This window comes from Jaculus jaculus, chromosome 13, assembly GCF_020740685.1.
Source record: "Jaculus jaculus isolate mJacJac1 chromosome 13, mJacJac1.mat.Y.cur, whole genome shotgun sequence".
Lineage (NCBI taxonomy): Eukaryota > Metazoa > Chordata > Mammalia > Rodentia > Dipodidae > Jaculus > Jaculus jaculus.
This window is the reverse complement of record NC_059114.1, coordinates 5727460-6006016: the sequence shown is the minus strand read 5'-3', so window position 1 is coordinate 6006016 and position 278557 is coordinate 5727460. Positions and strand designations below refer to the sequence as shown.

Below are 278557 nucleotides of genomic sequence, written 5' to 3'. Positions count from 1 at the left end.
CCGGTTCCTGGAGCCTGGGGAAGATGGTGCCTTGCCTCAATAGACTCCTGATGGCCCCAAGTCACTTTAGTCCCCTTATTCAGCCTCTGTCACTGCAAGAACATTCTATATGAAAGTGATTTTAAGAATTCTGAAGCCGGGCGCAGTGGCGCACGCCTTTAATATCAGGACTCGGTAGGCAGAGGTAGGTGGATCACCGTGAGTTCGAGGCCACCCTGAGACTACTGAGTGAATTCTATGCCAACCTGGGCTAGACTAAGACCCTACTTCAACCCTTAACACCCCCCCCCACAACAACAAAAAAATGTTTGTGGCTTTCCTGTAACAGGGCTTCGCCTCTTAGAGAAAAGATGGCCAGTTGTGGAGGCACATGACGGTAGGAAATCGCTGAAGACGCGGAAGGGGAAGGATCAAGAGTTTGATGCCAGCCTGGGCTACACATTTTCAGCACTTGGGAGACTTGGTGAGAGGGAGTACAGTTGGGGTGACTGGACCCCTGAAGGTAAAAAAAAAAAAAAAAAAAAAAAAAAAAAGGCAGAAAAGTTTGCACTTTCCAGAAATCAAAGATGATCTGACTTCAGATCTCTTGCCTAGTTCCCTAGACCTGTTTCTCCACAAGCAACCAGGACCCCTCCTGGGAGGGAGGTCTTTCATAGGATTTAAACACTGTGGTTCAGGCCCTGGAACTTGGTGTCTCAGGGTCCTGAGAGAGATAATTCATATGGAAGCACAAAAGTCCCAGAATAACAACAACAACAAAAACCTCCTAGAATAACCAAAATTATCCTCGACAAACCGTGCTTCCTTGCACACCCCTTCGGACCCAACAGGGTAGAGCGGACCCGCGATATTTCGCGAAAGCGCTCGGGACGTCAGCAGGTACCATCATGCTCCGCGCGGGGGGAGGGGGGGAGTGCTGGGAGGAACTACAGCCCCCAGCATGCACTGCGCGCAGAGGGCGGAGGAAGCTGTGGCTCCCAGCATGCTTTGAGGGAGGAGGTGCGGAGGCGGGGCACTTCCGCAGCCTGCGCGTGCTTAGACTGCTGGGCGGCGCAGGAAGGGCTGGACAGTGCCCAGGTGCCTGCGTGCTCGCCTTGAGTTGCATTCCTAGCACCTTAAAAAAAAAAAATTAGGTATTTATTGGGCTGGAGAGATGGCGTAGCGGTTAAGCGCTTGCCTGAGAAGCCTAAGGACTCCGGTTCGAGGCTCGGTTCCCCAGGTCCCACGTTAGCCAGATGCACAAGGGGGCGCACGCGTCTGGAGTTCGTTTGCAGAGGCTGGAAGCCCTGGCGCGCCCATTCTCTCTCTCTCCCTCTATCTGCCTTTCTCTCTGTGTCTGTCGCTCTCAAATAAATAAATAAGGTATTTATTTATTGAAAAGAGAAAGAATGGGCGCACCAGGGCCTCAGCCACTGCAGACGAACTCTAGACGCATGCACACCACCTTGTACATCTATCTAGCTTACGTAGAATTGAACCTGGTTCCTTGGGCTTTGCAGGCAAGCACCTTAACCACTGAGGCATCTCTCCAATCCCATTCCTCCCCCCCCTTTTTATTTTTTTAGATAGAGTCTCACTCTAGCCTCCCAAGTGCTGGGATTAAAGGCATGCCCCTCCTCCCTTTTTAAAATTTTTATTACTTTTTTAAACATTTATTTGCGAGAGACCAAATGCTGCAAACAAACTCCAGATGCATGTGCCACACTGTGCATCTGGCTTACTTGGGTCCTGAGGAGTCGAACCTGGGTCCTGTGGCTTTTGCAGTCAAGCGCCTTAACCTCCAAGCCATCCCATGAGGCTTCATGCCCCACGCCTTTAACTCCAGCATTCCCGAGGCAGAGGTAGGGGAATATAATTCGAAGCCAGCCTGGGACTACAGAGTGAGTTCCAGATCAGCCTGGGCTAGAATGAGACCCTACCTGGGGGTGGGGAGTGGGGAGAATAGAGGCCTCAGCTCTCAATCCACACAAATATAGCATCTGATATTTGACAAAGATGCCCAAAATACACACTGGAGAGAAGATAGCATCTCCAGTAAATTTGAAGCTGGGAAAACTGGATATAGACATTCCAAAGAAAAGATCCTTATCTCTCACCATGCACAAAAACCAACTGGAAGTGGATCAAGGACCTCAATGTTAATAGCGTATACTATAAGGCCAACAACCAACAAAAGAGGCCTCATGAAGGTCAAAAGCTTCTGTACTGCAAAGGAAACTGTCAACCAAGTGAAGAGCAGCCCAGTTTTGAAAAAACTGAGGGCTGGAGAGATGGCTTAGTGGTTAAGCGCTTGCCTGTGAAGGCTAAGGACTCCAGTTCTAGGCTCGGTTCCCCAGGTCCCACGTTAGCAGGATGCACAAGGGGGCGCACGCGTCTGGAGTTTGTTTGCAGTGGCTGGAAGCCCTGGCGCGCCCATTCTCTCTCTCTCTATCTATCTGCCTCTTTCTCTCTCTGTCACTCTCAAATAAAAATGAACCAAAAAATATTTTTTAAAAAAAGGAGCTATGGACTTCCGGTTAAGATGGCGGCGTAGGTACCACGCCAAAGCAGCCTAGGGGGGAAAAAGACCAAAAAAAACTCAGCAAAATACACACTTTTACTAAAAAGTGAGGTGTATAGGAAATTAAAGCGGCAGCAGAGAAGTAGAAGAGTTACAGAGCATCCAGAGCCCGCACAGGCGGGAAAAGCGGCTCCGGCAGCTCGGCCAACCACCGCGGCCGCGGCGCAGCAGAAAACCGCCAGACTCGGCTCGAGCCGCAGGAAAAGCCAGGTGCGGGATTTTCCCCTCACACCGTGCTGTCCACAACTTGGGAAACGTGAGGGGAGAGCGGCAGCGAGCAGCGGAGGAGCAGACCGCGAGGTAGAAGAACACGTGGAGCAGCGAGAGATCCAGAGCAGCCGCGGCTCCCTCCCCTCCCCCACCGCCTGAGCCCAGCTCCAGCGAACAGAGCAGCAGCCCGGGACCTGGCCACGCCAACTTGAGCTGACAGCGGGACCCAAGCAGGAGCAGAGTTCGGGAGCAACTTCAGCGGCTCCAGCACCGGTACCAGCGGCCCCAGCAGCAGCAGACCCAGGAGTGGCAGCAGCGGCAGATCCCGCAGCAGCATCTTCAGGGGGAGCAGCGGCAGTGGACACAGAAGCAGCTTCAGCAGCAGTGGTGGCTCCTGCAGTGGCAGCTACAGCAGCAGCAGAGGCAGCAGCAGCGGCTCAGTTTGCCCCGTAGGAAAAGCAAGTGCCCAGCTCCAGAAATCAGAACAGCAGCCCGACGACCCAGGCAGCAACTTGACTGAGACCAAAATCACCCAAGGTAACTGGGATTGCACCAGGGAAGGGTCTCACTTGGTCACAGGCTGACTTGGATCCCTCAACAGACCAGAAATCTAAACCTCTTTGTTGATAGAGGATCTGGTCATTATAATAACTACTCTTGCATACATACTCGGGGCTGTTTTTGATTGAATGTGTACAGTGTTTAGTTAAATTTTAGAATCTACCTGTATTTTATTCCACTCAGCCTGCTTGAATACTCCTATAGCAGGGAAACTCAACCCCTAAGAACATCTTTGTAGATACTCTGAGAGTCTTAAGAGCCACACCTAATACCTTAAGGTCCTACCCTGAAAATATATTACATCAAATCAATTGATACAGCTAAGAATACACAGCTAGCTAGAAAATCCAAGCATTAACTTAATCCAAGATGCAAAAATATATACATTATAACACAAGAAACACTAAAAAGCAAGACGATATAAATCCACCTAAAAGTATTAATGCATCAGAAATGTCCTCCAGTGAGAAAGAGTTAGAGGAAATGCCTGAGAAAGAGTTCAAAAGAATAATTATAAATATGTTCAAAGAGGTCAAAGAACACATGAAAACAATCAAGGAAGAAATCAAAGAGGAAATCAAAGAGGAAATCAAAGGAATCAAAGAAGAGGCAGAACACCAATTTAATGAAATAAAGAAGGCAATACAAGACATAAATAGGGAAATAGAAATAATAAAGAAAAACCAGTCAGAATTACTAGCAATGAAGAACACAGTTAATGAAATAAAAAACTCTATAGAAAATCTCACCAGTAGGATGGATGAGGGAGAGGACAGAATATCTAAGCTAGAAGACCAGGTGGCAGACCTAATGCAGTCCAACAAAGAGAAAGACAAACTTATAGAAAAGTATGATTGGGAATTTCAAGATATTCGGGACACTATGAAAAGATCCAATATAAGAATTCAGGGCATAGTAGAAGGAGAAGAACTCCACTCCAGAGGCATAGAAGGCATCTTCAACAAAATCATAGAGGAAAATTTCCCCCAAATTGGGAAAGAGGTGCCAATACAGATACAGGAAGCCTTTAGAACCCCAGCCAGACAAAACCCAGAAAGAACCTCTCCTCGCCATATTATAATCAAACTTCCAAACACACGCACCAAAGAAAAAATATTGAAAGCAGTTAGAGAGAAAAATCAAGTTACCTACAAAAGCAAGCCCATCAGGATTACAGCAGATTATTCAACACAAACTTTTAAAGCCAGAAGGGCTTGGAGTGATATATTCCAAGTTCTGAAAGATAACAACTGTCAACCAAGGTTACTTTATCCTGCAAAGTTATCCATTCAAATAGAGGGAGAAATAAAGACATTCCATGACAAAAGCAGGTTAAAGGAGTATTTGAAGACAAAACCAGCTCTACAGAAAATACTTGATAGAATCCTCCATGCTGAACCAAAGGAAAAGCACACATATAAGGAACTAGAAAAAACAAGCTATACTCAAATACCAGTTAACAGAACAGAGCACAGGTAGAACCAGAAACACACACACACACACAAATGGCAAACATAAATACACACCTTTCAATAATATCTCTTAATATCAACGGCCTCAATGCCCCAACGAAAAGACATAGATTTGCAGACTGGGTTAAAAAGCAGGATCCTACAATTTGTTGTCTCCAAGAAACTCACCTTTCTACAAAGGATAGACATTATCTTAGGGTGAAAGGTTGGAAGACGGTGTTTCAAGCAAATGGGCCTAGAAAACAAGCAGGGGTTGCTATCCTAATATCAGACAGGGTAGACTTTAGTCCGACGTTAGTCAAGAAAGATAAGGAAGGTCACTTTATATTGGTTAAGGGCACACTCCAACAGGAGGACATTACAATCCTAAACATATATGCACCTAACATGGGGGCTCCCAAATTCGTCAAACAAACACTATTAGAACTAAGGTCACAGATAACACCAAACACAGTGGTGGTGGGTGACTTTAACACCCCACTCTCATCAATTGACAGGTCATCCAGGGAAAGAATAAACAGAGAGGCATCTGGACTAAATGAGGTCATAGAAGGAATGGACCTAACAGATATATACAGGACATTTCATCCAAAGGCTGCAGAATATACATTCTTTTCAGCAGCACGTGGAACATTCTCTAAAATAGACCATATATTAGGACACAAAGCAAATCTTAACAAATTCAAGAAAATTGAAATAATTCCTTGCATTCTATCTGACCACAATGGAATTAAACTACAAATCAGTAGCAAGAAAGGCTATAGAGCATACACAAAATCATGGAAACTAAACAATACACTACTAAATGATGAGTGGGTCAATGAAGAAATCAAAAAGGAAATCAAAAAATTTATAGAGTCAAATGATAATGAGAACACAACATACCAAAATCTCTGGGACACAATGAAGACAGTTCTAAGAGGTAAATTTATAGCCTTAGGTGCCTATATTAAGAAATTAGAAAGGTCGCAAGTAAATGACCTAATGCTTCGCCTTAAAGCCTTGGAAAAAGAAGAACAAGGCAAACCAAAAATCAGTAGATGGGAAGAAATAATAAAGATTAGGGCAGAAATTAATGAAATAGAAACAAAAAGAACAATCCAAAGAATTAATGAAACAAAGAGTTGGTTCTTTGAAAGGATAAACAAGATTGATAAACCCTTAGCAAATCTGACCAAAAGAAAGAGAGAAGAGACACAAATTAATAAAATCAGAGATGAACAAGGTAACATCACAACAGATTCCAGAGAAATTCAAAAAATCATAGGGACATACTATAAAAGCATATACTCCACAAAGTATGAAAATCTGAAAGAAATGGATGATTTCCTTGATCTATATGACCTACCTAAATTAAATCAAAATGAGATTAATCACTTAAATAGACCTATAACAAACATGGAGATCCAAACAGTTATCAATAATCTCCCAACTAAAAAAAGCCCAGGCCCAGATGGATTCACTGCTGAATTTTACCAGACTTTTAAGGAAGAGCTAACACCATTGCTTCTTAAGCTTTTCCAGGAAATAGAAAAAGAAGGAATTCTACCAAACTCCTTCTATGAGGCCAGCATCACCCTGATACCAAAACCAGGCAAAGATAGAACAAAAAAAGAAAATTACAGACCAATCTCCCTCATGAACATAGATGCAAAAATTCTCAACAAAATATTGGCAAACAGAATACAAGAGCATATCAAAAAGATCATTCACCCTGACCAAGTAGGCTTTATCCCAGAGATGCAGGGATGGTTCAACATACGCAAATCTATAAATGTAATACATTACATAAACGGGTTGAAGGACAAAAATCACATGATCATCTCATTAGACGCAGAGAAAGCATTTGACAAAGTCCAATATCCCTTCATGATAAAAGTCCTTCAGAGACTGGGAATAGAAGGAACATATCTCAATATAATAAAGGCTATTTATGACAAGCCTACAGCCAACATATTACTAAATGGGGAAAAACTGGAAGCTTTTCCACTAAAATCAGGAACAAGACAAGGGTGTCCACTGTCCCCACTTCTATTTAATATAGTTTTGGAAGTCTTAGCCATAGCAATAAGGCAAGAGACACACATAAAAGGGATACAAATTGGAAAGGAAGAAATCAAGTTATCATTATTTGCAGATGGCATGATTCTATACATAAAGGACCCTAAAGACTCTACTAGCAAGCTGTTAGAGCTGATCAAAACCTACAGCAATGTAGCAGGATACAAAATAAATACACAGAAATCAGTAGCCTTCATATATGCTAACAACAAACACACAGAGGATGAAATCAGAGAATCACTCCCATTCACAATTGCATCAAAAAAAATAAAATACCTTGGAATAAACCTAACCAAGGAAGTGAAGAATCTATACAATGAGAACTTTGAAACACTCAAGCGAGAAATTGCAGAAGACACTAGAAAGTGGAGAAACATCCCTTGTTCCTGGATTGGAAGAATCAATATCGTGAAAATGGCAATCTTACCTAAAGCAATCTACACATTTAATGCAATCCCTATCAAAATTCCAAAGGCTTTCTTCATGGAAATAGAAAAAACAATCCAAAAATTCATTTGGAATCACAAAAATAACCTTGAATATCTAAAATAATACTGAGCAACAAAAAAGAGGCTGGTGGTATCACCATACCTGATTTTAACCTATACTACAGAGCCATAGTAACAAAAACAGCATGGTACTGGCACAAAAACAGACATGTAGATCAGTGGAACAGAATAGAGGACCCAGATGTAAGCCCAAGTAGCTATAGCCACCTGATATTCGATAAAAATGCCAAAAATACTCATTGGAGAAGAGACAGCCTCTTCAGCAAATGGTGTTTTGAAAACTGGATAAATATCTGCAGAAGGATGAAAATAGATTCTTCTCTCTTGCCATGCACAAGAATTAAGTCCAAATGGATTAAAGACCTGAACATCAGACCGGAAACTTTGAAACTGCTAGAGGAAAAAGTAGGGGAAACCCTTCAACATATTGGTCTTGGCAAAGACTTTCTGAATACAACCCCAATTGCTCAGGCAATAAAACCACAGATTAACCACTGGGACCTAATGAAATTACAAAGATTTTGCACCGCAAAGGACACAGTGAAAAAAGCAAAGAGGCAACCTACAGAATGGGAAAAAATCTTCGCCAGCTATATATCTGATAGAGGATTAATATCTAGGATATACAAAGAACTCAAAAAGTTAAATAATAAGGAATCAAACAAGCCAATCAAAAAATGGGCTATGGAGCTAAATAGAGAGTTCTGAAAGGAAGAAATACGAATGGCATATAAGCATCTAAAAAAATGTTCTATGTCACTAGTCATCAGGGAAATCCAGATTAAAAGTACATTGAGATTCCATCTCACTCCTGTCAGATTGGCCACCATCATGAAAACAAATGATCATAAATGTTGGCGGGGATGTGGAAAAAAAGGAACCCTTCTGCACTGCTGGTGGGAATGCAATCTGGTCCAGCCATTGTGGAAAACAGTGTGGAGGTTCCTAAAACAGCTAGAGATTGATCTACCATATGACCCAGCTATAGCACTCCTAGGCATATATCCAAAGGACTCATCTCATTTCCTTAGAAGTACATGCTCAACCATGTTTATTGCTGCTCAATTTATAATAGCTGGGAAATGGAACCAGCCTAGATGTCCCTCAACAGATGAGTGGATAATGAAGATGTGGTACATTTATACAATGGAGTTCTACTCAGCGGTAAAGAAAGATGAAGTTATGAAATTTACAGAAAAATGGATGGACCTGGAAAGTATTATACTAAGTCAGGTAACCCAGGCCCAGAAAGCCAAGCGCCACATGTTCTCTCTCATATATGGATCCTAGCTACAGATGACTGGGCTTCTGTGTGAGAATGAAAATACTTAGTAGCAGAGGCCAGTAAGTTGAAAAGGAGACATAAAGGGTGGAGAAAGGAAGGGAGGAGGATACTTAATAGGTTGATTTTGTATATATGTAATTACAATGATTGTAATGGGGAGGTAATATGATGGAGAATGGAATTTCAAATGGGAAAGTGTGGGGGTGGGGAGGGAGGGAATTACCATGGGATATATTTTATAATCATGGAAAATGTTAATAAAAATTTTTAAAAAAAAAAAGAGTAGCTATAGGGCTGAGAGATGGATCAGTGGTTAAAGTCACTGGCTTGTAAAACCTGTAAGGCCCGGCTTCAATTTCCCAGTTCCCACTTAAAAGCCAGAAGCACAACGTGGCACATGCCTCTGGAGTCCCTTTGCAGTGATTATCTCCCTAATCTCTCCCTCCCTCCCTCTCTCCCTCTCTCTCTCTCTCTCTCTCTCTGGTTGCAAACAAATAATTTTTCTTTCTTTTCTTTTTTTAAAGAAGAAACTAGCCAAGCGTGGTGGCATATGCCTTTAATCCCAGTACTCGGGAGGTAGAGATAGGAGGATCGCTGTGAGTTTGAGGCCACCGTGAGACTCCATAGTGAATTGCAGGTCAGCCTGGGCCAGAGTGAGATCCTACCTCGAAGAAAAGAAAAAAGAGGAGGAGAAGGAAGAAGGAAGGAGGTAGAAGGAAGGAGGAGGAGAGGGAGGAGGGGGAAGAAGGAGAAGGAGAAGCAGCAGCAAAGCCTATCTCACCCTCCTGGGGGCTCAAGAGCATAGTCCAGGGCCACCACTGGCGAAGTCCTCATGGTGCATGCTTTGTAAAGGTAGGAGGATAAGGGAAAGTGACGTGCTACCAGAAAGAAAGGCAAAAAGAGAGGAGTCCTTTTCTTTTTTCTTTTCTTCTTTCCCTCTTTCTTTTGCTTTTTTTCTGTCCCCCCCCCCCTTTCTTCTTTTCCTCTTCCTTTCTTTCTCCTCGGCATATACCCTAAGGACTGCACACATTGCCAGAGGGATACTTGCTCATGCGCTCACCCCCCAGCCTGCAACAGGCTTCACTTGAAGGGGATAACCTGGAGAGAGGCGAGCTTTGCAGTCTCCTCCCCCTCCTTCTGGCTTCCAGAGTTGACAAAGTACTCGCTGGCGTCCCTGCAGCTGGGAGCGCCCGGGCTGGCCCCTGACCCGACAGGGTGAGGCTTGGGTTTTTTCCCTGGCTGGGCGCCGAGGAAAACAGGCCAAAGTCTTCCCTCCGCCTCTGTTTATGAACCCGCCCGCGTCGTCTCCTCCTGCAGTACCCTCCCACAGGGCTCTGCTGGCCAGGCAGGAAAGCGGTCCAGCCCGGGCTGACCAGGGCACAGCGGGACCCCTGATCGGTGGAGTCCCCCCGGCCGGCCACTGCATCTGCTTGTGAGCGCAGTCTGTCCCCGCCTTCCCCGCAGCTCCCCTCCTCCTACCCGCCATGGGCCTGGAGCTGTACGTGGACCTGCTGTCCCAGCCCTGCCGCGCCGTGTACATCTTCGCCAAGAAGAACGGCATCCCCTTCCAGCTGCACACGGTGGAGCTGCTCAAAGGTGGGCCCGCTGGACTCCCCTGCTGTCCACAGATTCCATTTCTGTCCCATCCCTTCGTCCTCTTTTCTTTTTTTTTTTCCTTTTATTTATTTGAGAGAAAGAGGCAGAGAGAAGCAGATAGAAAGAATGGGCACACCAGGGCCTTCGGTCACTGTAAACAAACTCCAGACGCATGGCATGCCCACCTTGTACATCTGACTTACATCTGGCTTATGTGAGTACTAGGGAGTTGAACCTGGGTCCTTAGGCTTCACAGGCAAGTGACGTAACTGCTAGACCGTCTGTCCAGCCCATGAGAATACCTTCTTCTCAGTGGCCTTAGGTCTCAGCCCTCTATCAACTCGAGTTCCTGCTCTGCAAAAAGGATGGGACTGTACTTTCTTTCCTGGAGAGCCAGGGAGAGTTACAAAGTTCCTACTCTTCAGGGCACACTATTTATTTATTCATTCATTTATATATATATATTAATTAGCTAATTTATCCATTTGCAAGGAGACAGAAAAAAATGGGCAGGCTAGGGCCTCTTGCCTTTGCAAATGAACTCCAGACCCATGCCCCACTTGGTGCACCTGGCTTTATATAGGCACTGGGAAATTGAACCCAGGACATCACGCTTTGCAAGCAAGCACCTTAAATGCTGAGTATCTCTCTAGCCCTAAGGCATACTTTATTTTATTTTATTTTATTGAGATAGGGTCTCACTCTAGCCCAGCCTGACCTGGAATTCACTGTGGCGTCTCAGAGTGGCCTTGAACTCACTTTGATCCTCCTACCTCTTCCTCCCAAGTGCTGGGATTTAAAGGCGTGCACCACCATGCCTGGCTCTAAGGCGCACCTTTAAATTCGCAAAATCCCCGGGATTTGGGGGAAGACAGAAAGAGCTGGCTCCCACCGTGCCTCCCAGTCCTGACCCAGCCCCGTCGTGGCCAACCTCCCCTGTGTTCTTCCTCCCAGGGCAGCACATGACTCAGGAGTTCTCCAACATCAGCGTGCTGCAGAAGGTGCCCGTCCTCAAAGACGGGGACTTCGTCTTGACGGAAAGGTATCTTCCTCAACCCGCGGCCCCCATGGAGCAACCCTGGCAGATCCTCAGGGCAGTAAGGGCAGAGATGGTCCCCTGAGAATGAGTGTAGGATGACCAGGGGCCAGCATGTCCTTGACCCTCTCCTCTTGCCTCTGCTGAACCCCTGTGCCTCTCTCCACCCCAACTGAAGGGGGTAGAAAGAGCCTAAGGGGACATTTTATCCAGTGTTGCGCAAAGAGTAAGGAAGCCAGAAGCCAGGTGTGGGGGGGTGCACGTCTTGGGGGGCGCAGAGGTAGGAGGATCACAATGAGTTTGAGACTAGCCTTTGACTACGTAGTGAATTCCAAGTCAGCTTGAGTGAGAGCCTACCTTGAAAAATCAATAAATGGAAGCCAGCAAGGGTCTCTGCTGACTTCTCAGATGTTCCTTGGCCTAGTCTGTCCAGGCTGGCTCTAGAGGCCAGGGCAGGGCCTGAGGCCTCAGCCATTGGTTCTCCCACCAGGCAGGGAGAGGTTTGTTAGGTGGTGGTAACAGTCAGTGATGGTGAGCGGGATCTGTACAAAGAACCACAAGGACAGGCTTCTCTTCCAGCACATTCGAAGGATCCCACCGAGTACTCACTATATGCCTGCCCCAGGTTGCCCAGGGAGCTTTTTCTGAGCCGCGCATGCTGAGCTGTAGTTTTCTCACATGCAAGTGGGCTCACGGGAGTTTGTACTCCATAGATTGGCAGCCAGGGAGCACAGGTGAGGTCAAAAGCCAGCCAAGACTTTGTGTCTAAGACAATAAAGAGAGGGTTAGACGGGTAGCTCAGGGGCGGAGCATTCGTGGGGCGCAGAGTTCCAGGCTCCACGCCCAGCTCAGCAAACAAAAGAAAAGAGAACCCAGAAATGCTGAGGCGAGGAGGCAGAGGTAGGAGGATTGCCACCCTGAGACTGCAGAGTGAATTCCAGGTCAGCCTGAGCTGAGTGAGACCCTCCCTCGAAACATTAAAAAAATAAGTAAAGAAAAAAGAAAAGGGAGAACCCAGGGAGTGTGGCTCAGGAAGGGAAGGAGTGGGGAAACAGGGATTTGGAGTGAGGGCAGAAGGGAGTTACTGGAGGAGACTCAAAAGCACCACCGAAGCCGGGCGCGGTGGCGCACCCCTTTAATCCCAGCACTCGGGAGACAGAGGTGGGAGGATCGCCGTGAGTTCGAGGCCAGCCTGAGACTACAGAGTGAATTCCAGGTCAGCCTGATCTAGAGCGAGATCCTACCTCAAACCACCCCTCCCCCCCCAAACCAAACAGCACTCTTGAGGACTGAATGGCTGGGGAAGAAAAGCCCAGAGCCGGGGTCCTCACGGTCACTTTGTCCACGGCTCCCCAGCAGTGCCATCCTGATTTACCTGAGCTCCAAGTACAAGGTGGCGGACCATTGGTACCCAGCTGACCCGCAGACCCGCGCCCGAGTCCATGAGTACCTGGGTTGGCACAGTGACAACATCCGCGGCACCTTTGGTGTGCTCCTCTGGGCCCTGGTGAGCCACATCCCCCCGGGGAAGGGTTGAGCCCTGCCCGGAGACCTAGGAAGAGTTAGGGTCTCATGTGGATCTTACTAACTTCCCTACAGGTGGTAGGACCACTCATGGGGGCCAGGGTCCCTGATGAGAAGGTGGAACGCAATGAGGCTCAGATGAACCAGGCTCTGCAGTGGCTGCAGGACAAGTTCCTGGGGGATAAGGCCTTCCTCACTGGCCAGCAGGTGACACTGGCTGACCTCATGGCACTGGAGGAACTGATGCAGGTGTGAGATCAGTGGGTGGGCACCCCCTCCTTGTACCCATAAGTCAGATGGGAGCACTGAGGCCCGGGGAAAGCCAGGGACGGCCACCATAGAGGGACCCTGTGCCTGGCTGGCTCCTCCTAGCTGCTGTCAGGCCCCACCCTGCCCTAGGGTCTCAGAGGGGTTAGGGAAGGGCCTAAGTGTCTCAGCGGTCCTTGTCTCCACAGCCTGCGGCCGTGGGCTTCGACCTCTTTAAGAGGCATCCACGACTGGCAGCGTGGCGTGGGCGAGTGGAGGCTTTCGTGGGTGCTGAGCTGTGGCAGGAGGCCCATGGGGACATCCTGACCATCCAGGACAAGGCTGGCAAAAAAGCACTCCCGGTACCCGCTCCAGAGGTCAAGCAGAGGTTGTTGGTTCGTCTCACTAAGATCCCCTGAGTGGTCCGATCAGCGATCAAGACAAGAGCCTTCCGGTCACTGGGCCCTTCACCCTCTCCGTCCTGTCCACTCCCTTGCCTGGGTCCCTTGTCTGCCCTGGGGAGGAGCCCTGCACAGGAGGGGTCCCAGGTCCTTGGGGGTGCTCTGTAGCCGCAACAAACAGAACCAGTCGGTGACATACATATATACACATACATACATAGCTCCTAGAAATCAATAACATGAAGAACAACAAATAAACGTAAAGTTGAAAAATAACAAAATAAAAAAAATGTAATATTGACAAACATCTGTGTTTCAAGTATAAGTAAAGATTCTGAATGTTTTGAGGAATGGTTATTGATTTTATTATATGATCTTATTATAATTATGGGATTAGATTATGTCTCAGTAAACATGATGGTTAACCAAAGAAATAACACAGGCAGCCGGCCATGGTGGCTCACGCCTTTAATCCCAGCACTCGGGAGCCAGAGGTAGGAGGATCGCTGAGAGTTGGAGGCCATCCTGAGACTACATAGTGAATTCCAGGTCAAGTGAGACCCTACCTTAAAAACAAAAAAAGAAAGAAAGAAAGAAATCTCACAAGGAACAAATCTATGTAACTGTTACCAAGATAATAAAATTATAAATGACCCATGAGAACTGCAAGCTGTTAAAGACTACAGATGATGTTTCATGGGACAGTCTTTGAAGTGTAGAACACTTGAAAGATTTCTTTCCCTTTTTTCCAAATATATTTTAATTTTTTCATGTATTTTAGTTATTTATTTATTGAGAGAGAGAGAGAGAGAGAATGGGTGCACCGGGGCCTCCAGCCACTGCAACTAACTCCAGATGCATGCGCCCCCTTGTGCATCTCGCTTATGTGGGACCTGGGGGATTGAACTGGGGTCCTTTGGCTTTGCAGGCAAATGCCTTAGCCACTAAGCCATCTTCTCCAGCCCTTTTTTTCAAATACTTTATTTATTTTGTGACAGAGAGAGAGAGAGAGAGAGACATACACACACAGAGAAAATCAGAGTCTCTTGCCACTGCAAATTCTAGACAGGTGGTCATTTTAACACCTGGCTTTTTGTTGTTGTTTTGTTTTTTTCAAGGCAGGGTCTCACTCTAGCCTAGGCTGACCTGGAATTCACTATGGAGTCTCAGGGTGGCCTCGAACTCACAGTGATCCTCCTACCTTTACCTCCCGGGTGCCGGGATTAAAGGCGTGCACCACCACGCCTGGCTAACACCTGGCTTTATGTGGGTACTGGGTACTCAAAGCAGTTCAGAAGGCTTTGCAAGCAAGTGCCTTTAACTGCTCAGCAATCTCTCCAGCCCATATATATATTTTTTTTATGAGAAAGAGCAAGTGAAAGAGAGAGAGAGAACTGGGGTGCCAGGACCTTCAGCTGAGCTCCAGATGTGTGTGCCACCTCATGCTCATTTGCGACCTTGCTCATGCGTCACTGTGTTTGTCTGGTTTATGTGAGAGATGGGGAGTCAAACGTGGGTCCTCGGGCGTGCGTGCCTTAACCGTTATGCAATCTCTCCAGCCCAAGACTTTTGTTCTTGAGAAAGGGTGTCTCACTCTCGCCTAGGCTAATGGGGAACTGAGTCTAGTTCCAGGCTCACCTTGAACTCACAGTAGTTCTCCTACCTCTGCCTCCTGAGTGCTAGGATTGAAGGCATACATCACCATGCCTGGCTTTGTGTGTGTGTGTGTGTGTATTTTGGTTTTTGAGGTAGGGTCTCCCTCTAGGCCAGGCTAACTTGGAATTCACTATGTAGCCTCAGGCTTGTCTCAAACTCACAGTGATCCTCCTGCCTCTGCCTCCCAAGTGCTGCTATCCTGGCTGTAAGATTTGTTTAACAAGTACTTCTGTCTTCCAGGACAGTGTCACAATAACAGCAAACAGTAGGATCATAATTGTTCTGTAAGTTTCCACATGTATCTATGGGTGACAACTTACATTAATTACTTTAACACAGAGTATTTCACGTCGATGCTTGGTAGTAAGGGATTTATGAACTCCGCAGACAGACAAGCCAGATTACCACCAAGGCCACCGCTGTAAGAAGTCAGCACTCCTGACACCAGGGGTCGACGGAACGACCCTGGAGTTATGAAAACGCAGGTGCTAGAGGAGGGGACCCTGGAATCAGGCTTCTGAAATCCATGTACGCAGACCTTAGACGTCGCCATCCACGTGTGCTCCACGCTCTCCCCAGGGACTGCTGTGTCGGAGACCACGTGGTGACGTGGGTGTTCTCAAGTAGGACAGGAGTCCCGAGATGGAGTGGAGGTGAAGGAGGAGAATGGACAGCAGCCTGACGGGTGCAACTTCAGATGTTCACTCTGCCCAACTGTTACTCCCCGGACTTAACAATGCCTTCGGCCAGTTTCCTGCCGCTCTTATCCTAGAGAGAACCCGGCTCCTCTTCTGATGGCTACTCAGCCTCTGACTGTTTACCTCCTTCGTTTGGTCTCTGTCCCCTTGACTAATCAGCTTCTCCATTTGTTCCCTGCTGTCCCTTGAATTCCTCAGTCCTTTGTTCACTCCCAAAGGAAAAAAAAAAAACAAAAAAAACAAAAAAACTCTATAAAAACCCAAACTAACGCCAGGTGTGGTGGCGCACGCCTTTCATTCCGGCAGAGGTAGGAGTTCTGGGCCACCCTGAGACTACATAGTGAATTCCAGGTCAGCCTGGGCTAGAGTGAGACCCTACCTCGAAAAACAAAACAAAACGAACAAACAAACAAAACCACAACAGACTAATGCTGGGCAGGTGTGGTGGCGCAGCCTTTAATCCCAGCACTCGAGAGGCAGAGGTAGGAGGATCGCCATGAGTTCGAGGCTGTAAAGAGAACAAAATGCTATGTTTTTCTACATTATATGGCAAGCTTAGAGAAAAGTAGAAGTCACTTCCTCGTAGGTGCTCATAAAAAAATGGAATGAAACAAGCCTACCTCACAACCAACAGACCTGTTCAGCAGTTCCTTTTGTTTTTTCTTCCCAGTAATCTTCTAAGAATAGAATGTGTCTGCTCTAATGCACCTAATTCCCCTTTACTTTTAAAATTACTTTTTTTTTTTTTTTTGGTTTTTCGATGTAGGGTCTCACTCTAGCCCAGGCTGACCTGGAATTCACTCTGCAGTCTCAGGGTGGCCTCGAACTCACGGCGATCCTCCTACCTCTGCCTCCCAAGTGCTGGGGTTAAAGGCGTGCGCCACCACGCCCGGCCTAAAATTACTTTTATGGCTGTAACTGTAACATGTGAGTTGTGATTTATGGTTTAACTCCCATCCTCTTTTCACAGTAAACATTTTGTAGTTTTTTTTTTTTTCCAATAAAAGCTGGCACTCCGAGCAGTTTGGGACTGCTCTCAGGGGTCCCACCCTCCGGTGGGCAGTTGCGGGGCGGTGTCCCTTCACACCCAGCACGCTGTGAGTCAGTGGTCTTACTTGTGCGACACCCACCGGATCCCACTACAGAGGCCACCCTGAGACTGCTTAGTGAATTCCAGGTCAACCTGGGCTAGAGCGAGACCCGACCTTGAAAACTCAGAAGAGAGAGAGAAAGAGAGATGTCAACCTTGCTGATGTCTTCATAGTGTGCAATCCATGTCTGTCGTCCCAGACCCCATTCTAGCTGCCTCTTCCCTTCCCCAGTTACTCCTGCTCTTGGGATCCCCCTAGAGCTAGCTTTTCTGGCCCATTCCCTCACTCCCACACCTACGTTCTGCCCAGGGGGTTGGGAAGAGCAGTGTCAACCTATGCCTTTGTTTTCTTTTGTTTTTGTTTTTTGAGGTTGGAGCCCAGGCTGACCTGGAATTCACTATGTCGTCTCAGGGTGGCCTCGAACTCATGGCAATCCTCCTACCTCTGCCTCCCGAGTGCTGGGATTAAAGGTGTGCGCCACCATGCCTGGTTTAGCCTGTGCCTTCTTGATCTACTCTGCTGCTTCTTATTTGCTCACAATTGGGACAGGTTTTTTTTTCTATTATTATTTTAAAATATTTGTGTTTATTTTCAAGCAGAGGGAGAGAGAGTGTGTGTGTGAGAGAGAGAATGAAAATTGGTACCAGGGCCTTCAGTGAAGGGATTAATGACTTTCCTTGAAACTAGAGGGAACTTCTGTCCCTGAAACTAGGAGGTCTTGGGACATTCAGTCCCAGACAAGTTTGACAACTACCCTGATTAACAAACTTCCCTTAACTCAGACAGCCTTGAAGGAACAGAAACCATCTGGGACATCCTGCCATAGACAAACTCGCTGAAACAGCTTACTCTCATTCTTTACTTTATTAATTTATTTGACAGAGAAAGAGGAAGAGAGAGAGAGAAGAAGGGAGGGAGAGAGAGAGAGAGAAAATGGGCACACCAGGGCTTCCAACCATTGCAAGCACCCCCTTGTGCATCTGGCTACTGTAGGTCCTAGGGAATCAAACCTGGGTCCTTTGGCTTTTCAGGCAAATGCCTTAACCATTAAGCCATCCCTCCAGCCCTTACTCCCATTCTTTCAGACTAAGTCCACAAATAGCTACAGTTCCTTGCCAACATCCCTTAGGTCTGCACCTGGTCCTGTCTGTTTTCCTCAGGGTCCCCCTTATAAGCTGAAACCCTAGCCTATTCCGGTGCTTCAGCCTCCATCCTGTGGGAAGGTTGCAGCCCACCACCGTGCTTCAGTAAATAGTCTCTGCTTGAGATCAAGTCCTATGCTTTTCTTTCTCACTTTCTTTACATTTCTGGTGCTGTGACTAGGGCTGGAGACCCCAGGGGCTTCAGGGTGGTGTGCTCCTCCTTCTTTTTCCTTCTTTCTCTCTACTTCCCTGCCACTGTTTCGCTCCCTCGGGAGCACAGGTGCCCACTGCACTCACTATTCCGGACTAAACAGCCGCCAGTTGTGACCTGAGACCTCCAGGCTCTTGCAGGGATTCAACCTCTCATGGTCCAGGGATTTTATTGGCTTTCTGTGTAAGCCCAGCTTAACACCCAACAGCTTCTTCCTTTTCTTTTTCCTCTCACTCTGAGCCCCGGATTGCGTGAGCTCGGTGGCTCGTTTGCAGATAATGAGGAATCCTGGCCAGGGTTACACTCTAGTGAATGTCCAAACTCCACACATTTCAGGTGACACCTGTCCCCACTTTTGGCCTTGCAGGCTTAATTCTCATTGCTTCTTTCTATTTATGAGCTCATGCAAAGCCTCTTTTGTCTTGTTCTCCCTGCAAGGAAATGTTCACACGTGAGCCGTTCTCAGACTTGTGTCTGTGAGGTAGAACCGTGGGGAACACACACACACACGCACGCACACACGCACACACACACACGCCTGCCTCGGCCTCTCCAGGCCTCTCACCATGTCTCCTCATCTCAGAATCCTCGGTGCTGTGAGAATTCCAGGTTGCCTGGCCTCTGACGACACCAAGAGAAGCAAGTTCCAGAACGTGGGGCCCCAGGCTCAGGCTGGGCAGGACACAGAACCAGGGACTTGGGTGGGACGCAGGCTCAGGTGGGTGAGGAGCCAGCCCGCGGCAGCCAGGCGCCCCAGCGAGGCTCTCAGCATGGGCGTGGAGCTGTACATGGACTTGCTGTCGGCGCCCTGCCGCGCCGTCTACATCTTCGCCAGGAAGAATGGCATCCCTTTTGACTTTCAGTTTGTGGACCTGTTGAAAGGTTAGTCCCCACGGCTGCCCAGGAAGCCAGGGCAATGGTGGGAAGCACTACCAGAGCCCCCAGAGAGGGTTGTCTCTGACGTGTGGAGACAGACCAAGGTGATAGACACAAACTGTCAAAGATGTCTGATAATTGCTATGCGTGTGTGTGTGTGTGTGTGTGTGTGTATGTGTATATATATATGTGTGTGTGTGTGTATTTATATACATACACACACACACACACATATACTTGGTTTTTTGAGGTAGGGTCTTGTTCTAGTACAGGCTGACCTGGAATTCACTCTGTAGTCTCAGGGTGGCCTCGAACTCACAGCAATATTCCTACCTCTGCCTCCCGAGTGCTGGAGTTAAAGATGTGAGTCACCACACCCAGCAAGAATCTTTTTTTTTTTTTTCCCCAAGGTAGGGTGTCACTCTAGCCCAGGTTGACCTGGAATTCATTATGTAGTCTCAGACTAGCCTTAAACTCACAGTGGTTCTCCTAACTCTGCCTGGGATTAAAGGTGTGTGTCACCACACCAGGTGATAACAGGGTTTTTTTTTTTTTTGTTTGTTTTTTAAAGTTTTAAGGGTCTTCCTCTAGCCCATGCTGACCTGGAATTCACTATGTAGTCTCAGGGTGGCCTTGAACTCACTGTGATCCTCTCTGTGATCTGCCTCTCCAGTGCTGGTATTAAAGGTGTGTGCCACCATGCCTGGTGATAAACAGGATTTTTTTTTTTTTTTCGAGGGAGGGTCTCTCACTCTAGCCCAGGCTGACCTGGAATTCACGCTATTCTCAGGGTGGCCTCGAACCCACAGCGATCCTCCTACCTCTGCCTCCAGAGTGCTGGGATTTAAAGGCATGCACCACCACGCCTGGGCTGATAAAGGAGGAGTTTTGAGGGAAAAGTTTGAGGGAGGTCACTAGGGCTTCTCTGGGCTCCCAGCCAGGGCTCTTGCCATCACGTCTCTCATCTTGTTATCTGCAGTACCGAGCAGTCAGGCTGGTGAAGGGTCAGACTCACACCCCATGGGATGGTACCGATGCCGCACACCCTACTGCCCACTCGGCTGGGCTGATTCAGCCCCCTGCAATCTGTCTATGGCTCCCCTATATCAATATAGATATGGCTGTACATATAGATACACAGTTATAGGTACAGACAGCTATATAGACATAGTTATACATATATAGACATATAAGTAATAAATAGACACAGATGATAGAAATCATGCTTGCCCAGGCTTACACAGACCCCATGCCCCGAATGAGGGCTAGTAGATCAGGCACCGAGCCTCAGAGGAGTCTCTTCAAAGCTCAGCTCACAGAGACAGAAGCATCCTCTATTCTGTGCAGACCATGACGTGAGCGATGCGGAAGGGAATGAGCTGCGGTCGGGCCTCCAGAACTGTTCTGGCCTGCAAACAGCGTGTCAGGCGGAGTTAGGCCACTTGCCTCCCACAGCGTTTCCTGTAGGTACCGGTTTCCTTGGAGGGGCCTCTCCTGTGCACCTCCGGCTGTGTACCGGCCCCAGAGTCCTGTGCCGCCTGCTTCAGCCGGCCACCCCCCCTCAGCGGGGGAAACAGAGTGACTGGAGTGGAGGTGAGACCCAGGCCCCTAGGGCTGACATTAATTCACAGGCTGTGGCTTCGGGCTTGGGGTATGGGGTCTGGAGACCTCCAGCTTCTGAGTCAAAGGGTTGTTTTGGTAAAAAAGGTCATCATGGGGCTGGAGAGATGGCTCAGTGGTTAAGTGCTTACCTGTGAAGCCTAAGGACCCCGGTTCGAGGCTCGATTCTCCAGGACCCACGTGAGCCAGATGTACAAGGGGGCGCACACGTCTGGAGTTCGTTTGCAGAGGCTGGAGGCCCTGGTGCGACCATTCTCTCTCTCCCTCTCCCTCTCTATCTGCCTCTCTCTCTGTCTGCCGCTCTTAAATAAATAAAGAAAAATGAAAAAAAAATTAAAAAAAGGTCATCATGATGGGCGTGAAGTATGGCATGGTGGCGCACGCCTTTAATCTCAGCACTCAGGGGGCAAAGGTAGGAGGATCCCTGTGAGCCCAGGTCAGCCTGGGCTAGAGTGAGACCCTACCTCGAAAAGCCACAACTAACTAATTAACTAACTAACTAAATAAATAAATAAGAAAAGACTGGGGTGTGAGAGACTGGGAGGCAGGAGTCTTGATCCTGGTCCCTGGTTTGCCTGGAACTTGCCCTGAGACCTGGGACAAGCCATGCTCTCCTTGAGGCCTCAGTTTCTCCCCTTCTGGTTAAAACAGAAAGGAGGGCTAGAGAGATGGCTTAGGGGTTAAGGCACTTGCCTGCAAAGCCCAAGGACTCCTGTTCGAATCCTCTAGATCTAAATCCCACAACACAAAGCATGCAATGCCACGCATGCCCACAAGGCGGCGCACACATCTGGAGCTGGTTCACAGCAGCTGAAAGGCCCTGGCACACCCATTCCCTCTTAATCTCTCTTAAAAACAAAACAAAACAAAACAAAAAAACAGAAAGGAAGGCACTTCTGTCTCTGGGAGCCCCAGTTCTCTCTTCCCTGGCCCTCTCAGGTCACCACCACAGCAAAGAATACATCGAGATCAATCCCCTGAGGAAGCTGCCCAGCCTCAAAGATGGAAAATTCATCTTATCTGAAAGGTAAGGGCCCTGTCGCCATCTGTTTCTGCTCTGCCCGGACTCTCAGGAATGGACCTGCGGGCATTGATTTTCCAACTGAGGGAAATCTCATAGCTGCTTTAAAGGAGGGGGTGGGCACTAAGGAGCTTAGCCAACTTGGCACACCCATCTCTTAGCTCTCACGACTGTCCATTTTGCATCATCCGTATGCCAGTCTGTGCCCTCCTTTCAGATGGCCCACCATGTCACCTGTAAATGTGTATGTATGCGTCTCTAAGAAATAAGAACTCTTGAGCCAGGCATGGCGGCATATGCCTATAATCCCAGTATACCAGATGCTGAAGTAAGAGAGGAGGATCTCCATGAGTTCAAGGTCAGCTTGGTCTCTAGTGAGATCCTGAGTCAAAAAATTAAAAACAAATATATCCGTGAATTCAAGGCCACCCTGAGACTACATTGTGAATTCCAGGTCAGCCTGGGCTAGAGCAAGACCCTACCTCGAAAAGCCAAAAAAAAAAAAAAAAAAAAAAAAATCAAAAGGGGCCAGAGAGATGGCTTACTGGTTAAAGAGCTTGCCTGCCAAGCCAAAGGACCTAGGTTCAGTTCCCCAGTACCCATGTAAAGCCAGATGTACAAGGTGATACATGCATCTGGAGTTTGATTACAGAGGCTAGAGGCCCTGGTGCACACATTCTCTCTCTCTTTTAACACTTATAATAAAAATGCCCTTCCCCATTTTTGGGTAGGGTTTGAGGTAGGGTCTCACTGTTAGCACAGGCTGACCTAGAATTCACTATTTAGTCTCCAGATAGCTTTTTTAAAAAATTATTTATTTATTTATTTATTTGAGAGCGACAGAAAGAGGCAGATAGAGAGAGAATGCGCGCACCAGGGATTCCAGCCACTGCAAACGAACTCCAGATGCGTGTGCCACCTTGTGCATCTGGCTAACGTAGGTCCTGGGGGATAGAGCCTCGAACCAGGGTCCTTAGGCTTCACAGGCAAGCGCTTAACTGCTAAGCCATCTCTCCAGCCCGCCGGATAGCTTTGAACTCACAGGAATCCTCCTGCCTCTGCCTCCCAAGTGCTGGGATTAAAGGCATGCACTACCATACCTGGTGGCAAAAAGTGCCTTTTAATTTGATTTTATTTATTTGCAAGGAGAGAGAGAGAGAATGACTGTGCCAGGGCCTCTGGTTTCACGTGGGTAACCTGGGTCATTAGACTTTGCAGGCAAGTGCCCTAATTGCTGAACATCTCTCCAGGCTGCCAAAAAATACCTTAAAAAAAAAAAAAATCAAAGCCAGGCATGGTGTCATACACCTTTAATTCCAGCACTCTGGAAGCAGAGGAAGGAGGATTGCCATGAGTTTGAGGCCACCTGAGACTACATAGTGAATTCCAGGTCAGCGTGAGCTAGAGTGAGACCCTACCTCAAAAATAAATAGTAAATCCAGCAGGAGTGGATCAGGGCATGAGCGTGGGTGGGGGGTTGTTTTAACTGGTGTATGGTGACTCGTCAGAGGGTTATACCACTGAAGAACTGACACCCCCTCCCTCAGTAACCATGAACTGCCCACAGTTAGGAGGAACGAGCCCCTCCCCTATCCATGATGCATCGTAGAGGGACCCATCCTCGTGCTGAGAGATCCCTGTGAACCACCCGTTCTTACGTGCCTGCCATCTTTTTGGTCTCTCTCCTTACCTTTGCCGACTGACTACTGGAATAACATGACAACTTTGTGGGAGGCCTTTCCTGGGGCTCTGGGCTCCTTCTGCTGGAAGAATCCCAGCATCTAGAGCCTGCCTGTGGCTAGAGACACCCCAGCAGTCGGGCCTAGGCCATGCTGGTGTGCTTAGCGTTAGGTCCTTTGGACAGTAACAGCAGAGACTCTCATCTGATCCTCCCTTTCTTCCTTCCTTCCTTCCTTCCTTCCTTCCTTCCTTCCTTCGTTCCTCCCTCCCTCCCTGTCTTTCTTTCTTTCTTTTTCTCACCTGCCGTTTCTACAGCGTGGCCATTCTCTTCTACCTGTGCCGCAAGTACAGCGCGCCTTCACACTGGTACCCGCCGGACCTGCACACACGTGCCCGGGTCGATGAGTTCCTGGCCTGGCAGCACTCGGCTATCCAGCTACCCATGAACAAGCTACTGTGGATCAAGGTGAGCAGGGCTGTGTTTGAGGCTCAGGGACAAAGAGAACCAAGGAGTCAGAGAGCTTGGAGGCCCGTGGAGCAAGTCTCCCCCTCAGAGCCTCATTTCCCGGCGTCCTGTCGGGCAGAGCTGCTGGGAGTCCGGAACGAACCATTGGGTAGAAAAGAATGTTAATACAAGACTCCCCTCCCCCAAAGAGGAGCTGATATGACTCCAGCCAGGACAGGATTCCGGAACTTTCATTCTGAACGAGACAGCATCAGAGATCAGTAAATTGGTAGCTAACAGATAACCAGCACCTGTGTGCATACCTCTTATCCTATGCCTGAGATCTAGGACACAGGGATACATTTTTTTCTCCCTTCATAAAGTAAAAGATAAAGTACAGACCAGGTACGGTGGCTACACCTTTCATTCCAGCACTCAGGAAGCAGAAGTAGGAGGATCACTGTGAGTTTGAGGCCAGCTTGGGACTACAGAGTAAGTTCCAAGTCAGCCTGGGCTAGAGCGAGACCCTGCCTGGAAAATAATAATAATAACAACTTACTTTTTTTCTTAATTTTTAACATAGGGTCTCCCTCTAGCCCAGGCTGACCTGGAATTCACTATGGAGTCTCAAGGTGGCCTTGAACTCACAGCAATCCGTCTACCTCTGCCTCCCGAGTGCTGGGATTAAAGGCGTGCGCCAACACATACGGCTACATGCGGGGTTTTAAAATTAATTAGTTAATTAATTTACTTCCTAATTTGAGAGAGAAAGAAAGAGAAAGAGAGAATGAGGGGATCAGGGCCTCCAACCACTGCAAATGGACTCCAGATGCATGTGCCACCTTGTGCATCTGGGCACTGGGGAACTGAACCTGGGTGTTAGGCCTCGCAGGGAAGTGCCTTAACCACTGAGCAATTTCTCCAGGGCCCCCCCCCCCACACACACAGGTTTTATATGGGTGTGTTGGGGATCAAGCTCAGGGCTTCATGATTCACTGCGCTTTACCTCTCTGGGCCCCTCAGTCCCCCACCGAGGGCAGCGCCTCCAGTAACCTCCTAGTAGGCTCTGGCCTCCTAAAGATTCTGGCGCCTCTCCTGCCCCCCGTAATCGAGACTAGGCTTCAGCATGTGAGCCTTTAGTGGGTGTGAGCCCCAGGGAAACCACAGACTTGGTCCTTCCTCAAGATCCTCCCGCACACATGGCCCTGGGCAAAAGAACTGCCCAGAGGGGAGAGAGGGGCTGCCCTGGCAGGTGAGGACGTGGAGGTCTGGAGGGGCAGTGGGTGGACCGGAGGTATAGCCTTCACTTCCTTCCCTCCTCTTCCCTACGGTCAGTTGTTAATCCCCATGATCACAGGGGAGGAGGTTCCTGAAGAGCAGACAAACTACATCGTGGAGGAGGTGGAGAAAAACCTGAAGCATTTCGAGGAGAAGTTTCTGCAGGACAAGCTCTTCATTACTGGGGACCACATCTCCCTGGCTGACTTGGTGGCCCTGGTGGAGATGATGCAGGTGTGTGGGGGAGGGGGCGGGGGCGAGCCTGGACAGCAAGCCTGGGGTGCTGCTGTGACCTGAGGGGCCTCAGCTCAAGGGCAGAGGCCGACAAGGACCCCCTGAGGGCATGGGAGCTAGGTCTGGGTGCCTGGACCAGCAGAAGGAAGCCTAGAAGGCTTTTTTTTTCAAGGTAGGGCCTAGTTCTAGCCCAGGCTGACCTAGAATTCACTATGGAGTCTCAGGGTGGCCCTGAACTCAATGGCAATCCTCCTGCCTCTGTCTCCCCAGTGCTGGGATTAAAGTCGTGCACCACCACACCTGGCCCATGAAGACTTTTTTTTTTTTTTTTTGAGGTAGGGTCTCACTTGAGCCCAGGCTGGCCTGGAATTCACTATGTAGTCTCAGGCTGGCCTCGAACTCTTGGCGATCCTCCTACTTCTGCCTCCCTAGTGCTGGGATTAAAGGCGTGCGCCACCAGGCTCGGCCCCAGGAGGTCTTTTTGTTGTTGTTTGTTTATTTTGTTTGTTTGTTTGTTTTTGTTTTTTCTGAGGAAGGGTCTCACTCTGGCCCAGTCGGACCTGAAATTCACTATGTAGTCTCAGGGTGGTCTCGAACTCACAGTGATACTCCTACCTCTGCCTCCCAAGTGCTGGGATTAAAGACGTGTACCACCACGCCCAGCTTAAAATTTTTTTAAGCTGAAATATTTTTAATTAATTTATTTTTACTTGAGACAGAGAGGGAGAGAGTACGAGAGAGAATGGGCACTCCAGGGCCTCTAGCCATTGCAGATGAACTCCATATGCATGTGCCACTTTTTTCATCTGGCTTACGTGGGACCTGGAGAATCGAGCCCAGGTCCTTAGGCTTCATAGGCAACTGCCTTAACTGCTCAACATCTCTCCAGCCCCCCCAGAAGGTTTTGAATCTGGGAGAAGCATGCATCCATTGGGTAAGGGTCCCACTGGTTTGGAGAGAACTTAGAGGGGAGCAGTGGACGCAGAAGACCACATGGCAGCGCTCAGTGTGTTTGCCGGGGTTCCAGATGTCTCCTGCCCCTGCTGGAGAGCAGGGAGAGGCTCCTGATGAGTCACCGTGGCCTGACCTCTTTCCCAGAGCTCCAGTCTGTAGGACAGCTGTCCCGGCTGGGTCTGAGCGGTATACACTGTGCCTTGGAGGTGCGGCTCCTTGTGGGGCTTTTGTATGGTCCTCACATGGGCTGTGGGGACAGCCAGCTCTGGGCTGGCTGGTGTGTGCGTGGTGATCAGTTTAGACACTGGCCAGTGCCTTTTTTTTTTTTTTTAATATTTATTTATTTGAGAGAGAGAGAGAAAACACATGGGCACACCGGAGTCACTGGCCACTGCAAATGAATTCCAGGGGGTGCGGGCGAGGCGGAAGAATTGGCTTTCACTCCCTGGGGAAGAAGGAGCTGAGCCGGGCTTGGTGGCGCACGCCTTTAATCCCAGCCCTCCGGAGGCAGAGAGAGGTAGGAGGATTGCTGTGAGTTTGAGGCCACCCTGAGACTACATAGTGAATTCTAGGTCAGGCTGTACTAGAATGAGACCCTAATTCAGAGGGAAAAGAAAAAGAAAAAAAAAAGAAAGAAAGAAAGAGCTGCACTGGAAGAAGAGTAGACCAGGCTGGAGAGATGGCTCAGTGGTTAAGATGTTTGTCTGCAAAGCCTAATGACCCGGGTTCAGTTCACCAGTACTCCCATAAAGCCGGATGCACAAAATGGTCCATGTATCTGGAGGTCATTTGCAGTGGCTGGAGGTCCCGGCATGCCCATTCTCTCTGTCTCTCTCTTCTGTCTATCTCTCTTGGCCTGCAAAGAAATAAAAAATATTTTAAAAGGGCTGGGCTGGAGAGATGGCTTAGCAGTTAAGGTGCTTGGCTGTGAGGCCTGAAAACCCAGGTTTGATTCCCCAGTGCCCATGGAAGCCACATGCACAAGGGGGTGCATGCATCTGGAGTTCATTTGCAGTAGCTGGCAGTCCTGGCATGCCCATTCTCTCTCTCTCTCTCTTTCTCTCTCTCTCAAATAAAATAAATAGGGTTGGAGAGATGGCTTAGCAGTTAAGGCACTTGCCTGTGAAACCTAAGGATACAGGTTCGATTCTCCAGGTCCCAAGTAAGCCAGATGCACATGGTGGTGCATGCATCTGGAGTTCATTTGTAGTGGCTAGAGGCCTCTCTCTCTCTCCCTCCTCTATGTCTCTAATAAATAAATTAATTAAAATCAGAAATAAAATAAAATCTTTCATTTTACTTTTTTTATTTTTTGGTTTTTCGAGGTAGGGTCTCACTCTAGCTCAGGCTGACCCGGAATTCACTATGTAGTCTCAGGGTAGCCTTGAACTCCTGGTGCTCCTCCTACCTCTGCCTCCCGAGTGCTGGGATTAAAGGCGTGCGCCACCATGCCGGCTCTCATTTTACTTTTTAAAATATTTTATTTATTTATTAGAGAGAGAGAGAGAGAGAGAAAGAGGTAGGGAGAGAGCCAGAATGGTTGCACCAGGGCCTTTAGCTACTGCAAACAAACTCCAGACACATGCATCACTTTGTACTTTTGGTTTACATGGCTTGTGGAGAATTGAATGCCTTTAGCATTGTAGGCAACTGCCTTAACTGCTAAGCCATCTCTCCAATCCAAATAAAATACTTCTAAAAATTAAAAAAGAAGAAGAAGAGGAGATTGGACTAAAAGAGAAGTGAGAGCCATCTGGGTTAGGGGTCACTGACTTGAAGTAAGACCTATGACCAGGAACCCTGGAAGATTCTGGATCTGTACCTCCACCACAGATTGTCACATAGCTTGGGCGCCTTGCCAAGCAGATGACTCAGCAAATGGCTCTTTTTTTTTTTTTTTCTTTTTTTCTGAGGTAGAGTCTCACTTAGCCCAGGCTGATTTGGAATTCACTATGTAGTCTCAGGCTGGCCTTGAGCTGACAGTGCCCTCCTACCTCTCTGCCTCCGCAGTGCTGGGATTAAAGGTGTGCACCACCTCACCTGGCTATGGCACATGTTTACAAGAACATTTTAGGGGCTGGAGAAGTGGTGTTGCAGTCAGGTTCACATTGCTGGTAGAAATCACCCAACTAAGAGCAGTTTGTGGGGAAAAAAAAAGAGGTTTATTTTGGCTTACAGGCTTGAGGGGGAAGCTCCATGATGGCAGGGAAAACAATGATATGAGCAGAAGGAGGACATCACCCGCTGGCCAACATACGGTGGACAATAGCAACAGGAGAGTGTGCCAAACACTGGCATGGGGGAACTGGCTATAACACCCATAAGCCTGCCCCCAACAATACATTGTCTCCAGAAGGCGTTAATTCCCAAATCCCCATCAGCTGGGAACCTACCATTTAGAACAAGTTTATGGGGGACACCTGAATCAAACCACCACATTCCACCCCTGACCCCCATAAACTGATAATCACACATGATGTAAAATGCAATGCATTCATCCACCTTTAAAAGTCCCCATAGTTTTTATCATCCCAATGATGTTCAAACATCCCCATAGTCCAAGATCTTTTAACTGAACCATAATACCAAAAAATAACCTCAAAAATACATAATAGCACAGACTAAACATTCACACTGCAAAAGATGGCACTGGGCATAGCAAAGAAATACTCAAGTAATACATGGTTTAAACAGGGCAAACACCAACCTCTGTAGCTCCAAATCCAACAACTCTAGCCAGTGACAAGTCTGTAATTCTAACCAACAAGTCTCTGGAGTTCCAATTTCACCCCTCCAGCTAAGCTACTCACAGTCCTGGAAAACTTCATCCGGGGCAGCAGCTTTCCTTAGCAGCCATCTCGTGGTCCCGGCATCTCCACTGGGTCTCCACTGCAACCCACGGTTCATCCTCACAGCTCCATTGGGTCTCCATGCAGGCATCCAGCAAACCAGCTTCATACTGCCCATGGCCATTTCCAAAACACAAGATTGTGTTGTAAACTCAATGACCCCCTTTTTCCTGCATTTCTTACACTTCATAATACCAGATAGAGTGCCAATCTATTAATCCAGGGGGAATAAAGTAGACTTTGAAGAACAAGACACTCTTGGAACACTCAGGCCCCTCCAAAAGAGTCTACATTCTTCCTGTTGCCCCATTGCAGGTCCTCTGGCCTAATCTCAAGGTTTGTAATCTCTTAATTGCAGCTGAACGGGCAGAAGTTCACCCAAAGATTTTTCTTTCTGTGCCATATCCCTCTGCTCACACCAGATCATTTCTATGCAAAGCAACCCTGCACAACTTATCAGGACACGGGCATAACAGCAAGCTTTACACACAACTTGCCTCTAGCCCAGTCCAAGCCAAGCTCTTTCTCATCCTCATAAGCCAAACCTCACAGTCCATAGTTCTTATTGCATTCAGGTCTTTCAACTCTGATCAGAATAGTCCATCAAGTTGTATTTACAGCACTTCAAGGCATGTCTTAAGCCAAGTTTTCAAATCCTTCCACATTCCTCTTGAAAATCAGCTCCAAAAGGCTAAAGCCACATAGTCAGGTGTCTAGCAGCAACCCCACTTCTCAGTACCACTGTTGCAGTCAGGTTCACATTGCTGGTAGAAATCACCCAACCAAGAGCAGCTTGGTTTATTTTGGCTTACAGGCTCAAGGGGAAGCTCCATGACAGCAGGGGAAATGATGACATGAGCAGAGGGTGGACATCACCCCCTGGCCAACATAAGGTGAACCATAGCAACAGGAGAATGTGCCAAAAACTGGCATGGGGGAACTGGCTATAATACCCATAAGCCTGCCCCCAACAATACGCTGCCTCCAGAAAGCATTAATTCCCAAATCTCCATCAGCTGGGAACCTAGCATTCAGAACAACTTAGTTTATGGGGGACAGCTAAATGAAACCACCACAGATGGCTTAGCAGTTAAGGTGCTTGGTTGCAAAGCCTAAGGACCCAGGTTCAATTCTCTAGGTCACATGTAAGTCAGATGCCCATGGTGGTGCATGCATCTGGAGTTCTTAGCAGTGGCTAGAAGCTCTGGCATGACCATTCTCTGTCTTTCTCTCTCTCCCTCCCTGTCTCTAATAATAAAAGAAATAAAATAACATTTTTAGGGCTTGAGACATGGCTTAGTGGCTAAGGAGCTTGCCTGCAAAGCCAAAGGACCCAGGCTCAACTCCCCAGGACCCATGTAAGCCAGATGCACAAGGGGGTGCACAAATCTAGAGTTCATTTGCTGTGGCTAGAGGTCCTGGTGCACCCATTCTCTCTCTCTCCCTGCCTATTTCTATCTCTCTCAATTTAATAAAAATAAAATATAGAACTTTAAAAAATAATATTTTAATTCATTTATTTACAAGGAGAGAGAGTGTCTATGCAAAAGTGGGTATGCCAGGGTCTTTTGCTACTGCAAATAAATTCCAGACGCACACACCACTTTGTGCATCTGGCTTTACGTGGGTACTAGGGAATTGAACCCAGGCTGTTAGGCTTTGCAAGCAAGTGCCTTAACCACTGTGGCTCCCTTTTTGCAGAGGCAGATGGAGATGGCTCAGAAAGGGGTTGTGTGGTGGTTTGATTCAGATGGCCCCCATAAACTTAGGTGTTCTGAATGCTAGGTTCCCAGCTGATGGAGATTTGGGAATTAACGCCTCCTGGAGGGAGTGTATTGTTGGGGACAGGCTTATGGGTGTCATAGCCAGTTTCCCCATGCCAGTGTTTGGCACACTCTCCTGTTGCTATGGTCCACTTGATGTTGGCCAGGAGGTGATGTCCACCCTCTGCTCATGCCATCGTTTTCCCTGCCTTTATGGAGCTTCCCCTCAAGCCTATAAGCCAAAATAAACCTCTTTTTCTCATAAGTTGCTCTTGGATGGGTGAGTTCTACCAGCAACGTGAACCTGACTGCAACAGATTGGTCCCCACCCATGCTGAGCACCTTTTCCTTTTTATCTGTCCACAGCCCATGGGTGGGAATTACAACGTCTTCCTCGGGAGCTCCAAGCTGGCTGAATGGCGCATGCGGGTGGAGCTGAACATCGGCTCTGCCCTCTTCTGGGAGGCCCATGACCGGCTGGTGAAGCTGGCAGAATGGGACTGCTCGACGTTGAGCCCGTCCGTCAAGGAGAGGATCAGTGACTTTCTGCAGAAGTTGAAGTGACATCAGAAGCAAACTCATCCTTTGGGGCTTGGCTGGCTCAGTCCAGACGCTAAGAAACAACTCTGTCCCTTTCCTGATAAAGAACTACAACCACTGTGGTGTCTGCTGGGTCAAGGGTAGCTGGTGCAGAGGACTCATGTGGGAGCACGTGGTAATCACAGGCTCTTGGTTTTCACAGAGAAGGATGACCCAGCGGTTAAGGTGCTTGCTTGCGAACTGTAACAAGCGGGCTTTGATTCTCTAGTATCCAGGTAAAGCCAGATGCACAAAGTGACACATGTATCTGGAGTTTGTTTGTAGCCGTTGGAGGCTCTGTCACACCCATTCTCTGTCTCTGTTTTCTCTATCTCTCTCTATTTCCAAAGAAAGAAATATGTTTTCTTTTTTTTCAAGGTAGGGTCTCACTCTTTCAGGCCGATTTGGAATTCACTATGGAGTCTCAGGGTGGCCTCAAACTCCTGATGATCCTCCTACCTCTCCCTCCCAAGTGCTGGGATTAAAGGTGTATGCCACCACGTCCAACAAGAAATAAAAGCATTAAAAAAAAAAAAGAAAAGGCCGGGCATGGTGGCGCACACCTTTAATCCCAGCACTCGGGAGGCAGAGGTAGGAGGATCGCCCGAGAGAGTTGAAGGTCACCCTGAGACTCCATAGTGAATTCCAGGTCAGCCTGGGCTAGAGTGAGACCCTACCTCAAAAAAACCAAAAAAAAAAAAAGAAAGAAAGAAAATATAGGAGCCAGGTGTGGTGGCACATGCCTTTAATCCCAGCACTCAGGTGACAGAGGTAAGAACCCTGAGACTCCATAGTGAATTCCAGGTCAGCCTGAGATACAGTGAGATCCTACCTCAAAAAAAAAAAAGAATATGGTGGGCTGGAGAGGTGGTTTAACACTTAAGGCATTTGCCTGTAAAGCCTAAGGACTCAGGTTTGATTCCCCAGTACCCATGCCCAAGTCAGAGGCACATGGTGGCACACAGGCATTTGAAGTTCGTTTGCAGTGGCTGGAGGCCCTGGCACACCCATTCTTTCTCTCCTCTCTCACAGATAAACAAAAATAAAATGTGAAAAAAAGAATATAGAGCCGGCTGTGGTGGCTCAAGCCTTTAATCCCAGCACTTGGGAGGCAGAGGTAGGAGGACTGCCAAGAGTTTGAGGCCACCCTGAGACTACATAGTGAATTCCAGGTCAGCCTGGACTAAAGTGAGACCCTACCTCAAAAAAGTATATATATAGAGAGAGGGATGGATAGATGGCTTAGTGGTTAATGCACTTGCCTGAAAAGCCTAAGGAGCCATGTTTGATTCCCCAGAATCTATGTAAGACAGATGCACAAGGCAGAGCACGTGTCTGGAGTTTAGTTGCAGAGGCTGAAGGCCCTAGTGTGCCCATTCTCTCTCTCTCTGCCTCTTATTCTCTCTCTGTCTGTCTCAAATAAATCAATAAAAAGGAAATACTAAGACAAAAGAATATAGGGTTGGGGAAATAACTCAGTGATTAAAGGCGCTTGCTTGCAAAGCCTGATAGCCTGGATTCAATTTCCCAGAAACTCACCAAAAAAGCTGGATGCATAAAATGGTGCATGCATTTGGAATTTAGTTATTTATTTATTTTAGGTAGGGTTTTGCTCTAGCCCAGGCTGATCTGGAGTTCACCCTGTAGTCTCAGGGTGGCCTTGGACTCACAGCAATCCTCATACCTCAGCCTCAACAAGTGCTGAGATTAAAGGCATGCACCATCATGCCTGGCACATTTGGAGTTTGCTTGCAGCAGAAAGAGGATCAGGCAAACCCATATACATCCTCTCCCCCATCTCTTATTCATTGCTTGCAAATAATGAAAGTTTTTTTTTCTGGTTTTTTAAAAGTTTAAAAATATTTAATTTTTATTATTTGAGAGAGAGAGAGTGAGAAACAGGTAGGTACATAGAAAGAGAGAGAAACGAGAGAGGGATAAAATGGACATGCCAGGGCCTCTGGCCACTGCAAATGAACTCCAGACACATGTGCCCCCTTGTGCATCTGGCTTATGTGGGTACTGGGGAATCAAACCTGGGTCCTTTGACTTTGAAGGCAAGTGCCTTAACCACTAAGCTACCTCTCTAGCCCCTTAAAATTTTTATTTAATTAATTCATTAGAGAGAGAGGTACAGAGTGAGAGAGAGTGGGTGTGCCAGGAACTCTAGCAACTGCAAAGGAACTCCAGATTCACCCACCACCATGTGCATCTGGCTTACATGGGCTGTGGGTGTTGAACCTGGGTCCCTAAGCTTTGCAGGCAAGTGCCTTAATCACTAAGCAACCTCTCCAGTCCCCTCCCCCGACTTTTTTTGTTTGTTTGTTTGTTTTTTTGAGGTAGGGTGTCACTCTAACCCAGGCTGACCTGGAATTCACTATGTGGTCTCAGGGTGGTCTTGAGCTAACAACATTCTTTGGCTTCCTTTGCTAAGGTAGTATTAGAGAGTTGCTATTGATTTGATTATCTGTTAGCCAAACAATCCAGTGTGTGTTAATGGTACACCCTATACCTGGATTATGCCTTTGGGGAAGTTGAGATCCAATTACACGAAAGAAGAGGGGCAGTCATATGGCCACCCGGGTCTTGCCCAGTTCCTCATGGGCATTTCATTCGGTTACTTGGTTACATGCAGGCTTCAGTTCATGGCTTTAAACTATTATGTAAATGGGAGTTCTCATGTTAATGTAATTTTTACTCCATATCATCCTTTCAAAACTTAACCTGTTGCCTATCAAATGTCTGCCTAACACCTAACAGGAATGCTGTACTTTGAGATGACAGCTAATATCTAAGGAACAAGATGGGGGGCGGCAAATTTATTTTATTTTTTATTGTATTTTATTATATTTACTTATTTTTGAGGCAAACCCATGGACTGACTTTTTTTTGTGCGAGAGATCAAGAGTGGGAGAAAGAGAATTGGCGTGGTAAGGCCTCTAGAAGGAAAAAAAAAAAAGAAAAAGAAAAAGAAAAGAAAACATATTTTAGAGCTGGAGGGATGGCTCTGTTGTTAAGGCACTTGCCTGCACAGCCTAATGACCCGGGCTTCATTCCCCGGTACCCATGTAAAGCCAAATGCACAAAGTGGTGCATGCGCCTGGAGTTGTTTCGCAGTGGCTGAAGGCCCTCGCGAGTTCATTCTCTCTTCTCTCTCTCTCTCTGCTTGCAAATAAATAATACATACATAAATAAATTTATTTGCAAAGAGGAAGAGAGAGAGAGGAAAAAAAAAACATGGGTGCCCCAGGGCCTCTCTCCGTGGCAAACTCCAGATGCATTCGCCACTTTGTGCCCACTGAGGAATAAAAGCCCAGGCAGACAGACTTCGTTCCAATCTTTCCAACTCCTAAATGTCTCAACCTTTTTTTTTTTTTTTTTTTTGGTTTTTCGAGGTAGGGTTTCAGTCTAGCCCAGGCTGACCTGGGATTCACTATGGAGTCTGAGGGTGGCCTTGAACTCATGGTGATCCTCCTACCTCTGCCTCCCGAGTGCTGGGATGGAAGGCTTGCGCCAACACGCCTGGCTTCCTTCCTTCCCCCCATCCCTTCTCTTTCTTTCCTTCCTTCCTTCCCTCCTTCCTTGCTCCTTCCTTCCTTTCTTCCTCCCTTCCTCCTTTCTTCCCTCCCTCCCTCCCTCCCTCCCTTCCTTCCTTCCTTACTTCCTTCCTTCCTTCCTTCTTCCTTCCTCTCTCTCTCATCTCTCTCTCTCTCTCTCTCATCTCTCTCTCTCTCTCTCTCTCTCTTTCTTTCTTTCATACTTTCTACGTTCAGGGCTTGGGGAGGCACTGCCTCCGTCCTGGGTGGAGGCGGGGGCGAGGTGGTGGCGGTGGGGAGGGGGATGCGGGTCTGGCCACAGACAGCGCTGGTCTTCTCCCCTGAAGTCACCAGCGCTCTTTGCCGGAGTCGTCCTTCGCGTCCCGTTTCCCCACGTCCACCCTGCCGGGGTGGACCCGCGGTCCAGCGGCCAGCTCGCAGCCCAGGCTGAGCGGCTAGCCCGCCACGGATTGGCCGGCAGCCCCCCCGGAGCATCCAATGGGAGCGGGGGGGGGCTGGACACGGGCTCGGGTCCGGTCGCGGTCCCGCGGTTCCTGCCCGCCGTTGCGGCTCGCTGCAGCCCGCTCCCCGTCCTGACTCCCCGGTCTTGGCTACGTGTCGCCGACCCCCCGCGACCCCCGCCATGGGCCTGGAGCTCTACCTGGACCTGCTGTCCCAGCCGTGCCGCGCCATCTACATCTTCGCCAAGAAGAACGGCATCCCCTTCCAGCTGCGCCCCGTGGAGCTGCTCAAGGGTGGGCCCCGCAGGGCGGGCTGGGGAGGCCTGGGGGGGTCCCGGGTGCAGGTGGACCCCCTGCTGCCCGGGAGCGGTCAGGCCAGGGGTGCAGACAGACGAGGAACACCAACTGTGCCGGTCGGGGAGCCGTTGCGTCAGTTAGCAGCTCAGGATCGTATTTATTTATTTGGGTTTTTTGGAGGTAGGGTGTCACTCTAGCCCAGGCTGACCTGGAATTCACTATGCACTCTTGTTGTGCCAAGACCCCTGGCCAGGAGCCAAGTCCCCCAGTCACCCAGGAGTCGCCCAGAGAACCGCCTCGGAAGCCGAGACCCTGGAATGCAAAAGCAACAGGTTTCTTTATTGCAAGCCTAGGCCTGGGCTCCGTACGCACAGTCCGGCACAGCGGCGGTGAGGGAGAGAGCCCCTTTCTTTTGGGGGAAGGGGTTCATATAGGAATTCGAACAAAGAAGTAGGGGAGAGATACATGATTGGTTGATTTAAACAGTTCTGATTGTCTTGGGGTTTCAGCGGGCAAAGTTGGGGACAGGAGCTAGGGGCACTCCAGGCAGATGAAATCATCTCCATAGTCCTTGAAGTGGAGATTCTTCAGTTTCTTATCTAAGCAGGTGGCTGGAGGACCCCCCCACCCCCTTGAAGTGGAGATTCCTCAGAAACGTTAGGGGGAAAGGCAGCAATTAAGCAAGCAAAGTTTACAGAAGCAAAAGGTCAGCACATTGGCCGGCCAGTTCTCTATCTAAATCAGGCCTGGGCCTTTTTTTTTTTAAAATGGTTATATTTGGTCTCACAGTCTCAGGGTGGCCTCGAACTCACTGCGATCCTCTTACCTCTGCCTCCCGGAGTGGTGCAGCTGTGGATTTTAATTTTGTTTGTTTGTGTGTTTTTTCGAGGTAGGGTTTCACTCTAGCTCAGGCTGACCTGGAATTCACTGTGTGGTCTCAGGGTGATCCTCCTACCTCTACCTCCCAAGTGCTGGCATTAAAGGCATGCACCACCACGCCTGGCTTGCAGCTGTGCATTTTAAAGAACCTTTGTCTAAGTGGCCTGGAGACATCCTTCCAAACACAGGACACAAAGGAATAGAGGACGTTGGTGTGGAATGGGGTGGGTGGACCAGAGTGGGGGGGGGGTGTCTGGAGGGAAGTGAGGCGAAGGCTTGAGAATCCCCACCTGTCATGTCTGCATCCCCGAGAAGAGGGTTGCATTACCTGGATGTATAGAACAGCCCCCTCTCGCAAGATCTCCCCCTCCAAAGCACGGCCTGCGTTGTTCTTCACTTTGGCTTTTTCAAAATCCCCCTCCCCATGCTGGTGACTAGGCAACCTTTTGGCTTTTTATTTTTATTTTTAAATTATTTGAGAGAGAGTGTATGGGTACACCATGGCCTTTTGCTCCTGCAAACTCCAGACACGTGCGCCACCTTGTGTGCCTGGCTTCACGTGGATACTGGGGAATTGAACCCAGGCTGGCAGGTTTTGCAAACAAGCACTTTTAACGGTTGATCCATCTCCTCAGCCCCTGCTTTTGTAGTTTTCCTCCCCCCAGAACCAACTCTTGTTTAATTGTTTTTATTATTTTATTTGAGAAAGAGAGAGAGAGAGAGGGAGGGAGAAAGGGAGAGAGAGAGAAAGAGGCAGATAGGGAAAAAGAGAAAGAGTGTGCCAGGGCCTTCAGCCACAGCAAATGAACTCCAGACACATGCATTACCTTGCGCATTTGGCTTACATGGGTCCTGGGAAATCGAACCTGGGTCCTTTGGCTTTGTAGGCAAGTGCCCTAACCACTAAGCCATCCCTTCAGCCCTTGTTTAATTTTATTTTTTTATTTTAATTAATTATTTTTTTTTCAAGGTAGAGTATCGCTCTAGCTCAGGCTGACCTGGAATTCACTGTGTAATCTCAGGGTGGCTTTGAACTCATGGTGATCCTCCTCCCTCTGCTTCCCGAGTGCTAGGATTATTAAAATTGTGTGGACCATGCCCAGCTTGTTTAAGTTTTAAAATATTTATTTATTTATTTGAGAGAGAAAGAGACAGGAGGAGAGAGAGAATGGGTGTGCCAGGGCCTCCAGCCACTATAAATGAACTCCAGATGCGTGTGCCCCCTTATGCATCTGGATTATGTGGGTCCTGGGGAATTGAAATGTGGTCCTTTGGTGTTGCAGGCAAGAACCTTAACCACTAAGCCATCCCTCCAGCTATTGTTTAATTTTTTATTTTAATTTTTTTGACAACTTCCATAATTGTAAATAATATTCCATGGTAATGCCCTCCCTTCCCCCACTTTCCCCTTTGAAACTCCACTCTGATCATACTCCCTCCTCCTCTCAATCAGTCTCTCTTTATTTTGATGTCGTCTTTTCCTGCTATTATGATGGTCTTGTATAGGTAGTGAGGTCATGGATATCCAGGCCATTTTGTGTCTGGAGGAGCATGTTGTAAGGAGTCTACCCTTCCTTTGGCTCTTACATTCTTTCTGTCACCCCTTCTGCAATGGACCCTGAGCCTTGGAGGGTGTGATAGAGATATTACAGTGCTGAGCACTCCTCTGTCACTTCTTCCCAGCACCATGGTGCCTTCTGAGTCATCCCAAGGTCACTGCTATCTGAAAAAAAAGAGGTTCTCTAACCAAAGTGAGAGGAGCATTAATATATGGGTATGAACGTAGGAGAAGTGTTTACCGGACAGTTTGCTCAGCAAACTATATACATTTAGCCAGACACCAGCAGACGTTACACCCCTAGGGCTCATGACTACCCCTGTTGTAGGTTTTCAGTATCAGGGATGTATTCCCTCCCATGGAGCAGGCCTCCAGTCCAATTAGAGAGAGGTTGTTTTCCCCCATAACAGATGTGCCACTATTGCACCCACTGGCTCATTTGGCCTGGCTGGCCAAATTTAAGGCTTGCAGTGCCCACTGTTGAGTATCTCCACTTGGTGATCTCAATCTCTCCTATTGAACTTCATGCAGTGTGGCTTTTTTTCCAGCTTTCTGTCAGCTGGTCTACATGGAGGAGGTTTTCAGCTCAGCTCCAGCAGGATTTCTTAGTGACTTTGCAGTCCAAGTATGTGGAGTCTTCAGCAATAGGGTCCAACATCTATTCCTGGTGGGAAACCAAGAGCCTTGGTAGTGGAGAGAGAATGGGTATGCCAGGGCCTTCAACCACAGCAAATGAACTCCAGACACATGCACTAGCTTGTGCATTTGGCTTATGTGGGTCCTGGGGAATAGAACCTGGGGCCTTTGGCTTTACAGATGAGTACCTTAACCACTAAGCAATCACTCCAGTCCCCCTCCCCCTTTTTTGAAGTACGGTCTCACTATAGCTCAGGCTGACCTGGAATTCCCCATGTAGTCTCAGGGTGGCCTCAAACTCATGGCGATGCTCCTACCTCTGCTTCTGAAGTGCTGGGATTAAAGTTGTGTGCAACCACACATGGCTTGTTTAATTTCCTAAAAATATTATTTATTTATTTATTTATTTGAGAAAGAGGCAGAAGGGGAGAGAGAGAAAGAGAGAGAATGGGCACACCAGGGCCACCAGCCATTGCAAACAAACCCCAGACACATGTGCCACCTTGTGCATCTAGCTTACCTGGGTCCTGGGAAATCGAACTGTTGTCCTTTGACTTTGTAGGCAAATGCATCCCCCCAGCCCTTGTTTAATTTTTTTTTTTTTTTTTGAGGTAGGGTCTCACTCTAGCCCAGGATAACCTGGAATTCACTATGTAGCCTTGAACTCATGATGATCCTCCTACCTCTGCCTCCCATTTGCTGGGATTAAAGGCATGTGCCACCATGCTTGGCTAATTTTTCTTAAAAAAAATATTTTTATTCATTCATTTGGAGAGAGAGCTAGAATGAGAATGGGTGTGCCAGGGCTTCCCGCCACTCCAAACAAACTCCAGATTTGCCACTTTGTGCAGAATTTATGTGGATACTGGGGAATTGAACCCAGGCTGTTAGGCTTTGGAAGCAAGCTCCTTAATCTCTGAAACCTCTGAGTCATCTCTCCAGCCCTGTTTAATTTTTTTTTCTTTTTTTTTTTTTTTTTTTGAGTTAGGGTCTCACTCCAGCCCAAGCTGACCTGGAATTTACTCTGTATTCTTAGGATGTCCTCGATCTCACAGCGATCCTCCTTACCTCTGCCTCCCGAGTGCTGGGATTAAAGGTGTGCTCCACCATGCCCGGCTCCTGTTTATTTTTTAAAAATTTATTTGCAGGGGGTGGGGAGAGACACGCCAGGGCTTCTTGCCACTGTAAACAAACTCCAGATGTATTGTGCCACTTTGTATATCTGTTTTTACATGGGTGTTGGGTAACGGAACCGCATCTGGCAGGTTTTGCCAGCAAACTGGGGCACCTTCCCAGCCCTCATTGTACTACTGGAGATGGAAACTCACCAAGCGATCCAGGCGTTACACTCGGTAGCCCAATCAGGCCTTGGATTTGTCATCCGTTTGCCACAGATTCCCAAGTAACTAGGGTTACACACCTACTAGGCCTGGCTTCATTTTTGCTTTTTCTTGTTTCTCATTTGTCGGGGCCTGTAGCAGGCAGCTCCAGGTTCGCTGAGATGAACTTCCAGACCAGGCACAGTTATGGAGGAAGGGATTTATTGAAGCTTGCAGATCCAGGGGAAGTTCCATAATGGCAGAAGAAGCTGGCCTGCCTTCACTGGTCCAAACAGAGAAAGAGAAGTACAAGCCTAAAGGTCAAAAGTCACACAGCACAGCACACTTCAGGAACTCCAGCTAGGCACACTTTACATATCTTTTTTTTTTTTAATTTTTTTATTTATTTTATTTGAGAGCGAGAGACACAGAGAGAAAGACAGATAGAGGGAGAGAGAGAATGGGCGCGCCAGGGCTTCCAGCCTCTGCAAACGAACTCCAGACGCGTGCGCCCCCTTGTGCATCTGGTTAACGTGGGACCTGGGGAACCGAGCCTCGAACCGGGGTCCTTAGGCTTCACAGGCAAGCGCTTAACTGCTAAGCCATCTCTCCAGCCCTTGCACATCTTTACATGGAAATCTGAAACCCACCACCACACCTTAAGATCACCCAGTGACATTGCCTCCAGCAGGTGGCTAGGGATGCAAACTACAAACAAACAACTGAATGTATTGGGGGCCACCTATTCTATTCAAACCACCACAGGGCCCCTGGGCATTTCCAGCAAGCTAGGGGGCTCTGTGAGAAGGCATTAGGGAGAGACCAGCACTTTCACTGAACTGTTGCTTTTCCGGTTGGCCTGGAAAGACACAGCTTGGAACCGGGGTACAAGCACAGGTTCCAGAGCCCCCTGAGCAGGCCAGGGGAAGGCACCTCTCACTGGCTGCCTTTGGTACCTCCAGGTAGGGTCCTCTGCAGCGGGACAGAGGATGCACACAGGCAGTTGGTGGACAATGAATGGACCTGGGTGATGGGGTCCATTCGGTAGAAGGAAAAGAGACACACTCACAGGTGAGCTTGTGGTCAGACTGAGCCTGGCTCCCACCAAATCTCTTCCACTCTATTCACATTGGCACGGCACATTCTGTACTCTCTGAAACTGGCCTGGTGGCAGGGGTGGCAATGAGTCAGGCTGGGGAACCTCCACCGAGCAGGGACCTCTGAGAGCTTGGCACTGGAAAGGAAGGAGCGTTAAGATGCTGGCGGCCGGGTGGCTCAGTGCGGCCGGTGTTGGACTGAGACCTGGGAATGTCGTTGGGGGTGGGGGGGGGGACGGGCAGCTGGGTAATAGAGCTCTTGAGTGTCCACAGGTCACCCATCCTGGTGAATAGGACCTGCATTCTTTCCTTGGATAGGATGATGGGTCACAGGGCATGCCCAGGGAGAAGATAGGGCTGTCTGCCCATGGGTGGTTGTGGGTCACTACAGCTCCCCAGAATCACCTTTTTCCTCAGATGAAGTGAGGGACATAGGACAGACAGGTGGACTTCCAGCAGAGTCAGCATCTGTGATCCACTGAGCAGCACAGTAACTTCCTCATCCCTGAGGCTCCCTATAGAAAACTCGGTGCCCGGATAGAGAGGAGGAGCCTCAGGGTCTCCTCCCGTGTTTTCTGGTCTCTCCACAGGACAGCATTACACGGATGCCTTTGCCCAGGTGAACCCGCTGAGGAAGGTGCCGGCCCTGAAGGATGGGGACTTCACCTTGGCTGAGAGGTACTGGGGTCCCTCTCACGGGACACATCACCTGTCTGATCCACTGTTGACAGCTTGGGTCATGATTTGTGCGTCCTGGGTGGGCGAAACCAGCACAGGCGGCCTAGGGTGGGGAGGGGCTTTTTTTTCCATTTGGGTTTTTTTTTTTTTCTTTTTGGTTTTTCTAAGTATGGTCTCAATTTAGTTCAAGCTGATCTGGAATTCATGTATGTCGTCTCAGAGTGTCCTTGAACTCATGGTGATCTTCCTACCTCTGCCTCCCAAGTGCTGGGATTAAAGGCGTGCACCACCATACCCTGCTTTTCCTTTTCTTTTTAAAATGTTTTATTTTTCTTTATTTATTTGAGAGAGAGAGAGAGAGAGAGGGAAATAGGCAGGGAGAAAGAGAGAGGGAAAGGGAGAGAATGGGCTCACTGGGGCCTCCAGCCACTGTAAATGAGCTCCAGATGTGTGTGCACCCTTGTGCATCTGGCTTACGTGGGTACTGGGGAATTGAATCTGGGTCCTTTGGCTTTGCAGGCAAATGCCTTAACCACTAAGCCATCTCTCCAGCCTTCCTTTTTTTTTTTTTTTTTTAAAAAAAACACATTTATTTTAATTTATTTATTAGAGTCAGACAGATGGGTCGGGGAGAGAAAGGGAGAGTGAGAATGGATGAGCCAGGGCCTCTAGCCACTGCACATGAACTCCAGATGCATGTGCCACCTTGTACATTGGGCTTATATGGGACCTGTATAATCAAACTTGGATCCTTAGGCTTTTGCAGGCGTGTGATGTGTCTTAACCACTAAGCCATTCCAGCCTTCCTTTGGTTTTTTTGAGGTAGGGTTTCACTCTAGTCCAGGCTGACCTGGAATTCACTGTGTAGTCTTGGGACGGCTTTGAACTCATGGTGATCCTCCTCCTCCTGCCTTTCAAAAGTGCTGGGATTAAAGGGGTGCATCACCATGCCCAGCTGGTAGGGACTGTTGAAGGCATGGTATGGTATGCCTCCGCCCCCCCCCCCCCCCCCCCCCGCCTGGCATTACATAGACCAGGAAACCAAGGCTGGGATATGGGAGGGCCCAACCTGCTTCTGGGCGCCTTCCCTGCCAGCCTGGTCCTCGGATGGAACGAGAGGGCTGAGGACTCCAGCAGCTACCCAGGCCCTGAGACCAGCACTTCTGCCAGCGGTCCTGGAGGGAGGACTGGCCTGCTACTTCCAAGTCCCCACTAGCATCTTGGCCCTGGTTATTGAGCAGAGCACAATCTGGGCCCCCAAGGAGCTCACAGATTAGACTCATTAGAGGGAGGAGCCCACGCTAAGAATGTCCTGTGGTGGGGAGTGTGTGGAGAAGACAGGGAATGGAGGCTGTGGGTTCTTTTTTTCTTTTGTAAATTAATCTATTTTTTTTATTGACAACTTCCATGATTGTAAACAATATCCCATGGTAATTCCCTCCCTCCCCCTTTGAAACTCCACTCTCCATCATATCCCCTCCCCCTCTCAATCAGTCTCTCTCTTATTTTGATGTCATGATCTTTTCCTCCTCTTATGATGGTCTTGTGAAGGCAGTGTCAGGCACTGTGAGGTCATGGATATGCAGGCCGTTTTGTGTCTGGAGGAGCACATTGTAAGGAGTCCTACCCTTCCTTTGGCTCTTACATTCTTTCCGCCACCTCTTCCGCAATGGACCCTGAGCCTTGGAGGGTGTGATAGAGATGTTTCAGTGCTGAGCACTCCTCTGTCACTTCTTCTCAGCACTATGGTGCCTTCTTTTTTTTTTTTTAATTTTTTATTTATTTACTTAATTGAGAGCGACAGGCACAGAGAGAAAGACAGATAGAGGGAGAGAGAGAGAATGGGTGCGCCAGGGCTTCCAGCCTCTGCAAATGAACTCCAGATGTGTGCGCCCCCTTGTGCATCTGGCTAGCGTGGGACCTGGGGAACCGAGCCTCGAACCGGGGTCCTTAGGCTTCACAGGCAAGCGCTTAACCGCTAAGCCATCTCTCCAGCCCCTATGGTGCCTTCTTAATTTCATGTGATCCCCTTTGTCAGTTCGTGGCGCATGCCACTGGAGCCCTTTTCAGAAAGCCCTTGCCATTCTCCCTCTCTATCTGCTGCTCAAATAAATAAAATTTTTTTAAAGAAATTATTTATTTATTTATTTGAGAGAGAGGCAGGGGAGGGAAAATGGGTGTGTCAGGGGCTCTTGTCACTGCAAGCAAACTCCAGATGCATGTGCCACCATGTGCATCTGCCCAAAATGAATACTGGAGAATTGAACCTGGGTCCTTAGGCTTTGCAAGCAAGCACCTTAACCACTAAGCCATCTCCCCAGCCCTGGAGATGGGATTTCAAATGAGAGACTTGCTGAGGTTGTGGCAACTGAATAGAACCTAGGTGTGAGGTGCGGGGAAAGTATCTTCTGTCTGGGAGCTGTACTGCTCGGGCAGAGGAGCGCCTGTAGCCTGGGGAAGGCTTTGGCCTTTCCTGTACACGGGGAGGGCCGCTGGGGACCTGGAGCCTGGAGGAGAGCTGCAATGCCCCTTGTGTTTGAAAGGGTTCCTTGGCTGGGTGAGAAGGCCTCGCAGGAGTCCAGGCACACCACACAGTGGCTCCAGACCAAGGTAGCAGAGGGACAGAATGGGGAGTGAGCGCCTCCGAGAGCTCTCGAAGGTCAAACAGCAGGTTTCCGGAAGGATCAGCCATGGGCCGTGTATATGCTGGGAGCCAAGAGGGCCCTCTAGCCTGTGGCTGTATTGCGGGGAAGGGGGTTGGGCAGGGGGATTATTCTTTACTGAGACCACAGAGTAAAGCCAGGTTCATACTCAGAGCATGCACATACTAACGGGCATGCACACCGGGGTCTGGTTTCACAGACGGGAAGTGAGTGAGGCGTGATCAGGGAGGGCTTCCTGGAGGAGATGGCCCGATGCTCTGAGCAGATGGAAAGGAGATGGGACAGTGAAGTCCCCTCATCCCACCTGGGAGGACGCTCCCATCCCAGCGTAGTGTGAGGGAGACAGTAGCCTTGCTGTGGGCTCTCTCCACCCTTCGGAGATAGAGGATGATTCCCAAGTTGCTCTTATCCTTGATCAGCCTGAGGGTTCTTTCATCTGGAAGCCTTCCCTGAGCTCCTGGCTCCTTCTGGAATCTGTGAGGTGTTTTTGTTTTTTGTTTTTTCCCCTTTGACACCCCGAGTCCAGATGAAAGGATTGCCTAATGTATACTTTGCGCTCCTGGGCGGCCACCCAACCTGTCTTAGCCTCATTTCCTCCTCCAGCCGCCGTGTGGGTCGTGAACATGTCCCACTGAGTGAATGAAAAGTGACCCGGGGGTGTCCTCCACCACTCCGTTTTTCTTCCAGCGTGGCCATCCTGCTGTATCTGAGCCGAAAGTACAAAGCCCCTGACCACTGGTACCCCCAGGATCTGCAGGCCAGAGCCCGCGTGGACGAGTACCTGTCTTGGCAGCACACGGCCCTGAGGAGCTGCTGCACCAGGGTCATGTGGCAGAAGGTACGCTGTGCTGCCACAGGGCCAGGACAGAGCCCAGGATGGCACCTTCTGCTTAAATAACAAAATGAGCCGGGCGTGGTGGCGCGTGCTTTTAATCCCAGCACTCCAGAGGCAGAGGTAGGAGAATCGCTGTGAGCTCCCAGGCCACCCTGAGACTTCGTAGTGAATTCCAGGTCAGCCTGGGCTACAGTAAAACCCTACCCTGGAAAACCCAAATAAAGAACAAAACAAAAAGTTCTATTTAGACCTGGGACCTTAGAACATCAACCTGAAATGCCAGAGACTTGTGTGTGTGTGTGTGTGTGTGTGTGTGTGTGTGTGTGTGTGTGTTGGGGGGGGGTGGAGTTCAAGGTAGGGTCTCACTCTAGCCCAGGCTGACCTGGAATTCACTATGGAGTCTCAGGGTGGCCTCGAACTCACAGCGATCCTCCTAACTCTGCCTCCCGGGTGCTGGGATTAAAGGCGCGTGCCACCACGCCCGGCGCCAGAGATTTTCATGCACCTGCCCCACAGGGAAAACAAAAACGTCTGAGGTGTGGTCTCAGGTGGGCAGGGAGTGAAGACAAGATGGTTGTTGCACTGGGAAAGGCTTTATGTTGAAGTCTTGGTCCTGAGAGCAGTGGGGAAGTCGTGAGCGGCTTTTTGCAGGGGACGGGCGAGGGGAACCCCACAGAGCGGTGCTTAGGTGGGTGGAAGTGGGCGGAATGATGGGTTCCGGGCAAAGTGTGACTCTGCGTTTGCTGGCCCACCAGCTAATGTTTCCTGTGGCAATGGGCCAGCCAGTGCCCCCTGAGACGTTGGCAGCCACTCTGGCTGAATTGGACAGATGCCTGCAGATGCTTGAGGACAAGTTCCTGCAAGACCAGGCCTTCCTCACGGGGCCCCACATCTCTGTGGCTGACCTAGTGGCCATCACGGAACTGATGCACGTGAGTGTCTCAGAGCGGCATGGCCGGTGGAGCGGTGGCCAGTCTTGGGAGGGAGCTGCTCCCCCTGCCCATTGTTGACCCCTCTGGCTGTGGGACCCTGGACAAGCCACTTCTTTCTTTCATCTGTATAGTGAATCTTCCTGCGTCTTTTTTATTAACATTTTCCATGATTATGAAAAGTATCCCATGGTAATACCCTCCCCCCCACTTTCCCCTTTGAAATTCCATTCTTTCTTCATCATGTCCCCTCTTCATCTCAATCAGTCTCTCTCTTATTTTGATGTCATGATCTTTTCCTTCTCTTATGATGGTCTTGTGTAGGTAGTGTCAGGCACTGTGAGATCATGGATATCCAGGCCATTTTATGTCTGGAGGGAGCACGTTGTACGGAGTCCTACCCTTCCTTTGGCTCTTACATTCTTTCCACCACCTCTTCCACATTAGACCCTGATCCTTGGAAGGTGTGATTGAGATGTTACTCAGTACTCTAGTCACTTCTTTCCAGCACTATTATACCTTCTGAGTCATCCCAAGGTCACTGCCATCTGAAAAGAGAAGGTTCTCTACCCAAAGTGAGAGTATCGTCAATATAAGGGTATAAATATTAAGAGAAGTGCTTACTGGGCAGTTTGATAAGCATACTATATACATTTTTCCAGACATCAGCAGACGTTACACCCCTAGGACTCATGACTACCCCTGTTTTAAGTTTTCAGTATCAGGGATGTATTTCCCCCTTTCCCCCATGGAGCAGGCCTCCAGTCCAACTGGAGGGCAGTTGGTTTCCACCATGACAGACCTGTCACTATTGCACCCGTTGGCTCATTTGGGGCTGGCTGGCCAATTATAATGCTTGCAGTGTCCACTGTTGAGTATCTTCACTGGTGATTTCTCTCTCTCCCATTGAACTACCTGTAGAATGGATTCCTGCGTCTTTCTAAGCAGGGTCGTAGAGAGGGCCCCCCCATCCTGCCCGCAGGGGCATAGGGAGGCCCCCATCGCATGTTTGGGGGAGGAAAAAGAAATCCATTCCAGAAACCCTAAAGCAGCCTGGGCTGGCCTAACCCCTGTGTCCTCGTTCCTCCTCCCCGTAGCCTGTCAGCGCCGGCTGCCAAGTCTTCGAAAGCCGACCCAGGCTGGCTGCGTGGCGCCAGCGTGTGGAGGCTGCAGTTGGGAAGGACCTCTTCCAGGAGGCCCACGAGGTGGTCCTGAAGGCCAAGGACATGCCTCCCGTGGATGCCACTGTGAAGGAGAAACTGAAGCACTCGGTGCAGGCTCTGCTGAAGTGAAGGGCCAAGCCCGAGCCTATGGAGCCACGAAGGGAAACACCACGTTGTCCACACGAAGAGACGGGGCGACTGGTCCCCTTAAGCCTTAGGAGGATGTGCCCACGGCTGTGGTCCCCTCCGGGGCACCGGGACATTCCTTTTCATGCTCTCACACCACCTGCGTGCTAACATCAGCTCTCACCTGTCCTCTGAAACGAGCTTTGGTAAACATTTACTTGGGCCCTGTCCCTCTTCTTTTGAAACCTTTTGTGGTTCCTCACTTCCCTGACCTCAAGTGTAAGCCATTGAACTTGGCAGTGAAGACATGACCCCCATCCCTCCAAGCTAACACTCTTCTGGTTACATTTGTTTGAGAGCTGCTCTCCCCTTGACCCCCTCTGGGCAGGGCTTCCCTCCCTCAGTCTTGACAGGCAGCTGACTCGGTGTCCCCAGGGCTCAGCATAACATGGATGGCGGCTGTCCAGTGCCTGACTGGCCTCTGCACCTTGGGCCTTTCTCCATCCCTCTGGGGCTGTGCCCTCTGCTGTGGGCGGGGCGCAGGGCTGGTTCAAGAACCTCTTTGAGGGGAGGGAATCCCTGGCTATAGCCTGACTCTCCAGGGTCGGCTGAGCAGGCTGCCCCAACCCTACTCCTAACCCTGACTGCTGTCTTCTCCACGTCCCAAGCTTGCCACCTTCATGATTGTCACACGGGACCTCTGCTGTATGCGTCATCCAATAAACTGCTATAGCGACAGAAGAAGGGTGATGCCTGAATCTTTTTGGCCTACTTGCTTTCCCACCAGGACTCCCTCAGAATTTCCTGTGCTGAGTTGGACAACTTGCTTTTTTTTTGTCTTAAATAACGCTACCAACCCACCCCCTGGTGGACAGTGACTGTTCATTCAAGGACCAGGTGTACATGCCTTTGCCCTAGGGTCTTGTCCAGGCCCACCTCCCCCCCCCCACATTACTAGGTCTCAAGATTGCTTAAGGGAAGCACAGACTTCCATGTTGAATATGAAATGGCAATGGTTTAAAAAAACAAAAACAAAAACTGCCAGTTGTGGTGGCCCAAGCCTTTAATCCTAACACCAGGAGACTCGCTGTGAGTTCGAGGTCAGCCTGGGACGACATAGTTCCAAGTCGGCCTGGGCTTGATAGAGTGAGACTATCTCAAAACAACAAAAAAGCGGCAGAATAAGAAGCAAAAATGGTCGTTCTAGAATTAAGACCAGGAAATGGTAGGTTCTCACTGACCCACAGAAGAGTCAGGATCACAGGTCACAGACACCAAAAAAAAAAATCTGGATGTGGTGGCGTACACCTTGAATCCCAGTACTCGGGAGGAAGAGGTAGGAGGATCGCAGTGCGTTCGAGGCCGCCCTCAGACTACAAAGTGAATTCCAGGTTTGCCTGGGCTAGAGTGCCTCGAACAAAACAAAAAAAACATTTTTTTTCAAAGCCTATGTGAAATTCCTTACAGAAATGAGTCTAATCAGGGTATTCAACATGTGCGTGCTAGGAGCTTGGACTTCCAAGAAATTTAGAGGCAGCCCACGTGACTGGGGGAGTAACGCCGGCAGCCAGTCAAGGGTAGCCTCAGCAGCCAATCAGGAGAGACACAGGAGCTCCCGCAGCCAATAAGATAAGTTAGGGGGTGTTTAGCCCTTACAGCCAATTGGAAGTGAGGGGAGTAGCCCCAACAGCCAATCAGAACAGACAGGGGGCGTATCCACAGGAGCCAATCAGAGAGCGCCGGATGTTTGTCAGCCAATGAGGAGGCTGGCTGCGGGGGTTGCCCGGCGCCCTTTCTCCCCCGAGCCTCTCCCGGGGAGCGGTGTCCGCTCGCTGCGTGCCGGTTGCCGACATGCCGTTCATTGAACTGGACACGAACCTGCCCGCCAGTAGCGTGCCCGCGGGGCTGGAGAAGCGGTTGTGCGCGGCCACCGCCTCCATCCTGGACAAGCCCGAGGACGTGAGTGAGCGGCGCGGCGGTGTCGGTGTCCCGGGGGCGGCGGGGCGCCTGAGGCTGCGGCGCCTTCCCGCAGTGACTCTCTCTTCCTCCCCACGGAACCCCATCGGCCGTTCACCTCTGACTTTCCATTGCCCCGTGATCCCATCCTCCCTCTCTCCTCCCTCCCGTGCTCCCTCCCTCTCCCTCTCTTCCTCCCTCTCCCCTCCCTCTCTCCCTCCCTCCCTCCACACCGTAGCCTCTGGTCATCCTCTCTAGGCATGACAGGGTCCTGACCTCCAGGGGCCCTTCATGGGTGACCAAAGCTCTGACCCCTCTGGCCTCCACGTCCAGATTCTCATGTGCCCACTGCCTAATACCATCTCCACTTGGACAGCTTCAGGGTTTGACTGTTAAAAAATAAAATCAATTTATTTATTTACTTATTAATCCTCTATCTATGAGAAGGAAAGAGAACGGGCGGCCAGGTCTTCCTGTCACTGCAAATGAAGTCCAGACGCATGTACCACTTTGCGCATCTTTATGTGGCTTTATGCGTGTACTGCAGACTCCAGCCTGGGCCTGCAGGCTTTGCAAGCAAGTGCCTTTAACTGCTGAACCGCCCCTCCAGCCTCAGGCTTTACCTTAAAAAAATATATAATATATATATAATATATGTATATATACATATACATATATTATATATATATTTCAGCCAGGTATAGTGATGTATGCCTTTAATTGCAGCGCTCAGAAGGCAGAGGTAGGAGGATTGCTGTGAGTTCAAGATCATCCTGAGACTACATAGTAAATTCCACGTCAGCCTGGGCTAGAGCAGAACCCTACCTAAAGGGGAAAAAAATTTATTTGCAAGCAGAGAGAGAGAGAGAGAAAGAAAGGCGGCGGGGAGAGAGGGGACATGGGTGTGTCGGGGCGTCTTGCCACTGCAAACAAACTCTAGACGCACGTACCACTTTGTGCACCTGGCTTTACGTGGGTACTGGGGCATCAAACCTGGGCCTGTAGGCTGTGCAAGCAAGTGCCTTTAACCATTGAGCCATCTCCCCAACCCCAGGATTTGACTTTTGTGTCTCCCCACAGCGAGTGAGTGTTACAGTGCGACCAGGCCTGGCCATGGCAGTAGGCGGATCCACAGAGCCCTGCGTCCAGCTACTGGTCTCCTCCATTGGAGTGGTGGGCACCGCTGAGCAGAACCGCAACCACAGTGCCCGCTTCTTTGAGTTCCTCACCAAGGAGCTGGCCTTAGGCCAGGACCGGTGGGTGTATATGGGTACTGAAGGGACCTATGTGGATTGCTGTGCCACCAGAGAGGTGCTCTTGATTCAAGGTTCCTGTGTTAGGTTAGGGACGGTTACATTCCTTGCCCAGCCCAGCAAGCACACAGGGCCCGACACAGGGAGGTTCGTCTGCTCCTTCGGCACAGGGATGGAGGGCGTGCCTGCAGTGAACCTGTGTAGGATTTTTAGTTTCTTCCTTTGCAGTCTTCCTTGTGAGATTTGGACAGGGTGTGGCTTTGGGGACCTTGGTTTTTCCATCAGTATGCTGGGAATGTGCTTGTTTAAGCATACTAGGGCACTGCAGGGGGCCTCTGGGGTGTCCTGGCCGCTGCTGCACCTGCCGCTACTGGCACCGTGCAAGGTGAAGGGAACTGTTTTACCAGAAGGGGTGGGGGTGCCTGACTTTGGGGAGAATGTTCCCAGGCTGGTCAGAGGGAGTCTGGTTATGTACTGAGGCAGAGACCTTTGGATCAGATGAGACTGGGATAGAGCATCAAGAGGTAGTGAAACGAGCACTGGACATCTGGATTTCTACTTGTACTTACTTTATGTATTTGAGAGGCAGGTAGATAGAGAGAATGGGCATGCCAAGGTCCCTCTAGCCACTGCAAATGAACTCTAGACGCACATGCTGCCTTGTTTGCCTGGGTTTATGTGGGAACTGGGGAATCGAACTCGGGTCCTTAGGCTTTGCAGTCGGGCACTTTAACCTCTGAGCCATCTGTTCAGCCCAACACCTGGATTTTGAGTCTGCCACTGCTAAGAGATCACAGACAAAACTGGAAATAAACCATCTTCAATTCACCATCTCTTCTGTAGCTACAGGGTCAGGCTAAATGACCCATCTCCCACAAGAAAGCCTTACCCTCTAAACCTGACACCCTGGGGCGGGGTTAAACTTTCATATTCTTGTTGGGCGTGGTGGCGCACGCCTTTAATCGCAGCACTCAGGAAGCAGAGGTAGGAGGATCTCCGTGAGTTCGAGGCCATCCTGAGACTCCATAGTGAATTCCAGGTCAGCCTGAGCTAGAGTGAAACTCTGCCTGGAAAAACTAAAAAAAATAAAGAAGTTTCATATATAAAATCTTCATGCTTGTGAAGAACTCAGGGTATGGGAGGTTTTGAAAGCGCTTTCAGGATGGCTCTTGGTTGTCCCAGGAAGACGAGCGGAGAACCCCTGGATATGATAGCTCCTCAGATCTTGTCGTTAAGCTGGGGAGGCCATGCTCACGGTCAGCATTGTACGGGGATGTCTCCACTCATAATCCCACTGGATCCTACAAGCCCTGTCCAGGACCCCTGTGTGTAAGCGGCCCATCTCCACAAGGGGCCTGTCTGCATTAGACTGACTTTACACATGGAAAGTAAAGCCTGTCAGCCGTCTTCACACCCTGTGCTAGGCTACATTTTATCTTTATTTTTATGTATGAGAGTAAAAGAGAGAGAGAAAATGGGCACACCAGGGCTTCTGCAAACAAACTCCAGACACATGTGCCACCATGGGTATCTGGCTCATGTGGGTACCAGGGAATCAAACCTGGGTCCTTTGGCTTTGTAGGCAAGTACCTTAACCGCTAAGCCATCACTCTAGCCCCCCCCCCCCATGCTAAGCTATTACCGGGGTTTTCTTGTGACCTCTGTGGTAGGGGCACCCTGATTCATTCCACAGACTTCAGTCAGGGTCTGCCTGCATGTAGCTTTGAGCCAGGCTTTGAGAAGGCTGGGGTGTAGTGGGCCTGCACTTAGCAGGGAGATGGGGACTGCCCCTCTGAGTCCACATCCTGAGATACACTTGAGCACACAGCATATCTGCCAAGGCCACTGTTGTGTCCTGGGTCAACCGTGGCCTTGTGCAGCCATCAGCTGTCCTGTCTCAGCAGGGTCAACGGAGGGTCCTTAGCTGAGGGCTGAGTAGACCGGCATGGGCTGATGTGACCTGAGAGCCTGCAGTGGCCATGATGGGCAGGGCAGGGACCTTGCAGGGTGAGTTTGCCGAGGAGCTGACGTCTCTTTCCTGTTTCCTCCAGGATAGTTATCCGCTTCTTCCCCTTGGAGCCCTGGCAGATTGGAAAGAAAGGGACAGTCATGACGTTTCTGTGAGTGGCACGAAGCATCTAGGAGCCTGCGGCTCTTTCCAGAAGCCTTCTGGCAGAGTCATGGCCTGGTAGATGCCAGCTCCAGGTACCCCTTCCACAGACACATGATGTCGCTTCACCTCACGGTTGTCCTCTTCCCTGGCCTCATGTCAAATAAACGTTGAGAACATCACCTCATCATGACGTCTTTACTTCTGTCACCTCCTCCCTGGTAGACAGCAGGGTTGGCTCGTGAGGAAAAAGGATGGGCTGTTTCCTGCCTGTGTGGTTGGTGTTTGAGGTTTTACAGGGCTGGAATCTGAGGTTACGGGCTCAGCCTGGAAGGTTTGCTTTCCTTACCTATGTGCGTGGCATAGGGACATAGGGTCAGCTGGCCTGGCCTAGAACTTCCTGTACACTCATTCTGCTGATATCTCGAAAATCCGGACCTCAGCCTGGGGTGGCCTGGGTCATCACCGGTGCCTGCTGCGCCAGCCTGGGGAATGGGGCCAGCCGCATGTCAAGAACCTTCCCTGGGCTTCATCTTGTTACCTCAAGCCTTGAGGCGTCTGTCACCGGAGCTGCCTGCTTTGCAGAACCTGTGTCCGACGTGGGAGATGTCATGTCCGCCCGCATGCCAAGCGTGGAAACGCAGCGGCCGCCCCAGAAGCCGAGGGCATGCCATTCCCTCTGCCGTCTACACGCCTTCGCCTTTTGGGCTGCACAGGCAGAACAAGGAGCCCGAAGGAAGCCCGTCTCCTCCTTTCCAGATCCTGCTGCAGGTTCCAGCTTGTGCCCCTCAGGCACTGGCCGGTGCTGAGTCTCTCGTGGTTAGATAACACCTTTATGAAACATCAATTTGGACTTTGCGTTCTGTGTAGCCTACATAGCTAATAAAGTTAATTTCCAGTGGAATTTGCCAACGCCTACTGTGTTTATACTTGATGCTGATGAGGCCTCATGAAAAGCTAGACCTTGGGGCTGGGGAGGAGACTTAACGGTTAAAGGCACTTACTTGCAAAACCTGTTGGCCTGGGTTCAGCTTTCGACTACCCACATGAAGCCATGTGTGCCAAGTTTGTTTGCAGTGGTAAGAGCCCCTGGTGTGGCCATATTTATTCATTTTCTTTGCTCACCCCCCCACCTCTTTTAGTTTTTTGTTTTTGTTTTTTTTTCTTTTCCTCTCAAATAAATAAAAGTTGTGAAGAAAGCTGGACCTTGAAGTTGTTTCTGTACTCATTTCTTCTGTCCAGGTGTTTTGCAGATTAAAACACCACTTAGGGTTTAGATAGCAGGTCTGTCAGTCTGGTCAGAAGGGCCTGATTCTGCCCCTGCCCTGACCTCCCAGGATATTAAAAGAGACCAGAGGCGCAAGACTAGAGCCCACTGGAGAGACCGAGCTGACAAGCGTATCTGTAGTGCTGCTTCCCTGGGCACCCCAAAGGATCGCCCAGCTGTCACCTGCAGAGCGTCCCCAGCACCCGGTCACTGTCTGGCCTTGGGGCTCAAGCAGAGCACAGTCTGATCCCCCAGGGGAACTCACATCTCACAACCCACGCGAACGGGTGGAGCGTGCTGTGGGAGTGAAAGGCAGGTGTTGTAGAACACTATTTCGAGTGGGACATTTAGAGGAGGTCCCCTGAGGATGGCATCTGGGCAGGGACCTGCAGGGCAGGAGCGTCAGGCACTGGAAAGTGTGTTGTGAACATCAAAGTGAGAGTGAAAGTCATGAGGTTGACCAGACTTGGGGTGCTGTGCTGACCAAAAGAGCAGGTTCTTCACGAGGAGAGAGGCAGAAGGGGAAGACTGCTTGGTGGTGAGAGGAAAACTTGTCATGCCACTTGTATTAATTTCTTTTTTTAATTTTTAAATTTATTTATTAGAGATAGAGGGAGAGAAAGAGAATGGGTGTGCCAGGGCCTCTAGCCACTGCAAACGAACTCCAGATGCATGTGCCACCTTTTGCCTCTGGTTTATGTGGGTCCTGGAGAATTGAACCTGGGTCCTTAGGCTTTGCAGGTAAGCGCTTTAACCGCTAAGCCATCTCTCCAGCTCATACCACTTGTATTTTAACAAATCCCCCTGGGATAAGAAGGTCACTGTGGGCTGTGCATGGTGGGTGGACGCCTTGAATCCCAGCCCTGGAGTGGGGGACATAGGATCGCCATGAGTTTGATGCCAGCCTGGGATTATATAGTGAATTCCAGGTCAGCCTGGGCTAGAGTGATACCCTACCTCGAAAAACAGAAAACAAAAGTAAGAATGAGTCAAATTAGGGATAATTAAGGAGATATTTCAGTAACTGCTTCATTCCTGTGTGTGGAAGGGTTTGGATGGATGGAAGCTCAGGAGAAGAGCTTACAAAGAAAAGACTGATGACCGAACAGTTTAATCGTTCCTTACCTGGCGACTTCAGTTCCCTTTCTGGGGGGACAGCTGCTGGCAGTCAGAAACGAGTAAAAAGATTTAAAACCAAGCAGAACGCTCTCAGGTCAGCTGGCATTGAGAAACAGTGCCCTTCTCCATCCCGCAACCAGCCACCCAAGCGTGCCGGCAGGGCGCGCCCTCTGGCGGCGGAGTGAAGAAACTTCACTGGACCCCGAGCTGGGTCGCGGACCCGGCACGCATCCCTTATCCGGAACCAGCCTTTCTAGAAGTTGGCGGGAAAGGACGCCAAGGAAGGATTTCAGAAGCAGCCTGAACTTTCAGAGCTCGGCCAATGGTGCCCTTCAGGAGGCTGATGAAGTGTTTGAAGATTCTGTGTCTGTGTGTCATCCATGCAGAGTCACTCTCATGTCCAGTTGTCTTGCTGAACATAGACCTTAAGTGAAGGCTGTTTTCAAAATTAATTACTTTATTTGCAAGGAGAGAGGCAGAGAGAGAATGAGTGTGGCAGGGTCTCTAGCCACTGCAAATGGACTCCAGACTCATGTGCCCCTTGTGCATCTGGCTTACGTGGGTCTTGGAGAATCGAACCTAGGTCCTTTGGCTTCGCAGGCAAACGCCTTAACCGCTAAGCCATCTTTTCAGCCCGAAGGCAGTTTTTTTTTTTTTTTTTTTGAGGTAGGGTCTCATTCTGGTCCAGGCTGACCTGGAATTCACTATGTAGTCTCAAGGTGGCCTCGAACTCATGGCAGTCCTCCTACCTCTGCTTCCCCAGTGCTGGGATTGAAGGCATGGGCCAACATGCGCCCGGCTCAAGTGTTTTAGGTTTTTATTTTTATTTTTCAAAGGAGTACCAGGCGTGGTGGCACATGCCTTTAATATCAGCCCTTGGAAGGCAGAGGTAGGAGGATCAACATGAGTCGAGGCCACCCTGACACTACATAGTGAATTCTAGGTCAACCTGGGCTAGAGCAAGACCCTACCTTGAAAAACCAAATAACAATAATAATAATAAAATTTTAAAAATACTTAAAAAAAAAAGGAGAAGTGAGGAGGATCGTAGTGACTTTGAGGCCACCCTGAGACTACATAGTGAATTCCAAGTCAGCCCGGGCTTACAGCAGAACCCTGCCTTAAAAAAAAAAAAAAAAAAAAAAAAAAGAGGAACTAGTTGGAAAGATGGGTTCCAGTGTAGCGGGAGGCGGGGGGGGGGATGTGAGAAGGGACCAGGGAAGGTAGGGGAAAAGGGATTATGATCAGGGTACACTGTGTATACGTATGGAGGCTGTCAATGTAAAGTTTAAAGTGGACCGTCTGGGGAGTTGACTCTCCAGCTGAGGCACTTGCAAAGCCAAATGTACCAAGTGGTGGATGCATCTGGAGTTCCTTTGCAGGGCCTGGCGCATACATACTCTGTCACTCTAGATCTTCCTCTTTTTCTGTTTGCAAATAAATAAGAAATAAAAGAGGGCTGGTAAGACGAGTCAGTGTCAGTGGTTTAGGCGCTTGCCTACAAAGCCTAACGGCCTGGGTTCGATTCCCCAGGTCCCACTTCAAGCCAGGTGCACAAGGTGGCGCATGCATCTGGAGTTCGTTTTCAGTGGCTGGAAGCCCTGGCGTGCCCATTCTCTCTCCCTCTCCCTTTCTCCCTCTCTCGCCTCTTTGTCTTTCTCTGTTCGCGAATAAATAAATAAATAAATAAGTGACAAAAGTCACTTAATTAAAGCAAAATAGCAAGAACATCTCATTTAAGAACTAGCGGGGACCAGTGTCCACTCTTGGCCCTTCACAAGTGTGGCAAGTAGCCAGATGTGGCAGCGCGCTTCTAATCCCAGCCAAAGGGAGCCTGGGGCAGCCTTCCTGCGAATTCAAGGCCAGCATCCTGGTTTACATCCAAAAAATGCCCACGTGCAAATGCCCCAAGTGCCCAGTCGTGGCGCGGTGGTGGGCGTCGCGAGCCGGCAGCTGTCAGAGCTCGGCGCCCGGGAGTTTGAGCTCGCCGCCGGCAAGGGGGCGCTGTGAACCTGCACGGGGAACGCTGGTGATTGGCTAGCGGCTCCAGCACGCCAGCCAATGGGAGCGTTGATTGGCCATCGGCGCCGGCACGGCAGCCAATGGGAACGCTCCTTGTTGTCGTGCGCGCCGCCGGCCGGCGCAGGAAGGTCTGGACCGGGCTGGATGGGGCAGGTTGCCGTGGAGATGCCCGGTGAGTGTTCCTGGGCGGAAGCGGAGGTTTGGGGAGCTCGGGGGGCGGGAGGGGTCGGTTCACGTGCCCTTTGCTCCTGCCTACCGCCCCTTCCCCGGGGTGGGCTGCGGCCCGCGAGTGGTCCAGGGGTGGGCGCTGCATTCGCGGCCTTCGCCTGCCGCGTCCCTTGCCAGGTGAGGGTGGTGCTGGGTCGGGGCGGACGCAGAGGCCCTGGGGAGCTTTGAGCGACCTGCTTCTGGGCGCCCCAGAGGCTTCCGGCGGGTCCGAGCATCCTGACCATTCTGCTGCCCTCCGCCCCGGGCGCCGGCTCCAAACCCCTGCCACTCCTGAGTGTCCGCACGGGTGGGTTGGTGTGCGCGGGGCTGTGGGCACGACGACCCCTTAACTCTGCAGGATCTGTTTTGCGTTTTTCTTTTTCTTTTTTGGTTTTCCGAGGTAGGGTCTCGCTCTAGCCCAGGCTGACCTGGATGGAATGCACTATGTAGTCTCAGGTGGTCTCGAACTCACGGCGATCCTCCCTCCTACCTCTGTCTCCCGAGTGCCACCACGCCCCGGCTAAGACCTCGTTTTCTTACAGGTCATAAGTGGGGACAGAGATTCCGTGGGGCCAAAGTTTCTTCTGTGGGATTCATATGCAGTGGTTTACAAATAGAGTTATTGCCGGCTGGGGAGATGGCCCAGCGGTGAGAGGCACTTACTTGCAAAGCCTGGTAGCCTGGGTTCGAATCCCCAGTACCCACAGTAAAGCCACGCGCAGAGAGTGGTGGTGCATGTGTCGAGTTCATGCGGAACCATACTTACTGTCTCTCTCAAATAAATAAAGAGGGGCTGGAGAGATGGCTCAGCCTGGTAAGGCGCTTGCCTGAGAAACCTAAGGACCTAGGTTCAATTCCCCAGTACCCACGTAAACCAGATGCACAAGATGGTGTATGCGCCTGGAGTTTGTTTGCAGTGGCTGGCGGCCCTGGCACACCCATTGTGTGCCTATCTTTCTCAAATAAAATATTTTAAAAAGCCGGGTGTGGTGGCTCATGCCTTTAATCCTAGCACTTGGGAGGCAGAGGTAGGAGGATCACCGTGAGACCCTACCTCGAAAAACTAAACTAAAATAATAATAATAAAAAAAATGATTGAGGAACAGTGAGCTCCATCTCAGTGGTTTCTTTGGAGTCTCTGTGCTCGGTAAGTAAGCCCTCACCCCGAGACTGAGGGAGGAGCATCCTTGTGATCCTGATATAGTCGGCCCCACTGAAGGGCTGTTCTGGGGTCGCATACTCCTGGACAGGGGCAGGGAGCTTCTAGAACTGGCCACAGGGTGGAATGAAACTTCTCTGTGGTGTGGCTGATATGGGGTCCCAGTGCTCTGAAAGTTAGCCCTCATCCCAAGGCTGAGGGAGGAGCACCAGAGGAATAATTTTGACACTGGAAGCTCCATCAAGGTAGCAGCTTTGCGGCCCCCACGTTCCTGTAAGTAACCCTTCATCATGTTTTGAAAGTGACCCCAATAAACTCACTGGTTTACTGAACCAGCATGGGTGTAATTTTACTTTGGTGTGCCATCTGAGCCATATTTGGTGTAAAGACATGTGTTCATGTCAACTCAGGTGAAAAGTTCCCCAAGACCCATGCCTTTAGTCTTAGAACTCAGGAGATAGAGGTAGGAGGATCACTGTGAGTTCAAGGCCAGCCTGGAACTACAGTGTGCACTCCAGGTCAGCCTGGGAAAGAGTGAGACCCTGTCTTGAAAAATCCAAATAAATAAATAAATAAAACCATCCATTAACCTGATGTGGTGGTGTACACTTTTAATCCCAGCACTTGGGAGGCAGAGGTAGGTGGATTACTGTGAGTTCAAGGCCAGACTGGGACTACAGAGCGAGTTCTAGGTCAGCCTGGGCTAGAGCGAGACCTGATCTTGAACAAACAAACTCCCCCCCTCCCTACCATCCTTTGCTCTTGCAGTGAGCTGTCTTGACTAGTCTGAAACTTAGCATGGAAGAGGAAAGGGAGCTGGTGAGGGACACCTATGTCAGGCTAGTCACACAGCCAGGTCCGGCCACAGCTTAATGTGGACTTCACCTTCTGCACTCTTACACCGGAGCCGGCCAGCGGTCACCACTGTGTATCATGGTGCCAGTGTGCTGCTGGTCTCAGCTGCTCTTCTTCACGTGTGCTTTGAGATGGCGAACTTAGGAGCTTGAACGTGGCGAATATGCACCTGAATGCCAGACGCACACTTTGTGCTTCTGGCTGTAGGTGGGTACTCTGGAAGTGAACCTGGGCTGGCAGACTTTGCATGCAAGTGCCTTTAGCTACTGAAACATCTTCCCAGCCCATGTCATCTTTATTTTGTAGCTGTTTTTTCTTTCTTCCCCCCTGAGGTAGGGTTTCTCTCTAGCCCACGCTGACCTGGAATTTACTGTATAGTCTCAGGCAGGCCTTGAACTCACAGTGATCCTCCTACCTCTGTTCCCCACGTGTTGGGATTAAAGGTGTGCATCACCATGTCTGGTGCTGTTTTTTTTTTTTTTAATATTTATTTATGAAAGAGAAAGAGGCAGATAGAGATAATGGGTGCATGAGGGCCTCTAGCCACTGCAAACAAACTCTAGACACGTGTCACCTTGTGCATCTGGATTTATGTGGGTACTGGGGAATCAAACCCAAGTTTTTTTTATGCTTTGCAAGCAAACATCTTAACTGCTGAGCCATCTCTCCAGCCCGCCGCTCCCCATGAGCAAGATATAGTGGGTACATCTTTGTTTTGAGCAGACCCATAGGGGCGGGACTTCAGATCATACATGTTAATTCTATCTGAGGAGTGGTCAGACTGTTGTCTGGAGGGCTGCACTCTCTTTTTTTCTTTAAAAAACATATATTTTTTTCTTTAAAAAATATATATTTTTTATTGACAACTTTATACTTACAGACAACAAACCATGGTATTTCCCTCCCCTCCCTGGCTTTTCCCTTCATAACTCTGCTCTCCGTTATATCCCCTCCCGCTCTCCATTAGTCTCTCTTTTAATTTGATGTTATAATCTTTTTCTCCTATTATGAGGGTCTTCTGTGGGTATTGCTAGGCATTGTGAGGTGTTGGGTATCGAGGCCAAATTCTGTCTGATCAGTTGTATGTAAGGAGTAGTGTCCTGTTGCAGTCATGTTCCCACTGCTGTTAGAAATCACCCAACCAAGAGCCGCTTGTGAGAAACAAGAGGTTTATTTTGGCTTACAGGCTGGTGGGGGAGAGCTCCATGATGGCAGGGGAAAATGACGACACGAGCAGAGGGGGGACATCACCCCCTGGCTAACGTAAGGTGGATAACAGCAACAGGAGGGTGTGCCAAACACTGGCAAAGGGAAGCTAGCTACAACACCCATAAGCCTGCCCCCAACAATACACCGCCTCCAGGAGGCATTAATTCCCAAATCTTACATCAGCTGGGCATCTAGCATTTAGAACAGCTAAGTTTATGGGGGACACCCGAATCAAACCACCACACCTTCCTTTGGCTCTTACATTCTTTCTGTCACCTCTTCCACAATGGACCATGAATGAGCCTTGGAGGGTATGATAGAGATGTTTCAGTGCTGGACACGCCTCCATCCCTTCTCAGCACTGTGTTGCCTTTTGGGTCACCCAGTGGTCATTGCCATCTGAAAAGAGAAGCTTCTCTAACCAGAAGTGAGATTAGCATTAATATATGAGTATGAGCACTAAGTGTAGTGCTTTCAGGGCAATTTGGTGACAGTAATATATGCATTTATCCAGACAAGAGCAAGCTTTATACCCTTAAGGCTCATGACCTCCCCTGCCATTGGCTTTTGATTAGGTTTTCAGTACCAGGCATGTATTCCCTCCCATAGAGCGGGCCTCCAGTAGAGAGCAGTTGGTTTCCCCCAGAGCAGGTATGCTACTGTTGAGCTCATTCAGTCATTTGGCCTGTCTGGCCAAACTTGAGGTTTCCAGGGTTCACTGTTTTCACCGCTGATTTCTTCGGTCTCCCATAAGGCTGCATAAGTACAGCATTTTCCAGCTTTCAGTTGGCTGGGCTACAGGGAGGAGGTTTTCTGCTCTGCATGAGCTTGATTTCTCAGTGACTTTGCCACTCAGGCATGTGAAGTCTTCAGCAATAGGGTCTTACCAGCTCTTTCTCATGGGAAACCAAGGGCCTTGGCAATAGCCTGTAATGTTTTGGAGGCAACAGGGACCTCCCTGGCCAACAACTCACTGGAAGGTATCTCATCCCTGGCACTGAAAATTTTCTACTAATAATCTATGGCTTCTGGATGTGTCATTATCCACAAAAGTAGATTTTTGTATGTTGTATTTAGAATATCTTGAATTTTGATTGACCTTCCTCCCCCACCCTTCTTTTATACAGTCTCTTCCCCTGACCTCACTTAGGTCATTCCACTCCCTGTAATCTGTTTTTCTACTTACATATATACAATACCATCCTCTTAAGTCCTTCCCTCTCCTCCCTCCCTTATAGCCTTTTTCTAGCTTACTGGCCTCTGCTGCTGATCTTTGGTTCCAGCTCACACATAAGTCTATACATTTGTAGCTAGGATCCACATATGAGAGAGAACATGCGATGTTTGGCTTTCTGGGCCTGGGTTACCTCACTTAGTATAATACTTTCCAGGTCCATCCATCTCCCTGCCAATTTCATAATTTCATTTTTCTTTACTGCTGAATAATTCCATTGTGTAAATGTACCACATCTTTATTATCTATTAATCTGTGGATGGACATCTAGGCTGGTTCCATTTCCTAGCTATTGTGAATAGAGCAGCATTGAACATGGTTGTGCAAATATTCCTAAGGTAGTGAGAAAAATCATTAAGATACATGCCTAGGAGTGCTATAGCTGGATTATATGGTAAGTCTATTTTTAGCTGTCTCAAGACCCTCTACACTGATATCCACAGTGGCTGGGCCAGACTACTTTCCCACCAACAGTGTAGAAGGGTTCTTCTTTTGTCCAGTTCCTCGCCACCATTTGTGGTCATTTGTTTTCTTGATGGTAGCCATTCTGACAGGAGAGAGATGGAATCTCAAGGTAGGTTTAATTTACATTTCCCTGATGGCTAAGGATGTAGAACACTGTTTTAGATGTTTATATACCATCAGTATTTCTTCCAATGAGAACTCCATTTAGTTCCATAGCCCATTTTTTGATTGGGTTGTTTGATGTCTTATTGTTCTGTTTTTTGAGGTTTTTTTTTTTTTTTTGTATATTCTGGATATTAATCCCCTGTCAGATGTGTAGCTGGCAAAGATTTTCTCCCATTCTGTAGGTTGTCTCTTTGCTCTATTCACAGTGTCCTTTGCTGTATAAAAGCTTTGTCATTTCTTGGGCTCCCAGTGGTTTTAGTTTCTGAGCAGTTGGGGTTCTATTCAGAGAGTCATTACCTATGCCAATATGTTGAAGGGTTTCCCCTACCTTTTCCTCAAGCAATTTCAGAGTTTCAGGTCTGATATTAAGGTCCCTGATCCACTTGGATCTATTTTCGTCTTTCTACATATAGATAACCAGTTTTCCTTCCTGAGAGCAACCCAGAGTTTTCATTTCTCTACATTCTCTAGTCCTGTCTTCTCTTGCAGCCTACACTGGCCCATGTCCTTCTAAATATGTTTTTTTCCCATTCTGTTTCTAAAACCCAGGTGGGATCTTGGCACTGTGGTGTTTTTCGCTCTGCTTGGACCCTTCCGTCTGTCTTTAGGGGTTTGTAAACGGGGACAGCCTCTACCAGTGATGGAAAGTGACTCTCCATGGTGGTGCTGAGTCTCTGAGTATGGTAAGGACTGACACCTGCCTGCTTTGCCGGTGCAGCGTGGTGCGGTGAGGGCCTTTTCCTAGTGGCCTCAGTATCCTTCCTCCATGTCGGTTGACTGGTTGGTGGCGTGTACCAGCCTCTCTCTGTTCCTTAATAGTTGGCAACACCCGGGGTGCACTTCCCACACAGGTCGGCATGTTCTCACTGCCAGACATGCTCGCACCCTTCTTTTCCTGAATGGTTATTTGCAGTGTTTCACCTGTGGCTTTTCAAGGTAGGATAGGGTGTGTGCTCGGGCAGAATGGAATCATCTGAAAGCACCACTGCTCTGCCTCTGAACCTGCTTCTAGATTCGAATTGCGGCCCTAAATGCCAGCTCCACAGTGGAGGATGACCACGAAGGAAGCTTTAAAAGTCACAAAACCCAGACAAAGGAGGCTCAGGTATGTACTCCAAAGTCTTCCCTTGCTTCTTACTTCTGTAGGAGGAGGTTCAGGTTAAGTGCATTCACATTTCCTCACTGGGATGCTAGGGGGAATTCCAGTTTGAGGGGTGACTGGTTCTCCAATTCATGTTGAACCTGTTTGACTCAGGAGACAGTTACACTGAAGAGAGTTCAGTATCTTCTAAGAATACGTGAGGCCTGTTCCGTGCCGGGACATACTTCTCCGCTGGGGCAGCTTTCTGTGCACCTGTGCTGTGTGGAGGCCCTGGAGGTCCATGTGTCCGGGAGTAGTGGGATGTTAGTGGCCAGCACCTTCGCTTACAGCGAATGAGATCTGGACAGCAGCTGCCTGTGATCTGCTTTTGCTCTCGCCCCCCCCCCCACCCCATGTGTGTGACCCAGCTTCATCTTCCCAAGGTATCGATCACATCTGTCTGCTGTATTGCCTGGTGACTCTGATTTCCTTTCCCCTCTCTCCCGCCTTTCTTTCTTCCCCCTCCCTGCTCCCTCCCTCCTATCTTTACACCTATGTTTTACTCTGGTGTAACAAGAATTTGCTCCTGTGTTTGTTTTATCTGCAATAAACATATGCTTACCAACTTCTGCCTCCTTTTGTGGAAGAAACTAGAACAGTTCCAGAGCTCTTTCTTTCAGAAGTCTCCTTGCCAGCTGTCCCAATCTGTGAGGAATGTCACTAGGTAGAGTCGGAGTGTTGGAGAAGGATGTCACCCTCCTCGGGCTCAGTGGTGGAGCTTGTATTTAGATACACGAGGCCCTGTGTTCAGCTTCCACACAGCTCAGGAAGAAGTGCACAGGACAAGATGTGGTGGGAGCGCCCCTCTCAGCACCACACTTGGGAGTTTTTCATGGAGATTTTGTAGGTCACTGGTGATGAGCCCAATTTCCAGTCCTTTCCTCTTCCTGAAGGCTGCGGTGGTGTGGAGGACCTGGAAACCCTAACCCCTTAATGGTGGTTCGTGCAGCTACCAGCCCTACCCTAAAGCTGTCTAGGGGCCTCAGTCCCTATCATCTTATTAGCATAGACTCAGATGCAGTAGAAAGGGGCTTATTAGGAATACCAGAAAATGCTAATATCACTCTGTCACTCGGAAAATTCTAAACGCTTTAGAAGCTCCATCTCAGTAGCTTTGAGAGCACATATATACCACTCTTCCTCCCCTTTTTTTTTCTTTTGTTTTTCTCAAGGTAGGGTCTCTCTCTAGCTCAGGCTGACCTGGAATTCACTATGTAGTCTCAGGGTGGCCTCAAATTCATGGTGATCCTCTTACCTCTGCCTCCAGAGTGCTGGGATTAAAGGTGTGCACCACCACACCCAGCATATATACCACTTTTTTTTTTTAATGAGAGAATTGGGGTGGGGGATTGGCATACCAGGGCCTCTAGCCACAGTAATCAAACTCCAGATGCAGATGCATGTGCCATCTTGTGTGCATTTGTGACCTTGCACGTGCCTCACCTCATGTGCCTGGCTTACGTGGGATCTGGAGCGTTGAACATGGGTCTTTTTTTAAAAAAATATTTTGTTTATTTATTTATTTGAGAGCAATAGAGAGATAAAGAGGGGGAGAGAGAGAGAAAGAGAGAGGGAGAGAGAGAATGGGTGCTCCAGGGCCTCCAGCCACTGCAAATGAACTCCAGATGCATGCACCACCTTGTGCATCTGGCTAACATGGGTCCTGGGGAATTGAGCCTCGAACTGGGGTCCTTAGGCTTCAAAGGCAAGTGTTTAACCACTAAGCCATCTCTCCAGCCCAAACATGGGTCTTTAGGCTTCTCAGACAAGCACTTTCACCGCTGAGCCATCTCTCCAGCCCCACGTATATACTTCTCATGGTGTTGTGCACATCTCTTGGATTCTCTGTGTTCCTTTGGTCTGGTGAAAGGGTCTCCTGTCTTGGTTTGCAGGAAGCAGAAGCTTTCGCCTTGTACCATAAAGCCTTGGATCTGCAGAAGCATGACAGGTTTGAGGAGTCTGCCAAGGCCTACCATGAACTCCTGGAGGCGCACCTGCTGCGGGAGGTGAGGCTCTGGCAGGCCAGGCTTCGTGCGAAGTGAATAGAAACAAGCTCTTGAGCTGGGTTGGTGTCACTCCCATTCTTGACCGGGCATCCCTGGGACCTTAGTTTCCTCAGCTTTAGAGCACCTACCTCATCGTGTGTAGACGATTCTCCAGAAGTGCCTTCCACTGTTCTTACTAATCTTCACAGCTGCTGTGCTTACAAGGCAGGGGTGGGGCCACTCCTTATTTTACACGTGTGGAGACTGAGGCTCAGGAAGGTGTTAGTGGCTCATAACCACTCCCATAAGTGAACCATTACAGTCACAATTGGAACTCATGGTTTTTGTTTTTTTAACTATTTTATTTATTAATTTGAGATAGAGAGAGAGAGAGAGAATTGGCATGCCAAGGTTTCCAGCCACTGCCAACGAACTCCATATGCATCCACCACCTTGTGCATCTGACTTTACTTGGTTAATGGGGAATTGAACCTGGGTCCTTTGGCTTTGCCAGCAAGCATCTTAACTGCTAAGCCATCTCTCCAATCCAAGCTCATGTTTTGTGTGTGTGTGTGTGTGTGTGTGTGTGTGTGTGTGTTTTTCTGAGGCAAGCCCAACAGACTGGCTTTTTTTGGCGGGGTGGGGGAGGAGAGAATCGGAGTGCCGGGGCCTCCAGCCCAGTAATGGAGCTCCAGAGCCTTGCGCCCTTGCGTCACCTTGTGTGTCGGCTTACGTGGGACCTGGAGAGTACACTATGGGTCCTCAGGCTTCACAAGCAAGCTCTTTAACCGGTAAGCCATCTCTCCAGCCCAAAGCTTATGGCTTCTTAATCCCTAATAATTCTGCAGCCAGCACCTTTTGGCCATGGTTGGCGGTCCATGAGTTCAGGTGGTCTATGTAAGGAGGCCGTGGCCTCTTAAGCATAGCTGGAGAGAAGGTTAGTAGCACTGGGAGCAGCAGAGCGGGCCAGGTCGAACAGGAGCTAGTCCTAGCATCGGGGCCTTGCTAGTGATGAATGAGCTTGACTCGGAGTTGACTGAGTCATGGAGATGCTGCCAGGAGGTTTAGGAGTTGGCATCAACCTGGCAATGATTTAAAAAGGTGCATTTTTCATGAGCGGAAAACCTTTGCAAGTTGCTAAAGGTGAATATGTGCATGAATTATAAATCTTCTGCCTTTGATTATAATTCAGTTTGGCACAGGGCTACATGCAATGTTAGGAGTCAGCTAATTGACAGATGTGTAGACGCAGGTGCCTTGTGAATGAAGAAGTGAACAACTTCTCACTGAGCACAAAAGCTCTTGTGTCCCATTGACAGTACTAAACAGCCTAGCAGGCATAGCACAACTTGTGTTTGTTCAGTAATTTCTTAGAAGATTTAAGGCTTTTTGTAGAAGTGATAGTAAGGTAATTTGTTTCTGGGTGTATGTCTGGGTGCTTGCACGTCACAGAGCCTGTGGAGGTCGGAGGACGGCTGTGGGTTGTCAGTCCTCTTCTGTTGCCTTGTTGCGACCAGGTTGCTTGTGTAGCTCGGTGCTGTGAACACCAGATCTACCTGGCCACGAGCTTTGGGAATCTCCTGACTCTGCTTCCCATTGCCGGAGGCTCCTTGGGATCACAGACACATGTGCTACTTGCATCCAGTTTTATGTGGGTTCCAGAGACCTGAACTCTGGGCATCAGGCTTGTACAGCAAGCACTTTTACCCACCGGGCTGTCGCCTTAGGCCTAAAGTGACTTGATCTTGAAGACGTTTACAACCTACACTCTTTCATCGTGTGTTCACCTGTGACAGGGTGAGGCATCGCTGTCCTCTTAGGGAGCCTGAAGACACCAAATATATAATGGAATAGCTATGGGTGGCCATGTAGTGAGTTACAGGGCTCAGCCTCTTGCCTTTTAATTCAGAGGTCCCTGGTGTGAGGCTTTGGACCCTTTCTGCTAACCCAGGAAGCCTCTCCCCTTAATCCTGAGTCATGGGAGAAGGGGCTGGTCAAGCTGACTTTCTAATGCTGGTAAATGTCATCGAGCATAAGCCCCCACATGTTGGGGCAGTGATGGGGAAGTGTCCCTTGGTGGCCAGACTTCTGTAGTTGCTTTATGGTGGTGTGATTGGACCTGGAGGGGTGAGAAGAACATCTGCATTTTCCCGGGGAGGCGGGGAGGAGACAGGCTTAAGCAGTGCTGGCTCAGAGACCAGCTCTTCTGCTGACTGCCCACTGGGGTCTCAGGGACTGGGTGTCACTCCTGCTTTGCTTTGCTGTGTTTGCAGGCAGTTTCATCTGGAGATGAGAAAGAGGGCTTGAAACACCCGGGACTGATCCTGAAGTATTCCACCTATAAGAACCTGGCTCAGTTGGCAGGCCAGAGGGAGGATCTGGAGACGGCCATGGAGTTCTACTTGGAGGTGAGGTGCTGGTGGCGCTCTGCTCTGCTCTCTCTGGAGGTGCTGAGGGAGGGCCAAGAGTGATCTTGTCGTCCACAAGGAAGAGCCTGTGGTGGTGTCTTTCCAGGCTACTGTGCCCAAGGCCCTCCCTGCTCAGTGGTGGCGGTAATGAGGACGGACTTATTGGAGAGCAGGGTAAGGGTAGGGTGTGCTTGAGGGCAGAGGGCTGCATACGAGTTCTTCTGCCATCTAGTGCACTTGTGACCATAGGAGAGTTACCTAATCTCTCGGTGCTTCCGTGTCTACACCCTGTGGACATAGGCATGGTGGCACATGTTTATAATCTGAACAGTGGGAAGGCTAGACAGGAGGATCACAATTGTGAGGCCATCCAGGCTACATAGCAAGTTTGGGGTAAATAGGTATGTGTTCAAGGGTGGAGAACAGTGCATTTGTAGTGCACTAATCTTGCCATTATCTCTGCTACCCACCTCTGTGGGCATCTCCAACATGCCAGATGCTGTGCTAATTGCTTCCATGCATTCTTATGCTAGGAAACCAGCTTGGGGTCACTCTGCTGAGTGCTGTTGGAGCAGGATGTGACCTGGGGTCTCCAAACCCTGGAATCTTTTTTAGAGCCCCGCAGGGCTCCGTGTTTCTTTTCACCCTACTTCTTTACCTGCCAGTGTTACGCTGACGCTTATGACGAGAAAATGGTCTGAGTTAAATAATCGTTTTTGTTTGGTTTTGACACTGGTTCTCATGTATCTCAGACTGGCCTTGAACTCACTGTGTAATCAGGAATGACCCTGAATTTCTGATCCTCTGCCTCCACCTCCCAAGTGCTGGGATTGCAGGCATGTGTCACTATACCCAGTTTATTATGTAACTTGTATTTGCTTTTTTATTTGTATGTGCATGCATGCACATGTGTTAATGTACAGGTGTGTGCATCTATAGCACACATGTGGAGGTCAGAGGACAACTTTCAGGTGGATTCTTACTTTTCTACCTTAGTTGAGGCAGTGCTTCTCCCTGGATCACACTGTGTTCTTTTTGCCACATTGGCCTGAATTTCTAGGAAATTCTCCTATCTCTGCCTCCCATCTCACCATCAGCTTGCTGGGATTACAGAAGCCTGCCAAAGCTTCTGGGTTTTTGTTTTCAAGGTAGGATTCCACTGTAGCCCAGGCTGGCCTGGAATTCACTATATAGTCTCAGAGTGGCCTTGAACTCACGGCGACCCTCTTACCTTTGCCTCTTGAGTGCTGGGATTAAAGGTGTGCACTGCAGGCATGGCATACTTTTGCCTTTTTTTTAACCACTTAGGACGTTTTACCGGCATATGACAGTTTACAGTCCCTGCTGTGCTGTGCGCCGTGCTAAGTAAGAATCGCTTAGCCCTCTGCGCTGCGCTCACTTGCGTGCTTTGGCTCGCACGTGGTGCCTGTGGAGGTCCCAGCTGCCCTGCTCAGGCTTGAGCAGCAGACACTGTACCCACGCAGCATCTCCCTAGCCCCTCGGTGTTCTCTTTGCTTTTCCTTCCTTTTTTTCAGAGGGTTTTTACCAGATAGTCTAGGCTGTCTTGGAACCTGTGATTCTCCTGCCTCATCTTTCAGGGTATTGGAATTATGGGTGTGAGTCACCACACCCTGGTCTGTGTAACATTTTGTGTGTGTCTGGTGTGCATGCTTGGGTGTGTGCATGTACATGTGTGTGTAGAGGCCAGCAGATGACACGGATTGCCTTCCTCAATCACTTGCCACTTTATGTTTTGAGACAGGGTTGCGCACTGATTTAGCTTGAGCAGCTGGCCAGCAAGCAACCCAGCACAGGCGTGTGCTGCCGTGTCCACCGTCACTGCGGGTGCTTGGGGTCTGGGCTCAGGTCTTCACGCTTGCATAGCAAGCACTTTATTAACAGCCATCTGCCTAGCCTCTCTACAGTACTTTAACGCTAGCTATTTCTTCTGTGTATAAGTATGTGGATGCATTTGCCACGGTGCACATGTTGGAGGTTAGAGGACAACTTTGAGGTGTCTATGCTCAACCTTTGAGACAGGGTCTCTGGTGGCTGTAAAGAAACTTAGATTGCAACAGAATGTCAGACTGTCTGGCCAGTGAGCTTGGGATACTCTTGGTTCTGCCTCCCATTCTTGCAGGAGTTTTGGGTTCACAGTGATGCACACACCACTCTATGTCCAGCTATGTGGCTGTTCGTGGATGGAGAATTGAACTGGACGTCTAGTGTCTTTAACCGCTGAGTCAGCTCTCCAGCTTGTAACTCTTCATGTGTCATTTCTTGGAAAAGTGACTCTGGGAAAGTGAGCTGTCCCTCTTGTCTCTAGGATGCCTGCAGTGACAAATCCAACCAGTCAGTGTGTGTCCCTTTGCTTATGCTGCTTTGCAGGCAGTGATGCTGGATTCCACGGACGTCAACCTCTGGTATAAAATTGGACACGTAGCCCTGAGACTCATCCGGCTCCCCCTGGCTCGCCATGCTTTTGAGGAAGGGCTTCGGTGCAATCCTGACCACTGGCCCTGCTTGGACAACCTCATCACTGTCCTGTACACCCTCAGTGATTACACAAGTGAGTCAGGACAGAAGAGGGAGGTGGCTTGGGTCAGCTGGTAGCCAGAGTTGACACAGCTAGGCTTTCTGCCAAAATGTCAGGAAACACGGGGAAAAACAATTATTTTAACGTGAGAGAATTGGCATGCTAGGCCCCCCAGCCGCTGCAGTTGAACTCCAGATGCGTGTGCCCTGTGTGCATGTGGGACCTTGAGTGCATGAGCATCGCCTTGTGCGTCTGGCTGACGTGGGACCTGGAAAGCCGAACATGGGTCCTTAGGCTTTGCTGGCAAGCACCTTAGCCACCAAGCCAACTCTCCAGCCCAGGAAATGTTTTAATAGCCTTGCTTTGTTCGCTTGTCTTGATTTGTACTTTGTAGTAATAAGTAGTATGCTCTCTAAGTGACCTTCCCCTTGACTTCATTTCCTTTGTGTGTTGTCAGTTTAAAAAAAAATTTCTTTTGTTTATTTATTTGAGAGTGACAGACAGAGAGAGAAAGAGGCGGGGGGGGGGGAGGGAGAGGGAGAGGATGAGAGAGAAAGAGAGAGAATGGGCACGCCAGGGCTTCCAGCCACTGCATAGGAACTCCAGACGCATGCGCCCCCCTGTGTATCTGGCTAATGTGGGTCCTGGGGAATCGAGCCTTGAACCGGGGTCCTTAGGCTTCACAGGCAAGCGATTAACCGCTAAGCCATCTCTCCAGCCCATTTTTTTTTTGTTGTTGTTGTGTTTTGAGACAGGTTCCTATATAGCCTATGCTGCCCTAAAATTCATAATCCTCTTGCCTCAGTCTTCCCAGTGCTGGGATTATAGGTGTGTGCCACCATGCCTGCCAGCCACATTGCCCCATCTTAGTTTGAGTTATAATAAAATACTATAGACAGAGTGGCTTAAACAAAATAAAACTTATTTTTCAAACTTATTTTGGAGGGGACTATACTGTTAGGGTTACCTCTGAGAGTCCCTTGAGATCCCTGATAAATTCTATATGGAATTCATGATGTGTTCACAGGCTGGCTTCAAACTCACTGTGATCCTCCTACCTTGTCCTCCCACATGCTGGGATTAAGGGCATGTGCCACCACATCTGGGTAATTGCCACATATTTTGATGATCATTTTCTAGTTGGCCAGTGACTAATCACCATGAGTCCTACAGACTTTTAGTTAGCCAATGACTAATCACCATGAAGAATCACTGTGAGTCCTGTAGACTTTCCAGTTAGCCAATGGCTAATCACTGTGGGTCCTATAAAATTTTTACAGCAGTTCTGACATGTGGAGCCACTGGGTCAAGGTTGCCAGACCTGCTGTCTGTGGCATTGGCTGGATCTGTTCACCCTATAGCCAGTGTCCCATCTACTCAGGCTGTTATAGACTCAAAAATCTTTTCTGGTTGACTTGGCTAGGGCGTTAACTCACTATTACTGTGCATTTCTTTGATTCCAGAGTGGGAACGTATTCCTGGTGTTAACTGGCAAAGCCAGAGCTTGTGTGGTCTCAGGTCCTAACCTGCCTCTCTCCCTGCCAGCCTGCAGTCCTAGGTCCTAACCTGCCTCTCTCCCTGCCAGCCTGCCTGTACTTCATCCGCAAGGCACTGGAGAAGGACTGCCGCTACAGCAAGGGCCTGGTCCTCAAGGAGAGGATCTTTGAAGAGCAGCCTTGTCTCCGGAAGGACTCACTTCGAATGTTCCTCAAATGGTAAGACCTAATTTTGTCACGTGGTACCTCTCCCCCATCCGTGTGTGACTGGTGAGCATCAGGAATGGGTTTCATTCTCCTGGATCCTGACTTCCGGCCTTGGAACCCTTGAGCTAAGTGCAGGGCTTCCTTCCCTGCTTCAGCCTTTCAACCCCTGAGCTTCTTGACCTGCCTGGATGTTTTGGAGGCTGAAAAGGGTGGGTAGGTACTGGGTATTGAATCCAGGGCTATTCCCCCTGCCAAGGTCTTGCCCTCAACATTGACTGCCTAAGTTCGGTTCTGTATCCCACATGTGCCTCTGATTTTGTGCTGCTGCTTCCTTGCTTCCAGCACAGCTCGTTCCCTGCACCTCACCCAAGAGTCCTTTGCAGCCTGACCCCTGCTTCTCCCTCCTCAGTTGCTTTCCCTCCTTTTATCAGAGCTGCCTCAGGCCCTTGACACATGTGCTCCTGCAGTGTCCCTCTCCTCAGTCTCTCTTTTCCTGCCACATCCTGTATTGCTCCTTCTTCACCCTCCACTCCCAGGTGGCGCCCCTGCCCCTGTCTTCCAGCTGTGCTAAATCCACTGGTTTTCCTTGCAACTCACCTGTTGGAGTTAATTTGTCATAGTGTGCATCCCCCATGAGTTTAGATACCTGTCTCGAAGGAAATAATGCTCTTGGGAGTGTAGTTAAGTGCTTCAGTGGCTGTGTGGGTGGTCCTGCTGGTGGCATTCAGACAGCTTGGGAAGGAGGACAGCTGTGAGTCACCTTAGGCAGAACGACCTGTAGGAGAGCATCTGAGGCCTCAAAATCCCCTTTTGTGTATTTTTAGAGCCACCATTGATTTTGATGAGCTCAATTAGTCTAATGATTTTTGTTGGGATGGGATTTATTTTCTGTGGCTTCTCTGACATTGAATTAGTATTGTTAATGTACATGAAATCTCTTTACCTCGCTTGTGTGAAAGAACAAAGAACATTGGTCATTTCCCGTGTAGGTGGCTATTAAAGAAACCAGACTCAAGTGGTTGTTTGGGAAGAATCAGCACGGATTAAAGAGTATTACGTTAAATGTATCCATCCCTGTGTGTAAAGCTTCAGTTTGGCTGTGGCTTTAACATTGTACTTTCTTTGTGTCTTGCATACTCTTAGTGACATGTCCATACATGAGGTGTCCGTGAGCGCAGCTGAGACGCAGGCCATTGTAGATGAGGCCCTGGGGCTGCGGAAGAAGAGGCAAGCCCTGACTGTGCGGGAGAAGGAGCCGGACCTGAAACTGGTGCAGCCCATCCCCTTCTTCACGTGGGTCCTGCGGTGTTTCTGGGAGTGCTAGGCTGCCTGGTGGGATGATGCTTTGTCCAGGAGAGAAACTCCAGGCTGGGCTGGGGCTGCAGGCTGGGGCAGGGCTGGGGCATCCTGACCAGAATGCTGGTGCCATGGCCCTGCTGTAGACTCCTGCTGACAAACAGCTCGGCTCTCAGCACCCTTGCTCTCAGTGGCTTTTGGCTTTTGCCATTGCTCACCCAGCAGAAACCTGGAAGCCTGGAGTTGGGCCCAGGTATGGGTTCACTCAGCACAGCCTTGTGAGCCCAGTGATGTTTGAGAGGCCCTTACCTTCCTAGAAAGCAAGCAGGGGTTGGTGGCCCACTGGTACGGGTCAGTTTAGTCCTTACTGAGCTCTGGCATTCAATGTCTGTTTTAAAAATTCTGGCTTTAGCTAAGCGTAGTAGCACATGCCTTTAATCCCAGCACTTAGGAGGCAGAGATTAAACCAATCACTGAGGTCACCTTGAGACCACATAGTGAATTCCAGGTCAGCCTGTGATAAGAGTGAGACCCACCTTGAAAAACCAAGAATTTAAAAAAAAAAAAAAAATCTGGCTTTGGGAAGAGAATGCAGAAAAAAACGTAAGAGCCAAAGGAAGGCTGTCTTCCAGATACAAAGTGGTTGTGGCATTCAGTTCATGGCCTCACAGTGGCTGGTGCCACCTACACAAGACCTGCATAATAGGAGGCAGAAAAATGAGGACATCAAAACAGAACAGGAACTAGTTGGAAAGAAAAACTGGGAGGGAAAAAATGGAGAGTGATAGAAGGGGATCGTGATCATGGTGTGTTGCATATATGTATGGAGGTTGTCATAAAAAGTTAAAAAAGAAATCTGGCATTGCAGGCATGGTGGCTCATGTCTGTAGTCCCAGTACCCAGAAGGCTGGTGGATCTCTGAGTGTTTAAGGCTATGCGTGTCCTTGTTGTGGATTTTGGGCTCTCCAGGGCTGCGTAATGACGCCGTGTCTCACAGAAGCACGTGCATGAGTGTACACGTGCACACGCGTCATGCCATCGCATCCTGAGGCTTTAAATTTAGCCTACCTTGAAGCCCCACCCACATTCATTTCTCAAAAGTTGGAAGCAGCATCCCTGTCTGGGGTGGGACATTAGGACTTCTGTTGGTGGACGGGGACACCATGTCACTGCAGCTGGGGGGGTGCTCTGCCTTCAGATTTGTTTGAGTCACAGTGTTGCCAGTGATGACAGTGATAAAATCCTGAGCACCTTAGCCCACCCCTGCTGAGGTCACAGCTCTGAGAGCAGTTCTGCTGACTCCACAGGCTAGTTGACCTCTGTGGCAGGATGGTGACCAGGTCTGGTGGCCCATTTTTGCAGGTGGAAGTGCCTTGGAGAGAGCTTGCTGGCCATGTACAACCACCTCACCACCTGTGAGCCCCCAAGACCCAGCCTTGGCAAGAGGATTGACCTGTCTGACTACCAGGACCCCAGCCAGCTACTAGCGCCCTCTGTTGTGGTGATGCCTGTCAATGTGATCCAGCCAAGCCCTGTCAGCACTGGCCCAGCTGTGGCCGTGGCTGTGGCTGAGCCCGTCCTCTCCTACACCTCCGTGGCCACAGCCAGCTTCCCACTGCATAGTCCTGGCCTGCTCGACACAGGCCCTGCTGGGGGTGAGCAGCCCTTGGGGAGTGGCTTTCTAGTTAGCATCCATTTGCTGAACCCAGCAAGAATGAATGGGCTAGTGTGTCTAGTCTTTCCAGAGACATGAATCATGTGGTTCTGAGTTAAAGTGAGGTCTGCAGACTTACAGGGAGCTGATCAGTCTAGCCTCAGGGTCAGCACTGCAGCAGTACAACCCTTGCTTGGCAGGCAGAGGCTCTGGATACAACTCCTTGCTGCTCACTGACAACCCCTCCCAGCAGCTACATCATGACACAAAAGGCCCTCTATCCCTTCTTTAATTTTTTTTTTCTTTTAGGGTAGGATCTTGCTCTAGCCCAAGCTGACTTTTAAATTCACTATGTAGTCTCAAGTTGGCCTTGAACTCATGGCGATCCTCCTACTTTAGCCTCCCAAGTGCTGGGATTAAAGGTGTGGACCACCACTCCTGGCCTACACTTTTAATTTATTTACAAGCAGAGAGACACATGTGCGTGCCAGGATGTTTAGCTGCTGCAAACAAACTCCAGATGCATGTGCCACTTTGTGCATCTAGCTTTACATGGGTACTTGGATCAGACCCAGCTTGTTAGGCTTTGCAAACTCGTGCCTTAACTGCAGAATCATCTCTCCAGCCCCCGTAACCTTCCTGATACCATCCTGGAAGGTCCTCACTGCTCATCCTGCTTTTTAAAAATGCTTTTTTAATTTTGATTTTTTGAGGTAGAGTCTTGTTCTTGCCCAGGCTGATCTGGAATTCACTATATAGTCTCAGGGTGGCCTTGAAGTGATCCTCCTACTTCTACTTCCTGAGTGCTGAGATTAAAGGTGTGCGCCACTACACCTGGCTGTTTTGTTTGTTTGTTTGTTTGTTTAATTATTTATGAGAGAGAGAGAGAGAGAGAGAGAGAGAGAATGGGTGTGTCAGGGCCTCTAGCTACTGCAGATGAAGTCCAGGCTCATGTGCATCTGGTTTAGGTGGATTCTGAGGAATCAAACCTGGGTTCTTAAGCTTTGTGGGCAAGCTCCTTAACCACTGAGCAATCTGTCCAGACCTTTTTTGTATTTTTTATTACCACTGGAGTTGTAAAAGTTTTTGACAAAACTCCCCTGTCTCTTCTTGATTTCTGTATCTGGCAGTTGGGAAGTTTCTGAGTGACTGTGCACAACCATGGTCATAAAGGCACGGTTGATTACCCTTCAGCAATAGGACACTCCTCAGCTGCGTAGATCATTCAGTGCTCCTGTTCTTTTCGTGTCGCTGGGTGTTGAGTGAGTCCTGTTTGAGTTCAGTGCAGCTCACTGTCCATCCCAGGCACACGGACTGAGACCCCAGAGGCTCTTCAAGGATTCCACTGCCTCAGTACTGGGATTGGAATGTTCTGAGCACTGGCTTGTGAGTCTTGTCATCTTGAGAAGGATGTGAGAGTTAAGGTATTTAAAATTAAGTTTACTCAAGATTCTGTAGTTGTTAAAGAGAGTTCATGAGTTGTGGAGTTCAGGCTGTAGGATTATAAAGGCAGGGAACTGGTGTGTCTATGTGTGTGTTTTCTTTTTTTTTTAACCCCTGCTATCATCTAAGATTTTAATTCATGCTCTTTGTAAAGGTGATGTTTCTGGAGGCGATAAATCCAAAAAAGGAGTAAAGCGTAAGAAGATCGCAGAAGAGAGTGGAGAGACAGCAAAGCGGAGGTCTGCCCGTGTCCGAAACACTAAATGCAAAAAAGAAGAGAAAGTAGACTTCCAAGAGCTCCTGGTGAAGTTTCTTCCATCCAGGTGCCCCGTACATTCACTGGGTTCTGGTTTGCAAGAGGAGACAAGCGCAAAAAGTGCCTGCCCACCTCTCTTTGCTCTTCTGTCTGTCATCACCCTTCCTTCTTTGTGTCTCGCCTACCCCCTGCAACCTCTGTGTGAGCGTCAGCACAGATGGCACTAGACTGGGATCTTGCAGTTTCTTCCTCTTCTGGGCTCAGGGAGAAGCAGCAAGGCCGGGATACCCACCTCTTGGCTGGGATGGAGACTTCTGCGTCACAGTTGCCTGACTCTCGGGAACCCCCATGAAGGGAGTGTCCCACCTGCCCAGTGCCCGTGTGCCTGCTCCACCTCCTCTGTGCTTGACACGCTTCCCAGAACGCGGAGAGGAGCTTGCTCCGGGTTGAGTTCCCTGACTCTCCATGTTCTTCAGAGACCCTGGGGCGAAGGTGCTGGCCTCCAGGGCCAGGAGGGACATGGGCTCCTGCTCCTGACCTGAGTCCTCACCTTCCTCCTCCTTTTGGCCTTTGCCCTCTCTTTTAGAGGCCATGGAGCCTTGTACCCTGAGCCTTCCTGGGAGGGCTTCCGGTGCTCCTTCCTCCAACCTTAGCTGGGGAGAAGGGCAAGTCATTGCTGTAGTACATTGTCTTTCTCCCTTCTGACATCTGGTTGGAACGTTTTTAAAACCTTAATTTTTTTTTTAATATTTTTTAAAAATTTTTATTTATTTATTTATTTATTTGAGAGTGACAGACACAGAGAGAAAGACAGATAGAGGGAGAGAGAGAGAATGGGCGCGCCAGGGCTTCCAGCCTCTGCAAACGAACTCCAGACGCGTGCGCCCCCTTGTGCATCTGGCTAACGTGGGACCTGGGGAACCGAGCCTCGAACCGTTAAAACCTTAATTTTTAAAAAATATTCATTTATTTATTTGAGAGAGGCAGAGAACCTTGTACATACAGCTTACGTGGGTACTGGGGAATTGAACCTAGTCCTTAGGCTTTGCAGGCAAGTACCTTAACCCCTAAGCCATCTCTCCAGCCCTTAAAAAAAATTTTTTTTTGAGACACACACACATACACAGAGGGAGAGAGAGAGAGAAAGAGTAAGTGTGTGTGGGCATGCCAGGGCCTCTAGCCACTGCAAACAAACTCCAGATGTATGCACTACCTTGTGTATCTGGCTTATATGGGACCTGGACAATGGAACCTGGGGCCTTATACTTCGAAGGCAAGCACTTTAACCGCTAAGCCATCTCTCTAGCAACCCCTCCCTGTTTTGTTTTGTTTTGCTGAGGTGTTCTCTCCTTTCTCCTGTCTCTTTGTGAGTTTTTCTTCCATCACAGTGACTGGAGAAGGTGCAGCTTGGGAGGTAATGTGTATGATCAGCATCTCAACAAGAGATCAGGAGTTTATTATTATTATTTATTTATGAATGAGAGAGAGAGAATGCACATGTGCGCACCAGGAGCTCCAGTTACTGCAAACAGACTCCAGATGCATGTGCTACCTTGTGTATCTGGCTTACGTGGGTCCTGGGGAATTGAACCTGGGTCCTTTGGCTTTGTAGTCAAGCACCTTAAACGCTAAGCCATCTCTCCAGTCCTGAGATCAGGAGTTTTGAGCTGACATTTTGTCTAGTAACAGTTTCTTTCAGTGATGACTCCATCAAAGGCCAGGAAGAGCTAGAGCAGAATTACACATCCATTTCCCAAAAGGATTCTTAATCTCTCTCCCTCTTTCTTCCCATGAAGGTGAAATTGCTAGAGTAAAGCTGTTCTCAGTCCACAGCCAGTATAACGTCAGGTGACAGTGCAGTGCCTTCGGGTGGGTTTCTCCTGACGTGTGCAGAAGTCTCCCCTTGGAAGAGCGGGCGCTGGCTGTGGTGGAGTGACCCTGTCTCCCTTTGGAAGAGCGGGCGCTGGCTGTGGTGGAGTGACCCTGTCTCCCCTTGGAAGAGCGGGCCCTGGCTGTGGTGGAGTGACCCTGTCTTCCCTTGGAAGAGCGGGCGCTGGCTGTGGTGGAGTGACCCTGTCTCCCCTTGGAAGAGCGGGCGCTGGCTGTGGTGGAGTGACCCTGTCTCCCCTTGGAAGAGCGGGCGCTGGCTGTGGTGGAGTGACCCTGTCTCCCCTTGGAAGAGCGGGCGCTGGCTGTGGTGGAGTGACCCTGTCTCCCCTTGGAAGAGCGGGCGCTGGCTGTGGTGGAGTGACCCTGTCTTCCCTTGGAAGAGCGGGCGCTGGCTGTGTGACCCTGTCTTCCCTTGGAAGAGCGGGCGCTGGCTGTGGTGGAGTGACCCTGTCTTCCCTTGGAAGAGCGGGCGCTGGCTGTGTGACCCTGTCTCCCCTTGGAAGAGCGGGCGCTGGCTGTGGTGGAGTGACCCTGTCTCCCCTTGGAAGAGCGGGCGCTGGCTGTGGTGGAGTGACCCTGTCTCCCCTTGGAAGAGCGGGCGCTGGCTGTGGTGGAGTGACCCTGTCTTCCCTTGGAAGAGCGGGCGCTGGCTGTGGTGGAGTGACCCTGTCTTCCCTTGGAAGAGCGGGCGCTGGCTGTGTGACCCTGTCTCCCCTTGGAAGAGCGGGCGCTGGCTGTGGTGGAGTGACCCTGTCTTCCCTTGGAAGAGCGGGCGCTGGCTGTGTGACCCTGTCTCCCCTTGGAAGAGCGGGCGCTGGCTGTGGTGGAGTGACCCTGTCTCCCCTTGGAAGAGCGGGCGCTGGCTGTGTGACCCTGTCTTCCCTGTGGCCCTGCTGTGCTACTCCAAGGTCTTATTTTCTGGCCCTCTTGACATGGAGTTATTTCTACTTTGAGTTGTTGCTTTCTGTGAGGTTTTAATGCTTCACGGGGCCAAGCAAGAATAATGTCTGATAGTGTGATGGATAGAGTCTCCAGTAGTGTGTGCAAAAGTGAGTCAAGATCTTTATGGGTGCCTTGAACATTTGTGCTGTGGAGGTACTGATTGAGGGAAAGCCACAAGGGTGGCGAGAACATCCTTGTCCTTGAGAGGAATCAGAAAACTGGTCCTACTGGGGGGGGGGTGTCCTTCCCTGTCCCAAAGAAGCAAGAGGATGCATGGAGGCCAAGGTCAGTGGGCTTAATTTGTCATACACTTTGGTCAGTAAACCCCCTCTCTTCTGGCTCACTGGATAGCCTTGAGGACTACCCACACCCATTCTCGTGCTCCTTTGCATGACACCCTTCTCTGTTGACACCCTGAACACCACCTCCTCAGATTCTCTCCAAGGCAGGGCCCTTGTGACTTGGTCTCAGCAACCACTTGAGACAGGTTGATCTTTACTTGGGTTGTTTCTGTTGAAGCATCTGCTTACTGTCCACTTCTCTTGTGAGGAGGCAGGCTTCCCGTAGGCAGTCTGCAGCACTTTTCCTGTAAGGAGTCAGGCTTCCTGTAGGCAGTCTCTACCAGGTCTCCTGTGAGGAAACAGGTTTTTCGTAGGCAATCTCCAGCACTTCTGCTGTGAAGTCTGGTGAGAGGAAGCGTCTCCTGGAGGTCTTGGCTCTGGACCCTGTCACCCATGTATTTTCTCCTTCATTGTAGCTCAAGTTTCCTCTGCTAGGAGCAGTTAGAATGTGTACCAGCGCAAATTTTGTTGCTTTTGTGACTGGCATGTTCCTTGCAGGTTAAGAAAACTGGACCCCGAGGAGGAAGATGATCCTTTTAATAACTATGAAGTTCAGTCAGAAGCCAAGCTGGAGAGCTTCTCAAGTATGGGGCCGCATCGGCTCTCCTTTGACTCAGCCACCTTCATGGAATCTGGTAGGAGTTATTAGTGTGGCCTGGCACTTTCATATGACCTCCAGACTTTCCTCTGCAGCATGGCTCTGAGGTGTTCCAAGGGGCTTCCTGGTTAGCTGGGAGGCCGTGAGATGTCCAGGTCCCTGCCTGTGCTTCTGAGGCTGTCTCTTATGGCTGGGTTCAGGGGCTTGGTTTTGCAGGTTGGATCGCTGTGACCGCAGCTGTTGTGACAGACACTGCTGTGTCTGTGTGTGCATGATCTTGCTCAGCGCACGTGGCAGAACGCAGAGGTCAGCCCTTTGGATGCCTTGCGCGCATGGCCATTTCCAGAGGCTTGCGCGTCACCGGTCAGGGCTGGAGCCAGGCTTGGAGTCCTGGTGTCCTGGCCTTGTCCCTGCGGTGTCGAATGTTAACCTGGATTGAGTAGTGAAGGGAGGCTGGGCACAGGAGGCCCTTTTCATCCAGTTAGGTTGTTCTCCCTTCCTGGGCAGAGAAACAGGATGTTCATGAGTTCCTGCTGGAGAACCTGACCAATGGGGGCATCCTGGAGCTGATGATGCGCTACCTGAAGGGCATGGGCCACAAATTTCTGCTGAGGTGGCCACCCGGCCTGGCGGAGGTCGTGCTCAGCGTCTACCACAGCTGGAGAAGGCACAGCACCAGCCTTCCCAACCCCCTGCTGAGGGACTGCAGCAATAAGCACATCAAGGTCAGGGCCTCTCCAGGGCTGGTCAGTGTGGGGCTAGCAGCAGAGGTCAGTGGGGATGGGGCTCAGGTGTACAGCCCATTGGCTGTACCTACTTGTGGGCCCAGAACCTAGGCCACTGGAGAGTTTGACTCAGGAAGTCATGGGACTTGATTTGTGTCCCCAAGACCCCTGGTGGCTAAGTGGAGTATGGAGTGACAGTGGGAGGTGACGTGGAGGCAGAGCTAACAGGATATGAGGAGGTGTAAGTCATAGGGAAGACTACTCATGTGCTGAGGCAGGAGAACCACAGAGACAGCTGGGGGAAAGCGTTTGCTTGTATTTCATGTGCCAAGGACTGGGAGGACTGTTACTCTCGTTTTGCATTTGCATAGTATGTGTGATATAGTAGGTGTGGTACGGTGTGTGTGGTATTTGAACAGACACAGGAGAGACAGAGAATGAAGGAGAGAGAAGAAAGATAATTAGGCACACCCGGTCCTGTTGCCACTGCACATGAACTCCAGATGCACGTGCCAGTTTGTGCATTTGACTTTACATAGGTACCGGGAAATTGAACTCAGGCCTGTAGGTCCTGTAAGCAAGCGCCTTTAACAACAGCCATCTCCACAGTCCACTCATCCCCACTTTAACCTTGCAGTGGAATCTTTTACTTATTCCAGAGCCTGCCTTGTAATTACACCTGTAATTCCAGCATTTTGGTACTAGCAGCAGGAGGATCAGAAACTCATGGTCATCCTTGGCTACATAGTGAGTTCAAGGCCAGCCTGGAATACATAAGACCCTGGCTCCAAAAGAAAAATGTAAATTGTAGGTTAGCTCACCACCCCCAAATGCTCTGGCCACTTTGTGATTTTGCTCCTGGCTTTCTTGCAGGACATGATGCTGATGTCTCTGTCCTGCATGGAGCTCCAGCTGGACCAGTGGATACTGACCAAAGGCAGGAGCTCTACAGGTAAGGGGAGTCTGTTCTTGGGTGGGTGGAAACGAGTGTGGGATGGCTGGGTCATGGAATTCAGTGGGCACCTTTTAGCTTGTTGGTGTCTCAGAGAAATCCCCCAACATTCAGAAGGTCACTGTCTATGTGCTTTTGCTACTGCTTGGGGTTAAAGGACGTGGGATGTCAGTAGATAAGGATGATTCTTCTAAACCCACCTAGTAGCATGCAGACACACTCCATGTTCAGCCCGTGGAAGCAGTAACCCTCTTTCCACAAGCTCTCAGGCCCTCTGCGCCTGTGCCTGAGCGGTCCGTTTCCTGTTGCCTGCTGCCTGCTGCCCAGGGCTGTAAGGCGACTGACGGGTTTGGGGTACCTAACCATGTAGACTGAGGGCTGAGGTAGCATCTGGGGGCCAGGAAAACATTTGGATGCTTCATATATTGTCTTGATGGTTTTTAGTGTCCCCCCGAAACTGCCCTGCTGGTGTGGTGACAGGCAGGTTTGGGCCTGACTTCCCCGGAACACACTGCCTGGGTGACCTCCTGCAGCTGTCATTCGCCTCGTCCCAGCGTGACCTGTTTGAGGATGGCTGGCTGGAGTTTGTTGTCCGTGTTTACTGGCTGAAGGCTCGTTTCTTGGCACTACAGGTTGGTTCTGTGGTCAGAGCATGCCCTGACCCCTGACAGAGAGGGAGGGCAGAGCAGTAACCACACTGAGGACATACACAAAACACGTACCTAGGCAGTGGGCTTGGCCTGCTGAAGTGGGCGTGGCAGGCTGTTATCAGCATGTCAGCAGCCCATCCATGACCACCAGGCTGTGAAGCTCCTTGGGGCCCCTGTTGGAGCTCTGGGAGAGAATGTCCTGTGCCTCCTCGTGACCCCCAGTAAGGGCTGCTGTTTTGGGGCCCTTACATTTTCCTGAGAAAGCCAGGCAGTACACCAGTTGGATCAGTTTCCCAGAGGGAAATTCCCACCTATTTCTGGAGAATTGTAGGTGAGCTTCTCCTGAGAGCCTGGTTGGGAAGGATGGGGTGGACTAGTTGTTCCCTAAGACCCTCCTGGTGGTACTTGATACACTGCTGGAATGAGGCAGAGATGGTCCAGGTGCCAACAACAGCTCAGTGTGAAGAACATCAATCACTTCTAGCATCAGGATGGGCCTTGGCTTTAGTCCTGGCTCTTCCAGATACATGGCATCAGTGTCTTACCTGTAACATGTGGCTAATACTTCTCACAGAGTTGTAGTGCTGGCTGCTCACTCCTTCACTTACCAGCTATTTAACAAATATTTGTTGAGCCTCAGTTCAGTTAAGTCTTTTTTGGGTGTGATATATGGCAATAATAGAATTGAAAGCTTTCTCTGCTGGGCTTGGTGGGACATCTGCAAGTACTTGGGAAGATGAGGCAGGAGGATTTGTAAAACCAAGGCCTCCTACATATTAAGTACCAGATCTGCTTGGGCTATGTGGCCCTGTCTCAAATGACCAAACAAAAACTACCCTAAAGGCAACCGCTGTCTAGTGAGATCAGGAATATCAGGAACCTGGCACAACATAATTAGTCCTTTTGCCCTTATTGGTTTTCCTTCTGACCAGGGAGACATGGAGCAAGCCCTGGAGAACTATGACATCTGCACAGAAATGCTCCAGAACTGCAGCGCCATGCACGGGGAGGCTGGGGCGGAGCCGAGGGACGTGGTGATCCGGCTGCCCAACCTTCACAATGACTCTGTAGTGTCCCTGGAGGAGGTGAGCGAGTACAAACATTCATGGTGCTGTCTTGGCCACAGCTCTTTCTGAATTGGTGCTGTCAGCCCAGGTCTGGCCTGTGCCCGCGGAACAGGAGCTGTCCACGTGCTGAGCAGAGCTGCTGGAAGCTGGGCAGAAGAGGCAGGGGAGTGGGCTCCAGCACGCTAGGGCTCCACAGACTGCCCTGATGGAAAGCTTGCCCAAGTGGCAAGTGTGGGAGCTTCAGCTGTCATAATGTCGCAGTGGGTACTGCTCAGCTCTGCTGTGTGGTGGCGGTCCTAGCACAACGAGGGGGCTGCCAGCTGGTGCACACCAATGTCGATCGGGCTGTGGGACTGGCACAGTGCTGCACATCTGGGTGGCATTCTTTCATTCACTCAGCTCCACTGCAGTTGGCATTTGTGGAGTTTCCATCCACATGGCTGAAAGTAGCCTTTGACTCACTTCAAGGTAAGACCAGGCACAGTACTTGGAGGTCTGTGCACCAGGCTGTATTAGGCTCCATGTGAGGAAAGAACGGTGTGGCTCAGCATGTGCCAACCTCTGGTCCCATCTTTGTGTCTGTGGCAGCTTTTGTGCTCTGTTTTGCTGTGACTGTGAAGCTCACATTGTTTTGTCATATGCCGTCAGGAAGCGCCACTTCTGCAGTGGGTTTGAGGTTGAGTGTGTCGATGTTAGACAAGGGAGTGCCTTGCCCTTGACATAAACACTGTTGAGGAAACACATTTGGTGTGCACACTGATGTTTTAAGGAGGAGCCTGTTCACTGGGGGGACCAGGTGAGGAGCTTGTCACCAGACAGCATTTCTGTATCTGTCTTAGATTGATAAGAACCTCAAGTCACTGGAACGGTGCCAGTCCTTGGAGGAGATTCAGCGGCTGTTCGAGGCTGGCGACTACAAGGCTGTTGTGCATCTGCTCCGCCCCACTTTGTGCACCAGTGGGTTTGACCGGGCCAAGCACCTGGAGTTTATGACTTCCATTCCCGAGAGGCCAGCCCAGCTGCTTTTGCTGCAGGTGCGTGTGCTCCAGCTGGGTCCCCACTCCCAGTATCCGAGCCTTACCTCTGTGTTCTCCCAAGGCTGTGAGGCAGCCCTTGAGACACATGCTGGATTACTAGATTACTGCAGGAAGACGCTAACAGAAGATGGGTTAAGATGGGGGATGCTAGAGCACGAAGTGCAGGCCTGGCAGCCACGGGGAAGGGCGCTAGCACGAGGGCAGAGCGTGGCTCACGCTGGGCCCACGCTTCGCTTCTCTGTGCGGCACAGGAAGAAAGAATGATCACGATGTGAGCACCTACCTGCATGTTCATCCATCTGGTTTCATTTCTTCTTACTTGACTTTGAATAGACATGCCATGGATAAGATACTTGTATGTTGTAAAGAAGCAAGGCAGCACAGACCCGTATGTCAGCATGTAGCTGAAGCAGAAATGCCCCGCTTCATGTTGGACACGCACATGCTTTCCTGCACCCTCCGTGTCCTCCATGTTCCTATTCTTCCAGAAGTCCATGCTGCTGGAAAGCTGGTCGGTGCTGAGCCCTCATTCTCATTACCCAACCTCTCTGAGCCTCGGTGTCTCATCTGTAGAATGAGGGTGGTCACAGCTAGTCTTTCACAGGCCTGTGGTAGGAATTGCTCAAGTTACTGTGTTTTGATTGACACTGTGCCTGGTATGTAGAAAGCACCATGGAGGTGCCCCTGGTACCACCACCATGGGTTGAATTGGACAGAGACCGACATGGCTGATAGTCATGTTCATGGTGTCATTGACTGGTCTACAATCTCTGGTCCCTTGTGGTTCATGCACTGATCACATTAGGTATGTGACCTTACTGAGCCCTTCCCTTTCAGTTTGGAAAGAGTACAGTCATAGCCAGCTTTCTGTTCACATTACATGTGGCCATTAATTTTTTTTTTTCTTTTCAAGATAGGGTCTCACTCTAGCCCAGGCTGACCTGGTACTCACTCTGTAGTCCCTGACTGGCCTCAAACTCACAGTGATTCTCCTACTTCTGCCTCCCAAATGTTGGGATTAAAACCATGTGCCACCACACTGAGCAACATGTAGCATTTTTTTCAAATTTATTTTTGTTTATTTTTATTTATTTGAGAGCGACAGACACAGAAAAAGAAGCAGATAGAGAATGGGTTCACCAGGACCTCTAGCCACTGCAAATGAATTCCAGATGCATACGCTACCTTGTGCATCTGGCTTACGTGGGTCCTGGGGAATCGAGCCTCGAACCAGGGTCCTTAGGCTTCACAGGCAAGCACTTAATTGCTAAGCCATCTCTCCAGCCCAACATGTATCATTTTAATCATTAACACTGTTAAACTGGGAAAAGACTGTAAGAAAAGGCTTGGGAAGAAAGAAAAGGGTTAGTTTTAAGTAGGGAGGCCTGAGAAAGTCAGGCAAGCCCACTCTGAGACATCATGAGCTGTGTCTGACTTCAGTTACCACGTCAGGCTGCAGGGTGGCCCAGTATGGTGTGGAGGGCGTGCTATGTGTACCCCAGGAAGGCCTAGGGGCAAGGAGGTAAGAGTATAGTCTTTCCGTTATGTAGAATGACATTAATGCTCAGTTGTTATCTTATTTCTGTCAGTGACAGACATCATCAACCACTACATGTGGCAGGAAGCTCCTTCGGGGGGAGGAGCTGCTGTTTAGACACGCACTGAGCACTGAGTGGTGGTAAGGGTTGGCCACACCCCATGGGACCTCCTGCAGCTGTCTGTGAATGACGTCTCATTACTGCTGATTGTCCTGTGGAGAGTGGCTTCTGACTGATGGGAGTGCTTTTTGAAGATTCAAGATGTTAAAAGCTTTCTCTTGCCAGTGTTTTGAACTCACGGCAATCCTCCTACCAGTCTTGCCAGTGTTTTGGCCACTATGTTGTTTGCTATTGAATTATGGCTTTTACTGTTTTAGGTTCATTGGTTTTTACATATGAGTGTTCTCAGGCTTATTTGTGTGTGTGTGTGTGTGCATTTGTTCATATGTTGGCGTGCACATTTGTGTATGTGTGTGTACGTGGAGGACAGAGAACAACCTTGGGTTTGTTCCTCAGGCATCATCCAACAGTCTCTCAGTGGCCTTGAGCTCACCAGGCAGGCTAAATGAGCTGGCCAGTGAGCCCTAGGGTCCCACCTTGCCTTGCCTTCCCAGGCCCACTTCTTAGTTTGTATGTAGTCAAAATCTTTTCATGTTTTCTTTTTATTTTTCAAGGAAGGGGGTCTCACTGTAGCTCAGGCTGACCTGGAACTCACTCTGTAGCCTTAAGCTATGCCCAAACTGACAGTGATCCTCCTACCTCTGCCTCTCATGTGCTGGGATTAAGGCACATACCACTACAACCATTTTCATGTTTTCATTTTTTGCTTTTGTTTTTTGAGGTAGGGTCTCACTCTAGCCCAGGCTGACTTGGAATTCACTATGTAGTCTTCGGGTGGTCTCGAACTCGTGATGATCCTCCTACCTCTGCCTCATGAGTGCTGGGATTACAGATGTGTGCCACCACACCCAACTTTCAAATGGTTTTATTTCTTAGGTTTAGATAGCCTTCCCCAAGCTGCAAAAGCACTCATCTATCTCCTCACTTATATCCATCTGGCTTTATGTGGGTACTGAACCTGGGTACTCAGCCTTCACAGGCAAGCACCATAACCACTAAGCCATCTCTCCAGTCCCCACTTACTCTACATACACAGCTTGAACCCATCCAGGCCACCTGGTAGTAGTCACAGGAAGGCTGCTCTGAAAGGACCGGGGGTTGTGTATCTGTAGCATTGCCTGGGGTCCTTGTCTTTGCCTCACTGCCCTGCAGTGTGGCTGTGAGGCCGTCTTCATCTGCTGCTTTCGGGCATTTTCATCCAGAGAGGCCAGCCTGGATTTGGAACCCCACAGCTGTACTCTGGTGCCTCCTGTCTCAGAGGCCTCCTGTTTAAGAGCTTGCTTTCTAGAGCCGGGCGTGGTGGCGCACGCCTTTAATCCCAGCACTCGGGAGGCAGAGGTAGGAGGATTGCCGTGAGTTCAAGGCCACCCTGAGATGACAGAGTTAATTCCAGGTCAGCCTGGACCAGAGTGAGACCCTACCTTGAAAAAACAAAAAAACAAAACAAAAAAAAGAAGCTTGCTTTCTAGAGACACAAAGCTCCATTTTCTTGACCATTAGGGCTTGTGACTTGAGGGATGGTTTTGCCCTGTGTTTAGATGGTGGAGCACATTCCAGAGACATCTGGAGTGTCCTGTGCCTACGCTTGTTGTGTCACCTCAGAGAGCGACAGCTAAAAGTGTTGAGATGGGCAAGAGCCGCTCCCAGGCCGGTGCTGGGGAGGTCAGAGCCTGCACAGGAAGTAGGTGCTTCCTGGCGGTCTCGTCTGTGAGCTCACTGGCAAGCTGCGGCCCCGTTCACCAGCCACTAATGGAAAAGCTGATGTTCCGGGCCTCTCCTGGCGTGTACTCCAGCCCCACCCCCAAGAGCGTGCAGAAAGTCGCTGGTTCTGAAGAAGAGGTTTTAAGATAGAGGCAGCAGCTCTGTGTGGTGTGTGGAGTCTGCCACGTGCGGGCACTGCTGGGGTGGAGCTGTGGCTGACGCTGCGAGGCTCAGCACCTGGGCCCTGGGAAGATGGGCTGACAGAACGATGACTTCGGCGTCGCTTCTCCTCTTGTCCATGCTGTGGCCTCAGCTCATGCTCTTCTTTGCTAAGACACTTCTCCCTGGCACACTGCCTCACCCTGACCTGAGGCCCACCAGAGCCCTGGCAGTGAAGGACGTGATGCATTAGGGAAGAGGTGACAGGTACTAGAGCTCCCCAGTCTCACCCTTGCCACTCACTGACCCTGTGGCCTCACTCTTAGGGTTCAAGCTTTATGACTGGGGAGGGTGAGGCACAAAGGTACAGTGCCCTTCTCCAAGCTCGCCTGTCATGCCACCCTTGCACATAGGCCTTGAGACACTGATGCCTCCGGGCTGCGTGAGCCCCTGTCCACTGGGGAGGGGTGTTTGCCTTTCTTTTGCACTGACCTTCACCCTCCTGCTGCTCTCCCGAACGCCGGCCCGAGACCTGGGGTGTAGGGCTCCTGGCACACCTGGCACCTCGCTTCTTCCTGTGCTCAGGACTCCTTGCTCCGTCTGAGTGACCACCAGCAGTGCTTTGAGTGCTCCGATGTGGCTCTGAACGAGGCTGTCCAGCAGATGGTGAACTCGAGTGAGCCTGCAGCCAAGGAGGAGTGGGTGGCCACAGTGACCCAGCTGCTGATGGGCATTGAGCAGGCGCTCTGCGCAGACAGCACTGGCAGCATCCTGAAGGAGGCCTCTTCCACCACTGGCCTTGTCCGGCTCACCAACAACCTCATTCAGGTAACTGCTGGCTCTTGCCTGGCCCTGCCCCGCCCCACACTGTGCCTCTTTGTCACCCCTTCTGCTCTGGTTTACTGACATCCACTGTCTACTGTGAGTTTAGGAACCCCAAAGGGGACATATTGGCCACTCTGGCTGGAACTCTGGGGTCTGAGAAGGTAGCTGTGTACAGACTACAAACCTCCTGGGGACTGGTTGATCTGAAGGTTACAGATGATGTAGCACATGGTGTGACAGGTTCCCCCAGACCTCCTGTCCCAGAGGGGCAGAAATGGGCTCAGAGGAGGTCCTGTCCACCCTCAGTGAACAGGAAGCAGAGACCCACACCTGGCTTCCTGCCAGGATTCTCTACCACCCCTCCTCCATACCTCTCTCACACTCCCAGCTGAGGAGTGCCTGCAGCAGCCCACATCTGTTCAGGCACCTTGAATTTCCTGAGGGCTATGCATAACTCCCCATGTCACTGAGACATCTCACACTTCCAGCCAGGGTTAGCCACAGCACTTCACATCCGTGGCAGTCTTAAAGGCAGAGAACCTTCTTCCTGATGCCCTCTGGCATCTTCCTACCTGTCTGGCCATCAGCAGCTCCTGCTAAAACGTATCCTTTCCTCCTCTGCCTTTTGTTTCTCCCACCACGTTCCGTGTTCTGCCACAGTCCAGGTCACTGCCATCTCCTACATGAACTGTGATAGCACACATCTTTCCAGGATAGCCACCACCCTGCCACAGAGGCACCTTTCCAAAACTGAAATGCCACTGTCTCCTCCTCCCTTCCTTAAACCCTCCCAGTTCCTCTGGGTGGTGCTTCCTGCTCTTCCCTCTTCCTCCTAAGTACCTGCAGCCATGGTGTGCTGCTCTGCCTTCCAAGGTCTCTGCTGTGAGTCTGTCCTTTGCCCTCATGCCCTGCCCGCTCTGGGTGTTGAGCACCCGGTAGCACTCACCTGGAAACCTCCCCTCAAAGGCTTATGCACTGTGCCCCAGGCTCCATGTTCTATGTCTGCTTTCATTACAGCAGCCATGCATCTTCTCCACAGTGCTCTCCCCCACGCCATGCTCAGTGACTGCTTGTGGCGTGAGGGAGGGGCACGTGACTGTCACTGGAAGCTGTCAACTCTGACTAGTGTTTGGCTGGGATACTGCGAGCTCATTCTCTCCTCCATTAGAGTGGAGGAGGTGAGCAGGCAGTGTGCTGCGGCTCTTCCGAGGCCTTGCAGTGTGAGCTCATTTCAGGAGGGCTGGGAAAGAGCCAGTCCTTGTCATGACAGTCTGCTGTCCCCTCCCAGGTCATTGACTGCAGCATGGCCGTGCAGGAGGAGCCCAAGGAGCCCCAGGTCTCCTCAGTGCTGCCCTGGATTATCCTGCACAGGGTCATCTGGCAGGAGGAGGACACCTTCCGCTCCCTGTGCCAGCAGCAGCAGCTCCAGAACCCAGCAGATGAAGGTGCGCTGGCAGTGTGTGGGTGTGTGAGATGAGCCCCGGTGCACCTTTGCTTAGCCCCGTCCTCTGTGCCGGAGTCCCTCGGCTCCTCTGGGACTGTGACTGGCTGGGGCTTAGTGGGATGGAAGCAAAGGCTTCCCTGTGTCTTCCCTTGGGAAGCTCATTGTGTAATGGCACAGGAGGTGTGGGCTTGTGAGCTGGGGCGTGTTGGGTGTGGGTGGTTGCATGAGGGAATGACTGAGGTGAGCGCTTTAAGAAGCTTTGTGTCTTACTACCAGTGCCTCTAGTTCCCAAGGCACAAGCACAGGCTCTACAGCATGTCACTTCTTGACTTCTTGAACTGTGATACAAGGCTTGGAAGGCCTTGGCCAGTCTGACGAAGAGCTGTGAGTGACAGTTGCCTACCAGAGCTGTCCTACCGTGTTGGACTGACATAGCCAAGCTTTTCTACTCCACCTCATTTAGTCACTTAGTCATTTAGTTGTGAGCCTGCTAGGAGGTGAGTGACCTCTGGTGAGGTGAGTCCTGTAGCCACAACCCTGGAGGAACTGGCTTCTGGAGAGAGCAGGTCTCAGGAGAGAGCCCAAGCCCTTGCTTCCACCTCTGCAGACAGGCAAACTGAATGTGCAGTTTCAAGGAAAAAACAGCCACGGAGGAGAATGCCCTGGAAAGTTCATGACCTGTCACAGCACTTAGGGAGTAGAGAACTTCCCAGGCAAGCGTAGGGATAAGGAAGTGACACGGTAAACATGACAGCGTTGTAGCAGTCCCCATGGTGGGGGAGGAAGACAACAAAAAGGAAAGAGGGACTGAATCGTACAAGAAGGATGGACTCAGCCTGGAAGAAAACCATACCCAGGAAGATGAGCAAAGGCCCTGTTCATGGCTTACACAAGAAAGTCATGCATTGCCCTGTGTTGTGGTACACATCTTTAATCTTCGTACTTGGGAGGCAGAGGTAGGAGGATTGCTGTGAGTTTGATGCTAGTCTGAGACTAATTCCAGGTCAGCCTATGCTAGAGTGAGCCCCTACCTCAAAAAAAATCACAAAAAGAAAAAAAGTCCTACATTAACATTTTAGAGCTGATAAACAGAGTGAAATGAAAAGGAAAATTGCAAGCAAGAGGTCACCGTGATAAGACAAGGACTTGGGCAGCCGGAGCAGGGCAGTGTGGTGAGCCAGCGGTGGAGAGCTCAGCATGCTGGCGGAAGGGGGTGGAGAGCAAGAGGTGCCCTGACGGAAGAGACAGCAGCCAGTCTGTGCCCAGTGGAAGCAGAACTTGCAGATCCAAGTGTGCCCCAGACATCCAGAGAAGTGAACACACACCTATGTGCCAGGCACATGCTGTTTAACATACCCTGTAAGAGTAAGGATTATTTAGGCTCCTAAACCAAACAAGCAGTTTCTGTCTTCATGGGGTGAGAAAAGAAAACATTTCAGATTGTTCGGACTTCTCCATAGCAGTAGATTGTCGTGGCACCCATTCTCAGCTTGTTTGTGACTGTTTGGGGACAGTCGCTTGCAGGTGGGGCACTTGAGCACATCTCAGAAATGCTCGCAGAGGCTGAAGCCAGCAGCCTGCGTGTGCTAGGCTGGTGTGTGTTTGTAGCAGCAAGAGACCCTGCTTTGTCCACACCCCGACAAATGAAACCGAAAAAGAAAAAGGAAACTGAAGTGCTTCTTAATAGGGACTTTGTTTTGTTTTGTTTCTCGAGGTAGGGTCTCACTAGCCCAGGCTGACCTGGAATTCACTATGGAGGGAGTCTCAGGTGCTCTTGAGCACCCACAGTGATTGAGTGCTGGGATTAAAGGTGTGCGCCACCACGCCCAGCTTTTTTTTTTTTTTTGTAGGACCAGTACTTCCTCTTTTTTGGCTGGAGCTAACCAATAGTAAAACAGACTTCCCGGAAGAGACTTTACTTTGGCTATGGGTGCTGCCTTCTGGTATTTTCTGTTCTGATGTATGTTCTGTCTTAATTTACTCAAGAAATGCTGGTTATAAGCCACTAGTGTGTCATGGCCCAAAGTTTTAAAAAATACTGAAGATCTTCAAGGAACTAATAATCTAGTAGTGAAAGATGTTTGATTGAAATTCAGTAGTTTTGTTGGACATAGTGGCGTGTGCCTTTAATGCCAGCACTCGGGAGGCAGAGGTAGGAGGATCGCCATGAGTTCGAGGCCACCCTGAGACTACATAGTTAATTCCAGGTCAGCCTGGGCTAGAGTGAGACCCTACCTGGAAAAACCAAAAATTCAGTAGTTCTTTTTCCTCCTCCCCTTCCTCCTATAACATTCAAGTCACATTAGTGAGAGAGGAAGTGGCGTGTGTAGCATGGGTTCCATCATGTAAGCTGTTTGTCCTCTTGAGAAGTGAGAGGTGCGTCATGTGATGGTCAGCATATGTGTTGGCATTGGTTCCCAGGAGCTTGGCCAGTGGTACTGGTGGGTGAAGCATTCTTTATGCTTTTCTGTATGATTTCAGTTACTTTTTGACAAACATGTTGCTTTAGTAAAGCCAGCTGAGTAATTGCTTATTTTAAAACAAAAAAGGCAAGAAGAGCAAGTCTGTGGTTGCAGTGATAAAGATAGAAAAGGTCTCAGGCGCCCTGGGCCGTGTAGTCCTCTGCGGTGCACATGTTCCCACTGACGGTCCGTGGTCTGCCCTTCCCAGGGCTGGCGGAGATGCCCATGCTGCCGTCTTCTCTCATGCTGCTCAACACGGCGCACGAGTACTTGGGCAGGAGGTCCTGGTGCTGCAACTCGGACGGGGCTCTGCTGCGGTTCTACGTGAGTGACCTCGGCTGCCAGTGCAAGGCTGCCGCGACACAAGACTAGAGCCTGGGTGGCTCGTTGGTTTGGTTGTTGAGGGGCGGGGTGGACCGTGAGGGCTGTGCTTCTTTGACCTAACTGTGAGTGTGTGACTGCTGAAACTTGCCAGAAACATCTGGGCTTGCTTCCTGATAGTTAGCCTCCTGCTACTGTGACAACATACCTGAGACAGTTGACTTGAAGTTATTTTGGTTCTCTGTGCAGTGCGGGTGTTTACTGTCACCTAAGGAGTGGGGTGGTCCTCTGCAGTGTACCATGGCCACCCTGTATCTCTTTGTTTCTGCATATCTTTGTGACTACATAGCATAAAATGTTTCTTGCCTCAGTTCCCCCATGTGACCTGTGTAAGCTTGTGACTTCTTGTAATAGCTACCCCGACCTTGTTTAACAGTATGTAATTCTGTGGTTTAACTCTAGATCCTGTTTTTTTTACTATAAACATCATGTGGTTATTTCCAATAAAAGCTGACACTCCAAACAGTTCGAGGCTGCATCCTGAGATCCCGAACTCTGCGATGCAGACCTGATGCACCAGCTTTCTTCTTTACCCAATAAAACTGTGCCTCACTCCCCCCCAAAAAAGAAAAAAGATATTTTGGTTGTGGTGTCAGAGAGTCAGTGACCTGGTGGTATTTTGGGGCTTGTGGTGGTGCAGCACTCCAGGCCGGAGCTCACAGGGAGGAAGCTGCTCCCTCTGGTGTCTGGAAAGCAAAGAAAGACAGGAAGGAGCTGGAGTTGCCGAATCTTCTTCAGCGAATGACCTAATTTCCCTCTGCTAAACTTTGTCTCCTAATTATTCTGCTGCTTCCTAACAGTCCCATAGGCTGGGGCCAAGCCTTCAACATATAGACTTTTAGGGGACATTGAAGATCCATACTAGAGCAGTGTACAGCTGAGCATGGGGGCATGCCTGTAATTCTGGTACTCTGAAGGCTGAGGTAGAAAGATTGAGAATCCAAGGCCAGTCTGGGCTACACATCAGGACTATCAAAAACAAACAAACAAACAGGGCTGGAGAGATGGCTTAGTGGTTAAGGTGTTTGCCTGTGAAGCCAAAGGACCAAAGTTCAGTTCCCCAGGACCCACCTAAGCCAGATGCACAAGGGGCACATGAGTCGAGTTAATTTGTGGTGGCTGGAGGCCCCTGGCATGCCCATTCTCTCTCAACCTGTCTCTCTTCTTTCTGTTTCTCTCTCCCTGCTTGCAAATAAGTAAAGAAAAAAAAAAAAAACAACTCTGGGTGTGGTGGCTCATGCCTGCAAGCTGGATAGGTTAGGTCAGATGGGCTAGAATGAGTTCTAGCATAGTCCAGCCTCAAACAAACAAAACCAGCTGACCAACCAAACAGCGACAACAAAAGCCGTACCTCGCAATTCTTTTGTGCAGCTCCTGCTCTGGTCTTACACACAGCTGGATTTGGTTCCACGGTGTTTCAGAGTCTTGGGCAGCACAGGGCTCGGCCCAAATCACAATTCCAGTAGGAATCTGTACTCTCACCGCCCTTGACTTCTGTTCAGTCCTGTGTGCCAAGGACCACTCGTTCTGCTGGCTTATAACTGCTCACCAGTAGCCGTTGCCTTCACGCATTCAGCAAGGGTTTGGTGACCATAAACAAGCTTCCTGGAACTTGCCAACCGTAACTGACTGGTTGGTAGTTAGTCTAAGTCTCTGGGCTTCCCGGGGTTAAGCAACGTAACCTTGTTCCCAAAGCTCTCTGTTGGACGGCAGGTCAGACAGCATCAGATAAATTACATAGTACCAAGTTTTCAGGATGTGCCAAGGAAGAGGCACCCAACCTAGCCTGTAGTGTCTGCTAATACAGTTTTATTTGGCAGAATATAGCCAAGCCCACTTGGATGCATAGCAGCTTGTGGCTGCTTTTACCATAAAGTGGAGGGGCCAAGTGTCTGAGTCTGTGCAGACCGCAAGGCTTACAGTACTGCTCTGTGGCCTTTAGCAAGCTTGCTGTCCTGCCTTGCTCTGTGCCTTATTTGTGGTGAACCTTTAATCTCAGCACTCGGGAGGCAGAGGTAGGAGGATCACCATGAGTTCGAGGCCAGCCTAAGAGTACATAGTGAATTCCAGGTCAGCCTGGGCAAGAGTGAGACCCTACCTTGAAAAAAAAAAGAAAAAGAAAAAAAGCAAGTACTATGTCACACTGTGCCTAGTAAAAGTGCTCAGGTAATATTCACTTAGTAAGTGACAGCTTAATAATGAGTGAGGAAGGAAGTTACCTGGGCATAGAATGTTTTCTGGTGGCTGGTTGATACTGGCTGCATGAGCTGGAAGGAGGCAGTCACCCACAGTCACCTCTACAAGATAACACACCTTTCCCATGAAATGGGCTTTTGGGAATTGAGAGCTGTATCAAGACTCTAGTCATGGCCTACTCAAGTTAAAGGAGTTTATAGTGGTGATCTCTCCACAGTCCTGCTCTGACACAGGCTGTGGCTTTAGACCCTCTGCTCAGGCATTTCTTCTCACCTACCATAGGTGCAAGTTCTCCAGAAGGAGCTTTCTGCATCCACCTCTGAAGACACGCACCCCTACAAGGAGGAGCTGGAGACGGCCTTAGAGCAGTGTTTCTATTGCCTGTACAGCTTCCCCAGCAAGAAGAGCAAGGCCAGGTACCTGGAGGAGCACTCGGCCCAGCAGGTGAGGTGACGCCACGGGCCTGAAGAGCACAGCTCCGAGCGGGGCTTCAGGAAGCGGGAGGCGCCGCCAAGGAGCACCTTCTTTTTTTTTTTTTTAAACACAGAGGCCCCACGATCTCAGTGTAAATTGTATCAGAAGGGGCAAGGAGAAGGTCTGCTGTTGTCTGCTCAAAGGACAGGATTTTCCCTGTGAAAACATAACTTCATGATGGTTGACCCGTGATTCAGAATGCAGCATGGATGGCAGTTGTCCACACATTGCTTTGTAATGAGGGTGACATGCATAATTTCTTAGACCTTTTTCTTTCTTTCTTTTGTTTTGTTTTCAAAGCACTATATTGGGAATGTTATCTCACGACCCCTCAATACAGGCAGCCATTCTCCAAACCCAGGAATTCCATCCTTCAAACTATAAACTTGTTTGGCTCAGAGTTAGCACTTGGTCAGTTTTAGTCAGCTTTAATGACCAGAGGGGGAGCTGAGGTCCGAAACTCTAGTTCCCATATCACGATTGGCCCTCTGTCTGCCTGCCTATCACATGACCTCAGCACAGGCCTGAGTCTTCAGCCTTTGTCATATAGAGACTTAGTATATATATAGAGACTTACATGGTAGCATGTGCCTGTAACATGTTTGTTTGTTTTGGTTTTTGTTTTTGAGGTAGGGTCTCACTCTAGTCCAGGCTGATTTGGAATTCACTATGTAGTCTCAGGGTGGCCTTGAACTCTTGGTGATCCTCCTAACCCTGCCTCCTGAGTGCTGGGATTAAGGCCTGTGCCACCATGCCTGCCTAACATTTGTTTTCATAGAGACTTGGCATAACTAGGCCTGATGGCACATGCGTGGTAGCACATGCTTATAATCCCAGCCCTTGGGAGGGAGAGACAGCTTCAGGATTTGAGTCCATTCTAGACTACACAAACTTGAGGCAAATTTGGGCTACATGAGACCTACATATATATATATGTAGATCATTATGTTAGATACTTAAAGTTAGATCTTAGACTTTTTATTGTCATCTACTTTTATTTATTTACTTTTGGTTTTTCAGGGTAGGGTCTTACCCTAGCCCAGGCTAACCTGGAATGCACTATGTAGCTTTGAACTCACAGTGCTCCTACCTCATCCTCTCAAGTGCTGGGATTAAAGGTGTGTGGCCCCACACCTGGCCATTGTCAACTACTTTTTAAAAAAATAACTAGCTGGGTGTGGTGGTGCCTGCCTTTAATCCTAGCACTTGAGAGGCAGAGGTAGGAGGATCACCATGAATTAAGACTACATAGGGAATTCCAGGTCAGCCTAGGCTAGAGTGAAATCCTGCCTCAAATTAACAAAAGAAAAAAAAATTATAATTTTAACTTACAATACTTGGATTTTATATATTAGTTTCTTGAAATGATTTTTTTGTCAGGCACGGTGATTCATGCCACCCATGAGGCAGAGGTTCAAGGATCACTTTGAGTTCAGGGCCAGGTTAGGCTACAGAGTGAGTTCTGGGTCAGTCTAGGCTAGTATGAGACCCAGCCTCAAACAAACAAAAACAAACAAAAAAATTTCTTGAGTAAGTCTGTACCAAAAATCTATAATATTTAACAGAGTTATCTCTATATTATAATTTGCATTATGCTCATTAACAAAATTTTACTAAATGTTGTTTAAATATTTTTGAATGATTGAGACTTATAACTTGAACATTAATAGCATTATTATAATTTTGTGTGGTGGCATCCTTGGAGAGCTCAAGACTTTGAAATTAATTCTAGGATGAATGATTCCTCCTACCACATAGAAAAGACTAGGCTTCTATTTCTTGGACACTTAGGTTTGAGGAATACATCAACCCAGCAGAGTTTTTAAAAAATAGTTTTTGAGGCTGGAGAGATGGCTTAATGGTTAAGGCACTTGCTTGCAAAGCCAAAGGACCTTGATTCTATTCCCTAGTACCCACCTAAGCCAGATGCACAAGAGGGTGCATGTATCTGGAGTTTGTTTGCAGTGGCTGGAGGCCCTGGTGTGTCCATTCTCTATCTGTCTCTTTTCTCTGTGTCTCTCTTTCTCACTCACTCAGCCACTTTCTCATAAATAAATAAATAAATAAATAAATAAGGAAGTTTAAAAATATTTGGGGGCTGGAGAGATGGTTTGGCGGTTAAATGCTTGCCTGTGAAGCCTAAGGACCCTGGTTCGAGGCTCGGTTCCCCAGGTCCCACGTTAGCCAGATGCACAAGGGGGCGCACGCGTCTGGAGTTCGTTTGCAGAGGCTGGAAGCCCTGGCGCGCCCATTGTCTCTCTCTCCCTCTATCTGTCTTTCTCTCTGTGTCTGTCGCTCTCAAATAAAAAAAAAAAAAATATTTGGGCGGGGGCCTGGAGAGATGGCTTAATGGTTAAGGCACTTGCCTCTGAAGCCTGAGGACTCATGTTCGATTCTTCAGGTCCCATGTAAGCCAGATGCACAAAGTGACATAAGCGTGCAAGGTTGCACATGTGCCCAAGGTGGACACATCTGGAGTTTGATTATGGTGGCTGGAGGTCCTGGCGTACCAGTTCTCTCTGTTGCTCTCATGCATAAAAAAAGCCAATCTGTTGGGCTTGCCTCAAAAAAAAAAAAAAAAAAAAATGCAAGCAGAGAGAAATAGAAGACAGACAGAGAGAATGGGCATTCCAGGGTCTCTAGCTACTGCAAGTGAACACCAGATGCATGCACCACTTTGTGCATTTGGCTTTACGTGGACACTAGGGAATCGAATCCAGGTTGTTAGGCTTTGCAGGCAAGCGCCTTAACCCCTGAGCCGTTCTCCAACCTGACCCTGCAGACTTTTGAGAAAGGTAATGGGAATTTATTTTAGGGTCTTCAGCATATTGTGAGTTTATTTATATCAAACACAGTGTGTTTCTCTAGAGGAACAACTTTTTCCTTACCCTGAGTGTATTCTGACTCTGCCTTCTGCCCTTTTTTTAAGGTGGATCTTATATGGGAGGATGCCCTGTTTATGTTTGAGTATTTTAAGCCCAAGACCCTTCCTGAATTTGATAGCTACAAGACCAGCACTGTATCTGCTGACTTGGCTAACCTGCTAAAAAGAATTGCTACCATTGTGCCCCGCACGGAGAAGCCGACTTTGAGCATGGAGAAGGTCTCTGCCTACATAGAGGGAGCGTCAGCTGAGGTGGGCTCCGTGGATGGACACAACACAAGTGGTGGGGTGATGAGACTGGGTCAGAGCCCTTCCTTGCCAGCAGAGCTGCATGTACATCTGGCTTCTTTTCTGCTCTACGCAAGGCTCTGGGCCAGGAGAGGCCAGCACTTTGTCCTGTGTGATGTGATGCACAGTCCTGGGGTCATAGGTCGCACCTACATCCTTGACTTCACCTCCTCTCCTAAACCTGCCCTCTCCTATGCCAGGTGCCTTGCCTCCCAGAAGGGGCAGACCCTTCCCCTCCAGTGGTGAATGAGCTCTACTACCTCCTGGCTGACTATCATTTCAAAAACAAGGAGCAGTCCAAAGCCATCAAGTTCTACATGCATGACATCTGCATCTGCCCCAACAGGTGGGTGGTATGGCATGAAGCCAGGCTGTGAAGGCTGGGGGGCTGGTCCAGCCAGATCAGGAAAAACCGAACAAGGAAATGGCTTAGCATTCTGTGGTCCTTAGACAGTCATGTTCCCCATATAAAACGGCGAAGGAGAAGGTAGGAGGAGCATGGGTTAGTGAAGGTGCCAGGTGGTCTTGCAGAAGGAGGAGGCACATCTAACTCGGCTCCTTGTGCTGCCTCCTCTCCTGGCTGTGGGACCCAGGAGTCTGTGGGCTCTTGGTAGATTGCTGCAGGCACTTGTCTTAGGGAGGAGCATTGCAGTCCCTTTTCTTGTGTGATACAGCACACCGGTGGTGGTGAGTCCCTCCTGACGATGTGTGCCAGAGCGCCTGTGCAAGGCCTGTGCTTCCCTGCCTGCGAGCACTGCTGAGCTCTCTCCTGCTGTGGAGTGGCTGGCTTGAGCATTCTTGCGAAGTTGACTGAGAGAGAGTGTCTTTATGGCTGGCTTACTGAAGATGTAAGCCTTGGGCATGGTTAGAGTGAGGGCATCTTTTGTGGCCAACCTGATGCCGAAGGTTCAGAGCTGTAGGCCATCTTTCTAGAAGGACACAGGGCTAGCCCGTGGTGGCTGCTCTTGGACCATGAGTGATCACAGAACCACTTTCCCGCAGGAAACCAGAGAATTCACCTTTCCAGGATCCATCTAGCTATGGGAAGAAGGGACCATACTCTGAGTGGAGAAACCAGAATGTAAGATTTTATAGCTCATAGGCCTCCCTTTTGCCCAACCTATGGTTTCTTCCAGGCCAGCAGCCATGTGTTCAGAGCTCTGCTTGTCCTCTGTGGTATTATTGCACTGGTTTGGTGGCACAGACCAGCGTTCAGGTGGCCTGAGTGTGCACTGTATGACACCCTGGGCATCACTGCTCTCCCCTTCCCTCTTTTTTTTTTTGGGGGGGGGGGCGGTTTTGAGGTAGGGTGTCACTCTAGCCCAGGCTGACCTGGAATTCACTATGGAGTCTCAGAGTGGCCTCAAACTCATGGCGATCCTCCTACCTCTGCCTCCCGAGTGCTGGGATTAAAGGCATGCACCACCATGCTCAGCTTCCTCTTCTGTTCTAAAACAGAGAGGGATGAAACCCAGAGTCTGTGGGGTGGCCGGCACCTGACATCGTTTCCCCTTGCTGCCCCTCAGTCAATGGAATGGGGGACCCACAGGTTCAACTAGGCGTCTCTCTAACCTCCACTCCGTCTGTTTTGAGGGTATGAGTCCATCTGACCCAGCCCAGTGGGTGCCATGGCAGAAGCTTCTGAAAGGACCAGGAAAGACTTTGCTGCTTAGGAGCTGGGCCCGCCCAGCACTGTCGTGATTGCACTACTGGAGGTTCCTGTCAGGAAACTGTGAGGTTGTCTTCCCTTGTGTTGGCCAAGCATTTCACAGAACCCATTTGGGAGTGGTGGGTTAGGATGGGATCTAGTGCAAGTTTATCACTACCATTCAGGAAACAACTCTGAGCCCACGTGGGCTCTGCTCCCAAGTATCCATTGTTATGGGCCCACAGAGCCTTCCAAAGATCTGCTGTATTCTGCTCTGCCTAACCAGTCTCTGTTCTCAGTGACTCTGGCTGGGTCACAGGCATGCTCAGCAGTCACCATGATGCCTTTCTGCTTTGTGTATGGGGACAGTGGTTTTCAGGAAGCTGTCTGGGCACTGCTCTGATGGGTTCTTCAGGGTAGGGGCAAGTGCAGTCAGTGGCTCAAGGCTGGAAAATGAAGGGAACCTACTGTGAACCGGCCCAGGTGTGAAGAAGTGTTTACCATGGACCCCACTGTTCCCTCTACAAGGTGACCCCAGCATAGCCTGGGGTGAGATGGCTTTGGACCACCAGGCCCCTAAGGTGGAAGACTGCTCTCAGAAGCTCCGCACACAAGGGCCAGGTCCTGCGTACTTCCAGTCCTCCTGTCTCTGTTGAGCCTTCGCCTTCTTTCCAGCCCCCTTGTTCACAGGAGCCTGTCACTGGTGGTGGTGAAGCGCTAAGCACATTTGAGCCTCACGTGGCCTCTTTGCGTTCGCCACCTCCTGGACAACCAAACAGTTGAAGAAGCCAGTTAGCCAGAGTTGAACTCATGGCAGTTGAGCGGTGCTCGTCTGAGAGTTGGTGGCATATGGATGGCTACTTGCGCTAGTTTTAGCACCGTTGTGCCAAGGTCGGTGGTATGTAGAGGTTAGCCAGCTTTAGCTCTGCTAGGTTAGCAGCTGGTGGCATATGGAAGGTGGTGCCTGCCATTTTGGTTGCTGCTGTTACTACTTTCTGTATTGGCACTTAGAAAACGTAACTCTGCAGTAGCCCAAAAATTGTCGTGGTCTTGGTGTCAATGGCTACTCGCCCTTTCCCAGAATTTTGTGAGTTCTCGCCTCAGTGTGTTTCAGGCAGTCTCAATGGTGGAGGCCAGCCTTCACCTGATCTCTCACTCCTTGTTCTACTACTGGGAACTGAGCCAAGAGAACAGGTCCAGAGAGGACAGGAAGAAGCTGAGTGGCGGTGACCCCAGGGCTTTCTGTGCCCTTGCTTGGTGAATGCATTGATGGCAGGCCCTTCCAGCCCAGGAGGGTGCCTTGGGGTGCATCCTGTTCCTGTCCAGCAGAGCAGCCCTTCAGTGCAGGGCGAGTCCTCCAGCCAGCAGTCTTTGAGTAGCCGTGTGGTGCTCCTTAGCGCCCGTGCCTCTTGCGCTTGAAGCCGGCCTTCCTAGCTGCGTCACGACAGGGACCGAGGCTGCGGCACAGCTGCTCCGGTCGCGGTCCTCCAAGCGCAGTGGCCGTCCTGGCTCTACGCGTTGCTGTGGAGCAGCATGCCGGGCTGTGGTGTCGTCTGTCGGCAAGACGGCAGGTTGTCAGCAGGTGCTTTCGTCCTCACCGCAGGTTTGATTCCTGGGCAGGCATGGCTCTGGCCCGGGCCAGCCGCATTCAGGACAAGCTGAACTCCAATGAGCTGAAAAGCGATGGGCCCATCTGGAAGCATGCCACACCTGTTCTGAACTGCTTTCGGCGGGCCCTTGAGATCGACAGCTCTAACCTGTCCCTGTGGATCGAGTACGGCACCATGTCCTACGCCTTACACTCGTTCGCGTCGCGCCAGCTGAAGCAGTGGCGGGCTGAGCTGCCCCCTGAGCTTGTGCAGCAGGTGAGGAGGGCGCCACAGAGGGCCCTGGCACCTTTCTGTTTGACTTACTGTCCTTGTATCTGCAGAATTCTGTGCCATCTGTGTTTTGTTCACGGTGAGTCTCCTTGGGAGACACAGCTGTGACCTTGGACCTTGGTCTTTGGACACCCAGTCCAGCGCAGGCAAGTTCAAGGACAGGCTTTTATGACCTGATTGGGAAGCCATTAGTTTTAACATAGTTGAGTGGCTGGAGGGGGGTGTTAACCACCTGAAGTAGATGGTACCTCTTTCCTATTCTCCCAGAAGAAATTCTGGGGGGCTGGGAGGATGGCTTAGCAGGTGAAGATGTTTGCTTGCAAAGCCTGCCAGCCTGTGTTCAACCCCTGAGCCACCCATGTGAGCCAGGTGCAAAGAGTGACACAAGCCTCGGGCGTTTATTTTCAGTGCAAGAGACCTGGTGCATCCACACGCACATGTGCAAATGAATAAATACTTTTTTTTTTGAGGTAGGGTCTCTATAGTCTCAGGCTGACTTCAAACTCATAGTGATCTTCCTACCTCTGCTTCCTAGTGCTAGGATTAAATGTATGTGCCACCATGCCCAGCCTGAATAAATACATTTTTAATTTTTTAATCATTTTTTAAAAATATTATTTATTTATTTATTTATTTGAGAGAGAGAGAGGGAGAGAGAGAGAGTGGTGGATAGATAGAGAGAATGGGCACACTAGGGTTTCTAGCCACTGCCCACAAACTCTAGACACATGCACCACTCTATGTGCACCTGGCTTACACGGGCACTGAGGTATTGAACCTAGGTCCTTAGGTTTCACAGGCAAACACCTTAACTGCTAAGCCATCTTTCTAGCCCTAAATACATTTAAAAAAAAATTTTTTTTTTTTTGAGGGAGGGTCTCACTCTAGCCTAGGCTAACCTGGAATTCACTCTGTAGTCTCAGGATGGTTTCGAACTCACAGCAATCCTCCTACCTCTGCCTCCTGAGGGCTGGGATTAAAGGCGTGCACCACCATGCCCGGCTCCCTAAATACATTTTTAAAAAAGAAGAACTTTTAGGGCTCTGGTGAAGCTCTTTGGGATTTTCAAAGTCTCTCAGTATGTGACATTCCACTACTGTAGGACACGGTTTAGCCTGAGGTCACTGCTCAGCAGGGCAGCCCTTGAGAGAAAGTGAAGGAATGATGCCGACATGTTTTGGGGCTTCCTTTTGTTTGTTTTGGGACGGGGTCCTGGAGATCAGACTGTGGGTCCTGCACATGGTCAGCATGTGCTGCCACTGAGTCCCCCACTGCTCACACTGACACACTTGGGCCAGCAGGGCAGTAAGATGTCACAGCTCAGAATGGTCTCCGAGGAAAGCAGCATGCTGGTCAGACTTCGCAGAGCCTGCCCCATTTTGGAGTGGTGTGATGGACCAGGTGGGCTTGGGCCGTGCTTGGTCCTGTGCTGTGATGCTGCCTTCTGGATTTCATTTAGTGATGGACTTGGAGTTCGGGGGGGCATTTTATTTACAGAGCAGTGACTGACAGGGCACCTGAGTAGCACATGGCCCCCAGAGCCAATCATTACTACAGGATACTCCCACAAGCGGGAGTGGGCAGGTGTGCCCATGTAAGATAGTGGCATGAGGAGGTATGCATGGCCACAGCAGTGCCCCTTTCTCTGGTCCCCTGAGGAGAGCCAGGAAGAAGCTATAACCTCCCTGCCACTGAGCACATTGAAGTGAGGCCAGAAACCTGGGATGTCAGAGCAGCTGCCTCTGGGTCTTCACATGACAGACTTCCCCCTATCTCTAGTTCCGGAGCTGTGGAATGAAAGAACGTGTGTGTGCACACGCATGCTTGACAGATATCTGACAGACTAGAAATGGGCAGCTGTTGTTGGAAGGTCCCTTGGAAGTTGACCCGTCGTCACTGCTCTTGGCTGAAGGCAACTGATGTAAACTCACACTCCCAGTCAGTGTTTCTTATGTGGGTCCCGACATCCTGCCTGCCTTCACAAATCCCTGATAGTAGGGTTATGTAGCTTTCTTCCATCCCAGAAGTGCTTACCTTGTTCAGCAGGTGAGTGGCCTTGCTTGCTGTGCTTAGTCCAGTGGGAAGGTAGGAGTAGGGTGCTTATTCTCCTCAAAGGAGGCTCATCTAACATGGGTGACTTATTTTAAATCCTTTTATATATATATATACACACACACACACACACACACATATATATATATATATATATATATATATATATATATATATTATTTATTTATTTGAGAGCGACAGACACAGAGAAAGACAGAGGGAGAGAGAGAGAATAGGCATGCCAGGGCTTCCAGCCTCTGCAAATGAACTCCAGATGCGTGCGCCCCCTTGTGCATCTGGCTGACGTGGGACCTGGGGAACCGAGCCTTGAACTGGGGTCCTTAGGCTTCACAGGCAAGCGCTTAACTGCTAAGCCATCTCTCCAGCCCCCCCTTTTTTTTTTTTTTGAAGTAGGGTCTCACTGTAGCTCAGGCTGACCTGGAATTCATTATATAGTCTCAGGCTGGCCTCGAACTTGGGGCGATCCTCCTACCTCTGCCTCCTGAGTGCTGGGATTAAAGGCGGTGCCACCATGCCTGGCTTGATTTTAAATCAAGAGGTGACTGAGTTGGAATCAGGTTTTGGACCTCACTTGTATACTCTGAGAAGTCCCAGTCCTCTTCTCTTTGTCCCCAGCTTTGAACTGGTGACCGTGGTTCTAGCCTCAGGTTTGTTGAAGGAATACAATCTATGAGTAAGTCAGCCAGTTTGGGGAGACACACAACACCGGCCAGGTGCAAGTCTTGTACCTGAGGCCAGCCCGTGAGCCTGAAGTCTCGTTACAGATGGAGGACCGGCGCGACAGCATGCTGGAGACAGCCCGGCACTGCTTCACCTCTGCAGCCCACTGTGAGGGCGACGGCGATGAGGAGGAGTGGCTCATCCACTACATGCTGGGCAAGGTGGCCGAGAAGCAGCAGCAGCCGCCGGCCGTGTACCTGCAGCACTACCGGCAGGCCGGCCACTACCTACACGAGGAGGCCGCCCGCTACCCCAAGAAGATCCACTACCACAACCCACCCGAGCTGGCCATGGAGGCCCTGGAGGTGCGAGCGAGCAGGCGGGGCCAGGCAGGGCAGGAGGGCTTCTCCTTGGAGGTGGGGCTTGTGACCCCAGCGCTGCCCTTGCAGTCCTGCAAGCTGGTAGTAACAGGTAGTAACAGCCTGTGTTGAGCAGCGGCTCATCATTCTTGGAGGGAGGGTGAGCAGGTGGTTCTGCTTTCTTAGAGGAAACAACGTTTCTCACCGATTCTGCAGGGCAGCATCTGCCTGTGTGCAGGCAGTCACACCCATCACGTGGCAGGAGGGCGGGTGGCCACCCTTGTCCCTAGGGTGCAGATAGTCTCCAGGGTCCACTGAGGCCCTGCCCCCTGCCTGGGACAGCCGGCTCGTCAAGGGTGACTGCAGCAGGGTGTCCTCCACCCATGGCGGGTGAGAGCGTGTTTGTATTGCTGAGATTTTCTTTCTCTCTTTTCAATTTTTCTTATGTTTGTTTGTTTATTTGAGAGGGAGAGGCACAGAGAGAGAGGGAGAGAATGGGTGTGCCAGGGCCTCTAGTAACTGCAAACGAACTCCAGATGCATGCACTATCCTGTGCATCTGGCTCACGTGGGTACTGGTGAATCTAACCTAGGTCCTTAGGTTTCACAGGCAAGTGCCTTAACCACTAAGCCATCTCTTTTATTTACTTTTGGAGTACTTTTGATGGACACTCATGCTGTGCCCCGTTCCTGAGGGGCAGGCTGCAAAGCTGGGGCTAGTGTATTTTGCAGGCAAGGAAACGAAGGACATAGGTGCAGAGTCAGGCGTGCTTGACTGGGCCAAGACTCAGCTTCCCAAGGCTCTGACCATGACCATGCTAGCGTCCCCCTCCTTGAGGCTCAAAGCCCACTGTCCACTGGACCTGCATGTCCTTTCTGGTCAGTTTTCTGGGCCATCCACTTGGGGTTGTATGCTTTGGGGATGAGAAAATCCCAGAGAGAGTTGTGGTCTAGTCTGAGTTCTCAGCAGGAAGACAGGGGAGCTGGGTCAGACCCTACTGAACCAGAGCCTCGCTTACAGCACCTCTGGACAACAGTGACACTGTGTATCACGGGAGGTGACCTGGCCCTCAAAAAGATATATCAAACCTGTAAGTTTTTCTTTGGGCTTTGGCCTCTGCTGTTGCCCGGCAGAGCCATAAAGAGCAAGAATGGTGGCTTCAGAAGACCTAGGGGCTTCCAGACAAGGAAGTGAGGGCTCAGAGGTGTGGTCTGCCTGCCCTTGCTCCTGTGCTAGCCTGAAGGTGTGCAGGTGTGCAAAGTTTACATCCTGATGTTCCTTTGAAGACCTTCCCCTGCCCTCCTGAGAATGAGATGGCTGGTTTTCTGATGGAGGCCTGAATTCAGGTACCTTACATGGCACCTGGGTGGTCTTTACCAGTTGAATGCTTTCCCTCCTGCAAGTATGGCGCCTGAGTGTATGTGGATGATTTCCTACGTGTAAAAGTGGAGTGAGCCCCTCTGTCTGGACTGCCTCCTTGAGCATGCTGCCCAGGCCTGAGCCAGCAGCAAATCACCTAGAGAGCTATGTGTGCTGTGTTACTGGGAGGCTTGCTGGGCAGGGCTTGAGGGCCCAGCACTTCTCAGCCCCGAGATACTCCACGTACCCTTCATGGGTGCAGGTGGTCCAGGTGGGAGCTGGAGGAAGATCAGGTCCAGCCGGTGGAGGTGCCTGCGATGTGGCATGTGCAGGGAGCAGTAGAAGGCAGGTGTCGGGGCATTCCTGGCCGAGCCATCCCTGCCCCGGCCTCTACTGGCACCCCCCACGGGACCACATTGCTGATGGGGTGGAGAGCGCGGGTCCTGCCCGATGCCCTGCTCTGCCTGCTCACCCAGCCCAGCTCTCAAGACCCCCTCTTCCCAGGGATTGGGCTTCAGCCCCCTGACGCTCAGGGTGTCCACAGCGCGGTGAGGCAGGTGTGAAGGCTCGGTTTCGAGTCCCTGAACAGCACGGGGAGTGCGTCAGGAGCATTGTCCAGGAAGTAGCTCACGGCTGTGCGGCTCTCGCCCTGCTGCAGGCTTGCCTGGATGACTGGCTATAAGGAGCACTACAATGCTTGCAGAACCCATTTTAGTTTTCAGGGCTCTTTGTGGATTAGTTTCGGGCTGGGGGATTAAAAGCTAACAAAGACAGGCAACGTGTGGCAGCCTGTTGCCCTCAACAGGGGCCGAGTCCAGCCTGGCTGCTCACCTGTGAAGGAGGGCTCCTCACACCCGAGGTGTTGTTCCAGGTGTACTTCCGGCTCCATGCTTCCATCCTGAAGCTCCTGGGCAAACCTGATTCGGGAGTTGGTGCAGAGGTCCTGGTCAGCTTCATGAAGGAGGCGGCAGAAGGACCCTTTGCCAGGGGCGAGGAGAAGAGTACCCCCAAAGCTTCAGAAAAGTGAGTGCTGTTTTGCAGTGACCTGGGGTGACTCACGGGCCATGGTGGTGTGCTCAGAAGGAGGGCTGCTGGGTGAAGTGGAACACAGGGTGCCTCTGTGGAACTGAGGAGAGGATGTGTGCCGCCCCCAGACATCTTGCTCTGCGGCCACGCCCATTACTGCACCTCCCTCCCTGCGGAGAAGCCAGTCTCTCCCTTGTGCTCCAGTGGAGGGGACTGTGCTGTGCTGAGCACTGCAGGGGACTGCTTTTCATGGTTCTTCTTACCCAGGGTACCTCCTGCCTCGCCACGTTTTCTATGCTGTATCTATTGTTGCATAGTGTGGTTGGTAGAACTGTGTTTTGTGTGACTATTTTCATGGACATGGGGTTTTATCCTCTTTTTGTTTTTTGCTCCCCCGTGTTGCTGCAGACACTCTTACACATGGGTGTGTCTGCACTAATGAACACATGTCTCTGAGTGCCTGCCTGTCAGGGATTAGACATGTTGGCTGTCACACAGAAGGGCTCTGACTTGTGCTCAGGTGCTTCTGAAAAGCTTGTCACCTCCAGGCAGAGTGTCCTGAGCCCGAGAACAGAGATGCTGTCAGACCCTAGCCTGAAAGTTAGACAACACCCAATTTGTGTGGATGCCATGGGGTCCCAGGAACACCAGCCAAACGGGGCCAGGACCACCAGAGGAATATGGGAGCATCAGACCCTGGGAAGGGTGCTGGCCATTAGCACGCGTGCGTTCCATCATAATGAGGAGACTCTGTCCTGTGCGCCCCACCTTCTGTCCTCACAGGGAGAAGGCCTGCCTGGTGGACGAGGACTCCCACTCTTCAGCCGGGACGCTGCCGGGCCCCGGAGCCTCCCTCCCCTCCTCTGGCCCAGGTCTGACATCCCCACCTTACACAGCCACTCCGATTGACCACGATTACGTCAAATGTAAAAACCCCCACCAGCAGGCGACGCCGGACGGTATAGTCCCTGTTCTCCTACTGCCAGCCCGGGCGGCACGCCCGTCATGGGGGGTGCTCGAGCGACTTTGTTTTGTCGCTTTCTTTTGGTGAGGGGGTGCTGGGTCTGCGGTGACACGGGCAATGTTGCAGCTGATCATTCACATCATGGACTCACGGTGCTTTGTGTGCTTTCCAGACATGCTCAGGTTGCCACCTGCCAGCGTGCCCACCGGGGAGCCAGGGGAGGGGCAGGCCAGGTTGAGGCAGCCTCGCTTCTCTGAGCCTCTGTTTTCTCACCTGTAAAATTGGGTGCTGATATCTCCTCTGAAGGGCATTTGGAAGGCTCTGGAGGCTCCCTAGACTGACTCTTGGCACCATCTGCCTGGTGTAGCCCATGCCAGTCAGCACATTGTTAAACGGCTCTGTCCTTGGATTGCTGTGGGTAGGCCAGAAAGAACATTGGTGGGGCCAGCTGGGACAATTAGCAAGGTCATTTCCTGTGGGATGCGGCAGGTGGCGACTGTCCAACCTCATTCCTTACTAACCTCAGGAGGCTGCATGCTTGCCTATAGCTCAATGTTTCATAATCTCACCTTTGCAGTGACAAGCTGACTACAAAGTACTTGCTAGGTTAAGCAAATTGATGGATTTGGAGGGTCATTAAAGTGGAGCCCTGGAGAGGTGCTGACAAAGCTAGGAGACCTGGACCCTACTCCCATGTTTCCCACCTCCTCTGGGCTACAGGAAAGCAGGCCTTGCTCTGATGGACACCCCTAGATGGGCAGGACTAACCCTGGGCTGTACCCCCTTCCAGTTGTCCTTTGTAGATGCTTCTTGGAGGTAAGGTGAGCTCTTGGGCACTGTAGTAGCCTTGGTGTTGAGATCCAGCATCGAGCTGCGGGCATAGGGCCTGCACTGGTGAAGGGCGACAGTGGCCAAGGCTCTGCAGCTCTGGAGGTGAGGTTTGGAGGTCTCCTAAAAGGAGACTTGCCGTACCCCTCCTAGGGTTGGTTTGAGTGCAGCATGTGTTGAAAGAAGCTGAGCCTCAGTATGGAGAAGCCCCTGTTCTAAGCTTTCACTTTCTAAGACAGGACAAACGTGAGCACATAAACCCTTGCTCTAAGACCTGGCTGCTGCCTGGCGCCTGTGCTGAGGATCAGCACGTGTCGGGTGTTCAGGGAAGAGGAGTGCCTTTGCATGTCTGCGTGTGGCCTTGTCATGTGTCCCTGGGCTGACCCCAGCCGGTTCAGCCTGCAGGCTTGACAGTCAACCCACAGGCTAGGTGTGCTTTCAGGACCAGGAAAGAGTGCCTGGGGGGGGTGGGGTCAGCCTCCACCTGGCCTTGAGAACCTTGCCTGGTGCTGTGAGGGAGCCGCTGCCGAGTATGGCAGCTGAGTACTGGCATGGGAGTGAAGAATGAGTGGCTTCAGATCCACTTTCGGTGGTTCCACAGATTCCTGTCAGGAGCCTCTTCTCAGGGCTTCCCGCGGCCCACTGTTGTCTAGTCCCAGCCCTGATGTGTGAGGAGGCACAATACTTTTCAGAACCCTCAGCACCTCCTCAGGAAAGCTCTGTGTGCGGCAGGAAGGTGTTGGGGGCTGAAATGGCACTGCTCTGTGGCTGCTGTGACAGCCCTTCCAGCAGCTGCTCTGCTTCCTGAGGGCAGGCCCAGAGCCGAGGCAGAATAGCAGACTGAGTGAGTTAGGGATTCACTGGTAGGCTGAAGCCATAGTGTTCATTGCCACTGCTGCTTCCCAACCTGACCCTAGAAGGGATCCTCTAGCTCCTGCTTGCTACTCAGCGTGAAAGCCTGAGACCAGCCTTGGGCTTCCAGTGGGGAGGACAGGGATGTGGGCCCTTTGTGCAACTGCAGCCAAGCCCTCCACTCAAGGAAGGTGATGGATGCTTTTACCTTCATGCCCCTGGGCCAGGAAGCTGCTGGAGGGGGCCGAGGGCAGAGCAGTCCCTGGGCTGAATGCAAGTCCTGATCTGTTGCCTATGTGCGCAGCATCCTCAGACAGGGCTTTCACTTGTTTTGCCTCATGGAAATTAAGTGTTTGCTCAACCTGGCCTCCTCCTGAATATAGCTCAGGTTGTTACCAAGGCTAGTACGAGGACTGGGTAATACATAGAGTGAAGATCCCAAGCCCTAGGGACCATTGTTCTTGATTCGTACCTCAGAGATCCAGCCAGAAGAGGGCCAGGCAGTGCCAGGTGAGCCACCAGCCTCTGGGTCAGCATGATGTTGTGCTTTCTAGATCCTAGTTTCCCACCTCACAGAGCCTCAGAGGTAATGGATGCATGCCCAGTGGGACGGGGAGCCCAGTGGCAGGACATACCCTGAATGTGGTTAGGAGAGCTGGCATGGGCCACCTTCCCACACAGTGTGCCTTCGCCTCACATGTAGGAATCAGCTAGGGTCCATCCTCAGTAGGTGTAAGATTTAGAAAAGCAGTTCTAGGATGATGACAGGTAGCTTGCCAAGACCTCGCTTCTGAAGACACATCAGTTTCCACCTGCAACCTTATGCCACCTGCATTAGGGGTGACACTCCTACAGCCCATCCATGCATGGCGAAAGCCTTTGTAATTGGCCCTTCAGGCCTCTCCATGGTCAGCCATCAAAGCTAGCCCTTCTCAGGGCTCCCTCAGCTCATCAAGCTGAGAGACACAGGCTGTCCAGCTGGCCTAGCTGCCCTCCCCACTCAACTAGCTTCTCCATGGTCTTCTGGAATTGGTTTATAGTGCTGAAACACTTCATGTTGAAGCTTTCTCAAGTGACATAAGGAGCACATTGCGACCTTTACAAGGTTCCCATTGATGACTGTGTGCACATCAAATAGCAAAGGTGGTGTCTGAGTGGATTCTGGCCCTTCCTCGCATTCAGTGTTGGTGCAGGTGTGTACACACATGTAAGTGTGTGTGTGCGTAATTAAGCCCTTACATGTAGCTCTGTTGCTTCAGTGCAAGGTCCTTCTTCACAACCCCCTTCAGGCTTGGCTGTGTCCTTCTTTCCCTGAAAATAAACCAAAGTGAGGGCAGGCAGGGCTTTCTGCTAATTGGACAGAGGTGAAGGAAAGCATGGTCCTTCTCCCTGCCAGCTGGGAGGCTGCCTTGACGGGTCCCGTGTGTGCATGCCTCTCTTGGTTCACGGGCCCTCAGAGGAGAGCCTGGGGAGCAGAGTGTGAGCCTCCGCTTGCTCTGGCCTTAGCGGCTCTTGAACGGAAAGCCTGGGCCTGCCTTCTGTGCTCCATGTTGCCTCCGTCTGCCATAGCCAGAGAGGGCCCAAGGCCCCAGTTCCCTGTGGTTGGTCTGGGGTTCTTTACCTGCTTGTGACCACTTCCATCCAAGGTGTTCTAGCTTCTCTGTGCCAGATGCAAAGAACAGCCCTGAGCCCTGCAGTGGGGTTAGAGGAGGCAGGCTTAGGTCAGACCGTCCCACTGCTGAGGGTTAATGTGAACCTAGGCCAGTGCCAGAGAGATGAGTTTGCATGTGTCCCCGAGACCTGGCTTAGCTAGGGGCAAGCGCAGCCAAGTCCAGGGTCTGTGTCGTGGGAGAGGGAATAAGAGCAGGACCCTTGGGATCTGTTGTCCATGGCTGCAGATGTGCCTGCCCAGGCCCATGGCAGTGTAAGCAGAGCTACCGAGAAACCCCATGTTGTAACGTGTGGGTTTTCCTCCAGAGCCTAGGGCACCATGCCCTCCTCACACCACCCATCCTCACCACCATGTCATTGTCTGTGTGTGCATCGTGCTCATTCCTGCCTGCTCACCGCACAGTGCTTCCACCAACATTGCCCGTGCTGCCCTAACCCGAGCACACTCTGTCCTCCAGGCTTTGTCTTTCTGCTCGCACCGGTCCCAGTCACGGTCACGGCTCGCTTCAGGGACCAGTGCAGACCGCATGCTCCGCCCTCAGTCCGGCTCCCTGCTTCCCTGTGACCAGAAGCACTTTCATGTCCGCTGGTCCTGTGATTTGGAGTGTGCGTCTGATGTGCTGACCGTCTGCCAATGGCCCGTCTTCCCAGTTCTGGCCAGAGGCAGAGGCAGTGGTTGCCTGTCCCCCACTGCTCTCCTGTCCTCCTGCCTGGCAGGTGACTCAGTCCTGTATTTCCATTGCTTTGCTCTTTTGTTTCTTGAATAATAACAACAACAAAAAGCATACCAAAATCTCTGCCAAGGGCAGGTCTAAAACTATAGCTTGTGTACAGTAATTCAGACTCAGAGGTGGGCCCGTGGCTGTAGTCCACAGTGGCCTAGCTACTGAGGAGCCAAGGGCTGCCACTGAACCTGCACCTAGCCCTGAGCCTGGTCTCCACCACAGGTCTGCCTCTCAGGCTAAGGGAGGCTCAGTTTCTGTAGGAGCTCTGCACTCCTGTACACAGACCTGTGCCAAGTGGAGAGATGCCCAGAGGAATTTAGGCTGTACTGCCTCAGGTGCCCCCCGGGGCCAGGCTTCGGAGCCTTTGAGGATGGAGCTGGCCTGCTTTGGCTCTCCTCTCATTGTGTTGATGTTTTTGAGAACTACAGGCCATTGCTGGTGAAGGTGTTTGTTAAAGCTCTGCTCTGTGTCAGGCATGGAAGAGGGCTCCATTAGGGAAAACCATAATGAGATTGCTCTAATCCCTGCTGTGCTTGGATCTGTGTGACCCTAGGTGGTGTCTCGGGGCAGTGGTTGGTGCCATAAGCTGCCAGGAGGGAGTAAACTTGGGTTGGTGGGTTGAGGTGACTTCCTGGAGGAGGCTGTCCTTCAGAGAGGGCTGCAGACTAAGTAGGTAGAATTTTGCAGGTGGTGGGGGGGACAGTGGAGACAAAGATATGGGTGTTAAAGTCCTGCTTGCCTGGATACTGAGTGCCAGGGTGGAAGAAAACGAGACTTTGTAGGGAATGAGCATGGGAGAGCAGCTGGGCCCCAAGACGTGAGTCTCTGTCCTGTAGGCAACAGTAGGAGGGTCACAGGGCCTCTCCCTGCATCCAGCAGAGCAGGCTGTCCTCTTTATCTGCTCTTCCCGTGAGGCTCGTGGGTAGATGTGGGCCTCCAGCTTGCCTAGCGGCGCTGCTCCTCTGCTTCTGGCAGTGTCCAGAGTGGGCTGCTTGCTTGCTGTGGTTAGGACCAGAGGAACCCTCTCTCTGGCCTGTGTCTCCCTGGCCTGTCTCTCAAAGTCCCTGAGCCGGACCCTTTCTCAGCTGGCGGTAGGAAGAGGGCCCTTTTCTTATGCTCTGTAATGCGTCTGGGAAAGTTCCCCTGCCTTCTGTCGGTCTGTCTGTGGCTCCCCTGAGGTCTTTAATCAGCAGTACTAGACAAGGTTGGATTTCTCAGGGAAGTAAAGATGGAGGGGATGGTACCATGCCTAGCAGATAAAGCCTTTTTATTTGTTCATTTGCTTAATGTTTGGAGCCCAGGCTGGTCTGGAGCTCACAGTAATCTCCGACCTGAGCCTCCCAAATGCTGGGATTACAGGTATAATTTTAATGCAGTCCTGGGGCTCAAATTCAGGGCCTTATGCATTCCAGGCAAGCAGTCTGCTAACTGAGCTACATGTCCTAATGGCCATTCTTTAAGATTTTTTTTTGTTTGTTTGGTTAGTTGGTTGGTTTTTCAAGGTAGGGTCTTGCTCTAGCCAGGCTGACCTGGAACTCACTATATAGTCTCAGGGTGGCCTTGAACTCACAGTGATCCTCCTACCTCTGCCTCCCGAGTGCTGGGATTAAAGGTGTGCACCACCACGCCTGGGTCTTTAAGAATTTTTCACTTCATCTTTTTTCCCCTGTTGACATCAAAGAGATGAAACATGACTTTGGTTTCTCAGTGAAGCTTTGGGTTACTTCTGAGTATTTAAATTGTCTGCTCTGTCAGCCTCACAGGACCTGAGAGGAGCCGAAAGAAACCAGACCCTGGGCTCTAAGTCCCACTAGTGGCTCTTATTTGAAGAGATGCACTTAAGCTGGGTGTGAAATTAAATGTCTGTAATCCCAGGACTCAGGAGCCGAAGGTAGGAGGACTGCAAATTCAAGGCCAGCCTAGGCTGCATAGTGAGACCCTATATCAATGGAAAAGACAGAGTAGATGAGGGCACTACCTGTTTCGGAGCCATGAAAGTCCCTAGAGTCCCTCCTCTAAAGAAGGGAGTGGGGATCTTGAATAGCGTGGCCCCACACCACACTCTTGCTTCCCAGCTGTCACATCCTTGTACACAGCTCTTGCTCTGCCCAGCACTGTGACCTGCAGATGGTGCCACGCCACTGAGCTGGTTCTGGCCTATTAGAAGTGCCTTCCTCAGGGCCACTTTGGTGCTGTTCTCTTTCCTGAGAAGAGAACTGGAGTTGCCCGTTCTGTCCCAGGGCCATGGTCAGCCTCTGCTTTGCAGCTCTCAGAAGACCTGCTTGGCTGGGTTCTCACATGTATGGAAGGCTCTGGGAAGGGACTGGGAAAACGCAGTGAACAGGCTTGCCCTTCCTTGTTCCCTGGCTCCTCTACTGGGGTACTGTTTTAAGATGCTCAAGAGGGTTCCCAGCCAATTGGCTGGTGTTCCTCAGTGAAGCTGAGGCCTTCACAGCACAGAAGACCATCCTGTCCTGTCCACGCTGTTAATGGTGCGGTCTGACTATCAGCTCGAATCACTGGTGGCCCTGTGGTCCCCTCACATTGAAGCATCGAGAGGTCATTGGAGGTGTGGTCTGGCTGTTGTTCTCAAATCACTGGTGGCTCTGTGGTATCCTCACATTGAAGCATCGAGAGGTCATTAGAGGTGCGGTCTTACGGTCGGCCCTGAATCACTGGTGGCTCTGTGGTTTCCTCACGTTGAAGCATTGAGAGGTTATTAACACATTAGGTAGTAAATACCTATTCGCTCAAGTCAGTCCTCAGTTTTCATAATAAGCACAGTTGGGATTCCACCAAACTGGCAATTCCTTTAGGCTCAGAGCCAGTCACTTGGGAGTCAGAGAGCTGGTGGGGCAGCCTGCCAGTGAGTGAAATCATCCTGGCTAGGCTTGCTTCCTGGAGCTTGCTGCAGGACATGCTGCTCAGCTTGCTGTGGGCTGGCCCTGGCCTGCCATCTTCTGGAGGCTCCGAGGCCTCTCAAGCATTGCCCAAGCCATCGAGCCTCTCTGTCAGGGCCAGAGTGAGTGCAGCAGGGCAGAGGACATTTTGGCCTGTTAGTCAAGCGCTGCACCAGTAAGCCAGGCTGCTGTGGGGATCCCAAAGTCAGAAGCAGAGGAAGGGAGACAGTGACTTTTGTGTTAGAACACAGGAAGTCTAGCTGGATGTGGAGGTGCCTGCCACTCATCCCAGCACTTGGGAGGCTGAGGTAGGAGGATCGCTGGGAGGTTAAGCCCAGCCCGGGCTGGAGAGAGGCCCTGCCTCAGAACAAACAAGTGACATGTGAAGTAGAGCCTTTAAGGCTGCAAGATCGTTTGGCCAAGTTTACCTAGCTTGTAAATGTAGGTCTGGCATTGCAGGAATGTGGACCTGAGACCCCAGAGTTCCTCCTGTGGTTTTGTAAGACTCCCGGAAGTTGGGGTCTCTGTTGCCACTCCTCCCTTTCTACAGGGCAGGGAAGAGGCTGCTTGGCCTCGCCAGAGGGAGAAGTGCTCCTTTCACGCTGGTGACTTGAGTTTGGAATGTCTTTTGAGTACAGCAGTTCTGTCCTCCTGGGCTTGAAAGTGATGAAAGAGGGTGTCCATTCAGCTCCCTGCTCTCCAGCTTGAGATCTCATCCGTGCACCAAGTCCCATTCTTTTTTTTGTGTTGTTCATTATTTATTTATTTATTTGAGAGCGACAGACAGAGCGAGAAAGGCAGATAGGTAGAGAGAGAGAGAATGGGCGCGCCAGGGCCTCCAGCCACTACAAACGAACTCCAGACGTGTGCGCCCCCTTGTGCATCTGGCTAACGTGGGTCCTGGGGAATCGAGCCTTAAACCGGGGTCCTTAGGCTTCACAGGTAAATGCTTAACCGCTAAGCCATCTCTCCAGCCCTTTTCTTTTTTTTTTTCAAGATAGGATCTTACTCTGGTCCAGACTGACCTGGGATTCCCTATGCAGTCTCAGGGTGGCCTTGAACTCACAGTGATCCTCCTACCTGTGCCTCTGGAGTGCTGGGATTAAAGGTGTGCGCCACCAGGCCCGGCCAAGTCCCATTCTTAAAATGAACCCATCAGTCACTGGCAGCGGACATTGCTACAGCAGCTATGAAGGAAGGGCTGTGCACGTGCCCTGTGCTGTCCTCAGAGCCCGGTGTTCTGAGTCCTTGGTCAAGAGGCCAGAGCAGCAGGGCAGGCATTGGAGCCCAGACCTGTGCCCAGTGGGGTGCACCTGCACCCCTGCAGCGTGGCCTCCGCAAGACAGCTGAGACGACGACGGGTGGTAAGGTTGAGGCATCACTGATGAGTCCTGGGCAGCCTCAGACATCATTATGAATGGTCGGGCTTTCTGCGGTGCTAGGCACCAGCTCATGCCTGTGTGTGCTAGCCTATGTGGTCATTATGGCAGCTCTGCAGAGCAAACCTGTGTTCTCGCAGCTCTACACACAGGAAGTCAAGTTCAGAGACTGGTGGCCACATGTCTGGGCCGTCTGAGGAGGACGTGGACGCGGCATATTTCACCTCTGGCTGCCAGGCTTTCCACTGTGTGCAAACAATTCCATTTGGCTCTTGCAGGGACTGAGACTCCCCAGCATTATCTAGTAGACACTCATAATATCAGCCCAGATTGGGTTTCTTTTTGTTTTCTTTCTTTCTTTCTTTCTTTCTTTTTTTGGTAGGGTCTCACTCTAACCCAGGCTGACCTGGAATTCACTAGGTAATCTCAGGGTGGCCTTGAACTCATGGTGATCCTCCTACCTCTGCCTCTCGAGTGCTGAGATTAAAGGCGTGCGCCACCATGCCCGGCCTAGATTGGATTTCCTGTGAGACTCTCCACTGTGAGACTGACCTGAGGGGACATGAAGGGCAGGCACAACTGGTGTGTGACATAGAGGGACTTGAATTGGGCTGTTTGGTTCCTAGTTCACTTTCAGACTGTTTTACTCCTTACTCATTTATTATTTCAGTGTAGGCTTACCTTAGAGCTAGCAAGATGCGTCTGTGATCACAGCTTCCTGTACTGCTTCACAGCCTCTCGGCTTTTGTGCTTTTGTTATTCATTTTCCTTTTACATATGTTCCAAGCTCACAATCCATTGTTGCTGTTTTCTTCTTTTTTTGATGAGAGAGAGAGAATTGGTGTGCCAGGGCCTCCAGCCCCTGCAGTGGGGCTCCAGACGCATGTGCCACCTTGTGCACATGTGCGACCTTGCGCACTTGCATCACCTTGTGTGTCTGCCTTACATGGGACCTGGAGAGTGGAACCTGGGTCCTTAAGCTTCACAGGCAAGCAAGTGTCTTAACCGCCAAACCATCTCTCCAGCCAGCCCTGTTCTTGTTATTTTTGAAACAGGGTCTTGCTCTCCTGTGCCTCCTCAGTGCTGAGATTACAGGCATACACCACCACATCTGGCAACAGGATCTTCTATATTTACCATTATGATGGCCATTTCTATCAGTTTGTCTGTATAGATCCAGGTTTCTGTCTAGGTTTTATGTTCACCATAATAATTCTTGTAACTCAAATTTACTGGTAACCAATCTACTCATGTTTTGCCTATCTGAAAAAAAAACCTTTGTTATTCTTGCCCTTTAGAAAAAAAGAATTTTTTGTTGGTCTGGGAGATGGCTCAGCATGTAGCAGAGCTTGCTGTATATGCATGAGAATCAGAGATGATCCCCATACCCACATTTAGCAGTTAAAGGCACTTGCTTGCAAAGCTTGCCAGCCTGTGTTCAAATCCACAGCTATCCACATAAAACCATATGCACAAAGTGACACAGGGGTCTGGTATTCATTTGAAGTGGTAAAAGGTCCTGGTGCCCATCCATACATGGCCAGACACAGGTGCAAATAAATAAATTATAAAATGCCAGGCATGGCCGTACATGGTAAAAACCCCACTGTTGAGGAAGTGGGAGACAGGAGGGTTTTTGGGGCTCCTGCAGCCAGTCTAAGAAACAGTGAGCCCCAGATTCAGTGAGACTTTGCTTCAAGGAAAATAAGACAGAAGAACAATAGAGGAGGACACTGTATAGTCTCTGCATGGATGCACACTGAGTACAGACGCACCACGCACTGAACACGTGCTCATGGTGCTCCACACATCCACTCCTCACACTGCACACGTGCTCGTGGCACACCACACACCCACTCCACACACTGCACACGTGCTCGTGGTACACCACACGCCCACTCCACACACTGCACACGTGCTCGTGGTACACCACACGCCCACTCCACACACTGCACACGTGCTCGTGGTACACCACACGTCCACTCCACACACTGCACACGTGCTCATGGTACACCACACGTCCACAGTACATACTATATATTTAGAAAGGAAAGATGGGCGGAGGGAGGACAAATTAATTTGTGTTGACTTTTTTCCTTTATGGACACTTTAAAGAGATTGTCTGAATTGCATAGTTTCTGGTATTTGACTGTAGTTCTCTTTTAATTTTTATTAATTTATTCATTTACTTATGTATTTATGAGCAGAGAGGGAAGGGGGATGTTGTGGTTTGATTCAGGTATCCCCCATAAACTTAGGTGTTCTGAATGCTAGGTTCCCAGCTGATAGATATTTGAGAATTAATGCCTCCTGGAGCGAGTGTATTGTTGGGGGCGGGCTTATGGGCTTTATAGCCAGTTTCCCCATGCCAGTGTTTGGCACGCCCTCCTGTTGCTGTGGTCCACCTTATGTTGGCCAGCGGGTGATGTCCACCCTCTGCTCATGCCATCGTTTTCCCCTGCCATCGTGGAGCTTCCCCTTGAGCCTGTAAGCCAAAATAAATCTCTTTTTCCCAGAAGCTGCTCTTGGTTGGGTGATTTCTACCATCATTGCAAACCTGACTGCAACAGGGGAGTATAGATGCTCCAGAGCCTCCTGCCACTATGCAAAAACTCCAGACGCATGCAGTACTTTGTGCATCTGGGTTCTGCGGAATCACACCTGGAACAGGAGGCTTTGCAAGCACGTGCCTTTAACCGCTGAACCATCTAACAGCGCTGGCTGTAATTACTAATGTTGTCCTTTGTAGGACATTATCTGGTTGTCCTTTGTAGTTGTGGACACTTGGTCTTCGCAGGTCCTTGATGACTGGTTGTCTTGCACTGCTTTGGGCCCCTTCTCAGTCATCATGTCTCCAGGTTTTGCGATGCAGGAGGTCAGAGCCAGGGCTTTGCGTGTGTTTTCAGTGACTGTGCCTGCAACTAGGTCCTCTCTTCTCACCTGTTCTCTGTGACTCCAAATAGTAGGTCAGGTCATTCAGAACAGATGCTCTCTTTTGGCCCCTACTTCACCCTTCATTTTGCTTGTTACTTGGATTATTTCTACTGACCTAATTTCAAACTTTTCTTATTCTTCGAGGTAGGGTCTCACTCAAGCCCAGGCTGACCTGGGATTCTCTACATGGTCTCAGGGTGGCCTCACACTCACAGTGATCCTCCTACCTCTGTCTCCGGGTGCTGAGGTTAGAGGTGTGTTCCACTACTCCTGGCTAATTTCAAAATTTAATCTCCTATCCCAGCTAGTCTGCTGAGAAGCCTGGCAGGAGCCTTATCTCTGGTTTTTTTTTGTTTTTTTTTTTTTTTGTTGTTGTTGTTTTGTTTCTAGCATCCCTATTTGACTCTGTTTATAATTTTCATCTCACTCTTGAAATCCACCATGTTTGTGGATGCTATTGGGTTTTCCACCACATTCTGAACATTCTAGTTGTATTTATGAAGCATACTGATCTTAGTTATGTTAAATTCCCCATCAGGTAGTACTGATATCTGGGGCATTACTGATTCTCATTCTGTTGATTGCTTTATCTCTTGATAACATACTTTTTTCTTCTTCCTTGGTGCATGAGTATGTCCTGTAATTTTTGTATTTTCACAGTGACACCAGATACTTTGTGTAGTGCCAAAGCAGCCAGTGGGCCGCCTCCTCGCACTTCCTGGCCTTTGTTTGTTTGTTTTGTTTTGTTTTTCAAGGTAGGGTTTTACTCTAGCCCGTACTAACCTGGAATTCACTGTCTAGTCTCAGGGTGGCCTCAAACTCATGGTTATCCTCCTAACTCTGCCTCTCTCTCAAGGGCTAGGATTAAAGGCGTGTGCCACCAGCCTGGCTGCTTCCTGGCCTTTGAGCTGGGTTGGAATCTGTTGTTGCCTCGGTTAGTTTTTCAGTGCTTCTTATTTCTCCTGTTTTGTGCTGAGAATAGAACAGCGTGCCGTCAGACTTGTGTCAGTGTTTGAGTAGTTCCCTGTGTGCCGCAGGCCGGAGTGCACCTGAGGGAGGCTCCTCCTGCCCGTCCTTGGCCCTCTGCAGTCAGCCGCTCTGCTTGCTCATGGGTACTTGCTAGCCTGTGGATCCAGCCTCGACTTAGGGAGGCCCTGTGTCTGTCTCAGGGCTGCAGCATTCTTCATAAGCCTGTTCCTCCTCAGTGGTGGGTTTTCTGCCTTCGGGAAGAAGAGTCTCTCCTCTCCCCTAAACCAGGACGAGTCTCTCCTCTTCCCCAGTCCAGGAAGCAGCAGGTTTGCTGTCCTTTTCCCACAGCTGAAAGCTTTGTCCCTTAGGGGTGAAGGGTCCTGTGAGCGTCAGATCTTTTCCAGCACCACCCCTCCCTCACCTTCACTGCCAGGCCTCTCTAAGCCCCCTCCCTGCCCTACCCCTTGTCTTTCTTCCAGAATGCCCATGGAGCCCTGAGTAGAGCAGCCAGGGAGTACTTGTTTGTTTCTGAGACTCCTGGGAATCTGGACTCTTCATTCCAGACCACACACCTGGCCATTAACAACAATTAAATACATTAGCTAAATTCTTTGCCACTTCTGTTCCCCGTATATATATGATATATAGCATATATACATAGATATGACAGCAACATGACATAAAGGTGGCTACTATGTATCTCTTCCCAACTCCACATCCACCTCTAGCATGCTAGTAGCTTGAATTTGGCTATGGTGGGATTTCCTCACAGTACACACTGCTCATCAGGGCTTATTTCTCTGGTGGGATTTCCTCACAGTACGCACTGCTCATCAGGGCTTATTTCTCTGGTGGGATTTCCTCACAGTACACACTGCTCATCAGGGCTTATTTCTCTGGTGGGATTTCCTCACAGTACACACTGCTCATCAGGGCTTATTTCTCTGGTGGGATTTCCCCATAGTACACACTGCTCATCAGGGCTTATTTCTCTGGTGGGATTTCCCCATAGTACACACTGCTCATCAGGGCTTATTTCTCTGGTGGGATTTCCCCATAGTACACACTGCTCATCAGGGCTTATTTCTCTGGTGGGATTTCCTCACAGTACACACTGCTCATCAGGGCTTAGTTCTCTGGTGGGATTTCCCCACAGTACACACTGCTCATCAGGGCTTATTTCCCTAGCAGCTGGTTGCTGGAGTATTTGTCACACCACCACCACTTGGGGAGAACCCAAGAAGGTTGACATGGTGATAAAGAGCCTGTGGTGAGTGGCTCAGGGGCCTCCAGGATGAGTTAGATTCAGCAGGATCACAGTGGGTATATGGAGGTCACCTCCACTGTAGGGCAGCCCACAGGCCACACAGGAGCCTTGCCCTGGGAGGCCCCTCCATGCTGGCAGTGGTGTGAGTCATGCTCTTTCCTTCTCTCCCTCCTTCCTTCAGACCGAAGCCAGGACAGCACAGCTGTGGCACTCTCGGACTCCAGCTCGACACAGGACTTCTTTCACGAGCCCACGAGCTCGCTGGAGGGCTCTCGGAAGCCCTTCACAGAGAAGAGGCTGTCTGGGTTCAGTGCCCAAGCAGGGCCAACTGGTAAAGACCTTCTGGTGGCCACAGAAGAAAGAGGTAGGAAGCCCAGCCTGGTGGATTGGATGTGTTTGGCTGTCCTGGGGTAGTCTAGGCAGGGCTGAGGACACGGGCCCAGGAGGTGCTGAGGCCTGGCTGACTGGTCCTCATGCTTCTTGCTTCTACCCTGGGAGGAGCTCTGTGTGCTGGGCCTCTTTTGTCCCATGGGGTGGGAAGGACCTGAGTGCTCACCCCCAGGGATGTTAAGGATTAAACAGGGCAGCCCCTGAAGGTACTGGCACAGAGCCTGTTATACCCAACCTGCTTAGTGACCCCCACAGCCCAGTCTGGGAAAGCCCTGTCCACGATGTGCTGTGTCCTGTTTCCCTTGGTAAATGGTTATTGGAAAAAGCCCTAGGGCTGTAAATGTCACTTCTTTTCAGTCTGAATTACATTAGGCTTCTTGGGAGATCTCCCTCTTTTGGCCCAGAGCCTTGATCTAAGCCTAGGATACACTCAACTCCCTGGAGGTCCACAGGTCTTCTTTGTAGCAGTCAGTATACAGAGCCCACCTCTGAGCTGGCAGGAAGGCTACAGCCAGGCAAGGGCATTCTTGGTGCCATGCACAGGCTACAGCTGGTTAATCATCTTGAAAGCTTTCCCACCCTTGGCAGAGTCACATACACTTGAAACAACCAGACCCATGTCCAGTGGTCCTGGACCAGACACTGCCTTCTCACTTGTCCTCTCAACCACCCCCAGCACCCACATAAAATGCCAGATATGGCAGTGTACTCAGAACTGGGGAGGCATACATGGGTGGATCCCCAGGGCTCGCTGACTAGCTTGTTTAGCCCAATCAGCTTGGCTCCGTGAGAGACCATCTCAAAAAGTAACATACGGTGGGACATGTCTTTAATCCATCACTGGAAAGGCTGAAGTAGGAGGATCACCATGAGCTCAAGGCCAGCCTGAACTGCAGAGTGAGTTTTAGGCTAGCCTGGACTAGAGTGAGACCTTGCCTCAAAACAACAACAATAAAACCCAAAAAGGTAATGTGCAGAGCAATCAAGTGGACCTTTGGTCTCCACATGCATGTGCACACATGTGCATTTGCACACACACATCAACATGCATACACACATACACACACCCCACATACATATACACACAAAAGAAGAGAGCAAGAGAGTTGGGGTAGAATGAGAGATCATCACAGTGGCTGGCAGCCCTGAAATGACCTGAATTTCCTGGTAATGCAGCGGTACTTTAATGATGAAATGATGGGGAGTGTCCTGCGCCCACTCCCAGAACACAGCTCCAGGTGCCGACTGCTCCTCCAGACTTGGCCCTGGTCAGTCTGTGGCATGCCTTCCCCCGACTCCCAGTAGACAGATAGCAGCCCTGGGCAATATGTCTATGGGGGATCCCTTCCCTTCCTCCTTCCCTGTCTTCCCCTTTCCTTCCTTCCTCCCACCCTTCCTTCCTTCCCTTCTTTCTTTGTTATTGTTGTTTTGAAGTCAGGTCTCACTCTAGCCCCAGTTGACCTGGAACTCACTCCGAAGCCCAGGCTAGCATCAAACTCACAGCATTCTCCCTACCTCAGCTTCCCGAGTGCCGCTCCTTTTTCCACACACCACCCTAGGATGGGGACGCCCAGGAGAGGCAGCGGTGAGAAGAGTGCTGAAGGCTGTGAGCATGTGGTTAAGGCCGGGGGACAAGCTACGCGCATGTCTGGAAAAAGGACCGGCAGTGAAAAAGAGATCGTCAGAGAAGCCTGGGATAGCAGGTGGCTGAGGGAAACAGAGTGACTGTGGAGTGGTTTCCTTAACAAAAAGTCAGTCCTCCTTGCCACATGGCTCGTGTTGGTCCAGGGTTTGGAATGAGGACAACTTGGAGGGGGAGGGTTAGTCCTTGTCCCCTTGGCCCTGACTCAGCAGGCAGCAGCTGCCTGCAGGCCTCTCCTGTAGTACAAAGAAGGTGGAGAAGGATCCTCCCAGATAGGCTGCTTTCAGGATAGGTGGTACAGACTGTGCTTTTAACCTCCTCCAGACAGGCTGTACAAGGTAGGCCAAACTCTTGAGTGCTCAGGATCCACAGGCCAGAGGTCTCCCTCCTGGTCCAGACAGCCTCCTCCCTAGGCAGCCAAGGGGCCCACGCCTCAGGCACACTAGAGGTCACCTAGTCACTGTCATTCTGGGTCCTAATCCTGTGCTCTACCATGCTGCCTGGCTCTGCGGGTCCCCAGAGGAGTAGGGCAATGGGAAGCACTTACAAAGGACATTGGCAAGCTCTCAGCTGAGGTGTGTGCTGCCAGTAAAGTGCACCCTGCCTTGTCCTGGCTGCGTGGCGGTGGCAACGATGCCCGCCCTCTACAAGCTACCTGCTCATGTCTCAAGGTAGGACAGCCTATGTCTCCCTCAGCAAGTTGGAGCCAGAGCTGAACTTGGAACTGCTTTCTCCATCCTCTGGACCCTCTGCAGAGTGCTAGCTGCGACGACCTCCTGTTTTCATAGGACAGGAGCCCACATGGTCACCAAGGTTTCAGCCAGTGGAGGCAGAACCATTGTCTCCACCGAGTCTCCCACTGCTGTGTCTAGTGTCCATCTATAGGATGCACCCACCCAGCTGTCCATCAGTTCACTGAGGGGGTGTCTGTCACTAACAAAATGCTACATGGGGGGGAGGGCTGGAAGGATGGCTTAGTGGTTAAGGCGCTTGCCTGCAAAACCGAAGGACCCAGGTTAAATTCCTCAGGACCCATGTAAAGCCAGATGGACAAGTTAGTGCCCGCATCTGTAGTTCATTTGTAGTAGTTAGAGACTCTGGCACACTTGTTCTCCACCACCACCCCCATTCATAAATGAATAAATAAAATATTTAACAAATACTACACTGGGCCTGGAGAGATGGCGTAGTGGTTAAGGTGCTTGCCTGCAAAGCCCAATGTTTGACTCTCTGGGTCCCATGTGATGCAAGCACACAAGGTTGCACATGTATCCACGATGGTGTACACATCTGGAGTTTGATTACAGTGGCTGGAGGCCTTGGCATGCTAATTTTCTATCTTTTACTCACTTACTCTCTGATTAAAAAAAATAATAATAAAGGGCTGGAGAGATGGCTTAGCAGTTAAGGCACTTGCCTACAAAGCCAAAGGACCCATGTTTGATCCCTCTCCAGGTCCCACATAAGCCAGACTCAAAGGTGAGGCAAGCGCAAGGTCACACATGCCCCCTGGATGGCGCAAGTGTCTGTAATTAGATTTCAGTGGCTGAGTCCCTGGAGCACCAATTCTCTCTCTCTGTCTCTCTCTCTGTCTCTCTGTCTGTCTGTCTCTCTCTCTCTTGCTGTCACTAAAAATGAAACATAGTAGCAATAATACAAGGACTGAGCTCAGAAGTCAGTGACTTTCTTTTCCTTCCCCACTTAGGAAAAACTGAGGAGTCCTCGGAGAGCACAGAGGGCTTCCGGACTGCAGAACAAGGGGCTCAGAAGCCTGTAGTCGACCTCCCAGCCTCCATTTGCATCCCCAGCAAGCCTCCAGTGTCCACACCTGCTTTGTGGGAGGGGAAGAAGAGAGGTGACCTACTAGGGGAGCCAGTGGCCTTCCCCCAGGGGCTTCCAGCAGGAGCTGAAGAGCAGCGGCAGTTCCTCACGGAGCAGTGCATCTCCTCCTTCCGCCTGTGCCTGAGCCGCTTCCCCCAGCACTACAAGAGTCTCTACCGCCTGGCCTTCCTCTACACCTACAGCAAGACCCACCGGGTGAGCAGGGCCTAAGTGAGGGCGTGGAGCTTCTTCCCAGGCAGGCTGGAGCTGTGGGACAGGGCTTGAGCGGTACACCTGGGAAAGATGAAAAAGAGAGCTGCAGAAACAGGGCCAGTCCAAAGGGGGAACCGGCATGCTCGGGACCACCGCCAGAACCCTGTCCACAGCTTCTGCTCCACAGGCTTGGGTGAGGAGCTGAGGAGGCTCTTACTGAAAAGCAGCAGCTGTGCTAGAGGCCCAAGGTCCGTGGGCTTCCCAGCCAAACCCCTTCTGCTGGCTCTGAGCACTTGTGGAGGGCTGGGCTGGCCTTCTCTTCTTTCAGCCCACCCTTACTCAGGAGGGATTTGTCAGTGGGAGGCAGAGGAGAGGCATGCGAGCCCAGCCGTCGCCATTGTGACTAGTGCCGCAGAGAAGCGTGACAGCTGTGCAGAGGGCGCGGGGTGCTGCTGTGGCTTCGTGAAGGCTGAGGCTGTGCTGGAGCAGAGGGTGGTGGCAGGCAGGAGGAAAGGGAGAGGGTCCGTCCAGGTCCAGCAGCTCAGGAAAGTGTATGGCTAGGGGTCTCGGGACTGGAGTGGGCAGGTGAGCCGGGTGACCTTTGGCGTTTTACTGTGAGACCCGTCTTTGTCTTGCTCTCCCTGTTCTGCCAGATTGTCTTTTCCTCCCCATTCTAGCCCCTACCACTTTCTCTGTGGTCGAAGAATCTGGAAGGACTGTTGGCCCAAGAGATTGACCTTGGCTGGTTATATCACAACTCTGGGGCCTGGGTTCAGGGCCATGAAGTGTTACGCCTTGTCCCCAAGGAGACTGACATACTCGTGTGGCTTGGCCTGTTGTGAGAGGTAGAATTGGCCACAGCAGGCTTGGGAGGGAGGAGGCCCTGTCACCCTTGAGGACTTGGTCTTGTGTGGGTGGGGTGTGTGCTAGCAAAGGACAGCGGACCGCGGCAGCCTGGCTTCTCGACCTCCAGTGCGGCTGCAGCACCACTCACTGCCTGGCCTGCCCTTGGCTGCTCAGAAGCTAGATGTTATTAAACCTCAGCCATTACATGTCCTCCCCGCGAAAGTGTCTACCCACATCCCACTGCTTTGGGAACTTTCTTCCCTTCCTACTTTGGGAGTGGAGAGACCAGCATCACCATCCACTCCTCGTCCTGCCCCATGTGGCTGTGCAGCCTCGCAGCGGTCTCAGCCGAGACCGTGACACAGCGCTTCCCAGCTGAGCCTCGGCCCTCCCGTGCTCCCTGCTGCTGCCCCGTGCCTTCCCGAGAGCAGCTGGAGTGGAGTGGAGGGGCAAGACGGCAGGGTTAGCACCTGTGCAAGGGAGGAGGAGGAGGAGGATGCAGGATCGGGTGGGAGGAGAGCTTGAGTTTCGACGCAGGCTCCATGAAGCCAGGATCAGTTTCCCTGTCCTGCTAGAAGTTTATTTTGTTTTCTTTTGACCCCAAGGAAACCAGTGAACAGGGAGTGCTTAGCACCAACCTGGCACAGGCCACAGTGGTGACAGCTTGTCTCCCTTGATCAATGAGGACTATCATAGTAGAAAAGTGTACTTGTGTCAAAATTAAAATAAAAGAGCCGGGCATGATGGCACATGCCTTTAATCCCAGCACTCGGTGGGGGGGGGGGGCAGAGGTGGGAAGAGCACCTTGAGTTCAAGGTCACCCTGAGATTACATAGTGAATTCCAGGTCAGCCTGGGCTAGAGCAAGACCCTACCTCAAAAAAGAAAGAAAAAATTTAAATACAAATCAGTGCCGTATCAGTATGTTTATCTTTTCCTCCCTTCCTTCCTTCCTTCCTTCCTTCCATTTTGGTCGCTCTTTGGTGGTCTGAGAGGTGGGTGGGTCTGGTCGGCCCCAGCCCTCCCCTTCAGTTGACAGGTTCTCTGCTCTTCTGTTACTACATTCCTGGCTAAGGCCCCTTGTGGGGTCTGACACTGGGGATGGAATGTTGACCTGAGTCTCGAGAGCCTCCTTCTGGGGCGGGTGCTCCTGCCTCACTACCAGACCCCTACTGCCAGGCCTGTATAGGGTCAGGTTCGCCTCATGGTCTCCAGGGTGCTAATCATGCCCTAGACCCAGGGTGGATGCCTGTGCTGCCTCCCACTGCTTATTCTGTGGGTTTTATCCAGAGACCTTTACGGAGCATCAGTTGCCACCCACCGTTTAGAGGGCAGGTTATTAGTGCTGAGCCCTACTTAAGCCCAAGTTCATACCTTCCTGGTGCTACTCGGGGCTTACCTCTGTTCCAGGCATGGTTCCTGGCTGCCAGCTCTGCTGGAGCCACCCGTCCTGAGTCTGGGAGCACAGCTCTTTGTAGCTGAATGACTCGGAACCATTAACTGGCACTGACTGCTTTCCACACAGCTGTCTGGTAGCAAACACTCCCCACTGTGTGTGTGACAACAGCACATTTCTTTTAATATGCCTGTAGGCTTAATGGTGGCATTTTCCTGTTGCTGTCTTATGGCTTAACGGCCACCTGCAGGGTCAGGTGTCCATGTGTTCAGCAGGAGCCAGCAGGCGGAGTGGGGGCGGGCTGACTGGCCCCTGACCCCTTAGGTCTGTCACACACCCTCAGGTGAGGCAGCATTGTGTCATTGCTTCACTGGGGTGCTGGGGTAGGAAACGCCTCCGTTCAGACCCAGGCTCTCTTGCTGGGAACTCTTGAAGACTCAGGGGTTTTCTGTTGAATGAGAATGATGGTGATATGCATGTAGAGTCGTGATAATAAGGTGAGCCAACAGCCCTCCCAGCAAGACCTGCTTCCTCTGTTTCTGCATCTCCATGACTCCTGGCCTCCGCCAGGCCGTCTAAGGACACTCCCCGGGCTGCCCTCCCACCCGAGTCTGGCTTTGCTGTGTGGGGACCAGGCAAGGTGGGCTCATTCTGAGCTGCACTGAAGGCCAAGGAGTCCAAGCCCTTAGGGCTGCTGGACAGAAGATTACATATGCTGATAGCCACCGTCACTCATCTTCAGGATCAGGCTCCAAGAAGACATCAGGGTGTTGGGCTGTCACTTTACCCTCCAACAAAGCAGGCTCTCTGAGCCCACGTGGGCAGCCCAGGCCAAGAGGGCATGCGACAGCAGGACACCTCATGTTTCTGGCTTCATTGAAAAGGTCTTGGGCTGAGGAGATGGCTCAGTGGTTAGAGGCATTTGTTTGCAAAGCCTGCTGGCCCAGGTTCACTTCCTCAGTGTCCATGTAAAGCCATGTACACACAGTGGTGTGTGCGGCTATAGTGTGTTTGCTATGGCAGGATACCTGGTGTACTCATTCTCTCTCCTTAAAAATATAAATTAAAAAATTGTTTTTTTAAGTATTTTGAGGTAGAGTTTCACTCTAGCCCAGGTTGACGTGGAATTCACTATGTAGTCTCAGGGTAGCCTCAAACTCAAGGCAGTCCTCCTATCTCTGCCTTCTGAGTGCTGGGATTAAAGGTGTACACCACCACACCCAGCTTTTTAAAACTATTAAAAATAAGAAGAGGTCTGGAAGAAGGAGGAGGCCTGGCCTCACCTTCCTGTTGTCCTGGAACACCTACTGGCCCTTAGTGATTCCCCAGACCTGAATCAGACAGTGAGGTCCTCAGCCATGAGGAGCTCAGAGGGAGAGGCTTGGAGGTAGATGGCATGGCTAGCATGCCCGTCTTGAGCCAGGACTGGATAGGAACCCGTGAGGGAGAAGGAGTGCTGTGCCTTCGACCAGCCATAGCTGATGGAGCAGATGGCCTGTTAGAGCCTTGGCCTTTGGTGGTCAACATTTGATGACCCCACAGAGCACAAAGCCAGGAAATAAATGCATCTCCCTCCTGAGACAACCCCAGGAATAATGGGAATGTTCCCTTTCAGTCTTTTTTTTTTTTTTAAATACTATTTATTTTCCTGAGGCAGAGTCTCACTGTAGCCCAGGATGACCTGGAGCCCTTTTTTTTTTTTTTTCTTGTGGATTTTTTTGAGGGAGGAGGTAGTTGATTGGTGAGTGAACCATTGTTACCGACTGTGACAGAAAAGAGCCCCGTGGGGCAGAGGTCTAGGTAGAGCACATTATCCTGGCCATCCGTACAGCAGTGGTAAATGATGCCTGGGATCAGATCTCCCTCTCTTCCTTCTCTGTCTTGGGAACCCAGGGATGGTAACCCTGTTTTCCCATCTTTGACCAGCAGGCATTATCAAACCCCACCCCAAGGCTTAGCTTCCTGTGCTAAGAGGAAGTCTAAGGGACTCCCAGTAATTGGCAGTCAGTCTGAAATGTGGTGTATAAAGATGATTGATGGCAGTGTGGTGGAATTTAGCAGGCAGACATGGAAATTGAGATAAGCCCTAAGGACATGGTCTAGCATGCTTGGCTGGCCCTGTTAAGCTGAAGCTTGGCACATGGGCCTTGCAAGCAGCCCAGGCAACCCTGTGCTATCCTCACGGCCCTCTTTGTGCCTTTAGGCTTGTGTGTGGAGGCTTCAGCTTGCCTTGTGTTCCCACAAATACCTGTCATATCTCTCCTGTGGGCTCCTGACTGGGCTCATCATCCTAGGGTTGCTGTGAACAAGTCAGCCCATGTCTCTGCCTCTGTGGGGCTGTTGGAGAAGAGGGAGCAGACAGCAAAGCCACTGGTGAGGAGGCTGTTAGAGGTGGCAGTGGAGCTGTGGGTCACAGTTGTGGGGACTGTGTGTGTGCCGAACAAAGTGTCCAGGCCAAGGAGCCAAGGTGGGAGCTGAGTTAAGTGAGCATGAGCAGCCATGGATCAGGAGAGCACAAGGAGGAAATGAGCTGCCGTGTAGCTGGGCAAGCTGAGGCGCAGATCCGCCCTCACTCTGAGGAAGATGTCCCCAAAGGTTTCAAGCAGAGGACATCAATCCTTTGCTCCTGTTTCGAACAGGGATGGTTCAGATGATGTGATCAGGGAGAGGGGCACTGCGGGGCTTGCATGTTTCTAGGATTCTTTTTCCTGCCTCAGCACACCTTAACCCTCTGCCCGCTCTGTCAGAGTAGGGTCTGTGCACAGGCCACAGAGCCCAAAATGTATGGCATCATGTGGCCCCATGGGTTTTTTTCATTTCTAAAGACATTGTGACAGGTTGCCCAAGACTTGAGGGAAAGCTGGCCATGACAGCTGCTCTCGGTGGCTGGCTCACAACATGCCCAGGCGGTTTTGCAACATGACTTGCCGTTTGTGTGGGCAAGGAGAGTGTGGGCCTTGATGTCTCTCTGGTCTGGAATGCCAAGCCCAGCTCTGCCACTTCCTGGCCCTGGTCCTGGAAGCTTGGGCAAGCTCTTGAGCCTCTCTCAGTGTTGGTTTCCTCATTGGTAAACTGGTGGGTGTATACCTGTTAAGGAATTGTGGTGCTGTGGTCAGACTGGGCGCCAATGTCACCTCACCTCACCTCACCTCACCTTCAGAGACGTGACGGTGAATCTGCAGGGTCTCTTCCTCTGGTGAAGGCACAGCAAGGGCCCCACAGTCTCCCATCAGAATAGCACTCATCAAACGCCTGACAAGCTGCAGCTCCTGCCTGGGCCTCCCATCAGCCTTTGAGCACTTTGCGCTTAGCCATGAATCTGAGCTCCTGTTCTCTCTTTGGCGGCCTGGAGACCACTGGGAAATGTGGTCTCCACCCGAACACAGGGGCTGAGTCTCCACAGACCAAGCTATAATCCAGGTCTGGTTGGGCAGCAAGTACTTTCTGATGTCCTAGCAAGCTCATGAGCCAGGGGAGAATATAGGTCCCCAGCCCACAACCACAGAGGCCTTCAGCATCTCAGCCTGGGAGGCAGTCTCCTCCTTTATACCCTGGCACCAGTGCTCCCTTCTCATGTCCTTGGATTTCTGGAAGCGGTGGCTCCTGCAGAGATGCTTCTTCTAGCCGTGTTCTCCTTCCCACTTCCGAATGCTGCTGCTTTACCAGTCATTGCACACTACTAACTGGTCCCTCTGGAGCCCTAGAAGCACTTTAAGGTAATCTTTCCCAAACCTTTGTATCACAGACCAGATTTATGCCCTGGGTCACCTGGAGTCACTTACACAGGAGAGAAAGCTGCCCCCCAACCCTTCTGAACCCTTGTCTTATGCAAGCCATAACCAAGATGCTACCTTTTGCAGTCGGCCTTGACCTTCTCAGACTGGGTCAGAGGCAGGTTTCCTCTATGCCCATCCTTCAATGGTCAGGTGGTCTCACCTGTTAGAAGTACAGGCGAGGCTTGGGGTTGAGGTCAGGGGTAGAGCACTAGCTTAGCATGCCTGAGGTATTAATCAATCCCAGCTCTGCAATAATAATAATAGTAATAAAAATAATAACAATAGTAATAATAATGTAATAGATGGGCAGGCATAGTAGTGCGTGCCTATAATCCCAGCACCTAGGATGGAAGTATACAGCTCAGTGGTAGAGTGCTTTCCTTCTCTGTTTGATTCGGGTGTCCCATCAACTTAGATCTTCTGAATGCAAGGTCCCAGCTGACAGAGATTTGCGAATTAATGCCTCCTAGAGGCATGTATTGTTGGGGGTAGGCTTATGGGTGTTATAGCCAGTTTCCCTTGGCAGTTTTTGGCACACTCTCCTATTTCTGTTGACCACTTTATGTTGGTCAGGAGATGATGTCCATCCTCTGTTCATGCCATCATTTTCCCCTGCCATCATGGAGCTATCCCTTGAGCCTGTAAGCCAAAATAAACCATCCCCCCCCCAAAAAAAAAAGCTGCTCTTGGTCAGGTGATTTCTGCCAACAATGCAAACCTGACTGCAACAGTAAAGTGGTACCAAGAGTGGTATTGCTGCTAGACACCTAACTGTGTGGCTTTGGCCTTTTGGAGCTGATTTCAAGAGGAATGTGGAAGGATTTGAAACCTTGGCCTAAGAGATGCCTTGCAGTGCTGTAAGTACAGCTTGATTGACTATTCTGGTCAGAGTTGAAAGACATGAATGCAGTAAGAACTATGAACTCTGAAGTTTGGCTTATGAGGGTGAGAAAGAGCTTTGCCTGGACTGGGCTAGAAGCAGTTTGTGTGAGAGGTTTTCTGTTATGCCTGTGTCCTGAGAACTTGTGCGGGGTTGCATTGTGTAGAAATGGATGGCTGTGAGTGGAGGGACATGGCACAGAAAAAAAATGAAATCTTTGGGCTGAAACTTCTGCCCATTCAGATGCAACTATATGAGAGATTATAACATTTGAGATTGGATCAGCTGACTTGCACTAGGGCAACAGGAAGAATGTAGACTCCTTTGAAGGGGCCTGAGTGCTCAAAGAGTGTCCTGTTCTTCAAAGTCTGCTTTATTTCCCCCTGGATTAACAAATTGGCATCCCACCTGGTATTGTGGAGTATAAGAAGTGCAGAAAAGAGAGGGTTATTGAACTTGCAACACGGTCTTGTGTTTTGGAAATGGCCATGGGCAGTGTGAATCAGGTTTGCTGGATGCCTGCATGGAAACCCTATGGAGCCATGAAGATGAACCATGGATTGCAGTGGAGATGCTGGGGACCATGAGATGCTAAGGAAAGCTGCTGGCCCTGGATGAAGTTTTCCAGGACTGTGAGTAGCCTGGCTGGAGGGGTGGAATTAGAACTCCAGAGACTTGTTGCTGGTTAGAATTATTGGACTTGGAGATTTGTCACAGACTAGAGCTGTTGGACTTGAAGCTACAGAGTTCGGTATTTGCCCTGGTTGTTTTAAATCTTGCGTTGGTTGAATATTTCTTTGCTATGCCCAATGCCATTGTTTTCAGTGTGAATGTTTATTGTGTGCCATTATTGGTTGTGAGGGATTTTTTTTTTTTTTCTTGGTATTATGGCTCAGTCAAAAGACCTTGGATTATGGGGATGTTTGAACATTATTATGATTGATAAAAACTATGGGAACTTTTAAAGTTGGAAGAATGCATTGTGTTTTTACGTGGATATCAGTTTATGGGGGCCAGGGGCAGAATGTGGTGGTTTGATTCAGGTGTCCCCAATAAATTTAGGTGTTCTGAATGCTAGGTTCCCAGCTGATGGAGATTTGGGAATTAACGCCTCCTAAAGGCCATGTGTTGTTGAGGGCAATCATATGGGTATTATAGCAGGTTTCTCTTGCCAGTTTTTGGCACATTCTCCTGTTTCTGTTGAACATTTTATGTTGACCATGGGGTGGTAAACACCCTCTGTTCATACCATCGTTTCCCCTGCCATCATGGAGCTTTTCCTTGAGTCTGTAAGCCAAAACAAACCTTCCCCGCCCCCCCCCCCAAAGCTGTTCTTGGTTGGGTGATTTCTGCTAGCAATGTGAACCTGACTGCAACACCTACTATGTGCAAAACCGTGGGTTCAGTCCCTATCACTGAAGGGGAAAAGTGTTATCCTATCCTATGCCCTCTTCTGTAAATGCCCACCCACAGCGATTGAACAGGCATGGGCATGACCCAAAATAAGCCTCTAAGCTTTCCCTCATGGGAGACACTGAAGAAGTTGACATTTGGGCTGGAGAGATGGCTTAGTGGTTAAGCGCTTGCCTGTGAAGCCTAAGGACCCCGTTTGAGGCTTAATTCCCCAGGACCCACATTAGCCAGATGCACAAGGGGCGCACACGTCTGGAGTTCTTTTGCTGTTTCTAGAGGCCCTGGAGTGCCCATTCTCCCTATCTATCTATCTATCTATCTATCTATCTATCTATCTATCTATCTATCTATCTATCTGCCTCTTTCTCTGTCACTCTCAAAGAAAGAAAGAAAGAAAGAAAGAAAGAAAGAAAGAAAGAAAGAAAGAAAGAAGCTGGCATTCCCTGGGGTATTGGATGAGCACTGCTGTGTGCAGGTCTCTCTCCTGGGCCTCTTGCTTTTTCTCCTCACAGCCTTGACGTCCACTGGGCTGATCTTGGCCTTTATTCCTTTGAGTTAAGTGTATGGACCTGCCTTGTCTCTCAGCTCCCAGTTCCCTTGTGGTTGCCTGGGGACTTGATGGGATATGGAGGGGAAGGCGATAGGCTGGGTGGGTCTTGGAACCAGCTCGGAAGGTTCCTAAGTGCGGGCCGAGGAATCAGGTCCTCAGAACCTAGCTGCTGAGCCTCGCAGTGCACTTGGATGCGGACCCCCATGCCTGGAGTTCCGAAGTTTAGACATGACTCCATGACTGGGTGCTTTACTTTGCTCTGGGACTGTGGAGCAGTGTGGGCTCTGTTTCTGATCTGAGGGCCTAGCTCAGGGGTCTGACTGAACACTATGCTATCCTGGTAGCCCATCTTCTGTTTCTAGTGAGGCAAGTCGGAACCCCACCCTTTCGCCATGAAGGGATAGAGCCCTTAGCTCTTAGCCCTGGAAAGGCCTATGAATGAGTATTGGACGGGAAAGTATCTTAGCAGACAGTGGCTGCCTCAGGGTTCACTCATACAGCAGCTAAGCCTCCATGGTCTCCACATCGTCCTGGTGGAATTTGTTGTTCGAGAGTTTTCGTACTTTAATTTTTTAAAAAAATATTTTGCTTTTATTGTTTATTTATTTACTGAGAGAGGGAGAGAGAGGGAATGTGTGTGTCTACCCACCAGGGCCTCTTGCCACTGCAAACAAACTTCAGATGCATGCACCACTTTTTGTACCTGGCTTTACGTGAGTACTGAGGAGTTGAACCTGGTCAACAGCCTTTTAAGCAAGTGCCTTCAACTGCTGAACCATCTCTCCAATCTTTTTCTCTCCATCATCCCCCTCTCTTTTTCTCAAGGCAGGGTCTCACTCTAGCCCCAGGCTAGCCTTGAATACATGATGATCCTTCTACCTCAGCAAAGGCATGTGCCAACATACCGGGCTTCCTCGTCTCATCACGCCCATCCCCCCGCCCCCCGCCCCCCGCCAGGTAGGGTCTCACTGTAGCTCAGGCTGATCTAGAATTTACTATGTAGTCTCGGGCTGGCCTCCAACTCATAGTGATCCTCCTACCTCTGCCTCCCGAGTGCTGGCATTAAAGGTGTGCGCCACCACGCCCAGCCTGCTTGTCTCATTTTTAACAAACACAGTTGGAGTTGATCTTGTGCCTGTTCTTAGTATGTCAGGCTCATGTCACAATAGGCCTCAAGACCCAAAGTGGGCTCAGCTAGAGCCACCTATACCTCCTAGGCTTCCAAGGGCCATGTGAACAGAGCACCCTCTGTCCCAACAGAGGCTAGTTGTGCCCTCCTGGCATGCTGGGCTGCCATGGCTTTCTTGCCCCTAACTGCATATTAGGTAAGATCAGACAAGACTATAGTTGTGCTTGGCCAGAACAGTCTCGACTTTCTGGGACCTTAGCCTTCAGGAAGCCATTCTCAGAGCCAGGCCTAGTCTTGCAGAAACTGGCCGTAAAACCAGTGCTGAGCTGACTTCCAGCCTTTGCCTGGAAAGAGGCTCTTTTCCATGAGAACATGGGGCAGCCTGCTGTTTCTGCCTCAGGTGTGTACTTGTACTCCAGGAATGTGTACCTGAGGCTCACCTGTGCCCATCCCTAGGGGACCTTCATTCCTGTGTGTCCTCACCCAAGGCTGCAGCGTCCTGCTCAGCGCTGGGGAGCAGCCTGCAAGGTGCTCAGAGGCTGGCCGCGTGCTTTGTGCTTGCTGCCTGATGTGGCCGTGGGAGAGTGCAGTGGGTGCAGGTGGGACAGGCTCACAGGGGAGAGGTGAGGGCATTGGGAGCGGCTGGGATGTGAGGTGAGAAGGGCTGAGTCCAGAGATGAGCTAGGGGCTCGAGAAGGGAGAACTGAATGGCCAGACAGGGTGGGTGCTGTAGGGAAGGATGGAGGGTCTAGAGCCAGTTCTGCCCCTCACTGAAGGATGACAGCTGGGGGTGTGCCAGGGCCCGGTTCCTGCTGCACAGCCACGGTAGTGTCTGAGGAGCTAGGCTGGCTCTCCTCTCCCCTGCCTCACAACCCTACCTGGGTCCCACCAGGAAGCACCACTGTCAGGAGAGCTTGCAGCCCGGTCATGAGTCTCAGCAGTGCACCACTGCCTGTTGGATTCATAAGGGGTGAGGGGTCCCCAGTAGCAGCTTTGGGTCTGCATAGCAGCTTTGCAGGGTTGGGCAAGGTAAAGGGCCACCCTGTGTCACACCTTATGCAGTCTGAGGCCACATTCCTGAGTTAGCTGTAGTGGGCAAGAAATCAGTTCCAGAACTCGTTCCACAGCCCAGTGATCAAAGCCCTTGGCGAGAGCCTCCTGCAGCTTTAGGATCGGTGTGTGCAGACCTGTTATTGCAGCTTGCCAGTGCAGCCAGGAAGGAGAGGACCACCTGCCTTCCCATGGGCGCCCAGAGCAGCCCACACACTCACTTCCAACCTACTTCTTGTTTCCCCAGAACCTCCAGTGGGCCCGCGATGTGTTGCTAGGCAGCAGTATCCCGTGGCAACAACTGCAGCACATGCCGGCACAGGGGCTCTTCTGTGAGAGGAACAAGACCAATTTCTTCAACGTGAGTACTTTGCCTTGTTTTCTGAGACTGCTTGCTGCCGCTGCCTCTCACTGAAAGCATGTGAACTGACTCCCTGGGCAGGTATTTGCAGCCACAGGTTTGCGACAAGCAGAGCAGTGTAGGTGAGAGTATGCAAGAGTGACATGGGGCTGTGGCTGTCACTGCTGGCAAGTCACTGCCCTCTCTGGGCACTGGATTGCCCTCTGCAGGATGAAACCCAGATAAGTTTGATACGTCCTCTGATGTCCCAAGTGTTCGCAGACCATGCGGGCAGTAGTGAGGGGCCCCAAGCGTGTTATGTCCTCATGTCCCAAGTGTTCGGGGATCAAGTGGGCAGTGGTGAGGGGCCCCAAGCTTGTTGATACGTCCTCTGATGTCCCAAGTGTTCGGGGATCAAGTGGGCAGTGGTCAGGGGCCCCAAGCTTGTTGATATGTCCTCTGATGTCCCAAGTGTTCAGGGATCATGGAGCAGTGGTCAGGGGCCCCGAGCTTGTTGATATGTCCTCCCATTTCCCAAGTGTTTGGGGATCATGGAGCAGTGTTGAGGGGCTCCAAGCTTGTTGATATGTCCTCTGATGTCCCAAGTGTTTGGGGACCATGGGTCAGTGGTAAAGGGCTCCAAGCTCGTTGTTCTGCCAACCCCCCCCCCCCCCCCAGTGGAGCAGCTTCACCTCTCCTTTTAGCTGATTTTACTACTTAAAAAATAAGTTTGTGGCTGGGCACAGTGCCACAAGCCTTTAATCCCAACAGTCAGAAGGCAGAGGTAGGAGGATTGCTTCCAGGCCACCCTAAAACTACATAGTGAATTACAGGTCAGCCTGGGCAGGGGAGTGTACTAGAAGCTGGTGCTTGAGGTGCCTGGTAGGCAGGGCCCTCATGAGAGCCAGCCAGTGTCCAGTTCCTGGTTTTCCTTTCTCCTAGGCTGACTTTGAGGGTAGCAAGGCCTCACGCCCCTGAGATGCTCTCTGGCTGTGGTAGCTTTAGACAGTACATGGGGCACTGAGGGTTTGCTGTGAAGGAGAAGCACCCTCCCCGCCCACATCCCCAGAGCATGGTCAGTGCCCCACCACGGGCGCTGCTGTGCCACGTGTCTTCCTGATGGCCACTTGCCATTACCCAGTGTGCACAGACGCACACAAAGAACAAGAAGTATGAAGCATGTTTCTATCTGTTATGGCGCTGCGAAGGGAGCCCAGGGCTTTTTTTGTTTGTTTGTTTTTGTTTTTGTTTTTTGAGGTAGGGTCTCACTGTAGCCAAGGATGACATGGAATTTACTATGGCGTCTCAGGGTAGCCTCGAACTCTTAGTGATCCTCCTACCTCTGCCTCCTACGTGCTGGGATTAAAGGTGTGTGCCACCACATTCGGCTTTACTTTTTTTGTTTTTTTGAGGTAGGGTTTCACTCTATCCCAGGCTGACCTAGAATTCACTATGTAGTCTCGGGGTGACCTCAAACTCAGGCAGTCTTCCTACTTTAACCTCAGTTTGTCAAGTGTTGAGATTAAAGGTGTGAACTACCATGCCTGGCTTGAGATAGGATCTAACTGTATAGCCTAAATTGGCCTCAAATTTGCAATGTTCCAAGTGCTACATTACAGATATACTCCCATGTGCTTAGCCTTGATCAGTATTTATTTAAAAAAAAAAACAAAAAACTGGGGCTGGAGGGATAGCCTGGCAGTTAAGGCACTTGCCTGCAAAGCCAAAGGACCCAGGTTCAATTCCCCAGGTCCCACAGAAGGCAGATGCACAAGGTAACACATGTGTCTAGAGTTCGTTTACAGTGACTACAGGCCCTGGCATGTCCATTCTGTCCCTCTCTCTCTCCCCCTCTTTCTCTCACAAATAAATAAATAAATAAATGGGGTTTTAAGAAATATTTTATAAGCTGGGCGTGGTGGTGCACGCCTTTAATCCCAGCACTCAGGAGGCAGAGGTAGGAGGATCAACGTGAGTTCGAGGCCACCCTGAGACTACATAGTGAATTCCAGGTCAGCCTGAGCCAGAGTGAGACCCTACCTCGAAAAACCAAAAAAAAAAAAGAAAAAAAAGAAATATTTTTTACCTTATTCATTTGAAAAAGAGAGACAAAGAGACCAACACAGAGAGACGGAGAGAGAGAGAGAGAGCACACATGTGCCAGGGTCTCCTGCAATTGCAAGTAAACTCCAGATGTATCCACCACTTTGTGCATCTGACTTTACGTGGGTACTGGGTAATCAAACCTAGGCTGTGAGACTTTGCAAGCAAGTTCCTTTAACCACTGTGTCATCTCTCCAGCCCTGATCAGAATTTTTCATAGCAGCCAACTCTCAACATCTAAATGTCCTAGAATTCAACTGCCTATCACCCAGATGGCTGTTTAGGTTATTTCCAGACTTTGTTACTACAAACAACACTTCATATAGTTAACATTTGTTAGAGTCTATTTATAGACAGAATCCTTGAAATAGAATTCCCGGTTCAAAGTATTTGTGGTACCTTCAAAGTCTCCACTCTCCAAAGATCTGGCCCACATTCCCATCTTTAGTGTTACGCGTTATAATATTTTTTACAGGGTCATTATATAGTCCAGTCTGACCTCAAACTCGTCCTCTTCTTTCAGCCTCCTTAGTGAATATTTGCTTTTTAGTAAGAGATGGAAATCTTTGATTCATTATGAGTGAGATTAGGTTAACAGCAGTATTGACAGTTTTATTATTTTTAAAAAATACTTTTAGTTCTTATTTATTTGAGGGAGAGAGAAAGAAGCAGAGAGAGAGAGAATGGGTGCTCCAGGGCCTTTAGCCACTGCAAATGAACTCCAGATGCATGGGCCACAATGTGCATCTGGCTTACGTGGATTCTAGGGAATTGAGCCTGGATCCTTAGGCTTCACAGGCAAGTGCTTTAACCACTAAGCCATCTCTTCAGCCTTACTTATTTATTTATTTATTTTTCTAGGTGTATGCACCATATTGTGTATCTGGCTTTATTTATGTGGGAACTGTGAGACTGAACCTGGGTCATTAAGTCTTTGTAGTCAAATGCCTTCACCACTGAGCCATCTTTCCAGCCCTATTTATTTATTTTTTGTGGTGCCTCATGCTAGGCAAGCTCTCTGCTGAGCTATCTATGCCCAGCCCAACACTTTCAACCTGTGTGCTGGTTCTGTTCATGTTCATTTTCCTTTGGATTAATTTGTTGTTTTATAAGAACTCTATATTAATGAATGTACCCTTTTGGAAGCCCGTTTTTCTGCAGTTGCAAGACTAAACCTACAGTCAAGTGAGTTGTTTCATTCCCTGAGCTCTTTGGTTACTCATAACCTCATGACGTGGGTTACTTGCCTTGAAGAGTGATGGTAGGATGCCAGGCATGGTGGTGCATACCTATGATCCTGCACTTTGAAGGCTGAGACCAGATTGTTAGGCTATATAGGGAGATTGTTTCAGACAAATAAAAAGGGCTACTTGTAGGAGCCAAGTTAGGTCATGGAGTACTTAGTGGCCCTAACAGTTTCTGACACATGGTTGGTGCTCGGGAAAATGACTTCCTTCCTTTTTTTCTTCCCTGCTTTAGTTAGCTTTTCTATTGCTGCTTCTGGCAAGAAGCAACTTAAGGGAGGGGAAGTTTAATTTGGCTCACAGTTCTAGGGACTACAGTCCATCACGGCATAATGGCAGAAGGGGGCACATGGTAGGAGCATGAAGCAGCTGGTCACATTTCCTATAACCCTAAGGAAGTAGAGGCGGGGGCTGGTGCTGTCTGTCGTGGCAGGAGGGGCGCATGGCAGGAGCTTGGAGCAGCTGGTCACATGTCCCCTAACCCTAAGGAAGACGAGTGCCAGCACTCAGCTCAGTGCGTCCCAGACTCCAGCCCCTGGGGTAGTGCTGCCCACATTTATGGTGGGTCTTACCACCTCACTTAATCTATTCTAGAAGTTTCACAGACATGCCCACATGTTAGTTTCCATGGTGATTCTAAATCCCATCAAGTTGGCAATTAAAATTAACTATCACATTCCCCTACTCTTTACCTTTTGCCCTTAAAAACAGTACGTGGAGCTGGAGGATTGGCTGTGCTGGAAAAAGCTTGCCTGCAAAGTCTAAACACTCAGGTCCAAATCTCCAGACCCACCTAAGCCACATGCACAGTGACAGAAGCATGCAGTGACATACATGTGCGTAAGGGAGTGTATGCACGTGGAGTGTGTTTGCAGTGGCTGAAGACCCTTGCATACCCATTCTCTCTCTCTCCTTTCTCTGTCAAATAAATAAATATATAAAATAAGATATTTTACACATACGTATGAAAAAAATAAGAGTGCAAGGATAGAAGGGGATGCCACGTCTAATCCTGTCTCATGGGTGAGGCCCACAGCCTTGCTAAAGCTGAAGTGAAAGAAGCACCCTTAGGTACCTGATGCTCTCTGTAGCACATGGGAGTTGAAGCCAGATGCTTCCAGCCCTTACACATTGGGTTCTCCCCCCGCAGTGTCTCCTGTGGTTCTGGGACCTGCTCTTCCAGGTTCTCCCCCCGCAGTGTCTCCTGTGGTTCTGGGACCTGCTCTTCCAGGTTCTCCCCCCGCCGTGTCTCCTGTGGTTCTGGGACCTGCTCTTCCAGGTTCTCCCCCCGCCGTGTCTCCTGTGGTTCTGGGACCTGCTCTTCCAGGTTCTCCCCCCGCCGTGTCTCCTGTGGATCTGGGACCTGCTCTTCCAGGTTCTCCCCCCGCCGTGTCTCCTGTGGATCTGGGACCTGCTCTTCCAGGTTCTCCCCCCGCCGTGTCTCCTGTGGTTCTGGGACCTGCTCTTCCAGGTTCTCCCCCCGCCGTGTCTCCTGTGGTTCTGGGACCTGCTCTTCCAGGTTCTCCCCCCGCCGTGTCTCCTGTGGTTCTGGGACCTGCTCTTCCAGGTTCTCCCCCCGCCGTGTCTCCTGTGGATCTGGGACCTGCTCTTCCAGGTTCTCCCCCTGCCGTGTCTCCTGTGGTTCTGGGACCTGCTCTTCCAGGTTCTCCCCCTGCAGTGTCTCCTGTGGTTCTGGGACCTGCTCTTCCAGTTTCTCCCCCTGCAGTGTCTCCTGTGGTTCTGGGACCTGCTCTTCCAGGTTCTCCCCCTGCCGTGTCTCCTGTGGTTCTGGGACCTGCTCTTCCAGGTTCTCCCCCTGCCGTGTCTCCTGTGGTTCTGGGACCTGCTCTTCCAGGTTCTCCCCCCGCCGTGTCTCCTGTGGTTCTGGGACCTGCTCTTCCAGGTTCTCCCCCTGCAGTGTCTCCTGTGGTTCTGGGACCTGCTCTTCCAGGTTCTCCCCCCGCCGTGTCTCCTGTGGTTCTGGGACCTGCTCTTCCAGGTTCTCCCCCCTGCAGTGTCTCCTGTGGTTCTGGGACCTGCTCTTCCAGGTTCTCCCCCCGCCGTGTCTCCTGTGGTTCTGGGACCTGCTCTTCCAGGTTCTCCCCCTGCAGTGTCTCCTGTGGTTCTGGGACCTGCTCTTCCAGGTTCTCCCCCCTGCCGTGTCTCCTGTGGTTCTGGGACCTGCTCTTCCAGGTTCTCCCCCTGCCGTGTCTCCTGTGGTTCTGGGACCTGCTCTTCCAGTTTCTCCCCCTGCAGTGTCTCCTGTGGTTCTGGGACCTGCTCTTCCAGGTTCTCCCCCTGCCGTGTCTCCTGTGGTTCTGGGACCTGCTCTTCCAGTTTCTCCCCCTGCAGTGTCTCCTGTGGTTCTGGGACCTGCTCTTCCAGGTTCTCCCCCTGCAGTGTCTCCTGTGGTTCTGGGACCTGCTCTTCCAGTTTCTCCCCCCGCAGTGTCTCCTGTGGATCTGGGACCTGCTCTTCCAGGTTCTCCCCCCGCAGTGTCTCCTGTGGTTCTGGGACCTGCTCTTCCAGACTCTCCCCCCGCCGTGTCTCCTGTGGATCTGGGACCTGCTCTTCCAGACTCTCCCCCCGCCGTGTCTCCTGTGGATCTGGGACCTGCTCTTCCAGGTTCTCCCCCTGCAGTGTCTCCTGTGGTTCTGGGACCTGCTCTTCCAGGTTCTCCCCCTGCAGTGTCTCCTGTGGATCTGGGACCTGCTCTTCCAGGTTCTCCCCCCGCCGTGTCTCCTGTGGATCTGGGACCTGCTCTTCCAGGTTCTCCCCCCGCCGTGTCTCCTGTGGATCTGGGACCTGCTCTTCCAGGTTCTCCCCCCGCCGTGTCTCCTGTGGTTCTGGGACCTGCTCTTCCAGGTTCTCCCCCTGCCGTGTCTCCTGTGGTTCTGGGACCTGCTCTTCCAGGTTCTCCCCCTGCAGTGTCTCCTGTGGTTCTGGGACCTGCTCTTCCAGGTTCTCCCCCCGCCGTGTCTCCTGTGGTTCTGGGACCTGCTCTTCCAGGTTCTCCCCCTGCAGTGTCTCCTGTGGTTCTGGGACCTGCTCTTCCAGGTTCTCCCCCTGCCGTGTCTCCTGTGGTTCTGGGACCTGCTCTTCCAGGTTCTCCCCCCTGCAGTGTCTCCTGTGGTTCTGGGACCTGCTCTTCCAGGTTCTCCCCCCTGCCGTGTCTCCTGTGGTTCTGGGACCTGCTCTTCCAGGTTCTCCCCCTGCAGTGTCTCCTGTGGTTCTGGGACCTGCTCTTCCAGTTTCTCCCCCTGCAGTGTCTCCTGTGGTTCTGGGACCTGCTCTTCCAGGTTCTCCCCCTGCCGTGTCTCCTGTGGTTCTGGGACCTGCTCTTCCAGGTTCTCCCCCCGCCGTGTCTCCTGTGGATCTGGGACCTGCTCTTCCAGGTTCTCCCCCTGCCGTGTCTCCTGTGGATCTGGGACCTGCTCTTCCAGGTTCTCCCCCTGCCGTGTCTCCTGTGGTTCTGGGACCTGCTCTTCCAGGTTCTCCCCCTGCAGTGTCTCCTGTGGTTCTGGGACCTGCTCTTCCAGGTTCTCCCCCATCAGTGTCTGTGGTTCTGGGACTGCGTCTTCCTTAAAGTGAGTCCTACAAAAAACTGTCGTGGATTCTAACTGTGTGAGCAGGAATGCTGGGAGAGTCGTGTATACAGGAAAAAGTCTGCATAAACCTTCTGCTCTTTGTGTGGCTTGGCCTCTGCTGGGTCAGTTGCTCTTTCTTCCAGCAATCTGTTGCTCTTACTATGGGTGGAAGGGGCTCCTCCTGGCTTCTTCTGCTCTCTTGGGCTCTTTGGCTTCCTTGAGTCAGGCCTGATACCCAGCATGGCTATAAGCGCCTGTCAGACCCTGACCACTGATCATGCATTCCATACCAAAGGTGAGGAAGGTGCTTACCAGCATGCCTAGGAGGACATTATTCAGGGTGGCCCTTAGGCAGCTCATGACAGAGTTGCCTCTGAGACAGACAGGGGTGTAGGTAGGCTGAGCAGCCTGCCTCACTCCCTGCTACTGTACACTGGGGTTTTGTTTTGGAAATAGAGGGTGTGGGTGAAAGCAAGATCACGGCACCTCGCCCTACCACCCCTGCAGGCCCTGGGACATACATGCTGACTAACCTTGTGTCAGTGATCCAACAGTTTGGGAAGCCCCCTTATCTTCAGGGCCTAAGTAGGGAATATTCCTTTTATTATTTATTTATTTGAGACAGAGAGAGAGAGAGAGAGAGAGAAAGAAGCAGATTAAGAGAGAGATTGGGCACACCAGAACTTCTAGCCACTATAGGCGAACTCCAGATGTATGTGTCACCTTGTGCATCTGGCTCATGTGGGTACTGGGGAATCGAACGTGGGTCCTTAGGCTTTGTAGGCAAGCGCCTTAACTGCTAAACCATCTCTCCAGTCCCTTTTTATTTTTAAAGCTACATGAATCTTATGGGACCATCATGTCACTGCCAGCAGTTCAGACATAGAGCAGGCCTTGAGTCCTTTGTGTCCCCGTCTTAGGCTCTGCACCCTCTCAGAGGTGCCTCTGTGTTGTTTTCTAAAATAAGCATGTCCGTGCGTGTGCGAGCGCCACGACATGTACGCCCCCCAGCGGTGTGCGCTTCTCACTGACCCCAAACCCTGCGGACTAGAGAACTTTTTTTTTGGTTTTTCAAGGTAGGGTCTCCAGGCTGACCTGGAATTCACTATGTAGTTTCAGGGTGGCCTCGAACTCACAGTGATCCTCCTACCTCTGCCTCCCGAGTGCTGGGATTAAAGGCATGTGACACCATGCCTGGCTACCCCTGGAGAACTTTTTATTTGCAGCTGGCCTGGCCCAGCCTGGCTAGAGGAGGTGCTCACTGTACACTTGTGGGTTGACCCCAGTCATCCTTTTCCTTTCATAGATGGCTCCAACCACAACCCTTCGGTCTATTCAGTGCTGGAATTGTGGGAGATAGGACTGATGACTTGCCTTAGAGTCCCCCATGCACATCTTTGTTCAGGATCGCCAGAGGATACTGCAGGTCATATGGGAGGGGGGGCGGGCATGCAGGAAGTCAGGCTCCTGCTGCTAAGAAGCAGGTGGGAAGGTTAGAAAGGAGAATTTCTTAGGCTGGGCCTTCCCTGAGACAGATGACTGAGCCTTCATGGGGAGTGTGAAGGGGCAGGGGAAAGAGTGGGTGCTAATGGTCATGGGTAGATGGAAACTTGGGTTACAATGCCAGATTTCCTACACATGGAGCTCCTACCCTCTGTCTCACAGATGGTATGCCCCAGTGGTATAGTTGGCCCCACAGATTAGGAAAGGGGGAATGAACTTGGTACAAATCTAGTTTCACACAGCTCTCTGCCCTAACTCTTGTCACTCTACTTCTGTTGTGGAAAATCACTGTTTGTGGGGCTCAGAGCTCCTCAGCTGAGGCTTACACAGCAAGGAAGGCTGGTACCTAGCAGATGGCTCACATTGCCCCAGTCCTCTTATCCCAGCAGAAAAGACACTTGTCTATGCTCAAAGAGAGCTGGGAGTTTTTAGGCATTGCTTGCTGGGGTGGACTTGGTGCTCTTGGACTGGGTCTATAGGCATAGCACAGGCCCTCCTGAACTGGGCCTGAGGGCTGTAGCGAGTGAAGGCAGGAGCTACCCCAAACTAGGTGCTGCCTACCCCACAGCATCTAGGGAATTGTTCCTGGGTGCCCAGAAGCTTCCGGGACGTTGTGCACATGCGCACACACACTTCTGGGCAGGCAGAGGGGCCTGTGTGCGCTGGAGCCCGGCTGCTTTGTCCAGGGTGAGGCCTCTTCCATCCCGTAGTGGACTCTGAAGTGTTCCCATGGTAACAGAATCAGAGATCTCTCTCTCTCATCTTCCCAAAAATATTTGCTGATTTTAGCAGGCAGGTTTTTTTCCCCCAGTTTCAACCCAGTTTCCATGTTCTATGAACTAAGCAAAGAGAACTGCAGGTGGGTAGCAGCCACACTCCTGCCTAAATTGGCAGCCTGCCTGCTTCATCAAACTAGCAGCTCCTGGCTCTCAGTGGCACTGAGAAAAGTGTAAACTTTGGACACAAGTAGGCCTGGCCCCCACCACTGTTTCCTGGCCACACCCAAAGTACAAGGGCCGCCCTGGGAAAGGGGTCTCAACAGGTGGGTGGATGACAGCCCCCCATACAGCACAACACACAGCTCTTCCTTGGGAGAGAGGGGCACACCTAGAGCCTCAGTGCCCTTTGGATCCCAAAGGTGCCCCTCTAGCCCCGAAGCCAGTGCTCCTTCCAGAAGGGACAGGATGGAAGTGGGGGTAATGGAGGCCCTGCCCTGGCTCCAGCAGAGCGGCCTGAGGTCACCTGGTGCCTGGAGGTGCAGGTTGTGCGCCCTCTGCCCTGGCTACAGCCACATAGTGCTTCATTGCCTGCCTTTGCGGACGTCGTAGTGTGCCCTCCCCTGCAAGTAGACAGGAGTCCTGCATTACATAACCTGCCGCTTTGCGGCCGCCCTGGAGGGCATGTCTCCAGACAGATGCATCAGGTCCTCTGCTTCCAGTTCTTTGCAGACAGCCAGCCGGTTTCCCAGCGTAGAGCCAGGTTCCCTCCCTCAGCTTTGCCCTGTTCCTCCCAGCCCTCTGCCACAGATGGCCCATCTGTGGTATGGTGAGGAAACTGAGTTGTTTCCGATCTGTTTCCCAGGTGACTAGAGGCTGAGCCTGTCCCACACTAAAGGACTAGAGGCTGAGCCCGTCCTTTAGTCTGCCCAGGCCCTACGCTCTCTCTTCTGCTGGCCAGGTGCATCTGTTATCCTTGTAGCTGAAGCCAGTGAGAGAGAGAGCCATTGTGAGCACTCTTTGTTTTAGGGTTTGTGCTGGGTTGTCCCTGGCCCTGGGGCCAGGTGTTCACCAAGGACCTTGATGTGGTGTGGGGACAATGGCCATCTTCCAGGGATGGGGAAGGAGAAGGGTTTCACTCCATTCTTCATAGCAAAGATCAGTCATACACATTTTACTCTAGCTACCACCTGTTGGTTCTATAGACTGAGGGGATGAGACGCTTACCTTTCATGCCTCAACCAGTGCCCACCATCATAGAGCTAGGTGGGATAGGCCTGGTCACCATGGGTGCCTTACCCTGTAAACTTACTGTGATTGGCTCGGTGCACAGTAGGTGGGATAGGCCTGGTCACCATTGGTGCCTTACCCTGTAAACTTAGCTGTGGTGAACAGCTGGTAGCCAGGATCCCCAGAACATGGGACAGACAAATATCCCAGGAACGCAGCATGGCCAGGCCTGAGGGTCTGTCTCCTGCTGCAGGACCGGTTCCAGAGCTGCCTCTCCTCGTCAGCACAGGGAAGCATGCCCCTTGGCTCTCCCCTGCACTAATTATCTTCTTGTTGCTGGGACAGATGCCTGACAGAAGTCAATGTGAGGCAGGAAGGTTTACTTCAGCTTAAGCTCCAGCTCACAGTCCATCACAGCCGAGAAAGCATGGCGGTGGTGCGGGAAGCAGCTGCTCGTCCGTCCCCAGTGAGGAAGCAGAGGGGTGGATGCTGCTGCTCATCCACTCCTCTTTACTTGTTTATGTGTTTGTTTGGCTTTTCAAGATAGGGTCTCACTCTAGCTCAGACTGACCTGGAATTCACTATGGAGTCTCAGGGGCCCCTCAAACTCACAGTGATCTTTCTACCTCTGCCTCCCAAAGGCTGGGATCAAAGATGTATGCCGCCATGCCCAGCCAGTCTCTCCTCTTTATATAGTTCAAGATCCTGGCCCAAGAAATGGTGCCACCTATAGCTAAGGTGGATCTTCTCCTCCATCAACCTCATCAAGAGGATCATTTATGAACATGTCCAAAATCGAGATTCCCCTCACCGGCAATTTTAGGTCCTGTCAGGTAGGCAGTCACTATAGACCATCACGTTCTTCATCCCTCGGGTTCTGTCACAGTCAGCTCCACGTTGCTGGGATGAACCTCCAAACCAGGCATAATTTATGAGAAGCGCAGGATTTATTGAAGCTTACAGATCCAGGAGAAGTTCCATAACGGCAGAAGAAGCCGGCCCCTTCCTGCAGAGAGGAGCCACCACAAGCAAGCTCACTCAGGAAGCCCAGGCTGAGCTCTGACGCTCTGAGGCCTTAGGCTAGAAACAGATCTGCCTCCAAACACACCTTAGGATCGGACCCCAGGATCCACCACAGTGACACCTCCTCCAGACAGGCAGCAGGAGAGCTAATGTTAGAAGCGTTAATGAACTCCCAAATCGATTGGGGGTATCCATTCAAACCACCACAGGTTCCTAAAAGGAAATAGGCTACATGGGCCTATTGACAATCCCAGCCCCCAGGTTCAGGTTTCTTGTGGGTGGACACAGTAAAGAGTAAGGCCCAACCTAGGGAAGAGTTGTTGATCTCTGCCCAATCCCTAATGTCCCACACCAGTCCAGGCAGCTGGCATGTTAAGCCCTGTGAGCATCAGCATGGGGCCTTCCCACACCCGTCAGGGCCCGGGCGTGTCGAGGCAGGAAGAGGCGGCTGGTAGCAGCGCAGCGCAGTGCAGCGGTTCCCCAGCTCTGTCCCACAGCGCCTTCTTCCCTCTAGGACCAGCTGTGACCGTGGTCTCTGACACGCCTGCTTGTCCCCATGCCCACATTTCGTAGGAGCACATCAGCCCACAGCTACCCTGCTGGGTGTCAGATCCTGGGCCTGCCACATCATCAACAGGGTGTAGATCCACAAGCTAACCTACAAGTCCCTATTTCCAGAGATGCCAGTAGGTAAAGGGTCTTGAGCCATGGCTGGTCTGTGGAGAAGGGCCATGAGCCTCTCTCTGTCTAGCACTGAAGCCCGTAAGTAGAGGCCAGCAGCCTCACTCAGAGGAGTGCCAGCCAGAAGGCTGCCGCTACCTTGGCAGAGCTCAGCTCAGCAGCCTCAGGTGGGAGGGCTACCTGCTGGCTAGAAGGGGGAGCACAGGAAGAGCGTATGGTCCAGCCATGCCCTAGCCAGAAAGGCAAGGACTGTGCTGTTGGCTGACTCGGGTGTGGTCCCAGGGGGCTTGATATTGGGTTGTGGCAGCTCTGTGGTCGCCCCTCACAAGGCTGGGAGAGGCAACAGTGGAGGTTGCCCTCTGGCCGCTGCATTGCAGCGTCCCAGCCTGACAAGGTTCACAGTAGCCCTGGCTGGTACGGAACCCAGCTGGCTTCAGTCCTGGCCCTTCCTTGGTGGCTGTGACTCTTGCAGGTCAGCTAGCTGTTGGAGCTGTTTCCACGCCTTCAGGGTGACCTACAGCGTACATCAGGGCTCTACTACAATGGGAATGGCGGGGAAAGGAGGGCTTCAGTTGAGGAGATGGAAGCTTCTTGGCTGGAGTGAGAACTGCTGCAATAGTGCTATTTTTAGCACTGCTGAGATGCTCTGTGGCCAAGTGTTCAGGCAGAGTAAACACAAGAAACACTTCACGATCTCCGGGGAGAAAAGCCCTGTTCCTGAGAATCCTAAAAGGGTAGCACCCTTGTGTGGAGAGAAGCCTACCCCTGGCCTCCGCGTCCCCCCATTCAGAGCTTGTGGGTTTTGTGGAGCTCCATGGCTCAGGCCGATCAGCCCAGGCTCCGCTGGAGCAGGTGCCGGAGCTCCTGCTGTCCTGTCTGGGAAGGAGCTGAGCCCCAGGCAGCAGGCACAGCGAGACTCTTGAGTCTTCCAGCCTGCGTGAGGGAACAGGTAGGAAGCAGGACAAGGCAGAGGGGACCTCACTGCCACAGGTGTCCAGGCCCAGTGCGGACGTGGCACAGCAGGAGTCTTACCAAGCCGGGCGGCTGCCCTCGTCCCTGTTGTTTCAAACAGCAGAACGGTAAGCAGTGCTCAGCTTGTCCTCCCTGGGGTCGTTCTTCTCTGGCTACCAGAGCAGTTTTTACCTCTAGATGTATTCAGAATTGTGGCCAAGCCAAGATTCTTAGACATAGGAAGATAGTCTCTTCACCCCTTAATATTCATGGTCCCACTTAGGACAGTCTTGGAAGAGGGCACAAAACTCTGTTAGGTGGTGCTGGAGCCCTGTGCCCAAGGTCACACAGCCAGTAAGTGGCAGAGTGCAGACCATAGGCAGGGCCAGGAAGTCCATGTCCTGAGGGCTGGGACCCATGCCAGTTTCTGCTCAGCTGCTCAGGAACACCACCATTTGCACCACTGTTTTCCCCCAGAGGGACAGCAGTGCTTGTGTGTGCGCATCCAGCTCCACCTCAGTCCAGGCCCCTTTACCCCCAGCTGCTCTGCTCAGGGTGTTCGGTTAATAGTCACCGTTTTAACATCCCCGGAGAACATTGTAACATAGATACTTTTTTTTTTTTTTTTTTGGTCGCCCACTGCAAATTATTTTTTGGAGATTTACTTGTGGAATAAGTGGCCCTCGCTGTCTTTCTGACACACACAGGTGATAGTCTGAGCTTGGGCAGCTCTGTTTTATTACCTCAGGGCAGGGTTCCTCACTCCAGAGTGCTTCCTGGGGGCGGGGGGGGGGGGGGCAGCACCAGGCCATCGCTTTGGCTGCTTGGCAGGTACATGGGAATCCTCAGAAAGGCCCTGGAACCAGGGGCAAGGCAGGTGGTCTGAGCAAAGGCAGAGAAGCTGACTGTGGAGGGGTTAAGGGGCAAGAGCTAGGAACCCCCATTTGCAGGCACAGAGAAAGTGGGGGGGCACTATAAGAATGAACCTTGGGCTGGGGGAGATGGCTCTGTAGTTAAAGACACTTGCTTTCAAGTCCAGCTGGCCTGGGCTCATTTCCTCAGTACCGCCTATAGCCAGATGCACAAAGTGGAACATGCATCTAGAGTTGATTTTTAGTGCCAGAGACCGTGGCATGCCCTTACTTCCTTTCTCTCCTCTCTCCCTCTTCTCTCTCTTCCCCCTTCTCTCTTACACATATGCAGTCTTTTACTCTCCTCACAAATAAGTAAATTAAGAGAATGCACTCTCTGGGAAGGGGAGTCATGACAGTGCTAGCCTCTCTCGTTCACTGAGCCCTGGAGTATTGGACATGTGCTCCTAGGAGGGCATTGGCCATGGAAGGCGAGTGAGGGCTCTTAGCAGTACCTCCGGTGGCCCACCCACAGTGGGCTATAGGCCACCATGTTGAGCTTGTGGTCAGAGTGTCCATGGCATCAGAGGGCCCAGGGTGCCTAGCGCTCTGTAGGGCTCTGGTTGGCCTTCAAGCCGCAGGGTTCAAGAATGCGCCCTGGCCTGAGGGCTTGGTCCCTTGTGCGCACCACCAGCATTGCTCTGAATCAGGGCTTCCGGCCAGGAGCCTTTATAGGTGGTTGTGTTTGACAGGAATGGCTAGAAGTCTCCCAGTGTGCCTACTCTGGAAAGACTGACTGCTCTGCCTGTTGGCTGCCTGGCCCTGGCCCCCTTGACCTCAGTGTCTCCATCTCCAAAGGTGGGCCAGTTGAATGAGGTCAGTGGTTTTTCCAGCCCTTTTTCCAAAAGAACCCTTTTCACATAGCCGATGGAAAACATATGAGCAGGCAGCTGCTCCAGCAGAGGCAGGAAGGCCAGGCCCCACCCACTTGGCTGCACCCTATGAGCCCAGGTTCCTGAGCAGGAGGGGTGCATGTTCAGAGGGGTGTCTGTGCCCTGTGCCCAGCAAGTCCACTGGCTCCTAGTCTGCCCAGTGTGTCTTACCTCAGGTGGCCGGGCCTCCATTCTGAGATGGCTTTGGTCTCTTCCCCCTTTTTTCATCTCCCTGCCCCTTTCCTCTCTCCCTTCCTTCCTCTCCTTTTCTTGCTTTCCCCCCCTGGAAAGTTTGACCATGTTGCTCCCCTACTTCTGAGAGAGGGGTTTGAAGTCTTGAAGCCCGGCCTGGTTACTATGGTGACAGGCTCTGGCCCACAAGTGCCCCTAGGGGCCAGGAGCTGCCTGGAAGAGGAAGCCAAGGAGAGAGAAGTGGGAGGGAGGGAGACAGGGAGACAGAGACAGAGAGAGGGAGAGACCCCTATCTCTGTGGTACATGTCCTGTTACCCCTGGTAGCCAAGGTGACACTGGGTTCCTCCCTGTGGCTGTGGAACAAGCAGGAAGACATAATGGGCCATGGGCCTACTTGGGGTGAAGGTGCCAGGTCTGCTTAAGCCCTTCCCTCTGCTTGCAGTCAGGCCAGCCTGTGTCCAGAGGGCTAGGGCCTCTCCCACAGAAGGTGCTCTTCCCCATTGCTTCCCCAAGACTGCCCAACACACACACACACACACACACACACACACACACACACACACACACGTGTCCTCAGCTCAGCCAGAGGGCCCAGAGCCCCTAAGCCCACAAAAGCCATTTTTTTGGGCCAGGGTCGGGAGATGCTCAGGTTGTCCCAGTTTTCTCAGAATGCTTGCAGACCAGATGGGGCTTTCCTGGAGCCCGGGCTCCCCTGCTGAGATGAAGCAGAGTGGGCGGGCCAAGGGGGGAGACCCACTATAAGAGCCCTGGTGCTTGGGGCGGTACTTAAGGGCCCTGACTCACACCTAGGGAGGCAGTGTTGTGAGAGATGAGGGGCCCTCATGGGCAGGTGATATACCAGTGGGAAGGAAGGAATGGGCCTATTCTACTGGACCACTCCCATTGCTGTCAGCAAGCAGGATATGTCCTCAGTGGGCCACTGTAGGCTGCCAGGCAGGGAGCACATGGTCAAGGTGGGTGTCACCCTGCAGGTCAGTCTGTTGACCTCCTCCCCTGGCCTCTTCTCCTAACCCCTTACAGCACCTCCTTTTCCACAGAGGACACCCACTGCCTGAGTGGGATAGCTCTTGCCACATACAGCTCCACTACACACTGTCAGCACCCTTGCCTTCCACAGGAACCTGACCCTGGCTAGCGCCATCCTCCAGTGGGCACTGTGTCTCCACTTGGTCCCCTCCATGCACAGGGAATCTCTAGGTCCTTCCCGCCTAGCAGACCTACTTGCCATCTCTCTCCCCAGAAGCTGCCCCGCCCCGCCTTGGCATTCTCCCTGTAGTCTGCTGCGCAGCTGGGAAGGTGGCAGGTAAGCCGAGCAGTCATGCTCTGCTGCTGCTACACTCTAGAGCCCTAAGCTTATTGCTGAGATCGCGGCTTTATTTTCTGGTGGCAGAAGACCCTCCTTTCCTTTCAGAAATACACACACCAGGTATTCACACCTGTGCCAGGACCTCATGTCCCTGTGGATTCAAGTGGTACAGCACAGCTGTCTGCCCAAGTGGGCACAGCCCTACAGTGAGGCACAGGAGTCTTTGAGTAAAGCCCTCCTGTGGCAGCCCTGACGTGTTCCTCAGGAGGCTCATTTCTCTCATCATTCAGAACAGTTGGGCACAGTGACATCTAAAGGCACTTCACAGCTGTGCAGTGTGGGCTGGACAGCTTCTGGGGACAGACAACTCTTAGCTCAAGAGCACCAAGAGGGCCCCGGGCATCTGGAGTGCAAGGCTACATGCCTAGGGAGAAGAGGCCTGCTTCGCCTGTCTTGACTGTGCAGGGAGGGGAGGAGACTGGCTGGCGTGGAGCTGTGAAGCCCGGCACACTCCGGATGTCACACACTCTGAAGGCAAGTTGTCAGATCACATGCCACACGGAGCCCGTGTCCTACAGCGGGGAGGTCGATAGGTGAGTGGTGGCAGGGCTGGAATTAGGAATTTAAAGAACATTCTTACACAGTATTCAACCAGCATAGGAAACAGGGTTCACTTTCAGGGACTTAAAGTAAAAAGTCTACACGATAGGGCGACTGGAGATGGCTCCATAGTTAAGCACACTTACTTGCAAAGCCTGATGTCCTGAGTTTGATGCCCCTGTACCCATGTAAAGCCAGGTGCCCAAAGTGGCACATGTATCTGAAATTCATTTGCAATGGCAAGTGGGCTTCAGTGTGAACACCCATTCCCCCTCCTGCTTGAAAATGAAAAAAAATATTAAAAAAATGTTTTTTACAAGTGCCAGGAGTGGTGGTGTACACCTTTAATCCCAGCACTCCAGAGGCTGAGGTAGGAAGATCACTGTGAGTTAGAAGCCAACCTGAGACTATATAGTGAATTCTAGGTCAGCCTGGGCTAGAGCAAGACCCAACCTCAAAAAAACAAAACAAAACAGTCTACTAGAGGGCTGGAGAAATGGCGTAACAGTTAAGGTGCTTGGCTGCAAAGCATAATGACCCAGGTTTGACTCGCCAGTAGCCACGTAAAGCCAGACACAGTAGCACACGCATCTTGGGAGTCTACTCGCAATGGCTGGAGGCACTGGTGTGCCTGCCGTCTGTGCTTGCAAACAGAAAGTCTGCAGGAAAGGAACCAAGAGTGACCTGCATAGGTCTGTGAGGGCTCAGGACATGGAAGGGAGAGCTGCAGAATACCACTGGGCGCTCAGCCAGCAGGTCCTTTGACAGCCTAGCTCTGGCAACTGGGTCTTGGTGTCACAAGGCCAGAAGCCTACCACCACGAGGACCATAAGGGTCCTGAATACCTCACTGGCCAGATGTGCCAGAGGCCATGCCTAGGGTCCAGGAGGTCTGTGAGCACTCAAGGGACTCCTACCAGCCCATAGGAGGGTGGAGTCCCTTGGGCCTTCAGGATGCCTTGAAGTTAGTGAGTGGCTGCCTCTTCAGGACAGTGGCAGAGGCCTGCATCTTTGCACATGTAAGTGCTTTGTGAGCCGCTAAGACTCCTGCTTAGGGTGCTGGCAGGTACCAGGAAGCTCAAAGCTGTTTGGCGCCCAAGGAGCGCTCAAGGATACAAGGCAGGCGGGCTCCCAGTCTGTCACAGCGGTCCCACAGGAGGCTCCATTGTGTACTCCTTTTCTCTGTGGGTGAGGAGGGAAGGAGCGTGACCCTCACCCTGTGAGAAACCACCTATTTGGCCTGTGTGTGAGATGATGTCTTTCTTGGGCCTCTAGAGAAGGCTGACATAAACCCTGGTTTAGGGTCCAGGGCATTCCATGGGCAGAAGTAGGGTCAAGGCAGCTCACTCCTGTAATTCCAGCAGTCCAGAGGCAGAAGTAAGACGGTTGTCATGAATTGGAGGCTGGTCTGTGTTACAGAGTGAGACCCTTTTTTGTGGGGGGGGGGTTGCGGGGGAGAATGAGGCCCTGTCTCATTAAGGGGGAGAAAAAGAGGCAGTCCGGGAGCCTCAGAGCCCATCTGTGAACAGACTGTTTCCCAGGAATACTCCTCTGGAGGCTTTGGTGGGAGCATAGCACAAAAACCCCAAGCTCTCCCAGCTGCTAGGCCAGCAGGCTCCTTTACCACAGTGTTTGTGGGCACTGCTAGTGGGCCTGGAAGCTGCCTAGAAGCAGGGCACCATTTCCAGGCCAGCGCACAGGTCACTCACAGCCCAGCTCCTTCCTGTCCAGGGAGTGATAAGCACGTTTTCAGCTTCCTTTGGTCTGACTTGATCTTACAGGAAGTAGAAAAGGTATGAAGTGATGTCATGAGCTATGTGAGGTGCAAGTGACACTTTGGCACCTGATCATGGTGTGTGCCTCAGCAACTGAGGGCAGTGTCAGGACAGACCGGAGCCCTGGAGCTGGCCAGGCCCCAGTGATGGGCTCGGGTCTCATTGCTGCAGCTGTAGCAGGCTCTCTGAACCTCCTCCCACATGTGCTGGTGACTGTCAGCGCAAGGGAACGCGAGAGGTTGAGTTGAGTTGTGGCCAGATTGAGAATTCCTTGAGATCCGGTCTTGGGGAGCAATCATTTGAACCCCATCCTCATACACCAGGAGAGGTTTGTGCTTCTGTAGACCAACCTGCGAGGCCTCCGGAGTGCAGGCCTGCCTCTTCCATATCCCTGGCAGCCAGAAAGTCGCCTCTGTGGTACACTGGGTATCCTTCCTGGGCTCTGCGGACCGCTCCCTCCCGCGAGAGGAGATGCCTGCTGTTCTTGGAATGCGGGGGGGGGGGGGGGGGGGGGGGGGAACCTGCGTACCTGGCCCTTCCCAGGCATCTGAAAGCTCAGACTTCCTAGCTTCTGGGTTCTGCCTCCCCCTCCCCTTGAGAATGTTACTCCAGAAGTCTTCACTCCAGGCCCAAACTGACAGGTTGTGTGTGGCTGTTTTTAACCCACCCACTTAAACAACTGTCCACCACAAGGCAGTGCGTGGCACAACTCGGGTAGGGGGAGGGGCGCCGTGCACAGAGGAACCCCAAGCGAGAGGAAGACAGCCCCTGCGTCCCGTTGGCCGCTGCCATCCTGCCTTCCGAATTCCAGGCCCCTGCTGGCCGGGTCGGTGGGGGCCTCCCCCGTCCCACAGCTTCCTGCGCTGGGGGCTGTGCCCAAGTTGCCCCGTCGTGGGCCACCAGCCCACCGCTGCTGCGCGGGCAGCCAGACCGAAGGACCCCGCCGCGATTGGCCGGCCAAAGTCAGTTGCGCTGCTGGGCCGGCTTCCAAGCGACCGACCGCCGGGGCCCGTCCGGCTCTGCCTGCCCCGCCCCGGCCCGGCCCGGCCCGGCCCGCCACGAGTGAGCGAGGAGCGAGCGAGCATCCGCGGCCATGGCCCTGCGCCCGCCCTAGCTCTCCAGCACTGATGCCGCCGGGGAGCCGGAGGGTAGGAACTTGCCTTCGGCCGAGGGTGGGGATCGGAGCCGGGTTGCACGGTCATCTCACCTTGCCCTGCCCGGCTCCCTCTCGCTCGCTCTTCTCCGCTCACTTCTCCACGGGTGGGCTCGGGCGGCTGCCCCCGCCCCGGGCGCAGCAGGAAGCCCGCGGGCCGCGGTTTCCCCGGCGCCTCTGTGGAGGAAGTCGCCGGCGGTGGGAGCGGCGCCCCCGTGCCCGGGCCGGCGGGCCCCTCGGCGTCAGGTGGGCGACTCGAGCGGCCTAGGCGGGGGCGGCCGGCGCTGGCGGAGCCCGGGGTTGGACCGCGCCCGCCCGCCCGCGCGCGCGCCGCGAGCCCCGGACGAGCCCAGCCGGCGCCCGGCTTTGCGGGCGGGGTGAGCGCTGGGCAGCGCCGCCCCGCGCCGCGCGAAAACGAAAGCCACTCGCTCGAGCAACTTAGCAGCCGAAGGCGCCCGCTGATGGGAAGCTGCGTGGTGCTGCTCCCGGGGATGGTGAGCGGGCCGCCCGGCGGGATGGGCAGCGGCGCCCCGGCGCGGTGCTTCCCGGGCTATAAATAGCGGCTTTGCGGGGGCGGGAGGACGGTGCCCGGGCTGTGCGAGTGAGAGCCCGCCCCGAGCTCTTTGCCGGGCCCTCGGCGCCCGGGGTGGGGAGAGGGCAGCTCGCGGGTCGGGTGGGGTGGGGTCGCGGGCCGGCGGGCGCGTGGCGTGGGCTAGCACGTGGAGGCGGGGCCGCCGCCGCCGCGCTCTCCTCCCGCGCTTGTTTGTCTGCTCTGCTTTCCCGGGAGGGGGAGGGGAGGGGACTTGGTGCGCGCCGCTCCTCATTTGGCAGAAGAGGCTGGTAACGGCGGGTGCCAGCTGCCGGCAAATTGCAGGCTTCCCCGGCCCCTGCGTGAGTCGCTCGAGGACTCATTACCTGCAGTGGCACGGGGAATCCCTTCCCTTCAGAAGCACCGCCTTGGGCAGCCCTGGCCGCGTGGGGGAGGGCCCTGGGGCCACGGAGGCCCTCCTCCCGCAGGGCTCTGCGGTAGACCTGCTGGAACTTAGGACCCCAGGGCTGGCTCCTGGGGCTCCCCTCCACCTTAGGCAAGAAGCGGCGTCCCATCTTAGCTCCTTAGGGCATCATAAAGAGGAGGGGCTACAAGCGCTCCTGGTCCCTTTAAAATGCTAGGACTCTTGAGCAGGAGGGGGCCAGGCACCTACTGAGGTGCCACCCGACTGGTCTGAGGCATCCTTGGTCCCTTCTCTTCCTGTGGGCACGTGGGATGCTTCAGCTCCCTGCTGCTCCATGATCCACCTGGGAACTAGTCTGTGAAGTTGCGAGCAAGAAACTGGGCGGGCGGGCGGGCGCCTGGGGATTGTTGGCCCTAAGAGATGCAGTCAGGGCCAGGTTGAATCACGACCTGGAGCTTGGGGCTTCCCTCTGCACCGCGCCCTCTCCAAGCTGTCTCCTCTGGTGGCTTTGTATCTCATGATGACAGACTTTCTTTCTCCAGGGTATTCTGGAATTTTTTCCTCTTAGCCGCTCCTGACGGGCCAAGGTGGTCATCAGACTCTCCCACTCCTGGCTCGGCTTGGGGTCGGGGGTTATCTTGGCACCACTGCTCCAGCTGCGCACTGATTGGCACCTGGTCCTTACTAACAGCAAGCTGTTCCTACCCAGTGGCCTCACCACCTCACCAGGGCACCCGTGTCAAGGGGTCACAGGAATCCCTCTGCCAGGGGAATGGGCTCTCTCCTGGGTGCTCAGCAGTGCTGCTGAAGCAGAGCTGGTGCAGGAGCCCTTGCTCACCATCTTAGTGGCTTGTCCCCTGCTGTGCCAGCTCCAGCACCCCTCCACCTCCGCGGACCGTCCCGCGCCTCCTTCCTACCTCCTTGTCCAGCCCGGCATGCTGTAGAATACTAGGTCCTCCAACAGTAGCCCACTGTGCTGTGGTGCAAAGGGCTCTGGTTGATGGGAAGACGATGCGTTTGATGACTAGGAAGATACCTGTGCGCTGAGTTTAAAATGCAGGTGAGCTCACAGGCTCCTGCTCGGACACCCTGAGTAGTGGGGTTGGCCCTAGGGAAGCCGCTCCCACCTTCTGGCTCAGCTGCTCAGCAGAAGCATCTCTCTCCCACTTTCCCTGGCTTTCTCCAAACACCCCTCTGAACCCCTGCATTCTTGGCTCATTACCCCTTATACCAGCCTCTCTCCTGAAGGACCGGACGCAGGTAGGCGGCCAGGGCTTGTGGTTTTGACCTGGAACTGCCCCTTTCTGGGCAGTGTGCAGGCAGGCTCCGCAGACACTTAGGCCCATGTGCTGTCCGTGTGTCCTGCTCTCATGCCGGTGGGCTTCCCTTCCTGCCCACTGCATTGGGGAGGGCGAATTTGGGAGCTCCTTGAGGCTTTATCTCATGTCACCCACAAACCAGTAGCTCCCCAAGAGGCCAGGCTCTACCAAAAGGGTTGATGTGAGCAGGCCAGCTGTTCACCAGAGCTCAGGCTGATGCACCGGCGGCGCAGGTCAAGAGCGGGAGGCTGCACTGTGAGCACTTCTTGAGCTGGCTGGCCGGGCCCAAGAAGATTCGCTTGGGTCGCGCTCCTTGAATGGGGAGCCTGGCTGAGGTGGAGAGGGGCAAGCTCACTGCTGTGTGCCCAGCAGCCCACTCACCCACCAAGCTGACTTTCCTCCTCAGAATCTCTGTGTGGTGCCTAGATGGCTCCTCCACAGCCTTCCTGGACCTCCCACGTGAGATTCCCCCCTCTTGTCTCCTGCCTGCCTGGTACCCTACCCAGCGTGACCCTGGACATGGGTCCCATCTGAGTCCTGTGCAGGAGGACAGCTAAGCCCTGTCTTAAGGCTGGAGGCCATCTCCTGTAGTGGCCCACAGTACTTCATCATGGCCCTCTGCAGGGCTGCTAGTGGAAGACACTGGCCACAGCCACCCTGTCTGAGGGCAGACCTTCCAGGCCCAGCCTGCCCTGCACTGACATTGCATGCCTTAAGCACCTGGCTCAAAACACCACCAGCTTCGATCTTTGGGAGTGTTGGAGAGGGGGCCTGGGGAGGGTCCAAAGGTGTGGGGCCTCATCCCAGCACCCTCATCCTCTTGTCACCGGACAGTCTTGAGGAGGTCATCTGAACGTGGTTACCAAGCGTGGGTTGGGTACACACTTTTGGATATCCCTGCCACTGCAGGGAAAGAATGACTCTCTTGCATCCCCTCCTGATTTAGTGTAGCTCTCCCTTTTTCCTGCTCTGCATTTCCAGAGGCATATTCCTCAACACTTGGTAGTAGGGAGGGCTTGCCCTGTGCTTGGAAGAGGAGGAGACTCTGGCAGAGACTAAAAGGGAAGGTCTGCAAAGATGGCAGATGGGGCTAGGAACCCCAGGATGGCCATGGGCTGTTCGGTGAAAAGTGGCCTGAGAGCTAGAGGTGGTGATGCATATCTGTAGTCCCAGCACTAGGGAGGCTGAGGCAGGGGGATTGAAGGTTCCATAGCGTACCCTTTTATCCAAACAAAGCAAAGCAAATATCTTGAGCAGTGACCCAGTGAGGGACTGCAAGGCCTGCTCATTTCGATTTGACTCTGTGGCCTTGGCCTGCTGTTGGGCTAAGAGGCTGTGTCCAGCAGCCTGGTATGCAGGTCCTGAGGGCCAGGAGTGTGTGTATGGGTGAGTTCTTCCTGCCCACACCAAGGCCCTTAGGGAGTATGGGAAGGCTACTTACTAACTCATTAGTGTGGCAAAAGAGCCCAGGTTTGCCAAGAATAAGTTCTCCCTAGACCACAGTGTACAGGAAACAAAGTGTCCCATGCTTGCAGAAGCCATGCCATCTGTCACTCTCCAGGGTGCCACCCACCAAGATTGCCATTCGTGTAAGGCAAAGCCTCCCAGCCAGACCTGCCCTGTTTTCAAGCCCTGTGCTGAGTAGATAAGCACCCTTGAGCAACTCAGTATAGGCCGGCCCAGAGACCCATCACCCCTACTCCCCTGGGACAGGCTGTGGGGACCCCTAGCATGTGGGGTCATGCCCATCCTCCTTGTGCCCCCACACTTGCCCCACCGCGGAGCGCGGCTCCTGGAGCCCTGTTGCCTCCAGAGTGGTGGGAGGACACTCGGTTGTGAGAGGGTTCGAGAACTTGTACGAAGCCCACAGTCTGGGCACCATAAATTATTCAGGGTGTTAGAGTGTACACAGTGACTTCATCCGAGCCATTCCAAGGGGCAGAGGTGGGCCAAGATGCTTGAGATGAGGCACTTGGCACACAGAAGCTTGAACACGATCCTGGTGTTTGGGAGGGCTCCGAGGCTGCCAGTGAGGGCTCCTGGCTGTCTGCAGCACGGGCTTCCAAGCGGGCATGATCACAGCCACACTGGGCACTGGGGAGCACACTCTGGTCATGCTACAACTCGGAATCAAATGGGGCAGATCTGAAGGCAGTCGCACGTGTCCCTGAAGAGGTAGCCACGCACCCCCATCTCCCAGGGTATGACCTCAGTTCAGCAAGGACATGACGGCCCCTGACCTGGAGCGCAGCCCCTGCCCTGTCCAGTTCTAGGTGGGCCGACGGAGCCAGTACTGGTGACCACATTGTGGGTGGAGAGGTTTCTGGAATGGCTCCTCCCCCATCTCTCCTCTTTCCTGGTCTCTCTCCCTCTCCCTTGCCCTCCCAGGGTCCCACTCCTGCTGCGTAGTTCTGCTCCAGCCTCCAATTCTTTGTGGGTGTCAGCCCCCTGTACTGGCCTCCTTCACACATCACCCCACTAAGCTCTCTCAGAATCCCATGTCTGCGCCTGTGAGCTGTAGGCTGGCTGTGGTGGGGTCTTTGCTTAGCTTCACACCTCCTCCCGTGTGGCCCATGGTGAGGGAGACAAAACAGCAGGTGCCTTCGCTTGCTGGGTGTCTGTCTTCTCACCCCTACAGCAGTAGTGTGTGTGTGTGTGGGGGGGGTGCCATGCAAGGAGAAGTTCACTCTAGCCAGTCCCTCTGCCCTGTGCAGAGATTGGTTCCTGTCCATCGTAGAGCTGCAAACAGAAGCCAGGCTGTGCTTAGCTCAGGTGAAAGGAGTCATCTTTTTTCAAAGACCAGCTGTCTCGTGGCCTCAGGAATCCCCTTAGGGCTAGCCTCCATCTGCACACAGCACAAAGGGGCCCAAGAGGTATTCCCAAACTCCTTGCTAGCAGAGGGGAGCTTCCTGGAATTGGCTGTGTGCTCACGGCTGCCAGTGGCCGGTCAGGACAGAGGCCCAACCTTGCTAGCAGAAGGGCAGGAGCCCAGGCAGCAGGAAAGCCACGAAGCCGAGCAAGCGAGCAGGGCACCGGGCGGTGACCGCCCAGCCAGGGTCTTGCAGCACGCAGCCACCGAGAAAGGGCCAAGCAGCCACAGTGACGCCAAAGCCAAGCAGAGTGTGCTCCCCAACCTCCGGGCGGCCTCTTCAGTCCCCTCTGCTCACCCCTGGCTTGCTCCCTGGTCCTTTCTAAAGTTGGAGAGAGGAGACAGAAGGAAGAAAGGGAGCTAAACCATGTGCTGGACTGTGATGCAGTCTACCCGCACAAGGGCCGGCCCCTAGGTTCTCTGAGAGGTGCTGAGAAGAGAGCCCCCAGAAAGCTGTGCTGCCCAGGGAGACCTGGCCCTTAAGAACTCAGGTTTTGGGTTGGGGAGATGGCTTAGCAGTTAAGGCGTTTGCCTGCAAAGCCAAAGGACCCTGTTTCTGTTCCCCAGGACCCACATAAGCCAGATGCACAAGGAGCGCATGCGTCTGGAGTTTGTTCGCTGTGGCTGGAAGTCCTGGTGTACTCCTTCTCTCTCTATCTCTCCCCCTCTCAAATAAATATTTTTTTAAAAAAAAAAACAAAACAGGTTTTGGGCCAGGCATGGTGGCACACACCTTTAATCCCAGCACTGGGGACACAGAGGTAGGAGGATCTCCGAGAGTCTGAGGCCACCCTGAGACTACAGAGTGAATTCCAGGACATCCTGAGCTAGAGTGAGGCCCTACCTCGGAAAAAGAAAGAATTCAGATATTGTATAGTTTTCTTTCATATAGCTTGCTTCCTCACCTGCTGTGAGGTCACCAGAGGGCTGGGTCCTCCTGGCCCTTCCCTTGCCTTTTCCTGCACCCCATACCAGGAAGTCTTGAGAGTAACTTGGTCTCCATTCCCCAGACTAGTGCAGTAAGGAATGACAAGAAAGGTCAGAGGTCAGGATGGGAGCCCAGCCGCAGCAGGCCAGGGAAGTAGAATGCATGCTTTGGAAGGTGTGACTGCCTCCAAAACACCCCTGGGAGATATTCTGAGTGTTCCAAGTAGGGGTGCCCTGGGGGGTCCGACACCCGTCTCCCAGGACACAGCTGTGACTGAGGCAGTGTGACCTGGGCATTCTTGGAGCTACAGGTGAATCCCTTGGGTACCAGTGAGGAAGGGATGCCAGACAGTGAGTCTGCTCTCGAGCCCGTCCAGCAACCGCAGCTACCAGCGTGCCACCAGGATCCCTTTGCCCAGCATTCCCTCTAGCGCCAGCACCTTCACAGAGGTGTGTGCCCCACTTGAGTGCTACCGTAGGAGGAGATGGCATGTGGTGATAGCCATACGAAAGAGGAGTCGGGCTCGAGAGATGGCTCCGTGGCTAAGGCACTTGCCTGCAAAGCCAGAGGACCCTGTTTCTATGCCCCGGGACCCACGTAAACCGTGTAACCACATAACCTGAGTTTGATTCCCCAGTACCCACAAAAAGCCATGTAAAGTGGCTGGAGGTCCACGTGCACCTGTTCTCTCATCTCTTATCTCACTCTGCTTGTGAATAAATACAATTTTTTTTAAAAGAGGTGTAATGGCCAGGCGTGGTGCCGCACAACTTTAATCCCAGTACTTGGGAGGCATAGGTAGGAAGACTGCCATGAGTTCGAGGCCACCCTGAGACTACATAGTGAATTCCAGGTCAGCCTGGGCTACACTGAGACCCTACCTTGGGAAAAAAAAAAAAAAGGTGTGATGATGGTGCACAGCTGTAATCTCAGGACTTGGGATGCTGAGGCAGGAGGATCATGGGTTTGAGGCCAGCCTGGGCTACATAGCAAGACAGCGCCCAGGGAAAAGCAGAAGTGGATGCGAGGCTCCTCATGTGTACCCTGTCTTCTGCCACTGGTGAGGGACTAGGTGGAGGCAGCCTGACTTGTGTCCTCTGCATGGAGGGCCTGAGAAGCCCCTGGCTAGGCGGTGTGCTTTGGGTCGGTGGCAGGTTCCAGGGGTGCCTGTGGCACTCTCAGGCGTGGTGGAGCAGCCTTCAGCCTGTTTGCACCCACCCCACAGGGCATCTGGCGGATTCCTGTGGATGAGATTGACCGACCAGGCAGCTTTGCCTGGCACATGAACCGCTCCATCGTGCTGCTGCTCCGGGTTCTGGCCCAGCTTCGGGACCACAGCACCCTGCTGAAGGTCTCTTCCATGCTGCAGCGCACACCAGACCAGGGCAAGTGAGTGAGCCACCGGCCCTGATCCCTCCCCTCCCCTCCCCTTCTCAGGGCCCTCTCCGTCCCAGCCTCCAGACTTAGGGTGTGCCACCTTTGCCCCCTGGGACCAACACAGGCTCTCTGCCATGACCTTGGTGTCTGCGCGGAGGCCTGCCCTTCGCTCGCCTGGGGCTGTCAGAGACAGTGCCAGCAGGGTGGTAGGCAGCTGCCCTGTGCAGGGGTTGGGGGGCTCTTCCAGGAAGTGCAGTGCCCTCAAGGCCTGGCCATGACGCCTCAGCTAGGGTGCCCCGGGAAGAGCCCCAAAGGAAAGGAACCTTTCACCCAACCTTTCTTGAGCTAGCAAGTCAGGGCTGGCCTGGCACAGCCTGCACCCCGGCTGCCCGCTAGTCCAGAGGGCCCAGGATGGCCAGCCGGGGCCAGGTCAGAGGTGTGTTGAGTGTGGAGGGTGGAGCCCAGGGGACGCTGTGACGCAGCAGACTTGCGTAGGTGGGGTGCGGTGACAAAGGAGCACTGGGGTGGGGTGCCGCCACCTAGCCGCAGCGCACGGCTTCTGACGCTGTCCGCTTTTCCTCCCCACCCACCCCACGTGACCCCAGGAAGTATCTGCGAGATGCCGACCGCCAGGTCCTGGCCCAGCGGGCCTTCATCCTCACGGTGAAGGTGCTGGAGGACACGCTGAGCGAGCTCGCAGAGGTGTGTGCACCCACCGGGCTCACGGGCACACTCCCAGGGCCTTCTCCCACCCCCATCATCTGTACCCCCGTGAGCAGATCCTGAGTCCCCTTGACTTGGAGGGGAGCCCACCTCCGCAGTAACACCTGTTCTGTCCCCACACCCCCAGGCAGGGAGGGTCAGCCCAAACAAGCTGGTTGTTTATTTAGAATGACCTGCAACTTGCCCTGTGTAGGGCGGGTTTCAAGTCTTCCACAGCAGACTGAGCCCGACCTGGGGGGACACTCTGTGCACTCCCCCTTGCCAGCCTCCAGACAGTGGTGCAGGACCCCAGTAGCACAACTGAGTGCCCCAAGCTAAGCTGCCTCTCCTTCAGCAGGTGGGCATCGAGACCTGAGCCAGGGACAGAGCTGACTCTCAGGACACCCCTCATCCCCCCCAGCATCACCCCCCCACCCCACCTCCAGATCTCATGCACTGGGGCCAGAAAGATTTGGCTTTGCAGTGAGCCCACTTGATAGGCCAGGCAGGTCCCCTTCCACCTATCAACCTGGCTCACGTCACCAAGCCCAGAGAGCCAGCCAGCCACTTACCTTCCCAGCTAGACCAGTGTTGTTAGTGTTAGCCAAGAGCAGCAAATAAGAGTCCCATCCCGTCCCGCCCCCCCCCCCCCCCCGCCGCTCTCTGTAAGGGTGGTGGGCAGCCAGAGAAGCAGGGGACTTGGGTTGGGCCCAGAACCTCCTCTCATGACTGGGGTTGGCCCTATGTAGCTGCCAGAGAGGCAGCGGGGTACTTGGGGGGAGGGGCTGGTGCAGGGGGGACACTAGAGTCTTGTCTTGTCGGTGTCCTTGTAGGGATCAGAGCACCCAGGACCCAAGGCCTGTGGCCTCCCAGGAGCCAGAATGACCACCGATGTCTCACACAAGGCTAGTCCCGAAGATGGACAGGAGAGCCTCCCCCACCCCAAAAAGCCACCACTGGCTGATGGCTCAGGGCCAGGGCCAGGGCCCGAGCCAGGGGGCAAAGTGGGCTCTGTCAATCACCTCCCGGTGGCCGCAGACACAAAAGACAGCACAGACCAGGCTGCAGAGCAGAAGGACAAGGAGAGCCCCCGGGCGGGGCCCACGGAGCCCATGGACACCAGTGAGGCTAGCGCTCGCCGCCTCGACTCAGAGAGGAGCCCACCTCCGCAGCCATGCCGCCCTCTGAGAGACCGGGGCCCTGACAGCCGCTCCACGGAACTGTCCCTGGAGGAGCTGAGCATCAGCGCCCGGCAGCTGCCCACCCCACCCGTGCCAGCCCCTACGGCCACTGCTGCTCCCATCACCGCCTTGGGGGCGAGGGGAGGTGGCCATCCCGAGGAGCCACCCCCTAGGCCCAGTCGCAAGAGGAAGCTCCTAGAGGACACAGAGTCAGGCAAGACGCTCCTGCTGGATGCCTACCGCGTGTGGCAGCAGGGCCAGAAGGGGGTGGCCTATGACCTGGGCCGCATTGAGAAGATCATGTCGGAAACCTACATGCTCATCAAGCAGGTGGGCCGGGGCTGGGCTTGTTCACACACTCCTCCTGGCTTAGGCCTTTGCTCCTCCAAGAGGCTCCCTGGGCCCACTTGTGCCACAGTCTGCCCCTGGGGTGAGCAGAGGTATCATCTCTCTGCCATGCCCACTGTGTCTTAGTTTGGTGTTTTGCTTTGTTTTGTTTTGAGGTTTGTTTGTTTGTTTGTTTCCCCTGAGGTTTTCTCCAGAGGGTAGGCCACAAGTTTAGAGTCAGTAAAACGAAGTGTGAGTCATGTGAGGAAACTGAAACTATGCTGGAGGTCCAGGGCAGGAAGATGAGGACCGGCCTCCGAATGCATTTGGGGTGCTTCTTTTGGGCTGTCATCTACAAGGAACTGTGGTACCCACCTAAGAAGCAGGCCTGGGAGCAAGCTGAGCACAGTGGCCCAAAAAGGCTGTGGCCTGCCTCCACCCCCACAGACCCCACAACGGATAGTCACGTGACTTCCTCTATTTATAATTATTCCCGTACGAAGAATCCCCAGAATTTCAGTGACTTATCAACTAGTAGGGTGACTGTCCCTGGTGGTCAGTTTTTTCCCAAGTAGTGTCAGTTTGCAGGGCCCTCCAGGATTGCTTCTTGTTGTAGCCATTTCAAATTGCTGGCTGAAAACACCCCACCAGGAGCATCTTATGGGGAGCTGGCCATGGTGGTGCACGCCTTTAATCCCAGCACTCGGGGGGGGGGGGGCAGAGGTAGGAGAATTATAGTGAATTCCAGGTCAGCCTAGGCTAGAGTGAGACCCTACTTTGGAAAAAAAAAAAAAAAAAAAAAAAAAAAAACCAGAAAGAAAAAGCAGCAGTGGGAGAAAAGGTTTGTTGTGGCTTACAGACTCAAGGGGAAGCTCTATGATGGTAGGGGAAACGATGGCATGAGCAGAGGGTGGACATCGCCTCCTGGCCAACATCAGATGGACAACAGCAGCAGGAGAGTGTGCCAAACACTGGCAAGGGGGAAAATGGCTGTTACACCCATAAGCCCGCCCCTGACAATACACCGCCTCCAGGTTTCGGTTCCCAAATTGCCACCAGCTGGAGACCTAGCATGAACACATAGGTTTATAGGGGACACCTGAATCAAAGCACCACCCTTCTTAACCTCAGCAGCATCAAGGGCGTGTTCCTCTGGTGTAAGTTCCTCAGGGCTGATCCCAGGGCTCCGGCTCCCCTCCTTTCCTAGGCCCTGTTCCACTCCTGTCCTGGCTTGGCGGTGTGTGGCCTCACCTGCTGCTGGTCCAGTGACCCCAGCCCATGCTTTGGGCTCTTGGTCTGTGGGACACACGTGGCACCGTCCTGAATGCCATTATCCAACCTGGGCTTCCAAAAGCACCCCCCCCTCCCCCACTGGGATACCAGCCCTTGCACATGGTTGGGTTTTTCGCTTGCTTGCTTGTTTTCAGGCAAGGTCTCGATTGGTAACTCAGGCTGGTCTGGGACACTCAATCTTGCCTCTACGTCCCCCTCCCCCTTGGTGTTATGAGTATGTACCACCATGCCCAGCTCTCAGCTGAATTTTTTAAACTATTTTATTCATTTTTAAAACTTTATTATTTACTTATTTGTTTTGGTTTTTCAAGGTAGGGTCTCACTGTAGCCCAGGACAGGCTGATCTGGAAGTCACTATATAGTCTCAAGGTGGCCTTGAACTCATGGTGATTCTCCTCTCTCTGCCTCCTGAGTGTTGGAAGGCATGCACTACCATGCCTGGCTTTATTTTTATTTTATTTACTTGAGAGAGAAAGATGCTGGAGGGAGAGAGAATGGATGTGCCAGGACCTCCAGCCACTGCAAACGAACTCCAGACACATGTACCACCTTGTGCAGCTGACTTATGTGGGTCCTGGGGAATCAAACCTGGGTCCTCTGGTTTTGCAGGCAAGCATCTTAACCACTAAGCCATCTCTCCAACCCTCTCAGCTGAATTTGAAGGCTTGGTTGAGAGCTGAGGCTCCCTGCCCACCTGTGCGTGCAGGACACAGAAATTAATTCGATGCGGCCACTGCTGGGCCTAGACCCTTGGCCGGCATCCCCATCTGAGTGCTGGGCTCGGGGTGGTCTGGCTGCACTCAGCAGTGGCGAGGGGTCTGCACAGGAGTGGGGGTTTCCCTTCATGGGCTGGTCTAGGGGCCGGGCTGGAAGCAGGCTGAGTCCGGCGGCCCAGGCCTCTGACCACAGGTATCTCCGTGCTCAGGTGGATGAGGAGGCTGCGCTGGAGCAGGCTGTGAAGTTCTGTCAAGTGCACCTCGGGGCTGCTGCCCAGAGACAGGTAAGACGCGCCCAACCTGCCCCACACCAAGACTGCGAGCCCAGGGCAAGGGCCGCGCGTCTGTGCTTGTCAGCACAGCCGAGGGAGAGGAGCAGCAGTGTCTGAGCCTGGAGGCTGGAGGGGCCGCAGGAAGGACAGCACCTCGCCAGCTGGCCCCAGCCAGAACGGCCCTGACTTGCACAGAGGCAGAGACGTGACAGGCAGGCTGATGAGACTCAGAGCGTCCGGGAGCTTGGGGTGGAGGCAGCACCAGGATTTGTCCCGAGCGCAGGAGGTGCAGGTGCGTGCTACGAGGCTGAGGCAGAGACGGGAGTCCAGTGTAACTGGTGGATGGCCCGGAGAGGATGGGGGGGGGCTCAGGGGAGATGGGAGATGAGGGCTGGTGTGGCAGGATGGAGGTGGGAGTGAGGCCTTCCTGTGGTGGTCGTGAGAACCTCACTGGGATCACGATTGGGTTCTGCCGAGTCTTGGCAAGAGAACGGCCTGCAGCGAGAGGGAAGGATGGAGAGGTGAGCCCAACAGACAAGAGCTCACAGGTCAGAGCAGGGGCCTGCCTTTGAGTGGATCCGGCCTCTCCCCCAGGGGTCCAGGTTCCTCATCGCAGGGGCCCTAGCAGTTGGCTTGTGGCAACCTTGGGGGTCCGGACAGGTTTGGTCTTGGCAGAATGCAGCATCAGGCCACCGACACTGCCTAGACTCAGGTCTAAGAAAGGCAAGGAGTTAGCCTTGGAAGGCATGGGGACTGTGGGCCAGCTTCAGGTGAGGGCCAGAGGCCTGCGCAGGACTGAACGAGCAGCCAGCAGTGCCCAACACTTGAGTTCTGCCTACATAGACAAAGCGCTTACACCTAGGGCCTGCGCCATCGCCACTGGGAAGGTAGGCATGTGCTGGTACCTGGGGCCCCTGGTAGGAGGGTTGTTTATGATCTCTGGAGGCTTTTCATTTTGTTCTTGTTGAGGCAGTCTTGCTCTGTAGTCTGGCTAGCCTTGTACTCCTTAGCCTGGGTTTGGCCTTTAACTCATGGCCATTCTCCTGCCTCGGCCTTTTGAGTGGTAGGGTTCTAGTATGAGCTACTACATCCAGTTTGTCTGACCTGGAAGAGGCTTAAGTCACAGACTCCCATGAGAGCTTCCAAGCTCTGTCCTCTTGCCCCTTCACTGGTGCTGGGCAACGGCTAATGCCAGGTCAGAGTCTCACTTCTTGGAGGACGAGGAGACAGAAGCCGAAGAGGGCCGTCTGCTGCCGAGGCATGCATCTGTCAGCACCACTAGGATTCCTGGGCCGACGCTGCTGTCTGGAGCCCTTGAAAGGCCCAGGCTGGCTGGTGGGGGAGCCAGAGCTGAGCGATGGAGCCGTACTGTGAGGTGGTCTGCTGCTGGGCACTGTCAGGGCAGGCTCTTGTTTGCTTTTTTTTGTTTGTTTTGTTTTGTTTTTTGAGGTAGGGTCTCACTCTAGCCTAGGCTGACCTGGAATTCACTATGTAGTTTCTGGGTGGCCTCGAACACATGGCGATCCTTCTACCTCTGCCTCCCAAGTGCTGGGATTAAAGGCGTACGCCACCCTGCCCGGCAGGGCAGGCTCTTGTCCCCCTGTGGGGTAGAGAGACAGATGTAGAGAGCCAGCCCAGTGGTCCTCTGGGCCTCCCCATTAATGTTCTGACCTGCCACCACCTCTGAGAGCCGACTGGGGTCTGAAGGCCCTCACACTGATGCAGTCTGCAGCTCCTCTGGGGCCTGGCCCATGTGGTACTTCTGAGAGCCAGTGCTCTCCCTGGCCTTCACCTGCCCTGAGTCCAGTCCTGGGGAGGCATTTCCTGCTCCTCATCTCTTCCCGTGCTTCACCCCTTCCTCCTAGGAAAAGCCACCTAGGAAGCTCTCCATAAGTCCCCCAGTAGACGTCCCTGTCCTCCCCAGTGTCCGAGTCCATCTTGGTGGACTCCCCTGTCCCCCCAGTATCCCATGTCCATCTTTTTTTTTAATTTTTTTTGTTTATTTTTACTTATTTGAGAGCGACAGAGAGAGAGAGAGAAAGAGGCAGAGAGAGAGAGATAGAATGGGCACGTCAGGGCCTCTAGCCACTGCAGACAAACTCCAGACGCGTGCGCCCCCTTGTGCATCTGGCTAACGTGGTTCCTGGGGAATCGAGCCTCGAACCGGGGTCCTCAGGCTTCACAGTCAAGCGCTTAACCGCTAAGCCATCTCTCCAGCCCCCATCTTGGTGGACTCCCCTGTCCCCCCAGTGTTCCGTGTCCATCTTGGAGGCCGCTGTCTCAGGGTCTTCTCCAGAGCCACCCTACCTGCTCCTCCTTCCCCATAGGACCCGATAGCTTCCACTTTGGGAAAAACAGGACCCTGTGAGGGCTGTGCAGGGCCCACCTCTGACTAGGGCGAGGGTGAGCCCCAGGCCCTTGGAGCCAGCCACTGCTGCTCCTCCGTGATTGTCCCTTTTACTCAGCTGTCGCAGCTGCCATGGCGGCCCTGCACACATCCGGGGACATCGGTAGAGGGTCTGTACAATTGACTGTGGCTGAGGCTGCTCCTGAGAGGACAGCGGTACAGAACTCACCCTCCCCGGTGTCTGCCACACCCGCACCTGGGCTGTGCCATCCCAGCATGTGGACCCCTGCGGCCAGAAGCCAGCTCTGTCTTGCCCTACCCTTCCACCGGGCCCAGCTCCCCACCCCACCGTGCTTCTCCACACACCCATGTTGTAAGAGAAGCCACAGGCTCACGGCTTCCACGTGGAGGCATTTCAATCAGACCATCAGGACAAGTCACTGTAGAAGGGAAGTGACCCCTGAGGACCCAGGCGCCACCCGTAGGCTTGTAACGCCCTGGAGTGAGCCTGTGCGAGGAAGGGGCTTGGGCTGAGCCCTCAGCTCTGCGGTGAGAGGCGCCTCGCCTGCCTTCAAAGCGCGCCGTCCGTGGGCCGCACGTCGTGCTGAAGAAGGGCTGGGCTTCGGGGCAGAGTGGCCGTGTGCAGAGACTCCTCAAAGGGAGCAAAGGAAGACCCCAAGCTCCCGACGCTGCAGCGGCGCAGACAAGCCCCTAAGGGCCCTGTTCCAGGAATCAAAGGGCTGTGGTAGGGGTGTGACAGCTCCGATGCCAGGCGCCTGGCTTGGGGTGTGGACTCTTGGGATTTTCCCTGTGAGACTGTTCCACTAGGGGCCGTTGGGAAGTGGTGCTCCCAAGTGGACCACCCGTTCCTACAGTCCACCGATTGGGCCTTATCCCCCATTCCTAGAGACTCAGATGAAGAGGCAGCTGTGTGCGATGTCAGTGCCCTGGAGGGCTGCCTGTGGATCTCACTGGACGCATTGTGTAGCCCACGTGCCCAGTGTTCTATAGGACTGGATTGGGGCAGTTTGGGGCATGATTGTATGGGCTTGGGGCCTGTCCCTCCAACCTTCATCTCTTCACCTCTGTCCTCACAGGCCTCGGGGGACACCCCCACCACCCCCAAACACCTCAAGGACAGTCGAGAGAACTTCTTTCCTACAGCAGTGACCCCTATAGCACCTGACCCCATGCTAGCCGATGCTCTCCAGCGGCCAGGCGACCCCCATGCGAAGCCTCGAACTGTATTGGCTCCTGCTTCCGCTGTTATCAGCTGTCCTCCCTCAACATTAGTCTCCACCCCAGACATGTCCATGGACCCCGGAACTCCCCAGCTACACAGGCCCGACACCACGCCCAGCATGACCTCTGTGGATTTAGGTAAGAGCCTTCCCTATCTACTTGGCAGCGTGCAGTCCCCATGTCCAGCTGTGCCAGAGCTGTTCCCATGACCAGGTGCTGCAAATCCTTTTTCCTGGGTAGAGTGTAAGCCAAGGAAGAGATGGGCCAGCCTGCAGCCAGGCAGCTGCCGTCCCATTGGCACCACCTCTATTTACCCTGTGTGCTTCCCTCTTGTCTTTGAGGGCTGGGGAGGGGCTGACGCGTTTGCTGCTGTGCTGGTCTCCCCCACCGAGCTCAGCAATCAACAGCAGCCAGTGTGGCCAGAGACACAGATCTGTACTTGCCACACAGGAGGCCCCCAGCACCCATGTGTGGTGGCAGAAACCTGTGGTCCCAGCACTGGGGGGAAGAGCCAGGAAGGTCCCCGGGCCTTGCTAGCTCAAAGGTCTTGTTAGCTCACCAGCCGTATTAGCTCGCTAGTCTAGCCAGATTGGATTGTCATGAGTTCGAGGCCATCTTGAGACTACATAATGAGTTCCAGGTCAGCCTGGGCTAGAGCGAGACCCTACCTTGAGAAACCAAAAACAAGAGAGAGAGAGAGGGAGAGCGAGAGCAAGAGAGCAATTGAGGAAGAAACCCAATGCCAGCCTCCACATGTGCACATTCTTAAATGCACACCACACACACATAGCCCCAGAGGAGGGGAACCAGTGCAGACCAGGCCTCCTATGGAAGAATCTGGAGCCTGGCATACTTTGAGGCCCCTGGCACTTGGCCTCAGTAGTCTCTGGACACCAGATCTGTCCCCTGTAGGCAAGACAGACAGAAACGGACAGAAAGTAGTCAAGATGAGAGCCAGCTCAGGCCAGTGGTTTGTGAAAAGAAGAGGCAGATGGGACGTAGGTGGTGCAGAGCCTGGCCACCTCCATCAGCGGGAGCCCTCGTTCCTTCTGAACACCGGCATCCGTGCAAGGGCAGCTTGCAGAAGGTGGCCAGTCGAGCAGGCAGGCCTGGGCCTGGGAGGAGGGCGAGGCAGCAGCGCAAGCCAGTGCTTAGAAGGGGAGGTGCAGCGCCATCTTGTCTGCTGCAGGCACGTCGCTGGCTCTGTGGCAAGACACACACTACTGGGGTGTCTGAGTTCCCTTTTGCAGGCTCCTAGTCACACGTGATAACATGATTTAAAAATGGACTCAAGAGAGCCGGGCGTGATGGCGCACGCCTTTAATCCCAGCACTCGGGAGGCAGCTGTAGGAGTATCACCCTGTGTTCAAGGCCACCCTGAGACTACATAGTGAATTCCAGGACAGCCTGGGTGAGAGCGAGACCCTACCTTGAAAAACAAACAAACAAACAAACAAACAAAAAATGGACTCAGAGGAAACCTGAGGTCTATTTTCTTAGCGCTTGAGAGAAAAACCACCAGGGCAAGCAAGCTGTAAACTCAGCAGCTGCTGGGAGGAGAGGAATAGAGAAAAGAAGATCATGACTTTGGAGTTAAGATCAGCAAAGGAGGTCTGTGTGCAGCTGCTGCTGGGGGTGGGGGTGGGAAGGACTTCAGAGAAGCAGTGAGAAAACCCAGAGGGGTCAGGGCAGCAAGCACAGGGTTTTGGCCCACATTGAAAAGATAGAAAAGTGGGGGCAGGGGCGATGGCTTGGTGGTTAAGGCACTTGCCTGCAAAGCCTAAGGAGCCAGGTTTGGTTCCCCGGTACCCATGTAAGCCAGATGGCACAAGTTGGCGCATGTGTCTGGAGTTCGTTTGCAGTGGCTGGAGGCCATGGCATGCCTATTCTCTATCTGCTTCTTTCTCTTGCGTACTTGTAATAAAAATATTTAAAGACATAGAAAAGGAAGTTACACTTTTTGAGTTAGAACTCAGAAAAGCAAGAGGCTTAGCAGTAAGGGTTGGGATCAGCGGCATTGAGGGACGGGTTCTGGGGATGTGTAGGCTCATTATTTCATTAAGGGATAAGCGTTCTTCCCGTTTCCTTAGTATGTCTGTCTTGAGGGCCCAGCTGGATCAACTCTTGTAATCTGTTTGGGGGTAGCTTAGAATGTCATGTGTCCTCCCAGGGCCTGAGCTGGAGCTCAGCTTCTAGCCTTGCCCAGGAGGAGGTAGCTCTCCCTTGATGGCCCTCAGCAAAGCCCCAACGCCCGCATCCTTCGTGCCAGCGGTGCAGAGTAGGCTCCGGGACCTACACACAGCCAGGTCCTGGCCCGAGGAGCCGCACGACAGAGGCTGGCCTCCACTCAACTGTCTCCCCGCAGAGATGAGACGAGGTCAGGACCCTGACCTCCACAAAGCTCCCTGGGGAGCGCGCTGGCTGTGTGGGTCCGGGTCAGGGGCCTGGGCAGCATGGGAGGGCCAGGCCCAGGACAGCCAGCTCAGACCTGACCCAGGCGTGAGTCTGCCCTGGGGGCTGCCATGTTTTCCCAATGGCCAGCGTAGCCCTAGTGAGGGGAGGAGGCTGCCTGGCCCAGGAGCACCTTCCCACGTGTCCAAGTTTCTGTTGGACACCACCCAGCGCTGCCCTCCCCATTCTGGTCCCCGCTCTGTAGAAAGACTGCCGGGACAGGTGGATACACCTGGGGCTGTTATGTACAGGAATGGAAGAGCTAACCACCTTCACACCTGGCTACCCTGAGGGCATTCCACCCCATGCCAGGGTGGGAGGAGGCCCCATCCTGGATGTACCGGCCCCACCTCACCACAGTCAGTCCTGTTAGACCTGTATAGGCAAAAAAGCCAGACACGTTTTGGCTTTTGTTTGTTTGGCTGGTTTGGTTTTGGTTTTGGTGTTTGAGGCAAGGTCACATGTAGCCCAGGCTGGACTGTAACTCACCATGCATCTCAGGCTAGCCTTGAGTTTATGACCGTCCTTCTGCCTCCACCTCCCAAATGTGGAGATCATGATATAGGCCACCATGTCTAATTCTACCTGGGTGCCGCCTGGAGCCCTTGCTGAATTAAGGGAAGCAACCACCCTGCCCCTGTGGAAGGGCATGGCCTTGGGCTAAGACCCAGGGAGGGCCAGCTTGCTGGGTGTGTACCCAACACCCCACTCTGAAGGAGGAGACCCCTGAGGTGCTTCTTGCTATCAGCCTTGGTGCTGGCCTGAGACCTGAATCGCCCAGTATTGAGACCAAGAGAGGGGGTGGCCCAGGTCAGGGGAGATAAGGCCTTTTCATGCCACATAGCTTGTTAGGGAGACAGGCAGGACAGTCCCTTGAGCCCAGCCTCGGCTATATAGCAAGAATTGAATTGAAGGAAAGAGATGAGGTGGTGGCACAGCGACCGACCCATCAAAGCAGGAGTTCTGAGGCTGCAGAGAACCCAACCCTGCCAGCAGGCCTGCCGTGGCGCAGGGAGCCTGTCCAGGAAGGGGTGGGAAGATCGTAAGAGCCAAAGAATGAGTAGGAGTACCCCTGCTACAGCATAGGGATGGACTGAGGCCTCCATGACCCCACAGTGGATACCATGACCCACTGAGGAGGATCCCAAAGGATAATGGAAGTGTATAACTTGTTATAATAAAGTGATATATTGAAAATATTTTTAAAGTTTTTTAAAAATCTTTATTTATTTATTTGAGAGACTAAGAGATAAAGAGGCGGTGGGGGGGAGGGAGGGAGGGAGGGAGAGAATGGGCACACCAGGGCCTCCAGCCCCTGCAAACGAACTCCAGATGCATGCACCCCTTGTGCATCTGGCTAACGTGGGTCCTGAGGAATCAAATCAGGTGGGGGGAGAAGAGAAAGGAAAGGAAGACCTCCTGACCTGGGAGCAGCTCTGCAGAGACCTAGGAAGGGCAGCTGGGTGACCATGAGGCCTCTGCTGCTGTCCTAGGAGCTTTCCCACCTGACCAAGAAAGGGATCTAGCTTTTCCTGTTCCTGGAAGAGACCTAGGGGATGAGGTAAAGGCAGGACAGGCAGTGTGTCTGGGTGTATAGAATGGAGGGAGCCACCCAGGGGGCTGAACTGCTGCAGGAGGCAAGAAGTGGGGTCTGAGGCACTAGGGGCCTCCGGGGCTTCCACAACACAGGCTCATTAACGGCCTAACTGGCCAGTTGCCAGCCTGTACCTTGTGCCTAGAATGGCGGGGTTTGGCTTGTCAAAAGGGCACAGTTTGCCCAGCATGGTGGCACACACCTTAAATCCTAGTGCTCAGGAGGCAGAGGCAGGAGGCTCACTGTGTGTTCAAGGCCAGCCTGAGACTCCATAGTGAATTCGAGGTCAGCCTGGGCTTCACTGAGACCCTTCCTGGCGGCGGGGGGGGGGGGGGGGGGTAGGTGGGAAGGGGGTGGCGGCGGAGGTCACAGTGCCGTTGTAGCTTTGGCCCTGGTCCTAATTCCGCCTGAGTGCCCTCCTGTGACCAGAGGAGAGGAAGTCCCCTCACACGGCCGTGTGGATGTCCTACGCGGCTCCACAGGCTGTTCAGTTCAAGTTCTGCTCTGTCAGGCATGCAGCTGCCCAACATGGGGAGCCCCTCCGGGCCCCTGTGTCCACTGGAGGGTGAGGAGTTTCCTAGAAGTCCCTACCTGGCTCCTCCATGTAGTTGTCCCATGTAGTACCAGCCTGCTGGTCCCTCGGTTGCTGCTGGGGAAGTGGAGAGCCGCCCCAGCCCAGGGCCCTCGCGTCAGCCACTCGCCTGCTAAGTGCCCAGGGCTCAGCCCAGACCCACAGGCCTGGCACAGAGGTACAGGTGCCTGCGGAGGGGCCCTGGCCCATGGGTAGGCCATCTGTAGCTGGCCTGTGTCTCCATAGAGGGAGAAGAGCTGGCCGGAGTGGCAGAGGGTGCCAGATTGCCATCCCAGGAGCCACAGTGCAGTCACCAGGTGAAAGCGGCCCCAGGTCCCCCAGCCGAGCCGCGCTGCTGGACGCCAGAGTCTGACCCCCGGACAGGTGCCGAGCCCACCTGCAGCCACGGTGAGTCGAGGTTGCAGTGCAACGCCAGCTTCCACCGTGCTGCTTGTTTGCCGGTCACGGAGGGCTCCCAGGTCAGCGGAGGAAGGGCGGGCAGTGTGGAGAGCGAGGGAAGAGCCCTGGCAGGATTAGAGGTGTCCTACCAAGGGCAAAGTCATTCTTGGGCTTCATGGCACTACAGAGTCCAGCTGGGTCAGGAGAGGGACGGGCGTGACCAAGGAAGAGCTTGAGCTGCGTTCCCCGGGCGTCCCTGTGGGCAGTGGAAACAGCCCAGGCCTAGTCCCTCCTTGACTTCCCACCAGACAGCCTACCCAGCGGGCCCTTAGGAAGTCCTCATAGCTGAGCCTCCAGGGACCACTCAGGGAGGCAGGACTTGGCACCAATCCACGAGGCCTGGGTGGGGCTTTGAGTTAGTCCCCATTCCTTTTAAAGCTATGGGCCTGAGGGAACGTGGAGCCCTGCCAAGTCGGCTCCCAGTTCATGCAGCTCCCTGGAGGCCGTCAGGTCCCAGGTCCCCTGCTGCCTCCAGGTTCCAGGCTGCAGGTTGGCACATCCCATCACTCGTCCTGGCACTGGGGCCAGCTCAGTGACCACACCTGTCTGAGAGCGGCTCTGAGCTTCAGCGTCCTCCCTGGGGAAGGACCCTAGCAACATGCGACCAGAATGGCTGAGTGCAAGCACGGTGCCTGGGGAGCCCTCAGAGTCCGTGGGGAAGCTTAGGGTGCTCGCGGGTGCGCCTGGAGTTGAGTCTGCGGGCCTGAGCTAGCAGCGGCCAGGGTGGAGACCCAGGGTCCCGACACTCACAGGCAGGAGTACAGATAGATCTGGGAACGCATGGTCTGGGCCCCTCTGTCTTCCAGAGGGGAAACCGAGTCCATAGCAGGGGAGGCACAGGCAGACTCTGGAGGCTGTGGGTGAAACTCAAACCCTAAGGTCTCCAACAGCCAGCAGCAGCAGCAGCAAGGTGCCCAGCAGTGGGAATGCCCAGCCATCGGAGAGCCATCCTAGCAAGGCTGAGTCCAGCAAGGCCAAATCTCGCCTGCTGCCCAACATGCCAAAGCTAGTGATCCCCTCGGCCACCACCAAGTTCCCCCCCGAGATCACCGTCACGCCACCCACTCCGACCCTGCTCTCCCCGAAAGGCAGCGTCTCCGAGGAGACCAAGCAGAAGTTGAAGGTGACCCTGGGGGCCTGGGCAGGGGCTCAGGTGATGGGGGCCGGGTTGAGGGACGGGATTGCTTGGGGCACTGAGTGGGGGTTTGGATAAAGGTTGAGAAGATCAGGACAGGCCTGAGCACCCCTGACCACTGTCCTGCCCTGTCTGCAGTCGGCTATCCTTTCTGCCCAGTCGGCTGCCAACGTGAGGAAGGAGCGCTTGTGTCAGCCGGCCCTGGAGGTTCTGGAGACGTCCAGCCAGGAGTCCTCGTTGGAGAGCGAGACAGATGAGGACGACGACTACATGGACATATGAAGAAGCCCTCGCAGAGCCCCGCCACCCATCGCGGGGACCGGCCTGGCCTGCAGGGCCCGCTCTGCCCAGTCCCCTCCTCCCAGCACCCTGCCCTCCCCACAGCGTGGTAGTCCAGAGGGCAGTGAGACTGTCTGAGCCGTGTGAGGATGGACTGGACATGGTCTGCACAGCAGAGCTGCCTCCCTTTTCTATAACATGTTGACTTTTTAACAGGCCCCCCGCCCAGTCCAGCCGACCTGTCCAGTTTGGCCCTGGGGCAAGTCAGATTCTGCTTGCGTCCTGGTGGAGTTCTCTCCTGGGGCCTGGCTCCTCCCTCACCCTTTTTACTTGCTTTCTTTTCTAATAAAGTTGAAGCAACGGTCTTTGCTGCTTTGCTCACCCCAAAGGGCACTTGGGGCAGGACCTGGAGCCTCTGTAGGAGGATAACTGACCTGGAAGTTTCTGCATTTCTTCCCTGGACACCTCAGGAACCAGCAGTTTGAGGGTCTGGAGGTTGGGGAGGAGGGCAGACCCCTCTGGATGAGGCTGGAACTGGGTGTGAAGGGGAACTGGGCATACTAGATCCTGGGGTGGTAGGGAGGGCACTGGTGCCCGAGGAGTCGGCAGCCCCTCGGGGAAGGGCTAACCTCTTCCTCCCAGTTGTGAAACCAAGCACAAAGTAGGCATCTGGGCCTCTTGTTCAGAAATTAAGATTTTTACTGAGATGGGGGCATGTTGAGACAGTCTTAACTATGTAACCCGGGCAGCCTCCTGAGTAGCTAAGGGTACAGACGTGCTACCACACCTGGCTAAAAAGACTTAAGCCCGACGTGGTGGTGCACACCTTTAATCCCAGCACTCGGGAAGCACAAGTAGGAGGATCGCCATGAGTTCGAGGCCACCCTGAGACTGCATAGTGAATTCAGGGTCAGCCTGAGCTACAGTGAGACCCTACCTCAAAAAAAATTAAGACTACAAGGAGCCCTAAAGAAGCCCATGGCGCTGGCCTGCCCTCCTGGACTCCATGTCCTGTGATTCCAGGGCCTATACTTCCCTCGTGACTGTCATTTCCAGCACCTCAGAGCCCCGAGTGCCTCCTGAGTCTGGGGCCAGGATGGACAAGGGGTGCCCCTTCGCTGCCCTTTGCTCCTCATCAGCTGGGTACATGACTCCCCCCCTCTGGCCCCACCTCCCAGGAGAGCGCTACGCGACTCCGGGTCCCCAGGCCAAACCCTGCTAGAGACCCGGCGGTGCGGTGAACCCTTGCTGGACCTGCGGGGGGGCTAGCCAGCGCCCCCGCCCGGCCCACGCAGTGGGCATCCTGCAAGCACTGGGCTCGGGATGAGGCCACGGGGCAGTCTTGTCTCCAGCTTCACGTTGAGGGATATATTTCGGTTTACAGATCCAGGGGTGTTAGAAGCCAGCTCCCTTTCACAGGTCCAAATGGACAGAGAAAAAAACAAACAGCCAGTAAAACCAAAACAAGCAAGCAAGCCCACCCCGAGCTCGAACTGCTCTCCACATCTTTGGGCTGGAATTCAGGTCTGCCCCCCAGTGACATCCCCCACTACCACCCAACAGCAGGAGTTTGCCTACTGGGGGCTGAAGTTGCAAACTCAATTCTTCCCCCCTGCTCTATTATGAGGGTCTTGTGTAGGCAGTGCCAGGCACTGTGAGGTCATGGGCATCCAGGCCGTTTTGTGTCTGGAAGAGCATTGTAATGAGTCCTGTCCTTCCCTTGGCTCTTACATTCTTTCCGCCGCCTCTTCCACAGTGGACCCTGAACCTTGGTAGGTGTGATAGAGATGTCTCAGTGCTGAGCACTCCTCTGTCTCTTCTCAGCACCATGGTGCCTTTTGAGTCATCCCAGAGGTCACCGCCATCTGAAAAGAGAAGCTTCTCTAACTAAAAGTAAACTCAATTTTAATAAGAAACCCAAGTCTACAGGGCCATGCATTCAAGCTACCGCGGGCACCCACCCACAGGACAACCTGTGCTTAAGGGGCTTTCTCTCCCATGGAAGGTAAAGACCTTGGAGACTTTACCCAATCTGTGGGGTACAGATAAAGTGGGAATCAGGCTACCCTAGGAGTCACTCTGCTTCCTCTCCCCCACTGTAGGCTTTCTCTGACACTTAGTAGGACCATGGACACCCCACAAGTGGCTGACAGCCTGGACTGGTTCTGAGAGATCATACACTAAGCTAGAGGGGACAGGACCCAGAGAGCCACTGGGGGCTTACCAAACCCCCAGGACCTGAGGTGGGTCACAGTCCAGATGGCCTCACTGAGCGACCACAGCTTGCACCCCTGAACCTTGAGTGAGGGTCCCAGGCCCACCCTAGTTTCAGGGGCTCCCTAAAGCTACCAGGGCCCTAACTGGGCCTCTGCAGATCACCAAGGGGCTCCTTTGCCCCCATGCAGGACGAGGAGCAGAACCCCGAGATTGCTACACAAACTCCCAGCGACTGCTCCAAGGAGGTGACTGGCCTGGCCTTGTCCTCTGGCTCCTTTGCCTGGGTGCAGAGTCTCAGGAGCCTGCCTCGGGATGAGCCCTGCTCCCTCCCTCCCTGGCCAGCCTGGGCGATGAGGAAGGCTTAGTAACACCTCCCTCTGGGAACCCAGGCCCGGATCTGCCCAGAGGGCACTCAGGCTGGGAGCGTGCCAGTTTCAAACACTGCCGCCTCACCCACCCTGCAGCATCCCATCCCCTGCAGAAGCCCCGCCCTGCAGGCCCAGTCTGCTGGACTGGGCTGGGACCCAGGGTCTGAGCTGCAGCCTTTAGACATCCGGTTAGTCACGTGCCAAAGGTCCCGCTGCAGAAGACTCTAGCCTCCTCCCCCAGGGTCCTGGGGCTGAGACCCGCCGCCCAGGGCCTTTTCTCTCACGGACAGGGCAGGAATGTGCTAACAAGGCAGGTGGGGCTCCGATGGTCCACACTGGCACCTGTGGACTTTGAAAGGGGACTGGGAGGGAGGGGCGGGGCAGGGTGGCGCTGCATAGCGCTGGGCGGGCTGTCGGGGCGGGGCCAGACCAGCGGGAGTGAGCCTCACAGCCACTGTGCCGTTTCTGCTGGTACAAGACACTGGCCTTGCCATGAAGCTGCTCCTCCTGCCTTGGGTCCTGCTGCTGCTGGCGACGGTCCCCGGACCAGGACGCAGGCCTATAGCAGGTATGCCCTCCCGTACGTACCCTCCTGACCCCCTGTCTCTTGTCCATCTGCCTGAGTAGCCAGGCCTGAAGCGGACATCCCTCTGGGCTCAGCTTGTGTCCATCTGGTGAACCATCTGTGGCCTTGCCTGGGGGGGCTGGTGGTAAGAAACTGTGAGGCTCTGGCATGGAGGAGGCCCTCTGGCAAAGATAGGAAAGCTGAGTCAAGCCTATCTTGCATTTGAACTGGGTGCTGGAAAGCCGTGGCGACCCGGGAGAAAAGTGGGATACCAGACGAGCCCCTTGACCTGCACCCCAAGCCCCAATGGAGGGCATGAACTCATCAAGGGGATCCTCCAGCCTCCTGTCACATATAGGGAATCCTGTCGAGCCAGAACTGCTGGTCTTCCTCAGGTCGAAACTGAACCAAGAAAATCTATCAGAAAGAGGGCCGTGGCCAGGCCCACGCTGAGTTGGGTATCAACAACCCACAGCTCTCCACCTCACCCCACCTTCCCCTGCAGGGTGGCATCACCACCCTGCTGGCACTTTCTCCTCATGACACCCTGAAGCCTCTTCCCCACAGCCCTTGAGAGTCATCACCTCCTTGGACAATAAATACTGCTGCATCTGAACACGGGTGGGGGCTCAGACGCAGGTCTGGCCTGGGTCTTGAACGAGGCTGGACAAGGTCTGGTGGGAGGTATGACCTGGCCCAGGTGCTTGCACCCCACCCAGTCTTTGCCCTCCAGCTCTGGGGAGTCAGGACTGGGGCTTGAAATTGGGATTGAAATTCGGCCCTGCCACAGGCCTTCACGGCCCACAGGGGAACGCTTGGTCACGACACCCACGCTTTCTGTGGCGCACTCCTAACTACCTTCGGCCGACTGCCGGAATCCTCACTGGACATGTCCCTCCCATCCCCTAAAAGGAAGGAAACACTCCTGGTTATCTTGGAGGGTGGGACCTTTTGGGATTGAATTGTTGTTGCCCCTTGATGGAATGAGATGGGCCGGGCCCAGTGCAAGTACTCATCCCCTCCAGACATTGAATTAGACTCCTAATGGCCATATATGCACAGAGCCCGACCCCCCCCCCCAGCCGAAGCAAATGAGGGTCTTCTAGCTGTGGATCCCCCCTGGGGGGGGCACTCCAGGATCTGGGCAAAGACGGATCCCAGCGAGCGCTTGCTGTGCATGCTGATCTTGTGAATTCCAGGGGGACAAGGCTCCCAATACGGGATGACTGGCTCAGCAGGTGCCCAAGGCCAAAGAGTCGAGGTTTTCTTCTCCAGGTGCCCAGGAGAGCTGCTCCCAGCGCTGTGGGGAGCGACATGGGCTCTGCTCCTGCCACCCCACCTGCTGGGGCCTCAACACTTGCTGCAGTGACTTCCGAAACTACTGCCTGGACGTCTCGCCGTACTCGGGCTCCATGATGGGTGGCAAGGACTTCGCGGTGCAGCATTTGAAGTGGCCCAACACCAATGATGGGGTCATTTGCAGGTGGGGAACCTAAGGGGTTGGGCCACCAGGCCTCCCGCACTCCCAGCCTCCAAACGTGGAGGGAAGCCGAGCCCCCCACCGAGTGGTTAAGCTGGAGCCTGTTCCCTGAAGGGCTCACGGGGTGGGTGGCGGCTTTTGGACCCACAGCTCACGGTAGACCGGGTCCCTCCTGCCGTCTCTGTCCTGCAGGTTTAAGGACAGCATCCAGACCCTGGGCTACGTTGACCTCACAGGGCACGTGCACTGTGTGTCCCCGCTGCTGTACGAGACTGGCCGCATCCCCTTCACTATCTCCATGGACAATGGCCATTCCTTCCCTTACAAAGGCACCTGGCTAGCTGGTGAGCTCCTCATCCTACCCATCCCAGCTAGGCTGCGGGCCCCACACCCCACCCCTCCACGGGCCCTAGTTCCCCACCTGCAACCCAAAGCCCAGGGGACTTTCCTTAGTGTTGATTTATGCACAATGAGACCTCATCCATCCTGCCTACCTGCTGCTCTGGCTGAACCAGTCTTTGGGGCTGGTTCCTTACGCCACCCCTGGTATCCAGATTGGAGTTCCAAGCCCATGGGGAGTTTGGGCTGTGGGGTTTCCTAGTGAGGTAGGTCAGGGCTTGCCTCGGTGCAACTCTGCAGGCCAGACCCCCGCCCGGCCTCCCCTGGCCCTCATGCCCTGCCAAGAGAGTCGGAAGGAGACCACAACTCAGCTGCTTCGGTGCTTTGTCCTGGGGAGGGGTCCTCGCAGCCCTCAGAGCCCCAGCGTCCCCCTGTATGCCCCCCAGGCCTTCACTCAGTGCTTGTCACCCCCCACCTAGCGCATCCCTACAAGGTGTCAGACTTGGAAAAGGGCCAGCTGGTGAATGAGACGCGCTGGCAATATTACGGCACCTCGGACGTCACGGGGAACCTCAGCCTCACCTGGGACATCTCGGTGCTGCCCACCTCGGCCGTCACCATTGAGCTGTGGGGCTACGAAGAGACAGGTGAGGGCCCGGTGGAGGCTTCAGGAATGAGCGGGTTCCCAGAGATAAGGAAAGGGAGCCCCAGGTGTTTGCAGGTGGGAAGCAAGGAAGAGCATTCCACGCTCAGGTTGGGGCGGGGGGGGGGGAAGGAACGGTCATTACATTACTTCTGGCAACACTGGGTGGGGGCGGGGGGCGGGGGGCGCAGGGCTAGTAGGAGTGAGGGCTCTCTGAACCTCGGACCCATAAGCAGCTGACTTTGCTGCCTCTTTGAGCTTCCCATGGCCTGGGACCCCGCCGCTCACACAAGCCAGACACCCCGCTGGAGGCCCTACTGTTTCATGGGGTGCCATTTATCTGTTCATTGATTCATTCTTTCCATCTGTCAGGCTCTCGGTGGGTGTCAGAAACCAGAGCTCGGGGTCCTCAGAGAGCTCCAGGGGCTGAACTAAGGCCCTTCTCTCCCTCAGGGATGCCCTACTCCGAAAACTGGACCGCACAGTGGTCCTACCTGTACCCGCTGGCCACAGACGTACCCAACTCTGGTTTCTTCACCTTTATTCCAAAACCTGCACCTCCCAACTTCCAGAGGTGGAAAGTGGGCGCCCTGCGGATCGTCAGCAGCAAGAATTACGCGGGAGAGAAGTGAGGGCCTTGGGCAGAGAGGCAGGACTGGAGCTTCCCGCTCGGAGGCTTCAGGGCTGCTGTGGGGGTCGGAGGTGGTGGGGGGGGCGCAGCCAGGGTCTGGGGTCATGGTGGACAGCACTCAGCTGGTATGTCATCTCTGTGGGCAGAGATGTGCTGGCCATCTGGACCAATGATCACGCCCTGGCCTGGCACCTGGGCCATGACTTCCGGACGGATTCTGTGGCCTGGGCCCGCGCACAGTGCCTGGCCTGGGAGGCGCTGGAGGATAAGCTGCCCAACTTCCTGAAGGAGCTGCCGGACTGCCCGTGCACCTTGGCGCAGGCCAGAGCCGACTCTGGCCGCTTCTTTGTGAGCCTCTACGCCCGTTAGGGTCGCGCGGGTGGGGGAGGGTGGCGGGCGCCGTGAAGCAGAAGCCCTCCGGTGGTGAGGTGAGGATCGGAACCCACCCCCGGCGCCCCCCTCCCCCATCCTGGGGCTGGTCCTCAGGAAGGGCTGGGAAGCAAATCCCTAAGTGATAGCCTCCGGCCACCCTGCAGACCGACTACGGCTGTGACATCGAGCATGGCAGTGTCTGCACCTACCACCCGGGGGCCGTGCACTGCGTGCGCTCCGTGCAGGCCAGGTGAGCCATCCAACCGGGGAGGCCGGGACCGGGGCCGGCGGTGGGGGGGGGTGGGGGGGGCGGAGCAGCTGCCAACAGCGCCCATGACCCGCTCCTGCCCCTCCCCAGCCCCAGGTATGGTTCGGGTCAGCAGTGTTGTTACACCAAAGACGGGACGCAGCTCCTGACGGCCGACTCCACCAGCGGCAGCACTCCGGACCGCGGCCACGACTGGGGCGCGCCCCCCTACCGCACCCCACCCCGGGTGCCCGGCATGTCTCACTGGCTCTACGACGTCATCAGCTTCTATTACTGCTGCCTCTGGGCACCCGAGTGCCCCCGCTACATGAGGCGGCGACCCTCCAGCGACTGCCGCGCCTACCGGCCCCCGCGCCTGGGTGGGTGCCGCGCTGGGTGCCTGCGCTCGCAGGGGGAAAGAGTCAGGCGAGGGTGGGGAAGGGCCGGGAAAGATCCCCTAGACCCCTCCGCTCTCCCCGCAGCTTCCGTCTTCGGAGACCCCCACTTCGTCACCTTCGATGGCACCGGCTTCTCGTTCAGCGGGCGCGGCGAGTACGTGCTGCTGGAGGCCGCCCTGACCGACCTGAGGGTGCAAGGGCGAGCCCAGCCTGGAAGGATGCCCAACGGTGAGGCTGGGGCCTTCTGGGCTCTGGGGGAGGGGGGAGGAGGGTAACGGGATCATGCAGAGTAGGAGGCCAGAGCCAAGAGGAATTTGTCCTGCGCATAACCCCCCCACACCCCAGGCACACAGGCCCGCGGCACCGGGCTGACCGCAGTGGCCCTCCAGGAGGGTAACTCGGACATCTTGGAGGTGCGGCTGGCTGATGGTTCCCGGGCTCTGGAAGTGTTGCTGAATCAGGAGGTTCTCAACTTCTCTGAACAGAGCTGGATGGACCTGAAGGGTGAGTGGCACGGGCCAGGCATGGCCAGCAGGCTGCCCAGGAGGCTGAGGGAGACCTGGGGTTTCAGGCTATCCCCCGCCCTGGCCTGAGGCCCGCTCTTACCTCCTCACACCCACGAAGGTGCCCAACCTTGTAGGGTCTTCTCAGAGTCCTGAAAGGCCAGGACTGGGGGCATAGGTCCTCTCTATGGACCACCAGAGCCCAGAAGCCATCACAATGGGCTTCTCTGCCATGCTGAGGTCAGACACACTGGTTTCATCTCCAAAACCCACAGGAAGGACACTGGCCAAGTGCAAGGACGCAGCCCAGAAGTAGCAGCCAGGGGCTTAGCAGTTAAGGCATTTGCCCGCAAAGCCAAAGGACCCAGGTTCGATTTCCTGGTACCCATCTAAAGCCAGATGCACAGGGTGGCACGTGCTTCTGGAGTTCCTTTGCAGTGGCTAGGAGACCTTGGAGCGCCCATTCTCCGTCTCTCAAATAAATAAACAAGCAAACAAAAGTAGTGGCAGCAGGGGCTGCAGCCCCAACATCCAACTCCCTTGCCGCGAGGTGGCGCTGTCTCAGGGACCTGAACAACCGAAATGACCCCCGGAGGAATATATGCGTATAAGGTCCCTTAGGAAGGTCTGAAGTGCGGCAGGCTGCTAGAGCTCCGCCAGCAAATAACCTCTACATGAAACGTTAGTCCTAGGGATCAGGGGACACACGGTAGCAGGCCATAGTCAGCAGGCTGGCTCTGGGAATACCTCCCCCTTCCCTTGCCGGTGTCCTCGACCCCATTTTGGGGCTGTGTCAGATATTGGAGGGCAGGACCCAGAGCCCGGTAGGAAACCCTGACCCATTTCTACCTGTGCCAGGCATGTTCTTATCAGTGGCCTCTGAGGATAAGGCATCAGTCATGTTGTCATCGGGGGCTGGCCTGGAGGTCACTATACAAGGTCCTTTCCTGAGTGTGGCTATCCTGCTACCTGAAAAGTTCCTGACGCACACCAAAGGTCTCCTTGGGACGTTGAACAATGACCCCACGGATGACTTCACCCTGCGCGATGGGCAGGTCCTGCCTCGGAACGCCAGCGCTCAGCAGGTGTTTGAGTTTGGAGCCGACTGTGAGTGACCCCGCGGAATGTGCTGGACAGACTGGCTAGGGCCGGGAGTGGGGGAGAAGGACATAGCAGGGTTCCGCAGACCGAGGGGAGAGCCTCGGCCGCCGCAGGGAAGCTGTTCCCACCCAGGGCTGCGTCTGTCCCACCCAGGGCTGCCGTCTGTCTCCCCCAGGGGCTGTGCGAACCTCCCTATTCACGTACGACTCTCGGTTTTTGGTCGACAACTTCCTGAACCAAGACAAGCATGACGTCAACTTCAAGCCGCTCTTCCCCAACGAGACCGGCCTCAGCCCAAGCCAGGCAGAAGAGGTCGCTCGACTCTGCGGGGGCGACCCTTTCTGCGTGCTGGACGTGGCAGCCACGGGGAGCCAGGGAGTGGGCAACGCCACCTGGGCTGCCCACCAGATGCACCAGCATCGCCTGAGGAGCCTGCAGCCTGGTGAGAATGACGGAGGGCTAGCCAGGGCAGCGGTTGGGGGGGGGGGGGGCTCCGCACGGCTCAGGCCTGTCCTCTGTGCTGTCCGCCCCCCACCCCCCCTTAGTGGTGTCCTGCGGCTGGCTGGCCCCCCCTTCCAATGGGTTTAAGGAAGGCCTCAGGTACCTGGTGGGCTCCTCTGTCCACTTCCGCTGCAGTAGTGGCTACAGCATGACCGGGGCGGAGACCAGCATCTGCCGGGCTGATGGGACCTGGTCCACACCTACCCCGGAGTGCCAGCCAGGTGAGCCCTTCCCTCCTATGCCTCCTCTCGTCTCTGCACACCCTCGTGCCCTAGACCTCACTCACCGCTCCCCCCCCCACCCCCCCGCCTTGCAGGACGGAGCCACGCCGTGCTGTTGGGCGTCATCTTTGGTGGCCTGGCCGTGGCGGCGCTGGTCGCTGTTGTCTACGTGTTGGTGCACCGCCGCAGGAAGGGCGGCAGGTGAGGCCCCGCTCAGGCGAGGGCCGCCCCCAAGGACCCTCATCTCTGCCTCCCCGCTTCAGTTTCCTTGGGATCCTAGAGCAGCTGGTGTGGTGGGAGGCAGCCCCCCCCACCCATGCCACTGCAAAGTGTATCTCTGTTGCCAGGAGCACGTGGAGTTCCCAGCCCTGAGGCGGGAGCATAGCTGATCATCAGTACTGGGCCATGCAGGGGGCCGAGACCTAGCCTCCCAAGCGAATCCCAGACGTCAAGCGCCCCAGTCCCACGACTCCCACGTTGCAGACCTGTGTCTCCCGTGCTGTGGACTGAATGCTGGCGCCTGCCCCATCACCTCCGACCCGAGGTGTGACGGCAGGCGTTCTGACTCCTGAGTTCTCTGCCGTCGATGATCCACGCCTGTTCCTATATTACTTGCTCATGGCTGTAATTCCTCAGACCTGACGGGCGTCCTCCCTGTCCCCCCCCCCCCGGCACCCCCAGAAATGTTGTAACCGTGTAACCGTGTCCCAAGCCTAATACTCCTGCACTGGAAACTCACATTCTAGTCCCTCGCTCCCCAGAGCCCGATAGGCTCCTGCCCTGCCTCCCGTGGGGATGTGAGCCGCCTGGGTGCCTGTAGCCTGGGCCCAGCCTCAGGGCGAGGAGAGGACTCAGCCGGGAGCGAAGGGCGAGTTCGGACATCGCCGTGTGCGGTTACGTTTCTACCTCTCTGGACCTCCTTTGGGAATGCCTCTGGCTGTCTGTACAAAGAGAAAACAAGCTCTTAATGTCTCTTTCCTATTCTGCTGCTTGTGCCTCGTGCTTTGGGGACCACAGTCACCCTGTGAGCGCCCCCCCCCCCCCGCCCACTGATAGGCCAGTGTTGGAGTCCTGCTTCCTCCATCCCTGGCATGGTCGCTACCAGGCCTCTCCAAGCGTAGCGTGGATCAAGGACAGCGGGGGTCAGAGGAAGAAGGGTGACATCTACAAAGGGCTCAGTGGGGTCACAGCGGTGCTCAGGAGATGGACTGGACCAGCCCCATCTGACTAGCCCCAGCCAGGTGCCTGGGCAGCACCTTGGGAAGACTGGCTGTGGAGGTGCCAGTCACCGGGTGCCTATGTTCTACTGCACCTTAGGTAGAGCATTGTCTCGCCCTGCTGTTTCCTGAGAAGAGCTGCTGCCCCATAGTGAGCTGGCACAATGTGGCTGGAGCCCCTGACTCCGTTTTTGGCACTGCCCCGCAAGTGGCATCTCTATGCCTAAATTCTCACACGGCTAGGTTGGCATTTCTTGGTCCGGGAATGTCAAGATGTTGGTCACAGAACCACGCCTCATGCCACTCCTGCCCACAACGAGCACCTCCTTATCTGCCCCTCCTCTGGGGACCAAGTATGGGGAGAATTCAGTGGAAGCACAGACCTAGGAGTGGGTTGGAGGACTAAGGAGCCTTAAAGTCCTTTGTGTAGAGGCCACTGAAAGGGTTGTGAAGGGCCTAGGCAACAGCAGGGTGAGTTCAGATTTGCACCTGAGCTCTTGAGAGAGGAGGAGGGCCTGGGTGCCCACTGACGGTGAGCCAGGTTGGCGGTAGTGTGAGCTGCAATTCTGCAGGTGACCACATGGGGGCAGCAGATGACAGGAACAGCAAGTGCTGGGGCAGGTCCCGGCCAGAGGTAGAACGGCAGGCGCAGGGCCCCTCTGGAGGGTCTCCTGGAGGGATTGCAGGATGGGGTAGGTGGGAGGATGGGGTACCTGGGAGATGGAGTGAGGCTGAGGGCCAACGCTGTGGCCACAGAGCTGGCACTTTCCTCTGTGAAGATGAAGTAAAGCAGGGCACACCTCCCAGTTCCTGAGCCCCCCCCCCCATGTGCCTCTGTGCCAGAGCTAGGCCGGGCCCAGCACCCGGCAGTGAATGGGGGGGGGGGGTTAGCTTTCTGGATAACGCCTGAGTCCAAGGAGGATAACTACACAGCTCTGCAGGTCTAGCCAAGGACGGACACCCCAGGAATGCCCATGTCAGGGCCACAAAGTAAGCTGGAGGCCGGGTGGGGTGGCATGAACCTGTAGTTCCGGCTTGAGGCAGGAGTGCTTGAGCCCAGGGGTCTGGGGCTAGCCTGGGCACCATAGTGACGTTCCTGTCTCTTTAAAAGAAAATGTCGGGAGCCGGGCGTGGTGGCGCACGCCTTTAATCCCAGCACTGGGGGGGGGGTGGGTTTGCAGAGGTAGGAGGATGGCTGTGAGTTCAAGACCACCCTGAGACTACATAGTGAATTCCAGGTCAGCCTGGGCTAGAGTGAGACCCTACCTTGAGAAAAAAAAAAAAAGAAAAGTTGGTCCCTCTGAGCTGCCTGAGCAAGGCTGAGAGAGAGAGAGATGCAGAGTCACGGCACTGAGGAATGCTGTGGGCGGGCAGGTGGGGGACCAGCCAAGGCGGGCCCCCCCCCCCCCCCCCCGCCAAAGGCATTTCACACTCCATCTGGAGTAAAGCATGGCTGGTCCTGGGCTCTCCCACCCCCTACGGGCTCTAGACTTATCCCCAATAAGAGGAAGAGGGCCTTGGCCCTAGCCAGCTGATATCCTTATAACTTCCAGGGACAGGACAGCCTGGGAAACCCCACTTGACAGGGTTTCTCGGGGGCCCTGAGCAGACAGGCGCTGCCGGGATGCTGTGGAGACAGAAGGCACCAGCACAAGGCCAGACCCTGTGGACACCCCAGAGGCCGGGACCCTGGCCTTGGGGAGGTGGCTCTCAAACAGCAGCCCTGGGACTTGCAGGAGCCTGTATACGTGCCCACCTCGGGTTGGAATGACGGATGGGCAAATCTCAGAAGCCCTTGTCCCCACAGGAGGAGGAGAGACAGTGATGCGGGGACTTGGAAACAGGTGACAGGTGAGCCCAGGGATCACATAGGAGCCAGGGAAGAATCCACAGGATCCTAATACCACCTGTGGACAGCGGGGTGTGGACGATGTGTGCCCCTGGGGCAAATGGGGCCTGGGTGCTCGCAGGACGCAGGTCACTGCAGACCCCCCCCACCCCCGCAGCCTGGGGGAGGCTCGCCGCTGTCTTGCAGCCTCTCACTGGGGCTGCTGAGAGAGAACAGGTGGCAGGAGCGGACATGATGGGGGAAGGTGGGACCTCCACCCTTTGATGCTGACATCCTGGGCAAACTGAGGGCCAGTGGGGGAACTGGTTCTGCCGGGCTCACTGGAGGACCCCTGTCCCCAGGCCCAGTGTTGCCTGAGGGGACAGGAGAGCGGTTAGTGCAGCATGTCATGGCATATACGTGACATGCTTTCTTTCTTTATTGCTGTTTGTTTGTTTTCAATATATTTTTTTAAATTTTTATTTATTTATTTGAGAGCGACAGACACAGAGAGAAAGACAGATAGAGGGAGAGAGAGAGAATGGGCGCACCAGGGCTTCCAGCCTCTGCAAACGAACTCCAGACGCGTGCGCCCCCTTGTGCATCTGGCTAACGTGGGTCCTGGGGAACCGAGCCTCGAACTGGGGTCCTTAGGCTTCACAGGCAAGCGCTTAACCGCTAAGCCGTCTCTCCAGCCCTCAATATTTTTTTATTAACAACATCCATGATTATAAAAAATATTCCATGAAGCTGGGCGTGGTGGCGCACACCTTTAATCCCAGCACCTGGGAGGATCGCCAAGAGTTTGAGGCCACCCTGAGACTATAGAGTGAATTCCAGGTCAGCCTGGGCCAGAGTGAGACCCTACCTCGAAAAACCAAAAAAATAAAAATAAAAATAAATTCTATGGTAATGCCCTACCCCTAACTTTTTTTTTAATTTTTAAAATATTTATTTAAAAATGAGAGACAGAGAGATAGCAAGAGAGATAATGGGTGCACTAGGGCCTCTAACTACTGCAAATGAACTCCAGACACATGTACCACCCTGTGTATCTGACTTACGAGGGTACTGGAGAATCAAACCTGGGTCCTTAGGCTTGGCAGGCAATCGCCTTAACCACTAACCCATCTCTCCAGCCTCCAGTGTGTTAATAGGGGAATGACATTTTATAGTGAGGTGATATTTAAAAAATATCTCTTAGATAAGCACTGGGGAAGGGAGGCTGAGCAAGCGCCTGCTCCCTGCTCTGCAGACCCACCTTCCAGCCAACCAGGCCCTTTTATTTCCCAGCTTGCCTTACAGCTGCGGCGGTCACGTGACAATTGTCTAGCCAATGCAAAAATTCTTTTTAAAAATTTTTTAAAAAATATTTTATTTTTATTTATTTGAGAGAGGGAAAGAGGTAGAGTGAGAGAGGGAGAGAGAGAGAGAGAGAGAGAGAGAGAGAAAGGGAGACAGAGGGAGGGAGAGAATGGGTGTGCAAGGGCTTCCAGCCATTGCAAACAAACTCCAAATGCATGTGCCACCTTGTGTATCTGGCTTACATGGGTCCTGGGGAATTGAGCTGAGGTCTTTTGGCCTTGCAGGCAAGTGCCTTAACCACAAGGCCATCTCTCCAGCCCCATTTATTTATTTATTTATTTTGGTTTTTCAAAGTAGGGTCTCACTCTAGCCTAGGCTGACTTGGAATTCACTATATAGTCTCAGGGTGGGTGGCCTTGAACTCACAGCGATCCTCCTACTGCTGCCTCCCGAGTGCTGGGATTAAAGGTGTGTGCCACCACCGGCTTTTTCATAAATTCTTTCCATTAACATCACTCTAGGCTCTGCGATGAGAGCCGGGTCTCATGCCAACCTGGGTCCCGGCATGGAAGAGGGGACTTTCTTCCCACACAAGTGTCAGTGTGCTCATCCTAAAAGTACTCTGGGAACAAGAAATAAAGTTTTGTGATTCAGCCATGAGGCACTGTCTCAGGGAGGGGAGTGCAATTTATTGCAGTAGAACATCCCTCTTCAGATAACACCAGAAATTCAGGCATGGGACCTGGAATTCACTATGTAGTTTCAGAGTGGCGTCGAACTCACAGTGATCCTCCTACCTCTGCCTCCCGAGTGCTGGGATTAAAGGCGTGCGCCACCACACCAGGCTGAGTGAGACCCTATCTTGAACAAACATAAATCAGTAAGTATAATCAGGGTGAACATCATGCCTGGATATTTAAAAATATTTTATTTAATCATTTGCAAGCAATGAATACAGAGAGAGAGAGAGAGAGAGAGAGAGAGAGAGAGAGAGGGAGAGAAAATGGGTGCATCGGGGTTTCCAGTTGCTGCAAATGAACTCCAGACGTATGCTCCATTTTGTGCATCTGGCTTATGTGGATCCTGGAGACTCAAACCTGGGTCCTTAGCCTTTGTAGACAGGTGCCTAAACCACTAAGCCATCTCTCCAGCTCACAATATATATATATATTGAGGTAGGTCTAACTCTTAACTCTAGCTCAGGCTCTCTCCTGGAATTCACTATGTAGTCTCAGGGTGGCCTCGAACTCACGACAATCTTCCTACCTCTGCCTCCCAAGTGCTGGGAGTGCTGGGATTAAAGGTATGCGCCACCACACCCAGCTCTTTTCTCTGTCTTTGGATCTAAAATGAATGTGCTGCTTCCTGTAGCAATTCTTGAAACTGTCTGGGCTGCCCTTTTGGAAGCAAGAGAGTGGTTTGGGACTTCTAAGGGATCATCCCTTATGTTGATGGCTGTTGTGTCTGACCCGGGAACAGGTTATGGGTGGATGTCTAGGGGATTTCTGTCTTCAGTGCCAGGGGCTCTCATTAAAAACAATACAGGTTTGGGGCCAGAAAAACTGAAACAAAGACACCAAGATTAACACGTAAGCCTCTAAGAATGCGGCAGAGCAGAAGGAATCGCTCTGGAGACGCACCAGCAATGCCTTAGAGGGATCTTGAGCCAGCTGCCAAAATGTCAACAGTAGTCACCCTCAACAGCCTGAGGGGTTCCCCTAAACTTTTAGGGAACTCAAGTCAGGTTAAACCCAAGATTCATGGAATTTCAGGAAGAAAAGTCAGTATGAAGCAGAATTGATGATTTTATCTTATCTTATTTATTTTTTGGGTTTTCGAAGAAAGCTATATCCAAACTAAGTATGGGATCTCTCTCTCCTCTAAGTTTCATCTTACAATATGTCACAATAATCTTTCCTTCTTGGACACAGAGAAGGAAGAGACAAGGTCAGAGAAGGGTGCATGAGAAAGGAAGTAGAGAATAGATTTCTCAGCAGCTGGGGAGATGGCTCAACAGTTATAGGCAATTGCTTGCAAAGCCTGCTGGCCTGATTTTGATTCCTAATACTCATGAAAAGCTACATGTATGATGTGGCACGTGCATATGGAATCATTTGCAGTGGCAAGTGGTCCTAGTGCATCCCCACACCGTCAATCTCTTTCTCTACCAAATAAGGAAATACAACTATTTTTCAAAAAGATTTCTTGGGGCTGGAGAGATGGCTTAGTGGTTAAGGCACTTGCCTGCAAAGCCAAAGGACCTCAGTTCGATTCCCCAGGACCCACATAAGCCAGCTGCACAACGTGGTGCATGCATCTGGAGTTCGTTTGCAGTGGCTGGAAGCCCTAGCATGCCCATTCTCTGTGTGTGTGTCAAATAAATAAATATAAATAAAGTAAAAAGATTTTTTTTCCCGGCTGGGTGTGGTGGATCACACCTTTAATGTCAGCATTGGGAGGCAGAGGTAAGAGCATTGCCATGAGTTTGAGGCCACCCTGAGACTACATAGTGAATTCCAAGTCAGCCTGGCCTAAAGCAAAACCCTATTTTAAAAAAAAAGAAAGAAAGAAAGACAAGAAAAGAAAAGAAAGATTTCTCAGGCTGGAGAGATTGCTTAGTGGTTAAGGCACTTGCCTGCAAAATTTAAGGACCCAAGTTTGACTCCCCAGTACCCACCCACATAAGCCAGATGCACATGGTGGCACAAGCATCTGGAGTTCAACTACAGTGGCTGAGGCCCTGGTGTGCCCATTCTCTGTCTGTCTGTCTCTCTCTCTAAAATAAAAAAAATAGAAATAAACAGAAATAAAATTTGTAAAAATGAAATACGATGTTTTTTAGAATTCTATTGAGTAGGGCTCTAGTTTAGCATACCAAAAAATAAAAATGAACCTCAGTTTAGGATCAAACATTCCTCATTATGGGAAACATAATTTATATTTAAGTCAGATTTCCCTATTTTTCTCAAATAGTTGCAAGTTGAGTTAATACCATTGTCAAACATAAAACCATCTGGAACACCAAATGGTAGTTTTGTGTGTGTGTGTGTGTGTGTGTGTGTGTGTGTGTGTTTTATGACATTTCCTACTTCCTTGCCCTAAATCTTGGAAGAGTGACAAGAAAAGCCGCAAGCCGAATGCTGGCCGACTAAACAAGCGAGCAGTCAGGAGCTACACGACCCTCCAAGATCTGAAAGCAGACGGGTGCCAGCTGAACCGAGAGGAACCAAAATGCTTTCAAAGCCAACAACATGACGGATACCTGAAACCCAGCACCTCGAAGGAGCAGACAGACAAGATAAGATCCAAGTCGGGGGGGGGGGTCCAAGCCCCCTCCTCCCCAAAGAACTCACCAGTCTGCGCCTGAGGAGACACCACCAGATGGCAGGGCACAAAGGGCCCAGGCTGGCACCTGCCTGTGAGCCACATAACTTCACCAGGGGCAGTGCCTTGTCCTTGAGGCCCCATGCTGGGTACTGTAAACGGTCAAAACACACAGCTCTGGACTTCCTGTTACGATGGCTGCGTAGGAACAGTGCCAAAGCAGCCTAGGGGAGAAAAAGCCGAGTGACTATGGCCCGAGAACACAGACTTAGAGTACCCTGATTCCCATGTCCTGCATTAATAACAACTTCATGAAGTTTTCTCCATGCCCCCCCCCCAAAGTACACTTTCACTCTAGCCCTGGCTAACCTGACACTCACTCTGCAAGCCCAGGCTGGCCTTGAACTCACAGTAATCCTTCTATCTCTGCCTCCCAAGCACTAGGATTAAAGATGTGTCTACCACATCCAGCCTTCCTATAAATAAATTTTTAAAAATGTTTTAAGATTTTCTTTTTATTTATTTGAGACACAGAGAGGGAGAGAGTGTGAGAATGGGCGCACCAGGGCCTCTAGCCACTACAAATGAACTCCAGACGCACGCGCCACCATGTGCATCTGGTTTACGTGGGACCTGGGGAATCGAACCTGGGTCCTTAGGCTTCGTAGGCATGTGCCTTAACCTCTAAGCCATCTCTCCAGCCCCAAATTTTTTTTATTGTTGGCATCAACAACTTGCATAATTGTAGACAATAAGCCTCGACAACTCCCTCCCCTGTAGCTGTTTTATTGCTTAATATTTCATAATTTGGTTTGCAAGCAGTCTAGAGCATGCTTTTGTGCGGTGCCTGGTGCAGTGCCCGGGTGACTCCGTAGAGCACCCTCTGCCCCCTCCCCGCTGTGCCAAGTGCCCTCTGCATTAGAGGCCGGGTGGCTCCGCTCTGGTCCTCTGGCCAGCCCCTTTATCCTTGTCCCCACGCCACATCCACTTAATCACCGCGTCTTGTTCTGGGGTGTGGCACGGCAGTTTTCCCTTGCTGTGGGTGTGTGTTTGTATGTGCATGTGTCTGTATGCAAGCAAGCATGCAGGTCTTTGTTCTGGGGTGACCTCAGGAACTCCAGCATGCCGGTCAGGCACCCTACCACAGAGCCCACATATTCTCCTTTCTAATTCATTTTTGTTTGTTTTTTTCGAGGTGGGATTTCACTGTACTCCAAGCTGACCTGGATGGAATTCACTCTGTAGTCTCAGAGTGGCCTCGAACTCACGGCAATGCTCCTACCTCTGCCTCCCAAGCACTGGGATTAAATGCGCCACCACGCCCAGCCCAATCTGCTACAATGCCTCCTATGCTATTGAAAGGAAATAATGATAGGGAGTGATTTTTTTTAATCATGATACTGATATCAAAAATCAAGGCTTTTTATATTTGTTTGTGTGTTTCTTTTTTCTTTTTCTTTTTTAGGTTTTTTTTAAAGGTAGGGTCTCACTCTAGCCCAGGCTGACGTGGAATTCACTATGTAGTCTCAGGGTGGTCTTGAGCTCATAGTGATCCTCCTAGCTCTGCCTCCCAAGTGCTGGCATTAAAAGCATGTGCTACCATGCCTGGCTTGTTTTTAAACTTTTTTTTTAAAGATTTTATTTTTATTTATTTATGTATTAGAGAGAGAGAGAGGGAGAGAGAGTGAGAATGGGCACATCAGGGACTGCAAATAAATTCCAGATGCATGTGCTACTGTGTGCATCTGGCTTACATGGGACCTGGAGAATCGAACTTGGGTCCTTAGGCTTCATAGGCATGCTCCTTAACCACTGAGCCATCTCTTCAGCCCGTTTTTAAACTTTTTATTGACAACTCCTGTAACTATATACAATAAACCATGATAATTCCCTCCCGTACCCCAGTTTCCCCTTTACAAATCCACTCTTCATCATATCCCCTCTCCCTCTCAATCAGTCTCTCTTATTTTGAGGTCATCATCTTTCCCTCCTATTATGGGGGTCTTGAATAGGTGGTATTAGGTACTGTGAGGTCATGGATATCCAGGCCAATTTGTGCCTGTAAGAGCACATTGTAAGGAGTGCTACCCTTCCTTTGGCTCTTAAGTTCTTTCTGCCACCTCTTCCGCAATGGACCCTGAGCCTTGGAAGGTATGATAGAGATGTTTCAGTGCTGAGCACTCCTCTGTCACTTCTTCTCAGCACCATGGTGCCTTTTGGGTCATCACAGTGGTCACCATCATCTGAAAAGAGAAGCTTCTCTAACCAAAACTGACAGGAGCATTAAGATATGGGTGTGAATGTTAAGAAGAGTGCTTACAGGGCCAGACAGTAGCAGGTGTTACACCCCTAGGACTCATTACACCCCCCCTCCCAGGGCCACAGGCTTTTGACTAGGTTTCCAGTACCAGGCATGTATTCCCTCCCATGGAGCGGCCTCCAGTCCAATTACAGAGTGGTTGGTTTTCCCCATAACAGACGTGCCACCATTGCACCGTTGGCTCATTCTGCCTGGCTGGCCAAACTTAAGGCTTACAGTGTCCACTGTTTTATTATCTCCACTGATGACTTCTCTCTCCCATTGAACTGCACGCAGTGTAGCTTTTTCCAGCTTTTGGTCAGCTGGTCTACATGGAGGAGGTTTTCAACTCAGCTCCAGCAGGAGTTCTCAGTGACCTGCAGCCCAAGCATGTGGAGTCTTCAGCAATAGGGTCTTACCATCTATTTATGGTGGGAAACCAAGAGCCTTGGCAATGGCCTGTAATGTTTTGGAGGCATCAGGGACCTCCCTGACCAATAACTTGCTGGAAGGTATCCCATCCCTGGCACTAAAAATTTTCTAGTAACAATCTATGGCTTCTGGGTGTGCCATTATCCCAAAAAGTAGGCTTCCATATGGTCTATTCATAACATCTTAGATTTTGGTTAACCCTTCCCACACCCTTCCTTTACTCAATCTCTTCCTCTGACCTCACTTAGGCCATTTCACCCCCAATAATCTACTTACATATATGCAATACCATCCACTTAAGTCCTCCCCTCTCCTCCCTCCCTTATGGCCCCTTTCTAGCTTACTGGACTCTGCTATCAACTTTTATTCCAACTCACATACAAGTCTAAATATGTGTAGCTAGGATCCACGTATGAGAGAGAGAACATATAGTGTTTGGCTTTCTGGGCCTGGGTTACCTCACTTAGCATAATCTGTTCCAGACCATCCTGGTTTTTGTTTGTTTCATTTTTTTAAAAAAACTTTTGTTTATTTTTATTTATTTGAGAGTAACAGACAGACAGGGAGAGAATGAGGCAAAGAGAGAGAGAGGGAACGGGTGCGCCTGGGCCTCCAACCACTGCAAATGAACTCCAGATGCATGTGCCACCTTGTATATGTGGCTTATGTGGGTCCTGGGGAATCAAGCCTTGAACTGGGGTCCTTAGGCTTCACAGGCAAGCACTTAACTGCTAAGCCATCTCTCCAGCCCTGATTTTGTTTTTTTGAGGTAGGGTTTTGCTTCAGTCCAGGCTGATCTGGAATTCACTATGTAGTCTCAGAATACCCATGTAAATGTGCAAAGTGGTACATGAATCTGGAGTTTGTTTGCAGTGACTAGAGGTCCTTGGTGTACCTCTCTCTCTCTCTGCAAATAAATGGATATATATATATATATATATATATATACATATATATATATATATTATTTATATACAATATATTACACACCATGTATATATATATTTAAAGCTGGGCATCGTGGTGCACACCTTTAATCCCAGAACTCTGGAGGCAGAGGTAGGAAGATCACTGAGTTTGAGGCCAGCCTGAGACTACACAGTAAATTCCAGGTCAGTGTGGGCTAGAGTGAGACCCTACCTCAAAAAAACAAAACAAGCCGGACGTGGTGGCACACGCCTTTAATCCCAGCACTTGGGAGGCAGAGGTAGGTGGATCGCTGTGAGTTCAAGGCCACCCTGAGACTACAAAGTGAGGTCCAGGTCAGCCTGGGCTAGAGTGAAACCCTACCTCAAAAAACCAAAAAAAAAAAAAAAAAAAGAAAAGAAAAGAAAAGAAAAAAGCCATGCTGGCCTTTTTTAGGAAGTTGGCCAGAGTTTCCTCTTTCTGCTGTCTGGAAGTCTGTGTGGGCTGCACCTTCTTTTCTTCCCTTAGTGTTTGCAAGAATTCAGCCTTCCGGGCCTGCAGTTGTTTATTTTGTCCTTCTGGGATCTCACTGTTTTAACTGGCAATGCTTATTTATGAATGAGGCTCAGTAGCATTTTGCATTTTGAAGCAGCTATTCTAAGTTCTCTTTCTGTGGGAAAATGAGTCATGTTCCTGAGAATATTTTGAAAAAAAAAATTCTTTTTTGGGGAGTTTTCAAGGTAGGGTCTCACTCCAGCCCAGGCTGACCTGAAATTCACTACGTAGTCTCAAGGTGACCTCTGTCTCCCAAGTGCTGGGAATTAAAGGTGTGGGCCACCGTGCAGGGGAGGGGAGGAACGGGCGCGCCAGGACCTCTAGCCACTGCAAACCAACTCCAGACACGCGTGTCACCTTGTGCGTCTGGCTTTATGCTGGAACTGGGGAGGAGAACTCTGGTGTGCTATGTGTTCAAGGGTGGCGGTGTGTGAGGTGTGGGGTGGAGGCACACATGCGTGTCCTGTGCACACGCACGCGGAGGCCACGTGGGATGTGGAGTGTCATCTTCCTCTGTCACTCGCTGCCTTGTCCTTCTGTGTCCTGCTTTGAACCCAGAGCTGAGAGTTTCAAGAACCACCAGAACCGCAGCAGTTATCTGGTCTCCGCTCTGCACAGAGCTGGCCTTACAGGCGTGTGTGGCCACACCCGGATGCCTACGTGGGTGCTGGTGAGTCAAACTCAGGGGAGAATTGGTCTCTTTTGAGCCCCTGTATTCGCATGGCAAATGCTCTTACCCACTGAGCCATCTCCCCAGCTTATTTTTATTATTTAAGGATGTAGAGGATTGCAGCCTGGGTCTCACACCTGCAGACTCTACCTTGGACAGCTGTCCTCAGCTCAGGTGTAATGACCGACCTTCCTTCCTTCCTCTCTTTCTTTTTTCCTCCCTCCTTCCCTCCTTCCCTCCCTCCCTCCCTCCCTCCCTTCCTTCCTTCCTTCCTTCCTTCCTTCTTTCCTCCCTCCCACCCTCCTTCCCTCCCTCCCTTTCTCCCTCCCTCCCTCCCTTCTTCCTTCTTTCCTTTCTTGAAGTGAGATTTCCTTTTTTAAAAAATTTTATTTGCCGGGCATGGAGGTGCATGCCTTTAATCCCAGCACTCGGGAGACAGGTAGGAGGATCACTATGAGGTCCAGGCCATCCATCCCTTTTCTCTCTCACCCTCTCTCGCTCTCTGCCTCTTTCTATCTGTCAAATAAATAAAAGTAAATAAAAAAAAAACACACAAAAAAATTTATTTAGCTGGGTGTGGTGGTGCACACCTTTAATCCCAGCACTCAGGAAGCAGAGGTGGGAAGATCGCTGTGAGTTTGAGGCTAGCCGGAGACCACAGAGTGAGTTCCAAGTTAGCCTGGGCTAGAGTGACACTGTTCTTTGGAAGAAGAAGGAGGAGAGGAGGAAGAGTATAGGAGAGCATGTGTTCATCATATGTAATTGCTGCTCCATTTTATATTTATATAAGGGACTTGAGCAGACAGAGAGCTGAGTGTCTGTGAGGGCTCCTGGAACTGATCTTTCACGGTTACTGAAGGATGACTTTAGTGTCTTATAAAAGTGGCCCTAAACTGGGCGTGGTGGCGCACGCCTTTAATCCCAGCACTCAGGAGGCAGAGGTAGGTGGATTGCCATGAGTTCAAGACCACCCTGAGACTACAGAGTGAATTCCAGGTCAGCCTGAACTAGAGTGAGACCCTACCTCAAAAAACCAAAAGAGAAAAAAAAAGTGTTTCCAGAGAGTATATAGCTCCTTCCACCATTCGGGGTACCCTCTGTGAGGAAATGGGCCCTTGCCAAACATCAAGTCTGCTGACACTTTCACCTCAGACTCCCCAGCCTCCAGAATTAAGGCAATGAATTCCGTCCAAGTGCATAAGCTACCTACTTTATGGTATTTTTGTCATAGCAACCTGCATTTTCTAAAGCAGCTCCTGAAGAACCTTTGGAGTAACATAGGGTGCTCCCAAGAATTAGCATGATACAAGATACCCAGGCGCCTCCAGCATGGCCAGCTCACCTGGAAGCTGGCAAAGCCATCCAGGGAAGCCTTGCATCAGCCTGGGGCAGCATCTCTGAGCTGGACGTGATGTGACACTATCTCAGGGCAGTTTGGATTGTCACGCACATCTGGGTGTGTGTGGTGGTGGTGCTATTGCATTGAGCAGGCAGAGAAAAGGGGTGCTGGTCAGCATCCTACGATGTGGGGACAGCTCCTTGCAACAAGAAATCATTTCATGGGCTGGAGAGATGGCTCAGCAGTTAAGGCACTTGCCTGCAAAGCCTAAGGACCCGGGTTCAATTCCACAGTATCCATGTAACGCCAGATGCACAAGGTGTCGCACGCATCTGGAGTTAATTTGCAGTGGCTAGAAGTTCTGGCTTGCCCATTCTCTCTCTATATATAGCTGCCTCTTTCTTTCTCTCAACTAAATAAATAAATTTTAAAAATATTTTATTTATTTTTATCTATTTGAGAAAGGGAAAGTCCCCCGGCCTGGTGTGGCACAGGCACAAGGCTGACGGTGGCCCTGGACAAGGTGATCTTAGTACCCTGCGGCCTCTCCAGCTTTCCTCGGGTCGGATGCTGCATACACACACGCCCCCTCCTGGGACACAGCCTGGACCGCGTTCAGAAAGAAGCGCCTTCGGCTCTGGCTCTGGCCACGATCCTGGAGCCCTTTCTGTACCTCCTGGAAAAATAAAGGGACATTCATGGGGAGGGAAGCTTGATCCACCCCCAGAAAGAAGCCGAAGAACCCAGGTTCAATTCCCCAGGACCCATGTAAATCCCGATGCACAAGCTAGCACATGCATCTAGCTGCCAGGAGTGGTGGCGCATGTTTTAATCCCGACACTCAAGAGGCAGAGGTGAGAGAATCAGTGTGAGTTCGGGGCCAGCCTGGGACTACAGAGAGCTTTCCAGGTCCGCCAGGGCTAGAGAGAAACCCTACCTTGGAAAATCAAAACAAAGCAAATACCGGAGAGACTTAAAAGGGGCCACATGAGCTCTAGGCACTACGCAGGACATTACTTACAAGGAAATGCAAGTTCATTTCACTCCTGGATCTGACTCACCAGGGCCTCAGAGGGCAAATGTGAGGCAATTAGGGACTTCCATGGAGGAGGCAGTTTTAGAGGGCTTAGGCTGAGAGGCCCCCAACTTTGAGTCTCTTGAAGGCTAAGTCCTCTAGGGGACAAAGCGCTGGCTACTTGGTGCTCAGGCACACCAACTTGAGGACTGGCTTACCATGCGGGGCTATGATTGCCGTATACAGGTGTGAGCTCAAGGCCTTAGACATTTGGGAGCACAGCAGCTGAACTCTTTGGGACCTGGAGGAGCCCTGTAAGTTTAGGGCCTGTGGGTGGAAGCTTTATCCAGAAGGGTCCAGAGCTCAAGATTTCCTTTGCTCAGAACACCAAAATATCAAGCCAGATGTGGTGGCGTACCCCTGGATCCCAGCACTCAGGAGGCAGAGGCAGGAGGGCTGTGAATTCAAGACCTGGGCTACGTAGCAAGCCTGAGGTCAGCCTAGGCAAGACCCTGTCTCAGAAACAATCAAACAAGCCAACAAACATACTGACACACACAGAGTGACCTGGAGATACTAGTGGTCCTGGAGTGAGAGATGCTCAGGGTGTGGGGTACTAAGTGGACTTAGATCCAAGGTACCGTAAGCCAAGTCCTAAAGTGCAGATTGCTGGGTTTGGTTGTTGTTTGTTTTGTTTTTCAAGATAGGCTCTCATTCTAGTCCAGGCCGACCTGAAATTCACTATGTAGTCTCAGGCTGGCCTCGAACCCATGGCAATCCTCCTACCTCTGCTTCCCGAATAAAGTTGTGCACCACCATGCCCAGCTAAAAGGGCTGGCTTCTATGATGTTAAGTACCTTGTCCCAAAACATAACCGCCTCTCCCTATTAATCAGGTTATAAAGGAGCAAAAATCCTGGATCTGGGCTGGAGAGATGGCTTAGTGACCTAAAGACCCAGGTTTGATTCCCCGGGACCCACATAAAGCCAGATGCAGAAGGCGGCACATATATCTGGAGTTCTTTCACAGTGGGTTTGGTGTACCCATTCTCTCTCTCCCTCTCTTTCTCTCTCTCTCAAATGAACAGCTACGCATGGTGGTGCACGCCTTAAAAACATCCTAGATCTGAGCTTTCTTCAGCCCACGTTTTCATGTACTGTTTCAGATTAACGGTTTGCCCACCAGAGACGAATATTACAGAAATGTCCACGTATTAAGATATCTCTGGGGCTGGAGAGATGGCTTAGCGGTTAAGCGCTTGCCTGTGAAGCCTAAGGACCCCGGTTGGAGGCTCGGTTCCCCAGGTCCCACGTTAGCCAGATGCACAAGGGGGTGCACGCGTCTGGAGTTCGTTTGCAGTGGCTGTAAGCCCTGGCGCGCCCATTCTCTCTCTCCCTCTATCTATCTTTCTCTCTGTGTCTATCGCTCTCAAATAAATAAATAAAAAATGAACAAAAAAAAATAAAAAAAAAAAAAAGATATCTCTGTTGCCAGGCACGGTGGCACACGCCTTTAATCCCAGCACTTGGGAGGCAGAGGTAGGAGGATCACCGTGAGTTCAAGGCCACCCTGAGATTACATAGTAAATTCCAGGTCAGCCTGAGCTAGAGTGAAACCCTACCTCAAAAAAAAAAAAATCTCTGGCTGGGTGTGGCAGCGCACGCCTTTAATCCCAGCACTCAGGAGGCAGAGGTAGGAGGATCAAGTGACTTTGAGGCCACCCTGAGACTATATGGTGAATTCCAGGTCAGTTTGGGCTAGAATGAGACCCTATCTCAAAAATATCAAAACTAGGGCTGGAGAGATGGCTTAGTGGTTAAGCACTTGCCTTTGAAGCCTAAGGACCCCGGTTTGAGGCTCGATTCCCCAGGACCCACATTAGCCAGATGCACAAGGGGGCGCACGCATCTGGAGTTCGTTTGCAGTGGCTGGAAGCCCTGGGTTGCCCATTCTCTCTCTCTCTATCTGCATCTTTCTCTCTCTCTCTGTTGCTCTCAAGTAAATAAATAAAAGTAAACAAAATTTTTTTAAAAAATCAATACTAAAAAAAACAAAATGAGACCCTACCTCAAAAAAATCAAAACTAAAGAAAACAAAATGAGAGAGAGGGCGAGAGAGCTGTGGAAGCCAGGCGTGGTGGCGCACTGCGTGGTTCCAGCACGTGGGAGGCTGGGTAGGAGGATCACCACAAATTCAAGGCCAGCTTGGAGCTACAGAGTGAGTTCTGGGTCAGTCTAGACTACAGTGAGATCCTACCTCAAAAAGATAAAAAATGGGGCTGGGGTATAGCTCAGCAGTTAAGACACTTGCCTCCAGAGCCTAAAGACCAGGGTATAATCCCCCAGTACCCACGTGATCCAGCTGTGCAAGGTGGAGCATGCATGTGGAGTCCGTTTACAGTGGCTAGAGGTCTTTGTGCTCCCTCTCTGCTTACAAATAAATAAAAATATTCTTAGGGCTGGAGGGATGGCTTAGTGGTTAAGGCATTTGTCTGCAAAGCCAAAGGAGCCAGGTTAGATTACCCAGGACCCATGCTAGCCAGATGCACAAGGGGGCACATGAGTCTGGAATTCGTTTGCAGTGGCTGGAGGCCCTGGCGCACTCATTCTCTCTCTCTCCCTCTTTCTCTATCAAATAAATAAATAAAAATAAAATTTTAATAAAAAATATGTAAAAAATCAAGTCAGGCATAGTGGCATACATCTTTAATCCCATCACTCTGGAGGCAGAGGTAGGAGGATCACCATGAGTTTGAGGCCACCCTGAGAATTCCAAGTCAGCCTGGACTAGAGTGAAACCCTACCTTGAAAAGCCAAAAGATAAAAAAAAAAAAAATGGGGCTGGAGGGATGGCTTAGTGGTTAAGGCATTTGCCTGTAAAGCCAAAGGACCCAGGTTCAACTACCCAGGACCCACATAAGCCAGATGCACAAGGTGACACATGCATCTGTAGTTCTTTTGCAGCAGCTAAAGGTCCTGGTTCTTTCTGTCTCTGTCTATCTCTCTCTGACTCTCTCAAATAAATAAAACTTAATTTTTTTTTTTAAAGATCAAAAATGAAAAGAACAAAACAAAAATGTGTCTGCAGTCCTCAGGACTAGGGCTTTCTCCTGAGTCCATCAGGTGACATCATGTGACCTGAGTCATTTCTTTGTGCCTTGCCCAATGTCTTCAGCATTGAAGTATGAGACCAGAGCTGATGTCAAAACAACACTTAATCATCAAGAGGGCCCATTTCTTAGAATCAAGTGGCCAAATTCCAGGAGACTCCTTGCTTCTGTCACAGCTTTGCCTATGGAAGTCCTTGGAGACTTGAGGTCTCCAGTCCAGGGTTTCTGATTTCCTCCACAGAAAGATGTAGATCTGAATAACAGACAGCCAACTTCCCCTGAGGCAGCTGAGACCTTGGCTTCATGAGTTCTGGGATTCCACTGACCCCAGGCTCAGACTGTCGTCTCCTAAATTCTCAAAGTCTAAGGTCCTCAGGGCGCCGCCAGGTTGGAGGATTGATATTGGCAGAGACAGGACAAGTTAGTACAGAGTAAGAGCCAAGAATCAAGGGGCAAGGTCTTAAACGAATGTACCTTGGGCTGGAGGGATGGGTCGGTGGTTAAGTTGCTTGCCTGCAAAGCCTAAGGACCCAGGTTCGATTGTCCAGATCCCATGAAAGCCAGATGCACATGGCGTATGCACCTGGAACTTGGTTGTAGTGGCTAGAGGCTCTGATATGCCCATTCTCTTTCTCTCTCCTTCTCTGCCTCTAGTAAATTAATAAATAATACATTTTTAAAAAAAGAATCTGCCAAAAAATGGAGCACGGATAGTGGTGCACGCCTTTAACTTCAGCACTCGGGAGGCAGAGGAAGGAGGATCGCTGTGAGTTCAAGGCCACCCTGAGACTACATAGTGAATTCCAGGTCAGCCTGGACTAGAGTGAGACCCTACCTCAAAAAATTTTTTAAATTAAAAAAAAAAAAAAAGAAGAATGTGGCTTGGATCCTGCATACTCTGACCTCAGTTCCCTGGGCCTGGTGCCCTGAAAGATGATTCAAGGTCTCTGTGAGAACTCTGTACTGTGAGGGAGCACCTTAGATGCCAGGAATTTGAGCCCAACAAATTAAAGCTGAAGTCCTGAGTCTCATGATCTGAACACCAAGGTTCTCAGTACCAGAGATGTTCCTTAACTTATGGTGGGGCTATGTCCCAACAAATCCATCCTAGTTGGAAAATACCATGTCAAAAATTCATCGAGGGGTAGAGAAACAGTTTAGTAGTTACATACGGTGCTTGCCTAAAAAGCCTAATAAGCTGAGCTTGCTTCCCCACTACCCACGTAAAGCCAGGTACACAAAGTGACACCTGTGTCTGGAGTTTGTTTGTAGTGGCTAGACGCCCTGGCATGCCGTGCTCTCTCTCCTCTCTGTCTTTGTCTGCTTGCAAATAAATAAATAAATGAAATATTTTTTTAAAAAAATTATAGAATACATCAGGAACCTATAAAACATCAGAATTTAGCTTAGCAGGCTTTAAATGTGTTCAGAACACTTATGTTAGCCTACAGTTTGATATGAAAAATCATCTAACACAAAGATTATTTTAGCATAAAGTGTGACGTATCTTATGTAACTTATCAAATACTGAATTGAAAGTGAAAAATAGAATGGGGGCTGGAGAAATGGCTTAGCGGTTAAGCGCTTGCCTGTGAGACCTAAGGATCTCAGTTGGAGGCTTGATTCCCCAGGACCCACGTTAGCCAGATGCACAAGGGGGCGCATGCATCTGGAGTTCATTTGCAGTGGCTAGAGGCCCTGGTGCACCCATTCTCTCTCTCTCTCTGCCTCTTTCTCTCTGTTGCTCTCAAATAAATGAATAAACAACTTTAAAGAAATAGAATGGGCAGGGCGTGGTGGCACACGCCTTTAATCCCAGCACTCGGGAGGCAGAGGTAGGAGGATCGCTGTGAGTTCGAGGCCAGCCTGAGGCTACAGAGTTAATTCCAGGTCAGCCTGGACCAGAGTGAGACCTTACCTCGAAAAACCAAAAAAAAAAAAAAAAAAAAGAAATAGAATGGTCATAAGAGCACTTACCATTAGTATGTAATGCACAGTAAAGAATGGGGGGTTTGTTTGTTTGTTTGTTTGTTTGTTTTTGTTTGCCCAGGTAGGGTCTCACTCTAGCCCAGGCTGACTTGGAATTCACTACGTAGCCTCAGGTTGGCCTCGAACTCACAGGATCCTCCTACCTCTACCTCTGCCTCTTAAATGCTGGGATTAAAGGTGTGCGCCACCACACCTGGCTGGTTTCTTTTTTTTTTTTTAAGTTTTAAATTTTTATTAACATTTTCCATGATTATAAAAAATATCCCATGGTAATTCCCTCCCTCACCATCTTTTTTTTTTTTTTCTGGCTGGTTTCTTGTTCCTCTCTCTCTTTCTCTCTCTCTCTCTCTCTCTGTCCTTCCCTCTCTCTCTGTTTGTGCATGTGTGCCTGTGTATGTACATGAGGCAGGGTCTTATTCTAGCCCAAGTTGACCTAGAACTCACTCTGTAACCGCAGGCTGACCTCAAATTCATGGTGATCCTCCTGCATTAGCCTCTTGAATGCTGGGTTTAAAAGTATGTGCTACCACGTTTGGCTAAAGCATTTTGTTGTTGTTGTTGCTATCTTTCTTCCTTCTTTCCTTCCTTCCTTCCTTCCTTCCTTCCTTCCTTCCTTCCTTCCTTCCTTCCTTCCTTCCTCCCTCCTTCCCTTCCTTCCTTCTTTTCTTTTTCTTCTGTAGTACTAGGATCAAACCCATGGCTTTGTAGATGTTAAGCAAGCACTCTACTAATAAACCTACACCCCCAACCCTGCGCGTGACTTTTGTACCTCTGCAAAATTGAAAACTCCTTAAGCCAAACTGTCATGAGTAGAGGACCATCCCTATATGCATCTTCCTTTTCACTCAAAGTACAGAAAAAAAAAAAAAAAAGTCTAGAACTCCCAGGGGACCTGGAAGGAGGCTTTAGGGACCAAGAGATGAGGCTGTAAGAATCTTGAACGACAGCTAGTTGAAATGATCCTGGGCGTAAAGTTTGCTGCTTAAAAAGGCTGCTCATTGGGGGCTAGGGAGACAGCTCACGGGTTAAAGGCACTTAATTGCAAAACCAGCCGGCCTGCATTTACATCACCAGTACACACTGAAAGCCAGGTGCACAAAAAGGATGCTAGTTTTTGTTTATATTATTATTATCATCATCATTATTATTTGTTTTTTCAAGGTGGGGCTTCTTTCCAGCCCAGGCTGACTTTGGAATTCACTATGGAGTCTCAGGGTGGCCTCGAACTCACTGTGATCCTCCTACCTCTGCCTCCCGAGTGCTGGGATTAAAGGCTCACACCACCACGCGCAGCAGATCTTTACATGAGCTCTCACCAAGGGCATTCTCCAGCTCTAGAAACCCCGAGGAAGTGAACTCTCCATCTGGGAAGGGAGGTGGTGGTCAGCCAAGAGAATTCAGCCCCTGGACCTATACCAGGGCCTATATTTTTGTGGAAAAAAGTAAAATGTTTGAGAGACTAACACCAAGGTCCAGAGCACCACCACACTGCAGACTCCCACAAGAAAAAATAATTTTTCCTCTGGATGAATTCCCAAAGATGAGCTGCAAACTATACAAGGGGAAACAGTCAGAGAGAGAGAGAGGAAAGGAGGAGAGAAGAAATGACATAAACAGACCAACGTGCTGAGGTCCTCAGCCTGGAAGAAACTTAGGCAGCATCCTGTCTCTGATCTGGAGGCCATAGGATAGGTCTCGTCTCCCCCAGCTAAGAGTCCCACCTCCTTGTGACCCCCCCAAAGGTTAAGGATGTCTGCCTAGGACACACAGTAGCTGAGTTCTTCCTAGGGTCTAGACTTGAGGGGAAGCTAGCTTGGACCTGGACCTCACCTGGCTGAAGCTGGGCTCGTACTCCACGTGACCCTCACTGTTGACATGTAAGATGGGGGCTGCGATTGCGTCTTTCAGGGCAGAGCCAAGCCACAGTCTATTCACGATGGTCTGGGAGAGAAAAGACGGAGGGAAGAGCACTGGAAGCCCCACCCGAGGGACGCTGTCGCCCCAGAGGACATCCCAGAGGAGACGCTCTCTAGCCACGAGCCGTCGCACCCACCTGGACCACAGCAGGGATGATGAGCTCCCCGCCAGCCCCGCCAATCACCAGCTTCGACCCCTGGGTTTTGTCCACCAAGATGGAGGGTACCATAGACGAAGGTGGCCGCTCACCTGGAACTGGGGCCCACAGACATCACCCACATCGTCCAGCGGCGCTACCCACCACCCCACCTCCGGTGCCCGCAGAGCAAACTGACCCAGCAGCAACAGGAGGAATCAGCCCACCCAGGGGCTGGCGCACAGTTACCCACCGTCCTCACCGGGCGTGGGGGTGACGCTGGAACCTGGCGAGCGTCTCCAGCACAAGTCCAGCAGCTCGTTGTTGAGAAGGACGCCCGTGCGTGGAGAGTAAACCATTGCCCCAAAGCTGCACGCAGAGGGAGCAGGGTCTGAGCGCGGGGTCTCAGCCCCCACGGACACAGGGTTCCAGCCTCACTGGATCCCTATCATAGCTGCCTGCCGGCCTGCTGGATCACGGCACCCTGACTATCCTCGGGCTCCCATCAGGACAACTGGTTTCAATAAGGCTCTCTCCTGGCAGGATCTGGCTCAGGGCCACCCAGAAGCAGCCTTTTCAACCAAAGACATCCCTGGTGCTATGACCTGTTTAAAAAATATTTTATAATATTTTATTTGCCTGGTGTGGTGGCGCATGCCTTTAATCCCAGCACTCAGGAGGCAGAGGTAGGATGATCGCCATGAGTTTGAGGCCATCATAGTGAATTCCAAGTCAGCCTGGGCCAGAGTGACACCCTACCTCAATATATATATATAGTCTTATTTATTTATTAGAGAGAGAGAGAGAATAGGCACACCAGGGTGTTTAGCCACTGCAAACAAACTCCAGATGCATGCACCATTTTGTACATCTGGCTTACTTGGATTGTGGGAAATCAAATCTGGATCCTTAGGCTTCGCAGGCAAATGCCTTAACTGTTAAGCCATCTCTCCAGCCCTGCTATGTCCTTTTTTGTTTTAATGTTTTATTTGTTTATGAGAGAGAGAGAATGGGCACACCAGGGCCTCTAGCCACTGCAAACAAACTCTAGATGCGCGCACCACCTTGTACGTCTGGCTTACATGGGTACTGGGGAATCAAACCTGGGACCTTAGGCTTTGCAGGCGAGTACCTTAACCACTAAGCCATCTCTGCAGCCCCTTTGTCCTTTTTGACAGAAAAAGCAAAGTGCTTTGTCCTCAGGGTCAAGAAAGAGGAAGGCAGGGCGTGGAGACCAAGCTGGGGTGGAGGGGACTTAGGTCCTGGAGACAAAGAAGAGGGGTCTGTCCATCTGGCCCTGGGCCTGCCTGCTCCTGCCCCCCCCCCCCGTGGGTCCCACGCACGGCGTGTTGATGGTGCTGGTGGCGGCCACGGCGCTGCCATCCTCTCCCAGCACAGACACGTGGGAGGTGCCCATCCTGTGGTCCCAGTCTCTGGCCAGGTTGTAGTGGCTGAGCTGGTGGTCACCGCGGCCGTCAATCTGCTGGCGGATGTGCTGGGCCAGAGCCTCTCCCAGCAGGTCCTGGGAGGCATTCTGGGATAAGCAAACGGGTGGCAGGGTCAGTGAGGGGCCAGGTGGGGTCCTTGAGCTTGCTGGAGGCTGGTCCCACCAAGGGCCCTGAAAGATCCCCCACTGAGCTCATCACTCTTGGTCAGCCCCTGCCCCTGTACCTATCCCTCTAAAGTCCTTCCGGTCCTCAAGGCCACTGTCAGGTTATCCTTGCCTACAGCTGCAAAGAAATCTCTCCCACCTCCCCTTGCCAGGCCTGGCCATAACCCTAGGACAGTAAAGAGGCCTCCCTGCAGCTTCAGGGAGCTTCACCTGGGTGCCCGGGTGGCTGCGAGGGTCCCTCAGCCGCCACCTCTGTCCCGCTGCAAACTTGAGCGTCTCCACAAGATGATGGTACATGTCCACTTTCCTTTCAGGCTGGGCCACCAATTCTGCGGAGAAGTTGAACCCTGGAGAGGGGCGGGACGCAGGTGGGGTGGGGGGTCACTCTGGTGAACGTTGGTTACTGGAAAAATTCATCCATGTTCTTTCCCCCAGAACCCATGAATATTTTTAAAATGTTTTAGTTATTTGTTTATTTGTTCATTTTATTTATTTATTTGTTTGTTTTAATTTTAATTTCTTATTGACAACTTCCATAATTGTAAACAACATCTCATGGTAATTCCCTCCCTCCCCCCACTTTCCCATTCGAAACTCCAATTTCCATCATATCCCCTCCCCCCTCAATCAGTCTCTCTTTTATTTATTTATTTATTTATTTATTTATTTATTTATTAAGACAGAAAGAGCTACAGAGGGAATAGGCTCACCAAGGCCTCTAGCTACCACAAATGAACTCCAGATTCATGTGCCATCTTGTGCATCTGGCTTATGTGGGTCCTGGGAAACCACACCTGGATCCTTAGGCTTTGCAGGCAAATGCCTTAACCACTAAGGCATCTCTCTAGCCCCCATGAATATTTTTATTCAACACAAGAGTGAATATCACCTTATATGGTAAAATATGTTAAGGACTTTGAGGTGAGGCTGAGGAAATGGGCCTGATCGGTTAAAGGGACTTGCAAAGTCTGATGGCCAGGGTTCGATTCCCCAGGACCCATGTAAAGCCAGATGTACAAGGGTTTGTTTGCAGTAGCATGCCCATACTTTTATCTGTCTTTCTCTCAAGTAAATAAATAAAAATATTTTAAAAATAGATTTTGGAGGCTGGAGAGACGGCTTAGTGGTTAAGGCATTTGCCTGCAAAACCTAAGGACACAGATTTGACTCCCTAGTACTCACATAAACCAGATACACAGGGGGCACATGCATCTGGAATTCATTTGCAGTGGCTGGAGGCCCTGGCATGCCCATTCTTTCTCTATCTACCTCTTCCTCTTTCTCTCTCTCTCTCTCTCAAATAAGTAAATAAATAATTAATTAATTTAAAAAAATATATGTATGGCCGGGCGTGGTGGCGCACGCCTTTAATCCCAGCACTCAGGAAGCAGGAGGATTGCCTTGAGTTCGAGGCCACTCTGAGACTACATAGTGAATTCCAGGTCAGCCTGGGCCAAAGTGAGACCCTATCCCGAAAAAAAACCAAAAAAACAAAACAAAACATATATATGTATGTATGTATGTATATATTTAGAAGGAGGTGGCCTGGGAAGGTCTCACCTCTCAGCACGTTGAGAATGAAGCTAAGAATGGCGCCCCCTGCAGGCGGCGGTGGTGAGTACAAGGTGTAGTTTCCCAAGGGCATCTCCAGAGCATCCACCACCTCAGGCTGGAAGGCAGCCAGGTCTTGCAGAGTGAGCTGGCTCCCTGGGGTGAGGCAGACAGAACTCCATGTACAGATGGGGAGGAGGTTCCTCTTGCGGGCTAGCTGTATAGCTCCAGAGGGCATTGGTGGGTATGTGGGCAGTGGTGTGGGGTAGGTGGATAGAGACCAGAGGGAGGCAAAATGGAAAGAGGAATCGGAAGGTGATCAGCTTAACCACCCGGGTCTGTCATAGGCTCTCCCTTGGCCTTGACTTGTAAGAGTTCTGCCCAGGACCCTTGACCACAAGGGGCTGTGCTGCGTGAAGATCTGGCGTCTCTGAGCCCCAGAAAGGCCTGCCTTCCCCACCACGCCCTTCCCCCCAACCACCACCCAGAACTTGGCTCTTTCTCTGGCTGCCACAGACGTTGGAAAGTCAGCCTGGCTAACCTTCCTTGGCAAGGTCCTCCACCAGCATGTGGCCCAGCGTGCCTGTGTAAAAGACCTCTGCACCCTCTGTGGCCACCATCTCCAGGGTGGTGGCCAGGGCTGGCCAAGGGAATGGGTCCTGAGGCTTCAGGGGTTCTGTCCCGTTGAAGAAGAGCTGCCTGGTATGGGAGGGGGTGGCAGGGAGCGACTTCAGGGTGGAACCCGGTCCTATCGGATAGTCATGTGTCTGCTGGGCTCTGGAGAGATGGGATTGTTCTGGGGGGGAGCAGCCCTGGCTTGGTACCCAAGGCCCTGGAGGGTTGGCCCTTTAGAAGCAGGTAGAACTCCCCTGTCCTCATCCAACCTCACTCCTGGCCCTGACCCCTTCCCAGTGGGTCTATATCCACCCCAGCCATCAGCTCCACCCACGGGAGCACTTCCTGGTGAGCTAGACGGGAAGGCAGAACTCTCCTACCAGCCACCCCAAAGAACGAGAAGGAAGCCCGGAGCTAAGGGGTAAACTCCTCCCTGCCTAGGCTGGGTTCTGAGTGGAGGCAGAAAGCACCAGCCATCTTGCCCATAAGGGTCCCGGCGCCTCGGAGTCCACCCTTCAGGCGAAGAGGGACTGCGGCTCGGCTGCCCCGGGCCGGGGCTCAGGTAGCAGCTGGCCTTGAGCCCAAGGTCACCGTGCGGGACTCACCTCAAGCTAGAGGCATACAAGGAGGGTCGCAGGAGGCTGCTGTTGAGGAACTGGCCGAGGACTTCAGGCATGTGGAAGCCCTTCTGGAGCAGTGTGATGGTGGGCCGGAATAGCTGCGCCCAAGGCAGGCGGCCGTGGCGACGGTGGGCCTCAGCATAGCCTCGGAGCTCCCCAGGAACTCCAATCCACTGGGCTCCTGCACTGCACGCCCCTGCCCTCAGCCCGTGGCTTTCCTCTCACCCCCCCCCCCCAGCTTGGTCTCCCAGCTACGGCAGCCAGATCAAGATGCCGGAACCCGTGCCCGGCCATGTCTTCCCACCACACACATCTTGTGCAAAGTCCACAAAAAAGGGGCTGGAGAGATGGCTTAGCCATTCAGATGTGGCCTTGTCAAGGATTGCCTCCCCAGAACCCATGGCAGCCAGATGCCCACGGTGGTGCACGCGTCTGGAATTTGCGGCGGCTAGAGGCCCTGGTGCACCCGTTCTCTTTCTCTCAAGTGAATAAATAAGTAAAAATTAGAATAGATAGGGCTGGAGAGATGCTTAGTGGTTAAGGCATTTGCCTGCGAAGCCAAAGGACCCAGGTTCAATTCCCCAGGACTCACATAAGCCAGATGCACAAGGGGCACATGTAATCTGGAGTTCGTTTGCAATGGCTAGAGGCCCTGGCATGCCCATTCTCTACTCTGTTTTTTTTTCTCTCTCTCTCTCTTGGCTTGCAAATAAATAAATAAAATTTATTTTTTTAAATTAATAAAATAAATAGGACCACCGCAAGCAAGCTGGCTTCAAGATCCCTGTCTTGCCAGCCCCTCTCCAATGAGGGCCCCCGGTCTGGTCCTCTACTTAGATCGCCCCCCTGCTCAGAGAGGCCCTCCCACCCAGAAGACAGAGGCTCCACACTTTCCCCACACCACAGCAGCTATCTCCAACGGCAGAGTGTCACAGTCTGTGCAGGAGACATACCGTCCCTTAGCAGGGTATTCTAGATAGCACCCACAGTTGGATGAATTCGGTGGGGCAGGGGACCCGCTCCCAGGGCCTCACCTGTGCCCAGTGGCAGGGCCTTTTCACACTGGTCCAGTAGGCCCCGGGCATGGCTGGCTGGCACTGTTTCCCGAGCATTGATGACCTCCACCTTCCCTGGAGATGGGGCAGGAGGGGTGATGCCCCAAGTCAGGTGGAGGTCTGTTTCCCTCCCAGTGCTCACCCTTGGGACGGGGCTTACCGCCAGGGCTTTGCGCAGCAGAAGCAAAAGGACAAGACCAAGGGTGTCCCAAGAAAACCCAGAAAGGTGCACAGGAAGAGACTCCATAAAGCCAGTTGTTAACGGAGAAGTATCCCCCACCCCGCGCTCCCGTGAGGGCATCGGGCAGGGGCCCACCTGTTGTTGCATTGTAGATGGTGAAGATGACCCCTCCGCCTAGACCCATGCTCTGAGGGTTGACCACACCAGTGCAGACCAGCGCCGCTACGGCAGCGTCCACAGGCGAGCCCTGCTGCTGGAGGACGGCTCTAGGGGACATGACACGGAGTCGGCGGCTGCCTCCCCTCTCCCACCCTCTCCACCTGGGCTTCCTTGTCTGGCATACTGGGAAATGGTGACAGGCTGCTGACCGTGGTAGTTTGAATTCACATCCCCCAAAAGACTCAAATGTTTTAGTAAAGGTGTAACTTGGGCTGGGCGTGGTGGCGCACGCCTCGAATCCCAGCACTCGGGAGGCAGGGGTAGGAGGATCGCCATGAGTTCGAGGCCACCCTGAGACTACATAGTGAATTCCAGGTCAGTTTTGGCTAGAGTGGGACCCCACCTTGGAAAAAAAAAAAAGGAAGAAAGAAAGAAAAAGGAAGCTGTGACTTGGATTCCCAGCCACTTGCTGTCCCCTGCTGTTCTGCTGTTAGTTTCGGTACTTGCTTGTGGCACCCGTGGTTTTCCCCTCTGCGTGGACCCGCGAAAGCTGAGCTGCTTCTCGCATCATTATGGAACTTCCCCTGGACCTGTAAGCCTGAAGTAAGTCCCGTTTCTCCCATGAACTGTGTCTGGGTTGGAGGTTCATCCCAGCGGCGTGGAGCTGACTGTGACAGTGACCCGTCTGCTGACCCCAAACCCCGGCTCAGTTGAGAAAAGGCGCCGCGTGGCTCCGTCAAATTGAGCTGCTCACTGGCCCATCGCACTCAGCAGGGGGCAGTGTGACGACGTTGACGCTTCTTTTTGCCATATACGGGGTGCTTTTCAGTTTGCGAAGTGTTTCTCCTGCAGTCCTTCCCTAGCAGCTCCCAGTAGCACCAGCTTATTGAAGAGGTAGAGTCAGGCCTGGGCTAGCCTATGAAACCCACTCTGGGACTCCACTCTTCAGAATGGCCGTTGGTGAACCCCCGCCCCAGGGTCCTGCCCCATCTTCAGGGTCCAGGGTTTAGACTGATGGGTCCCATAGCTTCTCCTGGGACCCCAAGTCTACCACAATGTTCTCTGGCTTTAGTCTCCTCATCTGTCCAAGAGGTAGATCCTTCAGCTCTGAAGTGGTTGGTCAGACTGGCCCGAGTCCCAGCAGATGCTATCCCTTGGGGAACAGCCCTGCATGGCTCACAAAAGGCTGCACCCTCCCTCACACTCAGAAACCCTACCCAGCTCCTCAAGAAGCCAGTATTGAAACTCCAGTGACTAAAAAAGAAATGAAGGCTCACAGAGGGAGTGGACCTGGGTCCCTTCCTCCTACGCCATGGGAACTCTGACGCCAGCGCCCTCCGAATCAGCCCATCACCCTCTTCTGGACTGTAATCCAGCCCAGCTCCGGAGCCACGGCCCCTGCCCCAGACCCGAAGGCGGGTCTGCGTGGGAACCTCGTGCACACATGTCGTCTTGGGACGGGAAGGAGAGTAAGATGTCAGAACCAGGCATGACACAAGACGGCAGACAAACTCCAGATGCATACGCCACTTTGTGTGTCTGGCTTTCTGTGGGTACTGAAGAATTGAGCCCAGGCCATCAGGCTTGTAAGCAAGTGCCTTTAACCTCTGAGCCGTCTCCCCAGTCTAATCATTTTTTGTTTTTTTGAGCTGGGGTCTCACTCTGGCCCAGTCTGACCTGGAATTCACTATGTAGTCTCAGGGTGGCCTCAGATCCTCCTACCTCTGCCACCCAAGTGCTGGGATTAAAGACATTTGCCACCATGCCCAGTTCTGCTTACAAATAAATTAACAGACTATGAATGTAGAAGGGAGATTAACTGGGAAGAGGAAGGGGTCCAGCATTTGGTGGGAGGGTCCAAAGATGGTAATGGGGTGCTCGCTTCGGCAGCACATATACTAAAATTGGAACGATACAGAGAAGATTAGCATGGCCCCTGCGCAAGGAAGACACGCCAATTTGTGAAGCGTTCCATATTAAAAAAAAAAAAAAAGATGGTAATGGGGGTGAACATGATCACAGTGCATTATTATACATGCATGAAATTGTCTAAATAAATAAATATTTTAAAAGCCCCAAGCAAACAAACAACACGCTAAAAACAGAAGACATGGGCTGGAAAAATGGCTTAGTAGTTAAGGTGCTTGCCTGTGAAGCCAAAGGACCCAGGTTCAATTCTCCAGGACTCACAAAAACCAGATGCACAAGGGACACATGCATCTGGAGTTTGTTTGCAGTGGCTGGTGGCCCTGGCGCACCCATTCTCTTTCTGCCTTCTTCTCTTCTCTTCCCTTCTCTTCTCTTCTCTTCTCTTCTCTTCTCTTCTCTTCTCTTCTCTTCTCTCTTCTCTCTTTCTCCCTCTCTCTCTGCTTGCAAATAAATAAATAAACTTTAAAACAGAAGCCATGTATAGTAGTATAGTATAGTATGTATGCAATCCTGGCATGCAGAGCTGGAGATGACGAGATAGTACATGAGCAGATATGGAGGTGCATGCACAGGGGAGCGCTCCTCATAGCCTTATGTGTTTGTGACTGCGCCTCATCGAGTGCCCAGCTTATGGAGCCTTGGGAGAGGGGGTGGAGGCGTGCCCTGGGGGCGAGCCCTGAGGCTTATTAGTCCAGCAGAACTCACTCTTTTTTTGTGTGTGTGTGTGGTTTTTCGAGGTAGGGTCTCACGCTAGCTCAGACTGACCTAGAATTCACCACGTACTCTCAGGGTGGCCTCAAACTCATGGCGATCCTCCTACCTCTGTCTCCGGAGGGCTGGGATTAAAGGCGTTCACCACCACTCTTGTTGCTGCCTCCCTGCTAACGTGACAAGATGTGACACCTGGCTTTCTGCTCACGCCTTCCCTCTCCCGCCATGACGGAGCTTTCCCTGGGAACTGGAAACTGCAAGTAAACCCTTTCCTTCCACACGCTGCTTCCGTTCGGGGGGGGGGGGGGTTCTGTCCCAGCAACGAGAACGTAAGCGCAGAGGAACGTTGGCACCTAGAAGCGGGGTCGTTCTTGAAATAAACGACCATATGGTTTCCAGTCTTTTGCAACTGACTTGTGGGAGGAATGTGGACGGATTTGGTACTTTGGACTACAGAAGTCTTATGGTGCTATAAGCACAGCTTAATGGCTATTCTGGTGAGAGTTTGAAAGGCCAAAATGTGCCAGGCGTGGTGATGTACCGCCTTAAATCCCAATACCCCGGCGCTGGTGGGGGGGGGGAGGCAGGAATAGTAGGATTGTTATGAGTTCGAGGCCAGCCTCGGACTACAGAGTGAGTTCTGGGTCAGCCTGGGATACAGTGGGACCCCATCCAAGAAAAACCAAAAAGAAAGAAAGAAAGGGAGAAAGAGAGAGACAGAGAGAGGCCAAAATGTGCAGAGAAGAGAAACATGCACTGTGTAGGGAGGTGGGTTTGTGAGCTTTCTGGGAGGGCGGGGACTTTGCCCGCGACGGGGCTAGAGGCAGCTCACGTGACTCCTGGCTGTGTTCTGCTCACGTCCTGAGAACGTGGGCACAGCTGGACTTAAGTGTAATGGACGGGGGTGTTTGGTGCGGGAACAGAAAGATGGGGGAAATGTGAATTCCAGTCAGGCGTGGTGGCACACGCCTTTAATCCCACCACTCGGGAGGCAGAGGTAGGAGGATCGCTGTGAGTTCGGGACCACCCTGAGACTACGTAGTGAATTCCATGTCAGTCTGGGCTAGAGTGAGACCTTGCCTTGAAAAACCAAAGGGGGAAAAAAAAAAGTGTGAATTTTGGTGCCAGGGGATGTGTGAACTGCTTTCAGGTCACAGAATGCGGCCATGTGGGCTGAAATTAGTTAAGAGTTTATGCCACTGTGGCCGGGCCAGCTCCTCTGCCTGGGGACAACAGGACTGCTGATTCTTTTTGGAGGAGGGGTCCTGGGGGCAGTTATGATGAAGGAGTGCCCTGCTCCTCCTCAACTCGGGCTCCATCTGCCAGCCTGGACTAAGGAAACTGGCGGTATCGCCTGCGTGGCTTCGGAAGCGTGACAGGTGCAGAAAACAGAGGGTCATGGATTGCAACCGGGTTGTGGAGATGGAAGCGAGGCGATGTGAGGCAGGGTCAGCGTCCCCTCACGGAGACCATGGAAGCGGCGGCGGCTACGGCACGGCTCTGTGAAGATGAGCCGCGGGCTGCAGCGCACGTCCCGGGATGGTGGAGAGTCTGGGACGCCAGGAGGGCCGCTGGGGAAAGCTGCCCGCTCAGGGTAGGGTCCACCCCGGGCTGCGAGCAGCTCAGCCGGGGGAGCCCAAGGGCTCAAGTTCTTTTGTTTATTTATTTACTGAGCCCAGGTGATTTCCTGGGGCCCAGATGCCAGGCCTGGATCTGTGGGACTTGATGTTTGTTCTGCTACTTCCCATCTCGCCTTGGTCCACTCTTTCCTCGCCATGTCCCTGTTCGTCATTTTGGAATGCGAATGTTCATTCTGTGCATTCATGTGTTAGAAACAGGTAACTTCTGTTTTATTTTATTTATTTATTTATTTTTGAGACAGAGAAAATGGGCATACTAGACCTTTCGCCACTGCAAACAAACTCCAGACGCATGCATCTGGCTTACGTGGGACCCGGAGAATCGAACCTGGGTCCTTAGGCCTCGCAGGCAAGCGTCTTAACCACTAAGCCATCTTTCCAGCCCTAACTTCTGTTTTGATTAGATGGGGCTCACAGTAAAGAGACTGTTTTGACTCTCAGATGAGACTTTGGACCTTGGACTTTTGAACAGGCCTAGGACTGATAAAGACTATCATTGGGGAGGGGCTGGAGAGATGATCCAAAGTTTAAAGGCACTTATTTGCAAAGCCTGATGGCCACTTAAAGCCAAATGTACAAAGTATTACATGCATCTGGAGTTCATTTGCAGTGGCAAGAGGTCCAGGTGTGTCCATTCTCTTTCTCTTTCTCTCATTTAGATGTTTTGTTCTAGCAATGAGAAAGTATACAACATCAAAGAAAGAAGTTAGGGATCTGGGTATGGTGTTATACGCCTTTAATCCCAGCACTTGGGAAGCAGAGGTAGGAGGATTGCCGTGAGTTCGAGGCCACCCTGAGACTACATAGTGAATTCCAGGTCAGCCTGGGCTAGAGTGAGACCCTACCTCGAAAAACCAAGAGAAGAAGAGAAAGGAGGAGGAGGAGAAGACAGGAGCTGAGGAGACGGCTCAGTGGTTAAAAAGGTTTGTTTGCAAAGCCTTCCAGCCAGGCTTCAGTTTCCTAATACCCACGTAAAGCCAGATGCACAAACGGCACACGTGTCTGAAGTTTGTTTGCAGTGGCCGGAGGTCTAGGTGGGGCAGCTGCAGACAGAGAAGGACGCACACACCAATGTGTGTCCGTGGGCGCATCACTGCACAAACACGCTCGTGTGAGCTTGGCGCTGGAGTGGCTGCGCTGGCCAGGGCGTGGTGCTGGTCAAGCAGCGTCACTTCTTGAACCTGGCTTTCCTCAGCTCTGTCACACGAGTGAGACTGGGCAGCCTGGAATCTTGGGGGAGGCGCCTCAGGGTGGGGTGGGACGGAGTAGTGACCAGGGAGAAGAAGATGCCACCCAGGTAGGTCCCCCAGGCTCCCAATTTCCACAGCCCTGCCCTGTTCCCAGGAGGGCAGGATGACAATAGGCTTGGATCTCCTCCACATGGTTTGCATTTTTCTAGGAAGGCATCAATTCTGGATCTTCCCCTTCATGGACCAGGGCAGGACGCAGACCACGGCAGTAGCGGGGCAGGGGTGGGGGGGGAATCCAATCTCAGGCCCAGAAATGGTGTGGCCTGGGTCTGAGAGCCTGTGCTCCAGAAGACCAATCCAAGGATGAGGTAGACATTCCAAAGTAATAGAAACTGGGCTGGAGACATGGCTTGGTGGTTAAGGCGCTTGCCTGCAAGGCTTAGCGACCTGGTCCAATCACCTGGTACCCACGTAAAGCCAGAGGCACAAGGTAGCACATGCATCTGAAGTTCATTTGTAGTGGCTAGAGGCCCTGGCCCACCCATTCCCTTTCTCTTTCTCTCTCTTTGCAAATGAATAAATGAATAGAATATTTAAAAGTAAAAGTAATAAAAATTCTGGGGTTGGGAAAATGGCTTAGCAGTTAAAGGTGCTTGCTTGCAAAGCCTGACAGCCTGAGTTTGATTCCCCAGTGCCCATGTAAAGCCAGGTGCACAAAGCAGTGCATGCATCTGGGGTTTGCTTGCAGTGTCAAGAAACCCTGGTGCACCCATACTGATTCTCTCCTTCTCCCTCTTTATCTCTGTCCTTGCAAGTAAATACATAAAAATATTTTTTTAAAGTAATAAAATGCCTGGCATGGTGGCTCATGCCTTTAATCCTAGCATCTGAGAAGCCAAGGTAAGAGGGTTGTTGTGTGTTTGAGGCTAGCCTGAGACTACATAGAGAATTCCAGGTCAGCTTGGGCTAGAGGAAGACCTTGCCTTGAAAAAACAAAAATTAAAAACAACAAAAAATTTAACAAAAGTCTGTAGCCAGACCTAGTGGCCCAGGCCCTTAGTCCTAGCACTTGGAGGGTTTTTGAGTTCCAAGGCCAGCCTGAGGCTACAGAGAGAGCCCAGTGCCTTCCATCTGTGATTGCCCGCTTGTCTGTGCAAAGTAAGCTATGCCCATCGCAGGCCAAGCCCTGGACTGGGCAAGGATTGAGGTCCAAGGAGGAAGGTGAGAGACTCCGGGAAGACTGAACGGAGCAGCCCGAAGCGCTGTCAGTCCCTGCCGCTGGGATACCAGGCAGGCCCGTCCCCACAGGCAGGCCTAATTGGCACCCCAGTCAGATGGACGGCGCTTGATCCGGGGCCGCTGGGGCAGGCACCTTCCTGAGGCCCAACTCAGACATGGTCACTGGCCTTTCTGCTGTAGCAGCTGGGGCCTCAGGCTCCCTCCTACTTTTTGGCTTCTTGAAACCAGAACAGGAAACAGAGCTGATTGAGAAAACACTGGGGTGAAACCACATCCGTTCTTCAACAAGGGAGAGCCTGAGAGAGTTTGGATAGCCCTCCTGTACAAAAGCAGGCTACCGGGGCTGGACAGACGGCTTAGCCGTAAGACGTTTGCCTGTGAAGCCAAAGGACCCAGGTTCGATTCCCCAGTACGTACGTAAGACGGATGCACAAGGGGGCACATGTATCTGGAGTTCGTTTGCAGTAGCTGGAGGCCCTGGAGCGCCCATTCTCTCCCTGACTGTCTCCTTACTGTATCTCTCTCTCTCTCTCTCTCTGCTGGCAAATAAATAAAATGAAATAAATCTTAAAAAAAAAAAAAAAAGGCAGGGTACTGCACAGAGATCTCCACTGAAGCTCATGGAGATGCAGCAGACTCCCATTTCTACCTGGCCCCTCTGGGGCCTGATGTCCCCACTTTATTTGCATATTGGATCCAAGGCAGCACTTGGCGTTGCTCTCTCACGTCTCCTGGGCGCACCCCGAGGAGTAAACATGACTGCCTCTACTCACCCCTAAGCTGCCCTTCTCAGCCACTGCCATGTGACATGCAGATGAGAAGGAAGAGGCAGCAAGCCAGAGACCATCTCAGCCACGGCAGGAGCTGATGCAAGTCATGGAGCTGAGCAGGATGGATGGATGGACATGAGGACGAAGTGAATGAAATAGTGGATGAGTGCAAGAACAGCAAAAGAAAGCAAGTGGCTGGTGAGACGGCTCAATGGTTATGGGCTTGCAGAAACTGGTGGTCTGTGTTCTGTTCTCCACTATGCATGGAAAGCCAGATGCACGAAGCGGCTCATGCGTCTGGAGTTCCTTTGCAGTGGTAAGAGGCACTGGCAAGCCCATACGCACACCTTATCTCCCTCTTGCAAATAATTTTTTAAAAAATTAATAATAATAAAGAACCAGGCGTGGTGGCGCACGCCTTTAATCCCAGCACTCGGGAGGCAGAGGTAGGAGGATGACCAGGAGTTCAAGGCCACGCTGAGACTATATAGTGAATTCCAGGTCAGTCTGGACTAGAGTGAGACCCTACCTGAAAAAAAAGGGGGGGCTAGAGAAATGGCTTAGCGGTTAAGGAGCTTGCCTGGGAAGCCTAAGGACCCATGTTTGACTCTCCAGACCCCATGTAAGCCAGACACACAAAGGTGAGGCAACCACAGGGTCACACACGACCACTGTATGGCCCAAGCGTCTGGAGTTCCATTGCAGTGGCTGAGGCCCTGGAGTGCCAATTCTCTCTCTCCCTCCTCTATTTCTAAAATAAAACATAAAAAGAGGGCTGGAAAGATGGCTTAGCAGTTAAGGTGTTTGCCGGCAAAGCCAAAGTATCCCAGTTTGATTCCCCAGTACCCATGTAAGCCAGATGCACAAGGGGGCACATGCATCTGGAGTTTGTTTGCAGTGGCTGGAGGCCCTGATGCCCCCATTTCTCCCTCTTTCTTTCTCTCTCTCTACCTCTCTCTCTCAGATAAATGAATAAAATATTATATATTAAAAGGGGGGGCTGGAGAAATGGCTTAGCGGTTAAGCGCTTGCCCGTGAAGCCTAAGGACCCTGGTTCGAGGCTCGGTTCCCCAGAACCCACGTTAGCCAGATGCACAAGGGGGAGCACGCATCTGGAGTTCGTTTGCAGTGGCTGGAGGCCCTGGCGTGCCCATTCTGTCTCCTTCTCTCTCTCTGTCAGTTGCTCTCAAATAAATAAATAAATAAATAAAGGGGCTGGTAGGCCAGGCATGGTGGTGCATTCCTTTAATCCAAGCACTTGGGAGGCTGAGGTAGGAGGATCATTATGAGTTCAAGGCCAGCCTGGGCTGCAGAGTAAGATCCAGGTCAGCCTGGAATAGAGTGAGACCCTGCTTCAACATAAAATAAAATAAATAAATAAATAAAAAAGAGGGCTGGAAAGATGACTCGGTGGTTAAAGGCACGCAAAACATGATGGTCCCAGTTCAGTTACCCAGGACCCACGTAAAGCCAGATGTACAAAATGGCACATGTATCTGGAGTCTCTTTGCAGTGGTAAAAGGCCCTGGCAAGCCTGTTCATTCACTCTCTCATTGCAAATAAATAAAAATATTAAAGGAAGAAAGAAAGAAGAAAAGATAAGAAAATAAAAGAAAAAAAGAAAGGTGGGTGGTGGCACACATCTTTAATCCCAGCACTTGTGAGCCAGAGGTAGGAGGATCACTGTGAGTTCAAGGCAGGCCTGAGACTACATAGTGAATTCCAGGTCAGCCTGAGCTACAGTGAGACCCTACCTCAAAAAAAAAAAAAAAAAGATGGGGTTGCTGGAGGGATGGCTTAGTGGTTAAGGCCTTTGCCTACAAAGCCAAAGGACCCTGATTAGATTCCCCAGGTCCCACGTTAGCCAGATGCACAAGGGGGCTCAAGCGTCTGGAGTTCGTTTGCAGCAGCTGGAGGCCCTGATGTGCCCATTCTCTCTCTTTCTCTGTCAAATAAATAAATAAATAACTAAAAATAAAATATCTTTTTAAAACACCAAAATAAAAAAATTTTAAAAAGCTGAGCACGATGGTGCACAGGTGCACATCATTAATCCTAGCATTTGGGAGGCAGAGGTAGGAGGATCACCATGAGTTCAAGGCCCTGCCTGGGACAATAGAGTGAGTTCCATGTCAGCCTGGACTAAAGTGAGACCCTACCTTGGAAAAAAAAAAAAGAAAAAGCAAAAAGAAAAAGAAAGAAGGGGGAGAAAAGCACACTGGGGTGCCAAAGCCTGGCAGGCACCCCTCTGCCAACTGTCGAGGGCCAGGACCACCGTGCTCCCCTGCTGCAGGCCGCAGCCCCGGACTCCTCGCAGAGGCCTGACAGGCAGACATTCCGAGAAGTTGAGCATGCTTCCCTGGGCTTCTGGGGGCCCAGAGGGAGGCAGGGGGTCAGCAAGGGCTTCCGGCCGTGTCCTGCCCTGTGGCCGTGTAGCTGGGGTCACAGGTTTCCTGTGGGCTGGGCTTCCTGGAAGAGAGTCAGGAAACACTAACTGGGGCCCCTCTCTGTCATCCCCTCATCCCAGCCCACCCACCCAAAACACATCAGTCTGCCCGTCGGGCTCAGCTTGTGGTATGGGGACCCTGAGGGACATGGCACCAGTCCAGGTAAAGGGTGCCACCATCTGAGAGCCTTGGAGATGTAGCCCAGGCCAGCGGAGAGACCGCAACAATGTACGTGCGGCTGACAGGCCACACAGGGAATGCTGAAGTCCCTTGCCCAGACCCCAGAAGAGCCCGGGCTTGAATAGTCCAAGTCAGGGACCACGCAGGGTCTTTTTGTTGTTGTTATTTGTTTGTTTTATTGTTTTTCGAGGTAGGGTCTCTCTCTGGCCCAGGCTGACCTGGAACTCACTATGTAGTCCCAGGGTGGCCTCGAACTCACGGCGATCCTCCTGCCTCTGGCTCCGCAGAGCTGGGATTAAAGGCGTGCGCCGCCACGCCCGGCTCTCGTTGTTGGTTTTCTAAGGTGGGTCTCAGGGTGGCCTAGCCTCTGCCTCTCGAGTGCTGGGCATTAAAGACGGGCACCACCGTGCCTGGCTTCAGAGGGTCATTTTGAGCCGAAGATCCACCACTTCATTTACAGCATGACCACTGCCCCCACAGACGCTTGTCTGCCCTGTGGGCACACCTGTCGCCTGTCCTGTGCGAGGGCCCCGGGGCCGGGGCCGGAACCCAAACCCACATGAGCCCACTAGTGCCTGATCCACACCCTCGCCGGCCGCGCTCACAGTCTCCGAGAGCAGCTGGCTGCCACCCACCCCTTACTCACCGTCCAATGTCTGAGCACACTTTGGAGTCGGCGGCTACGGCAGCATGGGCAAAGGCCTCGGGACCACAGGGGGCACGGTGGCGGGAGAGGACCAGAGCTAGCACAGTGATGGCCAGCCCCAGCCCCAGCAGAACCAGGCTGACCGTGGCCCCGCGGCCCCAGGCCATGGCTCGGTGGCCCAGAGAGAGCCGAAAGGCAGGTGGGCAGACAAAAGAGTTGATATAGACAGGGGGACAGACGGATGAATGGACAAGTAGAGACACAGGTGGACTCAGGTGTCTGGAGAGGTTGATGGGGCCAGAGACAGACAGACAGACATGAGCTGACAGGCAGACAGACAAGTGGACAGAGAGGATGGTCACAGAGAGTTACGGACAGGCTGGGCAGGCAGACGGGCTCGCGGACGGCGCACGCGCGCTCAGAGGCTGCGCGGCCGCCCTCCTCCAGGACTTGCTCCGGGCAGGTCTGGCCACGCGCCTGAACTTCCAGTTTTTAGCTCCTGCGCTCGGCCCTGGCGTCAGGCCAGGCGTCTAAGGGAAGTTTTGTCCTCCCAGAGCACAGCGAGCTGCTGACGTTAACGCTCTCACTGCCAGCTGTGGACCCGGCAGGGCGGGGCGGGGGTCTTTTCATCCCAGTGCGTTTGAGATCTTGCATCTTGCTGCGCCCAGGAGAACTGGAGCTCAGGGCTCGCAAGAACTCTCTTGCCATTTCAGAGAGCTTCCCCTCCTTCCCTCTTCAGGGTGGAGCTCCGCTCCCCACCTCTCACGCCCTGCTGGCCCAGCCTAGCCATCCATGTGGCCCGGGAGTAAGGCCCATGAGAGAGGAAAGGAGCCGAGGCAGGGTCTCGCAGGCCCACCCAGCCCAGCCAGTCCTTGTTACCCCGTCTCACAGGCCTGGGTTATCCAGGCCCCGAATCTGGTGACTTCGAAACCCAACCCTGGGCCTCTGCGGAGTAAGGCTGCCTTGCCTGGGCGCTCTTGTTTTCTCTGTAGCTCCAACCCCCCTGGCTCTGTGTGTGCCCCCCCGTGTCCATCGATGGGTGCCTAGAGATATTTCCATGATGCTGGGTCTCCTCCTCTGGGGCCACTGTTCAGAGCCTTGTCTTCCCTTGGCCTCAGGGTACCCAGCTGGCACACAGCTGAGAGGATCCACTTGAGCAGACTTAATAAGGGTGCCAGGCAGAAGAGCCCAGGCTGGGCCCCCACTCTCATGATTCTAACTCCCTCACCCACTCACATCCGTCCCGAACCCCTGCTGAGCCTGGGCCAGTGAGGGTGTTGACTGTAGTTCGGTGCCCACGGGCATCCCTTCCCCTAACCGTCCCCACGCTGCCACGGCATTGCTCAACCGGATCCAAAGTGCCTTCCTGAGTGCAAGCCAGCACACCCACCCACCACAGTCCTCGGAGGCCAAGGCAGTGGGGGCCCCGCCCCGCAAGGACAGCAAGGTCATGTGAATGCCGGACATCTTCTCCCCTCTCCCCAGCTGTCCCCAGACAGGCAGAGGGAGACAACTCGGCAAAGGCTCAGGGAAAGAACTGGCGTCACGCTGGGCTTGGCCAGAGAAGTCTAGCTGGAGAGGCCGCGGAGGTCATTACCCAGGAGGTAATGGAGAGAGAGGATGGTGGACAGGAAAGAGGACTCAGGCCCTGAAAAAACGCTGGGATAGGGATTGTGGGACCTGCGAGAGCGGGGTATATGTAATCCAGCACATGGAGCCCAGAGGGGACAAGCCTCTTCTCCTGCAAACACGGCCATGGCCTTTCCTCTCAGGCTAAAATAAGGACAGAGGGGTCACTGCCACTCCCTACCGTCCAGCCTCTTTTCCAGAGAACCTCAGACATAGGTTCAGACTTGGGACACACCTACAGGTGCAAAACTCCACTTCCTGGGCTGGAGACATAGCTTGGCGGTTAAGGCGCTTGCCTGCGAAGCCTAAGGACCCACGTTCGACTCTCCAGATCCCACGTAAGCCAGACACACAAAGGTGAGGCAAGTGCAAGGTCGCATATGCCCACTAGGTGGCGCAGGTGTCCGGAGTTCGATGGCAGTGGCCGAGGCCCTGGCGGACCCATTCTCTCTCACAATAAATAAATAAATAAATAAATAAGACCTCCACTTCCCTATGGACACTTTGGAAACAGGTTTTCCAACTTCCTGGGCCTCTCATTCAGCCCCTGGACCCCTGTCCTCAGGGGCCCTCACATGTGACCCAGGTTGAAGTCACTACTTTTACCTCAGGGCTACAACTGTGTGTGAAGGATGACTTAACAGGCCCTCCAGAGAGGCCTGGAGATGCAGCCCTGCCTGAGGGACTTGAGCTTATTCGGGGCCCACTCCTTTGGGCTGCCTTCCCCTCAGGGATCCCCCCAGCTTGTCGGCCCTGTTGTTCCCTGAGAACCGTGTCTCCTGCTGCGGCTGATGACAAGCCCGGTTTTCACTGATTCGGCACTCCTCTGCTGCCTTGTTTGTGCCTCTTGCACAATCATGACTTCTTGAACCTCAGTTTTGGTTTTGTTTGTTTGTGTCCTTTTCGCTCTAGCCCAGGGTGACCTGGAACTCACTATGTAGTCTCAGGCTGGCCTCGAACTCATGGTGATCCTCCTACCTCTGCCTCCCGAGTGCTGGGATTAAAGGCGTGGGCTGCCACGCCTGGGCTGGACCTCAGTTTCACCTCCCCATGTTTCGGCATTGGCAGGAGCTCCAGCCTCTGCCCGGGATGTGAGGAATCACCTAGTTTTGCAGCCTCCACTGACTTGAGTCTGTCCCAGTCAAAAAAAAACCGAGGCCAGGGCGCCACCTGGTGGTTAATCCTAGGAAGTGCTGCTGCCAAGGTAAGAGAAGAGACCTCATTGCTTCTGGGCCTGGGGCTTGGGATGAGGGACAGGGCCTGACCAAGGCTTGTCCCCACCCCACTCCACTCGCCCACACACTGGGATCCCCTCATGAAAAAGCTGAGGCTGGTATCAGCACTGTGGATGGGAAGACGTAGGACCTTGCTGTAGTCTCAGCCGGATGGCTCAGAAGCCGGGAGAGAGACAGTGTGTGTGCGTGCGAGTGTGCGTGTTGGGAGGGGGTATCCCAGCCAGCAAGGCTTCTTGAGGTCTGGCAGAGGTCCCCATTTATTATGCCTCTCTGTCCCACTCAGGGACATCACGTCCTCCAAAGTCCCATGCCTGGCTGTGGTTAAGTATCACGTCCCTAGATTCCAGATCAGCCTTGTCCTTCACGAGCACTCAGTAGCCAGCTGGCTCCCCGCCTTTCCTGGAATCCGAGGCAGCTGCCCAGCCGCTGGATGACTGGACAACGGCCTGCACCACAGCAATGTAGGTGGAAGTGACTTCTGTGTGATGGTTCCGGGTCTTCAAGCCTGAAGCCACTGCCTGGGGGGCGAGGTGGGGTGAAGAGGGGCAGAGGTGGGCTTATAGCAGGGCCATGGATTCACCAGAACCACTCCTGTATGGCCATGGATTCACAAATCCAGATGGAACCATTTCATATGTATGTCTATGTATACCTATATATGAATATAATTTATTTGACAGAGAGGTAGAGAGAAAGAGGCCGATAGATAGATAGATAGATAGATAGATAGATAGATAGATAGATAGATAGAGAAGATGGACATACCAGGGCCTTTAGCCACTGGGAATGAACTCCAGATGCATGTGCTACTCTGTGCATCTGATTTTGATCTGTCCTTAGGCTTTTCAGGCAAGCCGCTTAACTGTTGAGCCATCTCTGAGCCCCATAATTAATTCTTTTGTTTCACTTATTTGAGAGAGAGAATGGGCATACCAGGACCTCTAGTCACTGCAAACAAACTCCAGATTCATGCACCACCTTGTGCATCTGGCTTTACATGGGTACTGAGGAATTGAACCTGGGTCCTTAGGCTTTGCAGGCAAATGCCTTAACTGTTGAGCCACCTCTCCTGGCCCCAGATGACATCATGTCTGGCCAAGTGACTAGGAAGAACAAGCTAAGGGCGCCTGGGCCTACAAGCTTTCATAGGTGAAGGTTACTCAGCACTCACTGTGCATGGACTCAGGATGGTCCAGGCTGTGGATGTGGGGACCATCTGCCCTGGAAGATGGGCCTCTGGTCTAGGACGCCCCCCAGCCCCACACTGCGACCTTACGTTTTCCCGTCTCCCAACCCACCTGGTCAATGTTCTTCTCCACCGTCGTGATGTTGGGTAGAAGCTGGTTGTGTATCCGAGGCTCCTCCACTGCCCGCTTCACGTCGTAGCCAAACCACAGGCTATGGATGATGGCCTGGGGAGGAGGCAGGTAGCAAAGCATCAGCAGAGCGCAGGGGCCAAGGACAGGGAGGAACGGAGGATGGAAGCGGACGGCACGTACCAGCGCAGTGGCCGTGGTGATCTGCGTGCCCCCGGAGGCTCCGACCACCATCCGCACCTTGCCGTCCCGATCCACAATGATTGAGGGACACATGGACGAGAGTGGCTGTTTCCCTGTGGCCCACAGGAGGGGACAGACATGCCGGTCACCTGTCTGCACAGGACACCGGCCCACTCCCAGCTCAATCCCTCAAGCCCCAGGTCCACTCCCCTGCCCTCCCCCCACAACACTCTGCACCTGGTTTGATGAAATTGGCTGGTGAGGGGGCCACCCCAAACTGGTTGACGAAGTTGGGGGAACTGAAGTCATCCATCTCATCGTTAAACAGGATGCCGCTGACCCGGGAGAGGACCTTGGAGCCAAAGCTGCCAATGGGCCCGGTCAGATGGTAATGCGCAACCCAGTCATGCCCTGCCTGGCCCCCGCCCACCCACTCGCTCTGGCCTAAGAACACTATCTGAGAGAACCGCCCAGGGCAGGCGTGCTCCCAAGAGGAGGTTTCAGTTTCCCATAGTGAAAGTGGGAGCCCCGTTATGGACAATGAAGGCAGCCCCTGGCCCAGCTCGCAGCCAGGCAGCCCTACTAGAGATTGATGGTGCTGGTCGCAGATACAGCGCTGCCGTCCTCTGAAACCAAGGAGAGGTGGGCCGTGCCACGGTCGTCGGGAGTGTAGAATTCAGGCTCGTAGTAGGAGGGTGGATGAGTCGTGTCGTCAGAGATACGGGCTCGAAGCTGGTCAGCGAAGAACTGGGAGCTCATGTTGCGGACCACCTGCCGAGACCCCAGAGCTGGCCTGAGGTGGGTGAGGAGGGAGGGTGGGGAAGGGGGCACAGGGTTGTCCCAGGCATGTTTCAGAAAGCCTGAACTATGGCTAGAGAGAGTGCTTAAGGCATCTGTCTGGGAAGCCAAAGGACACAGGTTCAATTCCCCAGGACCCATGTAAGCCAGATGCACAAGGTGGCGCATGTGTCTGGAGTTCATTTGCAGTGGCTGGAGACCCTGATGTCCCCATTCTCTCTCTCTCTGTCTGTCTCTCTCTCTCTCTCTCTCTGCCTCTTTCTTTCTTTTTCAAATAAATATTTTTTTTAGAAAGCCTTAACCATAGGTTACCTCTATTCATAAGTTGGGGCTCCCCAGACCCAAGGGACAGGCTCCAGCATCCTATCCCCCATGTCCTGTTGAGCTCCAGACTCTCGCCCCAATCAGTTATTCTGTAATTATTTCAGGAACTTGTGCTACATGCCTGTAGCTGAGGCGTCATCAGCGAACAGACACATGCGTGTCTGGCTGCACAGCAGCCAGAAGGAAAGCACCACAAGTACGTGGCCAGGGGATGGGCAACGGGAGGGGGCGCCGTGGGCAGAGTGGTCAGAGAAGGCATCTTAGAGGCAGTGATAACAGAATGAGGCCTAAAGGATAATTCAGAGGCCCTAGGACGAGTGATACAGGGCTTGGTGTAGCAAGCAGAGAGTGGATGGAATGGGGCAAGAGGAGACTGAAGTGCTAAGGGTCTTTGGCTTCTGCTCCAAGCCACACACGAGCTTGGGATGGAGGATGGGAAACATTTTCACAGGGTCCCTGCTGGGGCCAGGAACAGGCTATAAAAAAACTTGAGGGCTGGAGAGATGGCTTAGTGGTTAAGCGCTTGCCTGTGAAGCCTAAGGACCCCGGTTCGAGGCTCGGTTCTCCAGGTCCCACATTAGCCAGATGCACAAGGGGGCGCACGCGTCTGGAGTTCGTTTGCAGAGGCTGGAAGCCCTGGCGTGCCCATTCTCTCTCTCTCCCTCTATCTGTCTTTCTCTCTGTGTCTGTCGCTCTCAAATAAATAAATAAATAATTAAAAAAAAAAAACTTGAGCACAAGCTGGAGAGATGGCTTAGCAGTTAAGGCATTTGCCTGCAAAGCCAAAGGATCCCAGTTCGACTCTCCAGGACCCATGTAAGCCAGATGCACAAGGTAGTGCATGCATCTGGAGTTCATTTGTAGTGGCTGGAGGCTCTGGTGTGCCCATTCTCTCTCTCTCTCTGCCTCTTTCTCTTTCTAAAATAAATAGATAAAATATGTTTTTTAAAAAAAAACTAGATCACAGCTGGGTATGTTGGCCAATGCTTTTTTTTAAAGAATTTTTAAAAATATATTTTATTTTTCTTTATTTATTTGAGAGAGAGAGAGAGAGAATGGGCATGCCAGGGCCTCCAGCCGCTGCAAACAAATTCCAGATGCAGATGCCACCTTGTGCATCTGGCTTATGTGGGTCCTGGGGAGTCGAACCTGGGTCCTTTGGCCTTGTGGGAAAGTACCTTAACCACTAAGCCATCTCTTCAGCCCAGCCAATGGTTTTAAGCCCAGCACTCGGGAGGAAGAGGTAGGAGGATTGATGTGAGTGTGAGGCCAGCCAGAGACTACATAATGACTTCTAGGTTAGCATGGGCTACAGCAAGACCCTACCTCAAAAAAAAAAAAAAAAAAAGGTGGGGGGGGCTGGAGAGATTGCTTAATGGCTAAGGTTGCTTGCCTGCAGAGCCAAAGGACCCAGGTTCAATTCCCCAGGACCCACGTAAGCTAGCTGCATAAAGTCGCGCACGCATTTGAAGTTCATTTGCAGTAGCTGGAGGCCCTGGTGCACCTATTCATTCTCTTTCTCTCTCAAATAAATAAATAAAATTAAAATATTGAAAAAAAACAACTTAGATCACAATGGAAATGACTAATCCCAATTGGGAGAAAAGGAATAGATGATGTGGGAGGTCATTCAGTGGTTAAGGTGCTTGGAAAATCTGACAGCCTGGGTCTGAGTTCCCAGTACCCACGTAAAAAGAATAGGTTATGGCTTTAAAATTTTTGGCCCAGCATGCTCATTATCTGGGGAGATAAATGGTACAGAGGAGGCGGGGTCAGGGCTTGGACACATAGCCACCAAGCACTGAAGCTAATGACTCAGCAGACAGACCTATGAGCGCAGTGAACATGTACGGAATTCACAGGCAAGTTCAGGCTGAGAGATCAACATGATGTCCACACCCGGTGGACTTGAGGCTGGCTGAGGTCCCTAGGGTGGTGGCAAAGGAAGACAGGGAGGGAAAGAGGTGATGATAAGGTGCAGCCATGGGGGGGGGAAAAAACCCATGGAGGCCTTGAAAAGAAAAGGCCTCTGTGGGCGTGGTGGCGCACGCCTTGATCTCAGTACTCTGGAGGCAGAGGTAGGAGGATCACTGTCAGTTGGAGGCCACCCAGAGGCTAAATAGTGAATTCCAGGTCAGCCTGGGCTAGATCAAGACCCTACCTTAAAATAATCAATCAATCAATAAATAAATGTAGTACCAGACTGTGGGCCATGTTGTCAGACAACCAAGTTTCAGAAAGCAATGACATAGCAGCTCTTTTCTAAATTAAGAGATGACGCTGTCTGATGACTAATCCTGACTGCCCATCTCATCATGTTGAGAGGTGCCTAGGAGATTAGTAAAGCATATTTCTATTTATTTACTTATTTATTTGACAGAGGAAGAGGGAGAGAGAGAGAGAGAGAGGGAGAGAATGGGTGCGCCAGGGCCTCTAGCCACTGCAAACAAACTCCAGATGCGTGTGCCCCCTTGTGCATCTGACTAATATGGGTCCTGGGGAAATCAAACCTGGGTTTTTTGGCTTTGCAGGCAAATGCCTTAACCACTAAAGCATCCCTCCAGCCCATAAAGCGCATTTCTACACGTGTCTGTTTACCAGGTACTATTAGATCATGATGGCTCAGACCTAATTAGTTTCATGCAGCTGAGTCTGGCCTTGGATATATAATCCTCCTGCCTTGGCCTCCTAAATGCTAAGATTACAGACTTGAACCAACATGTCTGGCTTGGATTGAGAATTTAAATAGTTTAAAATTTATTTTCAAGCAGAGAGAGATAGAGAGAGAATGGGCACGCCAGAGCCTTTAGCTACTGCAAACGAACTCTGGATGCATGCGCCCCTTTGTGCATCTGACTTTATGTGGGTACTGGGGAATCGAACTCCAGTTGTCAGGCTTTGCAAGTGCCTTAACCACTGAGCAATCTCTCAAACCCAGAGAATTTAATTTTTTTGTTTGTTTGTTTTTCTTTTTTTTCTTTTTGTTTTTTTTTTGTTTATTTCGAGGTAGGGTCTCACTTTAGCCCAGGCTGACCTGGAATTCACTGTGTAATCTCAGGGTGACCTCAAACTCACAGCAATCCTCCTACCTCTGCCTCCCAAGTGCCAGGATTAAAGGCATGCACCACCAGGCCTGGCTTTAAATATTTTTATTTATTTATTTATTCTAGTCAAAGGACAGAGAGAAAGAGGGAGAAAGAGAGAAAGAAAGAGTGAGTATGGGTGCACCAGGACCTCTGATTACTGTAAACAAACAACAGACCAATGCATCTGGCTTCACATGGGTCCTGGGGAATCGAACACAGGCCATCAGGCTTTGCAAGCAAGCATCTTTAACCACTTAGCCACCTCTCCAGCCTGGATTCAGAATTTAAATGGACTGCTGGGAGGTGGCGAAACTATGGAAGATGAGGCCTCGTTGTGGAAAGTGGGACGGCGGCTGGGGGGTGCTGGGGAGGCTCACACTTGGTCCCGGCCCCCTCCTGCTCTCTGCCCGCTTCCAGGCCACTGTGAGGTGGGCTCTGCCCCTCACCGTCTTCCGTCTTGGAGTTCTGCCTCACCACAGGCTCGGGAACAGCAGTGGAAACCCCGAAATCATGAGCCAAAATACATTTTTCTTCTTTTCAAGTGGTTCCTTTGGGGTGTTTATCATAGCAATGACATGGTCTAACACAAAAGGCATTGTGGCTAAATTGAAAAGTGTGATTTGAGGGACACTACACCTAAAAGGCCCTGGGGTGGAGGTTCCAACGTCAGTGGCTAATGGGTCATGTGGCCTTGATACTGGGTGTTTCACTGCTGTGGTGTGTAAAAACCTTCATTCTTAAGAAATACACCTTGGGGAATGGAGAGATGGCTTAGCGGTTAAGGCGCTTGCCTGTGAAGCCGAAGGACCCAGGTTCGATTCCCCATGACCCACGTAAGCCAGATGCAGAAGGTAGCACATGCATCTGGAGTTCGTTTGCAGTGGCTGGAGGCCCTGATGTGCCCACTCTTTCTCTCTCTGTCTCTCATTCTCTCTTTCAAATAAATATATAAAAAATAAATCTTAAAAAATATAAAAAAAAAAAAGAAAGAAATACACCTTGGAGCCAGGCGTGGTGGTGCACACCTTTGATCCCAGCACCTGGGAGGCAGAGGGAGGAGGATCGCCACGAGTTCGAGGCCAGCCTGAGACTCCATAGTGAATTCCAGGTCAGCCTGGGCCAGAGCGAGACCCTACCTCAAAAAGACCGGGGGGAAAAAAAGAAAAGAAATACACCTTGAAGTATGGCATGGGGAAATGTATGGATAGTGGAGGGTGGGGACGGAGGAAAGACGTGCGGCAGTTTGTTCTCAGTTGGGGGCTCTGGGGCAAGAAAATGGGTGCATTGATGTTTTAGATTTATTTTGTATGCTTTATATTTTGTAGACTTGGCATTTTTGTTTTAATTATTTATTTATTTATTTGCAAGTAGAGACAGAGAGAGAGAGAGAGAGAGAGAAAAAGAGTGAGAGAGAGAGAGAGAGAGAATATGTGCACCAGGGCCTCCAGCCACTGCACACTAACTCCAGATGCATGTGCCACTGTGCATCTGGCTTTACATGGGTCCCGGGGAATCAAACCCCGTTTGCTAGGCTTTATAGGAAAGCACCTTAACCACTGAGCCATCTCTCCAGCCCTTGAGATTTATTTTTGTTTGTTTTTCTAGGCAGGGTCTCACTCTAGCTCAGGCTGGCCTGTGATCCACTATGTAGTCTCAGGCTGGCCTCAAACTCACGGTGATTCTCCTACCTCTACCTCCTGAGTGCTGATATCAAAGGCATGCGCCACCAAGCCAGGCTGAGATTTTTTTTTTTTTTTTATGAAGGAAAGTGGGGCCAGACACTGTGGGACCTCAGGAGGCTGAGGCAGGACAGTCCCTTCTTGTTCTAGGCCAGACTGGACTGCAGAGCTCTCTGCCCACCTGATTCTCAACCCTTCCTATCCTTCCTGAAGGCTGCAACACTCTCACGCATTCACAGCATGTGCAAAGGTACTGAGATAGAAATTTAGCCCAAGGGCAAGGCACTCACTGCCCGTTGTCAAGTCTGTTTTCCTGAGCCCTCTGCACACTGTGAGCGCCAGGTAACAAGCCTGTTCCTGCAACGCAATCAAACTGAGTGTGTGTGGGGGAGAGCGGGGGTAGAAATGGGCTCAGAGAGCGTGCATGAGGCTGGGTGGCTCTAAGGAGCACATGCCACACTCCCACAGCTGGTTCCCCCCAACCATGGTAACCCAGCCCCTTACCTGAGTCATATCAACAAACTTGGGGTCACCAAGCAGGGTCCTCTTGGCGTAGGCAAACCGAAAGGCCTCCACGATGCGATGGTATGTCAGGCCCTTCTTCTCTGGGGTTGACACGCTCTCCGGTGAGAAGTTATACCCTGCGTGATCAGAGGCACGCTGGCACTCAAAGGGTTAGCACATTCCTGAGCCAGCAAAGCTCCCCCCCGCCCGCCCACCCATACATTGCCTAAAGAAGGGAAATATTTGGGGATGGTGCTTTTTCAAGACAGGGTCTCACTGTAGCTCAGGCTGACCTGGAATTCACTATGCAGTCTCAGGGTGGCCTCGAACTCATGGCAATCCTCCTACTTGTGCCTCCCGAGCGCTGGGATTAAAGGCATGCGCCACCACGCCCAGGAGGAAGGGAAATATTTAATAACCGGCAGCAGCGGCCATTTCCAAAAGCTGTGCTTAGGACAGTAACTCACCACCCTGGGCATCGCAGGTGCAGCCTGAGGGCTATGGCACCTGTGACGTTACGAATGGCTACTAGACTGCGCACAAGGACCCTCTGGACCAGACTCCCTGCCCTGAAGCCCTCTCTCCATCTTAGCTGCTCCTCCTCCTTTAGCTCCTGACTGCCCCCCCCCACACTCCCACATAGACCTAGAGCCCTGGCCACTCCCCACGGCCTCCAGGAGGGCTGGAGTTGGGAGTCAGGGAGGGCGCGCTTGCTGGTTCACTGATGGACAGAGGCAGGGTGGGGAGGTGGAGACGGAACGCTGGGAGAGAGAAGCCGTGTTGCTGCTCCTTAGGGAGCTGGGGTGGGATGGCTCACCTTTGAGGATGTTCAGGATGAGAATCAGCACAGGCCCACTGAGCGGGGCATTGGGCGCGTACAGCACCGAGTCCCCGAAGCTCATGCTCATGGGGTTCTCGATCAGCTCAGCGCGGTAGTTGTTCAGGTCTTCTGCCGTTATAATGCCTCCTGTGGCGGGACAGTGGCTTGGTGGATGTGGGGTGGGGTTCACCATGCTGGGGGGCAGGGGTACATCCTGTGGGACTGGGTTCACCATTTGGGTGGGATTAAACTGAGAAGGGAAGCTAGGGCTGGAGAGATGACTTAGTGACTGCAAAACCAAAGGATTCCTCAATACCCACATTAAGCTAGATATACAAGGTAGTGCATGCATATGGAGTTTGTTTGTAGTGGCTAGGGGCCCTGGCATGCCCATTCTCTCTCTCTCCCCCTAATGAATAAAATATTTTTAAAAGGGGGGGGGGATGGAGAGATGGCTTAATGGTTAAGGCATTTGCCTGCAAAAGCTAAAGGATCCCAGTTCGATTCTCCAGGACCCAGATGCACAAGGGGGCACATGCATCTGGAGTTCATTTACAGTGGCTGGAAGCTCTGGAGTGCCCATTCTCTCCCTCGCTCTTTCTCTCTCATTGCCTCTTTCTCAGTATCAAATATATATATATATATATATATATATATATATATATATATATTTATTTTTTTTTTTTTTTTTTTTTTTTGGTTTTTCGAGGTAGGGTCTCACTCTGGTCCAGGCTGACCTGGACTTAACTCTGTCATCTCAGGGTGGCCTTGAACTCATGGCGATCCTCCTACCTCTGCCTCCCAAGTGCTGGGATTAAAGGCGTGCGCCACCACGCCCGGCTTTTACATATATATATATATATATATATATATATATATATATATATATATATATATATATATTTTAAGGGCTGGAGGAATGGCTTAGCAGTTAAGGTGTTTGCCTGCAAAGCCTAAGGACCCAGGTTTGATTCCTCTGGACCCAAGTTAGCCAGATGCACAAGGAAGTACACGCATCTGGAGTTCGTTTGCAATAGCTGGAAGCCCTGGTGCGCACATTCATTCTCTCTCTCCCCCTCTTTCTCTGCCAAATAAATAAATTTTTAAAAAGGGGGGGAGCTAGGGTGTGCTATTGAGGTCAGAGCTGTCCATGGAGAAGGTGGCTAGGGGCTGCACCACAGTGAGGCAATGGGCTATACCATGAGAAATAGCTACAGAGCCACCAAATTGGTGTCCTTGAGAGTCCCAGGCACTCTGCCCTCATTAACAATGCTTGGCACTCATGGCCACCTCTGCAACCAGAGGCTCTATTCTAAGCAGAGAATCCTGCTTCCACCTCCCCTGCCCACTCCCTCCTCCCTTCTTGAATGGGTGAATGGATGAAGGCTCCTAATTCTTTAGAGAGTTGGCTCTAAAAAAAGAAATGCGTGGGAGCCGGGCGTGGTGGTGCACGCCTTTAATCCCGGCACTTGGGAGGCAGAGGTAGGAGGATTGCTGTGAGGTCGAGGCCACCCTGAGACTACATAGTGAATTCCAGGTTAGCCTAGGCTAGAATGAGACCCTACCTCAAAAAAAAAAAAAGAAGAGATTGAAAAAAATGTGTGGGGCTGGATAGATGGCTTAGTGGTTAAGGTGCTAGCCTGCAAAGCTAAAGGACCCAGGTTCGATTCCCCAGGACCCATGTAAGCCAGATGCACAAGATGGTGCATGCTTCTGGAGTTTGCTTGCAACGGCTGAAGGCCCTGGCATGCCCATTCTCTCTATCTGCCTCTTTCTTTCTCAAATATAAAAATAAATAAATAAGTGTGGTACTGGCACAAAAACAGACATGTAGATCAATGGAACAGAATGGAGGAACTAGATGTAAGTCCAGGTAGCTATAGCCACCTGATATTTGATAAAAATGCCAAAAATACTCATTGGAGAAAAGACAGCCTCTTCAGCAAATGGTGTTGGGAAAACTGGATATATAGCTGTAGAAGGATGAAAATAGATTCTTCTCTTTCTCCATGCACAAGAATTAAGTCCAAATGGATAAAAGACCTTAACATTAGACCTGAAACTCTGAAACTGCTAGGGGAAAAAGTAGGGGAAACCCTTCAACATATTGGTCTTGGCAAAGGCTTTCTGAATACAACCCCAATTGCGCAGGCAATAAAACCACAGATTAATCACTGGGACCTCATGAAATTACAAAGATTTTGCACTGCAAAGGACACAGTGAAGAAAGCAAAGAGGCAACCTACAGAATGGGAAAAAATCTTCGCCAGCTATATATCTGATAGAGGATTAATATCTAGGATATACAAAGAACTCAAAAAGTTAAATAATAAGGAATCAAATAAGCCAATCAATAAATGGGCTATGGAGCTAAATAGAGCATTCTCAAAGGAAGAAATACGAATGGCATATAAGCATCTAAAAAATGTTCTACGTCACTAGTCATCAGGGAAATGCAGATTAAAACTACATTGAGATTCCATCTCACTCCTGTCAGATTGGCTACCATCATGAAAACAAATGATCATAAATGTTGGCGGGGATGTGGAAAAAGAGGAACCCTTTTACACTGCTGGTGGGAATGTAATCTGATCCAGCCATTGTGGAAAACAGTGTGGAGGTTCCTAAAACAGCTAAAGATTGATCTACCCTATGACCCAGCTACAGCACTCCTAGGCATATATACTAAGGACTCATCTCATTTCCTTAGAAGTACGTGCTCAACCATGTTTATTGCTGCTCAATTTATAATAGCTGGGAAATGGAACCAGCCTAGATGTCCCTCAACTGATGAGTGGATAATGAAGATATGGCACATTTATACAATGGAGTTCTACTCAGCGGTAAAGAAAGATGAAGTTACGAAATTTGCAGAAAAATGGATGGATCTGGAAAGGATTATACTAAGTGAGGTAACCCAGGCCCAGAAAGCCAAGCACCACATGTTCTCCCTCATATGTGGATCCTAGCTACCGATGATTGGGCTTCTGTGTGAGAAGGAAAATACTTAGTAGCAGAGGCCAGTAAGTTAAAAAGGAGATATAAAGGAAAGAAAAAGGAAGGGAGGGGGGTACTTAATAGGTTTGTATTGTATGTATGTAAGTAGAATGATTGAGATGGGGAGGTAATATGATGGAGAATGGAATTTCAAAGGGGAAAGTGGGGGGGGGAGGGTATTACCATGGGATAATTTTTATAATCATGGAAAATGTTAATAAAAATTATGAAAAGATATAAATAAATAAATAAATAAATAAATAAATTGTGTGGCTGGAGAGATGCCTAAGGACCCTTGTTTGACTCTCCAGGTCCTACATAAGCCAGACGCACAAAGTGATCCAGGCACGCAAGGTCGCATGTGCACACAATATGACACGTGCGTCTGGAGTTTGATTTCAATGGCTGGCAGCGTTGGCATGCCAATTGTCTATCTTTTTCTCTCTCTCTCTCATAAAAAAAAAAAATATATATATATATATTAATCCCAGCACTCGGGAGGCAGAGGTAGGAAGATTGGCATGTGTTCGAGGCCAACCTGAGACTTCATAGTGAATTCCAGGTCAGCCTGAGCTAGAGTGAGACCCCATCTCGAAAAAATAAATAAATAAAGAGGCCAAATCAAGGCCGCTGGCTGCCCCACAACACCCATCTTGGGTCTCCCTCAAGCCCATCCTGAGACCTTGTGACCCTTCCAGTGACTCAAAACCCCTTCTTCCTTTAGCCCAGGCTATCCTCTCTTCTCAGAATCCCCTCCTCTGCCCGACAAAGTCAGCAGAGCTCAGCCACAGACTCTCGCAGGATATCCTCCCAGATCTTTAGCCGGCATTCTAGCGCTTTCCCAGCCCAGCTCCCGTCATATACCTACTGTCTCTCCCTAAGCACTTTCCTCCTCGGCTGCCTGGCCCTTGGCCTCTCTGACCAAACTGAGAGCTATGGAAGCCAGGTGAGCCACGTCTAGCCTCCCCTACCAACGGCGGCTCCCCGAGAGACCGGCCCCGGGCACGGAGGGCCTCAAGGTGTGGCCCTTTGTCAGGTCTGCTCGCTCAGGCCCACTCACCAGCCCCCTGGATGTCCTTCACAATCTGGGCCGTGAGGCTCCCGTTGTAGAAGGCCTGGGCACCCTCCTGGGCCAGCGTCTGGAGCGTGTCAGCCAGCCTTGGCATTGTGATCCACTCTCCTTCCCGCAGCACCTTCCCGTTGCGGCAGAAAACCTCACTGGGGGCAGAGAAGATTCAGAGGAAGGCACACATATCACAGGCTGGGCGGGCGGACCATGCCCCGTGCTCACCTATGCACACCTCTCACCCTAAGTTAGCTCCCTTTTATCCTCAGGGTGCAGAGAACAAAATATAATCAGGGCCTGGACTGATGGCTGGGCAGTTAAGGTGCTTGCCTGTGAAGCCTAAGGGACCCAGGTTCGATTCCCCAGTACCCATGTTAAGCCAGATGCACAAGGTGGTGCTTGCATCTGGAGTTCGTTTGCAGTGGTTAGAGGCCCTGATGCACCCATTCTCCCCCCTCTCTCTCTTTCTCTCAAATAAATAAATAAATGAAATATTTTTTAAAAATTATCTTTTTGTTTTTTTGGTTCATTTTTTATTTATTTATTTGAGAGCGACAGACATAGAGAGAAAGACACATAGAGGGAAAGAGAGAGAATGGGCGCGCCAGGGCTTCCAGCCTCTGCAAACGAACTCCAGACGCGTGCGCCCCCTTGTGCATCTGGCTAACGTGGGACCTGGGGAACCGAGCCTCGAACCGGGGTCCTTAGGCTTCACAGGCAAGCGCCTAACCGCTAAGTCATCTCTCCAGCCCTAAAAAAATTATCTTTAAAACACACACATTCAGAACCTGTCCACAAGCGGCCCACAGTGTTTCATACAGCCAGCAGGGTGACTGCTGTGACCCCCAAACCAGGCTCAGAGTGCGCGTGCGTGCGCACGCACACAGTGGGAAGGATAAGTGTCCTCCGCTTCAGTCTCCCCAGCAAACCACAGTGCCACAAGTTCCTCCCCTGCTGGGCTACAGCAAGCTGAGGCCGCCTACCACAGGTCAGGTGTCTGCTCAATGCTGTCCCGTTTTCTGTCCAGGGCTCCTGCCAAGCCCTTGCCCACAGGGAAGCCATGGCGGGCCAGCTCAATGCTGGGTTGGAAAAGTCGAGCCCATGGCAGCCGTCCATGCCGCTGGTGTGCCAGCTCATAGCCACGGAGCTCGCCGGGGACTGCCACTGACAAGCCACCTGGAAATGGAAGAAGGGACAGAGAAGAACGAGAGGAGAGGAGAGAAAGAGAGTGGGGCATGAGTTAAATGTCTGGGCTTATAATTCCAGCTACTCAGGATGTGGGAGGAGTTTTGAGTTCAAGGGCTACCTGGGCTACCAGGGAAGCTCAAGGTCAGCCTGAGTAAGTTAACAAGATCTTGTCTCAAAATCAAAACAGGGTAGCAGGGCATGGTGGCGCACGCCTTCGATCCCAGCACTTGGGAGGCAGAGGTAGGAGGATTGCCATGAGTTTGAGGCCATCCTGAGACTAAGCGAGACCCTACCTTGAAAAATCAAGAGAACAGAGAGAGAGAAAGGGCTATGCTTAGTGATCACCTAGTTTGTCTCCCAGCACTGGAAAACAAAAGAACCAACATCTCAGGCACAGTCCCTGACCCACTAAGACTTAGAAGATTTTTGTTGTCGTTTTTCGAGGTAGGGTCTCACTCTAGCCCAGGCTGACCTGAAATTCACTCTGGAGTCTCAGGCTGGCCTTAAACTCACAGTGATCCTCCTACCTCTGCCTCCCGAGTGCTGGGATTAAAGGCATGTGCCATCACACCGGGCAATTTTTTTTTTTTTGGCAAGGTCTCACTCTGGTCCTAGCTAACCTAGAACTCACGCTGTAGCCAGGCTGGCCTGTTACTCATGGCAATCCTCTAACCGCAGCCTCTGGAATTAAAACTGTGCACCACCATGTCCAGCTTATTTTTTTTTAATTTTTCACTTTTTTTTTTTTTACCTTTTTAATTGAGAATTTCCATGATTACAATAACCCATGATAATTCCCTCCCCTCCCCCAGTTTCTCCTTCACACATCCACTGTCCATCATATCCCCTCCCTCTCTCCATTAGTCTGTTTTATTTTGATGTCATTGTCTTTTCTTCCTATTTTGAGGGTCTTGTGAAGGTAGTGTCAGGCACTGTGAGGTCGTGGATATTGAGGCCAATTTCTGCCTAAACAATCGCACTGTAAGCAGCCCTACCCTTCCTTTGGCTCTTGCATTCTTTCTGCCACCTCTTCCGCAATGGACCCTGAGCCTTGGTACTTTTTGAGGTAGGGTCTCACTCTAGCCCAGGCTGACCAGGCTAACACCCTGTTTCCACTTTTTACCTGTAAATACACACACACACACACACACACACACACACACACACACACACACTACTGGGTATGGCAGCACACGCCTTTAATCCCAGCACTCGGGAGGCAGAAGTAGGAGGATCTCCATGAGTTCAAGGCCACCCTGAGACTACATAGTGAATTCCAAGTCAGCCTCAATATCCACGACCTCTCGCTCTAATACATAAAAAGAAAATAAATAAAGAATATAAATAATTCCTGATTTCCACTAGAAGATGTCAAAGCAAGATCAGACCCTGCTCTGCCTCAGCTCAAGGCTGGGTGCCCGCCAGGAAGAGCCACTCCCAAGGTAAGGGCCGCTTCCTCCCCTCGGCCATCCTCAGCCCCGCTCCCTGCTTTGCCTCCGTGTCTGCAGGTGTGCCTTCCACGTACGGCCTTCTTGGAGTTCATGGTTCTAAGCTTATTTTTATTTATTTATTTTATTTGACAGAGAAACAGGGAGAGAGAGAGAGAGAGAGAGAGAGAGGATGGGCGCGCCAGGGCCTCCAGCCACTGCAAACGAACTCCAGACGTGAGCGCCCCCTTGTGCGTCTGGCTAACGTGGGTCCTGGGGAATCGAACTGAGGTCCACTGGCTTTGCAGGCAAACGCTTTACATGCTAAGCCATCCCTCCAGCCCGAGTCTGACTCCCCACCAAGCTCTGCTGCCCACTTGTAGCTGCACTCAGAACCGGATGCTACTGCTTTGCCTGAGCCGGTTCTCAGGTGCCCTCTGGCTTTCACAGATGAGGTAAGTGGGGCCGTTTCAACCAGCCTTTACCCCCCCACACACACACGTGGCAGCTTCAACTCAAGGACCTCCAGCTCCCACCTAGAGGTCAGGCACACGTTTCTGAGAGCCCAGTTCCCTGCGTCCTCAGTCGCACGCCTTGGCCGATCTGACAGAAACATTCAGGGGCCCGTTCCTCCCATGGGAGAACTGTATTGTGGGCCTGGGGAGATGCTCCTTGGTGAAAGGCGCTTGCTCACACATGGCCTGCCAGTCTGAGTTTGGTTCCCCAGTCCCCCCCATAAAGCCACAAAGTGACACAGGCATCTGGATTTTGATTTCAGTGGTAAGAGGCCCTGATGTGCCCATTTGCTCAATCCTCTCTCCCCACTCTCAATCTGCTTGCGAATAAATAAATAATATTTTTTAAATGTATGTGTATATGTCTGTATGGAGGTTGTCAATAAAATGTAAAATTTTTAGCTGGGCATGGTGGCACATGCCTTTAATTCCAGCACTCGGGAGGGAGGCTGTGGTAGGAGGATTGCCGTGAGTTCAAGGCCACCCTGAGATAACATAGTGAATTACAGTTCAGCCTGAGCTAGAGTGAGACCCTACCTCGAAAAAAACAAATAAACAAACAAAATTAAAATCCAGGGCTGGAGGGACGGCTTAGGGGTTAAGGTGCTTGCCTGCAAAGCCAAAGGACCCAGGAGAATTGCCATGAGTTCAAGGCTACCCTGAGACTCTATAGTGAAGTCCAGGTCAACCTGAGCTAGATGAAGATTCCCTGTCTCAGTAGTACAGTGCTTGCTTAGCATGGACAAGGTCCTGGGTTCAATTCCCAGTACAATAAAAATAAATAATAAATAAATAAATGTAAATAAATCTTACTGGGTTATCATTCCTTCCAAGCCATCTGTGTCCTGCCTGCCTGGTTTCCCTTTTCTCATCTGCCTTTTTTTTTTTTTTTTTTTTTTTTTGAGGGAGAGGAAGAAGGAAGTCGATAGACGAGAGAGAAAGAGAGAGAGAGAGAGAGAGAATGGGCACACCAGGGCTTTTAGCCACTGCAAAGGAACTCCAGATGCATGTGCGCCACCTTGAGTATCTGACTTTACACAGGTGCTGGGGAATCAAACCTGGGCCATCAGGCTTTGCAGGCAAGGGTCTTACCTCACCTTTCTCTCTCTCTCTCTCTCTCTCTCTCTCATGCGCGCCTGCCTTGCCTCTCTCTCAGTGATGTCATGTGCTCCAGCTGTGCGCCTGAACTTCCACTGACAACTCCCACGTTCAGCCTCTTGTTCCTCTCCTGAGCCCCAGACTCAGGTATCTACCTGCCCGATGGAAACAGGCATCTCAGACTTCATACACCTCAAACCACCTTCCTCGGTAACCATTCAAATTCATTCCCCAACAGTCCTGTCTACCTCTGGTAGGGCCACCTTGCTCTCTCAGGTCACACACATCCAAGACAACCACAAACCACAGCTCCCAGCTCCTGTGTGGTTTCAGCTCTGTCCACTGCCAAGCACCCTCCACAGTCCCGGATCATTGGCGTGACTTCCAGCCAGGTTCCCTCTGCCTCCCTGCCCCCCTATACTGTAGCTAGAGACATCCCTGTACTCATGAGATGGGGGCATCGCCTCTGCTCAGACACTCCAGGTGACTGCCTTCCTTAGACAAGAGGCAGGAGCTTCACAGTGGCCTACGAGGTTCCAAGCCACCTATGCCGTTCCCTCAGGTGCCATGCTCCTCCTACTCCGCCTGTTGGTAACCTCCATGGGTCTCTGCAAGACTTCATTCCACCTGGGTCACTTAATCTTCCCCACCTTCTCTGAACGCCTTCATAGCTACTTCCACCCCACCTCTGCCCCTGAGACTTTACCGAATGTCTCCTGCCACCCCCACCATGGTACATGGAACTCTGGCTCCTTCCTTCCTTCTTCCTTCCTTCCTTCCTTCCTTCCTTCCTTCCTTCCTTCCTTCCTTCCTTTCTTTATTTCTTTCTTTCCTTTCTGGTCTCACTCTAGCTCAGGCTGACCTGGAATTCACTCTGTAAACCCAGGCTGGCCTGGAACTCACAGTGATCCATCTGCCTCTGCCTCCCAGGTATCAGGACTGAAGGCTGCGCCGCCACGCCTGGGACTCTGGCTTTGCTCAGCTCCCGCCTGGAACACCTCTTGTCCAGGTTGTGGGTTGCATTGCACACCTAGTTTTGCACTCCAGCTTCAGGAATGGCAGCTGACTCTATCAGAGGACCTCAGTAACCCCTAGTTAAACAGTGAGTACTAAGCATCCATTAGAAGCTACGTCTGTAAGATTCCAGCATTCTCATATGCTGAGAGATTTTATTGCTATACATTCTGAGTTTCTCAATGAGTATGAAAAATCAAAGATTGGGCAGGAGAGATGGCTTAGCTGTGAAGGAGCTTGCCTGCAAAGCCAAAGGACCCAGGTTCAATTCCTCAGGACCCACGTAAGCCAGATGCCCAAGGTGGCATATGCATCTGGAGTTCATTTGCAGTGGCTGCATACCCATTCTCTCTTTCTTCTTCTCTCTCAAATAAATAATAATAAAATATTTTAGCCGGGCATGGTGGTGCACATCTTTAATCCCAGCACTCAGGAGGCAGAGATAGGAGGAATGATGTAAGTTCAAGGCTAGCCTGAAACTACATAGTATACTCCAGGTCAGCCTGGGATAGACTAAGCAAGATCCTACCCGGAAAAAAAAAAAAATGAAAACGAGGGCTGGAGAGATGGACGAGCGGCTAAGGCATTTGCTTGCAAAGCCAAAGGATCCCAGTTCAACTCTCCAGGACCCACATAAGACAGATGCACAAGGGGCGCATGCATCTGGAGTTCGTTTGCAGTGGCTGGAGGCCCTGTCATGCCCATTTGCTCACTATCTCTCTATCTTCTTTCTGTCTCTCTTTCAAGTAAATAAATAAAAATTTAAAAAATTAAAAAAAAAAATAAAAGAGTGACTTAGCCAGGCATGGTGGCGCATGTCTTTAATCCCAGCACTTGGGAGGCTGAGGTAGAAGGATCACTGTGAGTGTGAGGCCAGTCTAGAGCTACATAGTGAGTTCCAGGTCAGCCTGGGCTAAAGTGAGACCCTACCTCAAACAAACAAACAAAGAGTGACTCCACCCACACAAATGAACTAACAACTAACTGAATGAACTGAGTTGAATTGAACTGAATGCCTGCTAAACACATAGGATTTAGATAGCCTGGGTTAAATTCCAACTTCATCATTTGTCTCATAGCTGTATGTCCTCAATCAGTTTGTATTACCCCTCTGGGCTTCAGAAACCCCACCTCTAGAATAGAATGGACACAGCATCCTCTCCCCAGCTCCGAGGGTACAGGGATGATACAAGGAGCTTATGAGAAAAACCCACTGAGCAACAGGATAGCCCGACAGCCCCAGTGACCCCTGAGATGTCAGTCAGCTCTCACTATCCAGGGGGATTATTGCAGAACCTCAGCCCCTCCACCGCCCCCCGCAATAATACCAAGACCCACGGACGCTCAAGTCCCTTATAAAGTATCCTGCATGCACTTCTTCTTACCTCTTAATTACTTAGGCAATCCGCTCCTGTGTAACTGTTATGTAGGCACATACTGCATTGCTCAGGGGTCAGGACAAGGGGAAAGGGCTCACGAGTCTGGAGTTTGTTTGCAGTGGCTGGAGGCCCTGGCCCTGGCTCACTCATTCTCTCTCTCTCTCTCTCTCTCTGCCTCTTTCTCTCTCTGTCACTCACTCTCAAATAAATAAATAAAATAGACAAAAAAAAATTAAAAAAAAATTCTTTGTGGGCTGGAGAGATGGCTCAGTGGTTTAAGGCTCTTGCTTGCAAAGTCTGACAGCCCAGGTTCAATTCTCCAGGACCCACACGTAAAGCCAGATGCACAACATGGTGCGTGCATGCATCTGGAGTTCATTTGCAGTGGCAGGAGGCCCTGGTGTGACCATTCTCCCTCTCTCTTGAATAAATAAAAATATTTGCTGACCATGGTGGCACATGCCTTTAATCCCAGCACTTGGGAGGTTGTGATAGGAGGACTTCAGTGAGTTCCAGGCCATTCTGTGCTAGAGGAAGACCCTGCCCTGAAACAAACAAACAAACAAAAACACCTAACTAAATAAATAAAATCTCCCTCTCCAGCCAGGCTCAGCAGTTAAGGCACTTGCCTGCAAAGCCTAAGGACGCATGTTGGACTCTCCAGATCCCACATTATGCAGACGCACAAAGGTGAGGTAAGCGCAAGGTAGCACATGCCCACTAGGTGGCGCAGGCACCTGGAGTTGGATTGCAGTGGCTGAGGCCCTGGTATGCCAATTCTCTCCTCTCTTTAAAAAAAAAAAAAAAGCTGGGCATGGTGACACATACCTTTAATCCCAGCACTCAGGAAGCAGAGGTAGGAGGATCGCCATGAGTTCAAGGCCACCCTGAGACTACAGAGTGAATTCTAGGTCTGCCTGGGCCAGAGTGACCCTACCTCAAAACCCCCCAAAAAGAGCTGGATGTGTTGGCGCACACCTTTAATCCCAGCACTTGGGAGGCAGAGGTAGGTGGATTGCCATGAATTCAAGGCCAGCCTGAGATTACATAGTGAATTCTGGAATTCAGCCTAGACTAGAGTGAGACCCCACCTCAAAAAAACAAAAGAAAAAAAAAAAGAAAATAGAAAAAAACCCAAAGAGGAAAAAAATCTCTCTCTCTCTCTCTGTACATGTGTCTTGTTCACCACCGGGTTTGCCAGGCTAGCTGGCCCACAGGCTTCCAGGAATTCTCCTATCTCCACCTCCATCTTGCCAGAGGTGTGTTAGCATGACAGCCGTGCTTGTGAGGCTCCCGTGAATTCAGGAAACCTGGATTCAGGTCATCAGGCGGGCACAGGGCTCACTTTTACCCTCTGAGCCACCTCCCCAGCCCTTGTAATTCATCCTGTTCCAAATGTTTTTCTTGTTTCTGCTTTCTTTCTTTCTTTCTTTTTTTTTTTTGTATTTTATTCTTGGTTTTAACCACTGAGGCATCTCCCCAGCCCCCTTCCCAAATATCTACTATCTGAGGTAGGTTGACTCAGTGATCAGGACCCCATGAACAGCAAGAACGACGGTGATGTCCCTCTCCATGACTCAGCAGAAATGACAAGAACTTGTCTCTTCCTTGGTGATCATTGTCTGACCATTCATTAGGGCTGGATGTAATGAGACCGTGAAGGGACCAGAGGGTGCCAGAGCTGTCCCCCAGGCCCTGGAAAAGGGTACGCTCTCATAGGTGAGAAACCTTTCCCATTTCCCAGTGGGGCTCCGAACCCATGCCCAGGGCCTCTGTGCCAGCTTACCTTCCTCAGACTGCTTAGAGCTGTTGAACATGCTGGCGTAGGCCAGCCCAGGAGCCACTTCACGAGCATTGATAACCTCAACTCTTCCTGGAAGGAGAACCCGGTTAGCAGACTGAACCAACCCCAGCTACTCCCACCAGCGGAGGAGCCCGTAACGCTGTGACGCCCCGCCGCCCAGGTCCACCCTGATGGCTCGGGCCACTCACGTGTGGTGCTGTCGTAGATGGTGAGGAACAGGCCGCCCCCAATGCCCATGCTGTGCGCGTTCATGAGCCCCATGCACAGCAGGCTTGCGATGGCCGCATCGACCGCTGAGCCGCCCTCCTGGAGCATGTCCCTGCAGGGGACACAGGGAGGAGGACCTAGGGGTTCCACGGTCCCCCGAGCCTGCTCTGCCACCTTGCTGGCCGTCTTGCCCAGAGGAAGACAGAAAAGGAGTCTGTGCCAGGTCTTTTGTTTATTTGTCTTGTTTTGAGATGAAATCGTACACCGTGCTGAACTTATTGTGCAGCCTGGGCTGTCGTCAAACTCAGAATCCTCTTTCCTCAGCCTCCCAAGCGTTGGCATTGCAGGCATGAGCCAACAAGCCCAGCTGTGCCAAGTTTATTGTTGTTTTTGTTGTGGTTTCAGATTTTTGAGACAAGGTTCAGATGATGGAATTACAGATAAAGTTTTTTTTTTTTTTCGAGGTAGGGTCTCACTCTAGCCTAAGCTGTAGTCTCAGGCTGGCCTCGAACTCACAGGGATCCTGCCTCCTGAGTGCTGGGATTAAAGGAGTGTGTTAGCATGCCCAGGTCAAGGTTTTATTTTTTGAAGTTTTTCTTCTTTTCCAAGCAAAGAAATATACATAATTTATTGCAGAAGAGGTGGCAGAAAGAATGTAAGAGCCAAAGGAAGGGTAGGACTGCTTACAATACGCTCTTCCAGACACAAAATGGCCTGGATGTCCATGACCTCGCAGTGCCTGGCACCTCTTACACAAGACCATCATAATAGGAGCAAAAGATGATGTCATCAAAATAAAAGAGAGGCTGATGGAGAAGGGGAGGGGATGTGATGAATAATGGAGTTGTGAAGGAGAAAGAGTGTGGGGGCTGATTTTCATGGTTTATTGTTTATAATTATGGAAGTTTTCAATAATTAAAAAAAAGAGAGAGAGAGAAAGGATCCCGGCATGGTGGTGCACACCTTTAATCCCAGCACTCGGGAGGCAGAGGTAGGCAGAATGTGATGAGCTCAAAGCCACCCTGAGACTACATAGTGAATTTTAGGTCAGCCTGAGCTAGAGTGAGACCGTACCTCAAAGAGAGAGAGAGAGAAATGAATGCAGTGAAAAAAATGTGCATGATTTAATTGGGAAAAAAAGGAAAGTCTTTTTTAATCAATAGCATTTCTTTCTGTGTATATAATGTGAAATGGATCTAAAATGAACAGGACAATGAATAAATGGCATTTATTCAGAGACAGAGCTGAGAAGAGGGGCTCAAGCTTGCTGTAGCAGGAGTAAGACCCCACTCTCAGGGTCACTTCCCTTCTCCCTGAGCACAGGGATGGCCTTCAGGGAGTCCAAGGACAGGACAAGGAGCTCCATGCCCCATGGGCCACTCCTTTTCCAGGCAACCTATTTGCAGGTAGGTAGGGAAACTGAATTTTGCCCAGGTCCACTCACTGGCTATGTTCCAAGGGCCTTTGGGTGCCCTTGGGCTTCCCACTTACCTTCCGATCTCCGAGCAGCGTTTGGCATCCGTGGCCACAGCTGCCCTGGAGTACACGTGGTCAGGAGTCTTGGAGGTGGTGGGTAGCCAGATGCAGAGACCAATGATGACAAGGACCAGAACCACAGCCAAGAGGCCAAGGACCACAAAGCGATTCTTCATGGCTCTGCTGCTCAGGGTGGAGAGGCGAGATGGGCTAGGTCTCAGCCTTGGGTGCTTCCAGACCATCCCCCACAGGGCACAGTCTAAAGTCAAGTCTCTAAGATACAGACCCCACCCTGTGTCTCCTTCTAGCTCCTAGAACATGGGCGGGCTGGCCAGCCCCCTAGACCTTTGGCCAGGCCGTGGTCTCTGCCAGGTGCCCCGAACCCCATCCCTGCCGCTCACGTCTTCCCTGCCTAACTTCAGGGATCGTCTTAGTACAGACCTCATTTCCCCCAGAGCCTCTTCCTGGGAGATTTTTCACAGTCCACACAACAGCTGGCTGCCAGTGCCCAACAGAGTCCAGGAAGGGCAAACCTAGCTTCCGTGCGTGGTGTCGTTCCCCAACCCCAAGCCCACCGCAGCCACTGTCTGCCACTGTCCCAGGGCGCTCCAGAGTGGCTCCCCCACAGGGCACGGGGTTGAGCATCTATTACACCCCAGAAAGAGGCACGCTACAGCCTTTCCTTCTGAAATCAGCAGAGTGGCCGTGCAAGGCCAGGACTTACCGCCCAGCAGCGGGGAGGAGGCCCAAGCCTTGTCTGGAGAGGTGGCCTCAAAAAAGCAGGGGTTTGGCTGAAAACAGCTGGAGAAATTAGGGGGGGGGGTCTTCCTCACTCTCTTCAGGAGCCAGATGCCACACAATCTTCTCTAGAGAATCCCCTGAGCAGGCAGTCTCCTTGCTTTCCTAAAAGGCACAAGGGTGGTCCTGAAGTAGGGCCGGCCCTGCTGAGGGGGGCTCGGCCCTGTTGAGGGGGGCTCGATGTGACCTCCCTCTGCCTCTGCCTGGCTCTCTGTTTCCTTCTGAACTCTGGAGTCAAAGCGGCTGCCAGCCTTGTGCGCGTATGCATGACTTCTCCCAGACACGACCCGGGAAGGGGTCGTAGAACAGGGCAGGGAGGGGCCCGGGTGTTTATGCACAAGCCCAGGATCTGGCGGTGAGTGCATCACGTGACTAAGGGGGTCAAGGGGCCGGTGCCAGCCCGCCCCATCTGAGACTGGACGAGCTGCTCACCTGCTGTGGGGCTTCTCGGTCTGTCCGCTACTGGCCTCACACCAGGGTGCTGTGAATTAGGTAAGAATGTGTGAAGTATGAAACCAAGCCTGAAGGGAGCTTCACACCTAGGATCCTCCCAGCAGGTAGGAAGCTAGAGCAGGAAGTTTGCCGTGAACTTGAGGTCAGCCTGGGCCACCTAATGAGTCCTAAGCCAACCTGCGCTACAGTGTGAGGCCCTGTCCCATTCAACCAAGACGGCAGGCCTGGGCTGCAGAGATGGCTTTGAGCACTTAAAGCGCTTGCCTGCAAAGCCAAAGGACCCAGGTTTGATTCCCCAGGACCCTCGTAAGCCAGATGCACACGGTGGCGCACGCGTCTGGGGTTCGTTTATAGCGGATGAAGGCCCTGGTGTGCCCACTTTCTCCCTCCCTCTCTTTCTCTCTCTCCCTCTTTCCACCTCTCTCTCAAATAAGTAAAATAAAATAAATAAATAAAGCAGGCTTCTTGCTGTCCCGTCACCTGACACTTTCCTTCCAGGCTCTGTAGAGAAGAGCTGCTGTCTCCAGAGTCCCTGTGGCTGTGACCCCAACAGGAGGGAGCAAGAGAGTGGCAGAGGCAGGGGCTATCCTTCTCCCAGGCTCCATTGCCAGTCTCCAATGGGAACAATCCCCTAGGGGGCACCTCTATGAAGCCCAGGCTGCACCCCTCCCCTCCTCATGGCTCTCTGTCTCCGTTCAGGGCATCTGAACTCAGACCCAAACATGGTGTCTCAGGGATGGAGTCCTTGCCCCTTCCCTACACCCTCAGAGGGCATTACAGATCCCAACCTGGCAGGGCTTGCTGGGTGAGAGGTGATGGCATCTCATCTTACGTGGGGAATCAGGCCCAGAGCAAAGGGGCCCGGAGGGCAGACATACAGCGCATGACTTCCCCACATCCCCGGTGGTAACCCCAACAGCCCACCCCTCCAACTTGAGCATTCCAGCCTGGGCACCGACTCTAGCCTGGAGACCCAGCTTTCTCCCAACACTCCCTCCTGCTAGCTCCGTCCTCCAAAATGCAGCCAGAAGGCTTCTTTGGTCCAAAGTAACCCCTGGGCCCACCCTCCTTGCCCAAGAAATAGTCTGTACTCTTTTCCAGGCCTGACGGCCTTCTGGGTACACAGACATCCTGGGCTCTGGGGTGAGCCTTGGTCAGGGTCTAGGTTTTCTGGTGGGAAAGTCACAGTAGGGACTCAAAGGGGCCTTAGGAGTTGAGCCACCAAAGTGTGGCGTCATCTGCTGCAGAAACAGAACACTCCCATTTTCTGTGGTTCAGCAGGGAGTGGGCCTGGATGGGGTTCTCCTCCCTGGCTTCCTGCTGCCCTGGTCCACTGCGAGCACCTTGTGCCTCACTTTTCCCAGGTTTGGGATTGTGAACTAAAACTATTCTCAGGGTTCTGAGATGATCTATCCATGATCCCGCAACATGCATGTTGCAGCCTGCCCTGTCACCCATCCACCCATCCATCCATCCAAAGGCCCAAGTAAAGGCATCCAGCAGAACTCCCACTAGTAGGATGCCTGAAGAGGGGAGGGGGCCGCCCTGACCCCTGTCCCCTCCTCCTGGGACAGAGTGACAGGCAGGGTTGGCCCAGCCTCCTGCAGGCAGATGTTCCCAACCAAGCGGAAGGCACCCTGCTGGAGGCCTGGGCTTCCATTTCCCACCCCTCCACCCGCAAGGTTTCTCAAAGACTCACTAAAAGAATATCCAAGCCCAGAAGCCTGGCTTTCCTCCACATCACTGTCGAGAAGGGAAACTGAGGCCAGAGAATGGGTTGAACATGGCTCTGAGTCTCAAACTCAGACCCCTCCCTCCTTGTAACCCTGGTGGGTTTACCTGAGACCTAGGGAACAGCGGGGGCCCAGGAGAGAGCCCATGCTTCCTCGGAACTCAGTTCTGGGCTGAGGAGGAAGAGGCCCCTGGGTCCTCCTGGGAAGTCCTAGCCACAGAACTGGCTGTACTCCAGAAGCAGCCAGAGCCATGCCTGCAACTCTTGCAGAGCTACTCAGCCCCCACCCCCCTTGATTGGGGTCAGAATCTGGAGTTGGGTAACTCCCCAGGGCAGAAGCAGGACAAGGACCTGTGTGCTTACCTAGTCCCAGAGTGGACAAGAGGCCAGCCAGTGGGTGCCCAGCATCCCAGAAGGGCAACTAGAGACGTCTGAGCAGGGTGTAGTAGAGGCAGTCCTCTGCGAGAGGTCCAGCCAGGCGGGGAGGATGGTCAGCGGTGCTGATGTCACAGCAACAAGGAGGCGCAGCGATTAGGCTTGTCACCAGGTGACTAAAGTTCACGCAGTCCCAAAAGGGCCCCAGGCGGGGAGGTGGGAGGCGCTAAGAGCCTGGGAAAGGGGCTCCCCTCTGAAGAGCAGAGGTCACTGCTAAACCCTTCCAGTTAGCCCTGGTTGGGTCTCCCTGTGGCTTCTGCTGTTCCTGTTTAGAGCTCAGAGTTCAGAAGCAGACATGGTGCCTCTGAGGTGTTCCTGAGGCAGCAGAGGAAGGATCCTCTGGGTACCAGCCCATCGCCCACACCTAAAAGACCTCACCACGCCAACACCAGAGATGGGTCCCTAGAACATGGCCTAAGGCTTCGGTGTGCAGACTGGCTCAAATACCGAGCAAGTAACATTGGCACCACGGAGCCACACAGTTACCTGAATGGCCTGGAAATCAGGGCAATCCTGCCACCCTCCTTAGTACCTTCCCTAAGATGCTGTACGTCCCTAACCAGTTCACCAAGGAAGTCCCAGTTAGAAGCAGTGGTCGGCTTGGTCTGAGGGGCTGTGGGCAGTTTCTCATTCTCTCGTGGCCCTCATCTGTGGAGGAGCTCCCTGACTCAGGTTTCCTCCGAAACACATAGGGGTGGTGAGCTTGCTGCTCTCAACCACCAGAAATGCTGATTCTGTCAGCAGGGCCCCTCCGCACACACCCCGTCCTCGCACACTGGGGCTGAGTCTGGGTTGAGCAAAGCAGGTTCCCAAACTGCAGTAAAGATGAGTGCACAAGACAGACAAACAGCTAGATCGGTACTTCTCTACTAATCTGCCAGCAGAACTACAAAGCTGTAATGAAATCCCCAGGTGCAGACCTAATCCATCCACAGGCAGGAAACTGAGGCTTAGGCAAAAGCAATTTGCCTATGATCAGCTGGCTCTTGGAAGACCACAGGGGGCACAGGACAACCCCCCCCCCCCCCCGCCACATGCTGGTGAAGTCACCTCTGCCTGGTATGAGAACACAGACCTCTGTGGTTTCCCAGCCCTGACTGTACCCTGGTGAGGACACTTAACTGCTCCCCAGACCTGAAGTTGGACTATGCCTCCCTTGCTGCCCAACCTGGTGGTGACACAGGATAAAGGGTTAGACAACAAAACGGAACAAAAGCAAAAAAAAAAAAAAAAAAAAAAAAACAACAAAACCCTTCACCCTTCTCAGACACAGAAACTGCTACGCTGCTGGAAACCCCGCTGAAAGGGCTCTACGTTCCTGGGACAGGGGCCTCAAGGTGGCAGAGCCCCCTAGAGCTGGGTGATGACCCATTGCACAATGGCCCCTCCCCCACCTCCACACACAACCAGAGCCCAGAGAAGGGAAGGGGTAGCTAGAGGACCAGCGCCTCCTGTCCTCCACAGCTCTGGCTCCATTCCAAAGCCGATCATCACCCCTTCTGGGCTTGCCAGATCCTCCTGGGCCTCAGTTTCCCCATGCTGCATCCCTCCTTCTGAGTTCCAAGTCCACTTCCTGGGAGTCAGGTGTCAAGGACTTGGTTGGAGAATTCGGGAGGCTTCCACCCCAGTCCTCTGACACCCACCCTGGCCCCGTAGCAGAGCAGGCTGGAAAGCCTGAGCAGGCTGTGTCGAACCCACTAGCTACGGCTGAGAGAACCAGTTGATGGCAGGCTGCTGTGGCGCCTTACCCAGAAGGGTAGGGCACTCCCGCCACACCAGCAGATGCCTAAACAGAGACTGGGAGACTGTCCCGCTGGAGCACATGGCAAAGCAGAACCAGGTTTACACACACACACACACACACACACACACACACACACACACACAGAGCCCTGGAGGAGCCCCAAGCCTGAATTGCCCCACCTACGATATCCAGCAACTCAGAGAGGGTGAGGAGGGCTTCAGGGTCACACAGCTGCTGGGGTACAGCCAGACACGTGCTGGGCTCACCTGACTCCAGGTCCCACACAAGCAGAAGGCAGTGTCCCCACGTCCAGCTGTGACCCAGCTCCTCCCTTCCCTCCCCCTGCTGGCCTGGGATGGGAGGAGGCTTTAAAGGTACAGAAACGGTTCCAGGTACCAAGAGGGCTTTCCCTAGGGCAAGCAAGTTGGAACAGCAGCAAGCCTCTTCTCGGAGGCTGCAGAGGCTCTGAGTGAGAGAGCTGAGCCTAGAGGGCCAAGGTGGGGGCGAGTGAGGCTGCATTTCGGATGGGGGGGGGGCAGGGCAGGCTAAAGGCTCCTGGGAAGAAGGGAGCCATCCCCCATCATGTCTGTTCATTTCTATCTTATTTATTTGCAAGCAGAAGGGGAGACAGACAGACAGACAGACAGACAGAATAGGCCCCCAGGGCCTCTAGCCACTGCAAACCAACTCCAGATGCGTGTACCACTTTGTGCATCTGGCTTTATGTGGGTGCTGGGGATTCGAACCAGGGCCGTTAAGCTTTGCAGGCAAGCGACCTAACACCAAACCATCATTTAAGCCCCCCTCCCATCGTGCTTAAAGAGGGGTCACTCAGAGCTAGGGTGCAGCCAAATGCCTTTAAAACAGCTGCATCAGGTGCAAGTATCTCAGGGTAGAAAATGGTTCTTCAAATTCCCTGGGCCACGGGGGAGGGGAGGACTTCCATCTCAGGTTTCTGGTCACCAAGGTCAAAGTCATCTCCTGACTCAGGTTAAGGGCTTTCCTGTTCTCTAACTTCCTAGGGTATGGGCAGTCAGGCAATGGTGGGTATTTGGTAGTGGGTGTGAGGATGAGGACCATTCCACTTACACCCTCACCTGCTGGGGGGGGGGCACCATTTGAATGAGAAAGGGTGAGTGCTCCCACAGAGGGCAAGCCCAAGCCTCTAGTTGCCAGCATCGTCTCAGATGGAGGTCCACACCAGGGCATGTGCCCAGCTAGACTTGCTACTATTAGCATGCCTTGGGCTTAGATTCATTCATGCATGCATGCATGCACATCTATTCCTGGCCCTTCCGGATGCTTCCTCCAATCTGGAGATAAGAGAGGACTGTCAACCGAGGAGGGGAAGCCAGAGCTTTTAAGGGCTGGGAAGATACTGGATTGGGGACCTTGGGAATGGGTCCAAGCTGGAGGAAGGAACTCTGTGAGCCTGGAGGGTGGAACTGGCGGCTTCCAGAGGCTGTGAGAGCTCCAGCAACCTCTTGACTTTCCAGGGGGGCCCTCTCTGAGCCTCCAAGGCGTCAAGAATGGAAAAGGAGGTGGTAGCCAAGCCTAGACCTTGAAGGCCAGGCCAGTCTGGACTTTGAAAGCCCCGGGGCTGGTGAATATGTCACCACGTTGGGTAACCCATTAACCTTGGATTGCTCATTAAGACCCTGCGGAGTTCTCCTTCCCGCTTCTGTCAGCTCTGGGAGCCGGGGCGGAGGAGGGCAGCCGTGGGGAGAAGGGAGTGTTGGTGGGGACTGGCTGAACTGGACTTTCAGGGGGGTTTTTGTTTTGTTTTTCGAGGTAGGGTCTCACCCTAGCCCAGGCTGACCTGGAATTCACTAGGTAGTCTCAGGGTGGCCTCGAAATCACGGTGATCCTCCTACCTCTGCCTCCCGAGCGCTGGGATTAGAGGCGTGCGCCACCACGCCCGGCCTGAACTGGGCTCTCTGTGTCCCTGTGCCCGCGGGCACTTGGCTGTGTCAGGCGGGCCTGTGGGGTCCCATGCCACCATCCCAGTGCCTTTCATATTGTAACCAGTCCTTCTGTGCTTCCAGCCATGGCGCTTCAGGGTCCTTGGCCAGACAAGGAGGCTCAAGGGACCCATTTAAGGGGTGCCCTATTCCAAATCCCCAGCAGAGAAAGTGGCTCCCGGTGGCCACCAAGCCTTTTCTGTTCCAAAGGGCTTGTCCCTCCACCTCCCATCCAGGCAAACGAGGTGCCTGTTGGGCAAGACGCGAGCTCTCAGAACTGAAGACTGAATGCTGGGTACGGGTGCGGCGGCAGGGTGGGGTGGGGTGGGGGGTTGCCCACAGCTACTCAGCAGAACAAGGACCTAAGACAGAGAGAGGGCTGTGCCAACCACTTCCTAAAACCCCGTCATGTCACTGTAGCTTCCACCTGGCCCCACCTCACTGTCCAGGAAGCCGACTGCCCTTGCATGCCACCAACAGCTGGGCAAGCCTTGAGTCCCGGGTGGGCAAGCTTTCAGCTGTGATGCCCTAATCCGCAGATTCAATGTCAGCAGAGTGGGTGGGTCCAATGCAAACAGCTGCAGCTTCCCCACGCCCCAGAACTGAGAGTAGAAACCTGATACCCTCCCCCCGGAGTGATTGGTATCCCCGCTTAGTGAACCGGTGGTGTGAAATCCACTTCACATCCAAGCATCATAGCATCTTTTTTTTTTTTTTTTTTTTTTTTGTATTCAGGTAGCCCATGCTGACCTGGAACTCACATTGTAGTTCCAGGCTGGCCTTGAACTCACAGAGATCCTCCTACCTCTGCCTCCTGAGTGCTGGGATTGAAGGTGTGCGCGCCACCACGTCAGGTTCATCATAGCATCTTAATCAACTTTAATCGCAACTTAATCATAGGATCTCAACCGTTTACTCTGACCTTCTAGCATCCCACTGATGTCTGCTTACACATCTGCCCCAGTGGGGGAGCCCATCCCCTCTAAGGGCCGGTGGTTGGAAAGCGGCTCCCCAGATCGAGCCCCAGCTTGCCACTTGGCGATGCCTTCTTTACGCTACAAGAACCAGCCCATTTCTGGTGGGCCCGGTCTCAAACCCTGCTCACATCTGAACTCACAGAGAGGGAGGGACCACCTATACCCTGGGGCTACCTGACCACAGCCTTTCGGAACTACACAGACCATACTGGAGGGACAGGGGAAAGAGTCCAGCTCAAATGAAGGGGCTGGTGCTACCCAGTGGTGAGGGGTAAGCCCTAGCTTACCACAGCGTGGGAAGAGTTCCTGTGCCTCCAGGCTCCCCTGGCACCGTTTCCCATTCCAGCACCCACCTTTGATGTGAAGACGGAGCCTGGGGCTCTGCCAACTGTGTGGGCCTCCAGAATTGTCAGCTCGTTAATGCCTGGGAGCGTCCGGCAGCGAGACCTGGCAGATCGAGCCCAGTTCCCAAACTCAGAGGCAGAATGGCATGGGCTTGGGGACCAGGTTCAAACCTGACCCCAGTGACCGATGGTTCAGAAATATGGGTGGCTTCACTTTCTGGCCTCTGTTTCCTCTGTGGAGAGCAGAGGTAACTAAAACATTCTCTGAGACAGAAGGGTACAGCCTGTATGACGTACCCCAGTCTCCCCAAAGGCTCAGTGCTGGCCGGGCTCTGACACCCAGGTCTGAAGCCTTCTTTGCCATCCTGCCCTCCCTGCCCACAGCTCCAGGTGGCATTTATCGTATCACCCAGTAATTATCTGCGATGCCGAGAGCTCCAGAGAACTGGAGAGAAAGGCTATCTGGTCCACGGTCTAGTCTCGACCCCGTCACATGGCCTGGGCCTCCGGGAGAACCACCCCCTCCCGCCTTACAGCCTCCTCCCGGGTCACGCACGGGGCCCGTCGGCTCGCCCTCCGCTCCCGGTGCCCTCGCCGGCCCACGCCGCTAGCTTGTCTCACCCCCGTCGCTTCGCAGGAACCCCTGGGCTCCCCTTACCTCTCGGGTGCTGGGCTCTTACGTTCTGCACGAGTCTAACTGTGAGCCAATGGCCGTGTCAGGTGCCCCAAGTTGACATGCCCAAACCTGAGCTAGGCAACTGCCCTCCCTAGATCTGTGCCAGCTGCGGGAGTCCAGCCCCCGGCAGCGGCCACCCGTGCATTCTCGCGGGTCCCTTCCTGGAAGTGCTCTGTCCTCCTCCGGGCCGCACCTGACACCCGACCCCTCCCCGGCCAAGCTCCGTGGGCCGCTCTTCTACGCTCTTCAACGACCACCAGGGAAAGTCCAGTCACAGGTTGCAACCCCGCTGCTGTTTCCTAAATGTGCCTTCAGAGCTCAGCATGCAAATTGGAGCACATCGCTCTCCCCACCCCACCGGAATGCCCTTCGAAGGCCCCCTGTGCCCTGCAGAGAAGTTCTTGCCTTGTTGGCACCTACCCATCCTTCTACACTCAGTGCTCCCACCAGGGCATTTTGTTGGCTGCTGCCTCAGTCTGAAGCACTCTTTCTTCAGACCCTAACCTCAATGTACCTTTAAAAAAAACCCTTGTTTGAGCCAAGCATGGTGGCGCACACCTTTAATCCCAGCACTTGGGAGACAGAGATAAGACGATCGCTGTGAGTTCGAGGCCACCCTGAGACTACATAGTGAATTCCAGATCAGCCTGAGATAGAGTGAGATCCTACCTCGCAAAACCAAAAGACAAACCAAACCAAAACAAAACAAACAAAAAAAAAACCCTTGTTTGAGGGCTAGAGAAATTGCTTAGTGGTTAAGGCTCTTGCCTGCGAAGCCTAAGGACCCAGGTTCTATTCCTCAGTGCCCATGTAAAGCCAGATACACAGGTGTTGCATGTGTCTGGAGTTTGTTTACAGTGCTTTGAGGCCCTGATGCGTCCATTCTCTCTGTGTGTCTTCTCTTCTCTCTCTCTCTTTCTCTGTCTCGACAAATAAAAATATTGTTTGGGGGCTGAAGGAATGGCTTAATGGTTAAGGCATTTGCCTGCAAAGCCAAAGGACCCTGGTTCGATTCCCCAGGACCCACATTAGCCAGATGTACAAGGGGGTGCATACATCTAGAATTTGTTTGCAGGGGCTGGAGGCCCTGGTATGCCCATTCTCTCTCCTTCTCTGTCAAATAAATAAATAAATAAATAAATAAATAAATAAATATTTATTTATTTATTTATTTATTTATTTATTTATTAAGAATAGTGTTTGGAGTTGGGTGTGGTGGCGCACGCCTTTAATCCCAGCACTCAGGAGGCAGAGGTAGGAGGATTGCCGTGAGTTCAAGGCCACCCTGAATATAGTGAATTTCAGGTCAGTCTGGGCTAAAGTGAGACCCTACCTCAAAAAAAAAAAAAAAAAAAAAGAATATTGTTTGGCCCTCCTTAGCTCCCCCGCTGTGTGGGCCAGCTTTTACCTCCTCATTTCCTCTGCCTTGGTCTGTGGAGACTCCACAGTATCCATCCCTGAGTGCATGAGTGTTGGCTATGGGTGGTGGATGGATGGGCATAAAGAGGGGCTGAGGTGTGGCTCAGAGGTAACGTGATTACCTAGCATGCACAAAGCCCTGGGTTCAAACCCCAGTACCAGAAAAAAAAAAAAGTCATAGAAAAATGTCATCAGTGGGACTAGAGAGATGGCTCATTGGTTAAGGGGTGTTTGCAAGGCCTGATGACTTGGGTTTGATTCCTCAGTATCCACATAAAGCCAGATATACAGAGAAGTGCATGCATCTGGAGTTTGGTATCGGTGGAGGGAGGCCCAGGAGTACCCATTTCTCCTTCCTTTTCTTTCTCCTCTCTGCTTTTAAATAAAAATATTAGGGCTGGAGAGATGGGCTGGTGGCTTTCTGGCAAAGCTGATGGCCCAGATTCAATTCTCCAAGGACTCGGGTAAGTGCAGATGCGCGAGGTGACGAGCGTAGATGGAGATCGTCTGCAGTGGCAGGAGGCCCTGGCGCAACCACACTTCCTCTCTTCCTGCCTGCCTTTCTCTCCCCAACCCCCACTCTCTGTCAGATAAATAAATAAAAATATATTTTTAAATTTTTTTGTTTATTTTCATTTATTTATTTGAGAGCAACAGACACAGAGAGAAAGAGGCAGATAGACAGAGAGAATGGGCGCGCCAGGACCTCCAGCCACTGCAAATGCACTGCAGACACATATGCCCCCTTGTGCATCTGGCTAACGTGGCTCCTGGGGAAATCGAGCCTCGAACTGGGGTCCTTAGGCTTTACAGGCAAGCGCTTAACCGCTAAGCCATCTCCCCAGCCCCAAATAAATAAAAATATTTTTAAAAATTCATTTTTTTAAAGTGCACAATGTAGTTTAACTCGAAGAAAAAAAAAAGTCAGACATGGTGGTGTACACCTTTAGTCCCAGCACTTGGGAGGCAGAGGTAGTTTGAAGCCAGCCTGGGACCACAGAGTGAGTTTTGGGTCTAGCCTGGGCTAGAGTGAGACCCTGCCTTGAAAAACAGAACAGAATAGAACAAAATCTGGGTCCTTCCCTGAGGCCACCAGGAAGCCCTGGGTCCCTGGGCTTCATGCTGAGATACCATCAGCCCTGAGTTGGCCTTTGTCCTCTGGGGCTTGGACCTCATCCTGCTCTGTGGATGGAGGAAAGGGCCCAAAGGTGGAGGCCAGTCCAGTTCCAGACCCAGACGCTGTGCTTCCTCATACTTGCTTGGGTCACCCAGACCTCGGCACCTCTCACCCCAAATGGACCATCACATGGGAGGCCAGAGGCTTGGAACACACGAGGCGCGGCTGTCACCAATACCTGTCTCCTGATAGATCCCACGTGGGGCCCTATCTGCCCCTTGGCTTGTGGCTGTGCCCCTCCTTTCTGACTTGCTGACCCTACTGTATCCCACCCCACTAGCTGTCCAGGGCTGGCCGGGCTGCCTTGAAGGACCCAGGTCAACCTCCTGAGCCCCGTATTTCTCCCTAGGGGCCGAAAGACAAGACTGGACTCCCTTCCCCTCTGGGCTTGCCACAGACCTTGATGTCCAGGGAAACACTAAGGAGAGGAGCCAGCAGACTTTAGTTAAATACTCATGGAGATTGCTGAGGTGAAATAATGTCGCCACTCCTGAGGGGACAATCATATCTGGGGACTCCTGTCCAAGTCACACTAAGCCAGAAATAGTCCCTAAGAGCCAGCTTACCCTAGGACCCTGGCAGCAGGGTAAGGGAAGTTTGTCCAAGGATCTGGGCTCAGATACCACACTCTCTCCTTTCCTGGAAAAAAAAAAAAAATAGAGAGAGAGAGAGAGAGAGAGAGAGAGAGAAAGAGAGGGAGGGAGAAAGTCCTCCAAAAATCTCAACCAGGGAAAGACTGCGGGCGGGGTGGGGGGGCTGGGGGGCAGTTCTCTGCGTGCCACAGGACTGGACTCTAGGAACCCCCCCTAGGCCACTGCGCAGCTCTCCCCTTTGCTGCCCCATGCGCGGCCCCCCTTCCCCCCCCCTCACCTCCACGGTCTCACTCTCACTCTCGGGAGGATGATGCCCAGACCTGGCTTAGCCTCCAGGAACACCGTGGTCAGGATGTGGGAGCCATCCAAGTCTGACTGCAGCCCTGAGGATGCAGGGGAGGATGTGGGGGGCTTACCTGGCTGCCGACAGTAGGTGTGCGTGGGGGGGGGCAGTTCCTAGAGGTCCCTGGGGGCACTGGGACTGTTGCTCACAGCTCTGGCCCCCAACGCCGTGTCAACTCGGCAACAGCGTCTTGGCCCTGGAGGAGGGTAGGCCGGGCAGTCATACAGGTTTGCCAAGGAGGAAACTTGCTGTGCCAAGGTGGCCCCGGGATAATACTGGCTGCAATGGAAGGGATGGGAGGCTGTTGTAAAAAAAAAAAAAAAAGGGGGGGGGGCAGGAACCAGCTCAAAAAAAGAGCTGGGGGTGGGGGATCAGTGAGTGGTCGAGGGGTTATAGCTTCTGTTGTGCCTTGTCTAAGGGTCTTACCTCAGGGGACAACAGAGCCTGGCATCTTGTCCCACACCTCCATCCCCAGCATCTGGCCAAGCGATTCTTGACCCAGAGGAGAGATCCTGGCTGTCACCCCTCACTAAGCGCCCAGGGACAGGTCTCCCGTCACAGCTGCTGCCTGCGCACACTCATCCCGCCAGGGCCTGTGAGCATGGGCTGGAGCCCCGAACCACAGACGGCTCCTCAGAGGAGATGTGAGAAGACCTGTGCTGGGGGGCGGGGGGCTTCAGGGGGGAAGTGGGCCTCCAACAGGGACTGCTGAAGGAGTCCTGGGATGCAGGGGTCCCATGAGAGCTACGTGGTCCAGAGTTCAAGCCCGGTCCTTGGAGGAGCCGGGACCCTCTTCATAGTATGCACTGCCCCCTGTCAGGAAGGAAAACTCGACTCAGGGTCATACGCAGGCCCTGGTGTCCAGCTGTTCAGAGCTGAGTATATAACCGGCTCATTTCCCAGGCAGTGGGGGGGGGGGGAGGGCTGGGGGTGTTGAGCAGATCACACCTAACCCTGCTCCTGGCCAAACAGGGAAGCCATTCAAGATTTGCAAAGGCTGCTGGGCACGATGGCGCACACCTTCAATTCCAGCACTTGGGAGGCAGAGGTAGGAGGATCGTTGTGAGTTTGAGGCCACCCTGAGACTACGTAGTGAATTCCACGCCAGCATGGGTTAGAGCAAGACCCTATCTCAAAATCAAATATAAAAAATAAAATAAAATAGAGCTGGGTGTGGTGGCGCACGCCTTTAATCCCAGCACTCTGAGGCAGAGGTAGGAGGATTGCTGTGAGTCCGAGGCCACCCTGAGAATACAGAATGAATTCTAGGTCAGCCAGGACTAGAGTGAAACCCTACCTCAAAATAAATAAAAACAATAACTAAAATAACATAAAGGGCTGGAGAGATGGCTTAGTGGTTAAGGTACTTGTCTGTTAGACCTAAAGACCCAGGTTCGATTTCTCAGGACCAACATAAGCCAGATGCACATGGTGGCCCATGTGTCTGGAGTTTGTTTGCGGTGTCTAGAGGCTCTGGCGTGCCCATTCTCTCTTTTTGTATCTCTCTATATATAATAAATAACATAATAAAATAATAAAAATTAATTTAGGGCTGGTGAAATGGCTTAGCGGTTAAGGTGTTTACCTGAGAAGCAAAGGACCCCAGTTCAATTCCCCAGGACCCACATAAGCCAGATGCACAAGCGGACGCATGTGTTTGGGGTTCGTTTACAGGGGCTAAAGACCTTGGCACACCCATTCTATCTGCTTCTCTCAACTAACTAAATAAATAAAATATTTTAAAAATCTTTAAAACAGTAACACAGGGCTGGAGAGATGGCCTAGCAGTTAAGGCGCTTGCCTATGAAGCCTAAGAACCCAAGTTCAACTCCCCAGAAGCTACTTAAGCCAGACACTTGAGCACAAGGTTGTGCATGCCCACAAGATGGCCCACAGGTCTGGAGTTGGCTTGCAGTGGCTGGAGCCCCTGGCAGCCCATTCTCTCCCCTCCCTCTCTCCCATAAAACAAATAACAAAAGTTACACACACACACACAAACACACACACTGGCTTAGCGGTTAAGATGCTTGCCTGTGAAGCCTAAGGACCCATGTTCGACTCTCCAGATCCTATGTAAGCCAGACACACAAAGATGAGACAAATGCAAGGTCTCACATGCCCACTAGGTGGTGCAAGTGTCTGGGAATTGATTGCAGTGGCTGAGCCCCTGACATGCCAGTTCTCTCTCGGTCTCCCTCCCTCATTTGAAACACACACACACGTTTGCCAAGGCTAGTAAGCATCACTCAGAGTGAAACTGTTCAGATCCAATTGTGCTCCTGAAAGCAGATGCTGGCATTATCTTAAGCCTCCTGCCCCAGCTGCCCGAAGTCCTCTTTGTATGGCCGGGGTGACCCCTCTCCCAGTCACCGCTAGAGCCAGATGGTTAAGAGGTGCCAAGGGCCACCTCGCTCGCCCGAGGCCTGGCTCAGCAGTTTTCCCTGAGGTCCAGCGCTAAATCCAACACAGGCAGGCAGGCAGGGCCCTTCCTCAGAGAGACCCCTTGCCAAAGAGGAGTCCCCATCCCACCCCAGACCTCCACGCTGGCCGTCAACGACTGGGCGCACAGTCTTGGACTTGGCACTGCCCACCCCGGTGGCATCATCCCCATCCCAGGCTGGCTCAGGGAGGGTGGGCGGGGCAGGCAGCCCGCCCATCTCCATCCATCTCCATCCGCCTTGCGCAGCCAGCGTGGGCGCTGTCAGGACCCAAGAGGGGACCCGGAGCCCTGTGCAAGACCCGGCCACGCTCCCAGCAGGAGAGAGAAGTGCGGGCGGATGCGGGAGGAGCCCCGGGCGGTGCAGGCTGAGAGCTGCGGGGTGCAGGTGGTTCCCTAGCGCACGATGGATGATGGGCTTTGCGGGCGCTGCGGAGGGAGGGCGCTGGCTTGAGTGGTGGCCCAAAGGACTATATGCAGCGGAGGAAGGTGGTTGGTCCAGGCTGTGGGATTTGGAACCTAGTGCCTGGGTGCAGAGGGAGGGCGTGCCCGCTCACCCAAGCCTTCGCATGAGAGAAGGGGAGTTGGGTACGGAACATCTTGTACCCAAGGGCAACGAGAAGAAGGCAGCTCCCCACCTCCTACAGGAAGAGGGAAGCACAGGGAAGAGAAGATCCTGGCAGACACAGCCCGGCTGATCTGTGGTGCTCGGGACAAAACCACAGGGCTCACATCATCCGTCTTTGCTTGGCAGCCCTGGTCCACTGAGGACACACGACCTGTCTGCACATCGCAGCCACGTATGTGGGCAGTTGGGAGTCACACTTGGTTGGTACCCTAGCCAGGGAGCCTGAACCCCGACGCCAGGAGACATAGATAGATATCTTTCCCAGCTCCGCTCCTGGGCAAGTTACTTCCCAGGCCGCCTCCTTAACCCCAGTACTTGCTCACATCTGCCCCGTCAGGTGAGCTGAAAACAGCCCTGCAGGTGTAGATACTTACCGTTGGGGAAACTGAGGCACGGGGAGATGGAGTAAGCCAAGGCGCACAGGGAAAACAGACAGGAGGGTAGGGGTATACAGTGCTCTCACCTAGCATCTGGGAGGCCTGGGCTCTATCTCCAGCAAAGAAGAGAGGGTGAACTGGGCATGGTAGCACCTGCATGTCTGGCATCTCCAGCCCTTGGGAGGGGGAGGCCGGAGGATCAGGCCACCTTCTCAGCCACACTGTGAATTCAAGACTAGCCTGAGGTAGAAAAGAGAAGAGAGATGGAGACGAAGAAGGGAGAAAGGAAACAAGGAAGGAAGAAAAAAAGAAAAGAATGAAAAAGGAAACAAAAACAGAGAGAGGCCGGGCGTGGTGGCGCACACCTTTAACCCCAGCACTCGGGAGGCAGAGGTAGGAGGAGGATCGCCGCGAGTTCGAGGCCACCCTGAGACGACATAGTGAATTTCAGGTCAGCCTGGGCTAGAGCGAGACTCTACCTCGAAAAACCAAAAAAAGTAAAATAAATAAATAAATAACAGAGAGAGGGGACTCAGCCAGAGCCCAACCTTCCAGTCTGCCTCTTCCTCCCCCACCCCCACTTCTCACTGGTTTCCTCTCCCAGGGCTCAGCAGTCTGGAAAGGTGGAGCTGGCCCTTTAAGAGGAGTTGACAAGACCACCCCGGGAGGCACAGACTGCAGTCTGGGACTCTGTCTGGGCCTGCTCAGACTCACCAGCCCCCCCCTTCTCCTTCTGGATGCCCCTGGCTGGCATTGGTGGTTTTAGAACCACGTAGGAAATACAAACGGCAGAGCAACAGTTGAGTGTGGCCTGGCCAGGCGGATGGCCCAGAGGCATAGATTCCTATCTGGGAGGATGTCTGGAGTCCAAGGCACTGGCTGACATTTTCTGGTATTTTCCCTGGAAACATCAGGAGGGAAATGCCTTCAAAGACCAGCTAGTCCACCCTCTTGTGTCCCAGAGGTCGGGATTTGGAGTATAGCCAGCAGCATATTCTGCCTTAGAACCTGCAGACACTCTGAGACTGCAGCGCGAGGTTCTCCCGCCTGGCCTGACTTCCTGGGTGCAGCGGGGGCGGGGGGGGGGGGTGATCTTATGAACAGGACATGTCACTCTTTGGCTTGGAGAGGGTACACAAAGGGTATGCACCTAAGGTGTCATTTATCTTCTAAATTGACCCCGTGGGACAATGTTCAGTTCTCATACGAAGGCTGTGCGTATAGACAGGAGAAGAGGGGGGAATGAAGGCAGGAATGCCACACGGGATCCTGACCCCGACAGGAGAGAAGGCTGCCGGGCTGGGGAGGGGAGGGGGTGGCGGTCAAGCCCAGGGACCGAGGACACATCTGCAAACTGTGTAAGTGTCTGATGGCAGCTGACTGCCAGTGTCAGGGTTGTCAGTGTCAACCGGGCGCAGGGTCAAGTCCAGGCACGTTTTGCAGATGGCAGACATGGACGGGGAGAGGCCACTGGGGTGGGAGACCTGAACCTTGGCAGCAGCGGCCAGGAGGAAGCAGGGTAGCCAGTAGGTGAACTGGGGAGAGGGGGAGAGGCAAGAGTGCTGGGTGATTCTTGGGAAGGTGGGCCTGGCGAGCCCCTGTACTGAGTTAGGCAGAGCAGATGAACAGGCTCAGGTCTGAACTGCCTTTAAGAGGCATCTGAGTTAGCCGGGCGTGGTGGCGCACCCCTTTAGACCCAGCACTCTGGAGACAGAGGTAGGAGGATCACCATGAGTTCAAGACCACCCTAGGACAACATAGTGAATTCTAGGTTAGCCTGGGCTACAGTGAGACCTTACCTCGAAAAACTAATAATAATAAATTAATTACTTTTTTTAAGTAAAAGAGATATCTCAACCCCACAGGCGAAGAGATAGTGACACATCTCAGGAGACATCAAGGACAGGAAGAAGACAGAAGACCCAAAAGGAATACTAAGGACATCAGCGTGCAGGGTCATCAGAGAAGCAAGGTGTCACTTGGAGTTACCTGGGGCCCTGGCCGTGCCACTCTCTCTTGGCCCTCACACCTGTAGAGAGGTTCCAATAAGCCTTAAGGAAGGAGATAGGAAAGCAGGAACCAGACAGTTGCTCTCAACTAGACTCTCACTGCTGATCCTACCTGTGGGTTCTAATTCAAAAGGCATGACCTGGGCGGGAGAGATGGCTTAATAGTTAAGGCATTTGTCTGTGAAGCCAAAGGACCCAGGTTTGATTCCCCAGGACCCATGTGAGCCAGATGCACAAGGTGGCACATGCGTTCGGAGTATGTTTACAGCAGCTGAAGGTCCTGGCATGCCGATGTGCTCTCTTACTCTCTCTCTCTCTCTCTCTCTCTCATTCTTTCTCTCTCAAATAAATAAAATATTTTAACAGATTTTTCAAAAAGGCATAACTTTCCTCCCTTTTTTTTCCTTTTCTTTGGACACCAGCTGAAATATAAGCCCTGCTTACCTTGACATTTTGGATTTATTTTTAAAACCTTTCTCTTTTCTTTCTCCAATAAATCTCCTTTGCTATTAAAAAAAAAAATGGCTGGAGAAATGGCTCAGAGGTTAAAGGTGCTTGCCTGCAAAGCCTGACAGCCTGGGTTCAATTCCCTAGTACCCATGTAAAGCCAGAGGCACAAAGTATATCATGTGTCTGGAGTCCATTTACGGTGGCAAGCAGCTTTGATGTGCTCATACCCACTCTCTCAAATAAACAAATAAACAAAATATTTTTTAAAACCTTGCTGAGTATTGGGCTGGAGAGATGGCTTAGTGGTTGAGCACTTGCCTGTGAAGCCTAAGGACCCCAGTTCAAGGCTCGACTCCCCAGGACCCACGTTAGCCAGATGCACAAGGGGGCGCATGCGTCTGGAGTTCGTTTGCAGTGGCTGGAAGCCCTAGCACGCCCACTCTCCTCTCTCTCTCTCTCTGCCTCTTTCTCTCTCTGTCTGTCACTCTCAAATAAATAAATAAACAAATAAATAAAAACTTGCTGAGTATATATAACTCAGTGGCAGAATGTTTGCCCAGCATACCCAAGGCCCTGGGTTGGCTCTCCAGCACCAAACAAAAGAAAAGAAAAGAAAAAGAAAAAAAAAGAAAAGAAAAGAAAAGAAATAAAGAGTGGTTCAGGAGTTTGCCTGCAAAGCCAAAGGACCCAGGTTCGATCCTCCAGGACCCACGTAAGCCAAATGCACAAGGGGGTGTGCATGCATCTGGAGTTTGTTTGCAGTGGCTAGAGGCCCTGGTACACACATCCTGTCTCTTTCTCTGCCTCTTTGTCTCAAATAAATAAAAATAAAATTTAAAAAGAAAGAAATAGGGCTGGAGAGATGGCCCAGTGTTTAAAGGCACTTGCCTGCAAAGTCTAAGGACCCAGGTTCAAGTCCCCAGTACCCACATAAGCCAGATGCACAAGGTGGCACATGCATCTGGAGTTTGTTTTCAGTGGCAGGAGGCCCTGGCGCGCCCATTCTCTCTATCTGCCTCTCTCTCTCTCAAATAAATAAATTAGTTAATTTATAAAATATTTATTTATTTATTGGGTTTTTTGAGGTAAGGTCTCACTCTAGCCCATGCTGATCTGGAATTCACTATGGAGTCTCAGGGTGGCCTCCAATTCACTGCAATCCTCCTACCTCTGCCTCCTGAGTGCTGAGACTTAAGGCATGCACCACCAAGCCCAGGTCTAAAATATATTTTAGGGCTGGAGAGATGACTTGCCTGTGAAGCTTAAGGACCCATGTTCAACTCTCCAGATCCCATGTAAGTCAAATGCACAAAGATGAGGTAAGCACAAGGCCGCACATGCCCACTAAGTGGCACAAGTGTCTGGAGTTAATTGCAGTGGCTGAGGCCCTGGTGCTCCAATTCTCTCTCTCTCTAAAAAGCTTTAATTTTTTTTAATTTTTAAAAATATAATAAATACAAATAAAATATTTTTTAAAAAAGAAATAGTTTTCTGGGTGTGGTGCCACATAACTTTAATTCCAGCACTTAGGAGGCAGAGGTAGGATCTCTGTGAGCTCAAGGCCAGCCTGAGACTACATAGTGAACTCTAGGTCAGCTGAGCTAAAACAAGATCCTACCTTGGAAAAAAAAAAAAAAAAAAGAGTTTATATTGAAAGAAAAAAGATCTGGGCAAAGTGATACATGCCTTTAATCCCAGCACTTGGGAGGCCAAGGTAGGAGGACTGCCCTGAGTTTGAGGCCACTTAGAGACTACATAGTGAATTCCAGGTCAGCTTGGTCTAGAGCAAGACCCTACTTCAAAAAAAAAAAAAAAAAAAGAAAAGAAAAAAAGGAGCCAGATATGGTGGCACACACCTTTAAACCTAGCACTCTGGAGGCAAAGCAAAGAGGATCACCTGAATTCAAGGCCACCCTGAGACTACAGAGGGAATTTCAAGTCAGTCTGGACTAGAGTGAGACCCTACCTTGAAAAAAAATAAAAAAGAAAGAAAGACAGACAGAAAGAAAGGGGGCTGGAGAGATGGCTTAGTGGTTAAGGCATTTGCCTGAGAAGCCAAAGGACCCATGTTTGATTCCCCAGGACCCACGTAAGCCAGATGCACAAGGGGGTACACACATCTGGAGTTCGTTTGCAGTGGCTGGAGGCCCTGGCGCACCCATCCTTTCTTTCTCTCTCTCTCTCTCTTTCTCCCTCTCTCTGTCTCAAATAAAGAAAGGAAGGAAGGAAGGAAAGAAGGAAGGGAGGGAGGGAGGAAGGAAGGAAGGAACCAGTGAGCCGTGTGTCTGGCTGGCCTGCAGACAGAAAGCCCCAGTCCGCGGCCACATCATCTACTGCTCCACCACCCGCAGGATTCGGGTCTCAAGGGGACCGTCCTCACTGACATCCTCTACAAAGACCCGGCCTTCCTCAAGCTGGTGGGTACCCCACCTCCAGTGCCAAGAGGCGGAGGCAGGGCTGGAGAGAGCGGTTAAGCGCTTGCCTGTGAAGCCTAAGGACCCCGGTTCAAGGCTCAGTTCCCCAGGTCCCACGTTAGCCAGATGCACAAGGGGGCGCACGCGTCTGAGTTCGTTTGCAGAGGCTGGAAGCCCTGGCGCGCCCATTCTCTCTCTCTCCCTCTATCTGTCTTTCTCTCTCAAATAAATAAATAAATAACTATTAAAAAAAAAAAAAAGAAGAAGACGGAGGCAGCGGACCCCGGCCCCGGCCCCGGCCCCGGGTTGGGCGGTGTGACAGGCGCGAGACGCAGGGCCCCTCTCTCCTACGGCTCGCCATGGTGGTGGCCAGTCCTCTTTCAGACCAGGCTTGGGGAGCAGGTATGGCTGGTGCTTTGCCAAGTTTTGCATTGGGCTGGAGACCAGGCCGTGTGTTTCCCAAGTGGAAGAAGCACTGCTCCTGGGTCAGGACAGAGCTGCCCTGGGGAGAGGGGCTGCCAGCTGGTCTCCATTCTGCTTGGACCTTCGTGAGTGGGTGCTCACTGCACGCCTCCAAGCCCCGCACCGCTGCTCGGGCCGTCAGCAGCCCCTCCTCATGTTAAGCCAGAGTCTGCTGCCCGCGGCCTTCAGCTCCCTGCACCATGATCTTTATTTTTTTTAATATGATTCTTTTTTAAAAAAATTATTTATTCATTTGCAAGCAGAGGGAGAGAGATAGAAGAGAGACAAACAGAAAGACAGAATGGGTGCGCCAGAGCCTCTAACCACTGCAAATGAACTCCAGACGCATGTGCCCCTTGTGCATCTGGCTTACATGGGTCCTGAGGAATCGAACCTGGGTCCTTTGGTTTCACAGGCAAATGCCTTAACCACTAAGCCATTCCTCCATGTCCTTTTAAAAAAATGATTTATTTATTTAAGAGAGAGAGAGTATGGGCCAGCCAGGGCCTCTTACCACTGCAAATGAACTCAACATTTGTGCCATGATGTGCAGCTGTCTTTACACGGGTCCTGGGGAATTGAACCTGGGCCAGCAGGCTTTGCAAGCAAGCACCTTTAATTGCTGAGCAATCTCCCCAGCCCTAATATTTTTATCTATTGATTTGAGAAAGAGAGAGGGAGGGAGAGGGAGAATGGAGTACCAGGCCTTCCTGCCAATACAAATAAACTCCAGATGCATGCGCCCCTTTGTGCATCTGGGTTTATGTACATAGTGGGGAATCGAACCTGGACTGTTAGGCTTTATAAACAAGAGCCTCGAACCACTGAGACATCTCTCTAGCCCCCACCCCCCCATGCCCTGTTCTGACAGGGATTATAAGCGTGAACATAGCCGTGATCTGTATGTCTGTGACCAGCCACCAACCCCTGGACCCAGGACACAGTGACTCCGCCGCATGAAAGAAGGACGTCTATTGTAGCCTCTGCCAGCCCTGAACCCCCACGTCGGCGCACAGCTGGCTCATCCACAGCTTATAGAGCCAGATCTGCCGTCACGGCGGGCATCACGTGCTTTGGGGGCTGCTAACAAGGACGGTATAAAAGAGCGTTCCGGGCTAGGGGAGGTGCTCAGTGCCAGCTGGGTGGGAAGCACCTTGTCTTCTGCCCCGAGCCGGGCCTCTGCTAGGACTCAAGACCAAGAGAGAAGCCAGATGTGGGGGCGCCAAAAGCCGCAGCCCCAGCCCCGTCAGCCCGGACCCAGGCCCCACGGGCGCCGTGTAGCTCGAAGAACAACAAATATGCTGACCTGGCCTGCGCTGCTATTCCCTGGGGCTGCCGGCTGTGGAGCAGGGGCTCCCTCCAGGGGCCTGGTCCGCCCCCCCCTTGTGGCAAGTCCCCTGAGGGTGCCGAGGGTGGCAGGCTGCCGGCTGATAGCCTGAGCTGCTGGCCCTGGGCCTGAGGACAGGGAACAAGGGCTCATTGTCTAGGCTTCTTCCCACCGGGCACCGCGGGGCTCTGACCAGCCTGTCCAGCTCCCAGCAGGCAGCTTTTCTTGGCTGTGTGCCAGGTTACAGCCAGGGTGGGGTGAGAGGGGTTCGGGCTCACCCTGACGACGATGATGCCCCCCGTGCGATCATGAGCTCTGGAAGCCCCTTGGAGGAGATCCGCTGGCAGCCCATCTCCCATCTCACCCCCTCTGCAAGCGGCAGAGCCTTCTGTAGGCCCAGAGTTGGTAAAGAGGGTCCCCTCTCCCCGCAGCCCCTCCTCGCTGTCCTCCAGAGTCCCTTCCAAGGATTGATACCTGGACCCTTCTCCCTGAAAGAAGGCATGCAGAAGCCCACCCTGGTGCGTCTCTTGCCCTCATCTGCCCTCAGGGCTCAGCCCTGCCTGGTGTGGTGGCTCGGGCCTTTAATCCCAGCACTCACTGGGGGTCTGGGGTAGGAGGGTCGCCATGAGTCCGAGGCTGCCTGCAGCTACAGAGTGAGTTCCAGACCTGCAAAGCCAAGGGACCCGTGTTTGATTCCCCAGGACCCACGTAAGCCCAGATGTACAAGGTGGTGCATGTGTCTGGAGCTCATTTGCAGTAGCTAGAGGACCTGGTGTGACCATTCTCTATCTGCCTCTTCTTTTTTCTCAAATAAATAAATAACATAACATAACTACTCGAGCCTTGGTACCCAGCCTTGCCCCCAATAGCAGATACCCCCAAGCCAAGCTCCGTGCTCTGTGAGAACTCCCATTTCCTCTTTTTTTTTTTTTAAGAAAAAATTTTTTTTGAGTTAGGGTCTTGCTCTAACCTAGGCTGACCTGGAATTCACTATGTAGTCTCAGGGTGGTGATCCTCCTACCTCTGCCTCCCGAGTGCTGGGGTTAAAGACGTGCGTCTCCATGCATGGCTTTTTTTTTTTTAATTAAAAAAAATTAGGGCTGGAGAGATGGCTTAGTGGTTAAGGCATTTGTCTAGAAATCCTAAGGACCCAGGTTTGATTCCCCAGGACCCACATAAGCCAGATGCACAGGTGGCACATGCATCTGGA

The 278557-nt window shown here is 52.0% G+C and overlaps 8 protein-coding genes and 1 non-coding gene across 20 annotated transcripts; 7 read left to right on the top strand and 2 right to left on the bottom strand.

Annotated features, from left to right (window-relative positions):
• The first annotated feature begins 9372 nt into the window (after positions 1-9372).
• Positions 9373-13812, top strand: LOC101596976 (glutathione S-transferase theta-2-like). Of its 3 annotated transcripts, none has more exons than XM_045132531.1 (6): positions 9373-9510; positions 10123-10254; positions 11209-11296; positions 12650-12797; positions 12890-13063; positions 13270-13812. In XM_045132531.1, the coding sequence occupies exons 1-6, from the start codon at positions 9498-9500 to the stop codon at positions 13477-13479; spliced, it is 765 nt and encodes a 254-aa protein (XP_044988466.1). In that variant the 5' UTR covers positions 9373-9497; the 3' UTR covers positions 13480-13812. The 3 variants fall into 3 exon arrangements, with proteins under 3 accessions (XP_044988466.1, XP_044988465.1, XP_004670993.1); XM_045132530.1 differs by having other exon boundaries at positions 9375-9510; positions 12647-12797; XM_004670936.2 differs by lacking the exon at positions 9373-9510 and having other exon boundaries at positions 9904-10254; positions 12647-12797.
• A 5217-nt stretch (positions 13813-19029) lies between these two features.
• LOC123454247 (glutathione S-transferase theta-4) lies at positions 19030-31543 on the top strand. The gene is made up of 5 exons (XM_045133094.1): positions 19030-19141; positions 21695-21782; positions 23772-23922; positions 25237-25413; positions 31346-31543. Exons 1-5 carry the CDS (start codon positions 19030-19032, stop codon positions 31541-31543), a joined length of 726 nt encoding a protein of 241 aa, XP_044989029.1.
• Positions 31544-35669: 4126 nt separating this feature from the next.
• Positions 35670-48466, top strand: LOC101596685 (glutathione S-transferase theta-3). 2 transcript variants are annotated; one of them, XM_045132719.1, is made up of 5 exons: positions 35670-35849; positions 41932-42019; positions 45370-45520; positions 46273-46449; positions 47544-48466. In XM_045132719.1, exons 1-5 carry the CDS (start codon positions 35738-35740, stop codon positions 47736-47738), a joined length of 723 nt encoding a protein of 240 aa, XP_044988654.1. In that variant the 5' UTR covers positions 35670-35737; the 3' UTR covers positions 47739-48466. The 2 variants fall into 2 exon arrangements, with proteins under 2 accessions (XP_044988654.1, XP_044988655.1); XM_045132720.1 differs by lacking the exons at positions 45370-45520; positions 46273-46449 and having other exon boundaries at positions 41932-42027; positions 47552-47779.
• Positions 48467-49515: 1049 nt separating this feature from the next.
• On the top strand, positions 49516-53241 carry LOC101596386 (D-dopachrome decarboxylase). The gene is made up of 3 exons (XM_045132601.1): positions 49516-49694; positions 50772-50947; positions 52996-53241. The coding sequence occupies exons 1-3, from the start codon at positions 49587-49589 to the stop codon at positions 53066-53068; spliced, it is 357 nt and encodes a 118-aa protein (XP_044988536.1). The 5' UTR covers positions 49516-49586; the 3' UTR covers positions 53069-53241.
• Positions 53242-57554: 4313 nt separating this feature from the next.
• On the top strand, positions 57555-181039 carry Cabin1 (calcineurin binding protein 1). Of its 4 annotated transcripts, none has more exons than XM_045132012.1 (38): positions 57555-57634; positions 63306-63439; positions 63769-63861; positions 65790-65903; positions 68156-68290; positions 70679-70859; positions 72412-72541; positions 73673-73822; positions 75188-75480; positions 77077-77245; positions 80850-80986; positions 81457-81674; positions 82548-82626; positions 83071-83258; positions 84209-84361; positions 85183-85377; positions 89484-89726; positions 91012-91168; positions 93838-93953; positions 96489-96650; positions 99610-99816; positions 100053-100198; positions 103104-103365; positions 106218-106478; positions 108703-108854; positions 109641-109729; positions 123528-123710; positions 125257-125439; positions 127084-127415; positions 138699-138812; positions 165954-166117; positions 166711-166807; positions 167641-168318; positions 170534-170608; positions 174041-174323; positions 179048-179209; positions 180151-180383; positions 180534-181039. In XM_045132012.1, exons 2-38 carry the CDS (start codon positions 63437-63439, stop codon positions 180675-180677), a joined length of 6681 nt encoding a protein of 2226 aa, XP_044987947.1. In that variant the 5' UTR covers positions 57555-57634; positions 63306-63436; the 3' UTR covers positions 180678-181039. The 4 variants fall into 4 exon arrangements, with proteins under 4 accessions (XP_044987947.1, XP_044987946.1, XP_044987949.1 ...); XM_045132011.1 differs by having other exon boundaries at positions 109641-109816; XM_045132014.1 differs by lacking the exon at positions 125257-125439.
• A 2419-nt stretch (positions 181040-183458) lies between these two features.
• Positions 183459-191241, top strand: Susd2 (sushi domain containing 2). Of its 2 annotated transcripts, none has more exons than XM_045133058.1 (16): positions 183459-183573; positions 183738-183827; positions 185100-185307; positions 185497-185648; positions 186123-186290; positions 186740-186914; positions 187064-187265; positions 187454-187539; positions 187648-187916; positions 188019-188162; positions 188280-188438; positions 189296-189544; positions 189714-189980; positions 190084-190260; positions 190356-190461; positions 190608-191241. In XM_045133058.1, the coding sequence occupies exons 2-16, from the start codon at positions 183752-183754 to the stop codon at positions 190630-190632; spliced, it is 2463 nt and encodes an 820-aa protein (XP_044988993.1). In that variant the 5' UTR covers positions 183459-183573; positions 183738-183751; the 3' UTR covers positions 190633-191241. The 2 variants fall into 2 exon arrangements, with proteins under 2 accessions (XP_044988993.1, XP_044988994.1); XM_045133059.1 differs by having other exon boundaries at positions 183538-183569.
• Positions 191242-204556: 13315 nt separating this feature from the next.
• Ggt5 (gamma-glutamyltransferase 5) lies at positions 204557-229295 on the bottom strand. 3 transcript variants are annotated; one of them, XM_045132602.1, is made up of 12 exons: positions 228847-229295; positions 218071-218201; positions 217734-217829; positions 216685-216895; positions 216006-216241; positions 215474-215620; positions 214124-214260; positions 213645-213835; positions 212555-212670; positions 212302-212420; positions 212079-212189; positions 204557-204811 (listed from the first exon to the last, which is right to left on the bottom strand). In XM_045132602.1, exons 1-12 carry the CDS (start codon positions 229011-229013, stop codon positions 204665-204667), a joined length of 1809 nt encoding a protein of 602 aa, XP_044988537.1. In that variant the 5' UTR covers positions 229014-229295; the 3' UTR covers positions 204557-204664. The 3 variants fall into 3 exon arrangements, with proteins under 3 accessions (XP_044988537.1, XP_044988538.1, XP_004670972.2); XM_045132603.1 differs by having other exon boundaries at positions 212564-212670; XM_004670915.2 differs by having other exon boundaries at positions 212564-212670; positions 216006-216163; positions 216685-216880.
• LOC123454264 lies at positions 219969-220075 on the top strand. Its single transcript, XR_006633249.1, has one exon. It is a non-coding gene; the product is annotated as a U6 spliceosomal RNA (small nuclear RNA).
• Positions 229296-231943: 2648 nt separating the features above from the next.
• Positions 231944-258074, bottom strand: LOC101614840 (glutathione hydrolase 1 proenzyme). 3 transcript variants are annotated; one of them, XM_045133169.1, is made up of 14 exons: positions 257938-258074; positions 255822-255870; positions 255316-255494; positions 254607-254774; positions 253097-253227; positions 252891-252977; positions 245467-245659; positions 244478-244635; positions 240418-240567; positions 239601-239737; positions 233793-233980; positions 233447-233574; positions 233009-233322; positions 231944-232228 (listed from the first exon to the last, which is right to left on the bottom strand). In XM_045133169.1, the coding sequence occupies exons 4-14, from the start codon at positions 254765-254767 to the stop codon at positions 232082-232084; spliced, it is 1794 nt and encodes a 597-aa protein (XP_044989104.1). In that variant the 5' UTR covers positions 254768-254774; positions 255316-255494; positions 255822-255870; positions 257938-258074; the 3' UTR covers positions 231944-232081. The 3 variants fall into 3 exon arrangements, with proteins under 3 accessions (XP_044989104.1, XP_044989103.1, XP_044989105.1); XM_045133168.1 differs by lacking the exon at positions 255822-255870; XM_045133170.1 differs by lacking the exons at positions 255822-255870; positions 257938-258074 and having other exon boundaries at positions 233009-233122; positions 233210-233322; positions 255316-255661.
• Between the last annotated feature and the right edge of the window lie 20483 nt (positions 258075-278557).

Coding starts and splice junctions, on each gene's coding strand:
- Cabin1 (XM_045132011.1), top strand. Junction 68,291..70,678: donor CCATGGAGTTCTACTTGGAG/GTGAGGTGCTGG, acceptor GCTGCTTTGCAG/GCAGTGATGCTGGATTCCAC. Junction 166,808..167,640: donor CGCTGAGCGAGCTCGCAGAG/GTGTGTGCACCC, acceptor GTGTCCTTGTAG/GGATCAGAGCACCCAGGACC.
- LOC101596386 (XM_045132601.1), top strand. CDS start 49,587: ATGCCGTTCATTGAACTGGACACGAACCTGCCCGCCAGTAGCGTGCCC. Junction 49,695..50,771: donor TCCTGGACAAGCCCGAGGAC/GTGAGTGAGCGG, acceptor GTCTCCCCACAG/CGAGTGAGTGTTACAGTGCG. Junction 50,948..52,995: donor CTGGCCTTAGGCCAGGACCG/GTGGGTGTATAT, acceptor TGTTTCCTCCAG/GATAGTTATCCGCTTCTTCC.
- Ggt5 (XM_045132602.1), bottom strand. CDS start 229,013: ATGGCCTGGGGCCGCGGGGCCACGGTCAGCCTGGTTCTGCTGGGGCTG. Junction 213,836..214,123: donor GCAGCCACCCGGGCACCCAG/GTGAAGCTCCCT, acceptor TGCTTATCCCAG/AATGCCTCCCAGGACCTGCT. Junction 212,671..213,644: donor ACCAGCACCATCAACACGCC/GTGCGTGGGACC, acceptor CTCTGCGTGCAG/CTTTGGGGCAATGGTTTACT.
- LOC101614840 (XM_045133169.1), bottom strand. CDS start 254,767: ATGAAGAATCGCTTTGTGGTCCTTGGCCTCTTGGCTGTGGTTCTGGTC. Junction 239,738..240,417: donor CATCCTGAACATCCTCAAAG/GTGAGCCATCCC, acceptor CTGATCACGCAG/GGTATAACTTCTCACCGGAG. Junction 233,575..233,792: donor ACCAGCACCATCAATCTCTA/GTAGGGCTGCCT, acceptor GCCCATTGGCAG/CTTTGGCTCCAAGGTCCTCT.
- LOC123454247 (XM_045133094.1), top strand. CDS start 19,030: ATGGGCGTGGAGCTGTACATGGACTTGCTGTCGGCGCCCTGCCGCGCC. Junction 19,142..21,694: donor GTTTGTGGACCTGTTGAAAG/GTTAGTCCCCAC, acceptor TGGCCCTCTCAG/GTCACCACCACAGCAAAGAA. Junction 23,923..25,236: donor ACAAGCTACTGTGGATCAAG/GTGAGCAGGGCT, acceptor CCCTACGGTCAG/TTGTTAATCCCCATGATCAC.
- LOC101596976 (XM_045132530.1), top strand. Junction 11,297..12,646: donor GACTTCGTCTTGACGGAAAG/GTATCTTCCTCA, acceptor ACGGCTCCCCAG/CAGTGCCATCCTGATTTACC. Junction 12,798..12,889: donor GTGTGCTCCTCTGGGCCCTG/GTGAGCCACATC, acceptor ACTTCCCTACAG/GTGGTAGGACCACTCATGGG.
- Susd2 (XM_045133058.1), top strand. CDS start 183,752: ATGAAGCTGCTCCTCCTGCCTTGGGTCCTGCTGCTGCTGGCGACGGTC. Junction 183,828..185,099: donor AGGACGCAGGCCTATAGCAG/GTATGCCCTCCC, acceptor TTTCTTCTCCAG/GTGCCCAGGAGAGCTGCTCC. Junction 189,545..189,713: donor GTTTGAGTTTGGAGCCGACT/GTGAGTGACCCC, acceptor TGTCTCCCCCAG/GGGCTGTGCGAACCTCCCTA.
- LOC101596685 (XM_045132719.1), top strand. CDS start 35,738: ATGGGCCTGGAGCTCTACCTGGACCTGCTGTCCCAGCCGTGCCGCGCC. Junction 45,521..46,272: donor CCAGGGTCATGTGGCAGAAG/GTACGCTGTGCT, acceptor CTGGCCCACCAG/CTAATGTTTCCTGTGGCAAT. Junction 46,450..47,543: donor CCATCACGGAACTGATGCAC/GTGAGTGTCTCA, acceptor TCCTCCCCGTAG/CCTGTCAGCGCCGGCTGCCA.